Genomic DNA, 259,404 nt, shown 5'->3' with positions numbered 1-259,404 from the left:
ATTGTTCTATGAGGAGAGAAGTTATCTTAATGCTATGACAATTTCATCTCCTAGGTGCTCAAAAAACTAGAAAGTGAGGGGGTGAGTTAATTTAATGAGGGAAAAATACAAGGACTGAATGCCTATTGAGGAGGTATTTATTTATGAGATCTTTCCCACTTCCCTGAAAAATTTTAATCTCTTCAATCAGAACTTCATTTTGGTGGCAATGAAAATGTACATGAGTGTGGGGTGGGAGAGAGGGATGCCATTTCTGCAGATACCCTGACAGACAATCTGCTCTGCTCATGATGAGAAGATTTTAGTCCAAGTTGGGTGTTTTTAAACGCAGCAATAATACACCAGCATCTCTCCCTACCTCTTGAAACAAGTTTCCTCTATTTTCAAGTTCATTTAGTGGCAATTCATGTTTTACTTAGCTCTATGGAACTAGCCAAACCCAAGGTCCAAAATATATAATACTCTGTTCCTTCATCAAGATTGTAACTAGTGGTTAAATATTCTCCAACGCTCCCTACCCCCTGCCCATAGCTTGAGGCAGAGAAGCAAGATAAAAAGAGGTCTGCGAAGTTCAGTCTGTCTCTCCCATTTGAAAGAGGGCTTTGAGTTTTCTCTAGTCCCATGAAAATTTGACCTGTCTCTGACCTTACTACTCTGGGTGCCATAACCAGGTCAACAGAGAGAGAACTCTCTCTCACCATAACCTTAGATGTTCTGCCCAATGCCCACCTATTCAGGGCTCAAAGGATCTGACGTTTTCCCACAAACCTGGGAGTATAGAGTTCTTGACCATGTGGAAGGAAAAAGTTGACTTCTTGCCTAGCTTCTCCTTTACCTGGATTATACCACATGGGAAAACAACTAGCAGGTTTCTTCCAGAACAAAGAGTATCCTAGGATGCATGGTCTAAAAGGAGTTGCTGACAATGGTGGAGAAATCCAGAAAGCATTTGGGAAAATCCCTGACAAGGCACGCCTTCCTTTCAGCTTCTACACCAGGTGCCATATACAGAACCAAGCATCATCTTTCAAGGCCCAGTACAAACTTGTACCACGGGACCCAGGCCAAGTATGATTCCTTTGGGCTTGCCCAGTTTAAACCTGTAAGGTGTGTCCCCTCCACGCTACCCCCAACCAATATACCCACACACACGCACATAAACATTCACATGCCATCTCAGCCCATCCCACAAGTAATCTCATCAATCAAAGGGGAAGCTTTTTATTTTAATTCTAAAACTGCATTATATACACACACTTTTGTAACATTTAGATTGTGGGCCCAACACTCATCATGTGCAGTTGATGTGTTTGACTTATTTCCTGTTATAATAAAGTGCCAGGGTAACATTTTTTAGAGAGTATGTTAGCTTCCACATTTCTCCAGAAGTCAAAACTCTAGAAAAAATAAACCTTGAGCCCGAAAGCCTGAACCACTGAAAAGAAAGGTGGGGGAAGAGGGGAGAAATTAATTTGCTTTTAAAAAAAACACTAGTTTTCTTGTACTAAAACAAATACTTGCCTAACTATTTTAATCATCACAGTCAAATCTCTGAAGTAATTATATAGAGTATCTGACAGCATTTTTCTCGTCTGCTCTACATTGTCTGAATTTCTAAAAATCAAAAGACTGAGGGGAGAGCTTTTACTTCTTTTGGAACCTGCTAATGTCTTCCTATTTGGAACTGTGGCCTGGGCCTTATTCGGGGTGCTCTATGCTCACACCCACTTCAGGAGCAAGGGGCGATCCTTAGCTGCTGTGAGTGTACTGCTGGGCCTTACAACTAAGGCTTCTCCAGGAGTTGCCCTCAGCTCAGAGACTCCCTCTCTGGAGGCAGCTTGCTCCCAAGGCCTGATCACATTGAGGGCTGAAAGGGACCAGCTCCAGGATTCCACCTACTATTATCTGAAGTTCCTGCAACAATTGCTTTACAGTGCAACAGCGTCTGCTTCTTCCCTCGCCTCTCATGGTTCATGATATGATATCCCAAGTATTATATTCCTGAGATCATATTCAGGTGCACTGACGAGCAAATCTGCACCTCAGAACTTTTCCCTGGGAAACCAAAACTAAGACAGCTCACAGATTCTGTCCTGGGAATCAGTCCTTCACATGAAATTTGGTGGCTGTATACAGATACAACCCTGTAACTGGGCAGCAATAAAGACTAGTGGTGAGTGGTGCACTGATTGTTCTCAGCATGAAATTATAAAATATTTCACAGTGGCCAAGAGGCCACCTTTGTGATTTTCAGGACCCCCTACAAAATAAAATGGGGTTGCCCTTGTTTTAAAATAATAATAATAAAGTACTGCCAAAGGTTCTAAAATATAAAGCTTTTTCCTGTGTTCTAAAGTTGACTGTGGCCAGGGTTTATTTGGCAAAATGTCAGGACTTGTTCTGCAAAAAAGGTAATCAAGATAGGGTTTTTCCAAAAGGGCTGTTTCATTACTCCCTCATATTGCATTTGCTCCCCCTCTCTGCTGCTTGCTTTTGCGGAAGTCCCTCCTACCTATTTTGCAGATCCAGCGGAGCTTGACCAGAGAAAACTGGTTGCAACAGAAATTAACAGACTTTTTTTGTAAAGTGGATTTCAGAGTGCAAGCATGGCCACTAGAGACACTGACCTAGAGTGACCCCATATATCTTCTAAGCCCCCTGTGGATATATGCTAACACCACCACCCCCAACACACACACACACACACACACACACGCAAAATAATAGAACAACCTATAAAGACAAATGAACAATTTCCCTCTGGCACGCCATGAACTTCCTACTTCCCTTCTCTCCTTGGCCAACCTTGACTTCTCCCCACCTTTCACCTACCCTACCACCTATTCCCCCCAACAGTGGGGAAATCGTTTGAAGCTGTTCTCCTATCACCTTGCTATGAGCCTTGCAAGGAAGCTCTTTCCCTAGTTACAGAAGCTGCTGTGGATAGTACTGTGTTGCTCTGTGCACAGGGCAGCAGGCCCACATTTGGCTGCTCAGCCTCTGACTTCTCATGGGGTTTTCACTTGCTATCTACCGTTGTCAATTTAAAATTTTTATTACCCTTGGTCTTCTCACACATCTTTACATTGTACCTTCTCAGTCTTCAATACAAATAAAAGATTAACTCACGTGTAGAAACACAGTTCATACTTCCTAGTTTTCACATGCATCATTAGCAAAACAGAAGAACTGCACAAAAATAACATAACTGCTTTGATTCACTTCTTGATACACGCACATTTTATCAACAATAACTTTGGCTTATTAATCAGTAAGGAAGGACTGCAAAGAAAGAAACTATGCCCTATTTTCTCTTTCCTTCTGTCTTCCTTTACATGGTTGTAAATGTAAAATGCATATTTTTTTATTTAAATATTTTATTTTATGTAATTCTTACATCTTTTTTCATCTTTGCACAATGTATGCATTTTCATTTTGGTTATATTCCCCATACAATTGCACCCCCCCCCTTATTTTGACTCTAGTTCTTCCTTCCCCCGCCCTCCCTCCCCCCTCCCAGTGTGTCTCTGGTTTATAGTTGCTTGTTGATTTTGATTTTTACTTTGTACTGATTAGTCTTTTTCCTGGTCTCTTATTTAGGTTTTCTAAATTCCTGCTATGAGTGAGACCATCCGGTATTTTTCTTTTTCTTTCTGATTTATTTCGCTGAGCATGATCCCTTCTAGCTCCATCCATGTTGCTGCAAACTGCATGAGTTTATCTTTTTTGATTGCTGAGTAATATTCCATTGTGCATATGTACCACATCTACTTGATCCAGTCATCTAAAATGCTTATCTTTTACTTCCTTTGCTTCCCCCCAAAATTCCCACAAACACTGGGAGAACTCTGTTCACAGAGCATGTCAAATGCTGTGTACTAACAGAATAACAATGAAGGTCACATATTGCACCTCTCTCTGCTGCTTATGCACATACTCCACTATCCCTCTGAATTTCAGTTATAAAACACACCCAAAAATCATTTTATTTTATAATTTCAAAATGGTGACTGCATAACATGAAATCAAGTGTAGGACCTTCTAAGTATAGGACCCCTGTGCAACTTGATAGGTTACAAACCCATTATCCAGTCCTGAGTGACCTGGATCAGGGACTTGAGAGAAGGAAATGCACTGGCACATACACTATCTCAGGCATTTGAGAGGCTGGCGAAAAAGAATAAACTTGAAGGACTACAAAATTGGATGATTGCTGCTGGGGCCATTGAGGCATTGGAGAAAGACAAAGAAGGTTGAGAGTGACTAATACAAGATGAAATGCAACAGGAGTATGTTGTTTTCATATGTAATATAACATGAAATCCTCCAGCCAAAGGACAGAAAAATTTTAGGATCAAACCCAAAACTCAATGTGGCAAAAAAAATTAAAATTCTCAGCCTCAGCAGTTCTGCTCTACTAATAACGGTACTGATTGTGAAAGAGTGGAACCCTGGATGAGAATATCTGAGTTGATTCAGTCAAAAATCTTGAGTTCCCAGAATCCCTAAACCAGGGATCAGGCAACTTTTTTCTATTAATGACCAGATAGTAAACATTTTGGGTTTGTAAGTCACAGGGATGCTGCCAAACATATTTACGTCTTGTTGTAGCAGAAAGCAGTCACAGGTGCAGATCAGAGATGAATGACAGGGTGGCTGTGTCACAATAAACCTTTATTTAGCTTTATTTTGTTTATTTACGAAAAGTAGACCAGATTTGACCTGCAGGCCATAGTTCTTTAAGACCAATCAAATCAAAATCCTAAGACAGAACATTAAAAATCATGCACAAGCAGGGCCAGGAAAATATAAGTCATCCACAACTGTTGCACCCAAGCCTTAGCTCACATGTTTGGTTGCAATGGGGGTGGGGATCTCCTTTGAGGAGGAAACAAATGACCTTTATTCATTGGTAAGTCAACTTGCTGTGCAGTACTAACCAAGATTGAGTTATTGCTGCAGTATACCCTTACCCAAGGTGAGGTGTAATCCTTCCAAAGGATGGGATTTCAGGTAGCACTGGTCACCCATTTTCCATAGGAAAAAAAAATTGTCCATGGTAAGAGAATAAGCAGAAACTTGGGGTGAAGGGTAAAGTTTGGGGGAGAGGATTTATGAATGGTCAAGTGTTAAGGAAAGAGAATGGAAGACTAGGTTTGAGGAAGTCTGGGGAACAGGAATGTGATAAGAAACCAGAATCTCAGTCTGTTTCCTAGGATTCATGACCTACTGAACCTTACATTGCCCTTGTTTTTATTCAAGTAAGCTTTTCAGTTCTTCCTAGTGTGCCAATCAATGTAGTAAATGACAAGCTTACAAAGGTGCATTAGAGTAAGTCTCTATCCTTGAGAAATTCAGTGTCTAAGTGAGGAAAATCGGCATGTAAACAACTAATTTGAAAACAATAGGGTTAATGAAACTCTATTTAAAATAAAGGACAAAGTGCCACACGAATCCAGAGAAAATAGTAACAGTGAAGAGAAACCTTATGGAAGATGGGACATTTGAGGTGATATAGCACAGGTGATACATAATATTTGAAAGGAACATCTTGTCCTTTTCACAGGTATTAGTCCTATCCCTAATTTTGGCTCCCCCATCCATTAACTATTCTCTACTTTTTCCTTACTAACAAAAATCAGAAGTTAGGGTGGTTAATTACCATTTTAAAATACCTCCCTCAACTCCCTTACAGCTGGATACGGTCACGTGACCAGTTCTGTTCAATGGGATATAAAAGAAGCTTTACTAGATAAGACTCTATAAAATGTTATTATCATCATCATTATTATCATCACTATTATTAAAGGTCCAGAATAAGCTCACATACGCTTTTTGTTTTTTGCTTTTTGTCCTTGACATGAAATTTAAACATGATGCCTAGAGGTGGAACCTAAGTCATGAGAATGAAAGCCATAAATACGAAGGGTAGCAGAACATGAAAAAAAGAATCCTGGTTTCTTAACGACATCCTTGAACAATGACATTGAGATGATCACCTCCATACTCCTCGCTAAGTCAGAAAATTTCAACCAGTTTGGTTAGCCAATGTAGTTCACGTATCAATTCCACGTGGCCAAACAGAATCTTAACCAATAAACTACACAAAGGGAGTTGCAAAGGGAGTACCAAGAGATCTATCATACTGGCACCCTTCAATCTGTTTATTTTCCAGGAGCGATACCATGAATTTAATTGGCTTTTCTTGAAGTGACATCAGTTGTGTATATTTTTATGCCACTTCTCTCCATGCATGAGAAACCCTAGGATTTCAAGTTGAGAAAACATTTCACAACAGAAGTCTAAATACTCTGAAATTACAAGCAACAAGAGGAGAAACATGATCTCTCTGTTTCAGGTTCACAGACACTTTACAGGTAATTCATAACTTTTCATAAAATCCTCAAATTAGATTGACAATTTAACTCAATTGTGTTCCTTGTGATATAAAGATTGTCACATGGGGTCAGACCCCTTACTCTCAGTCATCCTCTCCCTTCTCCACAAGTCCATGAACCTTAAAAGGAACATCATTTCCACCTCAGAGCGTAGGTGATTATGTTGGAACAGAACTTACGATCAGAAATCAGGTCTTTAATAACACCCACATGAGGAAATATTCTGTTGTAGTGTATTCCTTCATCATTTTTCTTACCGTGGCTGACAGCAACAATCACCACAATAGCAAGGCAAGAAGCCAATGCTGTTGAAAGTTGCCCTTTGGAGAGAGATGGGAAACAGAGAGAGCTCGGAAAAGAGATCCAATTTGATAAGTGAAAGCCCACCACAGTTTTTTATCTCATTGTGAGAGCTTCTCCAAGTTTCTAGTCTCTCTTCTGTAAGATGGGGATCATATTGTGCCTAGTAGGCCATACTTTGATGTTTTGAAGATAAAGAAGGTAATTGGTGCTAAGGTACATTAAATCTCAAGAGGAGCAGGTGTGTGCACATTCACACACATGTACACACATGCACACACACACACTCGCAGTAATAGCATTACTCACCTTTACACAGCAGACATCGGTGGGCAGCAGCGTACATTTGACCTTATTTCTTTATAAAATATTAAGGGAAGTTGCATAAAATGACTGGGGGAACGGACTGAGATTTCCTAATGTGCTTTGGATCAGCTGTGAAATGTTTCAAGGATTAAAAAAAAAATGTTTCAAGAGAGGCTGTGGTTCTGGAAACAGCATACGCTGGAGGGGAGGCGGAGGAGCACAGAATTCAAACCTTCTACTGCCTTAGCATCTTGAAAACATCTTGACTTTATAGCAGATACACCTGAGTCTTCGGGGGCAACAAATGGGAAATCACAGCTCTACCAACAAGCACCAACTTGATATTTTAGAGGCTTATTTTTTTTTTTCTTCCTACAACTCAGACAGGTTTTTTTAAGTCTTAGCAGAATGGCTAGACTAGGTAATCCACATAAGCAGCTGCTGCAATGTGATCTTTTTCTAACATTTTAATGTAGAGCTGTGAACTTTTCTGGCTTTGGGCTATGTTGGGAACATTTGGAGTAAACTTTCTTGATTTCAAAATTTTTACTCTTAAGACTCTGATCTGCCTTAGATAGAGGTCTGCAGTCACCAATGATATCAAATATGCTGGAAATGCAAAAGGACTGCTGTATGACTGATCTTTAAAACTGATCCTATGTACTCAAAATAAAACCCTTGAATTGATTTCCTAGTTTTTAATTTCCTTAAGTGTAAAAGCATTCTATTTTCTAGATCTCGGGATATTTATTCACGTCCAGCTCACAAGGTTGGGTGGTCAACAGTGCACTCTAGTAGGAAAGTTCTACTTGGGTTCCAGTCACAGCCACTTACAGGTGTTTGAGGCTGGGCAAAGGCGCCCAGCTCTGCATTTTCACAGCACCCTGGGTAAAATGGGGTTATTATTGTATCTATCTGACAGAGTTGGTACCAGGATTAAAAGATCAGGATTTTGTACTTTAATAAGGAATGAGACCTCCCAATAATAGTGACCAATGTTCCCTAATCATAGATCGGGCAAGGTTGACTATCTCCCTATATTTGACTGATAGCTATAGACACGAACCTTTCCACAAGAGCTCTGGGCATGAGTGCAACTTATAAACACACCTATTGTACATTTATTCTTGCTTTTCCCTTTGGCTGGGGCTGGTTTGGCATGGGTGAGGGTGCCTCAGGATGAAGGCTGGGGCAGAATCCCTTCCAGAAATGGTAAGAGATACTAGTTAATGAGAGATCAAGTTCTGGGGAACTTGCATATAAAAGTATTCTAAGCATGGTTTGTAATCAATAACTACATGTGAGTGCATGGCTTACGACAATCTGGGTTGAGAGTGGTTACGAAGTCATTCTATTGGGTCATTTTGGTTAGCAGAAAGCAAGGTTTGAGTTTTATAGAGAATGTTCTGATATACCATCCAGATCTCTCCCTGAAGACCAACTCACTCATTCTAGCAGTAGAGAATGTTGGCTGCCTACGTTGAGAGCTGTGTGCTCCTCAGAGAATTTTACTCTAAGGACAATGTCCTGTCCAAGATTATACACCCTCCTCCGGAAACCTGCATTCAGTACTCATCAAATCAAGCCCCTCTTTCCTCAAATCCCAAGTCCAGAACTTTGCTTGAACTGAGTACTTTGTGCCCACTGCCCTGCTGTTTCCCTCCCCCTTCATACTATGCCTACTTCCTTTACTCCTGTAAAGGTAGTTTTCTGGAGCGCTCTAGGGTCAGGAATGGACACAGTGCAGGTTTTCTATGATCCAGCAGACCGGGCAAAGGAGGAGCCAGAGTCCTCAGTGGTTTTTTTGCAGGTCTTTTATTGGGTTTCACCAGATATATGGCAGGCAGGGGTTCTGGGGGGCCGGGAGACTGGCAGTCCTCCCAGCCCCCAGCAAATCCTCACCCTATCTGGGCTCTCCGGCCTTCTCTCGGGCTTCTGCTTCTCTTGCTTCTCTCTGCTTCTGCTGGCGTCCCCGTGATGCCGCCCTTAAAAGCCCAGTCGAATCCCATCTACCTATGCCCACACCCTACTCCAGGTGCCCGCCATCAGGCATACATTCAGGACTACAAGGATCCATCATCTATCCTGATGGCGGGAGGGCAGAAAAGCCTGATACCTTTTTCCTTACCCTACACGCGCATTCCCAATTAATTTGCTGCATGCCTCTCTCTAGCTCAGAATTTATTCCCAGAGAAGTCAATCTTACACAGCTTCAACTAATCCTCACCACTCAATCCCCTACACATGGCCCCTGGGTCATTTCTTTACAGGCTGAAGCAGTTTTCTTCTTTATAAAGACCAAACTCTGTAACTCTATTCTACCTGGTGATGAAGACAATTATGAACGTGATTTCAGGAACATACTCTCTTCCCAGGAAAGATTTCTTCCAGCAACATGTGTGGCTTCTTCCTCAACCCAACAATAGAGGAAAAGGATTTTCCAAAACGTGGTTTAGTTCCAAGAGAAAGCTTCAGTATCTGTTTGAAGTACTCTGGTACACTGGAAAACTCAACATGTGCTTTGCCAACTATTTATATGAGGTGGACACACCCATAAATCCCGGGTCCAATGGCATAAAAAAAAAACAAGCCATGGGCACCCTAACATTGTTTGCAGCAATCTTCCTGTACCCTCATCCACAAGATCCCAAAGAATCCCCTCTAACCCCAGTCCTACTTACTCTCTTATCATCAACTGGAGCTGAACTGTGGCTCCAGGGTTTTATCTTGGGATAAAAACTGTCCTAGATGTGCTTGGTTTGGCTTTCTTGCTCCAAAAACTACATATTGCCTATCAGAAGAATTCTATCCTCCACTAGCCTTTAGGGAATCAATCCCATCTCAACCACTTTGCTGACATCTTAAAAAGGCTAGTTTGAACACAGTCTTGACACAGGATTCATAAACATTATCTTACTTAATTTGTATGTAATCCTTGTCACAACCTTGCTAAGTCAGCACAACTGCATTTGACAGCTGTGGAAACTTGGCTCAGAGGAGGAAGGTGACTTGCCCCAAATCACATGGTGATTAAGTGGCAGAAAGGGCCTTTCTGAAGAGCCAATGCCTGTTGCTCTTTGCACTTTGCCACCTTGATTTCCCCTCATCAGACTGCCTCCTGATACTCATGATATCATGGCCTCAAACAATAGCATCCAAACTAAGATAAGGAAGGAAGGTGCTTCCTCTTTTTGACCTCTCCTGGAAATACCACCATACTCCACCTTTCATGAGAATCACCAGAATTAGATCACCAGGCACTCTAAATAAATAACGGGCAAAGATGAATGGGCTTAAGTTTCACATGAGGCCTGTCTGATTAGCTCTGTTACAGAGATGATCATGTAAATCTCAGAAAGAAGTAGGTGGCAAATCAAGGAGTGACTCTTAAGATTACAAAGCAGCATCAATTATTGTTAGCTTAAAAGAGAGGCTTGTTTTGGAAGTTTTTCAAGCAATATAAGAAAAATGTTAACATTAAGTTTGGGTGAAAATACCAAAATACATAAAAAAAAAATGCATTTCAAAGGAGGTATTGTAACAGGGTGGTCCCCAGGAAAAGGGGAGGTTCCCTGCCCCACGTTGGGCGCCAAATCTGTTATAGGACAGGGAGAGGGGCCCTGTTACAGTATAAGCCCACTTAAAAAACTTACAAAGAAGTCATCCATAAACACCTTACCTGACTCTTGTACACCTTCCCACACTTATGGTATAAAAGCACAGTGTATCATAAATTAGGTATGTTTATAAAGAAAATTTCTTTGGGAATAAACTATTCTGTGTGTCCTCTGTCTCTTGTTTTGCCTGCCCTCAAATCAAGGATGAGGGAAATTTTTCAATGGACCCACTCAGATAACTTGACCTATGTTTTCTACAATTAAAGGGACACAGAGAACTGGAATTTGGCATAAATCTGAAGAACTCTTAAAAAGTCAGTGTGGTACATTGCAAAATATGACATCAAATTCTTCTAACCATGATCCTTAAACTCTCTGCATTGTGATTTTGTAATTTCCTCCATCAAAACAAGGTGTCTACTTACCCCCTGAATCAGGGCTAACCAATGTGTTTGCTTTGATGAATAAATTGTGACAACAGTGACATTATATGACTTAAAAGTCCAACTGTTATGAGATCTTGCAACTTTTGTTATCTGTTGGGACATAGCACTAAGACTGCCAAGGAGGAACTCATTCTCACCTGCTGAAAAACACAAGGGCAACTGGGGAAGAAAGAGTCTCCCAGACAACAGCCAGCACCAATGTTTAGCTGTATGAATGAGGCCATCGTGGTCTTTCAACCCTGGCCCACCCTCTGGCTAAATGTAGCTCAGTGAGCAAACCAGGCGAAACTGGCAGAGAAACCACCCAGTCAACTCAAAGAGACATTTAAATACTAAATTGTTGTTATTTAAGCTTTTCTATGAGTTGTTATTCAGCAATAGATAACAATGCGCTGACTAGCCCAAGGCAATGGAGTGGCTGCCGCTGTACTATAATGTGCCTGCATCCCCCCAAATTTTTTTTATTAATTAGTTTCTTTTTTTTTTTTACATCATTGTTCATTTTTAAACAGTATTTGCTTTCCCCCACCCCACAGGTGTACCCAAAATTTGTTAAAGAAAAAGAGGCATAAGGAAGGGGGCATTAGAGTTGATTTAAGGCAATTTAATTGCTGCTGAAGAGAATCACTTAGGGGTAAGCAAAACTGTGGAGTGATCCAACAACAAAAGATGGAAAAATAAAGAAAAGGAAGTACAGAGGGAGGGAAGAATAGAGGGAGGAGGGAAACATGGGCCTAGAAGGGATATCAATTTGAGAACCCATCACAAGGGTAGCAATCAATATGTCCGATGGCTGTTCTTTGGTTTTTTTGACATGCAATACTTTCTGGAATACAGTTTCTCACCTCCATGTGTACATAAGCCTCATCTCACATCGCCCACCACCCCAGTGGCAGAAGCAGTCAGTAATTCAGAACCCCAGACTAGCCTAAGATTGTACCAAGTAAGTAAGAACTTTCCAATCCCTCCCAGTCCTTCAGGATCTCCTTAGTTCATCCTGGTAGGATAAGAAATAGTTATCAAGCTAAGAGATGAAGAGAAATGCCAGATGGGGAGAAAGAGGAGAAAGGCCACTTTGCCCAAAGCAATGTCTAGTTGAGGAAATGGGAAGATTTAGTTTTAAATCAAATTCAGAGTTTTGATTTCTGCATGAAACTAGACACTGCAAATTACTCCAGGGAGAATGCATTTTTTCACTTTCATGGACCAAAATGTCATGGAACTGCACAAGTTTTCATCTAGGACAGAGAAAGAATTTTTCCTAATTAAAAACTTATAAAGGACACTGGGAAACAAAAAATTGCAGTTGGGTTCGCCTCCCCCCTACCCAGAGTCCACTTTCAGAGACTTTATCTTAGGTGTTAAGAGAGCCACCTGTGGGTAGGTGAATGGTTAAAGGTTCATAAGAGAAGTGCTAGTTTTGGGGGAGCTTTCTCCTTCCCCCAAATCACTCCCTTAAGTCCATCATCAGAGAGCCAATCATTTTTCAGCTCATCTTACTATCTTCAGCAGTCCTGTTTTTTAAATATACAATCATAATTGTCAACAAATCAAGTCCTTGACTCATTAGTATAAATTTACTATAAAATACATTGGGGCTTGAGGAGGGGGTTGTGTTTATTTGGCTGTTTTTTTTTTATAGAGGGGATGTTGGTTTACAGCATTGTATATGTTTTAAGAGTATAGGTTCATACCGCTTCAAATGAATATTGCCACACCACACTGGCCACCAAAACACCAATAACCCTCCCCAGAGTCCTTTGGATGCCCTCCAGCCCAAGCTGCCTCACACCCTCTGGTAACCTCAGTTCTGAGGTCAGATTCCAAGGATTTATTTGGGTTTGACTTTATCTGTTCCTTTGCTTAGTTTCCTCATATTTGACATGTGAGTGAAATTATCTGGCATTTCTCTTCTTATTTCATTTAGCATTAAGCCCCTCCGGTTCCATCCTTTCTTTACAGCTGAGCAGTATTCTGTTGTGTAAAAATACACATCTTCTCTATCCAAAGTTCATCATTGGGCACTCTCGTTATTGCCATATCTTGGCTATTGCAAAAGTGCAGCAATGAACATAGAAACGCAAAAAAATATATTTTGGGGGACTGAAATGACTGCCAGATAATTTCACTCATATGTCAAATATAAGCAGCAAGGAAGGAACATGGGAGGTTAGTCAATATGAGTGAGGACAAAATCTACTGCACGATTTTGTTAGGGGTATACTGTATATTTTGGGCCGGTGGTTCTCAACTTTTCATAAGAATTACCTTGAGAGGGCCTCCCTGATGGCGCAAGGGGTTAAGCACCGCACTATGAAGCAATCCGCAGCCTCTGCAGCACGAGTTTGATCCCCGGCTGGCCAGGGAGCAACCCACATGGTGCAGCAGACCTCCCCTGCCTCGCCTGTTGCTCCCCTCAGCAGTGTATTTCAGTCAATCTGCTTGTTCTGTTCCCCACTCTGTCTCTGGTGAATCCTCTCACCCCCCCCCCCACACACACACCCTCCAGCCTGTACCCCAGTTCTTGTATGTATAAATAAATAAATCTTTTTTAAAAAAAGAAAGAAATTTGTTATCTAATAAACTTCTTTAGTGCTAATTTGTTGCACACACCATCTATTTAGAGGAAAATTGAAGAATATCGGGGAAACGAACTCATTAGAAACAAAAATCTATTACAAAAAGAACAAATGATTAGAATTTTTTAAATGTACAAAATTAAAAGTGAAAAGCTGTTTGATGACTGCACTTGAGTTAAAAATAAAAGATTTGTTATTATCCCCAGATTACAAGGTGAAAATGCCATTTTGTTGGCATATCTCATGAACCTCATTTTCATACTATTTTATCCCTTCCTGTATCCAACCAGCACTGAATGAGTACTTGCTGTGGAGAACACAATATGTTTTCCTAGAAACAGGAAGGGTTTCTAGAAGTTGTCCAGGCTTCTACTTCTATGAACATTAGCTTCAGGCAAAGCATTCCAGGAAGACAGACAGACAGCCTGTTCTTAAAAAGCTTTCAGGTTCTTAAAAGCTTTCTATAAATTCCCATGGAATAAGCACTCACTGCAGAGACCTAGATGTTATTGTGTAGGATCTAATACACAGTCTCATGGACAATATAATTAACACCGGGAAGAAGTAAACAAGCATCCCGGAGGGCGGCATGCTGTTCCTATCACTCACCGGAATCCCACCAACCTGGCATGATGAGCCAACTCTGGTCAACTCCTAAGAAGCACCTCTAATATCCATATGCAGAGAGAGCCACAATTTAGTGGGAGTTACAAGACATTTCTAAAACTTGAACACATTTTACCATACATCTTGTGGAATGTTTTCAGAAAACTGAAAACCGAGGCTTTTATAACAGATTGATTCACATCTGAGGAAGTGGAAAAGAATGGAAGTCATTTTGTCAACTAGTATAAGAAGAAAAAAACAGCAGATAAATCTCTCTAGGCAGAGAAATTGTTGGTCCTATGAATTTAAATTCATAGACTAAAAATCTGTCAGCCTTTTCCAGATTCCTTCACAGCATCATGCCACCTCCAACATTTAAGCGCTAATTGATTCATTTTATGTTTTATTGGATTTAAAGTCATTTTAGTCACTATTTTTAACTGTTTTCTCATTTACGGTCCTCCTCCCGCCATTTGCTTCAAACCCCACATTAAATTATACATTCCCTCACATGTCTCATTATCTTACATTTTTTCTGTCATTCTGCAGCTGCTCTCCTACGTTCCTGCCTCAGCTTTGTTTAGTGCCAGAGAGCTGTTTTTTCTAACACTTCAAAAACACATGGCATTTTTTATGGGCACAAGCATCTTCACTTCTGTCAAATAAAAAATTGATTCATAAGGAAAACATTTTAAGTATGTAGGTGTTTTGAAAGAAAATGAGTAGCTCATTAAAAAAAAAAAATCAGTACGTCTCAGGAGGGAGTAAGACCGTTGACTGAAAATGGAACATAAATATCTTTGCTTTCGAGAATCTTTGAATATGCATAGATTCCCCCAGATACCTTTCTGTTAGCTTGTTTTTACCCCTCCTGGGATTATTTTTTTAGAGTAGTCTCATTTATAAGACTCTGAATTTTTGCCCTAAGGCTGTCTCTGCCTAATAGGAAGATGTTACCCCGACCTACGAGGGGATCAGAGTTCTACACGGTAGCAGATATTGTTGGTGCTCTCCCCAAATTTCTAAGACCTTCATAACAATCAGATTTGAGCTAGGACTTGGTTTGGTTTGACAAGGGCACTGGCCTTACCTGTGAGTCCTGCTTCCTAAGCCTTATTTGCCATCTTCACCCCGTGGAAGTGTAATGTTGACAGTAACAGAGCCATGTCACAAACTGTCCTTCTCACAATGGGTGACAGAATGGAGCAGAATTGTGCTCCACCCACATCTCTCAGCTCTCTCTCTGCTACCTTTGTGCACCATTGACCCTCAAGGGTGCTTTCATTTCCAACATCCAACACCTGCTCTTTTCTTTTGTATTTTTTTAATTGAGGTAACATTGGTTTGCAATCCTGTATGACTAGAGGAATAGGATCACACCTCTTCAGATGTGTGTTACCACACCACATCTACCACCAAGGCACCTAAAGTCCTCCACCAATCTATGGGAGCCCCTCTCTTATTGCTCCCCACATCCACCCTCCACCTCAGGTGGGTTCTATTCTGCAGGCAGAGGTCTAGGGTTTGTTTTGTTTTAGTTTTGTCTGCTCCTTTGTTTTGTTTCTTTATATTCCACACATGGGTGAAATCATCTGATATTTGTCTTTTCCCTTCTTTCCTTTCTTTACTTCATTTAGCGTAATCCCCTCTGGTTACAATCACATTATTGCAAATAGCAAGATTTTATCATTTTGTATAGTTGAGTAGTATTTCATTGTGTTTACATGCCACTTCTTAATCCACTTCTCTGTTGTTGCACACTTAGGTTGTCTGTAACTTGGCTATTGTAAATAGCAGCAGCCGCCACTCTTTTTCAGACAGCTGTCCACAGGCCACTGGAATCCCTCTTGTGTGCATGCCTGGGAGAAACCAAAAGTTCAGTGAATCAGGGAGAAATGAAGCAAGAGAGACATGGTAACCCTAAACAAGTGACAGAGATGGGAAACCCAGCTCCCTTGCCTCCTGTCACAACTTTGAAACACAACTAACATTACCCAAATTGCATGATGGATAAAACTAATAAACATTCTATGGGACTTTGCCTGAGATGGATCTTTACTTAACTCCAACTCTTCCTGTCCTGCTTCCTATTCATCTACTGGTTTTTCCTTGAGGCACTTCCTTAAAGAAATCACTTGTATGGGAATCTTTGTCTCAGGACTGCTACTAGGGAACGTAACCTAAGAAAGTAAGGGAAGTCCTTAAAGTAGCAAAAAAGAGCTTAAAAAGTACCATAAATAGCAAAGAATCATAAAACTATAACATATCCAAACTAAGAAGTATCAGAGGAGGTAGTTAATACACCCAAATTCTCACAGCTAGGATTATAGCAGGGTGAGTCCAAGAATCCAGGTCTTCTGACTCAAAAACAATCAATCTTTCCACCATTAGTGCTTTTTCTCTGAGTTTCCCATCATGACTCTTGGACTATATAAACGGTAGCTAGAAAGCAGATTTCAAGACTTAATTTCAATTTTGGAATTTTTATTTCCAATATATCTCAGAGAAGATAAAACACAAATGTAAGCTTCACTCCAAACTAAATACAGTGTGTTTTTTTTTTTATCCTCTCTCCTTCTCCAGCTCCATTCTTTCCTTTTCTCCCTCCACTCCCATATCTGCATATACCACACCAAATAATACTACTTAAGGAAGAATTTTTGAGTTTATTGAGAACACATACCCCACACAGAGAGTGAGAAGCTTGTTTGTTTGCTGTATCAGCACAAATGTCAATCAAAAAGAACAGACTCTTTTCCAGTGTCAAGCTGTCCTCTTTTCCAAGAAACCCCAAAGGAAACGGGCCAAAATTCCCCTGGGGGAACTCAGCGCCGAAAGGGGAAATTAGTACATACCTATGAATGAGCCTGACTAGAATTATTTATAAATAATAAAAGAACATGCAACACTTTCTCCCTGGTCACATCTTCCCAGAGCATATGCCAAAAAGGCATCTGCTTGCTTTTAATGTGATGTGAAGGGCACTGAAAAGTCAGCCTGAACCGAATTAGTACCCCTCCCCTCAAAATCAGCCAACTGTCTGACCTTCTTAATATGGTAGTCATCCTTTGGGGCAAAGCACAATCTTCAGGGAAACTCTGTTAAATACATAAATAAATTTCCTTGGAATGACAATAAATTAACCCATTATCAGCTCTTAGTTCATTAGCAAGGATTTATTTCTCAGTGCAGGGCTCTGAAGAATGCAAGACAAACAAGTTTTGAAGGATATGACCCTAGGAAATTTCATTCAGATACATCTTGGGACCCCTGGGGTCTCAGCCAGAGTGAGCATTTTAGTGAGGGCTGTGAAACCAGGAGGATGCTTTGAGGACACTGGGCGCCCAGGAAAAGGGTGTGGACAATGCTGCAAGGACTCAAATCTGCACATGCATGTTGTATGACCTTGGGCAGAGGAATGTCCTCCTAAGTCTCCTCATCTGTAGAATGAGAGAAATCATGGCACCTACACCACAGGGTAGTAACAGGGATTCAGTGCAGTTATGTCTGGCAGAGTAAGCTCTCCAGTTGTGAGCTATCTTTATAGTTGCTAATATTACTACTCTAATTCCTTGGGAATAAAATGATGACAGGGAAGTTTATGAAGATAATGTTAGAACAAATTTCAATGATCCTGGTTTTGTTTAATTGCTAATTACCACAAAATAGGGCGGAAACTCAAAGACAAAACAATTGAATAGAAAACTCAGTATGCTAGCAAGCCAAAATACTCAATTACTTTACCTTATAAGGTCCTGTCATCTTATATCTTCTCTACTGTGTTTCTTCTTCTCTCTTTGCCTGTCCTTTTTTTTCTATCTCCCTATTTTTCACTTTGCTTGATTGTAAAATGTCTTTATATTTTGCTCTGAAATGTATGTGATAAATATGTACTATAGAGATTTTAAACTATCCATTAAATTTTGTTTTTTCTACCTACTTCTTAAAACTATATTCACTTATGAAGTCAACAAATAATGTGTTAGTCCTCCTCTGTGCCAGGCACAGTGTTGGGGTCCAAGAGACAGTGCAAATAAGGCAGATGAATATTCACCCATGTAAAGTATGCATCTGAAACACAGTTCCTGACAAGTACACGTCTCAAGTTCTCTCTTTTCTTCCCAAAGGAAATCTGGTGGATTTTTCAAGGGCTAAAACCCACTCTTGGACTCAAGTTTCTTAAGTTGACCTGGAGCATGCGGAGTGAATGGTATGCTTGCTCCTGGATGGAATTCCTAAACTAGAACAGGCTCCTGAGAAGCTCATTAAAGATTTGAGAATTCCAAATTTCATTCTTCTTCAATTATGCCTCTGGGATTAGGAGGTATTAACAGAGTAGTTTTTGGAAGTCAAACAAGGGGTTTCTGAATACAGAAAGAAGTCAGGCCAAAGAGGAAGACATGAGAGTACTAAATTCTGAAATCTGTAAAAAAAAAAAAAGTCTGTTGAATTTTAATTGTCTTCACTAGAGTGCTTGCAATTGTTGATCTTGTGTGTAATCTAATAGTTCTAATGAAAAATGTGTTCAGCCTTGGGTCCAAGGATATCATCATTATAAGTACATAAGTGCCTGGGACAATATAATTCTCTCTATGGTGCTGGTTGTGGCCTTTGATCCATGATGTATTACGTACTTATTTATTGATTTATAAAAATGATCTGTCAAGCTTTCCTAAGAAGTCCAAGGGCACATGAACAAAATGTAGGAAATAGACAACCACAAAAAAATAAACCATGAAGTATAAACCAGATCCCCTAATGTCCAAGGCACTCTGCCTAGGTGAGTAGGATAAATCAAAAACTCACTTTCTAGACACACCCTAAATGTCAACAAACAAGAACTCTGTAAAACCTAAAGAAGGAAGTTCTATAATAAGGTTTTATATGAGACATAATATACATTGGCAAAACCCTGATCTAAACATTATGAATTTATTTACACTTGGCTCTTCTTCAGAGATGGGAGAGAGAATCTCACCAGAAAGTATGAGGAGTATGATATCCTAAACACCAGCAGGGCCAAAGGTCTCGTACTTGACTTTCAGCATTTAGTATTATTTTAAGCCAATTAAAATAATTTGGTTTCACTGTGGAAAGATTCCATTAAATAATAGCTTTGTTCACTTTGAGTGTGGGTTTAGTGGATCTTTGTTGAATAGAGAGAAATAGTGAAACATCAAGGGTAGAGATTTAATTCAGGGCAAATACAGAGAGATTTGTTTGAAATCACCTCCACCCAATGAACACATAACAGAAATCTGGTGAATTGTGTCTGTATCATCAGCCATTTCAACTGACATTGGTCAAAACATGAATACTTATTGTTACCAATTTTTCCATATGACCTAAAATTTTAGAACATGAATCTTCTGTTTTTAACACTGTCTAAATTTCAAACAGCATTCAACCACTCAGTTTCAATAAAGTTACATATATATATATATATATATATATATATACGTATATATTGTTCTTCACCCTTTTTTTCATTCCAGATAAAACACAAGGTAGTTCCTGATTTCCTTGAATATGACTCCATTTCATTCTGCTAATGACATCCCCTTTTCTAAAACCCCACAATCTGTTAACTTTGGTCTGCCATAGACAGCCCATTCATATTGGTTGACTACCCCCGCCCCACAAATCAACCTGAGTGCAAAATGATCCTATTCAATTATTGGCAAAGAATAATTTACAGATAATTCCTAAAGTCTCTACTTAATTTTGCCTGTTTATTTCAATGTTTTTGACCCAAAACATAATGTAATCTACATGCAATGATTGATACCCCAATTTTCCTATGATTTTATGGATTTTAAAGATACAGAGATATGTTAAGGATACAGCCTGGTGGATTAGGGTAATAATCTGTGACCCTCATATTGGGTTGAATTGAACTTTGAATGTGGTATCATCGCCATGTGACTAGGGAAGGCTACCCAGAAAATGAGAACACATGAGAATGATTTAGAGTCTTGATGGTGCCACTTCTTCTGCTGTTCTGATAGTCTTACACCTCTGGCATAAAGTCCCAGCATATTTTTTTATTACTTTTCTCCAGCAGCATGCCTAAGGACACTTTTCCATGCCCCATTTATAAAGCACAGTGCCACTATTGTCTATAATACCGTAAGAAGTGGCTCTTATACTCCCGTGTTATTCAGCTAAAATGTTCTTACCAGTTCCCCATTAGAGGTGTTGATGGAGTTTTTGCCCACTGCTCTCTTTCTGCCATGGTAAAGGGAAGAGCCAATACACAAAGTTATGCAGTTTTATACTTAAAATTCATGAGTTGACTCCAGCATGATAGACATATATTACCCCCAAAGAAGGAAAGCAGTCCAAGTCCTTTCTGGGTAGACTGGCAGATTCACACACACATGCTTCATCTTCTGCTCTAACCTCCCCTATTCCTATTCTATTGCCTGTTGCTGTGCTTATTCTATAAAGTGCTAACTTAGCAGAAGAGTAGAAGACTATCCAAATGTATGGTAGAGCTGCATAATATTTTATCGTGTCAGAGAAAAAAATCCTTCCTACTTCTCCATATTCCTCAGTTGTCTCCTCACAATACACGTTTTTCCATCGACTAAGATATATGTACACATCACTCTGAGACATATTTCATAACCTTTATATCACTACCCTGGAGGGAGATCAAGTTCACAAAGATATATAACCATCAGTTATACATGCTTTCTTTCTTCTTCTCAATACCCGTGTATCAATCAGGGATTCTCAGAAGTAAAAGTGAAAATGATACAATCAAAGAGCAAATTGAAAGAAGTTTAATGATGCAACTATTTATAAAAGGATGGGCCAGATCAAGGCTAGCAATGAAGAATGGTGAAACATGCAAGGACTAACTACAGTGGGAAGTTTTAATCTTCATTACAATCAGTGAGATAAAGAAGATCATGTTAACTAGTGAGAGCAAGGGCCATAAGAGCAGGGATACCCAATTAAAATACTGTGACTGTATATAAAGGAAATATAGTTATTGTCTGAATGATGCAAGTAGCAAGGGGAATAAAACTCCACACTTCTTATCTCCTGTCTGCCGATCTTCAGGGTTGCTAAAACCAAATGGAAACCAGAGGGAAGTGAGTTCAGATGGTATAGTCCATAAAGAGATCAGGTTCTTGAAGAACATGACTGATTAGTAAAGGTAAAGAAGGGATTAGTAGTGGGAAACAAAAGGTGATCAGCTCTAAAGTCAGAAAGTCCTTACTGGAAGATCAAGATTCTCTGGATGAGAAAAATAAACCTTATCAAGTTTTAGGGTCTCAGGAGTTGGGGATAGGGAGAGAGGAAATCCCACCCCTGTTACTAAAGTTGAAAATAGCCAGAGGAATATATTTCTACCATAAAGGCCACCAAAGCAAGGAAAAGCAAGATTGTCAGATATATCCAAGGATAGCAAATAGCTCAAAACTGGAGATTAGTCAAATGTCGAAAGCCAGACTGAAATAGGGCAAAGTCAACAGCAAGGAGACTTTGACAATTTGTCCATAAAAAACTGACAAATCTATGTCTTGTCAGGTATCAAAAGATACCAGAAGAAATAAAGCAAAAATCCATATGAAACTAAGAGTAGAGAAGAACACCAGTACAGAGGAAGGAAGACCTAGATGAAAAACCAAAAGATCAAGAAATCAAAAATTATATAATGTGCTTCATTCAGGAATCAGTCAAAAGATACAAAGGTAAAGGAGTCAAGGTCATGGAATGGGTGGCAATGTATTATTGATGTGGATATGAGCTGACTTTATTCTTTAAAAAGTATTGTACCAGAATATAAAAATCCAGTGCACAAAAAACATCATTCGAGCAGGAATATTCTTCTCACTTACCTAGACACCCATTCATTCATTCTGATATTCACCAGATTTTTAAAAAGCATTCTTTAATATCATTCACTTTCCCTTACTTTTTGTACTTACAAAAATATAATTGGTGAGTGAGCATCACCAAAAAAGAACAAACATTGTACATAGAAGACAAATCACTAGAACAAACTTGGTGGTGGCCAATACTTAGGAATCAAGATGAACCATATTCCCTATAAAATTTACTGTTAATTTCATGGAAAACTGAAGTCTTCTGTCATAAAGTACTGGGTGTTTTAAGTAGATGCAAAGAAGGAGACTGGTAAGTATAAATAAAGATCCAAAGCTAGGGATAGAGGTCAGAGTGGACCATGAAAAACAGTCATTCTTACATGCCAAACAAAAATGAGATCAAGATTTTTGGTTCAGTAGGTGAGTCATTGCTAGAATCTGGCAAAAGGCAGTGGAACAGGAAGTAAATAAGGACTGGCGATAGAGTGACTCACCACTGGTCCAAGATGGAAGTGCAATGGACAATGAATTAACCATAAATCAGGTGAATCCGCTGAGCCTACCCTTTCTTGAGTCACCTTGTTCCCATATTAAGCCTACTATTCTCATGGCCAGTCACCTGAGTTTGCCCCTCGTTTGCTCGTTTCTAGCTAAAAGTCTATTAATTCCTAAAGTATAAGGTATTAAAAACAGACACAGGATAGTGGCTACAGGAATGTAAAAAAGAAAAGAAGTGATATGGAAGGTAAGGCAAAGAATCAAAAGATAAAGTACTTTGCCAGAACATAGCCAGACACACGAATTCCAGCATTAAATCAATCAATTGATCATTATATCTGTCCAACATTATAGCCCAAAACAAATTAGGACAAAACAAAATTAAGTGCCATCCCTTAACTAAATGTATTAACCTCTGTTTCCCTTTGCAGTTTCTTCTTTTCTTTTATTTTATGAGATTTTATATGCCAAGGTGGTATGAAAGTATTGGCTGCTAGCAAATGTTTACCTTTGTTAACTCTTCCCTCATTTAAGAATAAAAATGAAATAAAATTGCAAGAAAAGAAAATGGCATTTGTGGAAAATAGCACTAAGTAATACCCAGAGGACTAATGGGTTTTGGTATAAATTTACAATCATTCTTGTGTGTTACATATAATAAGCCAAAGATAATGAGTTGACTGATACTATAAAAAGATTAGTCATTAAAAGCAACTAGATTCATAATATGTAAAAGTCATGCTTTGATGTTCCCTTGAATTGGCTATTTAAATTCAAAGGGAAAGACTGAAATTTTTACAGAAGCTACATATCAATACAACAGAAAACAAAACACTATACATATCAAAATATGATTGCATATCAAAATATGATCGTGAGCTTTCAGGAGAAAAAGTAGTTAACTGCTTCTTCATATTTCTTTACCCAACATGTGACTCAAAATGCAAATAAGTGCTCTGAGAATAAACTAATGTGAAAGTATAGAAGAAAAATCCCAAATATTTTCCAGTCCTTCCTTGGGGAATGCTTAGGAGCCATTGTGGTAAAGAGAGACTGGCCTCAACCCAGCACACCACTGAGACGAGCAGTGTAAAATCAGAACCAAAATGGGGCACTGGGTGACCCCTCGAGGTCAGCAGCTTTTGTTGATCCAGGTATCTATGTAGCAGAGATGATATAAACTGACAATGAAACTCTTTGTCTTGGAAATTAAACCGGAAATCTCAAGACTGTGTTTTCAGTGTTTCTTGGCTTTCATTCTGTTAGAAATCCTGCCACATTTCAGTATTTTCATTCTTGTCCTGGATGAAATCAGAAAGCAGAGAGGCACTTGAGAATTCTGTTTTTAAATAAAAGTAAACATTTCCAAGTGAGTTTAGGTCTCTGTTTAGTATTTTTGCGACACAGTTACTGAACTGAAATGTTCCACAGATGTCATATTTCTTTGTGGCACAAGTTTGTTGAACTAAGATCAGGTTAATATTAGTAAGAATGTTAATATGAGTCTTTAAAGTGTTTAATAAGCATTTCATATCATACTTTCAATGCTTCATCCAAGAATTGTGCAAACAGTGGTCTTTGGGTTTTGTTTTTTATTTTCCATGATGACTGCTGAGAACTCCTATGAATAGCTTATGAATTGAGGCACCTAGGGCAAAAGTTATTCTGATTGATTCCTCATCATTTGGTTGAAAGTTATATAGATGGCAGCCCCAGATTTTTCTGAACCAACCTTATCATTCAGCAAATAAATTAGTCAATAGGAAACTAGGCATCTTCTAAAAATATATTGATACTTTAAGTCAAAAAGACTTACTAATTCTAAGAGAATAACTTTGGAGTAAAAGAGCATAGTTCTTATTTTCTACTGTTACTTTATAAGGGTATATTTTTGCAGTTGGATTTGACTTCCAATAGTAATATCACCACTGAAGAGTAGGGTTCAGTCAGTTACCTGGAGCCACAGTGCAGAGGAATTGTTACTTGTTTGTTTCAAGTAACAACCAAAGGAGGGGGCCCAATCTGTAAAAGGGCAAATGGGAGACAGTTAAGTTAGGCCCATTTTAAAATTTTCTCTCTTCTTGCTTTCTTCTCTCCTGCTCTTCTTTAAGGGTTAATGTTTATAGAGTACTTACCAGAGTAAAATTTACTACTTAGAACCCTGAAAATTATTGTATCTTTCTTTTATGTTGTGACAAACAAGAATTAATACCTCTGTTATTATAATGTACTCTTCAGTGGGTCGAGTAATAATGTGACTGTAATGTGTCATTATTATAATACTTTTCCTTACCTTTGGCTCTTTCATTGAAGATGGCAAAAACTTTGATTCCTAAACCAATCATCTGAATTCAGGAAAAGGCACCAACGTGCTACTTGTCCATGACTTTTGCTGCCACTAGCGAATTGACAGGTTCCCAGAGTAACTGCATAGGTTGCCACTGTACAAAACCTGTTTAAGTTCTTCAAAATCAGCTGAAAGTTACCATCAAGTAAAAGTAATCTGGATTTTGTTTGTTTCCTACCACAATTCTACCTGTTGACATCCCAGCAACATAGGAATGGAATCTTTTATTAACATGGTGCTGAAAGGGTGAATTAGGCAGAACAGAAAGAAGAAATCTTACCTGAAAGATGATAGTTATTGACTGAGCCACCCATTTTGGGGCTCCTCATTCATAGCTATAGAGCTCTAACATATGTATCACATTTTCATATCTATTCTAGGCAAAACATTACTTGTTCCCTACAACACATTGTGAATTATCTCCAAGGCCATATAAATAGCTAGAAAATATGCTCTCATTAAGCACGTCTAAGAAATTGGGGAAAGTAATAGTACAAGTGAGATCTGAAAAATGGTATGCTTGGTGGTTAAACAGAAATATAACAGAGAAAATTACCTTAAAAAAGAATCTGCTTTTACTGAAGCCAGTGAAATCAGAGAGGCAGACAAAGAAAATGTGGTTAAAGCTCTGACTTTGAAAATATTGTTATAAAAAGATGTACAGCACTCTCTCCAAAATGCCTCCTAATACCATATTAGTCGGTCAAAAGATTGGGCAGGCTCCTGGCAAAACTCAACAAGGAAAAACTAATTGAAAGTAATCCAATGACAGGCTATGTATAATAGTTTCAGCGCATAAAAAGAACAAACACAAGCTATGACTAAACATTGTAGACTTAGCCAGAGTTGTTTAGTTTCGTTGTAGTAGAGGATTTCCGCATGTTAATTCAACCCAATGTATCTGCTGAAACTGATTAGAGGGAATGGCAGTGGTAGTTGTAGTGGCAGAATTCAGAATTCCACAGCCTTGACTGTACAACGTCAATTCGTTTCTGCAAAACCAAACTGCTTTTATCTGCCTAATTTCTTTCCTATTACTTTTGACTCTTGATGACAAATATGCAAGGAATGATGCCAAAATCCAGTTGGCACTTCATTATCTGAACTTGTTCCATGATGCCTAAGTTTTAAAGTATTTGATTTTGTTATAGTAAAAAATAAAAAAAAAATGTGACTAAAACTCATGAGAATGTTAGGATAACATGAAGATTGGTAAACTCAGAGCTAAAAATATTACCAACACAGTCTTATTTTCTGCCTATAATTATTAACTCAGTGAAAGTTAGAAAAGTTATTCAATCTTCCATAAGACTTTTTTCCCCAGAGATTAAACAAAATCAATGCTACTTGCAAATATGCTAATGGAGCAGATAAAAAGTATGAGAACTAAAGATATTTCCACATCTCAATGCTATTATATAGTTACATATAACTAACAAGAGGGACAAGAAACATGAGAAATCAATATATTAATCTAAATGCAGTGTAAACATTAAGCTTTGAAATGAATTTTTAATTTCTCATTTAATCAACGATCGATCTATCTATCTATCTATCTATCTATCTATCTATCTATCTATCTATGTCTTTATCTAAGACCAAAATACACAGACAACCACATCCTCCAATCAACAACTCTGTGCCTGGTCTTGTTCCTCTCTCTAATTAACCCTGTAGTTACTGGGTCCAAGACTGAGTTGACAGCAGAGGGAAGATTATGCATTATGTATGTGGCATTTTAAAACTCTGATTTTATTTTTTTAGCTTTCTATTACAGAAAATTTTAAATGCTAAGTAGACAACATTAATAACAAACTCACATATACCAAGACTGCAACTATAACAATTATCATCAGAAGTCTTAATTTTAATTTACTCATATTCCTATCTCTTCCCTTATTTGAAAGAAAATCTCAGACACTATGTTATTTCATTCACAAATATTTTAGCATGTATCTCCATATAATTAGTCTTTAAAAACAGACCCAAAAATCACTACGTCAACTAAAATAATTGATAACTATAACATCAATTAGTTTGAGTAATTTTGCAATATTGCTAGGAAATTTTCAGTGTTCCTCTTTTCCTTAACTTGAGCACTCATAAGAAAATCAGCATGGACAGAATATGACTGGGATTACAGAAAAAGATCAATGTGAATAAGTTGTATCTTTCCATGTTAAATGATGTAATTCATGGCTGAAGATGTGTACAAATGTATGTATTATTGATTTCATTGGAGGAAAAAATAATACATGTGTCATTCTAAAATAGGGTAAGAAATTCCAACAGGTTTTGAGGAAAAGAGAGTCTTAACACTAAAAAACAATGGACACTTGAGAAGGCTGCTCTTCACTGATGCTGTCCACGGAAAGTGGAGAGCCGAGGGTAATGTCAATGGCACACTCTCCTTCTAGATCTCAGACATCACTGCTACCTTTCTTCTTTAGATCCCATCCAATAGCAGCCCAACAGTATCTCTCTGACATAATTCTACACTTTCCTGAGTGAATTTCAACCAAAGTGATAGGATTTAAAATTAATTCCAAGCATAGTAGTTTGGAAGCATTGAGTAGATAACCTTGTCCCATGGGAACAGCCTAGTGCTGCCAGGGGCTTCCCTGTCTACTTTTGTGGTCATCCAGAAGTTCATTGATTAAGTGAGAAATTCAAAGTTCATTATGGCCCAAGTAAATACAAATTGTGAGAGTTGTTAATATAACCACCAAAGCAGGAAATTTCCTCTTCATTATTCAAGCCTCTGACTCCTTCTTAAAAGGATTTGGGAAAACTTAAATGACACAGTTCTGAGAAACCATTAACACAGAACAAAAGAACATAATTGAAAATGAGATAGATGTACTAGAACACAAAATATGAAAAGCTTCTGCAATTAACATATTAGGTAGGTCTATGTTCTCCTAAAACCAGGAAGCTGGTTTCCTGAAATATACTTTTAAAATTTTTTGAATCTTCCAAATATTTTTTCTTAGCTTTGAAAGGTTAGAAAAATTTGGCAAAATAATGAATTTATGCTTGTCTATCCTAAATCTGAATTCTAAGATAATCTGCCAAAACCTATTTCTTTTCTTCAAGAATACCGGGTATTACTAATGTCTTTATACAGCTGACTTTGTTATTATAATAGGATCCTTCCTTCCTCAAGCTTCCACTCAAAGTTTTCCTAACTGTTCTTGGGTCATATTGCCATTTACTATTACAGCTAGAAAATTATGGAGATTTGGATATTCCTACTCTTATGAATTCAGGACCACGTAGGTTTCCTGGGAAATACTTTGGAACACTCTTTTAGATCATTTAAACCAAAGAAAATCAACAAACAATAACAACTAGTCAAATAATGCAAATAACTGATCATTTCATCCCTTCTCTTGGCTACAGAGGCCCAACTGATTTTTATTTTCAGATAAGACTAACAAACCCTTCCACAGCTGTTTAATTTATCCAAAAATATTTTTAATGTAAATATGTGACAACTGATTGAAATATAGTCAGTAGAGAAAAGCATTCTCATCAGTTCATGAATTATGTACTGATTATTATCCCTGGTACTGTTCTAAAAATCTCAGTACATTGATCACACGTAGTCAAACGTCTTGGGGGTGCGTGACACAAAAGCTTAATTAAGCTCACTGAAATTTAAATAAGTAAGAGAGTGGGAGGCGTGAGAGAGAAGAAACAGGACATCTTGTTTGGTACCTGGCCCTCTCCCAGAAATGAAGTTCAGCTGGGTTAGATGGGACTGGCTCTCCTGACTGTCCAGGACTTAATTGGCACTTATCTCCCTACCTTTCTTTTGTGGACCTAGTGTTTCTGGTTTCTACTTTTTCCTGGCATTTTCTCTGGTCTCTTCTCTGCAGAATGTCTTCCTCTGTAATAGTTGATTCTTTTTTCCTTCATGATTTGGGCTGTAATGTCACAGATTCTGGGTCTGATTTCCCATGACTTTTGGGTCCAGCTCCCTACCATGGGCTGAATTGCGCAGGGTTCTGACCCTTCCTGGGTGTAATCACTTCTACATGTATTCACTTAGGAAGTAAACATTCTGGGTTACCTAACATAAGCTAATAATGCAGAAAGGGCTAGAGATTTAGAAATTATTGAGGTAGTTCCCACTGGAGGAGAAAATTAAACAAGGAATAAGATTTAAATCATATGTGTGTACAGCAAGTTTAGTAGTTTAGTGAGTATAGGAGCACTGAGCAAGGTCCTTTGATAACCTAAAGAGATTATAGAATATTTCTGTTCCTCTTCTATACCTTACAGTAACCTGTGTAGGTCTGTAAATAGCTCCTTTATTAGTTTTCTTATCTGTCTCCTTTAGACTAAAATATCCTCAATGCAGGGACTCTTTTGCTCATGCTTATATCCCCAATGGCAATAATATTTGATGAATAAAAAAAATAATAAATGAAGTGGTGCTTGGACTGAAATATCAAATACACACAAGAAATGGCTATCAAAAAAAGAAGGGAGTGATCTCTTACAATTGCAGATAGCCAGGTTACGGAGACATGATAGACCACAGTATGTTCAAGCCATTGCAGTCAACATACACAAGTCAATATATGTGATATATCACATTAATAGAATGAAAGAAAAATCACATAATCATTTCAGAAAAGGCATTAGACAAAATGTAACATATGTTCATGATAAAAACTCTAAACAATAAAGTACAGAAGGAACTATCTCAACATAAAAGTCATATATAAGAAGCCCATAGCTAAGTACACAATCAGTGGCGAATAGTCGAAAATTTTTTTCTAAGATACTGTACAAAGGTGCCTACTATCACCATTCTTATTCTTATTCAGCATTTTACCAGAAGTCCTAGGTAGAGCAATCAAGCATGCAAAGGAAATAAAAGGCATCAAAATTGGAAATGAAGAATTAAAACTGGCTCTATTTGCAAAGGATATGACTTTACAAAGGAAATACTAAAGTCTCCATCAAAACACTGTAGATCTAACAGAAAATTTCAGTAAAGTGGTAGGATACAAAACAAGCATATAAAAATAAGTAGCATTTCTATTAATAATTAATTATCTTAAAAAAGACAAAAAAATGCTTTCTTACATCAAAAACAATAAAATATTTAGGAAAAAATATAATCAAGGAGGGCCTCCCCTGGTGGTGCAGGTGGTTGAGCGCAGTGCTGTAAAACTGTCCACAGCCTCTGCAACATAGGTTCGATCCTGACCAGCCGGTGAGAATCCCACATGGCGTGGCAGACCTCTCCTGTCTTGCCCGCTGCTCTCCTCAGCAGTGTATTTCAACCAGTCTGCCTGTTCTGTTCCCTGCTCTGTCTCTGGTGAATTCTCTCACCCTCCCCCACATCTGGCCTGTACCCTGGTTCTTGTATGCATAAATAAATAAATCTTTAAAAAAAATATATATATATATATAATCATGGCGATGAAATTTCTCTACACTAAAAACTAAAACACAGATTTAAAAAAAATCAAAGCATACAAATAAGGTATCCTGTGTTCATGGATTGGAAGAATTAATACAGTTAAAATATCCATACTAACCAAAGCTATCTATAATCTACAGATTTAATGCAATCCCCATCAGTATGTTCAAGCCATGCTAATAAAGACGAAAAATTACTCTTCCAGCACCAGAATTTTGTAAAATGCAGGTAAAAAGGAACAAGAACAGTCACTTGTGGTGCAGACCACAGCCTCACCCTTGGTTCAATCAAATGCAGCTCCAATGTTAACACTCCCTCCCCCTCATTAGAGTGGCACCCTCCCTTTGCTCTTAAGCTTCTTATTTCTAAATAATCAGAAGCTACTTCAAAACCACACAGTTTTCTTTTTTTTTTTTTTTTTTTTTTTAAAGATTTATTTTTATTTATTTATACAAGCACTGGGTACAGTCAGAAGCGCGGGAGGGTGAGAGAATTCACCAGAGCCAGAGCGGGGAGCAGAGCAGGCAGAAGGACCGAAGTACACTGCTGAGGGGAGCAGCGGGCGGCAGGAGAGGTCTGCGCGCCATGTGGGACCCTCCTCCGGTGGCCTGGGAGCAGCCGGGGATCGAACCGGCGCTGCAGAGGCTGCGGGCAGCTTCGCAACCCAGCGCTCAACCGCTGCGCCACCGGGGAGGCCCCAAAACCACACAGTTTTCTTCCTGCATACTTTCTTATCTCTCCTCACAACAATATGTAGATTAATCACCAGAAATCCCATTCCAGTACAGGCTTTCTCTCCTAGCCGGCTCTCTGGACATCTTGGTAAGCAAGTCATGTAGGCCCTCTTGGAAAGGTCTGTTTCTGTGCCCACTTTCCCAAGGGCATGAAAGCAAACACACATGAACAAGGAAAGCAAGACTAGTTATTTTCACTCTGGGCGCAAAACTGTAAGAGCATTCGCCCCTTAATAAAATCATTTCCACTCCAGTGATGAAATGAGGTTGGACTGTATCTTATGTTGTCCTTCCCTTAGGATCCCTGGGCCCTGGGGCAAGACAGCCTTTTAGGGTCTGGGGCCAGTGAATTTTCTTCCTCCCTATGCACAGCAAGGTTGGCTCCAGCCATGGTTCCCTGGAGCCAACAGTTTTCTTCCCTGACTTGAATTCAGGACAAACAGGGCTTTTCCCTCTTTTATATCTGACTCTAGGATGCTAAAATGGATCAATCAGGTGTGAGCTATACTGGCCAAACAGGTGCAATTTTTGTATGTATATGAAATTTTTGTATGTATATGAAATGATGCATGTTAACTAAATTTAGGTTAACACATAATAAATGTACCAATCAGGTTCAAGATAACTTCATTAGTTAATTATTTGGACTGAAAAGTGGAAAATGAACTCATTGTTGCTAAATGGTCCAATCAGGTACTCCAATCATGTATGTACAGTGGGGACCTGACAGAGAATATAAGGCAGAGAGAGTAAGAGCCAGCTTGAGGCAGTCTGCAGCCAGCCTCTGAGAAGTGTCCCCACTCTGATCACTGCTTTTAGCACCCTGTTTTAGTACTGTTTTACAATTATCCTCGTTATGACCTTTTTTCATTTAAAAAATATGTTATCACAAGGAATCTTTGGACTTGACACTGACACAAATCCTACATAAAAGTATGCCTGCCATCACCAACTAAATGAAATATACTATCCTTTATTGAGTAAGCCTCAACTGTATTGAGGAAAGAGTCCCCAGCCAGGCATCACAGGCAGAACTTGTGGGAATATTGCATGTTCCTTAGTACATCCCTCAGCCTCAACTTTCTCATTTGTAAAAGGGGAAGAAAAAAGCATATATTTATTCTACAAGATAACTTTTACCAGCCCTTTTGACTCTGATTCTATGATAAATGCCCAAATAAATTCTGAGATCAAAAATGACACACGCCTTGAAGTTGCATGAGAACAAAAAGTAGAGTTCTTGCCTTAAATTTTATCTGCAGAAAAGTTCATCCAAGTAGTCTCCCAAAAGGTTCACCTTCAGTTCTGAAAACTACCACCATATCAGAAGACAAACCACAATAATAACAACAAAAAAAAAGTTTTCCTAAAAAAAAAAAAATAGTATGCCTGTTTCCTTTTTAATCAAAGTAACTGGGCAAAATTATTATGTTGTTTCCTTTCTCCTTACCTCTTTTTCACATTTCTTTTGTTTTATTTTCTATTTTTGAATAGATAATACATACAAACTTAAAAAGTCCAAAAGATTGTTCTATGAACTGTAAGTTTCCTTTCTTCTTTCTCCCTCCCTTTTCCCTAAGCCACCCAATTTATCTTCCCTGAGGTAACCACTGTTCCCAGGCAAAATTACTTTTGCTATTAGATATCATCAGAAATATCTTTTTTATTCATGCAAAAGCAAAACCTAGTTGCAGTAATAGTGCCTACGTTTGAGCAGGTGATTATAGTAAACATGTAAGCCATGTGGGCCTATTTGTTTGCTCTAGTTCCTGCTTAATGATTTCCTTTGGCTTGAGTGTTTTGAGGTAAATCTAAGGTCAGAGACTAGCTGAGTCAATGTACAACAGTGACACAGCTACACATTTAAGCCATCTGGTACTTTCAAAATCATTCATTCCTCTAGCCACAGTTCTTTAGAATAAAAGGCACCTTCTTGAAATATACAACCTTTAATAAGGACCACTGACTCAAGAAGTTTTGCCTCCCCAAAAGAACTTGGTAAGTGTAAGTCTATGAAAATTTCTTGGAATCTTCCTTGAGATAATTGGACTTAAGAGAAGTTCAGAAGGTTTTTACTGGACTGCAAGGACTCTATGGACCACATTCTAATGTTGAAACAGCACAGAAAGGGACTGTCTGTTCTTGGTGAAGACCAATTAAGAGCCAAAGGCCATCAAGAATCAGGGGAGGTGCAGGAATTGCAGCATAAAGGGAAATAAAACTGGCTAATATAATTTACAGAGTCTACTGCCTCCCTCAGCACCTACTCACTGATACTGTGAATGACATCCCTTCAGGGAAAGAATTTTCTACCTAAAATGAAACACAAAAACTGAACTTTAAAGATGAAGCCAAAGATGATAAAACATAATACAATGAAACAAGTCTTCAAAAGCTTGCATCGTTAATATTTTGGCATTGCTTTCCTGATGGGCTGAAACACATTATGAATAAAGCAAGTCTAGATGATGCAAGAGAGCGCAACTGATCAAATACAAATTTCAAGTCATGTTTGTTTCAATTACATCCAAAGTGCCAGTTTTAGAGGTTACGTTTCACTCTTTATTAGGGCAATCTAAAGACATTAGACTTTCTATTGCATCGGCTTACAACAAACCTCTTTTAACGGATATTAGTATTGGATATTAAAGAGGAGATAATAAGGAAACATGAGATTCAATGATGAGATCCAAGGAATGTTTGCATAATTTAAGTTTTATTGACTCCAAGTGTTGAACTGAATAACATCTGATATGCTCCAAACACTCAGTAACAACCTTACCAGTGCATTACCAATTATCAACATCAAGTAGACTGTTCTCTAAGGAGCTAACATAATCTTCCCATTCTCTTTCCTTAATTGTGTTTTCCCCAGAGTTGTTCTCATGCACAAGAAACCAAGTGGAAAGAATCTTCCTAGCCCACCATCCCAGGAGAATTTTGACTTGGAACACAACAGACCCGCAGTGAAACCCTAAGATGACCCTGACACCTTAGAAATTTAGAAGATTAAGATGTACTAGCCTGAGTTGCTGAAGATCCTAAAGAATTTTAGTTAAATCAAGGGCTTTTGATGGAGTACACAATTTCATTGGATCTCTTGAAATGAAATTATTATTTCTAGAAATTTATTTAGAACTTTGCAAAATATGATGTTTGTAAAACGATTTTTACAGGTCAATCTAGTTGACTTCTAGTTTCATCAATGTATGCTCTTTAGTCTGGAAACTTTAAATACTATCATATAAAACTATCACAGATCCATGGTTCTGAATCATTTCTACTATGGCCCAGAGTAAGAAGTATACTTTACATAATTACCCATGTAAAGATCATATAATCATTTATATAATCACAAATATACATGTATATCTGAAATAAAATTTTACATAATAGAACTTTTCCTCAGTGTGAAATACATTTTGATATTTTCTATTATATTTATAGTTGAGTTTCATTATTCATGGTAGTAATGTTCTATAAAGTAACCAGGAACACTAAATTAGTGATTACTGAACAATTGCTCCTAGAAGGAATGCAAGGTTATGTTCCTTTGACCCTCTGGTCATAATGCTTTCATCAAATGGTGAATATATAACTTTATTTTATGTATGTTTCTCTTTAAACATTGTAAGCTTGTTTTACATATTTTGTGTTATCTAATTCTACATATATTATTGATTCATTAATATCAAACTCAGAGCAGACAGAACTATGGTTCATGCTAGAACAGAATTTATCTAACACATATTTTTGTCTGTAAGGCACATCATAGCCTTCCTTCACTCAGGAACAGTAAACAGCACTTCAGCACTGCACTTGGGGGTCTGTCACATAATAATCATCAACAAAAATGCAAAAAATGTGGATCTCAGGTGGCAAAAAGGATACTTTCACTGTTAACTAAAAAAAAAAGGTTGAGTGTAAAGATGAACATTACCTTATTTGATCTGATCTGGGGACTTGTACATTGGCCAATTCAAATTTTTTATGCCTTTGTAGGCCTACGAATGAGTGTAATAGAAACATTGGAACTGGTTTGGGGATTATAAACAAATTTTAGGGAACAGGCAAATTTACAAACATGGAATTCACAAATAATGAGAACCAACTGTAAATACATATGTGTGTATGTGTGTCTACATTCACATGTTTACACACACACAAATTCTCCTAATATGACTTTATTAAAAATTAATGTTTTTATTGACAGCTTGAAAACTCGAACAATAGGGTAAGAAATCTGAATGTCAAGATTGTGGCTTGACCATGATTGCACCTCCATATTTGAATGACTGAATTATCAATAGTGAGGATCTCATTTAACAAGATTATTTACTTCAGAATAGAGATCGTGAAATCAGCAATACATTCTGAACATTATGCACAGGTCTGTGATCCCAACAATGAGGAAATATTTTGGTATGCTAATTCAAAATAAGAATTTTCCTCCAAGAACAATTCTGAATGGATGACAGTCATAGCTCTATCTACAACAACACAATGTGGAGGGTAGGGGGGTGAGAGGAGGAGTAGAACTTTGTCTACAAATGCAAAACCTCAGTCAGCATCCAGAGGAAGGAGAGGGAGAGAGAGAAGTAACAGCAAAGAGGGAAGGAAGCAAAAGGGATTCTGGTGGTGGACTATGGGTAATTTGGTGGTGGATGCCCTACAGTAACAATACCTGATGGTAGTATCCAAATATTATTTCAATTAAAAATAAATAAACTTTAAAAATTAAAAATAACTGTTCAAAGACCCTGAAAGAAAAAAAAATCCTTCAGGCCATCATATGAATTCATTTGTCTTTACTTCAACAGTGTTTATTTTAATAAAGAAAATTAGAAACAAACTTAATGACCAAATCAACAAGAGAATAAATGATACTATTTTCATACAATTGAATTATTTATAGCAACAAAATGGAAAAACTAAAACAATAAGGAAAAATATCAAAAATATATAGCTAAATAGAAAAAAAGTGTTGTATTACAATGGCATGTGACCATGTACATAAAATTTAAAATATGTATAATAATACTGCATATTAAGGATGCATGCAAAGTTAACAAAACATAAAACCAAGTATTAAAATTTGAGATCATAGTTACCTTTGTCAAAGGAAGAGAGGAATAATATATAAAAAGTCTTGTTTCTTAAGTTATGTTGGAATAGCTAGAAGTCTACTTCATTACCTTCTGTGCTTATTTTACACTACCACCTGAACACAAAAATGATAACAATTCATCAGCAATATTAGCATAATTTGATATAAGCATTAACTGATGAGAGGGAATTTATTATGGTAGATATTTTAAGTCAATCGAAAAACACACGTTGCCGCTAGTCACAAAGGATGTGTGGTATAGACCTGGCCTGTATTTTTTGAACGGTGGAGGTTTCCTACCTAAGTATTGAGTTTCCCCCCAATAGATTAAAAATAATTATTAGAAACAAATTATTCAGGAATAAAAATTATAATAACTGAACTGGTCCAATACCACCTCCCCAATGTCCATTTGGGTCTAAGATGTCAACAATGCACTCTATCACTGGGCACCCAAATCATAGTTTCTAAAACCATTCTCTATCAAAAGAACCAGGGTTCTTTGGAAAAAAGGACAATTTGAGACTGAACCAGGAAATGTACAAGATAAGCCGGGAGAGCCATATTGAAAGAAAAAAGCAAAGAAGTACTCAAAGAACCAAAAACCACAGTGATGAGCATATGTCAAAGAGACATGAGCACCCAGTGGTCAAAGACAGAAAATTTGAGTGTGAAAATAAAGTAGAATTGAAATCCAAAATAAACATTCAGTATTCCTCAATGATATTAAATAACTAACTGGGAAAGTATCCCATATAGTATTCCAGATAATGTACGTGGACACTTCACCCTCAATGAGGTGATTAACTCCATACCCCTTAAGAGTATGATGTACATAGTGACGCACTAAAGAGTGCAGTACAGTGGAAAAACTTGACAAACACTACCTCAGTCAGGTGATAAGTGTCACCTGATAAGTGATTTTAAAAGAATGCACCCTTGCTTTTATGTTTTGAAAATGGTAATTTATCTCTCTGGATTTCCTCTCAAAGACACAGAACCATAACCTACTGAAGAGGAAAACTTCATACAAACTCAAATTGAGGGACACTATAAAATATCTGACCAATATTTCTTAAAATGCCAAGGTCACCAAAAACAAAGAAAGTCTTAAATATCATCAGAGTCTGCAGGAGCCTAAGGATCTGGTAGAAATAAATGTGATACGGTATCCTTATGGGATCCTAGAAAAGAAAAGGGAAATTCAAGGAAAGTATGGACTTCAGTTCAAAATTATCTCTAAGTATTTGTTCATTAGTTGCCATAATATTATATTGGCATAATATTAGCAATAGGGAAAGTTGGTGCCAGATGTAAGGGAATTCTCTAATATATTTGTAACTCTTTTATACATCTAAAACTATTCTAAAAATAGAAGTTTGTTTTTTTTAAATGCCCTCTTCAACTGTGAGTCAGACTTCAAGCAAAGGGTTAGAGGGGGGAAGTAGGAATAGTCAAGAAAAAGAATACAATATTTATTTCTGAAATTTCACTGTTTATTAAACCCAAAAAACAAACACAAAAAAATAAGTGGGACTGCTTGATCTCTTAGTGAGATTGATTATTTTAAAATTTGAACTCACAAATAAACCTAATTGAAAAGAATCTGAGGCAAAAATATCATGGGTATGACCAGAAGCAAATATCTTCTCAATTTTCACCTTCAATATACTGTGCAACCCAGTTTGTGCTGAGAAATAACTATAGGTCAGTTGAAGTCAAATGCAAGAATCAAAACATGGTCTTATGACCATGGTTCAGGTATCACTGGTTTCAAAAGGAATAAATCAACAGTAGAAAACCTCGTCAAGATTACAAGCTTCAGCAAAGATCTTACTAGACCTAGATCCATTGTGATTTGAAATCAGAAAGTAAGATAATTCTAATATTAAGACATCAGTCCTGCTAAACTTACAGTTACAGGATAATTAAACAAAGGACTTAATATGTCCATATTGGCCATGAAGTTCATGCTGCAGTGACAACCTCATACTAAATATCACGTATAACCTAAAAAATGTTAGTATAAATTTCCTTGGAAGTAAACTACTCACTCCTTAAAGAAACCAAAGGACTTGTTGACACCATTGGTGGGAATGTGAACTGGCCCAACCCCTATGGAAAACTGTACGGAGGTTCCTCAAAGTATTAAAAACAAATATACCATAATCCATCAATTCCTCCTAGGTAGCTACCAGGAGGACATATATATAGGATCTGAAAGTATATATGCAGTCCTATGTTCACTGCATCATTATTTACAATAGTCAATGGTTATGACTAGTAACATAAGTGCCTAAGAATGAGTGATAAAAAATAAGTGTGTATGTGGGGGTTGGGGAGGATAGGTATACACACACACACACACACACAATGGAATACTACCCAGCTATACAAACAAAACTTTTAACATTTTTAACAACATGGATGGAACTGGAAGCAAGTTACACTTTTACACTAAGTGGTAAAAGTCAGAAAGAAAAAGAAAAATAATGAATGGTTTCACTCATCCACAGAATGCAGAGAGACAAAACAAAGGCCCAGAAAAAAATCAAACCAAAATCTAACCCTAGAAATGTGACTATAATGTAGAGGCTACCCAAAGTTGAGGGAGAGGGTGGAGAGCAAAGTGTGGAAGGGGCCCAGTGGAATATGGTGGAGGACTATGGATGCCTTTGTGGTGTGTTGGTGTGGCAACATATATCTGAAAAGATGCAGTCCTATGCCTCTACATTATATAGTGTTGTAAACCAATGTTACCGCAATAAAAAATAATAATAATAAAAATAAGGCAAAGGAAATTAGGTCAATCTGAATTGTTCTCTTCAAATTCACATACAATTTATTTCTAAGAATATACTGATCCGCCACAAAACTGGGCCTATGAGCAGCAATTGTTAGCGATATCTTAAGGATCAATGGCATCTTTAGGCATTAGTTCGCCAGTGTCCTGAAGATACCTGTATGAAAAATATTTTAAGAGGTCATGTCAGCTGCCAAGGATGTGAGAGACTAGACGCTTTACCAGACAACTTTTTTTTCCCCCCTGAAATCTGGCGCTTCCCCAAAGGAGGTGGAATAGGGACAATGAAGGATAGGGGTTAAGGAGCATATTAGCAAAAGAGGAAAAAATTCAGAAGGGAAATTATAACTGACTTCTAAGAAGATATATTTATTTTGGTTTCTTTTTGCAAAATTGCTAGTTGGTTATTTTAGGGAATCATGTTTAAGTCTTCAGATCTCTCAGAAACAATTCCTTGGGTGAAAAAAGGGCGGAAGAGAATAAATCTTTGTCCATTTATTTCAGTCATTTGTCTATGGGTTTTGTTTCACTTATAAAGTGGTTTTTATTTAATAATAAAGCCATGCCAAAAAAAAAAAAGGTGGGGGGAGAAAAACTCAGGGGATTGATTTCATTTTATTCTTTGGTCTGAGTAAAGTTCTAGTTCATCTTAAAGTCAACAATTTTCTTTCCTCATTTTTTTTAATAAATTAAGAAGTTTCAAGTTCTGGCTCAAAATTGCAATATGTTATTATATGTGTTGTACTAGAAGGGAGATTACAGTTTGGCTTCTGCTAAATCTGGCAAAGAGAATTTGTCCCATCAGGATTTGGGCAAAGATGAGAAAAGAAAAGGAAAAAACTCAAGGGAAAATTTCCAAGGAAGACAGCATTCACTACAAACCTGTTTTGTGACAAGTGACCTCTAGGGAAAACTATTGCAAAGGGCATGGCAGACAATACCTAGGGTAATTTCTAAGTCATTCACAGAGGTAAAGTGAGGACAAAAGTGTATTTATAAAAAAAATGTCAGTGTTGGCTTGTCTCTCCCATTTTGAGCGGTTAGTGTAAGCGCAGGCATATAGGTGGGGCAGGATGTCAAAAAGAGAACAAAGTGGTGACTTGAGTATCACACCTTTGCCCATGACATCTCACACTGAGTGTTTATGTCCTTAAAATATGGGAGAATTAAGCTAAATGTTGGAGGAGGGGGCACAATTTCACTGCCATCTTACATTTTCTGAAGCTTTTCAGTACAGCATTCCAAACATTCAATAAAATTCTTTTCAACACGAGGATAATGTTCAGATTATGAACTGATTAAGAACAACAAAATATTATGATGAACTTTAATATATACATAAAAGGCAACACCCTCTCGTCAACTTGAATTCCATTAAATTGCAATTTGTAATATCTGACTTGGGCTTGCAATGCTCAATTTGTAAAGAAAGCCACTTATGTTAGTTAAATCTCTCTGATGTAAACAAGATTTCAGGAGGGAATGCCTGGCCTAATTAAAAGAACAAACTGTTTTCAAGCACTATGTAACAGCATCCATTTGTATATAAACAATTAATGTGTTGTTTCAAATGCCATCTTATCTATGCACCAAAGTACGGCAGACCTTCTTTTACCCTGACAAAGCTTTGTTTGCAAATAATTCAGATTATTTCATGTTTATGAAAACCATGATGCCTTTCTTTAAATCTAACTTCTGAACTTTTTAACAATTCAAAAAATTTAATTTTGCTCCCAAGTATTTTAACTTTTATACATTATAGCTTTCATGCAAATGATAGTACATGTTGTAATTATAGGAAGTCAGATCTAAGTCTTTAGTGGTTTTCAAGCCAAGAAGATTTTTTGGACAGTAAACAATATTTGTGGGGAGCTGAAAGGAACTAAGTAATAGGGGTTGAGATTCAAATCCCAAAGAGGTAGTTGAGTCGTACATGACTTTTTCCTGAACAGAGTTCGGAATTGTCTTCCAAAGGTTAACGGTTTCCGTGACTTCACTAACTTTTATTTTCAAATGGTTTCCAAGTTCTGTATTTTTTTAAATCCCTCCTCTGGAACTTCTTTGTCATCTGCAGTCTTACCTTTCGGTAAGTATCTTTCTCGCCAGCATGTCAAACTTAATCAAATAGTTGCATAAGATCCAACCCCACTCACTTTCTAAATAAATTCACTTAAATCAAGATACTCTGAGCATTTGCTACAGAACAAGATGTTCCTGAAGCCAACTGTTTATGTTGCTGAGAAACTAGTTCTCAAGTGTGACAGTCTCACAATTTCTATTAGCAGAATTAAAGCACTCACAATTTAATCTATTGTTAGGACTATTCTGGTCTCTCCCAGATCTCCTTACTAATCAGCACATGTATAATAGGTACATTATAGATGCTGTAAATGGCAAAATTATTTTTAAAAAGAAAAATCAAAATATTCATTACAAAACTACAGAAAATTGAAATTTTGAAATGTTAAAGTGAAGTATCAGAAAAAAAATATGCCTGTAAAACTATTATCTAGAATATACTTGTGCCACATTGACGTCTAAAGGAAATGCCATCTCCAGTTAGTCTTCTCTGTAGCTCCATATAGCTTCAGATGGAAGTTCTCACTTTGTGGTCTAATGTCTATGAATCCTTCATCTTTCTTCTTGTACTAATCACTTTCTACCTTAAACTGTAGTTATTTACAGTATATGCTAAAATACATTTTTATAAAATGTTTTTATAAAATACATTATAAAAATACATTTTATAAATGTATGCTAAAATACATTTTACTATGCTAAAATACATTTTTATAAATGCATTTTATAATTATGCAACATCTTAATTTCTTTAATAAATTAAATTTATCTTAGAGTAATGAGCACTTAGTATGACACTTAAGCACAATATATTTTGGCAAATGATGAACCCTGAAAAGATCACTATCTCAATATCCTCAGATGTTTTCCAAACCAATGGCTTTACAATATAGCATACATAAAAAGGCATTGCAACACTTATACAGTCCTCTATGTATAAGGCAAAATAGTTTATCTTCTTAATTTTGCTTAATTTTCACAAATACACACACATACATTTTGAAGTGTTTATTTGTATATTATTGGTTGGGGACTTATATTCAAAAAAATTAATTATTTCTTCCAATTGTATGTTTCAAGGGATAGAAAATAAATTTAGTGGTCTTTCCAATATAGAAATCTATATACCTTACTCAAATACACTCTTTCATTCCAAGTCAATCAGCCCATACATCATCTCAGTGGGCAAAAGCAAGGAATCACATTGTAAGAATTTTCTTAGGCCACCTTCCTCTGTTCTTGGCCTTAGTTTTTTCTCTGATGTTTAAATGGTTCTCATAAAATTTCACTAAAAATTTTACTTAAATTGCAATTCTTTCCTCCTCAGTTCTCAAAATTTAGACTTATTTTACAAGATAAAGTTACAAAGATCTAACCATTGATACTTTTACTCAAAGAAACTCAAGACCTTTGACCTATTCTTATAGCTACAAAGCAACTTCTTGATGTTTGAACAACCTGGGTTTGAACTGCCTGAACATGTCTGCTTATACACAGGACTTTTACAATACATACAGTTGGCCCTTCATATCCTTGGAGTCCATATTCACTAATTCAACCAATAGTGAGTGATGGTTTGTTGAATCTAGAGGAGCAGAACCAATGGATACACAGATGACTGACTATGTAAGAGTTGATAACCTGTAGATTTTGGGACCCATAGGGTCCTAAGCCAGTACCCCACCAAGGGACTACTATAGTTAAGTGTTTGGAGAGTTAAACTTCTGGGTATTACCAAAAAATAGAAAAACAATAATTTAAATAGGTATATGCACCCTCATGGTTATTGTAATTATTTATATAGTTATTATTTTCAATAACCAAATGCTATACCTGTACCTTCTTTCCTGCTCTCTCTAGTTAATTCAAAGACCTAAAAGCACTATTCATTTTATATGCAGAAAAGTTCAGATATAGTCTTGTCTCATTCCCAGTTAATATTCTGAAAAGTTGTTATTTTCCCCCACAAATAATGTAGCCATCAAGCATTGGGTTAATAAAACATATGTGCCCAGCTCTTAAAAAATGATTTTTATTGCTATTTTTTAAAATTTCTACCACTTTCACTTTACAAGGGAATGAAAATTATATATATGGCCTTTCAAATTCTTATTTGTAAGTTCTTATTTGTAATGCATTTGAAATTCATAAAGCTCTGAACACTGAAAATTTTCCTGCAAGTTTGGTACAGATTCATTTGGTTAAAAAACTTAACTGTAACTAATGTGAAGCTTTTCATAGTCTTTCATTATCAATTTAGTGTAAGCATTTATACATGTTGCTGCAAAAATATCAATGTAGTTGATTATGGGGTACTGCTCCAGATTCCAGCATTGGTATTTAATAATATATGGTATTATATATTGTATTACCTATATAAAATTTTTAACATTCCGATTTCTAAAAGAGCATAATTCCTAAAAGTTTTGGATGAGAGGTTGCAGACCTATATTATGAAAAAAAAAATGCTTCAGAACATAGTCATATCTTATATTTTACGTTCCAATGTTACATCCCATAAAAGAAGTTATTTATAGATATATTTATTATTGAATTAGCAAGTTACAATGAATTAATTTCAATATAATGAAAACTGAATGAACATTAATTAGTATTTAAATGAAACAAAAAGCAGCAAATAAAACAACAACATATGCTGATTGCCTGAACCTTAGGAATTCTAACTTTTTGCACACCTGCATGCACAGTGCAAACCCTTCAACATTTCCAAAGATTGAAGGATAGCCAGGCTTAATAGAAAAAAAATTCCTGAGAAATTCATATGTATGAGCTAATGTTAACTATGAATATAAAATTTTAGTAGCCTTTAACTATTCCTTTCACTGGCTCCAACATAATGAATGTCCTTTACTCATAAAATATGTAAAGGTAAAAGTAAAAAAAAAAAACCTAATTTTCTCTCTCTTGCTACAGAATCTTTTATTTGTGTAGTTAACTCTTGACTCATTAGGATTATCTGGAAAATCAGGAGCCATAATAAAAAAAATCATTGATTTAGAATCATGGTTATCATATGAAGGGGATTGTGGTATTTGGAGGTGGAGTTAAGGATAATAAGAATAAATTTTTCCAAAATAACATAATCATTGTAGATATCAGAGCAGATGTGAAAAATTCATGGAATTAAATTAACTAGTGTTAGGAACATACTCTTTCTAAATGTGCTCTGGTACAATTCACAAGACCCTCAAAAACCACTTTATTTTTCCACTCTTTTGTCACAATTGCAGACATACATTTTGAATTGGTACAAGAAGCATTGAAGCAGCAAGAAGAGGTCAAAACTCTAGTTTCTTTGGGTAAATGGCAACAATAATGCAACAGATAGGAGGAAGTAACTAAGAATGTTTTTTTTGTTTTGTTTTGTTTTTTTTTTTAAGATTCTAGTCCCATCCTGAGCTAATCTCTTTTTTTTTTTTTTAAATAGAGGCATGTTTTATTTATTTATTTGTTTGTTTGTTTTGTTTATACATGCACTGGGTACAGTCAGAAGCGCGGGAGGGTGAGAGAATTCACCAGAGCCAGAGCGGGGAGCAGAGCAGGCAGAAGGACCGAAGTACACTGCTGAGGGAGCAGCGGGCGGCAGGAGAGGTCTGCGCGCCATGTGGACCCTCCTCCGGTGGCTGGGGAGCAGCCAGGGATCGAACCGGCGCCGCAGAGGCCGCGGGCAGCCTCGCAACCCAGCGCTCCACCGCTGCACCACCGGGGAGGCCCCTAAGAATGTTTTTTAACTATAAAATATTAGGATGATGCACAAAGTGGTATAGTGTCATTTGAAAGTGGACTTGAATTAGCTGGAAGTGTATATTGTAAACTCTAAGGCAACCACTAAAATGGGGAGGGGAAGGAGAAAGAAGTATAATTGATATGCTGCAAGAGAAAGTAGAATTCAATAAATGCACAATTAAAACCACAAATGGCAATAAAAAGTAGAAGATAAAAATAGAAGCAAAAAAACTAAAGCAAGAAGTAAACAGTAACAAACATGATAAATACTAACTTAACTACATTGGTAATCACTTTAATAGCAATGATCTAAACACACTAGAAGAGAGATTGCCAGACTGGATCAAAAAACAAGACCCAACTATATGCTGCTACACAAAATACTACAAACATGGGGACTCAAATAAGTGAAAAGTAAGGGGATGGAGAAAGATACACCATACTAATCACAGCAAGTTGGAGTTGTTATAGTACATCAAACAAAGCTGATTTCAGAATCAGGAAGTTATCAGAGATAAAGATGAGCATTACAAAATAAAAAGAGATCAATTCTCCAAGAAAACATAACTATTCTCAACATACACAATTGTAAAAATGTACAACAGACTGTCAAAACATATACAGCAAAACTTGGTAGAGACACAAAGATAAATCAACAAATCCATGATTATTATTGGAGACTTTACTACTCCCCTGTCAGTAATTGATAGATTAGGCAGGCAGGAAATGAGTAAAGACATGTTTAATTCAACAGCACCATCAGTCAGCTGGATCTAATTGACATTTATAGACTATTCCATCCAAGAAGAGCAAAATACATTTTTTCAAGCTCACATGCGATGTTCACCAAGATAGGCCACATTCTGAGTCATTAAATACATTTAATGTTGAAAAGAACAGAAATCCTACAAAATATATTCCCAGACTACAGAAGAATTACAATAGGTATCAAACATGAAAAGAAAGCTGGAAAATACCCAAATATTTGGAAAAGGAACAGCATACTTCTAAATAATACATGGCTTGAAGAAGGAACCTCAAGAGAAATTAAAAATACTGAACTAAATGGAAACCAAAATACAACTTTTTGAAATTTTGTGAGATAAAATAGCAGTGCTTAGAATGCAATCTAAAATTAAATAATATGAAAATAAAAAAAAGATTTGAAATCAATAACTTACTCATTCCCTTAAGAAAGTAAGAAAAGAGAATGATTTAAGTCTAAAATAAGCAAAATACCAGAAGGAATAAAAACTAGGGCATATGTCAATGAAATTGGAAATAATAGAGAAAATCAGTGAAACAAAAAACTGGTTCCTAATATTTTGACCAATAAAATTGACAAACCTATCAAGTCGAGCTTACAAAGAAAAACAGAGAGAAGATATAAATGATTAGTATTGGGTCATCATCTCTAATCCCATGAGTGGTAAAAGAGTAATAAAGGAATACAACTTCTAACCTACAAATTTGATAACTTGATAAAATTCGCCAGGTCCATGAAAGACACAAACTGCAAAAACTCACACAAAGAGAAATAGAAAAACTGAATATCCCTCCTATGTCTACTAAATTAAAATAATGATTAAAAAAAAGAAAATACCCCAGGCCAAGATGGTTTTACTGATGAATTCTACCAAACATTTAAGAAAGAAATGATACTGTTTCTTCACAATTACATTCAAAAAGTAGAAGCAGAAAGAGCACTTCACAATTTGGTCTATTGTACTAGTATTGCCCTAATACCAATGCTAGATAAAGATATTACAAGAAAGATATTACACAAATATCTCAAATAAATATAGATATAAAAACCATCAACAAAATATTAGCAAAACAAATCTAACAATGCATAAAAAGAATTATATTTTAAAAAGAATTATGTGACATATAGAGTGGGATTTATTTCATGTATGCAAGGTTGATTCATCACTAAAAAAAAAAAAACCAATGTACCCCCCACACCAACAGGATAAAGTTGAAATATCAAATGAACATATCAATTGTCGCAGAAAAACATTTGAAAAAATCCCTAATAAAATTCTTCAGAAAACTAGATATAAAGGAGGAACTTCCTCAACTTGATAAAGAACATTTTTAAAAAAACCCAAAACAAATATTATAAATATTTGTGAGAAAATGAATGCTTTCCTCTTAATATCAAGAACAAATAAGGATGTTCTCATTCACCATTGCTATTCAACATCATATTGAAAGTATTAACCTTAGCAAATGAAAAGGGAGTAGAAATGTTGCATGTCATATCTTGGTTCATAAAACTCTCTTATGAATTTTCCTTTTTCCCTAGATGGAAGATGGAGGACCTGGTGCATCTGGGCCTGACATTGGCAAGGCCTCCATCCACCTGGATTCCTGAATGACAATGTGAAAGAAGGACACTGCCTACCTATCACCCTACCCAGTACTGGTATATGGACAAGAAATAAATTTCTATTATATTTGAGCCATTACACAGAGAAATTGGCCTCCCCTGATTGATAATTAGTATTTCCAGAATCTTCAGTAAACAAGTCTCACTGGGTGAGCTTTTCTGAGTCCTAGGCTTTGATAAGTTATAAACTTTCTGTGATTTCCCTGTGCAGATGTATCCTTGTACATCCCATATGAAGTAATGTGATTACATGTCCTTCCTCATGTGGTTGTCTCTCTAAAACAGGGAACACAGTGGTTCAGTCTCAAATAAACTGTGCCATTAAAACATTTTTAAAGGCGTGGAGGGTGCCAAGTCATTTATGTAACCCAAATAAAGAGATGTTGAGTCTTTCTCTTTGACTCTACATCAATTTCTTCACTAAGTGAAATGGTTTTACAAAGAGACCATAGGAGTGTGGTGAAGAGTGCACAATAGTTGAAAATGAGGATGGGATTTAGCAATATTTTATTCCAAAATATAGCCATTTCCTGAAATTCTCCATCTCAGAATTTTATGGTTTGAAACCAGAAATGAGGTTTGTTTTGCAAGAATATTCCATTTTTTAAACAAAAAGAAAGGAATCCTGTGCAGTGCTCCACCACTACCTGCTTCTCAGGAAAACAATGCCAAAGAATTCCAGTGGTCTGGTGAAATGTGGCTTGGCAGGTGCTTTCTACTTAAAGGTACATGAGGTTTCGTCAGATTGGCTCAAACTGCTCTAATCATAACCTAGGGGAACCAGTTCATGTTTACCTTAACTCCATCCCAGGAATATCTGGAAGTCTCTTTAAAAATCAGTGGTAGAAATCTGATACATTACTTCTGACACTGGCATTAATACCAAGTGAGTTTTTCATGATTAACTTTACCACAACAAATGTTAAAATAATTAGAATTTATTTATCCTGTTATTTTGGACCATCACTGACATAGACCAAGGTGCCCCAAGTGCAAAGTTTTAATGAACACAGTGTTTGCTCTGAGGCCACTAAGATGATAGCATGAAGAATGTGACTGAGCTCCAAGTGACTTCTTCTGGCATTCTAACAGTTCCACTGTTTACAGTTCAGGGCTTTCTGATCACATGGGGAAGTACATTCCATAGCTCTCTCTGACAGAATAATTCCAGTGTGTCATTTCATAAGAATATTGAACTAGACCCTAACTTGGCTAATATTTGAGGACTCCAAATTCTCAAGGGATTGATTTTATGGGAATCTGGCCCCAACTGCTCTGAAATGTTCATGCTTAACCTTTACAACTCAACCCAAGAACTATCAAGCCCAGATTTTGTGTTTGGTCCAGTAGGTTACCCTGCACTAACAAATGTGACCCTGGTGAAGAAAAATGGATTTGACTGAGACTGAGGACTCTCACTTCAGGTTAATATCATCACTGAGGGACTGTGGTACTTGTGCCTCAAGATAACCATGCCTCTGTGACTCTGGGGACTGCCAGTATCCACAGAAAGCCCTCCACATACCACTTCCATTCATCCATTCACACACACACACAGTCCCCTGAAGTGCCTGAAGTACTGACCCAAGAATAGTCATTCATAAACTTTAACTATCTTAAAAACACAGAGTGCCTCTTCCTCCCCCAGAGTACTTCTCGGAGCTATGAGCAAAGGAAAGTTTCACTAGTCCCTTATGAATCTAGTCTCTTATGAAACATTTTAAATTAAGCATTGAATTTTTTCTTATCATAAAAAGTAATATATTTTATTGTGAAAACTAGAAAATATGAGTAAGGAAAAAGATTCACTTTCAATTCCACCATATATAAAAAAAACCACTATTAATATTTAATGCATGTCCTGAGCTTTGTATTATTTAGTGTGGTCACCACTAGCCACACAGGATATAGAGCAGGTGAAATCTATCTAGTCCAAGATGAAATGTACTCTAATGGTAAAATACTCAATTTCAAAAATAGCACAAAATATGTAAGACATCTCAATAATTTTGTTAATTTTCTTAAAATAATATTTTGGCTACATTGCTTAAATGAAAAGCATATTACTAAAATTAGTTTATTTCTTTTTTATTATTTTTAACATGACTACTAGCACATTTAAAATGTTATATGTGGCTTGCATTTGTAACTCTTATTACATTTCTATGTTACAGTGCAGTTGTAGAACTTTTCTTATGCATTATATATGTGTTTATCTCTTCATGAGTTTTTTAACACACTTTTTTGTTGACAGAGTTTTTAAGTTTAATTATATATATGAAGATATTTCCATGTCAGTATATACTGGCAAGCTATTTTTAATAATGTATATTGCAAGTTTAATATTATATTAATAACTTTATTTAACCAACATCTAGTATTGAACTTTTAGGTTGTTTCTTTGGATATACTTCCAATAAACACACAAGGGATTTCTAAAATCACAATCAGAGTTTTTCTTACTTCTCTGTTCCCACACTTCACCCTTTTCAAGAGGTGAGGAATGAGAATAAACCAGTGGACATTGTTAAGCTGAGCATTTAAGACTCAGTAATTTTGCTTACATCTTATGCTACATTAGTCAGGCTTCTCCACAGAAACAGAACCAATAGTTCTGATAGAATTGAACTAGATAGGTAGATAGATGATAGATAGATCAATGATAGATATATTTATAGGAAGGAAGGAAGGAAGTTACCTTGCATGGTAACAAAAACCCAGAAGTCCACGATCTGCTGTCTGTTAGCTGATAAACCAGGAAAGCCAGTGATATAATTTGTCAGTATCTAAAGTACTGAGAACCAGAAGAACCAATGTTCAAGAAAAGTAGAAGAGGGCATGTTCCAGTTTAAGGAGAGAGCTCATTTGCCCTTTCTCCATCTTTTTGTTCTATTCTGGCCATCCAATGGTTGAATAACAATCCCCCAGCTTTGGTGAGAGTGATCTTCTTTTCTCAGACTACCAATTAAAATGTTAATCTCTTCCAGAAACACTCTCACAGACTCACCAGGAATGTTTTACCAGCTATACGGATATGTCTCAACCCAGTTAAGGTGACATAGAATTGACCATTACACATGCACACAGGCAGAGGATTCTGAGGCATATCTGAAAACATCTGCAAGAAATATTTAGTTTGCTGTGTGACTGCTTTGCATTGAGTGGGTCAATATTTATTTAATTCTATAAACACTAATCCTTCTATACATTAACATATATACATGTGAACCCAAATTCTTACTGATTAGACTAATGCGATGTTTAATCAGACACAGGTTCTCTATTTTTTTCTAATAGATTTCATAAAAATGAGTTATTGTGGATTGATTTTAAATTACTAAGCTACAGGATGTCTCATGGCCTGGTGATCGAGAAGAAAATGGATTTCTCCATAAATACCTACTGGTAACTTTGTTCATAGCAAATGTGTTGGTACAAATATTTAGGCAACCCAAGGTTGACCTTGCCAAAAGTTCAGGAGAGTGGTTTAAATTTGGCTTTATAAAAGAAAGTTTTTTCTATTGTATTTAGGAATTTATTCTTCTGTTACTCTCTCCACTTCCTTCTAGTTCTAACGTCAAAACAGAGTCCCTAGGATATGTCAAAGGAAAGTCAATACTGAATGGAATAGGGGAAGATGAGAAAGTGTCCCTAATCAGAAAGAAAAGGTATGAATAAGGGTACATTTTCTGTGATTTTGGACTGGAGAGTGTTATGATAGCATTTGACACCTATGAAGAAAGGCTCCAGGTTTCTATGAAAAAACTGGATTTCCTCCAGCCTTAAGGGCCAGTACCAGGCAACAAACCATTACTTCCTACTCTGAGGAAAGGCTAGGGATACACTTCTGCAACGCTCACCCCGGTCTTCTTCCCTGGACCTTGAGATAAGCAGCAAACCATAAGCCCAGCAAAGTCACCGTGGTCTGCAACTAGGTATACCGAATCATCGGCCCAAGAAACACAGCCTTCAACCTTACAGTACCGCAGTATTAGCAGAAAATAAAATTTCCTTCTTTATTTTCCAAAAGGCTTTCAATGTATCTAACAATATCTGTCCTCCACCCAAAATAGACAGATGAGAAGACAATAAATATCATTTACCACAATTTGTTATCATGAACTAAGGATTGGAGTTTCAGTAACCCTAATTCAATTGGATTCAAATTTACAAATGCATCATATAAATGCACCTACTGTCCAACTCTCCTCAGGAGACTTCATTTTATTCAGTAAAACACATAATATTTTGAGGTTTACCCAAAACATTGAACACTGTTTGGCTGTGCTCTGTAAACATTTTGCAAAAAAAAAGTAAACCACATACATTTATTCAGGCCATTTTAAATGTGGACTGAAATAAAATGCTACAGCCTTTGTTGGCATGAATACATTTTAGTGTGGTAAATAGAAGTATCTATAAACACCCCTTTCTTAAATATTTCTGACCTTAAATCAATTACCCTTGGTTCCTATTTTTTCACTTAATTCTGGATTCTGCAAAATGTAGGTCAAGTTGTTGGAAAGTGCTAAATAAAAAAAAAAACTGTTTATATCAAAAAGTAAATGGTAAAGGCCTTTTTCACACCAACACAGTTTTAAAAAAATTATTCCTGCCAATGTGTTATTCAGGTTATTCCCAATACATTTGAGAAATGCTTAACATAGTCCTCTCTGGATGCAAGGTTTGAATCACAAGCGGGTAACTTTCCCTTGAGGGCAAATTCATTAGAGCTAAAATTCACAAACCCATTTACTACTTGGGACCAATAACGAGTACAATTGAAATCTCATTCAGGTTGTTAGCTTGTGGCCAGGTGTACCATGGGCTGAACACTTGAGTCATTCTAAAGTTCATATTTTGAAGCCTTAATCTCCACAGTGACGATATTTTTGTGGTGTGTCCTTTGGAAGTTACTTAAGTTTAAATGAGTGCATGAGGGTGGAAGCTTTGATAGCTTTAGTGTTCTTATGAAAAGAGGAAGAGACCACATAATGATCTCTCTCTCCCCCCCTCCATCGTGGGAGGATACAGCAAGAAGGTGACTGCAAACCAGAAAGAGTACCCTCATCAGGAACTAAATCTGCTGGGCAACCCTGGTCTTGCATTTCAGCTTCCGGAATTGTGAAAAATAAATATTTGTTGTTTAATTTTCCCAGACTGTGGTATTTTATTATAGCATTCCAAGCAGACTAAGATAGAATGAAACTCCAAGCCTAAAAACAAGTCAGACACAAAGAAGCTACTGCCAACTTTAGCTAGAATTGCCTCTAGTTTACAATCTATGCACATAACTTCCCAAGTGGACTTTTGAACAATAGCACATGTGAAATCCTCCTGCTGAAATATTAGACAAGAACATGGCAGCAAAATCTCACGACCTTGAAATTCACGGAAGAAATGTCCATCAACTTTTGAGCATTGAAGGGGACAGCCCCAGTCTTTCTTTGGCTTGACTTTTTGTTCATTTTCCTGCTTTATGTATATACCTCACTGAGGTTAAAGGGAAATACACGTCAACCTCAATGTCAGAAAACTTGATTTGGTCATAAACACTTTAAAACTCTTCATGAGATGAGAAGATGTTACAAAATATACTAACATTATTTGCCTGAAATAAAAAGTTAGCTCTTCTTATAGATGCTCTGAAATTTGTGGAAAACCATAAACTCCCATGGGGTAAATGTTGCTTACCTGTATTCTTTTGGTGTTCCATGAAGGGAAGGGGAAAAATGTATCCCTGGAAATAAAGCACGTGTTGTCATAAAACAAAACAATGTATAAACCACAAAGGGGAAGAATGAAAATTTACCCAAGAAAAAGATGTCAAGTTTAGGATTCTAGGAGGGCACACATAAGAAATTCATCCATGCCTGAAGTGTATACTTGAGACTTTACTGACAAAAGTGACCCTCCCTGCTTTCAAACATTTGCTTTTAAAATACACTAAAACCACAAATACATTCCTGTTGAGTGGGACTTTCCTTGCTAAATGACTATAGTTGACCATGAGGACTCAAATCTAGTCCACAGACTGGACCAGCGTAAGTTTAAAATGAAGATGTTGTCTGTGCTTAGAAAGAGGTAGCACAGTGGTGAGACTACAAAGAAGGAAAGAAATTCTCGGTTTCAATATTTCTTCCTAGGACTTGTCTAGGTTATGAGCAAAGTAAATTAGAGGCTCCTAATTCAGAGAACAGGAAATGAAGAAAGTCTGTGCTTCTATTAAAAATAGAATCACGTCCTTCCTGTGCATACTTTATAAATAAATATTTTATTTGTTTATGGTGATTTAAGTGCCCTTCACTATGTTCCTTTGGAACAGCCCTTACCCTGGGCTGAGCCACCCTCTCACTGGTCAACCTCAGCCCTCTGGCTAGCTGTGTTCTCTCAGGATCAGCCTGGGTGGCCAGGGAAAGCATCACTGGCTCTAATCTAGAGCAGGATCGACTGGGAGCTAAGAAGATAACAAACTGTGGGCCAAAATGGGATTCCCCAAAATTTCTATCAGAAGTGCTGTGAGCTAATTCCAAATGTAAGGAGGTCACTGGACATAGGAGAGGATCCTAGCATCCTTGAGTTTGTTCCCACCCCCCCCCAACAGATGGTTGAATAAGCTGGGGGAGAACCAGCTGCTGTCCACTGCTCCACTAACTGTCCGCAGCCCGAGGGGGGATGGACCGAAAAGCCTGGTTCCACCCCGAGGAAAGGGCTCTTCAGACCCGCTGGTCTAACTGAAAAAAGGACTCCACAGAAACTGGTAAGGACAGGCAAGCAGCCATGTTGATTGATTAAAGATCAAGGAGAGTTCCCATCAGAACTCTCTGGGGATGAGAGACTTCCCGAAGTGCCAGGGCTAAAGGTCTAGATAAGTTTTAGATTTGGGGGTTGAGAACTTCATTGACTGAGAAAACAAGGAGAGTGGGCTGGGCTAACGTCCATTTATTTTTGCTGATTGTGGGCACCAATCAGCGCATCTTAATGCTACTGACCATCACATCAGCTCAATGCTCATGGCCATCTCCAAGGTGAACACCTCCTGGAGGCTGTGTGCACACAGCTCCAGTTTGAACCATTGTTGTCTCATGGTCGGCAGCTCCTTTCTTTCATAGCATCCAACTTAATGAGTTGTAAAGAGATAACTCAGGAATGCCTGCGTTGGGAAAAAATGAGTAATAAAAACAATGGACCAAGGAAACTTATGTCAGCAAGTGTCTGGGACTAGAATCATCAGGTTTGTTCAACCTCTTGTTTACCAGCCCAAGGGAAGAGTAAAATGTTGTCTTTGAGTCCTATCCTGTTATTGTCATTTGGCTCAAGCATCAGGGAACTACCCATCAGGAGCTGAGATCTGGCAATCCCCTTTTTCTCCAGGAAAAGATGAAAGAAGCGAAGCCCAATCCTGAGGGAATATTCATTCCACGCATAGGAAAGACAAGAAAACTATTCTGGGTTCTCTGTCCATTGGGACTGTGAGAGCCACAGAACAGGATCTCTTTTGGTTCCATCATTCCTTAGATATCGGATGCCTTCCATGGCCAGGTGCCAAGGAGAAAAAGAGAAAACACAAATGATGGTGTAGTCACCCTAGCCTCAAGAAGCTCACCACCTTACATGTCTTATCTGATTTTCTCATGTTTTCATTTAGCAATTTTATAGATTTAGCTCTTATATCTAGCTTTGTGGTCCACTTTGAGTTAATTTCTGCATATGTGATATAATTGTGGAAGCTCATTTCTTTGTACGCAGCTATCCAACTGTGCCACCACTCTTTATTGAAAAGACCATTCTTTTCCCCAATGGATCATTTAATACATTTTCTGAAAATCAAATGACCACACGTGCATGGCTCTATTTGTGAACTCTCTGTTCAGTTTATTTGTTTATCTTTACAACAACACCACGCTAGAGTTACTAGAACATTAACGTTAGTCTTGAAAAGGTGCGGTATAAGTCTTCCAATTTTGTGCTTCTTTTTCCAAATAATTCTGGTTTCTCTAGATCCTCTCCCATCTCCACATGACATTTAGAAATAGATTGTCCAAAAAAAGACTACTGATATTTTGACTGGGTTTGAGATGAATTTATAAATCAATTTGGGGACAAATTAGTATGTTAGTATTGACCACTGAATTTATGAAAACACAGTTGTTTTTTTTTTTTGGTCCCTGTATCTACATTATCCATCTTTCTAAGCATTTTTCTTGGAGGTGCTTCATTAGTACAATAGGGGTGTATGTCTGTCTCATAAGCATTTCTCTAGGATTTTTTTAAAACATTGTCACTGGAAGACTGTTATCTACCATGCAGTATTGAGGACATAAATAATATGCAGTAAATGTCAAAAGGAACCACTACTACTTAGAAAATGCTGTGAAAGTATATATTAGGTATTTTAACAAATAACAGAAAACTTAGATCATTACATATAAATTTTGTTAATTTTTTTGCTATGACTTTTTTCATTGATATGCTATTTAGTCTATTTATTTGTTCTCCTTGGATTTTGTGCAAATAATATGTCTAGTTTCACTTTTACTTAAAGGATATTCACTTTCATTTTCAGTCTTTTAGACCCTAAAAGGGTAAATCCTCCACTCTGATGTAAACTATTTACAAAATTGTATTCCTGAATAGCGGAAGAAAAAAAAAAAACGGTGAAAGGTGAAACGTCAAGACTTTGCATCTAGGTCATTCCTAATAGAAATTGCAAAAAAGAATTTCATTTCTTGACCTACAAGGGTGTAGTATATGGCTAGGGGTAATCTTCAACAATCCAAACAGAATAAACAATCATAAAGGATGCCCTCCAAAAAAATACCCCATAATGTAATTTTGTTGCAAATCAGCTGAACCTAAACCCCCTTCAAATAAAAGGACGGATTTCTCCATGGAATTTCAAGTTTCTCACAGGAAGAGAGCTGAACTGCAGTGAAATTACACTGTGTGTAAAAGTTGCCATCACCTGCCCACACTTACATTTTCGGAATTCTGAGTAGTCTCAGGCAGTTCCTCCTGCTTCCCAGAGACAATCATCAGAGTCTTCTCCTCTCCAGACCTAGAACTGTCCGGTGCTTCTAACTGTTCTCTCCAACAAACCCTAGGCTTTTGACTACCCACACACCAAGTAGGATTTTAGAAATCATCTAACCCACTCACCTCATTCCACAACTGGGAAGACAGATCCCCTGGAATATATGATTGCTTATCCACAGTCGTCCCATATAGCACTAATGCAGAAATTGCACTCGAGATCAAGCTTTTTGCCATTCACTGTCTTCAAAGCTGTCAAGACAATATCAGAAATTAGTTTAAACTATTATGCTAAGGTACTAATTATCCCAGGATAGCTTCGTTTGTCCTTTTTGCTTTTCATTATAGAAATATTACATAAAAATTCATATTTTGAACACTTCAGACAATGCTGATAATGTACAAGTCTCTCTTGGTCCTACAAAATTCCTCTTAGCCCTGACATACTTTTGTTCTCAGACAGATGTAGATCTTTTTCCCTTTACATTTTACATATAAATATTTTTACATAGGTTTATTTTTAAGTCTTTTTTAACAAATAATATTATAGTTACCTATTGTTGGGAATTTGGTTGATTTGTGTGTTTGTCGAATTACCATATTGTCAATCTACCACATAGTATTTGGCAGTGCACCGGACAGGCCACTAGCCACTCAACATTCCTCTTTTTCTGTTCTCCTAACCATCACGAAGGTGAAACCCACAAGCACATTTCTCACAACCCCTCTCAGCTATGGTTCTGGGAAAATTTTTTAAGTGAAAGATACTCACACAAGACTGAGAAGGCAATAGAGAAGCAAATATTCTCTAGAAGTTGCTACAGACAAACATGCTGACATAGAAAGAGATGGGCATTCACAGCAGTGTCTGGGAAAGCTCCTAAAAATTACCTGCTGTCCAATTTGTAAAAAAAAAAAAAAAAAAAAAAAACCTCATGAAAAATAAGGTTATTAATGAAGGAATATTTGAAGCATAGAACTTCCAATGTAAATCTGATTCTGGTATTTTCTTAGTGATATTACTGAAGACATTCCTTCCTGTATGAAGACTCGTTTTGTTTATAAATTTGTTTTCTTTCATCATTGTTCATTTTTGTACAATATTTGATTTCTCCCCTAAGATGTAGTCCCCATAAATCTCCCACCACCACATCACCCATGAACTGTCATCATAGTCCCTTGTGCTCTTCCCTCCCATTTTGACCCCTCTCCCTCCTCCTCCCCTGCCATATGCCTCAGATCCATGGTCAGTTTGTAAGTTTCATCTTTTTCCTGAACCTTTGTTCAGGTTTCCCGATATTCCTCCTATAAGTGAAATGATCCAATATTCCTCTTTTCCTTCTGACTTATTTTGCTTAGCATCATCCCTTCTAGCTCTGTTCATGTTGCTACAAATGTCATGAATTTATCTTTTTGACTGCTGAGTAGTATTCCAGTGTGTGTGTGTGTGTGTGTGCGTGTGCATGTGTGCGTGTGTGTATATGAAGATTCAGTGAGAAATTCCTTACAGAATAAATTTTCAAAGGAAACATTTGCACATATTTGAAACAGGTGTGTTAATCATTTAATTATTCTGATTTCTAGGAATCTCAGAGCCAATTTACCTCAATTTTCAGAAACTGTCTAGGATTCAACTACTCATATATGTTGTACCTTTCCTAGGTCTTTATCTTCTATGTTAATTTTTGCTTTATAATAGCCCATATTTTAAGATTTATTTATATTTTCTCATTTTATCATGTAACTGTATTTTTCCTACCTCTCCCAATTAAGAAATATATGATAAAATTACAGAATTTTAAAAATACATGTTACCCCAAGCATCCTCAGACCATAACATAAGGAAACAAATGGAATAACTTGAACATAAACTGAAATTTTACTGATTTATACTCCTATTTATTCATGGAAACCTTTGAATTCCTATAAAACACACCACCTGTGCCCCCAAGCAAATGTTTCTCTGTATGTTTCACCTGCAGTTACTCACATATGTTCTATCAGGCACCACCACAGTAGCTGAAAGCCATAGAGGTATTTCTTCCTTAAATGTGAAAGGTCTAGATGAGTACTCAAGTCAACAGGGTAACTCACCTCTTCATGGTCATTCAGGAAGCCAAGCTGATGGCCACTCTACCATTTTCAACATGTCACTTTCAAGGTTCCCTTGAGTGTTGACACCCCAGTCAGGTGAAGGTGGTGAAAGAAAGAAAGGCAAGGGGAGGGAGATAGGAAGGCAAGGAGAGAAGGAGAGCACATATGTGGGAGATTTTATGAGCCAAGCCTGAAAATGTATAACATCATTTATGTTAACCTTCCACTGGAGAGAACTTAGTCACATGGTCACTCACGGCTGCAAGGATGGTTAGAAAATGAAGTGTGGCTGTATATATACCAGGAAGAAAAGAAAGGCTATGGGTAGAGTATTTGTAGTCTTTTCCACCTGTATATTTTCGTTTTGCTATATTTTTTCATGAAAATTATAATCATAATTTATTGTTATATACACTTAAAATTATATAGAGCATTTTCCTGTTGTAAAATTGTCTTTAAAAAACAGTTCTGGGGCCTTCCTGGTGGCACACGGGGTTAAGCACAGCACTATGAAGCAATCCACAGCCTCTGCACCATGAGTTCGATCCCCCAGCCAGCCAGGGAGCAACCTACATGGCGCAGCAGACCTCTCCTGTTGCGCCTGCTGCTCCCCTCAGCATTGTGTTTCTGTCAGTCTTCCTGTTCTGCTCCCCACTGTCTCTGGTGGATCCTCTCACCCCTGACACCTCTGGCCTGTACCCCAACTCTTGTATGCATAAATAAATAAATCTTTTTTTAATTAATTAAATAATTAAATAATAGTTCTAAAAGACAATAAATTATTTCATCTCTTATGTACCATAACATATTTGCCTGGTTCTCCTACTATCATATATTTAATTTCTTTCCAATTTCTGGTTTAATACATAAATACATCAATATTGTATAAATCTTTAGCAGCTTCTCCAAATTTTTTTCTTAGGATAGATTTCTTCAGGTGGAATTATAAGGTCAAAACCATGTATTTAAAGAGGGCTTGTTTTATTCCCATTCTACTTAGTGAAGGGTGGGGTATGGGGTTGAGTTAGCCCTCTTTAGTCACATCCCGGTATAGATGCAGGAGATTTCCCTCCCCTACCATGACCCCAATAGGTATCGAGGGACCCTCCTTCTATCTCAGGACATCTAAAAGTGTCCTATGCCAGTGAAAAGATGGTTTTTGCATAAAGTCAGATGAGAATTGAACATGATCCCTCCTGAAGGATCACTGGGATATATGCTGGCAGCTAGTTCTGGAAGGTTCTCACCAATACCATTACACAGGGAATCTGTATATGTCTTCAGCACAGGTTTCTTATAGTAGTCACTGAAATGGAAATGGTATGATCCACTGTCACTGATTTAACTCCCAAGTTATTCCACAATACTAGCAATGAAGGTATTGGAAGTACTGCAGAACAAAGCCATTCCTAGTCACAAGTGCCCCCTTGCAGATGCCATATACATTTGTAAGCATTTAGTGCTGTGTAGATATTCTCACAAGCAGCTTCAAATATCAGGAACTGCATTGATCAAAAAAAGTAAACTAAACTTTAAAAAAAGAAAAAAGCACACTACAGAATGGGAATTGGCAAACTGTGGACCATAGGTCAAATCTGATCATCACTCTGCTTCTACAAATAAAGTTTTATTGAAACAGTCACAGCCTCTATAGCAGTTTTCTACTACAACTACAAACTTGAGCAGTTGTAACAGAGACCTTGTGGCTCAAGAGCTTAAAATATATACTGTCTGGCCCTTTACAGAAAAAGGTGATCCTTGCTTTGAAGTCTAGGTTACAACTATTGAGCTAGGTAGTACGTTCACACATTCCCCAACTTGTCTGTTGAACTTGTTCAGCTCCTTGGAACTTTTTACTCTACTTATAAATGTCCTGTATTGTAGTAATGCATTGTTAAAGCATCTGGCTTTCTTAACTTCAGACCATTTTGTCCACCTGCCATAATTAATTTTGGAATTTCACTTCTTTCCTCCTATTCAATTTTGGTTCACAATGTACATGCAGACACTATGTTTCAGTCACCCAAATTAATAATGAACATATTAAAAGGCATTTTTCTCTCTGGAAATGAAGGATTAAGTATTTCAAATGCTTGGTGAGCAGCACTATTGATATTTCTCCTTCTCTTATTCTAGTAAATATTATGCTGTGTCTGTGTGGTCACAGTCATTTCCATAACAAAAGACTCTACAAACCCAGGATTACCTCATCCTAATAGAAACAAAGGGGAAAAGGAATTAGGCTGAAGGGGAAGCCAAAGTAAAACCATTTTCAGTGGTTATCAAAGGGACTTAGAAATAACAAAGTGTATTTCTTTCAAATAAAAGTGTCCTCTCAAAAGGCTTTCTGTGGCATAGAAAACTATCTTTAGAGTCCTAAAAATTACCATTAAATATAATAAGACAGAAAGAATCATTAAAATTAAAAATCAATTAAAGAAATTTGAAATTTTAATATACTTAATTATTACAAAAATTAAATAGCACAGGACAAACTGCATAGCTATTTAAAGAATACATATAAAACTGCAAGAAATGTTTTCCTCCCAGCTGAACAGCTAGTTATTTAATCAGTTTTCCAACTGACGTAACAAGGATGTACTTGCGTGTATTATTTACAAGACTAAATACATGATTAATAAAAAGACTCCGTTTAAAACACCCTCCTTTAATGTTTTTGTTATACAAGTGGACCCAGATTTGTGACTAAAACTCGTCAGAAAAACATGTGAAAAAGTGGGATGAATCACTACTGATTTCCTGTCTTGCCCCTTTCCAAAAAACTCATCCTTTTTCTCAACCTAAAACACATGAAAAGTTGACAGTGATGAAACTATGTGGAAAGGAAGTAATCTGTTCATTTAAAAAAAATTAATTTCTAATACAAACCTTTCTTACCTCAAACCTCACATGTCACGTAAGTCTTTCCTGGAGATATAAAAGTGATTCAGAGTTTAATACAGAGAGTTTTAAAAGGAGACTCTTTTGTTTAAATAAATGTGAAACCTTTTGCCAAACCCAGGAAACTACTGCTTTCATTGGCATGCTGACTTTTGAAAGGAGAGATAAGCTCTGGTAGTTTTAACCAGCATCTTGTATGTGGGAAAAAATAGAAAGCCCAAAGGATCTCCAGAGACTTCTTTTACCTGTATTATTACAGTCCTACTGTTTGATGAAATCCAAGGCTTGGCTAAGTAAAAAGTGATTTTCAAAACTTCACTTAGTGTTGAAAGATAGATTCATTTCCAAGTTTTCTAATTCAAGACACTTTTCCAAACTAACACTCATCCTCTTGTCTTTTTTTTTTTTCCTTTCTTCCACCATGTACTCTGGGAATTGGATATTAAATTCATTTTCTCTCTCTCCCCAGCACTATTACCAGTCCTATCTCTATCTAGCCTCTATAAGTGTAAGAGTGACTGCCTTCTCTGATCTTCCCTTTCAAAATCTCCTTCCTTACCTTTGCTCTTTTCTCCCAGGAATCTAATATCACATGTTGGGCCCTATGTTAACAAATTACCCCAAAATGTAGTGACTTAAAGCAATAAATATTTATTGTCTTACACAGTTTCTATAGGTCAAGAATTTGGTTGTGGTTTAGCTAGATGGTTCTGCTTTTGGGTTTTTCATGAGGTGGGAGTTGAGAACCAACTGGGGTGACAATCTTCTGAAGGTCTCACTAGGGCTAGAGAATTCACTTCCAACATGGCTCACTCACATGCCCAGCTAATTAATGCTGACTGTTGGCAAAAGATCTCTGTCCCTTACCATAAAAAACCTTGATAGAGCTATTTGCATGTCCTTACAAGATGGCAACTGGCTTTCCCCAGAATGATTGATTTAAGAGTAAATAAGAAGGAGCCTCCCTGGTGGTGCAAGGGGTAAGCACTGCACTATGAAGCAACCCACAGCCTCTGCTGCGTGAGTTCAATCCCTGGGCAGCCAGAGAGCAACCCACATGGCAAAGCAGACCTCTCCTGTCTCACCCGCTGCTCCCTTCAGCAGTGTATTTCATCAGTCTGCCTGTTCTGTTCCCCACTCTGTCTCTGGTGAATCCTCTCACCCCCCACACCTCCGGCCTGTGCCCCAGCTCTTGATTGCATAAGTTAATAAATATTAAAAAAAAAAAAAAAAGAGTAAATAATACAGAAGTTCCATTGTCTTTTGAGAACTAACTTTAGGAGTGACACTTAGGGTCATTCCCACAATGTCCTAGTGGTAATACAGTAATTGTTATCCAAAATGGTAGGGAAAACATCAGAGTGTGATTAACAAGAACCAAGAATCACTGGGAGCCATCTTAGAAGTTGCCACTGACCCTAACTGCCAAGGCCTGCCCCCCACCTTGTCTGCCTGCTTTTCTCTTGACCATCCTTTCCTAATGGCCTCCTCAACCAAAGCAAATACTTAGTGCATTTGTTATTTAAGTTCCCTTATTTTTTACTAAGTACAGCTTTGCTGATGGAATAAATTAATTTGGCTAATGTGTTTAGAGAATGCTGCAGGGGAAAAGGTGTTACTTCTAGTTTACATTCTCCTTCAACAGAGAATAAAAAATCCAAGGCCTTGACTAAGCACTAACTTTAGTGAAGGAAATATCAGATTAAACTACAGATACATGAGGGAAATATTACGTTCTGGAAAATCTCACCATGTAGAAAAAGGCTGTTTCCACAATCCTAAGCCTGAGTTTATAAGGACAGTTTAGACAATAGGATAATTATAGTCACAAATTCAGTTCTCTCACCACTGACTGGAATTACAGAGCCCATGCTCCAATCCCTGAGTGAAAGATGGAAAGTCCAGACAGACTGGATTATGGATAAATGATAGTTATACAAAAGCTTTCTAAAAGCTCAAGAGCTACATTTTAATAAATGAAATGAACTTTTAATCAACCCAACACTATGACTATTAGAAGACAACAATTAGGTGCAGAGCTCTCTCAAGTTAAAAACGTCAGGTAAAGATGACTTCATTGATACTAAATTTTTAATCCAAACAATAACTATCAGAGTCTAACAAGTCCATTTATTGAGCATCTACACTGGGCCACATTACCCATATCCCCTTAAACGACACTCAATACAGATATTGAGAAATGTGTTCCAAAAGGAAAAATAGACAAACAGCTAGAGATGGAAAACAAGGTTTGTCTGAAAACGAAACACAAATTTTTCTCCAGTGTTCTGATGACTTGTTGTTGCTATAAAAAAAAAAAAAAAACACACACACACAAAAAACATAACAGGCTCACTAGTTATTACCACTGGAAATTAATGGGAACCCTTGACTCCTCTGCCATTGGCCTAGTTTCACTTACACAGATCTGTCAGATTAGATAAGGAAAACTATGGACTTGCCTACTGGACAGAGCTGCCAGGCCCAGGGGCTCTCTTAACACAGTTCTATTGTGGAACACTGAAAATACGTGATTGGATTAAAGCTCACTTCAGCACTGAAGCCTATAAGTAGTGATGATTGGAGGTGGCTACAGAAGAGATGAATGTGCTATTTGCATTTCTTGAAAAACATTAAGTTGAAATAATTTTTCCCCTATTGGTATATAGTTATATGCTAAGAGTCTATTTTTCTGCATATCTCTGGAGTTTTTTGTTCCACAGCAACTTTCATCTCTGGTGAGAGTTCTAATCTATAATAAGGGATTTTGATGAGATATAGATGAAAAGGAAATGATCCTCATGCTCACACATGGCCACCAAGCACATAATCTCCAATAAAAAAATCATCTGCTAACTACAGGTGTAGAATTTCAAGAATATTGGAAACAAAATGTGCTAAATCCTATCATCTGCTTTCTCAGTGCTGAACATGAAAATCTTTAAGGAAAAAGAAAAAAAATGAAATGAAATTCTCCTTAAAAGGATTATTAATAAACTTGTAAGCTATTTAATCCTCCAAGGCAGTTAGTATGAGATAGCAGCTTTTTCTTTCTTAAAACTGCATAGCAAACTTTTGAAAGCACTCGCATTCTTTTTTTTGCATGTCACTGGGAACTTGTCTTAAAATTCAAATTATCTAGAACTTTTGTAACTTCTACATTTCAATTTTGTCCTGGCAGTGAGGAGGACCAAGTAGGACAGCTTTGTGTTGTCCTCATAACCGCGGGTCTCAAATTTGAGGACACATCTAAATCACAGTGAAGGAGGGCCTCCCTGGTGGCGCAGGCAGTTGAGCGCCGTACTGTGAAGCTGTCCACAGCCTCTGAGAGTGGGTTCGATCCCGGCCAGCCAGTGAAAATCCCACATGGCGGGGCAGATCTCTCCTGTCTTGACTGCTTCTCCCCTCAGCAGTGTATTTCATCACTCTGCCTGTTCTACTCCCCGCTCTGTCTCTGGTGAATCCTCTCACCCTCCTGCGCATCTGACCTGTACCCCGGTTCTTGTATAAATAAATAAATCTTTAAAAATCAATCAATCAATCAATCACAGTGAAGGCTTGTGAAAATACCTAGTATTGGACCCTATCCCTGGAATTTCTGATTCAGCAGCTCAGGGGTGGAGCCTAATAAATGACAATTTTAATGAATTCTCAGATGACACTAATGGTGTGTTCCAGGGACTAAACTTGAAGAACCACCGTGACAGCATTAAGTTCTCATGCAGGGCGCACACAAGACATAGATATATTGAAGTGAAAGATTCTGTGCAGCAGAATAAGGTCAGACATCAATGTAGAGAAACATAGGCAGAAGTCATCAGACAGGAGTTGAGACTTGGACTGATTCTTGTGGAATGAGTACAAGAAAGAAATAGGGTATCTCAGACATCAAATGAGTGGAACTGTTATAGGGCAGCCCTGATACAAAACGGGGTGCCTGACTGTGGGTCCTCACCCGCGCACTTAAAAGGACTTATCAATGCTCTACTGCAGGCTCACGCGAAAGGTTAATAAAAGGCTTATTTACAAGGGAAGGGGAAATGAGGAAATGTACAACTCAGGGAGAAAAGTGGGAGACAAAGTTTTAAATGTGTCCTACCCGATCTGCTGATCTGGAATCCCAAATGGCACTCTGAGAGCTGGCTGCGAGCCAGGAGCCATGAAGCCAGGAGGCGAGTGAGAGAACGAGCCCCGCCAAGGCCCACGTGACTGGTTTTTATACCAACCCTGGCTGCTTAACTCCACCCTCAGGTCCCAGCCACCTTCCCTTTGGTGGTGACGGGATTTGTCTTTCCCAATGTCCTGATGGCGTTAGTCTGGAGTGGGGGTGGGGTCCACAAAGCCTGTATGGGATTAACTCAGAACATCCTTTCCCCCTAACAGAACTGGAGGGGCTAATATACTAAGTCAGAAGGAAACAGACAAATATTAGATGGTGTCACTTATTTGTGGAATATAGAGAAATGAAATAAATGATCAGACAAAACCAAACCAATAACAAACTCAAGAGAGCCTCCCCTGCAGCCCAGCAGTTGAGAGCTGGGCTGCAAAGCTGCCCGCAGCCTCTGCAGAGCCGGTTCGATCCCCAGTCACCAGCGAGTATCCCACATGGCACGCAGACCTCTTCTGCCGCCCGCTGCTCCCCTCAGCAGTGTACTTCAGTCCTTCTGCCTGTTTTGTTCCCCACTCTGGCTCTGGTGAATCCTCTCACCTTCCTGCGCTTCTGACTGTATCCTCCCACGCTTCTGCTTGTATAAATAAAAAAATAAATCTTTTTAAAAAAAAATAACAAACCCAAGAAATCTAAGTGTGGAATTGAGGCTACAAGATAGGTAGAGGAAGGGGGAAACAAAGTGGAGAGGGGGTAAAATGGATTAAGTTGGAGGACTGTGGATGTTTAGTGGTGGGTGTGATGTGATGACATGAATGTGAGGAGGTGTGATCCTAGGCCTCTGAATCATGTACAGTGTTGTAAACCTGTGTTAGCTCATCAATAAATAAACAGAAATATCAAAAGTTTATTAACTAATTTTTCAAAAAGAAAAAATAAGCTGGGGCCAGTGAGTGCAGAGACCCATTGAATGTAGATTAAAGGAATTAGTTCTTTACTGGAAGAGTGATGGTTTCAGTGAAGACTTTTTAGGAATTTTGATGAGGAATGAAATTAACAACACATACATTTGATTGGCTCAGGGAGAGACTAAGAAAGGGAGGGACCAGCTACAATTGAAGGTAAATGCTGTGATCTAGGCCTGAGGGTATAGAGCCTGAAGGTGGGGAGGAAGAACAGATTGAAAGGTGGAGAATTCAGAGACTTACCCGAGAGAAGATCAATGCAAAGAGAGAGAGAAGGGAGTCAAAGTTTACTGAGGTTATGAACCTTATGACAGGGAGAAAACTATAATAAAATATTTTATTCTGTTGGACAATGCCCAAGTATTTCTGCTGAAAATATAATATCAGAAGGTACTGACTTTTAGGGAGGAATGAGAGAGTCTATTTTGGCAAGTTTCAGACCTTCCCTAATCTTACAGGGTCAAGATTTCAAGTCTGAATCTCATTTATGTCCAAACCCATTTAAACTCTTTAAAAAGCAGTTTCCTGTTTTAAAGAGAAATATACATTTTTTTAATTATTCAAAGGACTTAAATACTTCTTAGACATCAAACAACTCTTCAATAATATTTTGATGATTTAAGTAAAATTAATCAAAAACATATGGATTGAATTTCCTTTCAAATACATATCATGTTTAGAAAGTAAAGGTAAAAGTGCTCCATAAAATGAGCTTGTTCTTTTATCAAACCCAACATGGCTGGAAAAACTCTGCTAACATTCAAATTCCAGAGCTGTCCTACCCTGATTTCTCTGTGACTGAATATAAGACTGTTTCAGCCATTTTCCTTTTTAGGCAATAAATCATGACACTGGTTTTCATAAGACATTATATTTATGGACTGTTTTGACAAGTACATCTGCAAAAGAAAATGCAGTTGAATCAGTTGAACGGCTCCAATGAGAGCTTCTATACACATCCAAGAATACCCACTGCTGTCACAGCCGTGATAGGCTTTTCATACTTTCCGAGAAAGACTGTTCTCCTGAGTAAACCCTGTTCCCTGAGGAGTCATGGGGAAGCTGACTCCTTTGCTAGCTGTGACCCACTCAGCACCCGCATCAAAAACCTACACACACACACACACACACTCACACACACACACAAAAACTTTATGGCTTTTGCATCCTACTTCCTTGTAGTTTCTGATTTCCCTTTTGCACAATATCCAGTACCCTCATCTTGGACCGTGGCATCCGCATGCCCCATTATCTATCTTACCTTATTCCTCATCTTCAACTCCCTGATTCTTGCATTGCATTCCTTTCAAGCCCTATTCCTCCTCTGCAAAATTAAAGGAAAATGGTTATTCATTAGACAATTCATAATTTCTTCACACCTGAAGGGTGGAAGAAGCTCTTAATTCCCTCAGTTCAGCCCCCCTTTTTTTAATCAACTGATTGAAGAGAGTTCCCAATGAGACACAGTTAGTTAATAGCTGAGGCAGGATTAGAGGTCTCCTAATTTCCTATCCTTTTTTTTTTTTTTTTGTAACTGTTGCTCAGAGGAAGCTGTGGTCAGGGAATAGATTATTAGTCAAAAGAGCATTTCCAGGGTATTCAAACACTTTTTATTACTCACCATTGTGCACTAAGGCCTGTGTCTAAGGTCAGCCTGTTCCATGCAACCACATTTAGTTTAGGGCACTGATAAGCAACTGGGAGCAATTTTGCTTTCTCCCCCCAGGGAACATTTGTCAATGTCTAAGGACATTTTTGGTTTTCACAACTAGGGAATGGTCCTAGAATCTCACAGGTAAAGACCAGGATGCTACTAAACATCCTACAATGCACAAAACAGTTCCCTACAAGATAAGAATTGTCTGGTCCAAATAACAATAGAGCAGAATTTGAAGCCAGTGGTTTCAGCTGGGGAGGGAGGGATCGGGGGACGAAGACTATACTTAAAATCTATAGAAGAATTTAAATGCTAGACCTGTTATAGGGCAGGGAGGGGGCACCCCAGACCCTGCAAACCTGCCTGCTCTAAATAGGTTCTGCCATCTGCCGCATCAACACAAAACAAATGAGACTTTAATGGGAAGGAACTTTAATACAATTAGGAAACAATACAGGAAAGGCAAAGAATATAGTTTCTAAATCAAGCACCCAAAGTTACCCGTCCCCTCATGGGTAAAAGTCCACCCAAGCAGGATTGGCCCAGAGCAAGGCCCCAAAGCCTGCCACAAGTCTAAAGCATCTTCCAGTGGGGATCCACAGAAAAGGGTCAGAAACAACCAGACATATCTGGAAGAAAAGAGCAAAATCAAAATCAAGATAAAAACCGTCATTGTCAACTCCCCACAGGTCTCTCACCCACATCTGTGTCACCCAGTCCACGACCAAAAGGCAAGTGTAGTTTCTTCACGTGTCTCTCGGCTCCATATGCCTCCTCCAGGTCTCCTTCTGGCTCTCCATCTTGTTTTCTTCCTTCTTCAGTCTCCTCTGCAGCTTCTCTCTCTCTGCTCAGCTCCACCCTCCCTTGGGTGGGGCAGGAAACCTGGAACCTCCCCCTTTCCTGGGGACCACCCTGCTACAGACCCCTTTGCTGCTGCTTGGAGCATTAATTCTGTACCCACTGTGTAGCAGCCATCACCCTAGGTAGGTACTGCTGCTAACTTACATTGGAAACAGAATGTTGTAGTCCTGCAAGGTTCTAGATACAGTGAAAGACAGTCTTCGGTCAGGTATATTCTTGAGCATGCTACATTACAGACAAATAAAATGTCGAACCATGGAAGACATGATATGCCTCACCCATTCCTGGGATCGACAGCCGCTTGGACCTGGTGGAGAACTTTCAAAAGATGAATGCAGTGTCAGTGCCCTGAAGCCATCCAAGAACAACTAGACAGGCATCTGTAAAGAATGCTTTGCAATGTGAAAAATGGCCACGTGGTTTCCTTTGTTGTTGTTGTTGTTGTTGTTCTGCCAAGTGAAAAGCAAACTACGCTTTAAATATTTCAAGAGAGAAAAAAGTCTTCCTTTGATACCATGTCTTATTCACTTTCAACAAAATGTCATCCTGTCAGGCTGGTTGCTATCCGGGACATATCAAAAGCCTCTTTTATCAGTGTTATTTCTACTTTGAACACATTCCTTTAATTTAAGTCAGTATGACTGGTTTGTATTAAAACATTGGAAAGGTTCTTGGGTTTCAGACTGATAATAAACCCATAAAAAAGCAAATGGCTTTTCCATTTCCGGAAATCTAATTAAATGTTGTGAAAACAAATGTGCTATGGTGTGGTATATAATGGAATAATATTGAAGAATAAATATTGAGTGTCTGTTCTTCGGTAAGCTCTTTGAACTCTGAAGAATGTGAGAAAAATATCTTCCCAAGCTAGGGGATCTGGAAACAGAAAGATAAGGAATGACAAATGTTCCCTCAAAGCTACTCCTGCTCCTCCATGCTATAGAAGTCTAAATCAAATTGAGGGAAGACCTCCTCTAGAGTCTCGGCTAGCAGCTCTCCTGCCAGGTGACAAATTTTGTATCTGACACATTTTATCTCTTCTATAGTCTCTACCAGAACCCTCAGGTAAGAACAAACATGCGCCTGGGGCTTTTATCTCCCTCTCAGCAACTCCTCCACTACAATCTGACTTGGTAATGGTAGATCCCTCCACAAGATGGCGGTCAGAGTTTATCTCTGTTCTCAGCGTCTATCTTGACAAAATATTTGTGAGTTTCCGTGGTGCTGCTGTGGGATCTCTTTAGGGTCCAATTGGTGTGGTAGTGACCCATAATCTACATTGGTGCCTTCCCTACCAACCCACAGGCAGTCTAAACAAAAACAAGACTATGTAAACATAGTCTTAAGGCAAGTTTTTTTTCCAACTAGATTGCTGCATATAAACCCATTCTATAACTGAAATCCAATGCCTGTGGTTGGGATTTACCGTTTTACTGAAAATAATATCACTGTGACTTATGTCTCACAATTTACAAACTATTGTATGTACTATCATATTTCGTGGTTTCATATTTCTGACACCCTCCTCCCTCCCCACCCCCACCTCGGGGGATCTTACTTAGCACAGTTATAAAGGCTGGAGGAAGGCCTATGAACTTCTTTGCACTGACTTGACCAATAATCCTGCCTACCCCATATCTCCTTTCTAGTCTGTTTAACTAGGATTGGCTTTAAAAAAACATAAGACTATTTACTCTTTTGCCAGCCTAAATCCACCCAGAGCTCACTCTCAGTAAAGCTAAACAACCTCTCCTACTTTCCACTTGAAGGAAGGAATCAGTTCTCAGTGACTTTTTTTTTTATAAATAAAGAAGTTCTATAGTTTTCCACAAGGATACATAAGCATCAAGTCACTCCCTGGACTTAAGTGGGCACTTATTCTCCCACTAACTCACTCAGGTCTCTATAGTTCTTAGTGAATTGCATCTCTAATATATTAAATAACTTTTCATAGAGTTCTCATGCATGTGGGCCTCCCCTGGAATGTGCTCCTCTCCTAAGTAGCATCCCAGTCATCATATCCTGTCTGGTCCTTTATGAATGCCATGTGGCTTGGCTGTGTCTGTCGGACTCTCTCTCTCTCTCTCTCTCTCTCTCTGTGTGTGTGTGTGTGTGTGTGTGTGTGTGTGTGTGCGCGCGCCTGTCCACTTATGTGTGTGCAGTGGAAGATCATGTAAGCTGCAAAAGGACTCTGATCTGATCTAGCTGAGTGAGAGCATCATTGCAATTAAGAATACAATTTTAAAAAACACTACTGAAACACTAAATTATTTCAAGTATCTATTCTTAGTTCTCTGGTCTTCAAACTAGTTGCACAGAAATAGTGAATTAAATATGTAAAGAGTCACATGTAAGTGTTGTAGAGCAGCCCCGATACAAAACGGGGTGCCTGACTGTGGGTCCTCACCCACGCGCTTAAAAGGACTTATCAATGCTCTACTGCAGGCACACGCGAAAGGTTAATAAAAGGTTTATTTACAAGGGAAGGGGAAATGAGGAAATGTACAGCTCAGGGAGAAAAGTGGGAGACAAAGTTTTTAATGAGTCCTACCCGATTCACCAATCAGGAATCCCAAAATGGCACTCTGAGAGCTGGCCGCCAGCCAGGAGCGGTGAAGCCAGGAGGCGAGCGATAGTGAGCCCCCCAAGGCCCACGTGTTTGATTTTTATACCCAACCTGGCTGCTTAACCCCACCCTCAGGTCCCAGCCACCTTCCCTTTGGTAGTGATGGGATTTGTCTTTCCCAATGTCTTGATGGCTTTAGTCTGGACTGGGAGTGGAGTCCACAAAGCCTGTATGGGATTAACTCAGGACATCATTTCTCCCTAACGTAAGGACAGAACATTAAGCTAAAAAATAATAAACAACTTTCAATTATTTTGGATCTGCTAGTAAAGAGTTGAAATGTAATGACATTTGCAATTTTTCTCCCTTGGAGATGATTGATAAAAAACTGCCCCACCACCCAATATCTTTAAGGAAGCAGTTTAACATAACAATGGTAACATCTTATTGCTGTTGTTTTCTTTCAAGTCTGCATTCTCTCCAACCACCCCACCCTTTAGAGGAGGGAACTTTGTATACTGTATTTTATTCCCAAGAATCCCAGTAGTTAACTGTATGCCTCCACAGTGTTGTTGACCAGATTAAAAAAAAAAATGACTATGAAGCGCTCTTCTAAATTAAAAAATATTGTTTTATAACAAATGTTTATAAAAATAGGCAAAAGATATGACCATATATCTCCACTAAACATATGAAAAGACCCTCACCCACATTATGTATTAGGGAAAAGCAAGCCAAAACAATAGTGAAATATTTTTCATCTGTCAGATGACATTACTTAATTTAAATAATTATTTAAATATTAGGGCTTGACAAGTGGAAACAAGCACACTCAAACAGTATAAATTGATTACACTTGACATCTATCAAAAGGTAAAATGTGCAGACTCTGATCTAGCAATTCCACTTTGAGGCATCTACACAGAAGAAAAACTCAATATGTGCATGAGAGCATGAGGTTCAATCAAGTATGGTTTGTAATTGGGGGAGCAACAGAATGTCCATTTATAGAGGAATGGTAAATAAAGGCTAGTACTGTGCAATCTATATTATAAAGGACTATGACAATATAAAAAAATGAAGTAAACTTTACTCTTGTCAAAAGACTACTAAGTCTCATTAAGGAAAAAATATAGACACAGAACAATAAGACACATGATAACATTTGAAGTTTTTTTTCATAGTTATTTTATTTGTTTGGACATCGCATTTTCCTTTTTCCCCTGTGCATGTATATGTGTGAAATAAGCTTCATTGCACAGCACCTACAATTGGACACTGAGAAAGTATCCAATTGGACACTAACAATTCCAACGATTTTGAGCTAAACATGTTCTTCTCCTTCTCCTTAACAGTCCTAATAGGATATTTCCAAGTGTAGTGGCTCTCAACCTCATGCCTTCTCAATGGATTTTCCCTCTCTTCATTATTCTCTGTGTGTGTTGAGGGCCGGGGGGTGGGGAGTGGGGCAATGGAGGTGGTGCATGAATATATATAACCGTGAAATGCATAGAGGTGATCCTAGAAACAATTGAATGAGTTTTCTCTGGGAATGAAGAAGAAATAAAGGCAGAAAGAGTTTTTCATCTTTTATTCCTTGTTTTTTCAAACATCTTTATGGTCAAATCTCAAACAAAAAATATACACATGTATTATTTAAGTAATAAAAGAGAATAAGAAAAGAGGGAGTAAGAGTTAGATTATGATACACTTTCCTTTATGTATCTTTCTGAATTATTCAAATGATTTTCTTTATAATACTGAAAAACTCACTCTCCCTAAATACATCCTTCATATCAATTCTGGCACTAGAGATGTGTCATGCAATCAATGAATATCTTACTAGGATCATGTTGCAAACAAAAGTCTATGCCTAAATTCCTTTCTTTTTTAGTTCCTTATTGAAATGTAAATGTTCCCTATGACTGAGGTATAAAACCTATTTTCAGCTAACACCTTGGTAGATTCTGGTAACTAATTTTAAAAAACAGGGAATTTGTTTTTGTGAAAATATCCATTCACTCAGCCATTATTGAGAATTCCTAGACACGGCTATAAACTGGGGATAAGATTGTTATTAAAGGATAACTGATCTTTAATGTAATGACCAAAAAAGTCCACAAAAGCTAACTGACCCCCAAAAAAAAGGAAGAAAAAAGAAGGGGAAGGAAGGAAGGAAGGAAGGAAAATATAGATGATTACAAACTATGATAAATGCCATGGAAAAAAGATACCAAGAACTAGGAGTATCAATGAGATGTTCTATTATCTGAGGAGAAGACTTCCCTAAGAAAATGGCTAAGTGGAGATACAAAATTTGAAATATATCATTGGGAAATTGGTGTTGGGGGACTGGTGTTTAACAAACCGGTGCTGACAGTCACACATACAGGAACCAAGCAAAATGAGGACCACTTGTATATGTGACCCTCTACTATCTCCTTGGGAAACTGGGTCTTGCTACCTTCATCCTCAGTATACTGACCTTTCGTATGTCTTAAAAACAGTATATTTTATTGGATCCCAATATACCTGAGTGGGGATAGAAATTGAGGTTTATTAAAAGGTCTAGGGCTGTTAGCCCAAGAAGCAGAAGATAATAGAGAAATCTGGAGAAAAGAGCCTTAGAGCTAGCAGACCAGTTATGTGGCCAGTAGCCAAGTTAAAGTTGTTGGTAGCTAGTTGTGGAGAAAGAAAGGTAACCGACCATGAGAGATAATTGGCAATTAAAATGGAGAGAACTTGGTGAGGAATCATGTAAGAAAGTAGAGTGTCAAGGATAAAGCCTTAGTTCCTAGTCTTGGGTAGAGAATGTTGACTTTCCTTGAGCCAAGGAACACAGGAAGAGATGTTCTTCAAGAGGTGGAGGGTGGAGGACAGGTGGTAGAGCCCTTAAGGTCAATTTCCAATGTAATAAAATTGAATGGTCTTTAAATAACCAAGTAGAAACACTGCAAAGGAGCACAGAAGAGTCAGCGAGGCTGAAAATGTAAGCATGGGACTCACTGACAAATGTGGGTGACGTCAAGTGGGACAGACAGGTGCTGAATAGAAACAGAGAAGAGTGGTGGTCAATAGCAAAAATGACCCAGTTATGACATGACTAGATCCATTAACCAAGAAGTCCACCAAGATAAGGCCCAACTGCCCTCTAGTGGAATCCAGGCCATTTTGTTCAAAAGGCTGTTAGCACAAACACTGAGGACTTTCTATGGAGAAAAAAAGGACCTCGAGGCAAATCACCTACCTTCCTCCACAAGGCTTTGAATAAAATCAAGATTCTCTCTTAATGAAATTTTTAAAAATAATAGAGCTAGTTGATTGTGTTCTTGAAATACCAGTCTAAATCCTTGTTCTGTAATCAAATATGGAAGAGTGCCTAAAAACCATGAGATTTTGTTTTCTAAACTCATTTTGTGGCAAAAATCTGACCTGAATTTCTGTAAGGCTATTTATAGTCTTCATTTATTCCTCTTAGCATAAATGTGGATTTCATTGCAAAAACCTGATTAACTAAGATCTGGACTTGAATGAGGGTGTTACATAACATAGTAAATGCACCTTCTTGCCTTTCTAGTAATCTAAGTATAAAATCTCAAATCTAAATATTTTCTAAATATCTAAATATTTCAAGAGTTAAGTGTTCCTAAAAAATCAGGCAGATTACCAATGGCAGAAGATGTCCTAACATTTCAAGTTTTAATCATAGGGATGTTCAAGAAGGAAAACTACCATTGCATAATCTACACAGAAATAAATGCAACCTCTAGTTATCTCAGAAATGGAGAAGTGGTTCTTAACAAAAGGCATGTGTAAGTACCTAAGCTTGACTTTCCTAGCAAAATGGTTAGCCATCAAATGAGGTGACACAGTTCTGATGTGTGTATATGTGTGTGTACACCATGCTGTGAGTCAGAGACAGGCATAGACTGTAGAACTTTCACTCTCCTTAAACTGTAAATCAGGCCAAAGTTCTCCCTGTTTTGAGATTATCAGAAAATGCAGGGCAGTTGACTTAGGAAGAGCATATATTTTATATTTACTTCTCTTCTTCATGTAAGTATTAAAAACTGCATTGCAAAAAACCTTGGTAAAGGTTCTATACAGTGATGTTTCCTTTAAAAGTACATAATAAATAGTAATTAACATTTTCCACTAGAAGCATGCCAAGGGGAAAAAAAAAGCATGTGTTGAAAGTCCCCTCACGACAGATACAGAAAAATCTATGATAATCTCATTCCTTGTGTTCTTCTGATAGCTGCATGGCTTGGGACCAGAAGCAAGTCAGGACAGAAATATTGTGAATTTATTTTTTTTAAAGATTTATTTTACTTATTTTAGGCATACAAAAGCTGGGGTGTAGGCCAGAGGTGCGGGAGGATGAGAAGATTCACCAAAGACAGAGCGGGGAATAGACCAGGCAGATTGACTGAAATGCACTGCTGAGGGGAGCAGTGGGTGAGTCAGGAGAGGTCTGCTGTGCCATATGGGTCACCTCCCTGGCCAGGAATTGAACTCATGCTGCAGTAGCTGTGGATAGCTTCATAGGGTTGAGACTTTACCCCTTGCACCACCAAGGAAGCCCTTGTCAATTTATTTTATTTTATGTATACTAAATTTATTTTATCTTATGTATACTAAAAACAGATTAGTTAAAAATATAACATCATCTCCCCAAAAGCAGTACCTTAAATTCATTTAGAAGTGGAGACTATTCCATGAAGTTGATTTATCACCTAAACATATATTTACTATGTGGCTACTAGGCACCACACATTGTCCTAGATATGGTCAACAAAGCAAAGCCCTCCTAATTCAGAAGTGGGGTGAAGAAGCTAGAGAGCATTATCCCCATTTTTCAGATGACAGAAGTAAGACTGAGTGAATCTACGTGTGTGCAATCAGAGCACTAGGAATTGCCTGTAGCCCTCTGCCATAAGTCTCTATCTAATAATCCAAACCCCCTCCACCTGCTCCACTGCCCTGCAGTCCCAGAGGCCAAGGCAGATGTCAGAGAAAAGGAGCAGTAGCAGGGATGAGCACAGGAGGAAGTCACAGAGTCAGCCATGGCACACGACCAACTCCCCAAGGGAAGAGAAACAACGCAAAGACCCCAAAGAAGCCAAAGAGGAAAGACTGGGGGGAAGATTCTTATCCCAAAGTCAAACCCACAAAACTTAAATCTAGATTTTTTTTTTCTTTTTCTAGAATGGATAGTCAGAACTTGTGCACAGTTAGTTTATTAATTATAATTTTCCTCTAGGACTGCCTTAAGACAAATAATCAAGAAGGGCCTTCTACTAAAAAATAGGAATTAGCTCTAAGAACAACAAAAAGAGTACCTTTATTACTGCCAAGGACCTCAAAGAACTTTGTGAGGGGACCAGATTTCCAATGAGTGGTAGCTAGATAGGAGGTATTCCCACCATCTCTTGGAATTTCCTGAAGAATGATAAAAGCAATAGAGGGGTCACCAAAGGCCACAGACACATTGTGTAAAGTCTGTGTTCCTGCATATTTCATAGACAGGTATGGTAAGAGCTAGAGATGTTACAGTTCTGTAAGCTTTTGGCTCCCAAAGGAATGAGACTGGCCAAAAATGCAGGTAAACAAAATACCAGCTGAAAACTCCTCTACAAGAATGCTTTGGAATATCACACCTGGATTTTGGCTCTAAGCCATCACAAACAGAGTATGTGGGCTTACTGGCACTGGAACAAGAATATCCGTGGGAGAAATCAGGGGAGTAGATGGCTCAGGGGCCTGATAATGGGATATGTTTTGCCTCTTATCTTCTGGCTCAGATTCAGCCCAGGTGGAAAGTGACTAAAAATGGCTGCCTTATTGTGGCCTCTGGGCTTGGTAGTTTCCACTGGGATCCTGGTAAACAAGGATCCTCCTCCCTCAGACAAAAGGTCTGAAAAGAGAAACTTGGAGCAAATGTCTAGCAGATCTGCCAAGAATTCAATGGGCCATAAAAAAGAAAGATAATAATAATAAAACCAGGAGGAAAAAAGAAAGAAATGGAGGGTAACAAGCTTCCACGCCTTAACAGGTGGTTAGAAACTGGCACATTCTAGATCCCATCTGGGGTCTAGAAGAAGGGCTTATGTAGAGAAGCAGCCAATTAAGGTATAAGAAGGTCAGTTACTAGATTACAACATAGAAGGCAAAGCCTCAGGCTCAAGTAACTCTCTGGCAAAAGGATATGAGACAGAGTTGGATTTAACTGAACACTTAACTGTTATATAAATGTGTAAACCCACTTCATTATCTTACCCTTAACCTTGTCCTTCAGTTCCAACTTCCTGAACTACAACCCTGCTCTAGATCAAGAGCCCTCAACCTCAGTCAACATTATCACCATTTGAGTTGGATAATTCTTTTTGTCTGTTCTGTGCATTATTGAGCAGTATATTTGGCCTGTAGCAACCTCTACCTACCCCACATAATGACAACTCAAATGTCTCCAGACATTGCCAGATTTCCCTGGGAGGAAAAATTGTCCTCAGTGAAGAAACACCGCTCTCAATTAGGGACCAAGTGGAGTAGTAAGAGAGTGAGCTCTGGAGCCATCAGCCCTAGTTGTGGGTACAGAACATACCACCTCCTGTGTGACCTTGGGCAAATTATTGACCACTCTGAGCTCAGCATCTTTGGATATATCACCATTGCTTTCTTGGGTACTAGGAGATTAAACAAGATACAACCCTGCACATGGTGAGTGTTCTATTTTCAGTTTTCTTCCCTCCTGTTCTCTAAGGCCCTCTCAGTGTACAGATCTCTTCCATATCGCCCTAACCTCTCTCCCTCTCCTATTCTCCAACAAATTCCCTAATTCCTTTTTCTGGTCTGCCCCTGTGCCTAAACACTAAACTGAAATCAGAAGACTTGGGAATGATGCCTTAGCTTTGCACTTACTGGCTAGATGATCTTGGACAATTATTTAACCTCTTGGATTCTCTGATATTAAATCAGATCATCATCTTGGTATCTACAAAACTGCATGAGGTTATTACTCCTCTGCTCAGAAACCTGACCTGGCCCACTATTGCTTTGTGAGTCATGGAAAACAAGGATTGCAGGCTCCCTTTACTCAACCAAGTTTATGTCTTATTAAACTGATTCTCAAACATGTCTATGCATTAAGATGTCTTGTGAAGATTTTCAAAACAAAACAGAGACTCAGGACACCACCCCCAGAGAGTCCTGTTTAACAGATCCAGCGTGGGACTTTAGCAGCTATCATTTTTTTAACTTCTCAAGTGATGCTGCTACATGGCCAGGATTGAGACCTACAGTCCTCGACTCAGTTCTCAAGCTAGATAAGAGCACCTGCTTACCACCCTAATTCATGACTAACTCCCTCCACCTCCAAGCTTTAAACAAATTATTGCCCCAACCTAGTTTCCCCAACTTTCCCCAGGCAGTCCTTGCCTTTTCCTTCCTTCAAAATCATTTCCCTTTGGGGAGTCTGCCCATTTCGCTCTGGTATTGGGACTTGCTCTCCTATGAAAATTTTTCACACGTGCATGATAAGTGTCATTTAAAAAATGAAATTTATTTTCAAACTAAAACAACTACTAGGAAGTATGGCTCTAAAATATTGTACTTCAGAAGAGAAATTCAGGAAGGATTTCTACAAAGGCTGTCATTAATCAGAACATTCACCTGAATCCCTCTTGTTTGATGGCTGTCAAGGACAGTGTAGGAGCCATTCCAGAAAGCCCATGTCATGAGAGCTGTGAACACTCTCAGGTCATTTTCATCAGCACACTTTGTTCACCATACTTGACCCTAAATACCATTTAGAATTTTCCAAATATTAAACCCACCATTGAAGGATGATGTCTTATCCTGGGTAATTTTTAAATATTGTACTATAAGATCTGAAGACAACTCTATAAATGTTTTGAGCAACAACAGTGTTGATGGAATAAAAGCACAGTCTTCTAAGTTGGTTACTTGCACAGAAACACTCATTTGAATAGTGATGTTTGGTTTTGGAAAAGTTGTTCCTATTAATAAAAACTTCTGAAAACTTTGCTTGCTAGATTGAAACTGTTTGATTACAGTGGCAGTTCTCAAGGGAGGTACTTATGTCAATAGTGTCACAGTGAAAACATTGGATAAGAAGTTTTCGTGGCTCTATGGCACATAGATTTTTTTTTTTTAGAGTTATTTATTTATTTATACAAGAACCAGGTTACAGGCCAGATGCGTGGGAGGGTGAGAGGATTCACCAGAGACAGAGCGGGGAACAGAATAGGCAGAGGAACCAAAATACACTGCTGAGGGGAGCAGCGGGCGAGACAGGAGAGGTCTGCCATGCCATTTGGGACCCTCACCAGCCAACCGGGATCGAACCGGCACTGCAGAGGCTGTGAACAACTTCACAGTGCTGCGCTCAACCAACTGCGCCACCAGGGGAGGCACTATGGCCCATCTTTCGTACACTTTAATGTCTGTTCTCTATAAGAAGTCCTCCCTGGGCCTCCCTGGTGGCGCAAAGGTTAAGACACAACCTTAGGGCCTCCCCTGAGGCGCAGCGGTTGAGCGCTGGCTTGCGAAGCTGCCTGCAGCCTCTGCAGCGCCGCCGGTTCAATCCCCGGCTGCTCCCTGGCCTCTGGAGGAGGGTCCCACATGGCGCGCAGACCTCTCCTGCCGCCCGCTGCTCCCCTCAGCAGTGTACTTCGGTCCTTCTGCCTGCTCTGCTACCCACTCTGGCTCTGGTGAATTCTCTCACCCTCCCATGCTTCTGACTGTACCCAGTGCTTGTATAAATAAAAATAAATAAATCTTTAAAAAAAAAAAAAAGACACAACCTATGATGCTGTGCACAGCCTCTGCAGCACAAGTTTGATCCTGGGCTGGCCAGGGAGCAACCCACATGGAGCAGCAGACCTCTCCTGACTCGCCTGCTGCTCCCCTCGGCAGTGTGTTTCAGTCAGTCTGCCTGTTCTGTTCCCCACTCTGTCTCTGATGGACCCTCTCAACCGCACACCTCTAGCCTGTACCCCAGCTCTTGTATGCATAAATAAATAAATCTTTAGGGAAAAGAAAAAAAGAAGTTCTTCCTCATCACACCACTCAGTGCAGGCAACAGGGTAAATGCATATAACTAGTTACCAATTTTTTTTTCTGGTAATTGGAAATTAATCAGGAGTCATTGTCCCAAGAAGAAGGGATGACAGAAAACAATGTCATGTTATGAATGTGGACCCTGGAGTCAGCCTGCCTTGGTGCAAATCTCAGCTCTGTCATTTACCAGCTTTGTGACTTGGGGCAATTTACTTAACCCCTCTGTGCCAAAGTTCTTCACCTGCAAAATAGGAGTAATATTACTCTTATCTCATATTATTTTTGTGACGGTAAAATAAATTGAAAAGTGTTTAGTATCTGGCATATAAGAGGTGCTCAGTAGATGTTATTATATCATGACATGGTGTTTAATAGTAGTACTATTGTCATTTTAAGTAAACATCATTGCAAAGGTTAAAGTGCTACACATTTGCAAAGCTTAAGGCCTACACATTTGCAAAGCTTAAGGCCGATGAACCTCATGATGGAAATTGATGGGGCATTACAGTAGCAATCCACCCCCTTACCTGGATGTTGGAATCACCTACGGAGATTTTAAAAATAAATACACAGGCCAGACTACAGACCACTTAAATCAAAATTTCTGGGTATGGGATCCTGATATCAGTGCATTTTTAAGCTCTCCACAGAATCCCAGTAGGTAACCACATTTGAGACACTCTGCATTAAAGTTATTTTAAAACTATATTTCTCAGTGGGACATAGGAGGGCAAATTAAGATACAAGGACCTGTGAAAGAAAGAAGAGGTGTGGAATAACCTTAGAATTAATAAATACATTCAAATTGATTGACACAGAGATAAGTAAGTGTCACCTCTTTGGAGAACTGACAGTCCCTTTAACAATCAAATAGATAAGGTACTATTGACACAGACAAGAAAAAGCACTGAAATATACATATGACACAGAGTGACTGTAAAGCAAGTTATATGGAATTGAGAAAAGAAAAGCCCTGTAGAAAGTTGGGAAGATAAGAATACCCAAAACAGAGTTTAAGACTAAAGATATGTCACCTAGGATAAGGTGACAAGATTTTCTAATTAAAAAGCAATCACACCAATAATTCAATAAGGCATTCTGAGTAACCAAGGAGAAATTATTTCTTGATGATATTTTTCGAAAATTTCATTTACAGAGAAAGCACCTGTTTCTTCATCCCAGGAAGGGAAGCAAACCAGACACACCATCATAAAAACAACTCTCCTGGGCCCCACACTCACTGTCGCGCTGTGAGGGCGAAGGGAAAAGATTCACGTACATCGCTTAGCTCTGACCCTGGCTCATAGTGATTCGTGAGAATTAGATAGTAAGTATTAGATAGTATAATCATATTTCTTTGTATCTAATTCAGAGACATTTTTTTGTGTCACTGAGAAAAAAATGCCCATTAAACTATCACATGATTTCGTCTTTTAAAAAAATAATAATACAAAAAAAGACTTAACACTCAGGATGAACCACTTTTTTGCTTTTTAAAGATTTATTTTATTTATTTATGCATGCAAGAACTGGGGTATATGCCAGGGGTGCGGAGGGGGTAAGAGGATTCACCAGAGACAGAGTGGAGAACAGAACAGGCAGACTGAAATATACTGCTGAGGGGAGCAGCGGGCAAGTCAGGAGAGGTCTGCCTCACCATGTGGATAGCTCCCTGGCCGCAGATCCAACTCGTGCTGCAGTGGCTGCTGATAGCTTCATAGTGCTGAGACTTAACCCCTTGCACCATCAGAGAGGCCCACGAACCACCTTTTAAGAGCAATAATACCCAATACTCTATTAAGAGAAACTGTGTTCTACTGCCCTGGTGGTGTTCTCTAAAACACCACATTTTTTTCCCTTTAATTTTCCCTTCCACTTTAACTTAAAATTAAAGCAAATACAATCTTTATTTAGTAACCGCTAAAAAAAGAGGGTTTTTGTGCTGGAAAGCATGTTCTGTTTGTATATTTGTCTCTCCAAAGCCCTACTAAAAAGATCAAAACCTAACTAAGGTTGTGAAGCTATCTGCTATCTCTAGAACCAGGCATGAACCTTGATATTTTGGTTTGTTGCTCTGTGTGCATGCTACTATGGATCTGTGCAACAATGCAAGACCATTGGGGGGTGGGGGGTTTGAATGATAACAGCTGTGTCCTCAACGCGGGAACCAAAGCACACTGTGAAATTCTCCATAGCTCTGGATCATGGAGTAACACCTGTGCAAAACAGGTTTTTTCTGATCCCCTAGAAAGCCCTTTATTTTATGCAGGCCCAAATTGTGTTTGTTGTTCTTAAGCCAGTTCTCTGCCTTGGAATTTAGACAGTCGTTCAACTGCTCAATTTCATCCCTCTAAAGCAATCCAGAGAGTTCATGGAAGATATATCAATGAGTCAGTTCATTCCTGCCTCACCCAACCCTTCTCTATGTGGCTCTCTCGGCAAGATAACTTTTACAGGGATGAAAAAGAGTACCTTTTGTCTATGATATATAAAAACTTTTCATGAAGGGAAACCTTCCATAGCATTGATGTGGTGGGGTAAGTGTGGAGAAGGCTGTGACCCCTCCATTTGCAGGACTGACTCCACAAGAGAAAGGAACAATAGCAGGCCCCCAGGGAAATGATTACCAATCGAGGGGATCACTTATGCTAAAAAATTTCAGCGGTTGCTGTTTAAATCAGAAGAATGTCGTTCTTGGACAGTACTAAAAACGTGATTAAGACAACTCTTCAGAGGTCCACAATAAGGACAGGAAATGTCAGAATCAAATTTTCAGGCTCAATTATTCATCTCATAAATAAATTTTGAAGATGGGTTTGTCTTATGAAAGTCGAGAAGTACAATGTTTAGCAATTATGCAAACCCTGAAGACTTGGCTCCCTGAAACCATTTCTGTTGGTCTTGGAATGCTCTCTGGATCCAAGTAGCTGACAAAGTTTTTTATTATTATTATTAATAACACAAGGCTTTAAGAAAGGTATGAGTTCTTGAGTGAGTAAAGAGACTCTGGCTTAATTCCATTTTTCCAGTCTTGTGATGGACGAATGGTGGTGGTTGATTTTTTACTTGTACTTTGCTCTTAATTCTTTTCTAGTAATAGTGATTCATTATTGAATTCAGGGTGAATTCAAAGTTGAGATGTTTGATCCTTTCAGAAGCCTTATAGAAATATTTGCACAAAAGAAAATCAGTTAAAATCGCAGTAGGTAATCATTATAGTAATTGTTCTCTGGCATGTGTGGCCACTGGGAGTACACCTACGAACAGTTCATTGCTGCTTCACATCCATCACTGAGTGTCAGACTAAGCACGCATCCCCGGGAGATTTTTTTTTCATTTTTTTTCATTTTATATATTTTTTACACCATTTTTCATTTTTGCACAATGTATGCATTTTCATCTTGGTTATAGTCCCCATACCATTTCCACTCCCCTTGTTTTGATCCTACTTCCTCCTCTCCCCTGCTCTGTAGTATGTCTCTGGTTTATAGTTGCTTGTTGATTTTGATTTTACTTTATTATAATTAGTCTTTTTTGGGAATATTACTCAGCAGTCAAAAAAGATAAACTCATGCAATTTGCAGCAACCTGGATGGAGCTGGAAGGGATCATGCTCCGCGAAATAAGCCAGAAAGGAAAAGAAAAATACTAGATGGTCTCACTCATAACAGGAATTTAGAAAACCTAAATAAGGGACCCGGGAGACTTTTAATGAGGTTCCTAGGACTCTCGTGATTCTTATTGTTCAATATAGGTGAGTGGACTAAAATACGTGAAAGTCTATATAAAAAAAAATCTCCTACAAGTCCTGCTAGATCCTGCCCTCTAGGGGGCTTACATTTTTAATCACTCTTACTCATAGAAATGCTCACTATGCACTCAGCATTATGCTAGTCTCTGCGGGGATTTCAGAAGTACAAAATGTGCCTCATCCTCAGAGGATGCAGTGGCCTTAAAAAGACAAGATATGCTAGAAAGGAGATCAGCAAGAAGTGGGTGGACCAAAGAAAAGCTCAGGAGAAGGTTTGCCTTTACGTTAGCTTGGTCTTGAAGGAGGGGTAATATTTGGAGGGAAAAAAATGCATGGAGGCAGAAGGCTTAGATAAAGATGTGAAGGCAGAAATTAGTATGGCAATTCCATGGGATTCATAAAATAACCCCTGCCTTTTTCTTTTGGCCTTATTAGATCCATCTGATAGGGACATGATTAGTATTATTGAAAGGAATTTTACTTTATCTACATTGACTTCTTGTGGAAACAGAAAAATAAAGGAGCCTTTGAATGAGGAGACAGTGATAGCTCAGTGGATTGGAAAAGTCTGGAGAGTGAAAAGGAAACTGAAGGATCGTAATTACACTGTAGTGCGTAAAATGCTGTCATGGAAACTGAAAGTCCTGGGGCCATGAAGACATGACATGACTCCTCTTTAATTCAGCTAGGTGACCACACACACACACACACACATACGCACGCACGCACGCACATCCATCACAGATCTGGTTAAACTTTGTTGGCAATTAGACATCCTGTGAGCGTGCAGAAATCTCCAGGTGAAGTCCAAGTTTCTCATCTTTCTTTCTGACTTTATAATAACCCACTCATCCACTCTAATAATTCCACACAGAGTCTCTTCATTGGCTTCCACCATAAATCCACTCATGCTCAAGGATTTCTTGAATTTATTACCTTGATTACAAATTTAGACAGTCTTGAAGAAAGATTGCATTATAGGGCACATGATCTTCCATCATTCAGGTGGATCCAGCAGTACCAGTCTCTCCTTCACCCCCTCCAGGAAGTCAGCAAGTTCTTTGCTTCTTTAACTCAAAAGAGTTCTCTCCATAGTCTTGAAATCTTATTTTACACCCAAGCATTGTTCTAAACAGAATTTTTTTTTTCTAAACAGAATGCCCACCTATGTGAATTCCAATGAATGCAATTTTCTCCATTTGTTACAATTTCTCTAAATGAAGGCGAGATGGGGGGACATAAGCAGTATTTCATGCCTTTACCAAGTTCTCCCTTGCCTTCAAGACCAGGTTAGGAAATGGCAAAGCATGCTGATTACTTGGCATAAAGTTCTCCACACTGTGAACCTTCCTCATTGCACAGCCCTAATTTCCCCCATCCTCCTAAGACTTTAGAGAAGTTTCTAAAGATACTATTGGAATCCTCTTCTGGCTTGATTCATTTATTTGAGGAATCTCTCCCAGTCAATCCAGCTGGACAAGGCCCTCTCTGGCAGCAGAGGTCTCCTAGAGGAGAGTCTAGGAAGGGGAAGGGTCTGTAAATATAACACCATTGTTAACGCAATCAACAGCACTAGGGCTTAAGGTGGCCCCAGGCGGGAGGTGAAATTCACAGTCTAAACCTTGGTCCACATTTTCTTCACCCTCAGTGTCACCTTGAAAGGGATGTTTTAAGTGGTGCTCTGCCCTCTGCAGCTGCTCCCTCTCAGACCTCATTCACATACAAGAAAAGTAAGTTGTTTACATATGAGCTTCTTTGCTCACAGTGCTGGCTTGTTTCCCACTTCCTAACCTTCATTTCTGGAAAAGCCATGGTTTTTCCTACTGGTAGGACACAGAATGTCTCTTCTCTCTGTTAACAAAACCACACTTCACACCAGCGAGTCCTATGTATGTTCTTTCGTCTGTTTTAGTGACGGAAGCTACCACCCATCTTGCTTGTGGTTCAGCCTATACCTGGCTCTTTCTGAGAGTCAATATTAAAAAGCACATTCCCTCCAAAAACTGCACTGCCCTTCTCAGAGTGATTGCCACAATTTTTATCTAAATTTAAAAGAAATTTCCAAAATCATCATAATTTTTGGCTGATCCAACAAGTCCCTAATCTTCCTCACAAAGCACCCCATACTTTGAAAGTCATTATAAGGCTGTTACTCATGACTCATCTCTGCCCTTTAATTCAGTGATTCTGGACAAAGCCCCAAGAGGTGCACAGATGTCAAATAGGGGATTTGGAGGTCTATTTAAACTTGGAGTAACCCAAATTCTATAGAACTGTGAAATGCAGAATCCTCCTCACAATTCCTGTGGATGCTCACAACTGGCTTCCTTGGGCTTCTGCCTCCACACTCCCACACAGTCCAGGCAGGAAGCCCAGTCTGTTCACTAGTTTCTACAAAAATCTACTGACACTCAAACATTTTTGCATTTTGAGCTTTTAGGAGTATTTGGGGGCAGTTTCATGGGGAAGGATCTAGCCCATTGCTTGCTCTCACTCCCTTTCTCTGCCTCCCTCTCTCTCTCCAGTATGAGAACGGAAAAGGAATATGAAGGCAGAGAAAATGGATCCCTTGAAGAAGAAACAAGGGCATATGATAAATTAGTGGCAAACAGCTGAATGGCAGCACATGCAAGAGTGATACTAGTTGTCCAAACATTTTTAGCTGTAACCAGCAAAATATAAAATTCATGGTTAAATTTAGCTATATTCAATTGAACTATATGATGAACTATGTGAACTATATGATGCTGTTGATGTTTGACCTTTTTTCACCTATGGAAATAACAATGCCATGTGATTCAACAAACCTAAATAACAAGGCAATTCCATAGATGATTACTCAATTTGAGGAGGATGATAGGAAATAATTGTTTGATACATGATTCATTTATTTATTTTTTGCCAAGTGGTTTTAAGCTAATAGAAACACAAGCAGAGATTAAGGTTACCACTAAAACATGACAAGATCAATAGTCTGTTTCTTTACATCTTTAGTATTTGTATTCATAATACAAATATTTACTTTATACTAAATGTGTCTGGATATTTTAACTATCAGATTGAATGGCAGTCCCATTAATAATCAATTAAGTAGCTATTAGGAGATTCAGGTAACTTTTTCATTTTAACTTGTATATATGTGCCCCATATATGTCCAAGGTATATGGAGAGTGGAGTGGAAAATGTCAACATTGTCATTCAGTCAAGGCCAGGGAATACAATGACAACTGAGTCTCATATCAAATCTTTTTCCTTGTCCTAAAATGAAAACAAGGGGTGGGGGTGAGAACTGCTAGAACTAGGTATTGGAAAACTAGTAGATGGAATCTGTGATCAAGTGGAAACAATGCTTATCAGAGGAAAATATTGCCCATGGAAGCTCAGACATTGTTATTCTTTAATACAACTCACTAATGGAATGGGATTCTGTGCCAGTGAGTATAAAGGATCATCATACTATCACTCTATATATGGCTAGCCTGAGAGCGCCTGTTTTGAAGCTTGACTTGCTCTAAGAGATGACAAATTGAAATTTAACCAATAACTTTTTTTCATTATTTCTTTTTAAAAGAAAAAGCAGGAACTTCACAGTTGAAATTAGAAAATAGCTTGTGGATATGGATTTTACTATAAACTGTGTGTGTCTGAGTTAAAGATGTTAATTCACCCACCTAGATCAAAACCCTTACAAAACTCTTCCAGCTGCAGCATTTATGGCTCCAGGTTTTGTTTCACAAATTGAGGAATATGTTCCAGCATTATGCTCTTATTTCTTTCTTGCCTGCTGTAAGACCATAGCCTGCTCTTCTAATACTATCAAAATATTCACTGGTATTGTTTTTTTTGCACAACCATGGAAACACCTACTTCAAAATTAATTTACAAATCATTTTACATCCATGACTGCAAGTCACATTCTAGTTAATTTTAAAAAAATATTTTGGTAAAGCGTGTAAGGAAATTTGTAATATCTGCTTCTTCTCTTTTCTGCTCCTCATGACATAATGTTGGCTTTTATGCATTTCATTTTATGTCCAGCGTTTTAAGATGTTAATAATATGTAAAGATATGTGGTATGTTGGAATACATGCAAAGTTTTTTCCAGAGTCTTTCAAAGCATATTCCAACACAGATATTGTACACCACACATACTTTTCTTGAATCTTGGTCCTAATTTCTCTTCTTATTTGACCAATCTCAACCATGCAGTAAAGTGTCTTTGGAATTACTTTAACAAAGAAAGAAATCTGAGTGTGCCCACAATTTCACTAACTTCAAATATGAATGACTCACTTCTGTAAAAATATTTATTTCCCCTTAGATTTTTATGGTAAGGTAAAGGGAAGAAGTATTTAATACATTCCAGATGATCTTATGGAAGAAGGATTATGAAAGTCAATTTAACTACTGTTTCCTTCACTTTGCTTTTTTCTCTTTATCAGGTATGGGGGCACAGAATTCTGTAAACAAAACAGTATTTAAGCTATTTTAAATATTATACTGAGTTTAGTATTGGGGTGATACATTAATTTTTAATATATCTAAATATTTTATGAAAGAAAGCATTCTGTTTTCACAACAATAGGAAACTGAATCAACTTAAGTAACAGAAATAGCCTGTCTGACAAAAAAAAAAAAAAAAACACCACAAGCGATTAAAATTAATGACAACCTATTGTCTTCAGACATGTAGCATTAGTAGTTCATGAATGGAATTACTGTGTTCAATCACTAGGAAAAGAAAAAATGTTTAAAGAATATTTACTCCCTTTCAGCCTACTCCACAAGGAGAAAAAAGTAGAGGGAATGAAAGCTTGTGGCTTGTGCTTCAAATAGCATAACCTGAACTTGCAAGTCAGGAATAATACCATTCAGCCATTCTAGGCTCTCAAACTGGTAATGAGTCCTAATTCCTCCTTCCTTTCCATGGCTGAAGATGGTCTATGCAACCGGAGGATAGAAACAAATACTTTCAGGTGCTAAGAATACATGATAAATTAAGGAAATTTTGTTGCCATCACTGCCATCATTTTTGATTGTTTTCATTCCCCTCTGAGTTAATAAGTAGTACAGCAGTAATAAATTAATTTTTTAATTAATGTTTTAGGGACTTTGGAACAATATTAAATAGTATCCTTTTTTTCTTTTTAAATTTCTATGCATTCATACACATAGTGCATAAAAACATTAAAAGAGGCATTAATATTTGATTTTTTATAACATGAGATGTAGGTCACAATAATTTAAAGTCTCCAAGTGATGTTGTTATGCCAGTGTTGTTTATCAGACCAGCCTACAAGTTCACACAGGAGTGTCAGCGGAAGATACCTTTACAATTCACAGACTAAGGCTTACAATTCAATCGCTCGGAGTCCCAGTGCTTTTTTTGCTTCATCTGTCTGTCTTACTAGTAATCTTTTAAATTAAAAAGCAAAAGATTCTAATGTGGAGGAAACAAATAACAGCTATATTAGCAGCCCTGACTTCATAGGAAAGGATTAGTAACATTACCTTGTGAAATGATGAGAAGTCATTGCCTAATTGGTAAGCCATTCACTTCAGACCCACAGTTATTAGTCACCTATTTATTTACTTTTTGTTTTGTGTTTTATATTTGCTTACTGGTTTTCCCCTGTCTAAAGAGCCTTCATGTCCTGCCACATTTGTGGTGTTCATGTCAGATTATAAAACCCCAAGATCAGGAGCAATGGCGTAAAGAGAGACATAAATAACAGCTTTAGAGGAGGGGTGGACGGGTTCACTGTGAAATAAACACTTCTACAAAGACTTTAGACGCATAAGGTACTCATTATTTGAGGTATTATCATTTTAATGGTTTGTTTTGTGTTAGGAAAAAAATAAATTTTATTTGGGTTACCCATTCCTGCACAGGAAAGTCATTGCGGTTCAATCAGCCACATTCCAGATATTTGCAGAAACTGTGTTAAGACATTAACGGGGTAGGGGCCTCCCTGGTAGCGCAGGGTTTAAAGACGGCGATATCAAACTACCAGCAGCCACTGCAGCACGAGTTCGAGTTCGATACCCTGCCAGGGAGCTGAATCACATGGAGCAGCAGACTTCTCCTGTGTCACCGGCTGTTCCTCTCAGCAGTGTGTTTCAATGGATCTGCCTGTTCTGCTCCCCAATCTCTCTGGTAAATCCTCTCACCTTCCCCCTACCTCTGGCTTAAACCGCAGTTCTTTTTTTTTTTAAGATTTATTTATTTATTTATACAAGCACTAGGTACATTCAGAAGCGTGGGAGGTTGAGAGAATTCACCAGAGCGGGGAACAGAACAAGCAGATTGACGAAATACACTGCTGAGGGGAGCAGCGGGCTCCGCAGGAGAGGTCTGTCGCACCATGTGGGGCCCTCGCTGGCAGTTGTAGATACATTCGGCGCTGCAGAGGCTGCAGGCAGCTTGGCAGCCAAGCGCTCAACCACTGAGCCACCAGGGGAGGCCCCACCCCAGTTCTTGTATACATAAATAAATAAATCTTTCTTTAAAAAGACATTAAAGGGGTGCTTTGGTGGCAGGAGCTCTGATAACAGTAGCAGAAGGGGAGATCCTATGCTTCCAAAACACCACCAACAAAAACAATCAACATTACTTCAATATAAATTTAACAAATAAGGGCCTCTTCGGTGGCGCAGCGGTTGAGCGCTGGCTTGCGAAGCTGCCCACAGCCTCTGCAGCGCTGGTTCGATCCCCGGCTGCTCTCCGGCCACCAGAGGAGGGTCCCACGTGGCGCGCAGACCTCTCCTGCCGCCCGCTGCTCCCCTCAGCAGTGTACTTCGGTCCTTCTGCCTGCTCTGCTCCCTGCTCTGGCTCTGGTGAATTCTCTCACCCTCCCCTGCTTCTGACTGTACCCAGTGCTTGCATAAATAAATAAAAATAAATCTTAAAAAATAAAAATTAAAAAAAACTTTAAAAAAATTTAACAAATAAAAAAAGGCATTACCAGAGGGTAATTAGCACTTTGAGTCTAGGAAGACACTATGGATGTACTAATAATTCAGTCCCTTGGAGTCCAAATGTGTTCTTTGCTTCATTGTATGTTTCAAGCTGCACAGAAAAATTCTCAAGAAGTAAGTTCCCTTCCTTTGCTGCCTCTCTTTTTATCCTGGTGATACCTTGAATTCCACTCCTCTCGCCCTAGGTCTGCTTCTTCTTCCCAAGGATTTATCCAAAAAACAGGCAGGATCTGGGGCTAGACCTCAGGCTTTCATCAATTCCTGCTTTTGAAAGGTTTTATCCCAAGTTAAAAGCCTCACTTACCACAGCTATGCTGGTGGCTCCCAAATCTGCATTCCCAATTCTAATATCCCATAAGAATACTTGGCCTACATTTCTCAGAAAATAATGCCACTCGTGTGTCTAATTCCCATCTTTGGACACTACTACCTGACAACTACTAAATTTTCCAACATCCCACTTCTTTTTTATTTATTTATCATTGCAAACCCTCTACCTACCCACAATTATCCCCCTCTCTGTCTTTTCTTCAAAATTACTCGCCAGCAAATGCGCTGTATATTTTATCTTTTACATTTTTATTATCTGTGTCTCCCTCACTTGAATGTAAGTTTCAAGTTTCATGAGGTCAGGAAGTTTGTAATGTTTTTTGTTAGCTGGATCCCAGTATAGAAAACATAGTAGGTACTCAACAAATATGTCTTGAATAAGTGAGAAGATGATGAGTAGATGAATGAATGCAGCCATAATTCTCAAAAGTCTCCAGACCAAAAAAATTGGAAATATATTTGAATCCCATCTCACAGCTCTCCTGAACATCCAGTCAGTTACAAGTCTTATGATCCAGCCTTTCAACAATACCTCCCCATCAGTTCAAACACTAAATTCTTCATACATGGATTTAAAACCAAATTCTCTAAGCTCCCTCTATTTCAATCACTGCCTCAAGTGACATGAAACTCTCTAAAACTCTAGTTTTTAGCACTTTACAAAATATAGCTGTTGTCTTTTGTAAATTACAATGAACCACTTGGTCTAGCCTCTAAAACCTTCCATAATATGATCCCATTTTAACAGATAATTCTAATTTTTATTTACTTCCTTTCACTCTTCTTCTCCTCTTCTCCTTAGGATGAATTCCTGACTAGCTCCCCTTAGACACAGTATTCATTCCTACTTCATACCTTTACTTAGGTGTATCTCCACTGACTAAAAATATCCTTCCAGGGCCTCCCTGGTGGCACAACCAGTTAAGACGCAACCTATGAAGCTGTCCGCAGCTTCTGCAGCATGAGTTTGATTCTTAGCCAGCCAGGGAGCTACCCACATGGAATAGCAGACCTTTCCTGCCTGACTTGCCCGCTGCTCCCCTCAGCAGTGTACTTCAGTCAATCTGCCTGTTCTGTTCCCCACTCTGTCTCTTGTGAATCCTCTCACCCCCCACATCTGTGGCCTGTACCCCAGCTCTTGTATACATAAATAAATAAATCTTTAAAAAAAAAATTCTTTCCATCTCACCAGCTACTCAATTCCTATATATTCTTTTGATATCTGATTCCTAGTTATGTTCTACTAAGTTCCTTAAAACTTTCACCAGCAGCCACATCCCATATTGACTCCTTCTTTGTCTGGTTTCTTTGTCAGCTTTATCTGGTTTCTGGAAACACATCTCGCCTGTACCTCACAATCCATCACTCTGTTTGCCAATGATTTCATGGCTTCTTCTTGGCTCGCCAATAAGATGGTAAAACAAACTGAGAAATTCTCGAGGCCAGTCTTAGATCAGTGCTGTATCCAAAAGAAACATAATTCCAAAACCCAAAGATACTTAAAAATATCTTAAATTTTTACTGAAATTTTTCAGAGACAGCAAATATCATAAAGATCCCTTTTTTCCCACCATAGTTTCTGAAGTCTTCATAACAGCTGTACAAGAATATTCTTCTCTCTTTCTCATTTATATTCTCTACCCTTAAAACTCTAGCCCATACTACTTTTTGATTTTTCTCTGTAACATCTTACTTCTTAATCTATTACTCTTCCTGACTAGCTCTCCACCCTGTCTCTTGAATATCAATTTAGACATTTAGGGTTTCTTCCAAGAGAAAACCCAACCACCCTACAAAGCCCCAAACTTTAGAACAGTTGACACCAATAGGACTCTTCCTCATTCAGAGGTAGAGAAAGAAGAAAGGATTAATAGATTTAACCATGTTCATTTTTTTTTTATTTTTGTCATACATGCCCCCTAGTTAAATCTTGGAAGTTTTCTGAAAACAAGGACATACTACCTGTTCCCCCAGAAGCTTTTCCATCAGATCCCAAGTCTTCCCCATTTTTCTCCTTCTCCTATGGGACTAGAAGATTTATCTTTACAGTAAACATAATTATCAGATGCATGAATCACACCATGAACTCTCTAGCATGACATTCCAGCTACACTCCACCCACCAACAGCCTAGCAGTGATTTCCATACCTCTGACTTCCAAACCATATGGAAGAGCACATCACATCAAATGGATGCCCTGCCCATGTCAGCCCTTCCCTCCAGATGCTTTGTCCTCTGCTGGAGAAAGATAATCTGATCACCAGGTTGTTTTTCTCAAAGCTTGATGACATGGCTGCCTCTGTAGGTAAAATGGGTCATGAAGAGACAAAGACACAGCCTCAGTGCATGGAGTATTGCACAGCCCAACCCCTGGAATCATCTGCAAGAGGAAACATCCATAACAGCACATCAGGGAAGGAAAGAAATGGTAAACAAAATGTGGCAAATGGAAAAGCTGTGTTTTTTAATGAGTTTATAGGGGACACCCTCAGACATTTCCATAGTAACTGAGGGAGTTTGGAAGACCTAATGTCTGTCAATAGAAACAACGTTAAGTACAGAGCTAGGAACACAATGACTGTGTTCATGTAATTCTTATTATTCTCCTTAGCTCTGCAACTAGGAAAACAAGGAGTGCATAAAATTGAACAAGCACATTTATCTCAAAGGGCTGTTGTAAACCTTTATATACATAATATATTACATATTATATATTATATAAATATATAAGTATAAATATATAGATACAAAACTTATAAGACCTGGCAAGTAATCAATCATCAATAATGTTCTGCCCATTTTCCTTCCTAACCCCTCTAAGAACGGGCTCCATATTTTTCAATAATTTATTGATTCAAAAAATATCCATCAAAAAATTTAAGAGGCATAAGAAATAGAGTGGTAAACAGGACAGAAATAGTTGTACCTTATGGGAGAGCTGGGCACAGAACAGTTGCTTAATAAATATTTGTGCATTGACAAGACCAATCCCTAGCAGATCCATTTGAGACAACCATCCACTGGAATCCTCATACCCCAGAGAGCTCTAACCAGAATCTCCTGTCATAGGAAGTAATTAATGTTGATTTATACTTAAGGATTACCAAGAGATGGAAATAAAGATAGGTGTACTGGGGGAAAAGGGATGACTGAGAGATCAAACTTGAAAATGAATTACTAAAAGGTATATTCCCATTAATGGGAGTAAAATCTGGTGAATTCCAGGTGGAATAATATCAAATTTTACCTTACCAGACTATGCCAAAGTCTATCATAAATCAAAGTTAAAAAAAGGTCAAATGAAACTCTGAGATTTGTCAGGGTTGTATGTATACATTCAAGTTATACAATTTAATTATCATAGTTGATAATAAGCTTCATAAGGGCTCAGTTTATAACTCTATTCCATTTAAACAAAGGATATTAAATAAAATAGAGCCCTACACTTTAAGATATACTAAACTTTAAAATTTATCAAGAAATGACAATATTAAAGTATGACTTCTTAAGATCTTAGAATCTGTTTGGCACAGAAAGACCCATAATATATACCATTACATATCTACTTATATTTGTTAGCTTCCATGTCCCAAGAGAATATTTTCTTGGTCAACAAACATTATTACATGCCTTCTCACCATTTAATGGGTGTTCTTCTATTCTCTGAAGAGATGTCAATGACTAAAACAAAATGACACATGATGTGGGGTTTACAGATCACTGTAGAAAAAAATGAAAAAATATACATAGTTCAACCAGTACACTGATCAACAATGAGCAATGTAAGAACAGTAAATGCTTGCTAAGAGAAATGTCCCAAGAAAATTATTCTAATGTCAAGTCCTAAAAAAATAAATAGGAATTTTTCATCTGGATGTAGGTAGAAGTGAGAAATAGAAGGGGAACTCCAGTTGTGGCAAAGAAATGTGAGGGTATAGCAGGTTCTGGGAACAACACATAACCCCTGCGTATGGTTGTTCAACAGAAGAATCTACTATTCAATAGTATTTTCAATGAATACACAGAAAGTACTACTGTACTAATATATTCACAATATTTCCAATATATTCCCTGGCACAAACTAGGTATCCAATAAATACTCATTAAATGGTAAAGGTTTCAAATAGTAGGTAGGTCCCAAGTCATGAAGGGTTTTATATGTTGTGCTAAGACTTCATCCCTCCAGGAAAAATTAAGGCAAGAAAATGAAATGACTAGATTTGGGTTCTAGAAAATTTCTCCCCTAGGAGCTCTACTGAAAATGAAACAAAGGAAATAAAGAACATAGCTGGAAGACCAGGTTGGAACTAGCTGCTATATATGAGACCTGGCCCAAGACATAGTCAGGACTGGAGAGGAAGGAACAATTGGGAGACTCATTTAGGAAACAGAACAATATTGTCACATGATGGGACTTGAGAGACAAACACTCAGCTTCCAAGAGCTCCTAAGTGTTTAACCTTCACCATATAGGAGAATGCTATTGCTGTTCAATATTATATTAAGAAATACAAACAAGTATCTTCTATGAAACTTTATTTAAAATGCATTCACATGTATATATGGATTTGATAAGGTGATACATGTTGGAAAAAGTGGGATTGCTTCATGATTTATTTATTCATTCAAAGAATATTTAATGAGCTCTTCCTCCGTGTCAGGCATATACTATGTCATCATTGAGAAAACAATTGTAGGGGGTAAAACAAATACACTTCCTCTCATGGACCTTACAGCTTTGTTGGGGAAATAGGTTATCAACTCTGTTACAGAAGATAGGGGACAAATTATGTGAATCTTTAAAGGCCATGTTAAGAAGTTATCTTTAATCTTAAGACTAAGGAGGGGCATGAAAGGATTTTAAGTGAAGGAAAGTGACCAAATCAGAGTTGTTATTGAAAAAGATCATTCTTGACTACCGTGCAGTGGATTCAGGTGAACTGGAGGGTCCACTCAGAGGTGCCTACTGGGCCCAGGCTGAGGAAATATGACCTTAGATTCCTAAGAACATAGCTGTCCAGTATGAATATTTTGTTGTCACACTAGCTATTAAATATTTTGAGTATGCACCTAATGCTAGGGTGGTGGTGATGGAGATGAAGAGAAGTGGATGGATTCAAGAAGGTTTTTATGAGTAGAACCGATGCCTTTTCAGCATATACCAGGCTTTACCACTAGTCACCAGCTTCCTCTATTTGTTGAGCTTCAGCAGGTAGGAGGCAGTTATGACAGAGTGTGGAGCAAGAAGAGTCCACCCATTTGGCCACAGTGAAAGGCCCTTTCTAATTCTATTCCCCCCACTATCACTTGGGTAGCTCTGTCTACAGGGAGTCTTCTGGTTTATAACTGAGAAAATTTAGGCACTAGAAAGTAAGTAACATTCCCAGACTAATTTTAGTCAATCATGAAAAAAAATTGTTGATTGTCTCCCCACATAAAAATGCCAAAGACTTATTTAAAATGATGCCCTTAGTACATGTTGCTTTTTGGCCAACATAACTGGACAAAAGCTATCATGTTGTGCCGATCCTTTGATTATCCTTCACTCTGACTTGTGTTCCTTGTGCTTTTCACAGTAGCTAAAGCAAGCAGAGTGAACGAAACACCAATTTGCTAGTTATTGCAACCCAGCTCAGATAAAAGGCTCAGTTGATAGGGGGATAATTAAACCTTTGTTCTAAATGAGCTTATAGGAGTATCTCTAGATTTTAGATTTTAGTTCTGCATGCCATCTTTGTGCCCAGGTGCCACATATAATCCCTTGTTGGCTAGAAGCAGGATTTGGCAAGCAGGAAAATTGTGAACTCTAAGAGAAAAATCAATAACTAGTCAACATGTTTTTATTGAGCAACTGCTTTTTGGAAATCATTGTGCTACATTCTATAGGAACCTAAATTGTTGTACTCTTCAAGAAGCATACAATCTCACTAAAATTTTTTAAAGAGGACACAGTTACCATGTGGCATGTAACTGGGTATCACATGATGAACAAACAATAACATGTACGTAACATGTGTATCACATGATGCCCAAACAATAAATTCTGAGATGCCAGAGGAGAGGTGGTGTTTGGAGAGTAGCCAAAAACACAGAGATGGAGCTGCCAGTGACAGGCAAGATAATGTAAAGGGGAAGTTCAAGGGCGCACAAGCCAGGATGGATAAGCAATTTGGAAGATCAGTAAATAGAAGAGGGGTGCTTTTTAATTTTCAGACAATTTTAGGGATCAGATGGGGATTGGAATTTGTTTATTTGGTTGGTTGGTTGATTGGCTTTCAGATGTATTTTTATCTGCTCACCTATTTGAAGGAGTAACAAGTAGAAAGGAAAGGCTATATTGTCTACTCTGGCAGATAACTTAAAGTTTAATGATTTTTTTTCATCTCTAATTTTGCTTTTGTTGTTTATGTTTTGGGTGTCATGTCCAAAATGCCATTGATAAAACCAATATTAAAGAATTTATCCCTATGATTTCTTCTAGGGGTCTAAGAATTTGAAAATGTTAGGTCTTATGTTCAAGTATATAATTCATTTTAAGTTCATTTTTATGAATAAGGTAAACTAAGAATCCAGTTTCAGTGTTCTGTGTGTCATTATCCAATATACCAAATATCATTTATTGAAGAGACTATCTTTATCCCGCTCAGTATTCTTGGTTACTTTGTCAAATATTAGTTCAATCCGTATGTATGGGTTTATTTCAACAAATGGAATTACATCAAACTAAAAAGCTTCTGTAAAGCAAACAGCAAAATGAAAAAATAGCCTACAGAAGGGGAGAAAATGTTTGCAAGCCATCTACCTGAGAAAGGTTAATATCCAAAATATATTGGAAAAGCACAAAATCAATAGCAAAAAATGAACAACCCGATTTAAAAAAAAAATGGACAGAGGATTGGAAAAAAAATTTTTTAAAGATACACAAGTAGTAAACATATACATGGAAAGATGCTCAACATCACTAATCATGAGGAAATACAAATCAAAACCACAATGAGATAATCACATCACACCTGTTAGAATGGCCATCATCAAAAAGATAAGAGATAACAAGTGTTGATAAGCATGTGGAATAAAAGGAACACTTGGTAACTGTTGGTGGGAATATAAATTGGAATAGTCACAATGGAAAATAGTATGGCAATTCCTCATAAAGTTACATTTAAAACTGCCATATGATCCAGCAGCCCACGTCTGAGTGTATATCCACAGGAAACAAAATCAAGATCTTGGAGACATATTTGCACTTCCATGTTCATTGTAGCCAAGATATAAAAACAATCTGAAGTTCTATCTACAGATAAATGGATGGATGGATGTATATATGTAGGTGAAGATAATTCAGTCATGAGAAAAAAGGAAATGCTACCATTTATGACAAGTTTAGACCTTGAGTACATTATATTAGGTGAAATAAGTCAGACAGAAAAAGACAAATACTGTATGATCTCACTTATATATGGAACCTTAAAGAGTCAAGCTCATAGCAACAGAGTTGAATAGTGGTTGCCAGGGGCTGGGGAGTAGAAGAAATGGGGAGATGTTGGTCCAAAGGTACAAACTTTCACTTCTAAGATGAGTAAGTTCTGGGCTCTACTGTGTAGCATGGTGCCTCTACTATGGCCCCCATTTCATAAAATATGTGTATATACATGTGTACTGAATTATCTTGTCATACATCTTAGGTTTATCTATTATACATAAAATTGTACACCAATAAAACTGAGAAAAAGAAAAAAAACTTATTCTGTCAAAGAGTTCTAATCAAGGTGAGCTCCTTCCCAACATCCTTAAAAGCTATTAGAGGCTCTCAACAGTATGTTTCAATATAGAGAATACAGTCAGAGTACAACATAGCAGACTTTCATGGAAGAAGTTCTCCATGGTACCATTTTGAGAGTCTCTGGGTTAGAACATACTTGAAATACTGACTTGCAGGGTGAAACAATTCAGAGTCCTAGGTATAAGGTGTTTATAGTCATGCTGTAGTATGTAAGTTCAAAACATAAAAGGGAGAAAACTATACCAAAATTTCATTCCTGGGGGGCTCAGAGATTAACAAACTAGGGCCATCATTGTCTGTAGGTTCCTCAAACTCGAGAATTCTTATGCAAAACAGCAGAAGTTTGCAGCAATGGGAATAACTTATCAGGAGGCTGGAGATTTGTGTTGACACCAGATCCAGAACACATCAAATATCCATAATCTGTAATATGTGAAAGTTCCAGGGCCATTGGTAGGGCTTCCCCAGCACATGGTATGGTTGGGATTCCAAGGTTTTAATTCAACATGAAAAACCATGTACCTTCCAGCAAGCAAATTCCTTTGGAGGGCCTTCCCAGTGGCGCAGCAGGTTAAGTACAGTGCTGTGAAGTTGTCCCCAGCCTCTGCAACACGGGTTTGATCCCCAGGTCGCCAGGGAGATGCCCACATGGAGGGGCAGACCTCTCCTGTCTTGCCCGCTACTCCCCTCAGCAGTATATTTCAGTCAGTCTGCCTGTTCTGTTCCCCACTCTGTCTCTGGTGAATCCTCTCACCCCCCACACCTCTGGACTGTACCCCAGTTCTTTTATAAAAATAAATACATCTTTAAAAATAATTCCTTTGGAGATGGCTTATTCTTAAAGGGGAATCACTAGAACACCAGTGCAAACACCACCAGGGTCATGGTCCTGAGACTCAGAGAACAGCATGCATATAGATCACTGCACTTCTTTCTTCTCATGAGTCACCTTATTCTTGGTCACATTCTTTTTTTTTTCCCCTGAGATTTATTTATTCATGCGTAGAAGAACCGGGGTTTTGGCCAGATGCGAGGGAGGGTAAGAGGATTCACCAGAGACAGACCTGGGAACAGAACAGGCAGACTAACTGAAATACACTGCTGAGGCAGGGGTGAGCCAGGAGAGGTCTGCTGCACCATGTGGAATTCTCGCTGGCCAGGATCCAACTGAGCAGCAGAGCTTGCGCACAGCTTCACAGAGCTGCGCTCAACAGCCTGTGCCACCAGGGGAGGCCCATTGGTCACATTCTTAAGGCTGGTATATCCTAATCTCCCACTTCTCTTGGGACCCAAAACCTAAGAAAAGTTCTACAAGTATAAAGGAAGAATACACACTCTGGGCTACAGTAGTATAGATAATTTGCATACAAAAATAATATGAATAATAATAGCTACCATGTATTAAACCTTCATTGTTATGGGTGTTGTGCTTGACATATTTTAGTATAGTCTAATTGAATGTTTACAGTTCTCTGAAGAGAGTTGTTTTCAGTGCTACCAAGAAGTATCAGAGGGACGATTCCAATCCCAGCCTGAGTGTAAAACCTCCTCTTTCTAGTGAACTCTAATGTTTCAGTTCAGGGGAGCCATTGAAGCACTTAGTATGACTTGATACAGGAAATAATGGGAAGAAAAGAAAGGCCAAGGTCCGGGACCCAGGGAAAAGCAGAAGACTAGATGAAACAAAATCACAGAAGTGAAGCTACAAGGTCAACTGGCGATTTTGGAGCACTCACAATCAAGAGAATGGGACGTGTAGGTGACCAAGTGAATGGACTGGTAGGTTTTCGGAAGATAAGGGAAAGTGGAAACATAGTCAAGGAGATACAGCACAAAGAGAAGTTGGTGAGTGTCCCAGGGCTGGCTTCCAACATGACAGGCATACTTGGCTTGACAAACCGGAAAGTGCCTGAAAGAAGAAAGCCTGGATGGAGATGAAAGGAAAGAAACAGACACACCCACCTGCTGGAAAACAGAAATGGACCTACAGCAACAGCAGCTGATACCCCGCATTTTCAAGCGGGCTGAGCTCTAACACAAAGGAGTGACAGATTGTCAGCAACTGTTTTCAAAAGAAAGGCTGTGATCACAAGGCCCAGGACATATCTGGATCTACACCACATGTCAACTGGGGCCAGCACAAATGAAAAGCGTCTACCCCTAGGGGCTCAGTTAAGGGAGTTTATCTCGGAGAATTCTTTGTTTTTCATGCATTCTTATGGGTTAGCGCTGCATTTCCAAAAGAAGGTTTTTGAGTTTCCCATTCTTCTGGTGGGTGAGTTTAGCCTTAGAGCTACTGACTAGAGCAACACTAACTCTTTGAGGAACTGGCCCTGGGCAGAATCACAGAGACAGAAGCTCAGCTTCAGTCTTTCACTCCACCACCTGTCTCTCTCCTTCACCTTGACATCGTCTTTCCTCCCCTTTAGGTCCCTATCCTGTGTTCTCAACAGTTTTGTTCTCAGATTCTTTCAATTTTTCATTTCAGTGATTCTAGAACTTCATTGAGTCTAAGAATCACTCTGTGTCAACCATCTCTCCTCCCAGAGATTCTGTCCAAAATGGTCTGGGTCTTGAGTGGAGGGCTCTCAAGTCAGTGTTTTAGCACCTCCTTAGGTGATTCTAATACAGGGGGCTCCCAAGTACATTAGGGCATTTGTTGGTGATGAAGCATGTGTTGATACTGGTTTAGGTTTTAACAAAGAACTCTTGACCGAAAGTATGTAGAATTGAAGGTATGGTGGAATGTTAGCTAGAAAATGGATATTGGAAAAGCAGAAGATCCTCTCTGGTGCTCTCTTGTTTGATACCATGTATCCTATAAACAAGACTCAAATCAAACCCAGCACACACTTATAGCTACTCAGCTCACACTTTGGGTCAACCATTAAAACTCCCTTCTCATGATGCCAGTACATATTTCTTTCCTGAGTATCAGGATAAATTTATAGAATCATCTGAATACTTCCAAACAATTCACATGAGAATGTAATTATACAGAAAAAAGAATTTATTGGGTTTAAATTTAAAGGTATTGCCATTCTTTTCAAAGTCGCAGTCAAAACCAAGCATCAAAGCTTCACCACATAGTAAATTATCATGTCTCTATTCTTCATAGGTTTGATTATTCTACCTACATTTTTTTCTATTTATTTTAATAATGTGATTTTGGGTGATAACATCTTTCATACGTATTCATAACTACCTGGAAAACACAGGCCTTACTAACATGAGTTAATAATCAAAAAGAAAGAATAATAAAATAATAATACATATTCTGTGGATCACATTCTCCTCTGGAGCAGAATAAACTTTTTAAAAAATATTACTAATTTATAAAACCAGTCATGAATTATTAAACTGCTACCTCATTTAAATATAGTTAATTAATGCAAAGTAAAGTTGCCTGTTGTCATTTTTTTTAAAGATTTATTTTATTTATTTATGCATATAAGAACTGGAGTGTAAGCCAGAAGTACACAGGGTGAGAGGATTCACCAGAGACAGAGTGGAGAGCAAAACAGGTTGATCTACTGAAATACACTGCTGAGGGGAGCAGCAGGAGAGACAGGAGAGGTCTCAGCGCCATGTGGATTAGCTCCCTGGCAAGGGATCGAATTCATGCCACAGTAGCTAGCAATAGCTTGATAGTGCTGAGACTTTAACCCCTGAGCCACCAGGAAGGGTCCTGACTGCTGTCATTTTTAAATAATTTTTCAGCAGTATTCATTTCAAATAAATAAACTTGATGTCCTAATACCTGCCCCTTACTTTTTAGAAAAGTTGTAAACATTAGTAGAACATATTCCTAGAACACACGGAGAATGATTTTTTTACAAATTCAGAGAGATGGGATTGTTTGGTCAAGTTAATAGGAAGGACAAAAGGTAAAGACTCTCTGAAAATTCTCTGTTCCTCCTTTTCATAGATTCCAAGGAGTTTGAACATGTAAAGTCTTTAAAGATGCTAAGATTCTCTAATAGTGATCTTATTTGGGAAGGGAAATTCTATGTTGTCTTCTCCTGCCAACATAGTACCAAGAAATCTTTAACATCTCTTTGAATTGAATTAGGGTTCATTCACTCATTCAACAAATATTTATTCATTACTTTCTATGTGCCAGAATGGTGCAAAAGAATCAACAACGCATTAATCAAACAAAATTGACTTCAACCTCATCCTCATTTTCAATTGGTTGGGAAAGAGATTGGTAATGTGATCAAACAAACTGTGAGACTAAATGTTCACAGCATTTTTAAAATGCTTTGTCCTCTTGAGGGTAAAATGAAATTCTACAATATGACTTTGTTTAGGCATTGAATGCTTATAAGGCCATACCAAAAACTTCAAGTCATTTGCTGTAGAGAAAAACCACCTATGTATCCTTGGAGGTGTTATAAAAATGAGTTGAGACTGTTGTTCTAGCATTTGACAAGAACAATAAAGTATTATACAGTTATTCTTCCCAGTTCTCAAAAGTTTCCAACTTTCTTGGGGACTCGAAAGCACTTACCACCTGCTGCCATGTATCATGGCTCAGTATGCTGTTGTGATTCCATTTGCCTTTTATTGAGTGCCCAGTATAGGAGAACAGTATGGTGCAGTGGTGAGAGTAGGGTTTCTGAACCAAATTTCCAGAGTGGACCCCCATCTCTTCCTGAACTTAGCTTGTTTTCTTATTTATAAAAGAAAATTATAGTAGCCCTACCACATAGTATTGTGATGATTGAGAACACTACTATGAACTATCACTGCCAAGAAAAGTCTAAGAAAACATGGTGATTAAAGGTAATGTGTTACCCTGGTATGTGTTATCATAGAACTGGGAACAAAGGTAAGAACTAAGTAAATTCAAATAAAGTATGGATTTTTGTTAATAACAATGTATCTATATTTATTCAATAATTGTGACAAATATGCCATACCTAACATGTAAGATGTTCTAATGGGAAATTGATTGCAGGGAATATAGGACATTCTATACTATCTTCTCAACTTTTCTGTAAATCTAAATCTACTCTAAAATAAAGTTTACTTTAAATTAAAAATTAAAATTAGAAAAAATTTTAAAATGTTGCTGTAAAGCATAGAATAGTATATGGACTTATATATGCTATGCCATCTAAAATTACCTACAGATTCAGTGAGATCCTTATCAAAATTCCAATGGTTTTTTACAGAAATAAAAAATTTGTAATTCATATGAAAAATCACAGTCAAATCAATCTTGAGAAAGAACAACAAGCCTGAGGTATCGGACTTCCTGATTACAAAATACATTAGACAGTACAATAATGGTACTGACATAAAGACAGATACATAGATCAATGGAACCAAATAGAGAGCTCAGAAATAATCCCACACAGATATGGTCACTTGACATTCAACAAGTGTTTCAAGAATAAACAATGAGAAAAGAACATTCTCTACAACAAATGGTGCTGGGACAATTGAATATCCACATGCAAAAGAATGAAAGTTAACCTGACCTTTATCTTACACCGTACACAAAAAAATCAACTCAAAATAAATTTAAAAGTTAAACAGAGTACCCAAACACTATAAAAGACTGCAAAACTCCTAGAAGGAGAAAAAAAAGTATAGGGGAAAAGATTCATGACAATGGTCTTGGTAATGATTTGACACCAAAAGATCAGGGAACAACAACAAACATACAAAAAAGTGCGACAACATCAAACTGAAAAGCTTCTACACAGCAAAAGCAACAACCAACAGTGAAAAGGCAAGCTGGGGATGGGAGAAAATATTTGCAAATCATCTATCTGGTAAGGGGCTAAATATCCAAAATATACAAGGAATGTCTATGACTCAAGTGAAAAGAATAAAAGATCCATTTTTAATATTTTTTTTAAGATTTATTTATTTTTATACAAGAATTGGGGTACAGGCCACAGAGGATTCACCAGAGACAGAGTGGGGAACAGAACAGACAGACTGACTGAAAAACACTGCTGAGGGGAGTAGCAGGTGAGACAGGAGAGGTCTGTCCCGCCATGTGGGTTTCTCCATGGCCGGCCAGAGTTCGAACTCATGCTGCAGAGGCTGCGGATTGCTTTATAGGTTGCGTCTTAACCCCTGCGCCACCAGGGGGGCCCCAAATTTTAATAATTTGAGGAAACTCCACACAGCTTTCTATAATGGTTAGACCAGTTTGCATTCTCATCAGCCGTGTAAGAGGATTCCTTTTCTCCACAACCTCACCAGCACTGATCGTTGCCAGTGTGAGGTGGTATGTCATTGTGGTTTTGATTTGCATTTCCCTGATTATAAGTGATGTTAAGCATTTTTTCATATACCTACTGGCCATTTGCATTTCCTCTTTGGAAAAGTGTCTTTTTAGTTCTTCTGCCCATTTTGACTGGGTTGTTTGCTTTGTTTTTGTTGAGTTGCGTAAGCTCATTGTAGATCTTTGATATCAGTCTCTTTTCAGTTGTATGAAGTGTATGAAGTGCAAATATTTTCTCCCAATTTGTGGGTTGTCTCTCCATTTTGGTTACTGTCTCTTTTGTTGTACAGAGCTTTTTAGTTTGATGTATTCCCAGCTGCTTATCTTTTCCTTCATTTTCTTTACTTCTGGGGATGAGTCCTCTAATATGTTTCTCAGATGTATGTCAGGGAGTGTTGTACCTATGTTTTCTTCTATGTATTTTATGTTTTCAAGTGGATTCCATGCCTAAGGATCTACCCAAAGGACACAAAAACACTAATTTGAAAGAAAATCTGAAGTCCTATGTTTATTGCAGCACTATTTACAATAGCTAAGATATGGAAACAACTTCAATGCCCAAAAACAGATGAATGGATCAAGAAGATGTGGTATACATATACACAATGGAATACTATTCAGCAATCAAAAAAGATTGCTGAATCAGGGCCAGGGACTAGGGGAAATAGCATTCTTAGCAACGTGGATGGGGCTAGAAGGGCTTATGCTCAGTGAAATAAGTCAGAAGGAAAGAGAAAAATATCAGATGGTTTCACTATAAGAGAAACACAGGGAAACCAAATAAAGGGTCAAAAAAAGTACGAAATTTCCAGGCAAGTTATAGACCTGAGGCATACAGCAAGGGAGGGGAGAAAAAAGGAGTCAAAACAAGGAAGGGAAGAGCACAAGGGACTTGGTGACAGTTCACAGGTGATGTGGTGGTGGCAGATTTATGGGGATTAGACCGGATGGAGAAATCAAATATTGTACAAAAAGGAACAACAATGTAAGAAAACTTTTTGAAAAGTTCAGTTTTTTAAAAAAAAAGAATAAAAGAATAGCTTGATTTAAAAATGGGTTAAGGGCTTGTTTTCATAGATATTTCCCTAAAGAAGACATACAAATAGCCAATAGATATATGAAAAAATGTTCGGTGTCACTAATCACCAGCAAAACACAAATCAAAATCATAAGGAGATATCACATCACACCTGTTAGGATAGCTATTATAAAGGAAAAAAAGAAATATTAATGAGGATGTGGAGAAATTGCAGCCTTTGCACACTGTTGGTGAAAATGCAAAATGGTCCAGTCACTGTAGGGAACAGTATAAATGTTCCTCAAAAATTAAATGCAGAGTCCAATGATCCTATTTCTGGGTATTTACCCAAAAGAATTGAAATCAGGATCTCAAAGAGATAGTAGATCTCCGATATTCACTGAGATATTAGCACTTGTATGCTCTTCCACTAATTGCAGCACTATTCACAATAGCCAAATTGTGGAAACAACCCAAATGTCCATCAGACAGAAGGATGGATAAAAAAAACTGTGGTATGTACATGCAATGGAATGTTACTATTCAGCTTTTTACAAAGAAGGAAACTGCAATATACAGCAACATGGGTGAAACATTAAGGACAATATGCTAAGTCCAATAAGCCAGTTCCAGAAAAATAAATACTACTTGACTTGATTTATATGCAGTATCTGAAATAAAGAAATGCAGGGGCATCCCTGGTGGTGCAAGGGGTTAAGACGCAGCACTATGAAGGTATTTGCAGCCACTGTAGCACAAATTCGATCCCTGGCCAGGGAGGTGACCCACATGTTGCGGCAGACTCTCCTGTCTCTCCCGCTGTTCCCCTAAGCAGTGTCTTTCAGTCGATCAGCCTGCTCTATTCCCCACTCTGTCTCTGGTGAATCCTCTCACTGACCCCATGCCTCTGGCCTGTACCCCAGTTCTTGTATGCATAAATAAATAAAATAAAATAAAATAAACAAATACATAGAATCAAAGAACAGAATGGTGGTTGCCAGGGGCTTGGAGGAGGGGGAAATTGGGAGTTACTTATGAGTGGGCACAAAGATTCAGTCAAGTTAGTTGAATAAGCACAAGATATCTGCTGTACAAATTCATGTCTAGAGTCAACAACAACTTATTGTATGCTTAAATTTTAGTTAAGAGGGCAGATCTCATGTTAAAGTTTCTTTCTTTGAATGATTTTGTTTAACTTCATTAAAAATATATGTATATACGGTCCAAAGCAGGAATTCAATTAAAAGTAAATAGGAATAGTTAGTAATAGTAAAGGGAAATCAACAAAAACTTTCAAGTAAAAATGTTTATATCTTATTCCCCAGATTTTTTGTTTTGTTTTCCTATTGTATTTAGGGTTTTCTTTTTTTGTATATAACTTATTAAAACTTTATAGCTACAAACTATCATTCAATGTTTCAATTGTATTGTTCCAACATTATAATAGAAAAGGTTTAGATTGTAATGACTGTGCAGATTGTAATGTCTTCTGATCATAATCATATATGATGTGATGAGTTAAATAGGCAAGTTGAAATGTCAACAACACCTGTTTGAGAAAGGATGAACTTATTTCATTGGCTTTCCGTCTGTAGGGTGTTTTTGTTTATTTGTTTTTAATCCATGATTCTGTTTATATTACATGACCAGAGTAGGCAAATCCATCGTGGTTGCCTGGGGCCAGGGAGAGGGGGAAATAGGAAGTAACTGGTAAATATATGGGGTAATGGAAATTTCTGGAATTAGATAATGCTGATGATTGCACAGCATTGTGAATATATTAAAACTCGTTGAATTTGTACTTTAGAAAGGTAAATTTTATGTTGCACAAATTTTATCTCAATTTAAAAACTGCAAAAGAAAAAATACATCAAGTACTTAGGACAGGGTCTGGCCTTGAGTAAGCCCTCAATAAATGTTAAGTGTGATTAATACTAATATTTTCTGTTACTATTTTCTTCACTAAAATAAAGTATGTGTCTCTCAAGGGACTATGGTGACACTTTATGGGTGATGTGGTGATAAGAGATTTATGGGGATGACACACAAGGGGAGAAATCAACTATTGTACAAAAATAACAGTGTAAGAAAATTTAAAAAAAGATATGAACCCACAAAATAAAAAAAAAAAATTCTCACCAACTTCTACATCCACTTCAGCCATTGGGAGCATGAAGCATATGTGGGCCATGGTTAATTACCATAGCTGTCATTTATATTGTATTTAAAGGTAGAGCTCAAAGTGGTTTCTGTCAACAGTACAATAAATTGACTAAAATTCTGTCTTGTCAAAAAGAAAAATAATAAAGTATGTGACTCCATTTTTGACATTTGACTACCAACAGCTTTTAAGCCAGGTCCTCCCTCTTCCCCTCCCACCCACATCTCGGCAAGCTGATAAGAAAGCCTGGGTGTTACCTCCTTTGGTGCCAGCAGGAGACTCAAACCACATGAGGTCCTGGCCCATGTGTGGGAATCCTCACATCAACCCCACTCCTTAACCACAATAAAAACTGGCCAGCTCCCTCTCTTGTTCTCTCAGGACGTTTCAGACCAGCTCTCCCCAGAGACTTCAATTATACAATCAAAAAGCCTTCCATATTCTCTTGGTGTGAGTGTGTATGTCATCATCAGTCTCCACATCCATACCAAATTTTGTGTTGAAGGAGTGGGGAGGGATGGGAGTCCATCCTGTCTCTACAATCATCCTGGTTCTTATCATTCCATCACTCTGAGCTTGCACCCCCTTGTGACAACAGTAGATGGAGCTGAAGAAGTGTGCCCTCTTTACATAAAGAACATGTTCTCCAGTTGGCCACAGACCCTACCACTCCCAATTACCTTACTCCTGCAATCATTTACTCTATCTGCCCATCCCTTCAGGGTTGCTTAGCAGTCAGGCATGAGTCTAAGAGAGAAAGTAGCCTAGAGACAAGTCGACAGTTGGGGTATGGTTTCTATTTACATTCTCAGAAAGAGGACTCCCTCCCCTTGCCCTGACTCTGAGAGTGTACCTTCATAGAGAATGCCGTGGTTATCCCTGGTCTGGAGTGACCAGCAGCTTCCAGCATTGCCCACTCTTTGTCCATCCCCTGTGGGCAAAACCTTGAGCAAGATGATCATGGGCTCTATTTCAGCCCCTGAGGGCTTCACCTGTTTGTCTGCAGAATGCTTTGGGAGGCTGGGGGCCAGGTCCAGGACCCTTTGGGTCTTTCACAATGATGGGACAATGATATAAACCAACTTTACCTCAGCAAACATAATTGGGTGTATATCCAATTATGTATACCAGATAATCATTCACTTGGCTTGGTTGCTTTGAGTCCATTGCTGTTCAGGTCTTCACTCTCTGCCTTAATTGGACAATTCTTAAGGGATGAGATCACATCTATCTCTTTTGTTCCATTGTGGGTCAAAAGCACAGCCAAAGTAGCTATATATAATAAAATGAGTAGTCACATAAATATGAGCATGGGCAACCTTCAATCTTTCTTCAAATAATTTAATGCTTAGTGTTTATTCTATTCAATAGCTGAACTCCAAGACTAAGGGTTCTCTCATTTAACCAAGAAACTTCCAAATTTATCTTTTCTCCTTAGGCACCTAAGCATCCATAAAATGCTGCTTCGTTTTACAGAGGACTAGGGATCTCACCAAAGACAGCAAAAGTTGCCTAACAAACATAATTTTTTTCTTTATAAAAATAATATACTGATTATTAAAAATCAAAAAAACACCTAAAAGAAGAAAGGCAAATACCTCCTTAATTCTCCAAAGTCAAAATGTATCACCTAATGAATGAGATGTCTCTTTTTCCATACACACTAAATGCTCCATAGGTATAAATTATATACTTTTTTCTAAATTTCTACCCATAAATCAATCATATTATATCAACTACTCTACTTAGTAAATAATATAAATCTTCTGCCTAGACTTCACCTCTTTATTTTAATTTTTATCAAACTGTATAAACTTATTTGGGAAAAATAACAGTTTTGATAAGAAGTTAAATGTGGAATATAGTAAAGAAAACAAGAGTCTAAAAGTCACATCTGTTTTATAGACACACTTTTTTTCCTCAATAAAGCAAAGGGGACAAGTTCTGTGGTTTCAGAGACAATTCTCAAATGCACAGAACTTGGTTTTTGAACTTAAACTTAATCCTGACCCACTTTACTTCCACATTTTTGATACTATTGGCTCAATGTACTTTCTTAGCCTAACTCAGACTCTTACACCAGATTCTTCACAAGTAGGTATCTTGACAAGAAAATTTTCCGTAACTCCTAAAATAATGATGAAACCAGCCTGTGAGATTTGGTGGCAGACATTACTAAAGCTATGAAATCTGCTCTCCACTACCAGTTGAATTTGGGTACATCTATTTGTGCATTGTGCTAGACAAAACCATGCTTCTAAAAGCCAGAATCAGTCTATGCCCAGCATTCTCTTAAAAATAAAGCCAACACAGAAGGCAGTAGCATGCAACACTGGTGCAATCATGCAGAACTTCTGTGTATTCAGTGACTGTACTTCTAAACCCAAAGCACAAGAATATACATGTGATTCCATGGAATTATGTCCTAGATGTTGCAAAATCATACCAAAGCTAAAAGTAATCCAAAGTCTGAGGTGGTGTTCCCATCCTCACAAAGGAAGCTTCTAGAAATTCACTGTGGAGAACTAAATGCAAATTCTATCTTCTAGGTAGCTTGCTGTTCAGAGATGTATGGACAGCCTAAAAGAAACTAAGAAAAAAAAAAGACACTAGTTCAAAAAAGCTACCTTCTGGATTATACAAAGCAAAATAAGCCAGAAGGAGAAAGACAAATACTGGATGGTGTCACTGACATGTGGAATATAGAGAAACCCCCCCCCAAAAAAATCAGATAAACTCAAACTTAAGACTAACTTTAAGTTTGTCTTAAAGTTAAAGACAAACTTAAAAACTTGAAAGCTGACTACAGAACTGAGGCATGAGGGGGTGCGGTGAAGACAAAGTGGGGAGGAAGTCCAGGGACCATGGTGGATGACTACGGGTGCCTTGGTGGTGGGTTAGCTTGGGTAACTACACATGAAGGGTGGCGGGGATCCAATAGCTCCAAAATACTAACAACTATGTAAACCACTGGTAACACAATAAAAAATTTTAAAACAAAAATAACAAAGATCTCTTTTGATGGACATTATCCCAAAAAGATCTGGTACCAAGCTGTCAACTAAAGGGAACCTTTTTGCCCTAAGATCCTCTCCAAAGGAAGAGCAACAGTAACTGGGACCCCGCCTGCTTCCCCCAGCAGTCTCCACAGCATGATTCATGCGTCACCATTAACATCAGTGGAAACACAAATGTGGCAAAAACAAAGGGCCAAAGTGTAGTCACTCCCAAAACTCACAGGCAAACCACAGAACTGAGGCAGCAGGGGGAGGAAGGAAGAGAGGTCAGAACAGGGGAGCGGTGAGCACAAGGGACTGTGGAGATGGATCACGGGTGCTGTGGTGGTGAGAGAACTCAGGGGACCACACCTGAGGGGAGAAATCAAATATTGTATAAAAATGAACAACAATGTAAGAAAAAATTTAAAATACATAAATAAATAACAAAGTACAGTCCTTCCAAGAGTCCTAGGCTCTTCTCGTTGAATCTCCACCCCTAAACACGGGCGCCACGCCACAGGAACTGCACCACCACAAGCCAAAGGACTTCATGAGAAGCAGGATCAACAAAAGAAGTGGGAAGGAAGTGTAGACGCCCCATAACCCAGCGCAGCCTTCCCTGGGACTCCTGGGAAACCACAGCTGTGGGCAGACTGATGATACCTACTGGAGAGCTGGAGGAGCTGTCTGTGAACTGAGATTTCCTGCAGCCCCAGAAGTGAAGAGGGACTTGCCACCAGCCTTCCCAGACATCCTGTCTCCACGTGTTCTCCATCCACCGAGACTGGACTGTGCATCATTCATGAGGCAGCGTAGAGCCCCACACACAAGAAGACTAAGGGCGTCGGTGGCAGCATGTCCTGCTACCAAAGACAAAAGTAAGTCTTTTGACATGAACCACAGACGCAGGCCACTGACAGGTCTCGCTCCTGAGTTTTGAATTCTCATTGTAGACCAAAGATGATTGATAGCGAGGGTGCTGTGGCTAATGGACTTGTGACTGGATTTCCGTCCCTTTTCCAGTACACGTTTCTGATTCCCTTGATTATCTTGGGACTTCACAAACCTTATTCTTCCTGAAATCCCCTCTCCTTTCGAAGGCACCTCAGCTAACCAGTGGTTTCACTGAGCGGTCTGTGGGCTCCCTTTCATTTTTGTACATGTAGCGTGTAAGCTTTCATTGTTCAGCTACCTGAGCATTTCTCTTTTCCCCATCACTCTGCCCCCGCCGCCTCCCCCAGACGGTGCTCGTCTATCATGATGAAAACAACACTATGACACTCGGAACAAACTTCTCCTGTAGACGCACACAGGGACCTTCTGTGCACAGTCTGCGCTCGTCCCTCATGCAATAGAGATTCAACGGGCAGATAGGAGATCCAGACTGCAGATCAGGGCGGAGACTGACTTCTGCCCTTCGTTTGGGCCAAAGAATACTTATCTCCTTATTTCCAGCTTCTTCTCAAGTTGCAGATAGACCTGGGGAGATGTAAATATGTAAGTAAAACCCAAGACCATAGTCACAGGTTATCCCTTTAAAAATGCCAGCACTTTTCAGTTGCCTTATCACAGGCTGATTCAACTCCTTATTCATAAAAGGCAAATAACAAGAAAAGGCAGCTCAGTGTGCCCGGAGGACCGCAGGACTTACCACTATATACTGATCTTTTTGTTCTGACACATTGGTGTGTGGGATTGGGCTGTTTGCAAAGTTTCTATGTCTCCCTTTCTAGCAGCCCCAGGCTATCCTCCATCCAGAGCTCTGCTGAAGAAATCCTTTCTGGGGCAGACATAACATAGGAAACTCCACCGGTTCTTGGTGGTGTTTAATATGTATTGAAAACCCACAACTGGACGAGGCACCCGATTGATGTATAGCTTGCATCTTATTAGAAATTTCTTAGGGAAAAAACAATTCTTTGGCTGAAAGCTAAAAGCTGTTTCGCTATTGTAAGGGCAAAAATAATACACATTCCTCAAATATCTCTACTTGCTTCCCATAATACAATGCAATTTTCTACATCTTTTAAAAAATAGTCATTAACATAATGTATTCCATGAACACATCTCTATGGTACTGCTTTAAACAATCAGCTAAGTCCACTAGTAGCTACAGCTGAAAGAGTCACCATGTAAAAACATTTTTAAAGATTTTTTTTTTTTTTTTTTCAGAAAATGTGTAATATAATCAGAAATAAGACTCATTTTCAACAAACACAATGTTGGTCCTTGTCTGAGTTGTCTGCCTTTCTCTTCCTCAGAAACCAAGGTTGGGGCCTCTGAGGAGCTCCACTATAAAGGCCAAGTCTATTCCTTTTCCTGAGAGAGTCTTAACAGGGAAAGAGGCACAGAGTAGCCATAGCCCTACCATTCTTGACATAGAACTTGACAAAAGTTCTGGGCTTCCCCTCACCCAGGAGACTTATTTCCGATCCCCTCAAATCTTCTTCATTAACCACCGGATCTGGAACCCTGCTGGAAACTCAATCTGAAGAGAACCCTGAACCCTGACTGCTTCCTACCAGCCCTCTTAGAGAGCTAGACTCCACATGTTGTCCAGGATTCCGAAAATTAAGAAGAATTTCCAGAATCTTTATTGATGAGATTCTGCCTACCCAATCTTCCTGGTATTGAAGATCCTCTGAACCATTGTTTTTGTACATAGAAAAAAAATCTGGATGGATATACACCAAAGCATTAATAATCATTGTCTCTGGGTGGTAAGGAAACACATGATTTCAATTTTCTCCTTTACTATATTTTCCAAATGTTCTTCAGTGACATATATTACTTTTGTTCTCAGGGGGAGGAGGGGGAAGTTTTTGTGTTTTCCTTAAAGTTACCAGAGCATACCATTACCTTTCCTTTGCGTTTCTGCTTCAGTAAATTCTTTTTCTCTTTTTCAAATCTAGCCTGTTGAAAAAAGAGCTTTCTCTCTACAAAGGAGGCCAAAATCTAAAGAATGGAGTCGAAGAGAAAACATTTTTAAAGGTTTTAATATCTTTCATAACATAAAAAAACAAGGCTTTGAAACTAAATCCTTTATAACATAGAAAAATGGAAGGTAGAAAAGAAGAAAATGGAAAGTAAGTGATTTATTAAAGATAAAAGGAATCAGATTTCCATGGCACCATAAAAATTAGAAAATAAAAATTTAAGTTCAAATTATAAAATAGACCTACTACTACCATTGTTGACAAAGAACTTAACAAAAGGTCAATTTCTCCTGACCGGGGATCCATGCACCCCAACCCCCATATTATCTTCATAGATCACCAGCTCTGACACCCTGCTAGAAACTCATTCTACAGGCTGGGAATGAACCCTGAACCCTCAGAGTTTCCTACCAGCCTTTCTTCCCAGAGCTAGACTCTGCATTGTCATTCCACACCTTACAGACCTAAAGAGAATAGAAATGGGGCCTCCCTAGTGGTGCAGGGGTTAAAGACAGCACTATCAAGCTATCACCAGCCACCTCAGCATGAGTTCGATTCTCAGTAGGCCAAGAAGCAACCCACATGGCACAGCAGACCTCTCCTGTCTTGCCCGCTGCTCCCCTCAGCAGTGTATTTCAGTAGATCTGCCTGTTCTGCTCCTCACTGTCTCTGGGAATCCTCTCACCTGCCACCCCCCCAACCCCCACACCTCTGGCCTACACCCCAATTCTTGTATGCATAAATAAATAAATCTTTTTAAAAAGAGAGAATAGAAATGAAGTGGAGTTGCAGGGGGTTAAAAAATTATAAAACTAAAATAATGTAGCATTCAAACTGAATTGGAAAATGTAAATCAAAGCCACAAAGAGGAGAAGGCAGGACAAAGGTTTTTTTTTTTTTTTTTTTTTTTTTTTTTGTGGGACCCTCACTGGCAGCCGGGGAACGAACCTGCGCTGCAGAGGCTGCGGGCAGCCACGTAGCCCAGCGCTCAACCGCTGCACCATCACGGGAGGCAGGACATAGATTTTTATGCCAAATGACCTTCAACTTTGGCAGTTTCTCCCCCCCTTTCCCCATATGCTATAGTTGCTAGATTTGGATTTTTCTGAACTAATGGAAAGCTGCCTTCTTGTAATCTGTGTTTTTCACTCTTCCTAGGAAATGTGTTTCTTTCCAAAGTGGATTATTTATGGAGAGCTGCAGGTTCTGAAAGCCACTTTTCTCAATTGCATTCACCAGCACTAAGATTCACCATCATACATTTAAATGTCTTTAATCTAAAATTTACAGGTTGCTGTCATATGTATCCTCATTGCCAAATCTCTTATATACTTTAACATTAAGTAAAATGTGTTACTTTTAAAAATCAAAAGAAGGGCCTCTCCTGGTGGTGCAGCAGTTGAGCGCTGGGCTACAAATCTGCCCACAGCCTCTGCAGTGCCAGTTCTATCCCCGGCCACTGGGTGAGGGTCCCACATGGCGCTCAGACCTCTCCTGCCGCCCACTGCTCCCCTCAGCAGTGTATTTCTTCGGTCTGCCTGTTCTGTTCCCCGCTCTGGCTCTGGTGAATTCTCTCACCCTCCCGTGCTTCTGACTGTACCCAGTATAAATAAATACTTGTATAAATAAATAAGTAAATCTTTATTTTTTTATAGATTTAATACAGCTTCTCTTTCATTAGCTCGTTAGTTACACATTCTTTTCTTTCTTTCTCTCTCTTTCTTTCTTTCTATTTTTATATTCCCCATACAATTGCCACCCCCTTATTTTGACCCCAATCCTTCCTTTACCCACCCCCCATAATGTGTCTCTGGTTCATAGTTGTTTTTTGATTTTGATTTTTTCTTTCTTATATTTTTTTTCCTGGTCCCTTATTTAGGTTTTCTAGATTCCTGCTATGAGTGAGACAATACGGTATTTTTCTTTTTCTTTCTGGCTTGTTTCCCTGAGCATGATCCCTTCCAGCGTCATCCATGTTGCTGCAAATTGCATGTGTTTATCTTTTTTGAATGCTGAGTAATATTCCATGGTGTATATGTACCACATCTTCTTGATCCAGTCATCTATTTTTTGGGCATTTGGGTTGTTTCCAAAGCTTAGCTATTGTAAATAGTGCTGCTATAAACATAGGGGTGCAGGTGCTCTTTGGAATTGATGTTTCTGTGTCCTTTGGGTAAATACCTAGGAGTGGAATTGCTGGATCATATGGAAGCTCTATGTTTAGTAGGTCCAGAAATCTCCACACAGCTCTCCATAGTGGTTGGACCAGTTTGCACTCCCACCAACAGTGCAGGAGAGTTCCTTTTTCTCCACACCCTTGCCAACATTTGTTGTTGCTAGTTTTTTTAATATGTGCCATTCTCACTGGTGTGAGATGGTATCTCATTGTAGTTTTGATTTGCATTTCCCTGATGACAAGTGATGTTGAACATTTTTTCATATGCCTGTTGGCCATTTGTATTTCCTCTTTGGAGAAGTTTCTTTTTAGCTCTTCTGCCCATTTTTTGACTGGATTATTTTCTTTGTTTTTGTTGAGTCTCATCAGCTCTTTGTAGATTTTTGTGATCAGTCCTTTATCATTAGTGTTGGGTGCAAGAACACTGCCTGTTCTGTTCCCCGCTCTGGCTCTGTTGAATTCTCTCACCCTCCCGCGCTTCTGACTGTACCCAGTGCTTGTATAAATAAATAAGTAAATCTTTAAAAAAAAAAAAAAAGAAGAAGAAGAAGAAAAGAAAAAAGTACACAATGAGTTACCACTTCATACCTATTAAAATGGCTATAATCCAGAAACCAGTTAATAAAAAGTGTTGGTGAGAATTGGAATACCTACACATTGCTGGGGAAGTAAAATGGGAACAATTTCCAAAATACTGATTGAAAAAGTGTGGTAGCATCTCAAAAAGTTACACATGGAGTTATCATATGATCCAGTAATTCCACTTCTAAGTACATATATACACAAGATAAATGAAAATATGTCACACAAAAATTTGTATGTGTATGTCCACAGTAGTAGTATTCATAATAGCTAAAATGTGGTATCAACCCAAATATTTATCAACTGATGAATAGATAAGCAAAATGTAGTACATCCATGCAATAACTTATTATTCAGTCATAAAAAAGGAACACAATATCAACACATGTTACAGTATGAGTGAACCTTGGAAACATTACGTTAAGTGAAAAAAATCCAGATACAAAAAGCTCCATATTGTATGATATCATTTGTATGAAGTATCCAGAATAGGCAAATCCCCAAGGAGTGTTGTGAAGGGACAGGAGAAAGGAGAAATGTGACCACCACTGGGTATAGAGTTATTTTTAGACTGATAAAAATGTTCTGGAATTAGCTGATACTTGTTCTGGAATTAGATGATATTTGTACAACTTGTGACTATACTACAAACCACTAAACTATACACATTAAAAGAGTGAATTTTATGATAAGTAAATTGTACTTCAACGAAGTTATGTCTTAAAAATTGGATTAGAAATAAATATAAAGGGCCTCCCCTGTGGCGCAGTGGTTGAGCGCTGGGTTGCGAAGCTGCCCGCGGCCTCTGAGGCACCGGTTCGATCCCCAGCTGCTCCCCGGCCACCGGAGGAGGGTCCCACATGGCGCGCAGACCTCTCCTGCCGCCCGCTGCTCCCCTCAGCAGTGTACTTCGGTCCTTCTGCCTGCTCTGCTCCCCGCTCTGGCTCTGGTGAATTCTCTCACCCTCCGCGCTTCTGACTGTACCCAGTGCTTGTATAAACAAAACAAACAAACAAACAAACAAATAAATAAAAACATGTCTCTATTAAAAAAAAAAAAAGAAAGAAATATAAAATTGTTATTTCTAATTTATGATATTTTCTAGCTCTGCCCATTAGAATCTCCTAGAGCTATCCCATTGCCACTCTGGCAGTAGTGAATACCCTTAGCACCAAGATTTTTTTTTAATTGTGTTCTTTTTATTTGCGGTAACATCAGCTTGTAACACTTTATAGGATTTAGGGTAATAAATTCACACCTCTTCAGATGAATGTTAACCACACCACACCCACCACCAAAGTACCCATAATCCTCCATTGTAAATTCATTGGGGTCCCCCCTTTTTTGTTTCCCACACTCCACTCTTCCCCTCAATTATACAGTCAGATTTTCTCAGGTTTGTTTTGGTTCATTTTGTATGTTCCTTTGTTTTATGTATTTATATTCCACATATGAATGAAATCATCCAATATTTTTCTTTCCTCTGACTTATTTTGCCTAGTGTAATCCCCTCCAGTTCCATCCATGTTGTTGCAAATGGCAAGACTTATCTTTTCCATTGCTGAGTAGTATTTCATTGTGTATATATACCACATCTTATTCATCCTACTTTCTGTCCTTGGCCACTTAGGTTGTTTGCTTAGCTTGGTTATTGCAAATTGTGTTTCAGTGAACACAGGAGTGCCGCTGTGCCTTCCGATAGCATTTTTGCGTTTTTCCAGCAGACACCTACCAGTAGAATTGTCGGATAACATGGCAAGTCTATTTTTAATATTTTGAGAACCTCCATATTGTTTTCCATTGTGGATGGACCAGTCAACAGTGTATCAGGATTTCTTTATTTCCACATCCTGGCCAACACTCATTTTTTTCTGGGCTTTTTTTGTGTCAGTCATTCTCAGAGGTGTAACCACATTCTCATTGTGGTTTTTGATTTGCATTTTCCTGATAATAACTGATGAGCATTTTTATGTGTCTTTTGATTATCTGTATGGTTTCTTTAGATAATTGTATATTTAGCTCTTCTGACCTTTTTGGGGGGGGCTTTTGTTTTCTTACTGTTGTTTCCTTACTGTTTCTTACTGTTGAGTTGAATAGAGTTCTTTTAGATATTGGATATTAGTCTCTTGTCAGATGTATGATGTGCAAATAAAGTTGTTTCTTGTTTTTTTTGACATGGGTCATTCTTACAGGTATGGGGTACTTATATCATTATAGTCTTTTTTTTTTTAAAGATTTATTTATTTATTTATACAAGCACTGGGTACAGTCAGAAGCAGGGGAGGGTGAGAGAATTCACCAGAGCCAGAGCGGGGAGCAGAGCAGGCAGAAGGACTGAAGTGCGCTGCTGAGGGGAGCAGCGGGCGGCAGGAGAGGTCTGTGCGCCATGTGGGACCCTCCTCTGGTGGCCAGGGAGCAGCCGGGGATCAAACGGGTGCTGCAGAGGCTGCGGGCAGCTTCGCAACCCAGCGCTCAACCGCTGCGCCACCAGGGAGGCCCATCATTGTAGTTTTGAATTGCATTTCCCTAATGATAAGTGATGGTGAGCATTTTTTCATGGCCCGTTCACCATCTGTATATCTTTCTTGGAGAAGTGTCTATTTAGTTATTCTGCCCATTTTTTGATTGGGTTCTTTATTTTCTTTTTGATGAATTGTATGAGTTCTTTGTCAATCTAGGAGATTAGCCCCTTGCCAGATGCATGGTGTGCAAATATTTTCTCCCATTTAGTAAGGTGTATTTTCACTTTAATGAATGTTTCTTTCACTGTGTGGAAGCTTTTTAGTTTGCCACAGTCTCACTAATTTATTTTTTTCTTTTTCCCCCTTAGTGTTGCAGTCAAATACCCAAAGACATCATTGAAGCCAAGGTCACAGAATATTTTGCTTGTACTTTCTTCCATGTATTTTTTTGGTTTCAGGTCATACATGTAAGTCTTTAATCCATTCTGAATTAATTTTGTATATGATGTGAGACAATGAACTACTTTCATTTTCATATGACTATCCAATTTACCCAACACTAGTTGTTAAAGACACTTTGCTTTCTCCATTGTATACTCTTGGCTCATTTGTCAAAAATCACCCATTTAAACAAGTGTGAGCACTCAGATTTTGACCTCTCCTACCAATCCCTAATTTAAAAAATAGATACATGGGGTTTCTTGAAGAATGGCTATGCCTGGAGAGCAACAATATAAGACCAGTTTAGGACAATTTGTGCCATCAAGCAAACAAACATTCCAAGATTAATAGGATTGTATGCACGGAAACAAGCTACTTTAAAGAGACTTCCACTAGTCAAAATTATAATGATTTAAGCAATAAAAGAACAATGATTTCACTTGATGGAAAATCACTACAACTATGAGAATCCCTGAATCCGTACAGTATTCTTTGAGGACCAGTCTGTGAGAAAGAAAAAAAACAGAAACTATTTGTCAGTATCACTTGAAATAATTATTCAACCAACACTTTATTTTGAAAACACGTAAAGAAGAAAAAATAAGAATTTATTTTGCCTTTTCATTATAAAGCAGTTTCAAAATCATCAATAGCCCCACTTATAAATATGCATATTTTATTGTATCTTTTACATTTTATATAAAAAAATAAAAGTTAAAATATATCTAAAGTTAAAGCTTTGGATGAAAAACAAATCCAAGGTCTGTGAGACAGGAGCACATTTGGAGACCTAGGAGGTTACAGAGGAATGAAGGCAAATGGTATATGATAGGCAAAGTGGCTGTGGGAAAATATCTAGGAGCATGGATGGTTGCAATTGCGTAGTATTCCATAAAAATGATTCTGTCAAAATCACTTGAAACCAAGGGGAATTTATTCCTCTATTAATGTATGTAATTACCTCCTGTATTACCCTTGATCACTTTTATCTTTTAGTTTAAGGATGATACACATGGGTGGATGACACACCTCCATAGGGTACCCCAAACAGATATTGCTAAGTGATTATAACCCTAGCATCCTTTGCAGCTTTCATTAAATCAAATTTACCTATTTGTCATTCCTGTCCCATAATCCTAAGAGGAATATCTAGAAAGTCTATGTTGTATAGAAAATACTAGATAGTTTAATGGCCTCATTGGTTCCTTAAATCTGTTAGCAGCATTTTGCTTCTTCTCCATTTTAGTGTGGGCTCCCAATAAAGTAAAGCCTGGAAAAAAAAGCCTAAATCCAAGTTTTTTATTGGTGAGTCTGATTCACTGGTCTATAGTGAGGGAGAGGTGTGAGAAAAATACAATTATGCCTTATTAAGTAGCCACCTTTAATTGTGACTTCCTACCTGGAAGTTTTCTAGGACCATAAATCAGGTGGAGGAAAGGAGAATATTTTAGCTCTGAGTTCTCATTATCAGATCAATTATTTTGTAGAATGACCTACCTTCTGGATTTGTCTGATTGTTACCCTGTGATGTACTTCTTCTAGCTGTTGAATTGTCTGTAAATGGTTCAGTTAGAGGTAACATCTTGATAACATTCAATATACACTTTTTTGGTTAGAATTCATCATGATTGATGTTATTTCTTTGCATCCCATCATGTAAGGAAGAACCTATAGCTGGCTAATCCACCATAATGATGCAAAGATTGGCCTACTGGATTTGGGTGAAGATGGCCAGCTCCTTCAATTATTGTGGCTTCCTCCTTAAACTAGTCAGTCATCTGATTTCTTTAGCACCATCTAATGCCAATTGTCATTAATCATTCACCCAATGATTTCAGTATCAATTGGTATTCAGTTAATTCTGAACATATAATATGTACTGTTTAACATAAGAACAAATGTTAGCAGCAGCTGTAGATGGATTTCTTATCTTTTACTCTCTCCATCTCCCGCCAAAGACCTCCATCCTAGAAAGCAATGCTTTCTGGAGACCAAGTTTGGTTTACATGTGACAAAGATTCCCACAAAGTTGCATAACTTAAGAGAGAGCTTAGGTTCCTTTCATCCTATGCTCATGTAAGTTTTATACCTTGTGTTGCTGCTGATTTTTTTAGAGTTATTGCTTGGAAAATACAAAGGAGAGTGTGTATTTTCTTGGATATTGGTATATGAAACAAGCATCCATTCTTTTTCATTTATTTGGTTAGTTCATTCCATACCTATGTAGATCTGGCTATTTCCAGGGTCAGAAAGAAAGACCAACCATATGACCTATAATAAATGTATTCATAGAGATGTCCTGACCATTTAGGCATTCAAAATTACTTGAACTGGGGCCTCCCTGGTGGCACAAGTGGTAAAGACACAACCTATGAAGCTATCTGCAGCCTCTGCAGCACAAGTTCCATTCCCGGCCAGGAAGCTACCCACATGACTCGGCAGACCTCTCCTGACTCACCTGCTGCTCCCTTCAGCAGTGCATTTCAGTCAGTCTGCCTGTTCTGTTCCCCACTCCGTCTCTGGTGCATCCTCTCACCCCCCACACCACTGGCCTGTACCCCAGTTCTTGTATGTATAAATAAATAAATCTTACAAAAAATTACTTGAACCGCACATGTTTCTTAAACACAAGTCCCAAACAGAAAACTGTCCCTCCTCCTTTATTACCTGTGTCAGAAATTGATACCATCACTCACTCACTTACTCATACCCAATAGTTCTCTTTGCCTCTTTCCCTTCCTCACCCCATACATCTGATCAATCCACTTCACCTATCGATTTTACCTCTTAATCATGTGTTGATTCAATCCTTCTCTTCAACTCATATGCTGTACCATAGTAGAGTTCTGCTATTGGAATGGCAGTAGCCATTTATCCAGTGCCAGAACTTTCCAAATCTTTCTGTTGCTACAGTTTAGGCAGAGAGAGTGCTTCTAAGTAAAACATAACTTATGCCTCCCCTATTTATAATATTCACATGAATTTCCCCTGGAAGGCAAATAGACCCAATGTTTTGTGAGAGCTTATGTAATTTGCACCATCAACTTCTGCCCCCTCAATGTCCACTCTTCTCAGAGCTCTGTACTTTGGTCATTACTAAACTTCTTTTGGTTCTTCAAGTTAATCATCCTCTTTTGCTTTGTGGTCTTTAGAGATATTCTTCCACTATCTCCCTCAGGTACCATCTTCTGCCAGTTAACCTGTCTTCAAATGTGAAAGTCTCAGCTATATGTCATTTCAGTAGTAAGCCTTTCCCTGACCATCTTCATCACACTTTACAGTACATACTTATTTGATAACTGCCTTCTCTGTTACCCCCAAAACTACAAGAAAACAGCAACTAGATTTGTCTTGTTTATTTCTCTATCCCCATCACAGATTCTAGAGAACTTAATAGAGTTTAATATATATTTGTTGAAATTACATTGAAAACTAAGACACAGAAAAACTACACATTATTTGAATAACCATAGAAGAATATTATATATATTGTTTATATTACAGTAGTAACTCTAAAACTGTTTCTTATGCTCATTATTTCTTGAAAAACCTAAAATGTGACCCCTACTTAAAGGCTGGGCTATAAAGTTCTCCTGGATCAGCTTTGTCCTGTCTTTTATGGAGGGATCTAGTAAATGATTATAATAATACCTATCTGGAAAGGTAGTTAATATAGTATATTTCATGAGCTTGACATAAAATAGGTACTCTCTCAAGACAGTTGCAGTAATGATGATACTGCTTATTTTGTAAGATGCCGTAGTATATTAAATCATTCCAGAGAGGACACTCTGATTGAGGTCTGAAGGGCCCTTGAAAAGGAAATAGATTGATTGTATATATGGGCCAAATAATTAGTGACTGGGGCCTTCAAAATCAAGAGTCTTAATCTGGATCCATGGAACACTAAAAGATACACACATTGATTTCAGAATATCTCTTAACTCTTAAAATGAATGCAGGCCTCCCTGGTGGCACAGGGGTTAAAGTCTCAGTGCTATCAAGCTATCACCAGCCACTGTGGCATGAGTTCGATCCCTGGCCAGGGAGCTAACGCACATGGCTCAGCCGACCTCTCCTGTCTCACCTGCTGGTCCCCTCAACAGTATATTCATTAGATCTGCCTGTTCTGCTCCCCACTCCCTCTCAGGTGAATCCTCTCACCCTCCTCACTTTTAGCCTACACCCCAGTTCTTATATGCACAAATAAAAATAAATCTTTAAAAATAATAAAAATAAAATGAATGCAAAATTTTATGTGGATATCTATGTGTTTGTGCCTGTGCACTATTCTGGGGAGATGGTTCATATCTTTCAATAGTTTCTCAGAGGACTGTGAGTAAGAAAAAATTAGAAATCACTCCCTAAAGATTTCTTCAGGAAACCTGGTGCTCTGGCAAAAGTGAAAATGTTGACAGTGTGATGGTTGTGTCATCTGGCTTGCCAAAGCAATGTTTTCTGCTAAAGCAAAGATTAGAAGTCTTGGGGCCAAAATGATCTCAACTTAATGGTTCTTCTACACTGTGTTTCCATCTGCCCAGCATGTGAACCATTAACACATGGTTCCTGATGATGAATCTTATAGTTATTTTTTAGGAAATTGCACTGAGAAGAATCATTTATCTAATGTATTGGAAAATAAAAAATTGTAACTCCTATAAATACTGACAATTTTGTCTTGCTAAAGAGTTACCATTTATGGAAGATTAAGCACACATTGACCAAGACTGTCCCCAATTCATTCATCTGCGGGTATTCATAGTCTATACATATTCCTATTCAAGTCAAAAAAAAATAGCAAAGCTCGTCATGTGTTGAAATAATTTATTTCAACACTTAATGCATCATCTGTCCCGTATTTCCACATGTTGTGTCATCACCATTTGACCTCAACCCATTGTTAAATATTTAATAGCACTGTTGGATAAACAACACAAAGTATAGTTTACTTTTGAATGTAGCATTTACATGAAAAAAAAAAATAAGCCAATACACTGTGCAAAAGGTACAAGTTTACGATATGGTATTTTCCTTGCCAGGGAACAAAAGTGAGATCAATGAGGAAAGGAAACTACAAGAGGAATGAATGAATCAGGGAGAATAATGACAAATGAAAAAATGCCACAACTCTCCAATAAAGAATAAAGGCAGGAAGTGACTGCCACCCAAATGTTGGCACAATGGGAAATGCATATTTCCACCTCTGAATATGTAAACACAATGATGGATTGTTTTGAGTAGGAATCTATTCACATGAAAATGATGGACCATTTAACAAAACATGAACCAATAGAGGATCATTTTTAACACTCATCGAGTATAAATCTCATGGTAAGAGGACTGGCTATGGTCTAAGAGAAACACTAAAGGAATGCACACAAGAGATTTTGATGATTTAGTCCATCTGATGAGTTACGCTACTCTTGGAAAGTGTGCTCCACACATTCTTTTTGACTGACCAAAGGCAATCAGCCTTAACGACATATGAAGACAAGTATAGTCCTGCACCATTTATAACTCATTGAGTGACCTGCGATAGAGCTGAAAACTATGTATAATCTGACTTTAATTTTCCAGTGACAGTCAAAATACAAAATGGATCCATAAATCACAGTTGAAAGAACCTAAAGAAAACGTACATAAATGGAAAAAAATACCATGCTCATGGTTTCAAAGACTCAATATGGTTTCAAAGACTCAATTTTCCCCAAATTTATCTATCCAAATCATAATTCCATCAAGCTATTTGTGTCAAATTCAGCCAGTGGATTTTAAAAGCTATAAGGAAAAGCAACTGGAATATCCATAGTAATCTTGGGGGAAAAAACACTGTTTGCAGAATTGCAATACTTGATTTCATTACTAACTATAAAATCACAGTAAACAAGCTAATATGGTATTGGTATAGGATCACCAAACAGATCAATGAAATAGAATCGAGAACCCCAGAAATAGAGATCTCTTGTGAAGTCACTTGATTTTTCACAAAGGTTCAAAAGCAAAGTGGATTTGGAATGAATTTCCCTTTGAGGAAACATGACTGACTAAAAACTTATAGGAGGATGCAATAGGATTTCTGTCTGCCTGTGAACTTTGAATCTATCATAAGCCTAATATTCCACTCTTTGGACATATTAGACATCAGAAATGAGACAGAACTCACATCAAATTTTAAAAATATTTGAATTGTTGAATAGGCAAACACTTTAGAAAAGAACTATTAGATGTGCACAGGACAGCTCTCCATAGAAAGCTAATACAAGGAAGCAGAAACCAAAAGGTACCAACAGCATACCAACTCACCTTTAGCCAAAGAGCAATCCAGAAATGTAGCTCTTTCTTTGATTGACACATTGTTTCAGTCATAAAGTAGAGGAAGACAACAAATTGTTCTCCTCACATTTACCATGCATAGAAAGTATAAATGGGAGCCTTCCTGGTGGCACAGGGGTTAAAGTCTCAGCGCTATCAAGTTATAGCCAGCCACTGCAGCATGAGTTTGATCCCCCGTAGGCCAGGGAGCTAATCCACGTGGCGCAGAAGAACTCTCCTGTCTCGCCCACTGCTTCCCTCAGTAGATCTACCTGTTCTGCTTCCCACTCTCTCTGGTGAATCCTCTCACCCTCCCACACCTCTGACTTACACCTCAATCTTGTATGCATAAATAAATAAATCTTTTTTTAAAAAAAAAGTGTAAATGAAATCATGTTAAAAGTGCTAAAGGTTACATACTAAAGTTTTTAGTCACATACAAATATAATCAGTTGTATTACCAGTGACCTAAAATATAGTAAACTATTTAGAAGGTTCTATTAATCCGCTATAGTATCTCTATCCTGAATATAATTTGGATTTTTTACTACTGTTTACTTTGGTGATTTAATTATATTAAACTTGAATACACTGATATGGTTAATTTAAATGACTACGTGGCACACATCTTAAATGACTTCTGGAGGCCCTCCATGGTGGTCTAAGGGTTAAGTCTCAGCACTATCACCACTACAGCCTGAGTTCAAACCCTGGCCAGGGAGCTAACCCACATGTGGCACAGCAGACCTCTCCTGTCTCTCCCACTGCTCCCCTCAGCAGTGCATTTCAGTCAATCTACCTGCTCTGCTTCCTGCTCTGTCTCTGGTGAATCCTTTTACCTCCTCTTCCTCTCCACCTCTGGCCTATACTCCAGTTCTTCTATGCATAACTAAATAAATAAATCTTAAAAAAAATATATTAAATTACTCTTTGGAAACCCAAAGTATTTTTTACACTCGTGCAGAAAACAAAAGGCAATAAAAATGTTACACAGCTACACAGATGTAGTATCAAAAAGAAAGCATTGTCCACGATTAACTCTGCTTAATCAAAGCAACAATAAAAAAGAGAAAGCTTAGCGATCAATTAATTGCTTCCTCAGTACTACATAAAGACATATATCCTAATATCTTTTTTAAAAACTTGATCACCTCATGGTTTGGACATCTTGGATAAACATTGCTTTTATGTACTCACATTTCTTAACTTCTTAGTTCTGCAACAATTCAGCCAATACAAAACTATTACCCCCCACCCCACCTCAAATCCTCATTCTAGCCTATGAAGTTGCACAATTCCAAAGACCATGACGCATTAAGTGACTGTTTTTGTACCTAGAAGAACAAAATTTTATTTTAAGATCATTTCAGCCTATTTGTCAAGTACTTAAATTCTGTTATTTAGTCAAGATTGATTATTTGTATTTGAAATTTTAATATTTGTTCTGCAAGACACCTAACTCCAAAAAATTGACTTAATTTTAAGATGAAAAAAGTAAAAGTTGCTCAGTTCATGACTTTCAAAGTTTCCATATATAACTTCATCCTACCCCCAAACCCATATTCTCTTTTTAAAGGCTGAAATTTAACCAGATCAATTCTGGTCTCAAAGAGCGATTTCAAATTATTTTACATAGTTATTTGGGAGCTAGATTAGTACAATTACTAAACTTTAATATTTTAAATTTATAAACTTCAGAAGGAAGATAGCTTTTGAAGCTGACCAAAAAAAAAAAAAAAAAGAGAGAGAGAACAGCAGTCTTTTTGTGTGCTGCCCAGAAAGTCAGTTACAAAGTAGTCCTATTGTGTTTCTCATAATTTACATTTACTTTTTTGGCAAAGCAGAAAGGAAAAAGTAAGAAGGCAAACTTGAAGGCATACAACAAAAATGAAAGAAGGCATTTTTATTTTAAAATGTCCCCTTGACATTTAAACATCTACAAACCCAATATTTAACATTTACAGGAGAGAAAGCAGTAAAAGAAATAGCAGCTGTTTTTCAATGATGTCACTGAACAGGTGTGATAGCCTTTCATACAGCAGACACTGGCCTGATCATTTGCTGATGCCCAAAGGAGGCCCCTATGGAACCAATATTGACCTGTGTCTGGTATCCTCTGATTGGCCAGAAAATAACCTAGGCAAACAGAGTCCTGATGACTGATCTGTGCCGATTTGGAGCAGACATTCTCCCAAACAGATCAATACTATCCAAGGTGCAGTTGAAAAACAGGATGAGCTTGTATCATTAAACAAACTCCAAGCTGCTTATTCACAAAGGCAAAAGCAACATAGGACTTGTGTGTTCCACAGTGTGTTTGCAGTGACCTCAACCCTGACCCACAGGGCTGCCCTCTCTGGGGCGAGAAGTGATCCAGTGCTGGGTCTGCTTCTGGGACTGGAGCACTCCTGTGAGTGGTGGCATTTTTTACAATGAGTCTTACTGTGTCTGCTTTGCCCTGGTCCAGATGATTACATGATGCCAAAGCAACGAGTAAATGCAGTCGATTTCATCAAATAACTGCTCTGAGTATTTGGGGTAATGTAGATAAAAAGTAAAATAGAAACAATTTTTTTTAAACTTTTTACCCATCATACTGAAATTTTGTGGACACACCTGCGTTCAATTAATGCAGTTGTTTCTATATATTAACTAAAAATAACTATCTGGATAAATCAAATTTTTTTTGCTCAAACATCCAAAGAAATGTGTTAAATATTGCCCCTATTCTAATTTTCATTTAGTAACAGAGCTTCCGCTTCCCACCCAAAAGAAACATTGTGTATACCTCTATGGTCTTTTTTTATAGCGACATATTATGTGTACACATGTAAATGAACTAGACTTAAATGTCATAAGAACACCAAAGTTACATCACCACTTTTGTTGCTATACGGTTATAAAATTTGAGGAACTTACTGTCTTTAAAACACTCTTCCTGAAAATAAACCGTGAATTAAACTGTGTCCCTCTATTCCTCTAGGCAAGATGACTTCAAACATGACTGGGCAGAAGAAAAACTTAAACCTTTTGTATGGTCCTAGGATGAAATTTTTAAGGGGAAAATAAACCAGCTTCAGAAGCTGCAACACATTCCAGACCGATACATGTTTTTAAGCGGGGGGGGGGGATATGAAATTATATAATTATGTTTGAGCCTTAACATTTTTAGTGACTACTGATAGCACTGTCATGAGACCCGATCCTATCCTACCTAATATCTTTCATGCATTTGCAAAACTTATTTTCCAAACCTCGCTAAAACAGAAGCTGTGTCTCTTGTTGCTACTAAAAAAAAAAAAACAAATTTGTCGCCCCCTCTCCCCCAAATCCGAGTAACAAAAATTGTTAGCTTTCCCCTTCCTTAAACTAAGTTTTCCGGGGGGGGGGGGGTGAGGTTGGGGAGGGGGGCGCACTCGACGGATAGCAAAAGTTTCCCTGCAGCGCATTACTAGCACTATTTCCATCTCCCCGAATAAAGAAGAAATAAATTCAGCTTTGGAACTCTGCCATGGAGTGGCGGCTCCTGCAGAGGGGACCGCTTACTATTAATTGTTAATGTCGTCTGCCATTAGAGGGCACTAAACAACTCCACATTATTGCTTCATTGGAGGGAAGAGAGAAAGCCAGACGGGAACAGAAAGCGGGGAGGGGCGGGGGAGACTCGGGGCAGAGTCAGAGCCGAGCGAGGGAAAGACCGAAGGGGTGGGTGGGTGCGCGGGAGGGAGAGAAAGATGGGCGAGCGAGAAAGAATGAATCTGGTAAGATTAAGGATGTGGAGCCCCCGGAGCCGTCTGAAGTGAGCAAAAAGCCAGCCGCCCCCCACCCCCGGGCCGCCCGCGCCCCTCCCTTGCGTGCTCACGACGGTAATTATAAAGCGAAAAGCAGCGGCGAGGTCACCCGTTTTTACCAGCCTGCTGCACCGAGTGCGCGCGGTGCAGGTGCGGCGGCCGCGGGGCTTTGTGATTCATGCCCACTTTCAAAGGGGGGCTTGGGCCCGTCTGAGAGGCACCCAAACAACTGTCTTCTAATATTAGCACGGCTGTATTTCGGGATCTATTATAGTCTGTCCAGACAGATCCCATTGTAATGGGATCTTTTATTAAAAGATTAGCACTATCTCCTGCAGTTGGTGGAAAAAAATCTGTTATCACTGAGTTATTTGCAGTTGTGGAGGGGGTGGGAGGGGGGGTGTGGAAGATGGGGTAGGAGGGCGAGAGGAGGGGTGGGGGGCTACAGACTGGCAGGGGGGAGGCTTGACCCGAGGTGGGGGCGAGGAGGGGCGGGTTTGCAATCCGTAGGAGAACAAATCTAGTGACCTGCGAATGTCCAAGAATTTTGTCTGCATACTTCGCTGTCTGTTGACCTTCGGGCTCCAGAAGCGAAAAGAATAGACATTTAAATGGCAGCTTTGGAATAAACAATATAGCATTTTCCGTGAAGTAATCGTTTTATATAAAAGGAAATATCGCCTCCTCAGTTTCATTCAGCGGTGCCAAAAATGTTATAAATGAGAGACCCGCCAACTTTCAGCGAAGAAAGCCAGGCACTGTGCTTAATAAACTGAGGCTACAGAAGTTCATTATCGATGTTGCAATCTTTTTTATTCCGCGAACCGACAGTGTGAGTGTGTGTGTGTGTGTGTGTGTGTGTGTGTGTGTGTGTGTGTGTGTGTGGAGAGAGAGAGAGAGAGAGAGACCAGGAGACCAGGCTGCGAGAGAGACAGACACACAGGACAGGACAGAAACTGGGGAGTCTCCGAGCCGGAGAGGGGGGGCAGACCGCCTACGTCGGCGCCCCCGCTCGGGGCTCCGACTACAGACGCGACGAAGTGAAAAGGGAGAAAAGAAAGGGACTGGGCGAGACGGTGATGGGGCGGGGGGTGTGGGGGGCGATCAGGCCTGAGGTGTTAAACATTTTTGTTCGCTTCTCACTCTTCCAGACGAAGGGCCGCGCCTCGGCCCCGCTTAGCCAGGGTGGAAGGAGCTGGTGCCGGGGCTCTCGCCACAACTCCGTGCAGGGGGTGACCGCCAAGGCATGCACAGACCCAGACACAAAACCTCGCCGGGTCCCGCGCCCAGGCTGTGGGGGACTAAAACTGCAGCGCGCCCCGGCTTAGCCGGCGCGTTGCGACCCGGCCCGGAGCGGGATAACTCGGCAGCCCCGGGCTGTCTGGGCGGTTGCAAAGTCTTTCTGGAGCTGAGGAACTGCAGCGCGGAGACAAACTCCCGGGGTCCCCCCCCACACCCCCGCTCCGCCCGCCGCCTCCTCCAGCGCCCCCCTCGCGCGCGCGCACGCGCGCACACACACACTCACACACACTCACACTCACACACACACCGGCGGCGTGCAGGACCAGAAGTGGGTGTTCTTCCCCACTCCCCACCCCCGAAGCGCAGCCCCCACCCCCCGCCCCGGTCGCCTGCCCCCTCCCTCCCGCTCCTACGCAAATAAGAACTCGGCGATTCCCCTCCTGCCCCTTTGATTTCGGGCACCTCCAGCAGATAATTGGGAAGGGTTTCCAGAAGGTGGGAAATGTCACCTGATTCACACTGAACTTTTAAAAGCTCCCCACCCCCAAGGAGCCGCGCACACCCGCGCTCGCCGCCGCCCTCCCACGGCCCCACACCCTGGGAGACCGCCCACCGCACACCGCGGAGACCCCCGTCTAGATTTAAAGCGCGGCTGCGCCCGGCTTCTGACGTCCATTGAATCGCGCGGGCGGCCGGCGGCGAGCGCGGGGCTGCGCCGGGATCGCTGCGCCTCCGCCGCTCGCCTCTGCGACGCGCGCCGCTCTCCGAGCCACCCGCGCCCCGCGCCCCGCGCCCGCGCCCGCGCCCCGCGCTCCTCGCCCCGCGCTCCTCGCCCGCGCCCCGCGCCCCGCGCCGGCCCCCAGGATGGCCCGGCCCCGGCACCCGCCCGGCGGGCTCTGCCTCCTGCTGCTCCTGCTCTGCCAGTTCCTGGAGGACCGCGGCGCCCAGGGTAAGCGAGCGCGGCGCGCGGGGAGCTCGGCGGAGGGCAGGGGCTGGGACTTTGCTGGGGGCTCCACTTGGGCTGTGCGGAGAGTGGGGCTCGCGGATGTTGGACCAACTGGGGACTCCGAGATGGAGACGAGCGGGAAGGCGGGAGGCACTGACACTTTGGGACTGGGAGCCGAGTTCCGAGCGCGGTTATCCTTAAAAAGGGAAGGGAGCGAGCTGGAGTTGCTCTCGGTAGTTAGGGTTAGATGCTCCAAGTTCTGGACAGGATGAGTTTGGAGGTTCTCTCTCCTGTTTGGCTCTGAAGAAGGGGACAAGCATCAGTAGCCTGGAGATTTCACTTGACCCATGTGCAGTATAACATCGCTGCCTCCCACATCTTTTGGGTAGTTTGAAAAATGACCGGAGGCTGGGGGAGGGGAGGTATAATGAAATTTCTTAGGTGCCTGGGGGACGTGGTTTCAGAAACTTTGCCCAAACTTGGAAATGTGGGTGCTGAAAATTTTAGAGGGAAGGAGCTTTCTGCCTAGTGGATACTTCTACCAGCCCCCTCCCCCCAACCCCTGGAAAAAAAAAAAAAAAAAGTACCCCGCAGTGTTTTGAATAGTGTACAATTTTTCCCCTTTGCTTTATTCTCCTGTTAACTTTCTGTTGAACTGTGAGGCGTCCACAAGCGATTTAAATTCTGAGATGCGTTAAGAGCGTATTTCTAAAGTTCTTTTCTTTAATGAAATGTATTCATTTCAATTAGTCTTTGGGTAGAATTTTTCATAAGAGCTGCTTGCAATTATTAAAGACACATTGATGATTCAAGAGAAATCTTCCTGACCAAGCCCCGAACATTAAAAAGAGGGAGAAATGGCTTGCAAAGATTTCGTGTAGGTATGAAATAGGTATATGCTACCATGAAATGGCAGGACGCTGCCTCCTCTGCTTTTTCCACCCCCCGCACTTCTCTTGAGACAGACGTGTAACTTTCCCTGCTTCTGCGTTAAACATTTCAAGTGCATTGTAAGCTGTCCTCCTGGCTACTACTGCCCCCGGCCGTCTACACCGCACTGCGCTCAGTTGCCCACCTTTTGGAGCGAGGCGCAGCCTGGGTGCCCGGAACGTGGGCGCCGGGAAAGCAATCCTTGGAGATTTCGAAAGATCCCGGTGGCCGCGGGCGTCCTCTGGGTCTGGCGGATTGCAAAACGGGCCCGTCGGGCTGGCTGCGCCTCGAGGCCGCGCGGGGCAGCTCCGGGCAGGGCCGGGTTGCTTTTTTTGCTTTCATTTTTCACAAGTGCCGTTTTTGCTTGATCTGTTCCTGCGTGTGTGTCTGTCTCGGGCGCGCGCTCTCTCTCTCTCTTTCTCTCTCAAGTTCTCCTACTTTCTTAACCCTTGTCACAAATAATACCCGCACCGCCTACGTGAAATGAACATGTAAAAACATCCGTCGCATCCTGTTTTTGTCAGGTTCTTTAATCTGCTCTTCCAGTCGCTGCAGGTTATGAAATGGGACGAATAAAAGTAAACAGTCTAGTAAAAGTCAATGCAAGCTGCACGTGTTGTGTCTGGGTCACTGGAAACTGACATCGATAGGGCTGGGGCGCTCTGGCTTCTAGCTCCAGCCTCCCTCCCTCTCGCCCACCTCTCACCTCCCCAGTCTGGGTCCCTCCCCCATCTTTCCTTCAACTTTCACTCCCTTCGAATTTGTTTAATTTTTGCTTCTCTCCCCCTCCCTCTGCTTCAATTTCACTCCTTACTCACCCAGCCGGGTCTCTTTCCTTCAGGCGTGGGAAGCCTCTTCCTCCTCCAGGGCGCACTCACCCACACACCTTCCCACCCCTGTCTCCTCGCAGCTGGGAATTGCTGGCTCCGCCAAGCAAAGAACGGCCGCTGCCAGGTCCTGTACAAGACAGAGCTTAGTAAGGAGGAGTGCTGCAGCACGGGCCGCCTGAGCACCTCCTGGACAGAGGAGGATGTCAATGACAACACCCTCTTCAAGTGGATGATTTTCAATGGGGGCGCCCCCAACTGCATCCCCTGTAAAGGTAGGACTCTCCCTCCCCAATTTTCAGGCCCTCAGTAGAGGGCGTCTTTCCCTCAACTTACCCACTGCCCAGCTGGAGTTTGGACTAGGAGAGCTTTGTTCACGGGTCCCCTCTTAGCTCCCCCAGCCCTGGTAAGCCATTATGAAGTCAAATCCTGTCTGTTACACACTGCAGTCGAAACAAAATCTGCACAAGTTCCTGGATTTCTTCGCCAGGTATTGGTTGTGAAGCCAGCCAAACCTCTCTCTGGGAGATTTTGGCTGAGAAACAACCCACTGTCCCTCCTCAACTTCTAGGAGAGGGCCTGGGCCCCTGGGCCTGTAACTCTCTGTCTACATGATTGCACAAGCTACCTGCAGCCCTCCTAGCTGATCTGCATACTGTCTGGCCCTGCTTTTAATCCATACCTCTATCCAATTTGTAGAAACATGCGAAAATGTGGACTGTGGACCCGGGAAAAAATGCCGAATGAACAAGAAGAACAAACCCCGCTGTGTCTGTGCTCCAGATTGTTCCAACATCACCTGGAAAGGTCCAGTCTGTGGACTAGATGGGAAAACTTACCGTAATGAATGTGCACTCCTCAAGGCCAGATGTAAAGAGCAGCCAGAACTGGAAGTCCAGTACCAGGGCAAGTGTAAAAGTAAGTCCTACCGTTCTTGAGCAAGACAATCCTGGCTTTACACATAAGCCAGACCCTCTTGAAGGCCACTGGGGGGTGGAGTGGGGGTTTAATATACTGTGAATGAGCCTAAAAGAAGACGTCCAAGTAAAGATACCTTTAAAACTAAAAACGCAATACAGAAGGGGCAACCCAAAGTAATAGATTGTTACTTGGACACCACAGGATTCTGAAAGTGCTTTTTAAAAGCTGACTGCTTCAGTTGCATGATTTCCTCGATAGTATCCAGTACTCTCTCAAGAACCAGAAGGTGCCTGTTAATATGTGTTTCCTTCTTTGTTTCAGAGACTTGCCGGGATGTTTTCTGCCCTGGCAGCTCCACCTGTGTGGTAGACCAGACTAATAATGCCTACTGTGTGACATGTAACCGGATTTGCCCAGAGCCCACCTCCTCTGAACAGTATCTCTGTGGAAATGATGGGGTGACCTACTCCAGCGCCTGTCACCTGAGAAAGGCTACGTGTCTGCTGGGCAGATCCATTGGATTAGCCTATGAGGGAAAGTGTATCAGTAGGTATTCTGGATTGAGAAAGGAAAAGGGAAAACAGCATGGGAAAGGCTAGTTCTCCGGTTAAAACTGTGGGGTTAACCAATAAATAAGCCCCAAACCTCCCAAACCCATAGTTTTCCCCCCAAAAGAGATATACTCCCTAGCTTGGGTAAACTGTCATGACCACAGCATTCCTTACAGAAACTGTTGTCTTCTAGAAGTGTTGACATATATATATTCAAATGCCAGCAAGAAACAGGAAACAATTTTCCATCTTAGAAAACTTAGAACTCATTCAATTTTACACATTTTTTTAAGTGCTAGACTTGCTGGAAGCAAGAAGTAATTACTTAACAGTTCCTAAAATCTGTTATCAGATTCTGATAACTGATGGAATTCTTTCTTTTATAAAAGGCCTCACTTGTAATCAAATACATATTTAACTCAAGGATAATGTGAACTCCTCTTCTAGAAGAAAATGCAATTTTCTTGCATTCATATCATATGGAGGAAACTGGCTGTGTCTGGGTATTTGAGTTTCAGTTTCATTCCAATCCTTTTCCCCATTAGTGAGTAACTTGCATGTTTGTATTTATTGATCGGAGACTAGAGAAAGGAAGAAAAGGGGGAATCAACTTACTCATCACAGGTGTATTATATCCTAGAAGCAAAGTCCTGTGAAGATATCCAGTGCACTGGCGGAAAAAAGTGTTTATGGGATTTCAAGGTTGGCAGGGGCCGGTGTTCCCTCTGCGACGAGCTGTGCCCTGAGAGTAAGTCTGAGGAGCCTGTCTGTGCCAGTGACAATGCCACTTACGCCAGCGAGTGTGCCATGAAGGAGGCTGCCTGCTCCTCAGGTGTGCTGTTAGAAGTAAAGCACTCCGGATCTTGCAACTGTAAGTGTGATCTTTAACCTTGCTGCAATGTAAGGCTTTCCCAGGCCAGCCCTAGGGAATGGAGACGGAAAAAGCACGCAAACCTCCCAAATAAGCCATTTTCCGTTTATGTTAGATACCTGCTAAATTCCACCAGCAATCAGTGATCCACGGAAAAAATCCCCCCGGAATGTTTTCTGGCTTTTTAGGACTTGTCCAGTCATCATCGATGGGGTTACCTCTGAAAATCTATTTCCAGTCATTTGCCCCTAATTCTTTTGCTTTAGTAATGTGCTTTGCTATTTGCTTTATTAACACTGAAATCTAAACTAACTGCATCAACAGTTGTTGTTTTTTTTTTTTTTTTCTTTTTCAAAGACAGCTCTATGTTATCACACACAGGCTGCTGCTTTTCGCAGTTGCCCCTACTAACTCTGAATTAAGGACCCAAAGCAGTTATACCTAGAACACAAGAGCGCTTTTTATCTGATTTCAGGAATCTGCCCGTAAAACCTGAGCCATTGATTCTTCAGAACTTTCTGCAGTTTTTGACTTCATAGATTATGTTTTTTAAAAAAAAATTTTTTAAACTTATTGTGTAACAGCAGATGCCAAAAAAAAAAAAAAAAAGCATCTTACTGCAAGTCACATAAAAATGCAACGCTGTATTATGGCTGTATCAGAGGGCTTTGAAAACGTACACTGAGCTGCTTCTGCGCTGTTGTTGTCCATATTTAAACAACAGCTCCCCTGTATTCCCCCATCTAGCCATTTCGGAAGACACCGAGGAAGAGGAGGAAGATGAAGACCAGGACTACAGCTTTCCTATATCTTCCATTCTAGAGTGGTAAACCCTCCACCAATGTCAGTGTTGACATAGCCTTTGGGCAAAAAAACAAAAACAAAAACAAACAAAAAAAAAAAAAAAAAGAAAGAAAGAAAGAAAAAGAAAAAATGTATTGTCCATACTGTAAATAAGTGTATGCTTATTTATTTGGGGGGAAAACTATACATGAAGGACCTTTGTCCTAAAGCTCTCTCCCAGGTCACCTTGTTACTCATTGGACATGGAGAGGCGGTCATTGTGAGGTCTACTGGATGAGGCCCATAGTTGAGACTTGTAGACATTTATTTATACTGTGTCATGTTTTATAATTTATACATAAAATGTCTGGTTGACTGTACACCTTGTTTTTGAAGAAATTTATTCGTGAAAGGAAGAGCAGTTGTTATTTATTGTGAGGTCTCTTGCTTGTAAAGTAAAAGCTTTTTTTCCTTGTAAACCATTTAAGTTCATTCCTTACTATTCACTCACTCATCTGTCTCCCTTCATTGCACTGTTGTTAGATCCTTTTCCACTTTAACAAACTTGCATGTCAGTTTCTGTCATGTTTATTTATTGGATTCTCCGCTGCCTGTTCTGTACATACATGATCCCTCGGGTTTTGTTTACAAGGAATCTTGACTGACCAAAAGGCATTATAACTGATTCAAATACAAGGTACAAAGGATACATCTTTGAGGAAACTCCTCCTTCGGTTCTCTCGTGATGAAGACATTTGTGAGAGAGGGGTTGTAGCAGTGTTAGAGTTCTAGAAATGTACTTTTAAGATGTTACAGATCCAAAGAAATTGAAAGAAGGGGTGTCAGGAGAATGAAGGAAGGGGATGATGCCACACATTCAACTTTTTGTTAGATGTTTCCTTTAAGCTAGTCTACTCCTGTACCTTTTCAATTCTTTTTCAACCAATGTGTCACGAAAAGTTATTATATCAAAGCTTTATCAGTTCAAGTTTCTTGCTTTTCATAATACTTTTTTCTGATGCAATTTTATATTTTCAAACATGGCAAGTTAAATATAAATTCATTTAAATATATAGTTTTGTACTTTTCTACCATGTAAATGTGCAATGTATATAAAAGTTATAATGTGTATTTGTAAATAAATGATGAGTGGAAAAATAAAAAAATTTTAAAAAGCCAATGGTCTCAACTGCTGATGATAGAAAAGAAGGTGTTTGGGTTTTCGGGTAAAAATGTGTATGATCCATTTGCTGAGAATGAGAGTTACCATTGAAATTAAATGACTAGACCAGTAGAAACTCCAAAACAGGGTAAATTATAAATCACCTCCATGGAGAAAGATAAAGGGAGGTCTCTGGCAACACATTTGGAGGAATGACACCCTACCTGCTTAGTGAGCCCCCTGGGAAATAGAAGGGGGCTGCTCTCTACAATGCAGCAAGCCTAAAGTGTCCTCCTTAAAAACAACTTGGCTGTCCTTGTTTACAAACTCATTTCCATATCCAAGGGCACTTTTTATCCTACTTTCCTCATCTAAATAAAGTAGATCTTAGATCTTTAAAAAAAACAAGACAAATCACAAGGAAAAGTGAAAATAGACTAATACTTGACAAACACACTCTAGAAATCAGAATGTCAACTACAAAATAGGCATTATAGTGTTAGAATTCTAGTGACTTAGTGAGGTGATGATAGGGTAGGGATGGATTTGTACAATGATGCTCATGGGTCATGGAGATTAAATAATGACACTCTGAAGAAGAAGTGTGTTAATATTTTGCTGTCTGCTAGACAGCCAAGTCACCTTGAGAGCCTCAGATTGGCATTCGGGACATCAGTTGACAATCTCTGTGGATACTTTGTAATTCATATTGATAGAATACCAGATAGTCACAATTTTCTAATCTATTGCATGCTGATTTATTGCCTAAATATATTTAAAAATAATCCAAAAAAATTAAGTTAGAAACCAGTGTCATCTCAATCAAAAACTATGTCAAAGAAATAGGAGATAGAGAAGAGAATGGGACTGTGTGGGGTAAAGAGCAAAGAACAGTCAATATTGCCAACTTGCTAAACAAATATGTTCTTTCTTTCAAGGACCATGACCCAAGCTCTTTTTAAAAGTTCACCCCTTCTGTGAAAACTTCTTTAATATAAGTAATTTTAAAATGAAGTTTGTTGGCTCTCAACCATAGTCACCATCTGAGAAATTAGGTGGAGGCAGAGGAGGGGTCCTCTTGGGTAGGCTGAGTTGGTATGATTACTAGTGTGTCAGGGTTTTTCCAGTTGTCATCCCTGGGTTTCCAGAGAAAGAACAGCAGAAGACAAATAGGCTGCCATCGGCCACAAAAAAACAAGAGTCGTAACTTCTCCAGTGCCCGGGAGCTACTGGCTTGCCACTAGGGATGAACTGTAGGGAAAGGAAAGAGAGCTGACAGATTTGGTTTCACAGCCCTTCCTGAAATTGATGTGTTACTTTGTCTGGGATGCTAACTGGGGATTGATGGGCAGAGTAAAAACATGAAATTTAAGGGACACTGATGTGTGTTAGCAAGGGAGAGTGATAAAATCAACAGTTTGTCTTTGAAATGACATCTAGATTATTTGCAAATTTTGTTTCATATTTGTCAGCATCATGCCTCTCAAACACCAAACAGAATCTCTTTTTTTCTTCTTGGAGTTTCCTACCTTTCCAATATTCTGCATTAGGCAAGTGAGTACCAAAAAATATAACTGTCTTTTAAAATTAAAATTAGCTACTATCACTAGGCTATTGTTAGAATTTCAACTATAACTCAAAAATGTCTAATTCACTTATAATGTAATTAATACAAGCAGTACTAGTTATTATAATATTTTTAATTAGTATGACTACTTCCTAGTCACCATTAGGAATTACAAAATACCTACTAATAATGAAAAAAATCAGCGGTCTACTTTTCATCATATGTCTACTTAAATTAAGATTTATGTATGTATATGGGGTATGGTTCCCAGGGTATGGCAAAAGTAACCTGGCATAATTGGCAGCATTCTCAAACTTGGCAGCTAAATGAACTACCTGACCTCAGACTGGAAACTGTATCCAAAGGGGAAATAAATAACATTATTAGGCCAATTAACAAAATTGGAATAAAGTATTAATGTCAAATTTACTGACATTGATTATCACTGTGGTTATGTAAGAGAATATACCATAAAAAAAGAGAATATTGCCATATTTAGGAGATACACAATGAAGCTTTTAGGGAAAGGAAAAAAAAATTAAGGTAAAGAGACCATAATATGTATAACTGACTCTTAAATGATTTAGAAAGAAAAAATACAGATTTATATAGGGTTTTTCCCTTAAATATTCAAAGAGAAAACACACAAATGATAAAAGAAGTATCAACAAGTGAATGTTGATACTTGCAATTGATCTATTAACCTGAAATTTGGCCAGGAAAAAAAAAGTTTAAAAATGTTAAGTCATTCCCAAGGGGAGGTACACGATAGAATCTCTCTCTCATTCTCTAGGAAAGCATTCTCATTCTCTAGGAAATATCAGAGTAGTTAAAAAATTCATCTCGTATCACCAAAAAAAAAAAAAAAACAACTAGAAAATTATTCCAAAGACTCAAATGGGCAATGAGAAAATTCCTGACACCCAAGCCATACTCAAAATAAGAAAGTCTTTCTGTAATGATCTTAAAATGTAGTGATTAGGGGCCTCCCTGGTGGTGCAAGGGGTTAAGGTGCAACCTATGAAGCTATCTGCAGCATGAGTTCAAGCCCCAGCCAGGGAGCTACCCATATGGCGCAGCAGACCTCCCCTGACTCAACCGCTGCTCCCCTCAGCAGTGTATTTCGGTGGATATGCCTGTTCAGTTCCCCACTCTGTCTCTGGTGAATCCTCTCACCCCCCACACCTCTGGCCTGTACCCCAGTTCTTGTATGCATAAATAAATAAATCTTTAAAAAAATGTAGTGATTAGTAGCTTCACTAAAACACTCCAAAAACCCAAAACCTCCCATCTCCTCTCTGCTTGCTATATATTAATTTGCTACTGGGGATAAGTTGTTAGCCTCTCAGTGCCTTAGTTTTCCCATATAAGTAATCAATGAAGTGTCTCCTAACATTACTGTGAGAATTAAGAGACTCAGTGTGTACAGTTCTTACTTAGTTCTGTGAATGGCACACAAAAACCAATCAGTAAACAATGTCCTCTAGGATTATAATCATTGTTACTAATTAAAGAAAAACAAAGATGAATTTGTGTCTCATCAAGCAAACTCTACTTTGAAAATGCAATGCATAAGAATTGTACTAATCAAGACTAGAAGCACAAGTGAAGAATTTTTAAATGGAATGTAGACATAATTTTAAAGTAGTTTAACCATGGTAGTATTTAACAAGACTCCACAAAGGTCTAGATGCTGTAGCAAAAGTGTACATCTCTTAGTTCAAATATGTGTAAACATATTGTATGCCGTGAAAATTTAGAAAAGTTCATCTACCACCACCCTTTTCAAAGCCAATACATGTGCCTTTTGCCCTTTTTTTCACACACTCAACCCAATCCCTTGGTAGTAAACTAAATTAATTCAATCTTCTTAAATTTGATATGAATTCCTACATGAGGACTATAGGTTTATAAGATAGTAAAAAATTATTTCCAAATTGTCAAAAAGTGTAATGGTAATTTCACAATTATCAGATATAAAAAGATAGATAAATTAATAAATTAATTTATTAAAGAAGATTTTTCAAAATCTAGGTCCTAAAATGGATACATTTCTGTTCCTTCCATTCTACTTTCCATTCAGATCAGCACAAAGTCACTCTTCAGCCAAAAGCTGTCATGTAAATAGACTCCAGGCATGCTTGTCCTGTGTATTCATCAGACCTGCCCAGACATGTCCGAATCCCTGTTTCTATTTAGCTGGAATCCCCCCAGGAGTACTGGATGGTCCCTAGGGTTTGCCATCCTTGGACTTCAGCTATCTTGGCTGATGCCAAAAAGATTTCTGCCGCTGAGTCCTTCAGACACTTAAAAACATATTCTCTGGATTACACCAAATGTAGTCCTGGCAGAGCTATAATTTGTCATTTTTCTATTTTAAGATATGGTCAGGGAACCAACTGGTACTGTTGAGAGCCAGATATCCTCCCATCAAAAGTCTCTGGTATTCATTCCCTAAGGACTCAGGTCTCTGTCTAAAGCAGCCGTCTAAGATTTTCTTGAGAATTTGGGATAAGCAAAAGTTAGAGGCAACATTATGATCCTAGGGAGGTAAAGTGAATGAATTCATTGTTCTAGTTCTATGAAGAGATCTTGATAAAGCTCTATCTTTTTCAGCCCCAAAAATGAATAAATCAATTTAATTGAGAGGATATTTTCATGGTCATTGCACATTCCATAAGAAGTGGTGGTGATAAAAGACCAGATGAAGGCTAGTCTTGATAGTTTCTTGAGATTGCTATGGGTTTATGACCTCATGACAACGGGTAACAAAGTAGTTGGACTATTTAAAAAGTCAGCAATACCTAGAACTTCTGAGATAGGGTCTTTGTAGGAACAGTGTTCTAGAGGTCATTAAAATGGCCTAGGGGCAATTTATTTATCAAAAATATGGAAACAGGACACAGTCAATAAAACTCTCAAATATAAATAGTGCTACTCAAGGTGTGTTAGGGGGAAAAGGATGTCCTAAAGCTAATTCCATACAGGCTTTGTGGACTCCACCCCCACCCCAGGCCAAAGCCAAAGACACTGGGAACTCCAAATCCCATCACCACCAAAGGGACCTGGGGGCTGGGGCCTGAGGGTGGGGTTAAGCAGTCAGGTTGATATAAGGCAGACACATGGGCTTTGGAGGGGTCCCCCATTTTGGCTCTCCACCAGCTAGCAGAGTCCGGCCAGCTCTGAGAGTGCCTTTGGGTTTCGAGGTCGGCGGATCGTGTAGGACGCATTAAAGACTTTATTTCCCTATTTTCTCCCTGAGTTGTACATTTTCCTTATTTCCTTTTCCCTTGTAAATAAACCTTTTATTAACCTTTTGTGTGTGCCTGTAGTAGAGTATTAATAAGTCCCTTTTAAGCGCAGGGGTGAGGACCCACAACCAGGCAACCCACTCAATATCGGGGCTGCCCTATTGTAACAGGGTGGTCCTCAGGAAAGGGGGAGGTTCCCTGCCCTACCCAAGGGAGGGTGGAGCTGAGCAGGGAGAGGAGAAGCTGCAGAAGAGACTGAGGAAGGAAGCAAGATGTAGCCAGGAGACCTGGAAGAGGCACATGGAGCCTAGACACATGTGAAGAAACTGCATTTGTCTTTTGGTCGTGAACTGGGTGACACAGTTATGAATGAGACCCGTGGAGAGGTGACAATGGCAGCTTTTATCTTGATGTTGATTTTGCTGTTTTCCGTCCGGGCTTGTCTGGTTGTTTCTGACCCTTTTCTGTGGGTCCCCACTGGAAGATGCTTTAGACTTGTGGCAGGCTTTGGGGCCTTGCTCTGGGCCGATCCCATATGGATGGACTTTTACCCACGAGGGGATGGGTAACTCTGGGTGCTTCATTTAGAAACTAGACTCTTTGCCTTTCCTGTATTGTTTCCTAGTTTTATTAAAGTTCCTTCCCATTAAAGTCTCATATGTTTTGTGTTGATGCGGCGGATGGCAAAACCCTGCATAGAACAGGCAGGTTTGCGGGGTTTGGGCTGCCCCTCTCCGCTGTCCTACAACACTATAACAGGTGCAATGCCTACTCTATTAGCAGCAGCTTTACCTGAGAACTTGTTAGAAATAACAATTCTCAAGCACTACCTCAGACCCTGAGCGTAAGGCCTAAAAATCTATATTTTTAAGAAGCTCTTCAACTGATTTTTCCCACATGCTAATCTTTGAGAAGTACTGCCCTTAGAATCATTGTAAAGTTTGAGTGAACCCCAGTTCCTGGTGTACCAGAGGCAGCTAGAATAATGGGTCTCTAGCACCACTCCAGAGAGGCCATGTTCAGCCATGATCCCCGAGTCTGACCCTCAGGATTCCCACACATAGTTGGCCTTATGCTGCAGGAGTACCCTTGGTGGTAGTAAAAGCACTTGGCCATAAACATTACAAGGCAGAATATTTTCCCTAATAGAATTTTCTCATCCTCCACTATCTTAAGTCCAATGAGACTTAAGTGGGGCTGGCTAGGAAGTGTAAACTTGCCTCATCCATTCCTTCCAGGCTTATGTACTGAGCGGTGAGTTTATCAGGAAGAAACTTGAATTTTGAATAAAGAACAGTGACATTTGAACCCTCTTGTAAGTTGGTATTTGACTTATTTCCCTCCCCTGGCACTTAGCTACAACTTTTTCCTGGAGTTCTACATCACCTTCAAGTTCAGCCATGAATTAAGAACCCAAAACTGCTACTCATCTGATCCACCTCTTAAAAACAGGGACATCTAAGCAAATAGATGCCCTAGAAATACAGGGTTGAAGCAATTCTAAGTGAAATCCTCCAAGGATGGTATTCCCCAACCCTCTGGTGCAACAATGACCCAAATTTCATAGCCTGAACCAAGTGTGGAAGGGACTTTCTCTCCATTATTTGCCATTCTACCCGACCTGGACTCATTCCTATCTCAATCATCTCTCTCTCTCTCTCTGCCCCCCTCTCTCTTTTTTAAATGATTGCATTGTATGGTGTGTGAATTTTATTGAAATAAAGGTAAGGTATTTCTTTAAATTACCCAGATAACTTCAGTGGAATAATTTCATCCTGTCACTGAATTTTAAAATTGGTTTAGTTTTATAAGAATCAGTCTATAGAAGATATAAATTATTTCTATTTCAACACATTCTAGTTACATACCCATATTTTCTATGTATTTCTATACCCCTAAATATCAATTGTGATGGTGCTATGTATAAGCCAAACACAGAAATTACAACTCTACAAAGGTCAGTCTTTTTAGGGCAATAGGAATGAAACTGAATCTTTTCATGGATAAAAAATATATCATACTTTATCTTAGTTGTATTTCTATAGTAACTGCATTATTAACACAGAGATGATGTGAAAACGAGTCATAATTCTGTGAGAAATAAAAGATAACTTACCAATGTACATTTCTTTTGCATCACTAAGAGATTCCCAAACCAGGAAAAGGATAAAAATGCCAGTCCTTTATCACTTTTGTACTAAAAGTATTTGGCATCAAATTAAAAGAACAAGAAGAACCAAATTCATGTAAGAACTTTATCCAAAGAGAGAATAATTTTGGTCCCACCTGGCTATTAACACAAACAGTCTTGAGGCAATTAATAAATGTTATCACATGTTTTTATTGGTGAGCTGCCAATTTCTAGTAGCACAGAAGTTAAGTTTTTTTTTCTTTTTTTGGTGTAAAGTGACGCTGGAAAAGAGAATTATTAGTATAAAACTGTTTTATCTGTACACAGTCATATTTAGTTTTACTTGTTATACTTCCTGAAAGTGTAACATTGAAATGAAATGAAATGTTTGGAAATGAAACATTTGCAACTTTTTGGCAAATATATTTATACACCCTCATTCTTTCTGATAAGAGCAAATTATTTTTTTTTTTAAATTTTTCACACCCCAAATAAATATGCTTTATTTTTCACTTAGGGACTAAGTAGAAAATTAGACCCCACCATCTGAATGCTAATTTTCTTTAACCAATTGAAATTATTTTCACAAATTACAGCTTTAAAATTGCAACTATCCCTTTCAGAGTGTGGAAGAAGGAGTTAAGTTTCTTTTCTCATTAAGATCATCTTTCACAAAATCCCACAATCTTATCTTAGCCTTTTCCTTTGAAGTCAAAGGCATACATTTTTTTTCAGATTTTAATTTGTTCATTTAATTCCTCTGGGTGAGGGGAGGGAAACTTGAGAATTTATGCAAGCACTTTGTTGGTTATATGGAATATTAATTATACATCTCATGATATGATGTGCAACATACCTGACAAAGATACAGATGCATATATAATGAATTGTACCCAGAGGGACAACACCCAAAGGGGGGAGGGGAGGTCCTACACTTCTAAAACACAAACAGTGATGTAAACCAATGTATACTCAATAAAAATATTATTTTTAGGGCCTCCCCAGTGGTGCAGTGGTTAAGCACTGGGTTGCGAAGCTGCCCGCACCTCTGCAGCACCAGTTCGATTCCTGGCTGCTCCCCGGCCACCAGAGGAGGGTCCCACATGGAGTGCAGACCTCCCCTGCCACCCGCTGCTACCCTCAGCAGTGTACTTCGGTCCTTCTGCCTGCTCTGCTCCCCGCTCTGGCTCTGGTGAATTCTCTCACCCTCCCGTGCTTCTGACTGTACCCAGTGCTTGTATAAATAATAAATAAATAAATAAATAAATAAATAAATAAATAAATAAATCTTAAAAAAAATGTAGTTCATGTCAACAGAAAAATTACTAAAATATATATATTATTTTTAAAAAAGAGAGAATCCTTTCTTAAAACTCCACCATAATTCACTTATGGTCCCCATGATCACTAAAGTTACTTGGGATTTAGTCAGAACAAGATAACTAGTAGTTTATCTCTTTAGAAATACAGCTACACATTTTGCTCTACCTTGGGATTTGCCCAAGGATCGGAATGCAAACAAGGCCAAGTGTGTTGACTATTCTGTTGGTGCCTCTACTCCACATCCGTTCTCCATCCTTCTCTCCATCATGCCATCTCTGGTGGATTAATCTTTTCCTTCCAGAATCCTGACTAACGCAGATATTATCTAAGATTTCTTATTTCTTTAATTCACATAGGAAAAAGAAGGGGAAAAATATTCAGGGAAAGAATCATTTCTCTACCACAGCCTGATATCACTGTTTCCCAGTTGTCTGCCTCATGTCATAGCATTAGAAAAACTTTTACCTGACTCTGCTGCTAAACTGTGGGTGCTTACCTAAATACATCAAAATGTGCATTTATTCTTTTATACTTAATTCAGTAAATACAGCCATTTCATGCTCTCAGGTTGGGAATTATGAACAAAGATAAGGAGCTTCCACTGAAAACCAAGTTTCTTGAGGCTACTTATTATATTTGCACACTATAGTTTTAGGGATAAAATCATCTATTCTACTACCCTCTGTCCAGACTTATCTCAAGGACCGTAGTACCAGTTTGTCTGAAAGTATGAATTTTTTCAGTTGTTTTGAAATAAGTTTACTATGAGCACTGTTTTATTTCCTTTGCATAATCAGGGAGAAAATTCTAGATTCAGAATGCACTACTTTTTTAAGCTAACAAAACATCCCATCTAGGGGCCTCCCTGGTGGTGCAAGGGGTTAAGACGCAGCACTATGAAGCTTTCACAGTCACTTCAGCATGAGTTCGATCCCTGTCCAGGGAGCTAACCCACATATGGCACAGTAGACCTCTCCTTTCTCACCCACTGCTCCCCTGAGCAGTGTATTTCAGTCAGTCTGCCTGTTCTGCTCCCCACTCTGCTTCTGGTGGATCCTCTCACCTCCCCCACCTCTGACATAAATCCCAGTTCTTCTACATACAAAAAATAAAAATAAATTGTATAGCTGTGGTACAATTTAGTGTATTTGTAGACATTTAGGTTGTTTCCAATATTTTAACATTATAAATAATGTCTTAAATATCTGAAATAATATTCTATATATATTCTAATTTGTACATATAATGTGTGTTATGGTATAGAATGGAATTGAAAGTATTGGTGTGAATATATATATATTTGTATATATGATTTGTATATATACATATGAATGTGTACACACAAAGAGATATAGTAATGAACATATATGTAAATCTCTCTTCAGGCACACATATACCTAGTGCATAATTCTTTCCAGCAAAAAGGCTAACCTTAGAGCTACAATGAGCACATATAGTATCAGATCTTAGTTGTTTTTTTTTTTTAAGATTTATTTATTCATGCATACAAGAACAGGGGTACAGGCCAAATATGCAGGAGGGTGAGAGGATTCACCAGAGACAGAGTGGGGAGCAGAACAGGCAGACTGACAGAAATACACTGCTGAGGGAAGCAGCGGATGAAACACGATAGGTCTGCCATGCCATGCAGGTATCTCCCTGGTGGCCGGGATCGAACCCTCACTGCAGAGGCTACGGATAGCTTCACAGCACTGCACTCAACCTCCTGTGCCACTGGGGAGGCCCATATGCACATTTTGGATGTACTGTTTGCTTGTGTTCACTTACATAGCAGGAAGAGAAAAAGTCACATGTCTGACAGCATTAAAGGTTAAAATGATTCAAATGTTAAATGTTAAATGATAACAAACAAACGATAAACTTAAGGTTGAGTAAGACCATCCTAAATCAGAACTGAGGCTCCAATCTTATTCAGAGATTACTATTATCTTAGAATGTGCTAGAGATGATTCCCCAGAATAAACAGCACTGACATATCATAGTGCTGAGATTTCTGAAGAATTTTGAACTACAACTCTGTGTGCGTGCGTGCGTGCATGCGTGCGTGCGTGTGTGTGTGAAACATACAGAATACTCCTTTGGTGGCATTTTATTTTCTTGATGAGTCAATTAGTAATACATCATATACCACACTGGGTTTGCCTCCAAGTGCGGGGACATAATCTACTTCTTTACTTGAGCATGGTAAAAGTGAAGGGAAAAAAAGTGGTAATGTGCCTTTACCCCATCTTTTGGTGAACAATTTCAGTCTATTGCCATTGGTAAAGATGTTCTCCAAAAGTGCCAAGCATGAATCATTTTGCATGTGGCAATGCTTACAAAGAATGAGCAACTTCCAGGAATTAGCTGAAGAAAAACTGGCAGATAGCAGTCATTTATAGATGGGGATTATCTTTGATCTCACTGCAGCTGAGAAGAAATTGCCAAAGGTTTTGAGCAGTGGTTAGAAGAACAGAAGACCAGGATCTTTTTTTGACTCAAGATATTCAAAGAGAATGGAATCAAAATCAACAATTCAATGCATAGAATGTAATTGAACATAATTATCTATTTACATTTAGCACTCCCCTTTCTATAAATGCATCCCTGTGCTAACAGAGTATGACTACATTAAAATAATTACATTTGACTACTTTATTGAATCATAATGGATCATTGATTCAATTCAAGTAACAAGTATTTTTTTTAAAAAGATTTATTTATTTATTTATTTATTTATGCAAGCACTAGGTACAGTCAGAAGCGCAGGAGGGTGAGAGAATTCACCAGAGACAGAGCGGGGAGCAGAACAGGCAGTCTGATGAAATACACTGCTGAGGGGAGCAGCGGGCAGCAGGAAAGGTCTGCCGTGCCATGTGGGACCCTCGCCAGCGGCCGGGGTAGAACCGGCACTGCAGAGGCCGCGGGCAGCTTCTCAGCCCAGCGTTCAACCACTGCGCCACCAGGGGAGGCCCAACAAGTATTTTTGAGAGTTAATCTCAAGCCCAGAACTTGGCTGAATGAATGGAAGAGAATGTAAGAGAAATAAAAGCTTCTTCCCTTGAGTAGAGTTCGAGTTCACTAGTAAGATAAGACAGGAAGAAAACAACTGGAAAATAATACAAAGAGTATATCATTAGAAGCTAAGCCATTTAAAATGAAATACACAATGTGTTTTTTTTTTTTTTTAAGAATTTTTTTTTTTTTAATAGAGGCATGTTTTTATTTGTTTGTTTGTTTGTTTTTGTTTATACACGCACTGGGTACAGTCAGAAGCGCGGGAGGGTGAGAGAATTCACCAGAGCCAGAGCGGGGAGCAGAGCAGGCAGAAGGACCGAAGTACACTGCTGAGGGCAGCAGCGGGCGGCAGGAGAGGTCTGCGCGCCATGTGGGACCCGCCTCTGGTGGCCAGGGAGCAGCCGGGGATCGAACCGGCGTCCCAGAGGTCACGGGCAGCTTCGCAACCCAGCGCTCAACCGCTGCGCCACCGGGGAGGCCCCATAAAAACACAATGTGTTTTATTTAAATTCACCAAGTGCAGGAACAGTTTATGGCCAGAATAGGAGTTACATCAGTTCATTAAGTATGGACAGAATCAGGCATCAGAAAAAAAGGATGAAGATGTTTTAGAGAGGGTAACATCAAAAATGAAGACAGAGAAGTGAGGTAGAGCCTAGTGAGCACAACACAAAAATGAAAACAGCTTGGAGAAAAGCCATTCTAAAAGCAACGCATTATCAACCACACATTGTCTGAAACTAAATTAGTTATAAAGCTGCTATCTTCCAAGAATCCTTGTTCCCATTTATAACAAGGGTCATGCCATCCTGACTTTAGGTGATAAGCTTCTGAAGGGTTCAAGAAATAACTGCCTTAACTTCTACAGAATTTTATCTAAATACAATGAGATGAACAATGACTTCATCAGTATGATTAACAATTGCTAGGTTACCTTATAGTAAAAACAGTTCTCCAAAATGTTGTAATATGAGTTGAAATGCACCCAGCATTACTTAAGATGTGTGAAAGATGATGCATTTCTTTATTTTAAATGTTCTCTTCTTGTCCTTGAGTCCCCACTGCCCTGATAATTAAAGAAAAACATAGTGTCTAGTTAAAATTAACTCTTCTCTCTAGTTAAAAGTCTCCCTATCCATCATTTTTACATTTCTTACTGCTGGAAGAGTCTTGGCTTCTCTTCTTCCTTGTCAAGATTTTTTTTTTAAAAAGATTTATTTATTTATGCATATAAGAACTGGGGTACAGGCCAGAGGTGTGGGGGTGGTGGTGAGAGGATTCACAAGAGACAGAGTGGGGAGCAGAATAGGTGCATCTACTGAAACACACTGGTGAGAGGAGCAGTGGGTGAGATAGGAGAGGTCTGCTATGCCATGTGAGTCACCTCCCTGGCAGGGGATCAAACTTATGCTGCAGTGTGCCTTTTTCAGTCTAGAATGTTATCTATCACATATTGGTTAGATATAACCAAAAGACACCATCAGCTTTAAAATATAGTTACAGAAAATTTATTTAGTATGTGCTTATTTAGTAATTATTAGCTTCATCTAGTCAATGAATTACCCAATAAAATCACTGAGAAACAAATATCTTGCAGATCCTGTCTCAGGAAGCCTTAGACGGCTTCCGCATTCATGACACACAAAACATCTTAAGGATTAAGACAACTGTAGTAAAGGACTCTACTCTTCCATTATGTACAAAGATCCTTAAAGCCTTTAACCTCAAGAGATTATGCAGAAAATGAGCATACAGTTTCCCCAGCAGAAATTCAGTTTGGGTAACTAACTCCAGGAGAAGATGAAGCAGAAAGAAAGGAGTAAGAATAACCAAGGAAGACATGCTGAAGTTGTGCAATTATACTGAGAATTAAGATGTAGTTAGGTATATTTCTCCTCAAAAGAGTGGTTACAGTTCTGAAAGGCATCTTTCTTTTCTTTTTTTTGTAACGATTTATTTATTTATGCATATAAGAATTGGGGTACAGGCCAGAGATGCAGGGGGTGAGAGGACTCACCAGAGACAGAGTAGGCAACAGAACAGGAAGACTGACTGAAACACACTGCTGAGGGGAGCAGCAGCCAAGACAGGAGAGATCTCCTGTGCCATGAGGGGTCCGGGATGGAACTTGTGCTGCAGAAGCTGCGGATAGCTTCAGATGCTGCATCTTAACCCCTTGCACCACCAGAAAGGCCCCTGAAAGTCATCTTTCAAAGGAAGTGATTATGCAGACTTGATTTGCAAATAATCTATTACTTTATGGAGTAGGAATATGGAATGTAAAGATTACTTTATTTTTATAAAAATCTTTGAAGGAAATTATCTCAAATGGTGACTGAGACAAAAAAAAGTGACAAAAATAAATACGTATTTCAAGCATAATACATATGTGGCTGTGTAGCCTGAGATAAGTAAAGGGACTATCTTCTGCATTCTTCAGTTGAAAAAATCATGAAATTGTATCAGGGTGGGCCCAGGAAAAGGGGAGGTTCCATGTTCCCTGTCCCACCCAAGGAAAGGTGGAGCTGAGCAGGGAGGAGGAGAAGCTGAAGAGGAGATTGGAAAAGGAAGATAGGAGGATGGGGGAGCAAGGAGATCTGGAGGAGGCACAAGGAACAGAGAGACATGGAAAGAAGTTGTTCTTGCTTCTCGGCCTTAGACTGGTTGAAACAGATGTGGGTGAGGGACAGGTAGGGAGGTTAACAGTGGCAGCTTTTATCTTGATTTTCATTTTGCTCCTTCTGTCCCAGGTGATCCGGGGTCCCTTCTGACCCTTTCCTCTGGTTCCCCACTAGGAGGTGCCTTAGACTTGTGGCAGGATTTTGGGTCTAGGTGGCCCTACTTTGGGCCAGCCCTGTTTGGCTGGGCATTTACCCATGAAGGGGTAGATAATTTTGGGTGCTTGATTTAGAAAATATTGATATATTCTTTCCCTCTTCTTTATGGCACATTAATTGTATTAAATTTCCTTTCCATTAAAGGTCTTATGCACTAGGGTATGTTTTGTCTGAATTGGGCAGATGGCAGAACCTATTTAGAACAGGCAGGTTGGGGGTTCTGGGGTGCTCTTCCCACTGCCCAGTAACAAGGTGACAGTGACATGGAGCAGCATATACACCCCTCCTACCCCCACCTTTGACATAAGCATTATTTTGAATTCACCCTATCAAACTCCAAAATCAGTCATTCCTTTGTGGGCACCAGTTCAGTCAGAGAGGCAAGACCCAAGAGCCAACCGCCAGGGGAACAAATCCAAGGAACATCTAAGAACCACAAGCAAGTGGTTAGGCAGGTTGCAGAGAGCAAGGAGAAAAAGAGAGTCAAAATGCACCACACAAGCTGAATAATCCACCATGAGGTCAAGATATTGGCCACATAGTCTCTAACCTTGGTTGTCCTGTTTGCCAAAGTGCTCAAGCCACAAAAAAAGAGCAAGACCCATTTACCCTCATTCTTTTAAAGAGCTATCATGGCTGTTCTACTCCTCTCTTAATTCCCAGCAGCCCCCTCTGTTCAGGAAATAAAGTTCAGGACATGCTGGGGCTTGAAGTCAAATATCAGATACCTGATGGTAGAGTCTACACATCTAGCCAGTGGCTAGCCATGCTGCCTGCTAACTCTGACCCCAGCCATGCCAGCCTGCTAACAAACAAATGAGCATCAAACAGATTACGAAGAGGGAGAAATGAAGATTTAATAACATATGTATGGTGAATTTACATGGCTGCAAAATCTAAAGTAAAATGGGTTGAAGAGAGATTATACTCTGTGCAAAAGGTTATTTTCTGTGCCTGGGGTGTTGAGAAAAGAGAAAGAGGTCTATGCATGACAAGAGGGGGTTAATTTCATTTTTGCTCTAATGCTAAAAAAGTGAGTTTCTCATGTAGAGGGAATACTTTCACTGAATGACTCCCAAGCTGCAGTTTTTTTATTTTTTAATTCTTCAAGGTCATTAATAAGAACAGTGATCACATCTTTGTTTAGAGATTGAGTAAAGAATTTTGGAAAAAGGGAGAGCCCCTTATTTTCCAAGGCCTCAACTAACCTTTGTTCTATACACAAATAACCATATTTAGAAGTAGGAAACATTTTCATGTCTTTTAAAAATTTTTAAAGATCCACAAAATTATGGTATTACTTTCTTTTTTTTAAAAAAAAAAAAGATTTATTCATTTATATATACAAGAACTGGGGTGTAGGCCGGAGGTGCAGGGGTTGAGAGTATTCACCAGAGACAGAGTGGGGAGCAGAACAGGCGGATCCACTGAAATCCACTGCAGAGGGGAGCAGTGGGTGAGACAGGAGAGGTCTGCTGTGCCATGTGGGTTAGTTCTCTGGCCCGGGATAGAACTCATGTTGCAGTAGCTGTGTAACAGGGTGGTCCCCAGGAAAGGGGGAGGTTCCAGGTTCCCTGCCCCACCCAAGGGAGGGTGGAGCTGAGCAGGGAGAGAAGAAGCTGCAGAGGAGACTGAGGAAAGAAGCAGGATGCAGCCAGAAGGAGACCTGGAAGAGGCGCATGGAGCCTAGAGACATGTGAAGAAACTGCGCTTATCTTTTGGTTGTGGACTGGGTGACACAGATGTGGGTGAGACCCGTGGGGAGGTGACAATGGCTGCTTTTATCTTGATGTTGATTTTGCTGTTTTCCGTCCGGGCTTGTCTGGTTGTTTCTGACCCTTTTCTGTGGGTCCCCACTGGAAGATGCTTTGGACTTGTGGCAGGCTTTGGGGCCTTGCTCTGGGCTGATCCCATTTGGATGGAGTTTTACCCACGAGGGGACGGGTAACTTTGGGTGCTTGATTTAGAAACTAGATTCTTTGCCTTTCCTATATTGTTTCCTAGTTGTATTGAAGTTCCTTCCCATTAAAGTCTCATATGTTTTGTGTTGATGTGGTGGATGGCAGAACCCATTTAGAATAGGCAGGTTTGCGGGGTTTGGGCTGCCCTCTCCCTGTCCTGTAACAGCTGGTGATAGCTTGATAGTGCTATGTCTTTAACCCCTGGGCCACCTGGGAAGCAAGCCCCTGTTACTACTTACTTACATGTGCCTCAGTCATGTAATATCCTTTGTCAGGAATCAAAAGAAATCATCCATTACCTCCTAGGTTCTTTTCTGACTGGACAAGTACTCAAAATGGGATCAGTGGGTCAGCAGAGGTAAAACAATCATCTTAATAACATATGTGTGGAGAATTTACATGGTCGTTAATACTAAAGAATAACTGAGAGTACTAGAAATATTTATGCTGTATTTTAGGACCAGGGACATCAAGGAAAGAGAACGGGAGATGTCCCAGGGCAAGCAAGAGGGAAGTGACTTCACCTTACTCTGAAAGTGAAGATGAGATTCTGGGATAAAGAGAACACGTTTACTGTTAAACCTAGAACTGAAGGATCTTCTTAAACTACATTCTTCTACATCATAAAACAGGGCAGAAGTTCAGGACACATTGGATCTCTCTTTCAATTAGGTAAGGAGAAAGGCTAGGGCAAGAACAGAAGCTCCAGGAGCCTTCAGAGCCCTCACTATTCTCTTGCAAAATAACCTGCATTCCTTAAAAAAAAAAAAGGGCAGTAGACCTCCCAAGGCTAATTGGGGCCTTGATTAACCTCTAGTTCCCCTAACAAGGTGATTAGAGCTCTCCTCTGCATCTATTGAGAAAAGTCTATCTGACTTTTTTGTGGGACTGACCCCATAACTGGAAATATTCAGTACTCAATCTGGATTTCAATGGAATATTTTTCTACTGTTCCAAGTCTCTTGTTTAAAAGGCCTGGCTTCAGAGACCTGGGTTGTTCAAAGAGAGAAAAATTTGGATGAGGAGAACTCACTGAAGATAATAGTGTGCATATGAACTACCATGTCTGGAGGTGAAAAGATTGCATATTTCTGCATATTAAATCAATACTTCTCACCCTTTCCTCCTTGGGCACCCTAAATTAGAGAGTAAACTTGTGAAGAATCTAAAGTCTTCTATAACCTTGAAATATTCTAGTCTTGCTTGATCTAAAAGATGATAAGAATTTTGCATTGTAGGGCCTCTTTGGTGGCCTAGGGGTTAAGTCTCAGCATTATCACCTCAATGGCCTAAATTCATTCTGTTCCCTGGCCACAGAGCTAACCCACATGGCTCAGCAGACCTCTCCTCTTGCCTACTGCACCCCTTAGCAGTGCATTTCAGTAAATCTGTCTGCTCTACTCCCCACTCTGTCTCTGGTGAATTCTCTCACCACCACCCCCACCTCTGGCCTACTAACCCCAGCTCTTCTATGCAAAAATAAATAAATAAAAAGAATATTGCATTTTGTTCCATAATATAATTGCAATTCTGGTGTAATGAGATTTAAAATTGGTAGCCCTAGAGTGAAAATGATGCACCAAGAGAAATTTTGGCTACGTTTTTCTTGCAGTTTGAGTGTCTGGTGGAGAAAGGGCAGGAAGGGCAGAAAGTCAGTCTTGGTAGACATGTTGTTTTGATGACATGTTGGAGTCAGTGAACAGGGTCCTTGGCTTACCTCTGAGAAAAGTTTCCCCAGAGCTCCCCTTCCAGTGGCACATGGCAAGTTTCCCCATGAGGCAGAGATGTTTAGTTATGTCCAAAAGAGCAGGTTTATTCTATTAAAAGAAAGGGAAGGGTAGGAGAAGGGAGGGGAGGGGAGGGGAGGGGAGGGGAGGGGAGGGGAGGGAGGGGAGGGGAGGATGCTTGCACAGACACAAGTGGGCAGAAAGAGCTGCCTCTAAAAGGGACAGGTTTGTTAACAGTGACCTGTATAGAGGCAGGCGGGTGGGAGACCTGTGTCTTGCCAGCGTTCTTTTGGAGAGGAGTTCATTCCTTTGGTGAAATGTTATCTATTGTTAATTACTTCTAGGGTGTGACGAGGTTGATCCTGAAAGGACCGGTGATTATCTACAATGACCCTCAATCTCCATATTCCCACCTCTGGTCTAAACCTCTAATACTCTCTATTGCAGTCTGAAACTTGCCTAGCAGTTGGGGCCTAGGAATTTTGCATTTCTGTAGCTGGTTTAGCAACCATGTTAATCATTTTTACCCCACCTCGAACTTCTGGTCTTGTAACACCTCCATTCTAAATGTTCTACTCTCAGCCTCCATCAATAACGCAATGGATAAAAACAGTCACTGACAGATCAGTTGCCCTTGTGAGATAAATAAAGCTCTGAGTGTGCCTAGACTGTCTCAGCAACTGATGAAAATCACAGAACATGGAAGGAAAACACTGATGAAGGTGTCATAGAATGCATTCAATCATACTGAACAGGAACAGAATTTGCCACTCCAAAATACATCTCTTTGGTATAAAAATATTTTCGGCTGGTCATTTTTAAAAAATAGCAGACATAGGAAAGGCTCTGAAAACAGTAAAAGTCATGCAATTATAAAAAATGTTTACAATGCTAAGGGAAATATCTATTTGTAAGAGGGAAGGATATGTATCTGTCTCCCCTGCAGAAAGAGGGAAATGACCAAATCCCTTTATATTTTCTCTGTGGAGAAGGCAGCAATTCAAATCTGCATAAGAAGGCTACTCTTGTTTATTGTGCTTTCCTAGGTCCTGCTAACCTCTTTACTTCTTTTCCCCTCCCCCCCCCCCCCCATCCTTTGTCTTTAACTGAAAATGTTATTTTAATGGTGTCTTTGCACCATTTTGGAGATTACCCACTTTTCTTGGTTCCTTTCATGCATTCAAGGGGATGTACATATTAAGGGGGAGCAGAATACATGCTCCCAGAATGTATTACTTAGACATGAGGATTATTTTGAGCTAAAGACAATCGAAATCCAGCAGATTCAGGAAGATCTCTTTACCTTCCTTCCACTGCCTAAATTTACATTATAAAGGAGGCCTGTACCTGGAAGCAAAGATCTCTAAAAATATCTTTCTAAGAAACTTACCTACCCAATACAGCAACTTGTGTTTTCTCCACAACTCCCTGCATTCTTTTCCTTTGTTCTTCCTAATTCCCCTGATTCTTTCCAAACTTTTGGAGGTTGTATAAGTTTATATTACCTGACAGTGATTTTGAACCAATGGTGCTTCCATACATAAAAATTAAATGTTTTTCTCCTGTTATTTTCCAATCAAAAGAAGTTGAACTGCAAAGGAAAATTTTTCCACCCCAACAACACTTAGCTGTTACTTAAAAATTACCAGTTCTTTACAACATTCAAGTCCTGAAAATTTAAACAGTATTTTAAAAGGTAAAATATGGACTGGTAAAGAAAATAGAACATAGCTGCTATGTTTTAAAACATAGTTACTAAAACAAAAGTTATATCCAAAAATCAGCTAAAGCTGAAATATATTTCAAAAGACTGTATTATAACCTTATTGATAATCCGTTAATACCATACCTTTACTACAAATGCTTTGTAAAAATTTAAACGTATACAGATGCTCATTAGAAAATGGAAAAAGTACCAGATATTATAAATGTTAAGTTTAATTAAAATTAAGGTGTTTAATATGTATCTACTTTCCAGGTAATGCTATCCTTTAAAACATGTAATAGTTCTCTCTTAACAAAGTCTCCTAATGTTTGAAATTAAGAAAAAATAGAGTTAATGAAGCATTTAGTTCCAAATCATGACTTTTATCACTCTTCTTGTTCTGATAGAAGAAATATAGAAAGGAATAGGAATAATACAGAAAGGAAAGGAATAATTGACCAATTGATGAATATTAAATTATAACCTTATGGACATTTGCTATAAAGATCAGGACAATAAAATTACAATTTAAATATTTTTTTTTTAATTTTTGGTAACTAAACAATCATAAAAAATTAGTTTTATGTTGTTGTAAACCAGTTACTCATCAAAAACTCTAAAATAATAAATCTTTTTGCAAGAGAATGTAGCTAGCGCTGACTGGAAAATGTGCTGAGTGACACTTTAAAGGCTTTTTTTCCTTTTGCAATTATTCATTCCTTGGGTTCCATGAAACTTGTGGGGTCAAAGAATAACCTATGATATTTAATTTTTTCCAGAAAACATAATGCTATAATATAAAATTATAGAAAAAAATAATCTACTTCTAGCAAAACGGGACATTTAAAAAGAACCATAAGTGGTTCTTACCATTAAAAAGCAACTCAATGTAGTAAATTACTGTATCTGAATATCCTGTTTTTTCACTACATTTAAATTGCTAGAGCCTGAAAAAGTAAGTGATTCAAAGAGATATTTATCACATTCTCTAAACTGATGGGAAGAATACACAGACACAATAGGGATTACAAGTCTCTTTGATGAAGTCTCCCTGATTTGAACCTGTTTTTTCCTCTTTCATGGAACAAGAGATAATCTCCCTGAAATAAATATTTTCCCCTTTGAAAAACGATTCAAACAAAAGATAATTGGGCAAAATTAGGCACCTAATACATAGTTGAGGTGGGAAATAACAAATAAACATAAACAGATAAAAACACTAAGATGGGATCTCTCCCCTCTGTTTTGAAGAAAAAAGGTAATGAGCAGAAAACCACTTGTAATTTATGAGCTGAAGTCTCCCTTTGACAGTCCATGGATCAATTAAATCCTCTTCAAATTAGTTTTGATGTGTTAATGTGTGAGTTCCCCACCTCCCTAAGTTTCCAAAGACCATTACTAGGTTTCTTCCTGGCTTTCCCCTGAATTGTTTCTAGAATTTTGTTGAATGTTAATACAAGATCATTTCAAGCTATGTAAGTACAGAGAAAAATAACTTTAAAGCAATCATTCACTGCTTTGCTTTATTTTCTCGTACTATCTACTGTTTTCTAGTGAAGAAAAGGTTAAAAAGATCTGAATTATAATTTGTTTTTCTCTTCCATGGCTATATTTGTAATCATCAGCAATGTTTAGATTATCAAAATACAGCAGGTGGTTATATCCCAATTTTGAGAACTTGTAAAAAAATACCTAGATTCTAAAAATTGTTAACCTTAACCTGTCACAAATACTTAACTCTAACACAGAGTGACTAACATGTGAAGAAAGAATATTTTAAATTTATGACTGGGTAATTCTTTTCACATATGATGGAATCCAAAACAATACCTCAGTTTTATCTGACAGGGAATTACTGTCACGTTTGCCTCCCCAATGCTTCCTGTTGGGGGTGAGTGGTCTATTCTTCAGCATGACAAAGTCTGATTTCTGAATGGCTGGTAGTGTCAAAGGGCCATTAGTATGCTAAGCCTTTTAGTGGCATGGGATAGCTCCATCCTGCTTTCCTCAATTGTTGCAATTGGGCCACGTGATTAACTGATGATTTCAAGGCAAGCTTTAGAAGCTTGATGTCTTCCAGAAATTAATATTCCTTCTGGTAATATAATCTATTGAGTCCTCTTGCTCAAGTTTTTAATGCCTGAGAGGAGATACAGTCTTAGTGAACCCCTGAGCCACAAGAAAAGAGAAGACTCAGCAAATAAAACTGCTACCTTTTCTCATGAGTAGGTTTTAAGTGTTTAAATAGATAAGTCCAGTCTGTTTTGGAGAAACTGTTGATAGCATTTATCAAGGCTCTTCATTTTTAAATACTCTACAAAGAATGGTAACAATTATATTTTGACAGCAATTTTTCAAAACTAACTACGAAAGTGTTTGGAATACTTTTTTTGAATGGTCAACTCTTTATAACCCAGCACTGAAGTTTCTTTTTTATTTTTAAAAAATATTCTTTTCATGCTTAGTAATTGCGAGCAGTCATAGTATAGCAGAATATGAACAAAATCAGCATTTGAAAATTAAAGGAAGTGGACCAGGTCATTTTTCATTCTACACTGACTAGTTAGTTGTTTTATTATGCCTTATTCTCATTCTGCATTTAGCCTGCAAACCAATAAAGAAACTTTGATATAGTACATTGAGCTACAGAGATGATTTGAAAGATGATACGCTTTGAATTAGTCAGTCATGGTTCCAAAGCAAGAGCTGGCCTGGGGAAAATAGGTGACAACACTGGTCAGTTTCTGGGTCTTGCAGGAATGCAGTCTATCCACTGTATGCAATTAGGTTAGAATGGGTGTAGCATGCATATTCAAATGCAGAGAGAACATACCTACCAAAGTCCAATACATGGTTTCTCAGTTTATTGACATTCACATTTGTCACAGATTTGCCTTTATTCATAATGGGTAAAAAACTGAAAAGTAAGAATATCTTGTTACTCTATGACCTAGTACAACAGGGAGTGCCTGACTTTTCAGTAAACTTGCCTGTCTCCTGTCCCCCACATACACACTCATAGCTAGACCACATATCACACATCCCTCCTTCTTGCAGTTAGGTGTAATTATGTGACTGAGTTTCAGTTAATAGGATACATTTAGCTAATAGGATGTGCTTCACTGCCAGACCTGGCCCATAAAAATCTCCCATGTATGATCTTTTATGCCTTTTCTCCACCTGCCATTCTGACTCAGAGCATGGTGATTTTGAAAACTGATCATGAAGAAGGTAGAGCCACCAGAGAATGAACCTCAATTCCAGAAATAGTGCTTAGGAGTGTATAATACTGTAATAAAATAGAAATAAAAAATATACAGTGGAATAAAATAATAGAATAATAAGCTATGAGAATTTATAATAAATCATTAGCCAGCTTCAACAAGTATCAACATTTTGCCATTTTTGGTTCTTATGCACATGCTTTTTAAAAAGGTTTATTTATTTGGCATACAAGAGCTGGGATACAAGGCAGAGGTGTGGGGGGGTGAGAGGATTCACCAGAGACAGAGTGGGGAGCAGAACAGGCAGATCTACTGAAATACACTGCTGAGGGGAGCAGCAGGTGAGTCCAGAGAGGTCTGCTGCGCCATGTGGGTTAGCTCCCTGGCCAGGGATCAACTCATGCTGCAGTGGCTGGTGATAGCTTGATAGTGCTGTCTTTAACCTCTGCGCCACCAAGGAGGCCCACATTTTTTTTTTTTTTTTTTTGAGATGGCCTTGGTTTACAACAATTTACAACAGTATCTTTGATTTCAAGAACACACATTTAAAAAAAAGTAATATATCTCTCACATGTTTAAGCATTTAGATTTGCAATTGGATGCACTGGATTTCATGTCTTGTCTTTGTCACTTTCTAGCAATATCCAGCTTGTTCAAGTTACTTTGTCCTCTGTTAAGTGCTGTAGGGAAGCAAAAATCTGCCATGTTCAATTAATGGGCGGCAGATTGGTGGGCAAATTGGGGTAATTATCTGTTCCTTTCTCATCTCTGGCACTATTCTACTCCCTGTGAAGCCTCTTCCTTCCTGGTATTAATTCTTGATCAGCATCCCTTGCTATGCATCTGCTATGGGACAAATCCTGGGGTGGGGGAACACAATGATCCAATTTGTGAGTCCTCACCCAGGCTTAGGGATATAAGAAAAGACCCAAAGCAGATTTATGCAGGAAGTGAGGAAAGAGAGAGGAGAAGAAAACATAATGGCGGCAAATGGCAGGATGCTGTTTGCTCTACCAACAGGTAGGGTCAGCTGAACAGAGATGAGTGTGCAAGCGCAAGGAAAGAAGAGAACATGGCTTGTCTGTGTCCTGTCTTTTAAAGGTTACCTTGATTGCTCTGCTCCACCCTGTTAAGGGAATCAGGGGGTGGAGCCTGGAAAGCTCCACCTTTTATTATCAAATTGCCTACAAGCACCACCCACAGGCTGAGAGGTTGCTTCTCATGGTCCCTCTTACAATTTTCCCCCAGTTTCAATTGTTGGTTTTCCCCATGGCAGATCCTGGATCACCCCAGCTCTGGAGCTCAGGTAACACCACTTATTTCCTGTGGTGTTTGGCCCTGGTGTGAGAGCAGCCCCTGCTGATTCTGATATCTGAGTTGCTTTATGATCTCCCTTGTTTGGCTCCTCAATAATTCCATCACCTGTGTAAACAATTCCTTGAATTAAATTTCCTCTGTTTGAAATATCTATAGCAATTTCTCTTTTGCTGGCAAAACATTAACTGATGTATATGTCAGGGAAAATCTCACTGAAAAGGTGACATTTGATCAAAGACTTAAGAGAAGAGGGAGTTAGCCTTGTTTATAACTGGAGGGAAGTATGTTCCAAGGAACAATCAAGGAAAAAGCCTTAAGGTGAGAACAGGCTTGGCATGTTGAAGAAAACAGCAGAGTGAAGGAGAGAATAGCTGATGAGGTACAAGAGATAATAGAAATAGAGCTTCTCTGATGTGACGATCCATTGGAGGGTTTTGAACAAGAAGTGACATGAATTACTTTGTATTTTTAAAGGACAATTGTGGCAGCTGTGTTGAGAATATACTGTAGGAACAAAGACAAAAGAAAGGAGATACGTTAAAGGGCTCTTGCAGCATTCTAGGCAAGAGATAATATCAGCTTGGACCTGTAAACTAGCAATAGAAATAGTAAGAAGTGGTCATTTTATAGTTATACTTTGAAGGTAGAGCAAAAGGAATTCATAGGGGTGAGGAAAAATAAGAGAGAGAAGTTAAAGAGGACTCTAATGAGTTTGTGAATATCTAACAAGGTATATACAAGGTGATCAAGAGTCTTTAAGCATGACAGTGAGAAGTTACTTAGATGGTCTCTGCTAGTATCTCATCACATATTGTTGTCCTTATGTTCTTCTGGTCATCTGTTATTGCTAATGGTTGCGGTCCATTAAAAACAGTCTTTGATGTCTACTTGTAGGTCTTTAACTGCCTGTTGTCAAATCTCCTATAATATGGGCTTTGTGGCCACTCTGTAGCATGGAGCCATTTTTCAGAAATATCCCAACATGACTCACAACTCTTAATTGAAAAGGAGAGAAGAGTCAATGATAACTACGAAGTTTTTAATTCAATCATCTAAAAGGATAAGTTTACAATTGGTTAGAATTGGGAAGACTATAGGTTGAACAGATTTGGGGGAGGTAATTAAGTTACTTTTGCACATGTTAAGTTTGTGATATCTCTTTCATATACAAGTGAGGAAATTAAGTGAACAGGAAGAAATACAAATCTCTAATTCATGAGTAAAGACTGAGCTGGAAATAAAGGTTTGGGAGCAACTGGCAAGTAGATAGCATTTAAAGGCCATGGTATTGAATGTGGTTGTCAAAGGGAGAAGCAAAGAAAACCAAGGATTGATTCCAGGGACTTGCGGACATTAATATTAGCAGCACTAGAATCTGAGAAGGTGAATATATACAAACTGGGAATGAAGAACAGGAATTGGTGGCAGCATCAATGGATTGGCAGTTCTGGTACATTCAGAGGATGGTTGGAGTATTCAGACTCCTTCCACCTACCTGTTCTTCATAGAGAGACTGTCTTCATGATCTGAGTCTTCACACTCACATCCAGGCAGCAAGATGTTGGAAAAAATCAAGGAGATGAAACTGCTATCTATGTCTAAAGGGGATCTCCCTGGGGCGTCCCTGGTGGCACAGGGGCTAAAGTCTTCGTGCTGTCAAGCTATTGCCAGCCACTCACATTGGTCGCTTGAGTTGTTCCCTAACCCACATGACATGGTGTAGCAGACCTCTCCTGTCTCACCCACTGCGGCTCCCCTCAGCAGTGTATTTCAGTAGATCCACATATTCTGCTCCCCACTCTGTGTCTGATGAATCTTCTCTCACACACACACGCACACACAATTCCGCACCTCTGGCTTACACCCCAGTTCTTATATACATAAATAAATAAAAATAAATCTTTGAAAATAAAGAAATAAAATAAAGGGGATTTGCTACGCATTGTCAGATGATAAATTCTCTTAACATTTCATTGGCAAGAATTATTTATATATCCATTTCTAGCAACAGAGAAACCGAAATATGAAGTATTTATTCCAGAGACCAATAAATAATAGATTCTATTACTAAGGACAATGGGAAGCAAATAAATTGGGTCATGCAATAACTGTATTTCTTTGCTTCTTAAATATGTGTTTTCTCACATTTAATCTCTCTAAAATCAGAATATATGATATTGTTGGTAATGTATCATGGTTTACTTGTTGTATTTTTTTCTTCCTTAATGATACAGAAAACAATGATACATTTTACAGTTGATAATGTCTTATATTGGGAGAAATATGGTAGTATTTTGCAAAAACAAAGAACACTGGATGGGAGGAACAGATTTGTTTCAGGTAAGAGAAAAGGAAGGAGCATTATTAATTTGGTTTTCTAAATGTTCACATGGAGAATGACCCACAAGCAGTAGAAAATTTGGTTGGAACTCCAGAGTGTGATGAGGCATGTGATCAAATTCATGTGAGAAAATTCTTTGAGATTTTAGGAATTTTGATTGTTTGTATCTTTTCGTTTTCCAAAAATAATTTCAAGTGGTAGTTCTTCACAATAGGTAGAAATTATTTCATTTGTTGCCAAAGCCTCAGCAGTCTTGCCAGATGTCATAATGTTAAAAAATGGTGGGGTATTAAATCAAGGTTTTCAATTAAATTAACAGTGAAAAATAAGATGTGATTTAAAATATTAGTTTGTAGCCAATAAGTGATGGAATTTTTTCACATTTATAGTGATTGCATGTGAGACCTCTGATATAAATGTCTGGTTTTAATTTATTCTCTTCTGGATGCTTTATTGAAGACCCATGTGCAGAGGAAAAAATTAAAACCAGGCAACTTCGGATACACTGTAAATTTCACATGCCATCAGAAAGACTAAACTAAATGTTTCTTTTGGCCACCATGCTTGAAATGCAAGCAAAAGTAAAATCAATTCATGTTTTAATATTCCTGTTTGAAATAATAAAATGGCATTTGGTTCTAGACATCTACTAAGCTTAGTAATAGAATCTATAGTTTGGGTGAAATTGTAAATAAAGTAAATACACGTAGCAAATTACTTCTGTTCCATTCCAGGCCAGTATTCTATAGTTGAAATGTGAGGAATAAGGGATTGAAATGGGTTATTAATTTTTTTTTTTAATGAAAGCCTAGTGAAAGGTAAATTTATGGGTTTAGGTCTCTTGCCAGCAACACTGGGACCCCCCCCGTCCCACCAAGGTCTTTCAGGAAATAGCTCTTGATCAAACATGAAATATTAGAAACCAATAAGATCTGTAGAGCTGAGAGAACAATCACATTGAAAATAATTTGTATAAACTTTTTCTTTTCCTTTTCTTGCTATAGGTATATTTAACACAAAACAATGTCCTCCATTTTTACTGAGCGGCTGACCATGTCCAAAATCAATACACTTCTAAAGTGGAATTCAATTGCTACCCCAACCCTGGCTTGGGTTTTCTTATTGGCACTGGGGGCACAACACTCAATCTGTCGGTGTCTCTGTGACTTCCCTTCCTGTGAATCTTGTAGGTCCACTCATTCTCCAGACCTCTCAGCTATGGCCTGCTAGTCTCATGATTGCTGAGGTTCAGGGTGGTGGGTATGATCTCAGAGGGCAGGTGGCATTAAATACAGAGATTCTGGATACCCTTGTTGATACCCACAGTAGAAAATTCACTGTGTCTCTAGGCAAACTGTTCCACTCAGCTTCACTTGAGAGAAGGTTTATCCCTAAGGTATGACGATTAGGCCTGCTTCTTGTCTTCCAGCTGGGGTGGGTGGGCAGGTGGGCATTCTTCTTGGCCACTATCATTCCCTCCTTTAAAAGGAGCTCATAGGGCCTCCCCAGTGGCGCAGCAGGTTGAGCGCAGCGCTGTGAAGCTGTCCACAGCCTCTGCAGCGCTAGTTCAATTCCAGGCCGGCCAGGGAGGTAACCACATGACAGGGCAGACCTCTCCTGTCTCAACCGCTGCTCCCTTCAGCAGTGCTTTCAGTCCATCTGCCTGTTCTGCTCCCTGCTCTGTCTCTGGTGAATCCTCTCACCATCCCGCGCCTCTGGCCTGTATCCTTTTTTAAAAAAAAAGGAGTTCATAAATGGCAACTCAGTGGGCCTCCTTGGTGGCCTAGGGGTTAAATCTCAGCAACAACACTGGGAAGGCCTGAGTTTTATCCCCGGCCAGGGAGCTAATCCACATATGGCACAGCAGACCTCTCCTGTCTCACCTGCTGCTCCCCTTAGCAGTGGATTTCAGTCAATCCACCTGTTCAATCTCTGTCTCTGGTGAATCCTGTCACCCCTGCCTCACCCCTGCATCTCTGGCCTACACCCCAGTTCTTCCACGCAAAATAAATAAATAAATAAATGAATGAATAAATGGCAACTCAGTCTTTCTTTCTATAAATATCATGGTGGTTTCTGTATGGGGTGAGGGCTGGAAAGTTATATAAGCTTTTCTAAGCAGAAATCTAAAAATTATGAAGTATTTACCTCTTATTTTGGACATTCTCATAGTTCCAATTAGTTTTATTCAATCATTAGTTTATTTATTCCATATCTTCTTTGGTGTCTATTGTGTATCAGGGACTAGAGTAGGTACTGGGAAAATGATTAGCAAAACCAGATTTTATCCCCATTCTTACAGTACTTACTCAGAGTACTTACGTACTCTCAGGGTATTTAATGGAGAAAGAAATTATTGCATTGCATTGAAATGCAGCATGGTAGGTGCTCTGAAGAAAGAAATGATACCAGATGTGCCTACAAAAACAGAAGTTAACATGGTCAGGGGAGTTAAAAAATTATCCATTGTGTAAGAGCATGAGTAAAAATGGTTTGAGTTGCAGTATATCTAACAAATGGAGGTAGAAATGATGAAGCTACTTATTGTCTCATATAACAAGAAGTATGGAGCTGTTTTGATCAGAGCTGTTTCAGAAACTCAAAAATACCTTTAGCACTCTAAGTTCTTTCCCTCTCTCTGCTCTTCTATCATTTTTTATTGGCTAGGTTCCCACACTTGTCCCCTCATGCTGAGTAGATACCACAGTCTAAGCATTATGTCCTCATACAATTGCATCCAAAGGCAAGAAAGAGGCATTTCTCCTTGTGTGGCAAGATTTTTTTCCAGAAATCTTTTGGTCTTAATGATGTCCATGTGTTACCTGCAACAAGTGATGACAAAGCAAGTATAGGGCATTTAAAAAATTCATTTTAATAACATTGATTTGTAGTATTATTTAGGTGTCAGTTGTGTAGCATTATAAATTAATGACTATCTATTACATTTTATTGATAATGTTGGGAAAACCTAATGAACACATGCAAAGATTGAAACTAGATCACGCTTATATCATACATAAAAATTAATTCAAAATGGATTAAAGACTTCAATGTAAGACCTGAAACCATCAAATATAGAGAAGAAAACAAAAATGATAAGTTCCTTGACTTATCATGGCAGTACAGAAGCAAAAATAAACAGATAGGGACTACATCAAAATTGAATGTTTCTGTACAGAGAAAGAAACTATCAAAGGTAAAAGGCAGTCTAGTAAAATGGGAGAAGATTTTTACAAATCACACATCTGACAAGAGGTTAATATCTAAATTATATGAGGACCTCAATGACAAAAAATAGACAGAGGATATGAATAGACATTTCTCCACAGAAGACTTTTTTAGTCTCCATAGGAGTAAGGCTCTCTTGGCAAGGAAAGGGAGACATGGAAAATGCCTATAGGTACCCCCAGTTTTGACCATAGGGAATAACTCTGGAAATGTGACCTGAAGGGAAAGATGGATGACTGGTGAAGAGGCAAAGAGGTGTTCTCTCAGAAGAAACAGCATTAATGGGGGGACAGGGGGTGGGTGGAGAAAAACAGCTCCTGGGCTGCAGAGGAAGGTAGGGGACAGAGCTTGGGGAGCCTGTCAGGTCAGGTTAAGAGATTTATCTTTATCTTGAAAGGAAAGGTAAGTCACTGAAAGAAGTTACACAGGTGATATGGTCATGTGTTTGTTTTCAAAGTAGAACATAAACTGGAGACCAGAAAGTGTATGGTGACTCAGTACAAGCCATAACAGATCTCCAGCTGCAAGTGAAAATAAAATTATGTACTCTCTTGATATTAAAAGTTAAGTAAGAATTTCTTCATTTTATCAATATTTATTGCAGAAGTGGAACAATTGTTCTTGGAAGTTTTACTCTGAAGATAAGGAAAGTTTATATTGTTAGAGGTAGATTGACCTTACTAGTGGGGGAAATGTTGCCTTATTTTATAATTCACATTTATCATAGGAAGTTTATGAAACATTATTGTAAAGATGTATAAAAATGGGATAAGTTTGAAATTTTAAATAGGTACAACCACACAGAAAAGGTGACGTGAGAAAAGACTAAGGTGAGTGAGTGAGTGAGAAGATGAGAGAGGAGAAGGAACATGAGATACACAGGGTGAGAGTACTTTATTTTATTTCAAGATTTATTTATTTATGCATACAAGAGCTGGGGTATAGGCCAGAGGTGTGGGGAGAGGAGTGAGAGGATTCACCAGAGACAGAGTGGGGAACAGAACAGGCAGACTGACTGAAATACACTGCTGAGGGGAGCAGCGGGCAAGTCAGGAGAAGTCTGCTGCGCCACGTGGGTAGCTCCCTGGCCAGGGATCAAACTTGCGCTGCAGCAACTGTGGACAGCTTCATAGTTGTGTCTTAACCCCTTGCGCCACCAGGGAGGCCCAGGGTAAGAGTATTTAAGACACAGAAATGGTGTTCTAGACACATGGAACAGCAACCATAAAGGCCTTGAAAGAAGAGTAGGTATGGTGTAGTCTTAAAATAGAAAGAAGACCAGTGGATTTTGAATACAACACAGAAATGGGAAGTAGTAGAAAATGAGATAAGACCGCCTTTAGGGTGCCCTATTGTATAGGGTTTTATATGCAATAAGATCTTGGGGCCTCCCTGGTGGCACAAGGGGTTAAGCACAGCTCTGTGAAGCTGTCCACAGCCTTTGCAACACAAGTTTGATCCAGGGCTGGCCATGGAGATACCCACATGGCACAGCAGACCTCTCCTGTCTCGCCTGCTGCTCCCCTCAGCAGTGTATTTCAGTACATCTGCCTGTTCTGTTCCCCACTCTGTCTCTGGTGAATCCTCTCACTCCCCACACTTCTGGCCTGTACCCCAGCTCTTGCATACATAAATAAATAAATCTTAAAAAAAATAATAAAACTCCCTTTGAAAGAATAATATAATATTTGGATGCAGACATTATTTTAAGCTTAGTGGTAGAATGTATAATTCATGTAAAATTACAAAAAAAAGGCGGGGTACACAGCAAGTTATTTCTGTTTCATACTCAGGCTTATATTCTGTGTGCAAGGGCAGGGAGTACCTCAGAAATAAGTATGTGAGGGAATCCAGCAGAAGATTAAGAGAATCAGAAAGACAAAGGATCAGAGTGCAGGCAAACCTGATTCATAGAAAGAAGGGGCTAGAATATATTGAAGTTAAATATGTTAAGTTGCCACTATGAACAATGGGACAGATTATAAATGATTGCTTACAAAAGAAAATATTTATTAAAATTTAGCCCAACTTTAAAGCTATTCTTAGGTTGAAATAGAGAACCCAGAAATACACATAAGTATGGCCAACTGATTTTATTTTTTATCTTCCACCCTGTGGGTTCTTCTCTGGCTGATTGAGTAATCAAATTAATATCAGACAGAATCGGAGAAAAAAAATCTAACTAAATACCTGTGGGGAACATACCTAGATGTGGACTCCAAAGCCAGTGGGACAAAATGGGGGTATATATCTTGAGTTAAAGAATGGGATAGAAGCCTGAGGATTTACAAAGAGCAAAGGGAAACTCACAGGATGAGGAGAACGTGATTCATGATTCATATAAGGCCAGATGCTCTGCAATTAGCTGTTTGCCTTGCTGTATAGACAGATAGAAAGGTTATTTCTAGCTATAACCCTAATTCTGCACAAGACACACAGTGGTAAAATTTTCTCATGAGCCTGCAAGGCCTCAGTTGACCTCAGCTTGAAATAATTGGGAAGGCCTGTTCTGAATATCTTGGGGAAGCCTGTCCTTCAGTAGTGATGAAGCAATTACATATCCACAAGCGAAAAAACTGAACCTCAAACCAAACCTCATACCTTATTAACTAAAAACATAACTCAAAATGGGTCACAAATGTAAAAGATAAAACTAAGAAGCCTTTAGAAGAAAATATAGGACAAAATCTTTAGGACCTAGAATTGGCGAGTAGCTCTTGGATGTGATACCAAAAGGACAATCCGTAATGAAAAATTGAAATCAATTAAAAATAAATAAAATTGACTGCCTCAAAATGAAAAACAATTTACTGATAAATAAGAACATGAAAAAGACAAGCTATAGAAGAAAATATTTGTGAACCATGTATCTGATAAAAGACTTAGCTGAAAACTATAAAGATTTCTCAGAGGGTAACAGTGAAAGCAATTAGAAAAGGAGGAAAAGACAATAGACATTTAACTGACTAGAATACACATATGGCAAACACACACACACACACACACACACACATCATTAGCTGTTAAGGGACTGCAAATTAAGATCAGTAGATATATACTATCTATGCATTATAAATTATATATGTACTTTTTTTTAGCTGAACTAAAATTAAAAATACTGACAATACCAAATGCTAGTGAGGATATGGAGAAAACAGATCTGTGATGGTTGCTGGTAGGAATATAAAATGGTACAGGTTAAGTAGTGGCCAGGAAGGTATAGAGCAGGTTTTCTATGACACAAACAGATGGGTAAAAGAGAGTCCTGGAGCCCTTGGTCGATTTTTCAGGCTTTTATTGAGTTTACCAGATACACAGCAGGCAGGGGTGCCAGGGGGCCAGGAGACTGGGAGGCCTCCCAGCCCCCGGCCAATCCTTACTCTTTCTGGGCTCTCTGGCGTTATTGTTCTTCTCTCGTTCTCTCTGCTCGTTTCTTCCACCACTGCTACTCTTGCTCTCTTCTGGTGGTTCCGTCCCCTGTGATGCCACCCTTATAAGCCCAGTTTCAGCCCACGTGTACCCACCTACATATGCCCACACCCCACTCCAGGTGTTCGCCATCAGGCATGCATTTAGGAACACTGGGATCCGTCATTAATCCTAATGGCAGGAGGGCAGAAAGGCCTAATAATCACTTACCCTACAAGGTACTATGGCAAATAATTCAGCAGTTTCTAAAACAATGAAAAATGTTTCAAAAAAATCTTTCAAAAATATTCAGCAGTTTCTAAAACATGACCCAGTATTGCATTTTTTTGACATTTATCCCCTAAATGCCTCCACAAAAACTATATGCAATTAATCACAGTAATTTTACTTGTAATAGCCCCAAATGGAAAATAATCCAAATGTTCTGTAATGAGTGAATGGTTAGACAAACTGTGCAATATTGTGCATATTTACTATAACTATAGCTTTATCTCCTTTTTTATTTTTCTGGAGAATCCTCACTCATACATCTTGGAATCCTACTCGCAATAAAAAGGAATGAATGATAAACACAACAGCTTAAATGGATCTCAAGGGCATTATGCTAAGTGAAGAAGTCAAAAAGTGATATACTGCAAAATTCACTTCTATGACATTCTTGAAATGTCAAAATTATAAAAATGGAAATGGAGTAGTGATTATTAGGGTTGGGAAGGTGGGTGTTACTATAGAAGTGTGGCATTGGGAGATCTTTGTGGTGATGGGATTATTCTGTATCTTGATTGTGGTGATGGGTTTGTTGACACAGGTGATCAAATGACATAGGGCTATTCAAACACTATTATTTTTTTAAAAGCTTTTTTTTTTTTTAAGATTTATCTTCTATTTATTTATACTAGCACTGGGTACAGTCAGAAGCGCAGGAGGGTGAGAGAACTCACCAGAGCCAGAGCAGGGAGCAGAACAGGCAGACTGACTAAGTATACTGCTGAGGGGAGCAGCGGGGGCATGGCAGGAGAGATCTGAGCACCATGTAGGCCCCTCCCCAGCCTCCTGGTATCTATTGAACAGGCGCTGCTGCAGAGGCTGTGGGCAGCTTGGCAGCCCAGCGCTCAACTGCTACGCCACCGGGGAGGCCCACACTTTATTTTTTTTTAAGATTTATTTATTTTTATGCAAGAACTGGGGTACAGGCCAAAGGCACGGGAGGGTGAGAGGATTCACCAGAGAGAGCAGGGAGCAAACAGGCATAGGACAGAAATGCACTACTGAGGGGAGCAGCGGTGCGACAGGAGAGGTCTGCGCGCCATGTGGGATTCTAGCCAGCCGGTGGGGCTTGAAGAGGCTTGGAGAGGCTGCGGACAGCTTCACAGGGCAGCGCTAAACCCGCTGTGCCACCCAGGAGGCCCTATACAAACACTTTAAAGCAATGTTAGTTTCCTGGTTTTGATGTTGTACTAGAGTGTTGTAGATGTAATCCATGGGGGAAACTATGTGATGTGTACATAAGACCTCTCTACTTTTGCAACTTCTTGTACTTCTTTTGCAACTTCTTGTGAAATCCATAATTATTTCAAGACAAAAAGTTAAAAATTCCATTTGATATATTTCGCCCTTATTTCATCTTTCTGTGCATTTCATCTCTTCCTGGATATGGTTATCTCTATGACCCTGAATCTCTTCTCCCCTTAAGTATTGAGTTTTCTTTTAATTGACCACAATACAAACCCAATATGTTCCTGCTAGTCTTATTCTTTTAAAAAATCTTAAAAACAAACAAAAAACACTAACAACTAGAAACAATCTAAATGCCCCAAATCTGATGAATGTATCAGAAGATGTGGTATACATGGTGGAATACTACTCAGCAATCAAAAAGATTAACCCATGCCATTTGCAGCAACATGTGCAGAGATGGAAGAAATTATACTTAGAAAAATAAGTCAGAAGGAAACTGATAAATATCCATGGTTTCATTTATATGCCTAATATAGAGAAACCAAACAAAGGGCCAGGAAAGGATAAAACTTGCAAGCTGACCATAGATCTGAGGCACACAGGAAGGGAGGGAAGAGCACAAGGGACAAAGGTGATAGATCAAGGTGCTGTGGTGATGGGAGAACTATGGGGTTTATACCTAAGGGGTGCCCCCCAAATTAACAACTTTGTAAAAAAAAAGTGCCTTTTCTAAGCATAAACTTTAAAAATAAACCCAACAACTAACCTCCTTTTTGTTTTATAAAATGCACAACAAATCATTGTCAGTGTAGTGCCAGCAGAAAGGAACAGAGCAGGATCTCTATGATCCTATGCAAACGGGTGAAGGAGGAGTCCTGGAGCCTTTGGTGGCTTTTTGGCCTTTTATTGTCATTTTACCAGGTACACAGTAGGCAGGGGTGCCAGGGAGCCAGGAGGCTGGCAAGCCTCCCAGCCCTCAGCAAGTCTTCACTCTTTCTGGGCTCTCGGGCATTCTCTCGTGGTCTAGTTCTTTCTCTTCTGCATCTCTTTCATTCTTCTCGTTCTCCTTCTGCTCCTTCGTTCCCTTGATGCGGCCCTTAAAAGCCCAGTCTCAGCCCAGGTGTATCCACCTACCTATGCCCACATCCTACTCCAGGTGCCCGCCATCAGGCATGCATGTAGGGCTGCAAGGATCCATCATCTATCCTAAAGGCGGGAGGGCAGAAAAGCCTGACCATCATATACCCTACAGTCAGTATCACACAAAACTTGCTTTGAACACTTCTGAAAGACTTTTTTTAAATATGAACAGAGCATTATTAACATGCTTAGCATCTATGGATTAACACCACATACTGAGGAGTTACTTGGAAAACAGTGATATCAAATAATACGTTTCATTAGTTTTTCATATAAATCCACACGTCAAAAAAAAAAAAAATCCTCTGCCAGGCCATGTGTCAAGATTTTTCGTTCGGAAAATATGATCATTACAACCAAAGAACATCAAACCAAATAGTCCTTTCCTGAGGGCTTGCAAACTGAATCTGGCAACACTTTGGAAAAGTACTACTTTAGGTTCTCAAGAACCCAAAGAGCCCTCTGGCTCCTTCAGAGGGCTCAGCTCTCAATATTCTTAGTCCTTTGAAAAAATTATGAGTTGCAGGTGTTTAAAATTTTAATTATTTCTTTTTTTCTTTTCATTACATAACCCGTCGAAACAACAAACAAGAATTAAACTTTATGGGGGGTCATATTTACACTTAAATGCACTTCCGCAATTTTCTTCCACCCGTTTTCCTTCTTAACTCTTTCAGCCAGACCTTTCACTTCTTTTCTAAAGTCTAGCACTGCACAAAACAAAACAGGACACCAGACAAATACAAAACAAACTAGCTATTACGTTGCGATTACACTAGTTTGAGAACGAAGGAAATTTGTCCCTTTCGGGGATCCGTCCTGGCGTCTGCCTGCAGCAAGATGGCGGCTACATCAATGTCAGTCGCGCTGAGGCAAGCGCTGTTGGGGAGAAGGGCAACAGCTATAGCTGCCATTTCTGTTTCCAGGGTTCCGACCAGGTAATAGGATTGTCCACATTCTTCAAGCCGCTCGGGTCTCTCCATTTTTGCGGAGGTCTCTGCTGACCGAGCCCAGCAGAAGGCCTCGGGGAAAGCGTCCTCTGCTGACCCTGTCCACGGGCGAGGGCGGGCGGATTGGGGACTAGCTGCGAGCAAGGGGCGCTGGCCAGGCGAGTGGGGGGCGTGAATTTGGGGAGCGGGGAGGAGTACCTCTGGTTTCTTGGAGAACTTTTCGACTGCGGCTGGGAGAGCGGGTCTGTGGGGGCGGGGTGGGGAGATGGCCTCTGGAGGTGCGAGCCGAGTCCGGTGCCCCAGAGAAGGGAAGCGTCTTGCTGATTTTTCTCCCCACTCCCTTCCTTTTTCACCTGTGTGCCCGGGGTTCCAGTTCCTGCCTAAGGGCTGAATTGCTCTCTTCCTTCCGTGACTTTAAATGGCATTGATTAGATTTCTGAACAGAAAGATTATTTTATTCATTTGCTAGGAAAACTTGGTTGGAATTCAGCGTTAGCCAAAATATCACTGTAGTGATATCGGAAGGTAATTTTAAAGTCTGGTGGTGTTGCCGGAGGTTTCCCAGTCACAATTTTATTAAAGCCTCGCAGTAATTCAGAGATTATTATTATTGTTTTGCCTTGAAGCATTTTTGTTTTTGTAATGGTGATTTATTTTCGATTGCATTATTTAATCCTTCATTTCCATTTTTTTTTTCGAATTTTCTTGACTTTATTACAGTACTAACACAGCAGTATACACGCTAGCATCTTTTTCTACGAAGAATTATTATGTGTTATCACTATTTCATTGCTTGTTGATATAAATGTAGACCAGGCTTGGGTACTTACTGCTACAGTGTAGACTACACTGCTTAGAACAAGAATGGAAAGATTCCGTGGACTGATATGAAGGGATTGGGAAGAAAAGGGGTGATTAAAAATTGAAAAGAGGGTCTAATTAAACGCTAATTAATTTAGTGTAGTAAATAAAAGGAAATGCAGAGAGTTAGACCTAGACTTAATTAGAAATAAATTTTGTAAGTCATTTATGTTCAGCTTTTATATAGTGGATGTTGGATGGGAAAGAAGAGGATGACCTGGCAGGGGTCAGTGGTTCAGGAAAGTATTTGGAGGCAACAGTGGAACGATACATACATGATACAGAGTGACTGAAAAATAAGTCACTTGTTTTTCTAAGATTGAGGAAAGGTATATGATCAATTTATAGCTATATGTTCTACATGTGGGGAACTTGAAGAATGAAAAATATTTCTGTAGGGTGAAATAGGCCACTGGTTGACATAGGGCTAGAATAGTGGTTTTTCTTGTTCTGATGGACACAATAGAGATTAATTTCACATTCCCATATAATAATGTATTCACAGCAGCCCTAGAATTGAAAACAAATTTGAAGGATCCACTGGTTCATTGCTAATCAGAACATGACTGTATGTATAGCTATGCTTAAGTCACAGTCATTTTTTAAATAGAGTAGCTGAAGATAACAGATTTTGGAAACATTGATAATTGGTACTATTTAACCAAATTTAAAGAGCTTTTGCTTGTAAATATGTGGGGAGAGATTTGAAAATGAAATAAAATTTTAAATCATATAAATGATTGTTACACTTAAAAGCCAAGGAAAACAAATTTTAAACACAAATTAGGTGATACATTTACTTGCTTTTTAAACCACGTTTTTACCCAAAGACCTTGATTATCTCACCTGTTGGAAATTTATGACCCTTCTCCTTTATATATTATATGCGCTTCATTCTTAACTCTCTTTTAAGATTTGAGTGTAATGAGGCCTTTAAAAGATTGAGTGGAAAGAGAAACAGTAAATAGGGAAATCCTCATCTAAAATGTAACTTATTGTAATGCTTAGAAAAACATTTGCAAATCATGAAACATTGAAAATCACTTAAGTAAAATGAGGGAGCTAGAATCAGTCCCTTGGTAAGGGGGTAAGTAGCAAACAAATAAAAACATTGAAGAAAAGAAACTCAATAAAAGCAAAGAAGTAGTTAACTGCTACCTTTTCTTATATGAATTCAGCTATGATAGTAAAAAACAAAAACAAAAACTCAACATATATACATGAGAAAGAAAAATTTAAGTAGTACAGGTGTTTCAGATGCTGCAGTTACTGAGCTTGTGCTCTAGTGTGAGTCTCAGTTTCCACCTGCTTCTCATTTCCCTGAAATGAATGAGGGGAAACTATCCCAGAGAAATGGTATACATTTATCCTTACTTTGCCTGACTTTTCTAAGGCATTGTCCAGGGTAAGCTTAACTACTTTCAATATTAACCTGACAATCAAATAAAATGGTGTTCTGTTTCCAAAAAGCAATACTTAGGACATTTGAAGCAGTGGTTTTTGTTATTTTCTGTAATACTTATTTCACCTAGTCTTGTTTCTTCATTTCTCTGGGGTCTTAAATCTTGTGTTGAGCTCAAATACTGTTCATTAGGGTGGTAGATCTACAGCTGCTGTTAACTAACGGCTGTGGAGGGCACAAAGGTATGGGACCTTTTTGTGAGGCCTGTTTTATGCCTTAATCTCTGTACTCTGTTGCTTTATTTTCTTTTTCAGCATCAGATAAGCCAGTATGAAATTATGAGTCTGCAGGAACCTCCACTGAGCAAGAGGGCCAAAGGGGGTGGGGTGTGTGTGTGTGTGTGTATGTATGTATGTATGTATGTATGTATGTATTTTCTGGGAAAGTTTCTCAGCCCAAATCTGAAAAACATTTAGAGCATTTAAATGTAGGTTAGCTTCTACTTCATATGAAGTGGATAAACAAATTCCTCTTTCAATAGCAGCTACTTTTGCTGGCTTTGGAAGATGTCAAAGCCAAATTTGTGAGCTTGAAATGTTTCTAAAGTATCTTCTAGTAGATTTCATTGGTTTGCATGTTTTCCTTATTAAAAAATACCCATAATTAGTCTGTTTTCACCAGTAGTAGAGATCTTTGTTGAATTCTTCTTAGAATTAGATATTTTTAATGCTAATAAATATTAGAGTAGTGCCTGGCACATAAATAAACCTTACCTAAGTAAATCTAATATTATCATTGGCTTGAATAACCCACATGTTTTTCTTCTCTTTTGTCTTGGTAATAGATAGTGTGGTAGATCATATTATTGTTTAAAATATTTTCTTCTATTTCTTGTGACAGGATTATATGTCACTGCTCCACTGACTAAGTGATTTGCTTCGGCCAATGAAATGTTACCAGGATAATATGCTATGTGAAGCAGAACATTTAAGAGCTGTCTAGTATTTTACCATGTTCCCTTTTCTTTTGCTTTGAGATGGATATATGTCTGAAGGATTCTTTTCTTTTAGCTGAGATCCTGGAATGAAGCGAAGCAAAGCAAAGCAGAAGCTGATTTTTATGCTTCTGTAAAATATAAACTAAGTAAGGGCACAAAGATACTTGGATTATTGGTTATGTCAGCATAACAACCAGTACTGACTGTTGACATACACACACTTCCCAATGAGCAGCTTTTAGCTCTTGGACTAACATATTAATAGTGAGGTTATAGGCTTTGGAGACCTGGAAAAATCATTTTTGTATACTTAAGCACCTAATGTAAATGTATCACAAATGAATAAGTATATATTTAGAGAGATGTGATTATGAGGAAAAGCAGGAAAACAAGTGGTATTTCGATTAATCAGTGACAGCCTATTAGGCACTAAACTACATAAATGTGAATATAAAATAACTACAACACATTCTTTTCTAATTATTTGCAGTGGTCTGAGTTTAGAATATTCTACAACTCTTAACTTTCACATTGAAGTTGTTTCATAGCTATTTTTGTACTTACACATTTCTTTGACAACTGTCCTGACTTCTGTTTATATTAAGAAAAAAAGAGATGGAAATTATTTGGGAAGGGTACCTTGGGAAATAAAAGCTTTTTTGTAATGATAGACGCTAAATACGAGTATTAGATTGCTCTCTGCAAGCTGCTTTACAGAAAGTTAACATGGACTTAATGGAGAAGGATGGAAAAACTTGGTTCCTGGGTAAATGCATATTGTGAGGAGATCGGTCGCGTTCAGGGTGGTATGGCCGTAGACTGGGTAAATGCATATTGGAAGAAGTCTCTAGGTGTAGGATGAATAGAGAATAAGGTGATTTCAAATGCAATAGCTACTAAAATAGATCCTTTAGTGAAAGTTAATCATTTTCTTGGTATTCTCGGTCATAAATTAATGTACTCATTAATTTTCATTAAGTGTATATTAATTACCATGCCAAAGACTTTGTCTACATTATCTCAGGTATTTCTCACAGTACTCCTATTAACTCTGGTGTTCTTATTATCTTCATTTTTTAGATGAGGAGATGGATTTTAAGTTACTAATACTAGGAAATAGCCTGATTTAACAGTCTACAGCATATGTAGATTTTTACAGTGAGAATTTTGTCTGATAATAGTTCAGACCTCACTGCCTTCTGTTATCTCTTTTATCAAGGACTGTCCTTTATTTGAGAGACTATCTAAAGCTCTTCACTTCACTCTAATGTTACTTTTGTATAGTTGGTCTCCAAATGAGGAATTAGATGTTTTGTTTTGTTTTTTTTAAAGATTTATTTATACAAGCACTGGGGTATAGGCCAGAGGCACGGGAGAGTGAAAGAATTCACCAGAGACAGAGCAGGGAACAAAACAGGCAAAAGGACCAAAATACACTGCTGAGGGGAGCAGTGGGCGAGACAGGAGAGGTCTTCTGGGCCATGTGGGACTCTCCCTGGCTGGCCTGGAATCGAACCTGTGCTTCAGAGGCTGCTGACAGCTTCACAGGGCTGCGCTTGGCTCGCTGTGCTCAACCCACTGCGCCACCAAGGAGGCCTAGGGGGTTTTTTAGTTGAAATTTTTACCCTCAAATTTTATTATTACTTTTGGTGAGAAACTTTAGGTAACTAGGTTATTATACTTTCTTACCCTCTTAAACAAAATATGTTTCATGTATATATTAAACAAGGTTTAATACATGAGCATGGTTTTCTTTTCTTGGGTCAGTGATCATTAAGAAAAAAGATATTGTATTCTGCTGCCCTTAAAATCTATCAGTGTCTGCACAACTTTGTGAAATCTTCTATCTGCTTTTTAATAGTATTCTTGTATCCTTCCTTGACTGGTCTCCTTCCCATTCACAGTTTCATTAACTATTTTCATTTACCATGAATTTGAAAACCAAAAATAGAATTTTGTGTAAAATAAATTAGGCTTACTAGAGCTCCGATGATGGTTGAAATTTTGTTGTGGTTAAAGCCTAAAGCTTTTAAGAAGTTGACAGCTAATTACATATAATACTTAAGCTCTTTTTGTAACTTTTGTTATTTGGTTTGTAGCAGAGACTCTGATTTTTACCTGAATTATGCAGTGACTACATTCTTTGTAACACTTTTCACTTAAATATTTAGCTATTTTAGCAAACTGTTCAGTTTTTGTCCTTTAAGTAATGGCATGAAAACAATTCAAAATTCCTGTTTAAATTTCTTTTTCTATTGTCTGTTGAATATTTTGATTGGTGAATATAACCTTAGTTTCTTTAAAACTAGTTAGTTGCTCAAATGTAACCTTTTCTTGACTTTATTCAGGAGGCTTAAGTTTTTCTTTATGAGATCATTTACTAGTTCAGTGGCTTTTAAACCCTTGCTATGCATTAAAATCACCTGTTTTGTGCATAAAAAAATTCAGGTGCCATGGCCCCAATATATATTGGTAAGTAAGTTTAGGTTGAGATTTAGCTCTTTGGTGATTTCTGATAGGAAGTTAGAGTTGAAAACTATCTTTAAAAAAAAAAGAAAAGCTTCCTTGCCATATCTTGAAGACTTCAAAGTGCATTTTTTCTTTAGTATGGAGTGGAAGCGATTTCCAGAAACAAACAAAAATGCTTCCCTTTTTGTATATTTTTCTAATCTAAATGGTTTTATGCTTTTCACCCATGCACTGTATCGATTTTTTTCTTGGAGAAGCTTTGTTTTGAGGCAAAGCAGGCTTTTTGATAATTTTGGAGAAAGCAGGCCATATTACTCACTCTCTAGAGACTCTTGTTCCTCCTTTTGGAAGAGCTCAGGTTTAATATACCACAGCTGTTGAACTCTGCCCTTCAAAGTTTTAAGAAGAAAGTGTTTTATCCTTTAAAATGGAAATGTCTTTTTTAGGGAGGTGGTCTTTGGCTGGATGTATTGGTAGTTCTCTAAGAAATTTTCATGCCTTTCTAGAGTTTTATTTTAGTGATTTCTTGGAGTTTTGGATGTTGAGATTACTGTTTCTGAAAATAAAGATCTGTTTTAAAAATGTTTTGCTGTATCTTAAAGCTAGTTGAGAGTTTATTTCTTTGTTTTCTAGGACTCAAAAATATGTTCTTCCTTTTATTCAGCCACTTAATACATAAGTAAATGGTCCTTGAATAGGGCTTACTAGACAAAAGATCCTGTTCTAGATGACTGTTCAACAAGCCATATGCTTCTCCTAAAAATGTCAGTCTGTCTTGATGAGCTTTAAAGTGAATGCAGATGTTTTGGCTCTTTTGAGGACTACCACTCTGTGTGGAAAGAGCACTTCTTTTTCAAGAGATTTCTTCAATATACTTATAGAGATTTGCATGAAATTTATATTTACAATTTTTGTCTGCTAGGTCTAATGAAATTAGATTTAATTAGACATTAGTAATTTCAATTTAATTTTAATAAATATCCTTAGCACAAATGAGATTTGAAGAATTAGAATAGGTCTCAATATGTCTAATTGTTAAGAATTTATATTTAGCCTTTAAAAAAATTTTGGATTTTAAAGTGCTTCATAATATTTACTTTTGTATCATGAAAGGTTTTAGCAGGAAGGGATACCATTTTAAATGTTCAACACCTTATACTTTAGTAGGTAGGTTAACTCTAGAAATTATAGCCAGTGGATTCATATGATATTTGAGTTGGAAGAAAATTCAGTGGTCACACTGATAAGACTCTAACGCAAGTATCTCTAGAACTTTTTGCTTCTTGATTATCTGCCAATTGAGGAAAATAGGGTGATTTTCTGGTAGCTGTAGAAAACACTACAGAATCATTGGTAAATTATTAATACTATGTAGAAAATATCTAACCCCCAAATATAAACAATTGACAATAATACCATCACTCATTCTCCCACCAAGTCTATGCCCTGGGCTTAGCATCTCCAGTTTGTTTATTCTTTATTAATGACTAGATTTCCTATTGCTTTACCATCTTTTCATACTCTTTAGGGTATTGCCACTATCTTTGAACTATATAATGCACTTTTAGCCAAATGAGATTATTAGAAGTCATAGTTTAGTATGTTGAAATTAAAGGGAAAAAGTTGACTGTAGGTTGCTTTAAAAAATTTTTTATTTTAAAAATTATTTAAAAAAATACATTCTTTCAGTGAGTAATTTTTAGACTTTCAACCGTGTATGGATTTGTAAACTGCCACAGTGATTAGGTTGCAAAATACCAAATCACTTTAGCACTCTCAAAGACCTCCTCAAATTCTTTCTGACCCCTTTAATCCCTGGCTGCAGTTTATCTTTTTTTGTTTGTTTGTTTTTGCATCTACACAGTTTTATAATACTGAGATTGTAGTATAAATTGCAAATACCCTTTTGAGATTGTTTTGTTTCATTCAATACGATGCCTTTGAGACTCATCCAATTTGTGTGTATCAGTAGTCCATTCCTTTTTATTGCCAAGTAGCATTCCATTGTGTGGTTGTACTACAGTTTATCCATTCCCCTCTTGAAGGACATTTGGGTTATTTCCAGTTTTTGACTATTATAAGTGGAACTGTTATAAACATTTGGTGTATATGTGGTTTTGTGTAAACATTTCTTTCTCTAGAATAAATACTCAGGAAGGAGATTTCTGGGTCATTGTAACAGGTGTTTAAGTTTATGGGAAAATGCCACACTGTTTTTCAGAGTAATTGTACCATTTTGCTTTTCTACTGGCAATGTCTGAAAATTGTTCTTTATACTCATTAATATTGGCATTGTCGATGTTACTATCAATTTTAATAGTACATAATGGTATTTCATGGTGATTTTTAATAACTTTATTGAGATGTAATTTATATACAGATATAAAATGAAGCATTGGCTTTTAGTATGTTTGTAACAGGGTGGTCCCCAGGAAAGGGGGAGGTTCCCTGCCCCACCCAAGGGAGGGTGGAGCTGAGCAGGAAGAGGAGAAGCAGAAGAAGAGACTGAGGAAGGAAGCAGGATGGAGCCAGGAGACCTGGAGGAGGCGCATGGAGCCTAGAGACATGTGAAGAAACTGTGCTTGTCTTTTGGTCGTGGACTGGGTGACACAGATGTGGGTGAGACCCGTGGGGAGGTGACAATGGCAGCTTTTATCTTGATTTTGATTTTGCTCTTTTCCTTCCGGGCTTGTCTGGTTGTTTGTGACCCTTTTCTGTGGGTCCCCACGGGAAGATGCTTTAGACTTGTGGCAGGCTTTGGGGCCTTGCTCTGGGCCGACCCCATATGGATGGAGTTTTACCCACGAGGGGACGGGTAACTTTGGGTGCTTCATTTAGAAACTAGACTCTTTGCCTCACCTGTATTGTTTCCTAGTTTTTATTAAAGATCCTTCCCATTAAAGTGTCATATGTTTTGTGTTGATGCGGCGGATGGCAGAACCCATTTAGAATAGGCAGGTTTGCGGGGTTTGGGCTGCCCCTCTCCCTGTCCTATAACATGTTCATAGTCAATGCAAGTCAATTTTAGAACATTTTCATCATCCCTCTAAGAGACCCCATGTACACTAACAATGAGCTGGAAGTGTTTTCTCATCTCTCTTTTTTTAATTTATTTTTTCATCTTCTTGTATTTTCATGTGCTTCAAAATATTTTATTTCCTTGAGACTTCCTGGATTATTTAAAATGTTTTATTTAATTTCCAAGTATTCATAGACTTTTGTCTCATTTCTGTTACTGATTTTCAATTTAATTCCATTAAGTTCTGAAAATCCAGTTCTCTGGTGTTTCCTTTTTTAATTTCCATCCCGATATTTTGTCACTCTTATTATTTTACTCTTGAATCCAGCTCTATGACATAACCATATACAGGGGGCAGAAAGGGCCACAGAGCAGGTTTTCTGTGATCCAGCAGACCCAGTGAAGGAGGAGTCCTGGAGCCCTCGGTGGTTTTTGCAGGCTTTTATTGGGATTTATCAGGTACATGGCAGGTAAAGGTGCTGGGGGGCCGGGAGGCTGGCACAGCCCCCAGTAAGTCCTCACTCTATCTGGGCTCTCTGGTGTTCTCTGGTGGCCTTGTTCTTGTGGTTCTTTTGCTTCTTTTGGCTTCTTCTGGCATCCCTGTAACGCCGCCCTTATAAATTCAGTCTCTCAGCCCAGGTTTACCCACTTCAGGTGCCCGCCATCAGGCATGCATTCAGGACCACAGGGTTCCCTCATCTATCCTAATGGTTGGAGGGCAGAAAAGCCTGATACCTTTTGCCTACCCTACACCATATCAGGGGCAGAGGGACAGGAGACAGGGAGAGAAACAAACAAAACTAGTAATAGGTGTTGGTCCTGCTTCTTAGAAGAACATTTCCTTGATTCAAAGTTTTGGCTCTTGCATGTCTCCATGTGTCCATGGGATTGCCTATATCTGGGGAATTGCGCATCAGTAATCAGGGAAAAGAGGCAAAAATGGGTGATTTCCACAGTTGGCCATTTCAGGTACTTTTCTATCTCCTCTGGGCAGAGTGTTTTCCTTGGGTAATTCCCACTTCTGAGGTTCCAGCTGCATTAAATTCATGCAGGAGATATTGGAGAGAAAAATTTTAGTAAACTCAATACTGGTTGAGTGATATTTCCTTAATTCTGGTGATCTTTCCAGATGTACTTGTAGTTCGTTTTTCAGAGTCTTTAACTAGCTGTTCTATTTTTGGCTTTTTTAACATCTGAATAGATTTAAAAGATCTAAAAGTTACTTTAAGAAGTTATTCATGTGACCAGATTCTAAACCATTGATTCTCAGCTAGTGAGAGGAAGGGAGGAATTAACATAATAGAATCTTAGAAATGGAGCAGAGAGTTCCAAAATACATGTGCCCTTAGTTGAAAATCATGGCATTCAATGAAAGAAAGATGTTTTTGTCCAGGTAAGCGGGCAGAAAAATACACTGAATCATTGGGTTAGAACATGAACCAGTAAGTCTTAACTTTTTTGAGATGGTGTGGGAGTCAGATCTGCTTGGAGGAACTGTTAGAAGTTTTGGTGACTTTTCTAGAAATGTATTTATGTTTGTCTGTCTGCCTGTCTAGCTATCTTCAGAGTTACATTTCTACAAGATTCATGGATTCCAGGCTTTGTAGTTCTTCCACAGACTGGTATTAGATCTTATACGATGTTTCGTTTATACTAGCTCTTTGGTACACCTTTCTCAGTTGTGGGTTTCTCAGCAGCAGAAACCTACATACTCAAATGACTGGCTTACACAGGTGATTATTTCTCAGGGTCTTATGGATGGGCCTTCTTTTATTTTGACATTTCCTAAAGTAATAGGGTCTGAGACCAAAGACATGAGTGTAGGTAGTTTATTTGAGAGTTGATCTGGGAATAGGAAGTGAGGAGTCTGGTAATGAGACAGGGAAAGAAGAAAAGATTGTGATACTGAGATTGCAACTGTGAGCAGCTGAGGCTCAGTTCCACTGGGGCCTCCTGAGATGTAAACAGAATGCCTTCTAGGATTATCTGTTTGAAAGATGGAAGGCTTGAACATTTATCCACTGGTTCTCATTCCTCTGTGATTCAAAGTGTTAACTCTTCTGTACTTTGATGTATTCTTGAGGCATAATGGATTGGTGCACTTGGGATGGGAAGCTGGTGGGTAACATGAGTCTGAGTTCCTATAGATATGGCTGAAATGACAGGTGGGCCTAGGAATGTGATGTGAACACCACTGCTGTCTGTTACAAGTTTCCTTACAATCTAAGAATATGTGTAACCTATTTTTTGGGTGAGGGGCACAGTACTATTATTAATTATTCCAATAGGTATTATTTATTGAGTACTTAACCACTGAGTACTTAAGCACTGAAATAATTGCTTAACCACTGTTAGCTCCTAACATGTGGCGCAGCAGACCTCTCCTGTCTTTGCCTACTGCTCCCCTCAGCAGTGTGTTGCAGTAGATCCACCTGTTCTGCTCCCCACTCTATCTTTGGTGAATCCTGTCACCCCCATACCTCTGGCCTACACCCCAGCTCTTGTGTGCATAAAATGGATAAATCTTTAAAAAAAAATTCATGATAGAATATTCCCATATTATGTAGGTATGGGACTGTTGTAGTCCCTGTATGGACCAGGGACTGTGTATAACCTTCTAACAAAAAAAAAAAAAAAAAAGATCAAACTGTATAATTTTATTTGAATTTGAAACTATAACATACCATTAACTTAAATCATCTCATTTTCTGGATAAGCGTGTATTTCTTAAGTGATACAGCCTAAATGATTCAAAGATGGTTAGAATAATTTTTTCTTGCAACTGCCTTATTAGGCTTTTGTTGCTGTCCCTTGTCATCCTCATTGATTAATGTGGTGGTAGTTTTGTCTTCCATCTTACTGTTTTTTTGCATGCCATTTTAGTGCAGGGTTAGGAGTGGGGATGGCACAACATGCACCTGAGGTTATGTCACAGATTTTAGCTTCCCCTTCCTTTAGTTGATACTCTGTTACTGCTAATTGTTATTCTGTTGCTAATGACTTGCACTGTTTAACTTCATTTTATTGATAGTTACTACTTCTAAGTGACCCATTATTGGGGCTACACTTTTTATCTTGTCCCAGATTTAATCTTTTGGTTTTGAGTTTAAACTGTTGATGTGGACAACTACCTAAATAATCTCTTACTAGTGTCCTTGACTCTATCTCTGGGGAAACTGCTTTTGAGAGATTTTCTGTTAACTCCTGCTATTACCTATATTTCTAGGCTATATCCTTAGCTTTCTCATACTAAAACTGCTTTATTGTATCCATCACCTCAGCCTAGTATAGTAGTTAGTACCAAATGCTTTGGAGTCAACTATACTTAAATTTGAGTCCCTGCCACTGATGTCTTCTGTTCTGTGTCTATTTTGTGCCTGTTTTTTGTCCCATGAAATGGACATAATTTTTGATTCATAAACTATGTAAAGAGTTTGGGACTGTGACTGGTATATGCTAAATGTTCAGTCAGCTGTAGTATCATCATCATCATCATTAATCTTTGTTTTGTGGCTGCTTTTCCCCCCTTTTTTGTTCTTTCTTCCTTCCCTACTGTATTATTTTTCTTCTTTCATAAGTTTTACCTAGATTCTAGTTCCTTCTTTTTTTGATTATCAGAGCATTTTGGATTTTGCTTATTTACAGTATTCTATTTATGAGTATATAAAAGAATTATCTGCACTTGGCTTTTTCCAGATTGTGACCTCTCATGCACTCCTCAACGCAATGCAATCTGTTTTTGGCATCCAACATTCCACTGAAATAGCTTTTGTTAAAGTCTACGGTGACCCTGTTGCTAAGCACAGAGATTCTTCGCAGTCCTTAACTACATGGCTTTTGTAATCCAAAGAGGTGATATTCTCTCTCTTTTTTTTAAGATTTTATTTTATTTATACAAGAACAGGGGTACAGGCCAGATGCACGGGAGGGTGAGAGGATTCACCAGAGAAAGAATGGGGAATAGAACAGGCAGACTGACGAATCACACTGCTGAGGGGAGCGGCGGGTGAGACAGGAGAGGTCTGCTTGCCATGTGGGGATCGAACGGGCACTGCAGAGGCTGCGGACAGCTTCACAAGGCTGCACTCAACCTGGTGCGCCACTGGGGAGGCCCCATGCAGTTTTTCCACTGAAGAAAATCAGTGTAAATCCATTGCAACTAGAAAAGGGGGAAAAGTATTTTGAAAGCATTTAAAAATTCAAATTCTCATTCTGTTTAGTGATCATTTAGTACTCACCCAAAGAAAGAGCAGTTTGTTCCAGTGCTGTATAACTTGCTTATGAAGCGATGGTATCTGGGTCTTCTTTGGGTAGTGGGGGCACTTCCTAAGGGATTTCCAAATTTGGTTTTTACAATTTGCAGTTTTTGCCTGACACACTGATTTTAAGTTTTACAAATCTCCATCTAAGATGTGCTCTTTTTCTTGAAATCCAGACCTTAGATCTAACCAGAATCTAATATCTCCACTGGATTTTCTATAGACATCCCAATCACAGCCTATCTGAAACAATTTGATGATGATCATTGCCTCCCCTGGTCCACTCATTTTTCCTGCTGAGTAGCTGTCACCAGCACCTCAGCCAGTTATCTAAGTGAGAAACCTAAGTATTATTCTTTTTTCTCTCTCTCTTGTAAGACCTCTTATCAATTAGCCATTGAATACCTTTTTCTAACTCATTCAATTTCCCTCCCTATTGGTACTGTGGCAGCTATCATCCTGCCTCCTCACTGACCTCCATGTCTTCAGTTTCAGTTTGATATCCATGTTGCATACTGGATAAAGTCCAAACTTCTCAGTGTGCCTCAGAGTCCATATTCCCTGTTCATATCTTCTGTTCATTCCTTGGCATTCATCCTCTCATAATATCCCTCCTGGCTCAGTCTCCAGCTGTACACAAACTGTATTTTATTGTGATTCTGAACTACTTGCAATTCCTGACTACAGCCTCCCTGCTTTCTCCCAACCCCCCCCCCAACTTTCTCCCTCTCCTATAATTAAACTTCTGCCTGCCTGGACTGTTCTGTTTTCTGTCCTCCCTGCCCTTTACCCTATCCCAGCACACCTTGCCTATTTAAGTCTTATTCACCCTTCAGGTGGCAGCTTAAACATCACATTCTCTGAGGGGTATTGTTAGAATTCACAAACTTAAGATAAAGACCAGTCCTGTGTGGCTTTAGAGTCCTCTGTTTTTACTACTTAGTATATTTTATTGTGGTTGCCTATTTACTTGTCTCTTTTGCCCACTGGATTGAAGTTCTTTGGGAAGCAGGAACTGTTTCTTTTTCTTTTTTTTTTTTTCATAGCATGCGATCATGTTTAGCATATAATAACTCCATAAAAATCTATGTTCTCATTCGATCATAGAATTGTAATGAGATAAAAAAAATTCATAGTAGTGTCTTCTTAAGCAGGATAACATTTTAGATTGCTGTTTTCCTTAAGATGAAATAGCTACTTAGATTTTAAATATTCTGTAATCTTCATGTACAGTGATGTTATAGATTACTAAAAAAAGGTGGCTTTTATGTGTCTTGTTTCCATATAATAATTAATAGCATTACAAACTTCAGCTTAAAGCAATATTTGTTAAAATGTGTAGTGGAATTCTGTCAGTAAGATACTTTGTGTGATTTGGGTTTTTATGAGAACTCTGAAGTTTCCCACCAAAATGAAAAGGAAAAGATGTTAAATTACAAATTTAAATAATTGCCAATAGTAAAAAATATTATTTTCTCTAATAAAAAGCTGTGCAGTTGGGCCTCCCCGGTGGTGCAGCGGTTGAGCGCTGGGTTGCGAAGCTGCCCGCAGCCTCTGCGGCGCCGGTTCGATCCCCGGCTGCTCCCCGGCCACCGGAGGAGGGTCCCACGTGGTGCGCAGACCTCTCCTGCCACCCGCTGCTCCCCTCAACAGTGTACTTCAGTCCTTCTGCCTGCTCTGCTCCCCACTCTGGCTCTGGTGAATTCTCTCACCCTCCCGCGCTTCTGACTGTACCCAGTGCATGTATAAACAAAACAAACAAACAAATATAATAAATAAATAAATAAACAAACAAATAAATAAATAAATAAAAACATGCCTCTATAAAAAAAAAACCTATTAAAAAAAAGCTGTGCAGTTATTATGCTGTAGATTTTTGGAATGGCATACCGTTTGATACACAAAATAAATACTTTTGAATCTGAGAATTACATATTCTGCTGTTATAGTCCACATTAAACAAATTACATAATTTGTTGCTTTATGTCATTTACAAATAAAAGCAAATAAAAATAGAGTCTAGGATTTAAGGTATTTGGGGCTACTATAAATATTGTTAAAATTTACCATTTCATTTAATTTATTAGAGGGAAGTTGGGAGGAGATAATAAACTTTGGTGGCAATATAAGCAATTTTGGGGAAAAAAGGTAGATCATCAGTTATGATAGGAATGATCTGCCTTCTGACCAGGCCAGGTGGCATTGTGCTCCAGGAAGAGGTGGTTCATGAACCTATGATGAGAATCTTGGTTCAGTGAAGCTTAATAATAGCAGTAGTCCGATGGTGAGACTCGTTAAGTCAGGCATCAGTCTCTTCCTCAAAGTAGGGGATCCTGGACCCAAATGAACACTAGACCTTTAGTGTTTAAAAAGTCTAGATTGCTGAGGGCCTCCCCGATGGCGCAGCGGTTGAGCGCTGGGTTGCGAAGCTGCCCGCGGCCTCTGCGGCGCCGGTTCGATCCCCGGTTGCTCCCCGGCCACCAGAGGAGGGTCCCACATGGCGCGCAGACCTCTCCTGCCGCCCGCTGCTCCCCTCAGCAGTGTACTTAGGTCCTTCTGCCTACTCTGCTCCCTGCTCTGGCTCTGGTGAATTCTCTCACCCTCCCGCGCTTCTGACTGTACCCAGTGCATGTATAAACAAAACAAACAAACAAACAAATAAATAAATAAAAACATGCCTCAATTAAAAAAAAAAAAGTCTAGATTGCTGAGCTTGCTGAATTTAATTGTTAAGCTTTGTTCAGTGGGTACCTGTGTAGTTTTCTAGCAGTCATTTATTTTAGATACCACTAATTTCTCAAGAAATAATGATTTCAGTTTGGACTTAGCCAGTTAAAAAAATCTTTTGACATAAATATTGATAATGGTATTTGAAATAGTTATTTCTGGACAGTGTAACCACCCTAATATGTAGATTAAAATTAACTTTTAAATATTAAATGGCACCATTGATACTGAATTTTTTTAATTTTAATCACTGGACTGGTTAATTATTAACATTTACTGAGCCTTGACCCTGAGCCCAACAATTAAGTATTATGTACATCATTTCATTCATGTTCACAGTAGCTATGTAAAAAGTAAAACTATGGTTACCATGTTTTTCAGTGTAATATTTTAATTTTTTTTACATCATTGTTCATTTTTAAACACTTGCTTCCTCCAAGTGTAATATATTTAATACATAATACAGTCAGAATGCTGTGTGAAGTAAATTATCTATAATAGTCTTCCTCTTATCTTTGTCTCCCATCTGCTTATTTACCACTGATAAACTTCCCACCCACAAAGAAGTCATTATTAGTTTCTTATGCTTGATGTTTGTCTGCATATTCAAGCAAATACATTCTTATTTTTTCCCACAAATTAAGCATACTAATTACAATATTTTTCATTTTGCTTTCAGCTTTACAGTTTTTATTTAAATCTTCACACATGCAAAAATGTTAGAGTACATCAAATCCATAAATCTACCACTTAGATTTTAACATTAATATTTTTGCTTTTTTTTCTCTTTGCATGTGTATGTATAAAGATAAGCAAAATGCATTTATATATATGCATGTGTATGACCAAAATGTGTATAAATAGTTGTTTTACTTACGCTATTGAAATAAAGTAATCAAATATCATGGTACTCTATTTGTAAATACTTTAACTTTTTAAGGTGAATTACTGCCCCCTCCATGAAGGATTTTAAGCAAATGAGTGATTGGCTATAATTACTTCTGATGTGGAAGGTAGAACTAGAAGTAGGGACATCAATTACATGATTATTGTATTACTCCAGGTAAGTGGTAATGATGATAGGAACAATGTGAACAGTGGAGTTGGTAGTAATTTGTGGTTAATTAGAAAAAGAAAAACTGTTTACATTTTTTAGAGAAAGTCTCAAAAAGATGTGTCTGCTGGTCTTTCGTCAGGTCCCTTTCTTGCCAGTGAATGAACTGATCGTGCTTGTTACTAAAAAAAAATTCTAATTTCTCTCTATACTAGATACTCCATATCAGTTACTTAACATGTTACTTAATTTTGCGTGACTCTGAGGTATTGTTATCCTTATTTTTGCAGATGAGGACATTAAAGTGCAGAGTTGTAATTTGTTCAAGAGATCATATTGCCCTTAAGTAGCAGATCTGAAATTTTAACATAGGACTAACTCTGAAGTCACTACATGACTATTTTCAAAATTGTTTCATGAATTTAAAAAATGGATGTGGGCCTCCCCAGTGGCGCAGCGGTTGAGCGCTGGGCTGTGAAGCTGCCCGCAGCCTCTGCAGCACTGGTTCGATCCCCGGCCACCAGCGAGGGTCCCACATGGTGCACAGACCTCTCCTGCCGCACACGCTGCTCCCCTCAGCAGTGTACTTCGTCAGTCTGCCTGTTCTGCTCCCCGCTCGCTCTGGCGAATTCTCTCACCTTCCTGCGCTTCTGACTGTACCCAGTGCTTATATAAATAAATCTTCAAAACAAAACAAAATAACGAATGTTAGTGATTTTCCCCATCTAAGTACATTTGTAATTATTCTTAATCATGTGATCATCAGCCATTAAGAAATTGTGTGCCCAAAAAAGCCAGATTTGCTTATGGATAGATATTTTGCTAGCCTGGTGAACTATCATGTCTTATAATTTCAGCATATTTTCTGTGGTCGGACTTACTCTTTATTTTAAATACATGTATTTTTTATTTTAAATATTTTTGTGGTACAATCATAATCCCAATAGTTTCTCGACTGAGAGAGAAAAATTTTAAACCAAAAGATTGCTAAACTGCAGAAAATACAACCTGTAATACTTCAAAATGAAGATGAAATACATAGTAGTGAGTTGTCCAAGATGAAACAATAGAAACAAAGCTGATATGAAAGTCTTTTTTATTTCCTTTATACCACATTCATATTTTATAACCTGTCTCTATAAACTTGTGTATATTACCTTCTTTACATTTGCCATCATGCCATCCAATTTGTTACTGCCTTTCATTACCTTGCCCACATTCTCCTTATTACTCCTTAATTCCATTCCAAAGTCGGTATGTGAGCATAATTACTTTTATTCCTCTTGGGGAAATTGTTCCTTATTCTGTTGGATGGGTCTCAAAGGATTAGTTTTAAGTTTTTGGCTTGAGTTAAAGTTTTGGCACAACTGCCCCTTGTTATTTCCTTCTGTAGGTTTCACCTGATTCAGAAGAATAGGAGAAAGGACAGCTATAAGTATCTATAATTTTTACTGACCTGACCAGTTGAACATACTGAGATAATACTAAGTGGTGTAGGTACAGATTAGAAACTGTTGTGATACACTTGAAATAAAAATCAAAGAATTGGGCCTCCCGGGTGGAGCAGCGGTTGAGCGCTCAGTTGCGAAACTGCCCGCAGCCTCTGCCTCGCCGGTTCCATCCCTGGCTGCTCCCGGCCACCGGAGGAGGGTCCCGCCTGGCGCGCAGACCTCTCCTGCCGCCCGCTGCTCCCCTCAGCAGTGTACTTCGGTCCTTCTGCCTGCTCTGCTCCCTGCTCTGGCTCTGGTGAATTCTCTCACCCTCCCACGCTTCTGACTGTACCCAGTGCTTGCATAAATAAATAAATAAATCTTTAATAAATAAATCTATAAAAAAAATCAAAGAATTTGTGAATATGTTACAAACTCAATTTCTTCACTGCTGTTCCGCAACCTAACCAAAGCATATATAAGATTGTTGCTTTTCCTTTTACTCCACATATTTTCCCAGAATATTAAAATGTGCCGTGACCCCTTCATCTTCATATTTTTTTAAATTAACTGTTGGTCCTTTATTCTGTCTAGTGGGTACAGTATGATGAAGACAATTAAAATTTTCTCTGTTGATTCAAAATCTTGAATGTCTTCAATATCATTGACTTGGAGGTGATTAATACTAAATATCAACATATGTTAAGTCTGTGGTAATTGTTTTGGTACAAAGGGTGTGTATATATTATTTAATATTTCCGTTAAAACTCTTAGTATCATTTCCTTATGGTTTAGTATGGAAATAAGCAGTTTCTGAATTTGGGTTAATTCAATTTGTAATAAATTGACAATAAACATGATTGGTTTTAATCAAAACACTGAAGTTTAATTGACTCCTTAATATATCCTATAGATTAAGAATTTTACTTGTCTAAAAATTCCAGCAGATCATTTCTGATACATTGCTGTTACTGCCTCAATTCTAATATTTATAAAACCTTAGTCAAAAAAAAAAAATAAAGCCTTAGTCAATTATTTGTACGATGTTTTTGTTATCTGTAGACTGAAGTCATCCCATACTTATTTACTTAAAATAACAGCAGTCATTCATGGGCCTCTCCGGTGGCACAGTGGTTGAGCGCTGTGCTGTGAAGCTGCCTGCAGCCTCTGTAGATCCGGTTCGATCCCCAGTCCTTGGTGATGGTCCCACATGGTGTGCAGACATCTCCTGCTGTGCCCGCTGCTCCCCTCAGCAGTGTCCTTCGTCGGTCTACCTTTTCTGCTCCCCGCTCTGGCTCTGGTGAATTCTCTCACCCTCCCACGCTTCTGACTGTACCCAGTGCTTGCATAAATAAATTAATTAATTAAAAAAAAAGCAGTCATAAATCTGCAAGTTTAGGAAGGATTTGGTGGCAGCTTTTTACTGCTCCCTCAGATGGCTGATCTTGACCTAGATGGCCCATGCTCAATAGTTCACTCACTCAAAGTGATAATGGCTATTAATTATTCTTTATATCAGTCTCTCTGTGGGCAGCTTGGACCTACTTACAGTATGGTGGGCCTGGCAACACTAAATAGTAACATTGAGGAGAACAGGAAGTCTTACTGATAGAATTGCAAAATGGTATAGCCAATATGAAAGATAGTTTGGTTGTTTCTTACAAACTAAATAGTCTTTTGTTAAAAGATTTATTTATTTATGCATACAAGAATTGGGGTACAGGGCCTCCCCTGGTGGTGCAGGCTGTTGAGTGCCACTCTGTGAAGCTGTCTGCAGCCTCTGCAGCACCAATTTGATCCCTGCCGGGTGGCGAGGGTCTCACATGGCGTGGCAGACATCTCCTGCCATGCTCGCTGCTCCCCTCAGCAGTATATTTCATCAGTCTGCCTGTTCTGTTCCCTGCTCTGTCTCTGGTGAATCCTCTCACCCTCCTGCGCCTCTGGCCTGTACCCTGATTCTTGTATAAATAAATCTTAAAAGAATTGGGGTACAGGCCAGAGGCACAGAGGATTCACCAGAGACAGAGCGGGGAACAGAACAGGCATATTGACTGAAGTAGACTGCTAAGGGGAGCAATGGACGAGTTAGGAAAGGTCTGCTGTGCCATGTGGGTAGCTCCCTGGCCTGGGATGGAACTTGTGATTCAGTGGCTGTGAACAGCTTCATAGGTTGTGTTTTAACCACTTGCACCACCAGGGAGGCCCCAAAGCTAAATAGTCTTAACATATAACCCAGCAATTGTGTTGCTAGGTATTTACACAAATGAGTTGCAAATTTATTCCCTATAAAAGCCTACTCATGAATATATAGCAGAAACAACCTAAATTCATCAATGGATGAATTTATAAACATATATGGTAAATATATATATGTGATGCTTTTGAAAGTTGTAATGGTAGATTTTAAAAGAATAGCAGATTATGAGTTGACTATTTTTATTACACCATTTCCATGGAGATTATTTTTTTAATACCTTTTTCAAAAAAAGAATTCAGGATTCCTTTTGAAACTTAAAAATTATACCTGCTTATTTTGGTAATAGTTTTGCTGGTAGTAAAACTAACTAGAACTATACTCAATTCCATTTATTAGAACTCCATTGATTTTCATCACTGGAATTAACTTTAGAGCATTAAATTTTAGATTTTATAAGTTTACAAAGAGTGATATTGAGATGCAGAGAGGTGATATGCTTATAGACAATTAGTAAGTAGTAAAACCAGAATTATGCAGGAAAATTATACAGAATAGAAGCTACAGTAAATAACTTCTAATAATGGTAACTGATATTAGAAGGCATAACCCTCAGTTTATCTAGAATTAAGGTTGATGCTTAAGAAATCTGAAAATCTGGAGGCAAATTAACAAAACATATGGGTAGACAGGAAGTAGTTAAGCTTAGGAAGCAAATAAAATTCTGCTTTTTAAGTCTGTAGATAGAACTATGTTGTTCTTTGGTATTTCAACTCTGTATATATGGTAAAATATATTTCTTTCATATCTGCTTTTTCCTGAGACATTTCTCCTATCATTTTTGTTGTATTCCCCATCCATTAAAAAAAGAAAATTAAATTCTAACTTTCTCAAAAATTACCTTTTATTTTCTGATGATTACAAATCAGTCATGTATGTATGTATGCATAACTTCCTAGTACTCTGATACATTACCCAAAAAGATATGGTTAATATTTTGGCAGTTTTTGATTATTAAGAATAATGCAGCTATGAATAGTGGTATACAATACCTATTTCAGGCCTTGCTTTCAATTCTTTTGGGATATACCTATAAGTGGAATTGCTGGATTGTACAATAATCCTGTTTAATTTTTCAAAGAATTGCCATGTTGTTAGCCACAGACACTTCAGGATCTTAAATTCCTACCAACAGCGCAGAGGATCCCAATTTTCCCATAACGTATCAACACTTGTTTTTTGTTTTTGATAACTATCCTTTTGTATGTGAAGGGATCTTATTGTTGTTCTGATTTGCATTTCCCTAGTGATAAGTAGTTTTTTAAATTGTGTTTTTTAAAATTGAGGTAACTGGTTTATAGCACTGTATATGATTCAGAGGTATAGATTTACCCCTCTTCAGATGTGTGTTACCATATAAATTCACCACCAACTCGCCCATTGAGCCCCTTCCATTAACCTCAATTCTACAGTCAGATTTGTAGAATTATGTTGTTTTATTGTTTATTCCTTTGTTTTGTTTCTCTATATTCATATTCCACATATGAATGAAATCATTGTATTTCTCTTTCTCCTGACCAATTTTACTTCATAATCCCTTCCAGTTCTATCCATGTTGTTACAAATGGCAAGTCTCATATTTTTATAAATAGTGAATATTCCATTACACCCCCCCACCCCCCACATCTTAATCCACTTGCCTGTTTTTGGGTGCTTAGATTATTTCCATACTTGGCTGTTGTAAACAGTGCTGCAATGAACATAGGATTGTGTATATCCCTTTGAATGTATGTATGTACCTTTTTTTTTCATGGATAGCTATAAATGGAATTGCTGGATTATATAGTATATGTATTTTTTTTTTTTTTAAATAGAGGCATGTTTTATTTATTTATTTGTTTGTTTTATTTATACATGCACTGGGTACAGTCAGAAGCGCAGGAGGGTGAGAGAATTCACCAGAGCCAGAGCAGGGAGTAGAGCAGGCAGAAGGACCGAAGTACACTGCTGAGGGGAGCAGCGGGCGGCAGGAGAGGTCTGCGCGCCATGTGGGACCCTCCTCCGGTGGCCGGGGAGCAGCCGGGGATCGAACCAGCGCCGCAGAGGCCGCAGGCAGCTTCGCAACCCAGGGCTCTACCGCTGCACCACCGGGGAGGCCCTATAGTATATGTATTTTTAATATATTTTTTAAGATTTTAAAAAATAGTTATTTCTGCACACAAGAACTATGTGAGGTGCAGGGGGTGAGAGGATTCACCAGAGACACAGTGGGAAACAGAACAGGCGGACTGACTGAAATCCACTGCTGAGGGGAGCAGTGGGCGAGTTAGGAGAGGTCTGTTGTGCCATGTGGGTAGCACCCTGTCTGGGGATTGAACTCATGCTGCAGTGGCTGTGGATAGCTGCATAGGTTGTGTCTTAACCCCTTGCACCACCAGGGAGGCCCTATTTTTAATATTTTAAGCACTCTCCAGGTTCTTTTCCACAGGGCTGAACCAGTTCAGATTCCACTAACACTGTATAAGGGTTCCTTTTTCTCCACATCCTCACCAACTGTTACCACTTTTGGTTTTTTTGAGATGGACCACTCTCACAGGTGTGAGATGGTATCTGGCTTGTTTTTGATTTGCATTTCCCTGATGATAAGTGGTGATGAACATTTTTTCATGTACTATTGACTATCTGTATGTCTTTAAAGTGTCTATAGTAATAGTTTCTTTTTCAGTCCAGAAACTTTTTATGTAGTAACATTTGTTTACTTTTGCTTTTTTTTTTTGGGTCATTGGAGTCAGGTCCCCAAGACACCTATGAAGTCAGTATTGTGGAATGTTTTATTTCTGTGTATTTTATGGTTACAGGTTTTATATCCAAGGTTTAATCTATTTTGAGTTAATTTTTGTAATGGTGTGACATAGTTTCATTCTTCTGCATACAGTTGTACAATTTTCATAGTACCATTCGTTGAAGAGACTTTCCTTTTTCCATTGGGTACTTTTAGCTTCTTTGTCATAGATTAACTGTCCAAATGAAGCGTGGGTTTATTTCTGGGTTGTCCATTTTTGTTTCACTGGTTTATGTGTGTTTTTATTTCAATACCATGTTATTTTGATTAGGATAGCTTTATAGTATAGTTTGAAGTTTTGGTGTATGATACTTCCATTCTTTTTTTGTCAGGACTGTTTTGACTGTTGAAGGTCTTTTGTGCTCCGTATAAATTTCAATAATGTTCTATTGGAAGAATGCCATGCACCCTTGATTGGGATTGCATTGAACTTGAATATTGTTTTATTAATATAACCATTTAGCAACGTTAATTCTTCTATCCTATGAGCAAAAAAATATATTTTCAGTTTTTTGTGTCTTTTTCTATTTCTGTGATCAATGTCTTACAGTTTTTATTGTACAGTTTCCTTTACCTCCGTTGTTAAGTTTACTCCTAGGCATTTGTTTTTAATGAGATTCTTTTCTTCCACCTGGATCCTTTGTCATACTATCTTCATGGTCACTGAGTCAGTCCTCTATTTGGTCTATTCAGCTTCCATAGTTCTTATTAGAATATTTTTTTTATCTCGAGAGTTTTACATCCTGAGCCTTTGTTATTTCCTTATTTAAACATTTGCTTTTTTCTATTCATTAGTTGTATTTTTCAACTCATTAATTTGTTCTTCTGAATTTTGTTGTATTTCCCTAAATTTACTTTTCTGACTTCCTTTTCTGTATTTTCTTCCTTATCTTTGATTTTCTTTTTATGGCAATTTTGAATGCTCTGATAGCAAGATAAACTCTTCTGTGTCTTTGTGTTTGGATTTTGGAGAGTTGTTCACTCCTGTGATGTCACATTCACTTGAAGTTTCAAAATGGTATGTGATGAGTTTTTTGTCTGCCCATTTTGCTACTTCAGATTTTTCTTTTTTTTTTTTAAGTAACTATAGCTGTAACTTAAAGTTGAACTACTAGTTTTACAGCAGATGGTGACGTGATTTTATGTTAGTTTAATATTGTGGCCTTTTCTTGTTTCCATAAGTATTGAAGCCTATTTTCAGATGCTGTCTCACAGGCTGGGGAGGGGCTTGGAGTGGTCTAGCCACTGGTCTGACGATGTGCTGGTTGGGGAAGGGCTAGCATTTGTAGCATCACTGATAACCTTCCTCTCTGAGTTTCCAGACCAGGGTTTTCCGGCCTGCAAACTACTTATGTACTTCATGAGGTCAATACCACTTACAAGGAGTGGGGAAAGGTAGTGCAGTCCAGTACACTGTCTTTGTTCTTTTCACTAGGGAGTGGCCTGGCCAGCTCTTCCACACCTATTTCCCTTCCACACGGTTCATCTCTCTTCTCCCTAAGATTCATGGCTTACCAGTAATGCTACCATCTGTCCACCTCATGCCTTTCCTGACTGCAACCTCCAGGTATTTTTCTCAACCCACCTTCTATTTAATGAAGCATGAATCTCCTCCTTGTCCCTTCTGGTACTATCTGTATTGGTCTCTGATGTCCATGAGGGTTACCAGTTTATCACCAAGTCATGAGACTCTGGATATGTATCATGTCCCTCTGTTTAACTGTTAGATGTTCCTCGTTGGAAACAAAGTAAGGAAACTTCTTCGCTTAGTCTTCATTTTAAACTTCTTAAACTTCATCTTAGTCTGAGAATTCTCACAACAGTAATGGTGAGCATCTCTTCATGGGTTTATTGCTCACTGTTATGTTTTGGACAAATATCTGTCAAGCCTTTCCCCCATTTTTAATTGGATTTTTATATTTTTTGTTTGACTCCTTTGAACCTTAAGAATGATACCTTTTGATTGATTGGTAGTAGCTTCTTTTTTTACTCATTTTGGATATTGATTCTTTACTGTTTTATGTTGTAAATATTATCTGTTTATTTGTAGTTTACAAATTCTTATACAGTAGCTTCTATTATTTTTTTGATTGTGCTTTCTAAGCTTTTTATTTTTCTTGTAAAGTTTTTATATTCTATTATTAAAAATATGTTCTTTCCTTCTATCACTTCCTAATGTGACAATTTCTATAGGCTGATCAGCAAATACAGTAAAAATTTACTGTATAATTTACACTGTATAAAATATTAGCTTTACATTTTGTTGTTGTAATTAGTTAAATCTATGCTCATAATTGAGTTTGGATCTTTGTTGCTTCCTTAACTATATTCTGGCAAAAAGTGTTCTCCAGTTTGAGATTTGAGTATTTTAATGATTATTTCACTGTGTTTAGAGAGTAATTATTTAGCACATGACCTAGTTTAACCTTCATACATATATATATATATACACGTATACAAGAACACAGAATGTGTGTGTGTTTATGTATGTTGCTTTTTACACTTATGTAAATTTTTCTGAAATATATTGTTTCAGGTAATGAATAGTCATTAAGATATTTATGAATTAAACGATTACTTTTTACTTAACCTCTTTTGTATCTGTTTTCCTTTTTTTGGTATCTGTTGCTTTTTACGTATAGTCTGGTAAATGAGATAGTTTTTCATCTAAATATTTGTTTATAATAGTTCCCTTTATAAAAAATGGTATATGGTTTATTCTTCTGATTAGTTGGAGACTAATTTAAAATTATTAAAGTACATATATTGTTGAAAATTAAAATTTTACTTTGAATTTTACTAATGTATGATAACATTTTGTCATACAATTTAAGAGAAAATTGCTTAAATCGTGCAGCCCAAAATTGCATAGCCCATGGATTATAGTTTTCATCTAATAATTTGCACTATTTTAATCCAATACTTTTTTTTGCTAGAGGAACTATGTAGCTTAATTCTCTTATAATTTAGTCACTTTTTCTAATAATTGTAACATTTGAAATTTCCCTGTTTTCCCTTATCATTGCCTCCTGTTTTTCTTGCAAAGTATGTTTTTGGTTAAAAGTATTTATAAAGTTTTTCTTGTTTAGTTATGGGTCTTAGTGTTTTCCGAAGTAAATATACTTTTAATGGTGCTTAATTATACTTCTTTAATATTAAAACAATCTGAACATATATTTTAGCTGCTTGTATACATAATTTAAAATAATTTCCATGTAGATGTGTTTTGTGTCCATGAAAAGTATATTTACAATGCTAAAGAATCATAATACATTTGGGGAATAATTACATGGATATTTTTTAAAATGTTCACAATAAGTAAAGACTTTTTGTATTACTAGTTTTCTGTAAACTATATTGTTAATAAGTAGTTTTTTTTATAAATCTGTATATTGGTAGCTATTAAAAGTTGAACCTTGTAGTTTTGCATTATTGGTGATTATGTTACATCAAAATTATTGTGATTATTTTACATTTAGTAAAAAAAGGACTGTAGATTATTTAGGGTCATATTATATTAACTTAGTTTACATAAGATGACTCAATATTTTATAAATTTAAAATGCTAAATTGCCATGGTGATAGCTGTGTTATTCATTGATATAAATTACAATGTGTAAGTGAAATAAAAAAAAATCTTTTAGGAATCTGCAAACTACTTGGAGTGAGGATGGGACAATGCTAGTAAAAAGAAGCTAGATTCTCTGCTTACTTTGTTTCTGACCTAATATTTCTATTTAACTATTCAAACTTTCTTCAATCTGTGAATGGGATATAGGACTAAACTAATAGAAATAGTTAACATGATCATATAAATCAATCATGCATTCAAATTAGAGTGAAAAAACTATTTGGTAACATGTAATTAAATTCTGCAACTTACACTTTAGGCCATTAACATGGCTAAGACTTTCTCTTTTGATACCATCATTTAGGAATAAGCATTCCGGAAAAGCTGATACAGCTTTGTATTTTTTTTTCCTGGTTGTGACTTGCTAGTTGCTCTGCTCTCATAGAGAGCAGTACAGTTCTTGTCACTGGCTGGCTTTCTGTGACAGAGAGCCTATAGTGTGACATAAAGTGCAGCCTGTTGTGAACTGTCAAGTGAGAGTCTGCCAAAAACTCAGCAGACAGAACTAATTGGGGAGTAAAAGGATTTTTGTGCCCTCTTTCTATGCTTTTTGTTTTATAAGACAGATATTGTTAAAGTAGCTTGTTTATGTAAGATTTGTCTGCCTCTTTTTTCTCATTGCATGGATCATTTTTTAACTTAAAGTCTTGCACTGCAGGTCTTTGAGCACTTCCACATGGAGGCTGGCACAGGACCAAGCTCGAGATTCGCAACTCATAACAGTTGATGAAAAATTGGTAAGAGTTTTCTGCTATACATTGCTATGATTCTGCCTCCAGTATTATTTCTGTGTTGTGGGTTCTTCTCAGAGTGATTTGAACTTGAATTTCTGGATTTTATATAAATTTTAAGAACTATTCATCACTAAAAGACAAAATTTGTGTTAGTAACCATTATACACAAATATTAAGTTATATACAATATTAAGAAAAAATTAAGATTAAAGTCTTCCATTTTAGTAATGTATATGAATAGCAATCAGAACATTTTTTTATGAGTGCATTTTTTTATTTTCTCAGTGATACTCTTATTTAAATTGTAAGACACTTTTTTTTTTAAAGTTGTTAGTACACTCTTAAGTACATTGGGTATTTCTGGAACCATGCATCATTGCTGTTATTGTGTGTATACGTGTGTACTTCCTATGTCTGCAGATGCATGACAGATTACAACTAGCAGCAAATAGTAATATTCTCCTGTTGATCAATAGCAGATAGAATTTTTGTAATCACAAATTTTTCAATAGTGGTTCACTTAGATGCAATTCAATATTTATGTTTATATTATATAACAAATTTTATAGTTTCTAAGAGTTCTCGTAAGAGCATGCTTCTCATTTTGTGTATAGTTTACCATTGTCAACTATATGGCTTTTTTCTTAATTGCTTCCATGCGTATAGACTTTTAATACTCGTTTTAACCTGTAAGCATAATTAATATAATTGATCACACTCAAGTTTCTGTTTGTACCATAAAAATATAAAAATAAATAATAGTCAAGTAAACAGACAGGAAATTTGGAAAACTTAAGACTGGTTGGTGTTTAAATTATCTCTTAGATCTGTTTACTGACATTGCCATTATCCTAGTGTAGGCTAAGATCATCTTTTCACCTTGATTGCTACAGTAGTTTAATTGCTGTATATACATACTCTAATCTTCCTTTAAGTTTCCATTGGACAACCAGAAATGTTCTTAAAATGCTTATTTTGTCACCCTCTTGTATAAAATCCTTTAGTTTGTCTTACTGGTATAGGAGTAAACTTTAAAATCCTAACATAACTTTTGAAGTCTTGCTTGATTTAACTCCTGCCTTCCTTTCTAGGTTTATCTTGTACCGCTATCCTTTTTACTGTATCTCCCCCCACACCAACTCTGGAACTTGCTGTTCTTTTTCCCACTTCAGGGCTTTCAGACAGTTCACTAAGCCCTTGGCTTAGGTGCTTTTTTACCAGTACCCTAGCTCTTCATCCCATTACGGTTTACTTATCTTACAATATTAATCAAACATCATTAACTTATTTAAGTATAAAAGAAATGAGATAGGTGAGTGAGAGGAGGGGGATTCACACATTCCATGTGCTCATTAATAAATCAGAGTACTATTTTTCAGTTTTCTCTGACTTTTTTTCAAACCCCCTTTTTTCAGTGTTTATGGGGTTTATTATTTATATAAAAGTCTCAGGTTGTATGGTTTATTAGCAATGTTTCTGAGTTCTTTCTACTTTGAAGAGTGGATGAGTCAGACAGTAATCTGTTGCTTTGAACAAGGTGATATGAAGCATGCCAGAGAGATATATAAACTGGTTTTAGTTTCATAAAATGAGTTGCATACTTAAGATGTATTTTGTTGCCCCATATAGGTTTTCCCCAGCTCTGTTATGTCTTTCTTGGAGTGTATTAGTCAGAATGTCAGACTGATAAGCTATCTGTAATCAATTAAAATCTTAGGTATAATCATTGTTATTGAAGTAATATTTAATAATTTATTTCATGGATAACTGAAACACGTAATTTTCAAATCTGAGTTTTAGCCATTCATTCATTTAGGTTTATATCGAAGTGAAAATATTAAATAATCAAATAGGTAACATAATGCTGGGAGGGTTTTCACAGCTTCTTATTTCTGCTTATTATGTGATACTATCACAATGACAAGACCAGGGGCTTGTTATTTACCACTAGAAATAATGAGCAAATTGGAGTTGCTTTTATTTGCATTTTGAAAAAACTGAAAAGGTTCTATAAATATTTATGAACAATGATAAAATATTTGAAAATGCGAAGTAAGTTCTTGTATTTTTAAAAGACTTAGAAACAGCATTTTAGTGTCACTATTAATGTAATATAAACCAATTTGTTAAATTAGTATATGCCCTTTTTAAAAACAAATTATTTTTAGACAAAATCTATTTATTTTGCTGTGTAGAAGAACTGGGGTGCAGGCCAAAGGTGAAGAGGGTAAGTGGATTCACCAGAGACACTGCGGAGTAGCACAGGCTGATTTACTGAAATACACTGTTAAGGGGAGGAGCAGGTAAGACAGGAGAGGTCTGCTGCATCATGTGTGAGTTAGCTCCCCAGCCAGGGATTGAACTTAGGCAGTGATGGCTCTGAGACATAACCCCTAGGCCATTAGTATGCCATTTTTCATTAACCCATGACTAGATTATTGTTATTTGTAATTGAAACTAGATAGAATCTTAATTGTAAGGTAAGAGCCATTATTCTGGTTGCTATTGACTATTCATATATAATGTGTTTTTAAAATTAATATAATTAATATAGATGAAAGGCCTGGACAGAAGCAAATGGACTAAAATTAATTAGGCATCAGTTATAGTGGTTATTTCTATTTCACAAAATGGATCCTAGGAATTTAAAACCAGAGGGTAACTTTACATGTTACCTAGTTGTGGGTTTATTTATGTTATTGATTCGTTATTTTTTAATTTGAAAGTTGTTTTAACTTTTATTCAAGAGGAATTTTATGTGGAAATTCAGTAAGTAATAAACTAGATGAAAACTGAATTGCTGGAGCATGAGGGTTAGGAGAGGAACATGAGGGATGTCTGGTAAGTCTTTCCTGCGGTGACTTTCTCAGGGTACTTCATTGAGAGATTTGCCTTTTTTTTTTAAGATTTATTTATTTATGCATACAAGACCTGCGGTGCAGACCAAAGGTGTGGGGAGTGAGAGGATTCACCAGAGACAGAGTGGGGAACAGAACAGGCAGATTGACTGAAATACACTGCTCAGGGGAGCAGTGGGTAAGTCAGAAGAGGTCTCCTGCACCATATGGGTCACCTCCGTAGCCGGGGTTTGAACTTGTGCTGCAGTGGCTGTGGATAGCTTCATAGTGCTGTGTCTTAACCCCTGGTGCCACCAGGGAGGCCCCTTGCTTCTTTTTTTTTTTTTTAAATTAGACTGAACAAATGGTTCTCAAAGATGAGAGCTGGGATATACACATCTCAAACTAGTTCCAAAAACTTCTAGTCAACTTTTCTTTTGAGGGTGCTATTCATATTACTAATCAGTCATAATTATTAGAAAGCTATTCCTTATGAAGGAAAAATACAGTCTTTTAAAAAAAAAAAGGAAGAATTATATATCCAGATTTTAAAAACTACCAAAAAAATCTTTATCCATATCTGTACCATATTAAAAAAACTATATTAACTCAGAGTCCTAAATACATAGTCCTAAATGGAAAACTGAAAATCATAAAACTTCTAGGAGAAAAATCTTTAACTTTGGGTTAGATTTTTTTAGATACAATATAAATCCATTTTAAAAAATCATAGAATTAAACTTTCTCACCATTAAAAATTTCTGCTTTTTGAAAGACATTGTTAAGAGAATGAAAAGACAAATCAAGATTGGGAGAAAATATACTTGCAAAGCACATACCTGATAAAGAATTGTATCCAGAACATAAAAACTACCTTTCAGATGGAAGATAAGCAGATGAAAAGATGTTTGGCATCATCAGTGGTAATGGAAATATATTTTAAAACTGTAATGAACTACCACTACACATTTATTTGAATGACTTAAAAATATTGACCAAAGTGCTAGATAGGATGCAGAGCTACTGGAACTTTCATATACTTCTGATGGGAATGCAAAATGGTATATGGCCATTTTGAAAACTGTCAGTTTCTTATAAAGTTAATCATACGCCTGCCATATAAGCAAGCAGTCCCAATTTTAAATATTTACCCAAATGAAATCTTATGTTTAGACAAAATCCTGTATGCAAATGTTTGTAATAGTTTTAGTCATAATTCCAATAACTGGAAACAATCTGACTGTCCTTTGCATCTATACAGTGAATTTCTACACATCAATGAGGAACAACTGTGGATTATCTTTGCTGCGTTATGCTAAATAAGAGAAATCAGACTCAGTGGCTACATACAATCCATATATTTGACATTCTAGAATAGACAAAACTCTAGGTGTAGAACGTTGATCAGATTTGGTTGCTAGGGTGGATCAGATTTGGTTGCTAAACTTTTTTGTATCTTGATTCTGGTGGTGTTTCTTTTGTCAAACTGTATTTGTTCAAAAACAAAATCCCATAAAATTACATACTTAAAAGAACGAGTTTTACTGTTTGTAAATTATATTTCAATTTTTGAAAAGGGGAAAGGCTTCTTAATTTTGGTGTTATTCTACTTCTTTAAAACTAATGTTCAATATATAGGGCATGCTGTTTTCTACATGACAGCCTCTGTATATTTGATAACAACTCATTGTTCCAAAATCACCGGTTCTCTTTGTCCTGAAACCAGAGCTATCTGGTCCATGAACCTGCCCTGACTTCAGTGCAGTCTAGCCTAGGCAGAGGGTAGGCTTTTCTCTTTTATATCTGGAACCAGGATCATAAATGGACCAATCAGGTTCAAGCTAAATGGATCAATCAGGTTTGAGCTGTCCAGTTGTCAGTTAGGGGCTTGAGCTGTTACGTGAATTGAAATTGGAAGTGAAGGCAGAGGAGGAGCCAGCTTAAGTCAGTTAGCAGTCAGCCTCTGAAGAAAGAAGAAGCAGTCATAGCTAGCCTTCAAGGGGAGAAGCAGTCAGCAGACATCCATATTCTTCCAGACCTTTGTAGAGACTCAGCCCCTTCACTTGCCTCTGGCCTTGCTTCTGATATTGCCTGCAAGGAGCACCATTAGCTTTGGCCCAATGTCCCAAAGACTGTTGGCTATTGGTTCATACCAATAGCTCACAAAGAACTAAAGCACTAGTGTCTCTGACACCACCCTCTGGTTACTGGTGCTGACTGACACTACTAATTGGTGACCAGCACTATGTCTGCCCGCCTTTGAGAGCTGTCCACAGCCACTGGTTCTTTAGCACCTCTTCCTGGTGCTTTTGAGTTCATTGTGGCCCAGTGCAGCATCCAGTACTGTCCAGCCAGCCTTTGGACTGTTGCTGTGGGTTGTGACTATGTCACCTCAGTGGCCCCACCTGTGAGACTTTCCAGCTACCACCTTGAATTGGACCCTGGTACACTTCTGGCCAGTGTGACACCAACTCCAGCCTCACTGATAGGACCATGCCATTTGGTACCTTAGTTTGGGATTACTGGACACTGCAGACACTATCTAGGATGAGATAGCTGGCCACTTGTGGCCTTAGAAACTCTCTTTGTTTCTTCAATCTCCTGTTTGTAAAATAAACCCTGTTGTTGGAACCTAGCCTGAGTAGTGTCTTGCAATTGAGTGCACAGTGAGAACCCACAGACAATGACCTGTCCCCCACGTTGGCATTGTCTTTGGCACAGTCTTTCAGTACTGTCTTTGGCACTGTTTTAGTCCTGTCAGGGAATGGGGGTAGACTGAATCCCTTTTAAAATGGCATTTAAAATGGCATTTCCAGGATTTCAGATGTATAGTGTTGGGTATAGTGGGTATTATTACCTCTTTTCATCTCCGCCTTTGTAGTAAGGTAACTTAAAATTTAGGTTCATATACTTCTTCCTTATGTGGATTTCACGGAGAGTTAAAGCTGCAGATAGTTTACATGTACTGCTACTGTGTTTTATGTCTTCCATCTTAAATTTATACTGTTTTGTATTGTTATTTTCAGACTAGATGAAAGTTCACATTATCAAGTGAACCTTAATTTTCCTTTTCCTTTTACTGTTACACCTAACAAGCAGTATTTAATATACAGAATATAACGAAAGAATTTTTATGGTGTTTCATGGATATTAGTACTATTATAAGTACAAAGAAAAAATGTTTTTCTGGGCATCAATTACATATTGTCAGCATGTGTCATATCTTTATTTTAGGGGAAAAGTGTTTCATTTTCTAGTATAAAGGATCTATTATTTTATAACTATATAGTATTGAGGTTGATAGAGAACAAATCTCAGAGAATAAAATTGTAATTCCTGCTTACTATTAGTAATGAATTTATATCAAAATCAACAGTAAACTTCACATCATTTCTAGGAATGTCTTGTTTGTTGTGTATAAACTGGTAACTCTGCTTTTCATTTAGTCTTGGAATTGATAAGATTTTTAGTATTAAAAGACTAGATGACAGCATCTTAATATAACCTTATTAATTTATATAGTTACACAATGTTAAAAAAAAAGTTTTTGTGGGTTGAACCTTGACTCCAAATTTTGATGTTTCTTTGGTCTTTTTTTTTTTGGCTGTAGAAATTGCTGTGCGATGGAGGTTGGGTGAAGAATGTCTTTGCCTTTGTGCTTTATTAAGAGAGTACTTGTTTTTCCTTTATGCCATCCCATCCCAATCTCCTTTCAGTACATTTGATAAATACTCAAGTACAATGAACCTGTGTTTTTATGTTCACTTGGACTATACAAAATAGAAAATAATTGCATTATATATTTTTAAAAATTTGAATAAGTGCTCCCCCGCAAAATAAAAAGTATGAATTAGACCTTCATAGGTATAATTTTCACTTGCTTTTTACTAATTTTTATGTTTTAAAATGTGAATACTTTGTTATTTATAGTAACTATGGCTAATTAAACTTTTTTCCCACCCCCCTATAATTAAACTTTTAATAGAAAAATATTCACATAAAATGTAAGAATTATTTCAGTTTAATAAAAAAATCATGTGAAATAAGCCTTAATTGCTTGGACAATAGTACATTATTTCTGTAATACTTTATTGGCTGCCATTATTTCTTCATTCTTCATTTAGTTATTCAGTTATGTAGAGACTTATTTTATCATTCAGTATTTACTGAGCACTTAATGTTTGCCAGGCACTATGCTTCAGTGTTTATATTGACAATTTCAATAGTTTGTTTTCATTTAGGTACTTATTTATTTTGTTTAAAAATTTTTAAGCACCACCTGTTTTAAGTCTTATAAAAGGATGATTAGTAGTGCATGTATCCTAAACATAAATGCATACAAAAAAGGGAACTTTATTTAGTAACTATAAATTTCAAATCTATGGAGTTTGTGGGGAAGGGTGGCATTTCTAAATTTTTTTTGAGAAATTACATTGTAGTACATTTTGGTAATGTAAAATCCTAATATTTTGAACATTTGTTTAGTCTCTATTAATATCTTTATTTTAAAATGTGAAACAGAGTCAGAGTTCTGAATGTTGCCAATTTGCCAATTTATTTTACTCCTAGATGATTTCTTCCAAATAGCAATTAACACAGCAGTTACAGCTTTGTTTTCTGCTGATACTTGCTTTCAATGATTAATTGCTATTTGATTAAGCAGATGGTATTAGTGGCACACTGAGCCAATTGGGTGATAATATTGCTGTTTTAGAATGTCTGCAAGCAGCAAGTTATTTGATAGAATTATTTGCTTGCTGTGATAGGTTTTAAATTTTCTTTGAATTTGCTCTTAAGAGTAAAAATGAATGGCTTTTGCAAGCCTTCAGAAATAGATCAATTATATTTGCTAACCAGTTATTTGTTTAATGTTATTTTTGCCTCCTAACAAGCTAAAGTTTATAGATGAAAATGTTTTAAGTCTGCAAACTTGAATTAAATATCAGACTTTAGGAGGTGACCTGCACAAAGAGATAAACCTAAGTTAAAGGCTTACATTTGCTTTGACTGCTTTTTTTTTTTTTTTTTTTTTTAAAGGGGTCAGTTTTCTTTTAGTGAGATTACTTTCTTTGGTGTATGGCAGCGCTATCTCTGCTAGATTATTGGAAGGAATAGTGTCTGCTATTGGGGTTATACAGCCTTCTAGCATCTCAAGTGTCTGTTTTGTCTGGACTTTCCTCACGCAGCATTCTTGTGCAAAAATTTCAAGGCTTTAGTCTGGAGCACTGGGTCAAAGGATATGTCTCTTTGAAGGGTAGACAGTGGTTTTTTTATGTTTTATTCACTAAGTAGTATTTCATTTTACATCAAAGACTCACAGCCTTTCAGAACCTTACATGGTGGCAGTTTAGCATGTGCTTTTTCTTTTTTTAATACTTTTACTAAATATGGAAAAACGTTTCTTTGTGTTTTTCAGTCTATGGATACTAATTTATGTTCTCATATTTGGATGAGACTATTAAAAAAGAAAATGTTAACTAAATATAAATGTTAGTTTGCAGTGTAGTTTTAAAAACAACTAGTTTTTTTTACAATGTACTTCTTTATATTGATTTAATACTGCTCAAAAAATATTGAAAAAAATGGTGAATAGTCTTTAAGATTGTAGCAAAACTATTGGTTTAAAATTCTACGGAAGAAATAATGACTGGTGATTTTGGAAGTATAATGGTCATTATTTAATTGGTCTTTCAAGTAGTTATTTTGTGTGTGGGAGAGAGATATTTGGTTGATTTGAAAAATATTAAAAACTCAAGGAATGAAAAATGTTAATAAGACTTAGTATAACTGAATGTTTAACTTTGGGGTAGGTTAATCAGTAATTACATACCAATAACATTAGCTACATAATAAGTGATTGCTTATATATTTAGAACATTACTAAATTGCATTTAGTTTAATATTTCTATTGATGACATATATACTGACATGAATTGATATGAAACATACTTTTAAGTGATAATAAAATATGAACTGACACTGAATTAGTTTGTTTTCATGCTTATGGATAAAGCATGCTCTAAAGTTACTGAAGATTAAATAGAATTAATTGATCATTTAAAAATAGGAATGTTTCTGCTCATAATGACATTAGTTTTAAAACAACTTCAACTAACTCTTATACTTGACAATGATTACAATAAGTCAGATGATTTATGTACAATTATTTTAAGTAAAATTATATTTAGTGAAGAGCTTTGTTTTTTTTTAAATATACTCCCAATTAAAATGTTATTTTCATATATTATCAAGCTACATAGAACTTATTAAATGCAGAGGAAATGAATGTTAGTCATAATAGTTTCTATGTATAGATAGGAGCCATTAAAACAAAGTGTAGAATGATCTTGCTATATTAGCATGCTAACGGAATAAAAGATCTTTCCTCTACAGTATTCAACCATCTCTATTATCTGTGATTTTCAGCAATTAAAGCAGATTTATTTTCTTCTTTGTTCCTACTTGGAATACTTGAACAATGCTGGAGAATTGAACTGACTAGAATGTTTTATCTTTCAAAAGCTTTAAAGTTCTTTGAACCAATTAGTAAAATACAGTAAAGGTTTAAACTGTTAATAGCCACAACATCTTTAATGCATAGATTTGTAGTATGCTAGCGCTGTATAACAGTTCTCCATTGTATGTCTCTTTTAAGGAAAGTAACTGTGTCAGTTCTTTTATTACTTTACTACCTGCTGCGTATGGAAATTGTGTATAGTACTTGACACTTGTTTTCAAGAATTTAAAATTCTAGTGTGCTATTATGTAGGAAGTTTGGCTTTCAGTAAAGTAGGAGTGATAATATTTGTTTGATTTTCTATTAAGTTTTTTTTAGTATATTTTAGAGATTATGCAATTTATATGTGAAAAACATGTTTTCTTTAATGAATGCAAAGTGAGCTGCATATTATTTCTTGGAAGTTGCTTGTCTAATTTTGTTCTTTTAACTGGATATATTTATAAACTAATCATCAAAATTATGTCAGTATGTACATGTATGATGCTGTGTTTTACACTGTATGAACTGACAGTGAAATAATTTGTAGTGGTTTCGTTGTTTGTTTCTTTGGTAGTAGAAAGAGAATATTGTTTTTAGAATTATGTTTTCTTAATTGGTCAACTTGCCAGATTAATTTAAAACTCAAGAATTTATCCAGGCACCCACCTAAACTTGTTAAAGCCTGTGTCCATGATCTTATAATAAGTTCTTAATAAAAGCAGGGGTGAGAGGGAGTGAAGAAAACAGGAGTGACATCTTTTGGTGACCATTATTTTTTCTCTTTTTGTCATGTGTCTCCAGGAATAAAATTAGAGCAAAGACGAATGTAGACCTCAGAATTTGAGATTAGCACAGTTCAATTCTTTTTCTTTTCTGTTCAGACTTCCTGTAATTACATGATTTGGTCTGTGCTTTGATTCTACTCTTCAAAACACCACTTCAGGCTTACAAGTAGCATTCATTGTTTACAAGATGAGTAAGTTTAAAAAATAGGGTAGTGATATGGGAACTTTACTGTATGCAATATACTATGCCTCTACAAAACTGTCTCTTTATAAAGACGTATTTTCCAGGAAATGTGTGAATAGGCTTTTTTGTTCAGTTATTGTATCATATTTAATACTTCTTTCAGCTTCAGTGTATTGCATGTAAGGTAATGAGGGTTTTCTTTTTTATTCTTAATGCATCTAATAAGTATAAAAATGATCTTAATTTTCTCTAAACACCATATAGGTCACAGTCACAAAATACTGGGCTGAGAATAAGAACTGAGGATCTGATTAGTGTACTTATTTGCATCTTTTACAGTGACTGTTGGGTATATGTTGTTATAATTAAAATCTATCAATTAAAAAGATTTTAAACCTGCTCAAGTAGTTTGAGATTTGACATCTGTCAGGATGCAGGGAAAATTCCCCCACCCCTCTGGGATTTTCTTGGGCTGGGCAAGCAAACAAACCAGTATCAGAGAGATTAGTAGGAGAAAAGGCCATACTTAATTACATACATATGGAGAATTTACAAGGCTGTAAATTCTAAAGTAAATGGGAAAAAACAAGGGTTTATATCCTGTGCTAAAGAGTAGGATAGAGCATCAAGGAGAGAGGCGGGATCTCAAGACAAGAAGAGATGACTTCATATGACAAAACCCTTTCTCTGTTTTAATCTACCTTAAGATAGGTTTTTCTGATAAAAAGGTTATTTCTAGAGATGACCCTAAATCTAGGTAATTTGCATTCTTTAAGTACTGGGAACAATTTCTCCTTAGTTTGACCAATCTCCTAATGTTGACCTTAGTTATGCATACCAAAGTGACATGTACTAGGAAACACCCATTCTTAACTTCTTGGAAAAAGCCTGTCTAGACATTTTTAAGGAGGCTGATATTATACATCCAAAAAATTAAAAAGGTTTCTGGTTTAGTAAGCATTATAATGTATTAAACATTCAAATGTGGGTGATGTAACCTATGTCTAGAGTGTTTTGGTGATTAAAACTATACTAGGGCTAGTAGTTTCCAACTATGACAATCTGTAGTTGTTTATAAAGGTTCTTTAAGGGATTTTTTTACTTGTACTTTATATTATAAAATGTTACTGTAATTTTTCATTTATGAATTCAGTTTTTTGAGTATCTGCTATGTACCATATTCTTGACCCTAGGGATATAGCAGTGAATAAGGAACAAAGTGATGGGCCTTGGAGTTTATATTTTCATGTGTAAGCATATGCCAACTTTACTTATAAATAGGATGCTTTCATAGATTAATGAATGTTATAGAAGGAAATCTAACAAAGTCATGGGATAGAGTACCTGGGGGATTGCTGTGAAGTAGGGTTTATTTGTAAAACAATCAAGGAAAGCCACTCAAGGATAATATGATATATGAACTAGGATCTGAGTAATAAGAAGGAGCCAGCTAAGTGAGAATACAGGTAAGAGTGAAGAAAGCTCGAAGAAAAAGCTAGTGTCGTAAAGTATAAAGTACCTGGTAGTCGTCAAACTTAACCGAAGGAAAGTTATGACATAAATGGGAAAGGGGGAGAGTGAGACGAGGTCATACAGGGAGGAACTTACCAGTTAGGGTTTTGGGTTTGTGTTAAGGAGTTTGAATTTTCATTATAAGAGGAATTATAAAGATTAGTTTATTACCATTTTTATTTACTCATATATGTATTTTTGACATTCATGAAGTGTCATGAAGTTTTTAGAGTTTTAAGTTTTATACATAAATTTTTCTACAACCAACTAACTTCTTAACAACTGCTTTTTTAAAGGGATCCCAGATTTTTTTTTGTCTTTGCATTTTAGATTTTACATATGGTATAACAATTCAGTGATTCTTCTATTAAAGACTATCCTGAATTTGACATCATTTTTTGATAAGTTATATTGGGACCTGGAATAATAAATTTACCAATTCCCCACTCCAAGACCCTCCTACCATCACCACCACCACAAAAAAAAATAACGGAAAAATAAAGGTAATGGAGTTTTGTCGTCATGGTTGACAGTGAAATTGAGTTGCTGTCCACTAGGTAGGTGCTGACAAGCCCCAAATACCTTTAAATTCGTGTCCCTTGCTTTGGCTAGTGGCATGGACAGGTGACGATGGTTGTCTTCATCTGGACTTTGACTCCACTTCTCTTTCTACTTTTCCCCATTTCTGCTTCATGGAATTTGTTTCTCTTCCCACTGTTAGCATGACTCTTCTCTGCATCTGGCGCTGTCTTCCTCTTTTGCCATCTCTATCGCTGGCAGTCATCTTTCTCTCCCTTTCTGGCTGCTTTATATTTCTCCTTTCCTTTCAAGTCCCCCTTCCATCAGTTTACTACTTCATTCTTTTCCTTTGCCCCTTCCTCCTCTCTGTGTCTCGTTTGGACTCTTGCCAATTACTTGACAAATATTCCTTTTTTTTCCACTCCCCTATCTTTTATACTCCCCTGCTCTTGCTCTTGTTCTCTCCTTTCTTACATATTTCTGTTACTTTTTCCCTTTTTCTTCTTTTTTTACTTTTTTCTTCCTCTTCCCCTCTTAAAATGACAGGAGAACAACATCAGATCTAGAGAAAGGGAGAGAAAGATTGCTATACACTCATTGTTTTTTTTCCTGTCATTGTCTTATTTTCCCCATTGGAAATACATAGTACTTTTGAAGATATTGACTAACTGGAAAAAGTAATGCCGTGATTTGTACATTATATTATTTGAAATTTTTACCCTAGTGAGAAATTTGAAATCCTGCAAAGACCATGCATTTAGCATTAAGTCTTTAATTCCCTTTTTTAGTTGTTTGACCTTGATCGAGTTGTTTAACCTCTATGAGTATCCTCATCTTAAAAACAGAAAATAGCACCTGTTTAAAGTTGTTTTTGAAAGGTAGTAGAAGAATACCTTCATTAAACAACAGAACACAGCATCTTGTTTATTTCATCATTCAAAAAAATTTCTTTTCCTCCCTTTTCCCCATTTGGAGTTATCAGTATGAAGAATGAAACAAATTATAAGTGTTGTCCTTAATTGAATCTGAATTAAGTTCTAAGTCTTACTATTAATTTCTGAATTAAGTTCTAAGTCTGTTCTAAGTCTTACTATTCAGATACTGAATTCTAGGTGCTCCAGGAGCAAAATATTGGCCTCAGTTGCATTGGTCTTATATCTGCCAGGTGTGTTCATTTGTGTATGTATGTTTACATATAGTTGGTATTTAATGATTTTTGTCAGCTAACTTGAGAAGTCATTTCTAAAAGCCTGTGGTATTGTATTTTACTAGATCATCTGTTACTACTATCTCATTAATAGTTTCTGGTAGCAGTTGTGAAGATGCATTGCAATATAATTATATTCCAGAGAAATTTCTCTTTTTTCTTTTAATTTTTTTAAAGATTTACTCATTTATGCATACAAGAGCTGGGGTACAGCCCAGAGATGTGTGGGGTGAGAGGATTCACCAGAGACAGAGTGGGGAACAGAACAGGCAGACTGACTGAAATACACTGCTGAGGGGAGCAGCGGGTGAGTCAGGAGAGGTCTGCTTCGCCATGTGGGTTACTCTTTGACCTGTCAGGGATCCAACTCATGCTGTAGAGGCTGCTGTGCTTAACCTCTCGAACCACTAGGGAGGCCCTGTAATCTGTTTTTAATGGTGGAAATTTTTTTTTTTTTATATTTATTTTCTTTATTTCCCCTCAGGTGTAGTCCTCATTCTCTCGCCACCATAGCACCCTTGTTATGGATGCTGTGATCCATCACCACAGTCCCTTGTGCTCTTCCTTCTCCTGTTTCGACTCCTCTCCTTCCCTCTCCCCTGCCGTATGCCTTAGATCAATGGTCAGCTTATAAACTCTGTTTTTCCCAGATCCTTTGTTAGGTTTCTTTGTATTCCACATATAGATGAAACCATCCAATACCGATCTTATTCCTTTTCACTTATTTTGTTTAGCTAATGCCTTCTGGCTCCATTCATGTTGCTGCAAATGGCATGAGTTTATCTTTTTTGATCACTGAGTAGTTCATCCATTCATATCTTTGGGACATGTCGGTTGTTATCTTGGCTGTTGTAAGTAGTGCAGGTTCCCTTTCAGATGAGTGTTTTTATGTCCTTTGGATAGATCCCAAGGAGTGAAATTGCTGGGTATATGGTGGATCCATTGTTAGTGTTTAGAGGAACCTCCACACATCTTTCTATAGTTTGCCATTCTCACCAGCAATATAAGTGGGTTCCTTTTATAATGGTGGAAATTTTTAGCTATTATTCCAAAGATGTTTCTGAACACCTTTTAGTATTATGCACTATATTTGGTCATTAAACAATGTAATTAAAATGTACTTTCTGATTATAATAGTAAACATGCACATTGTGAAAACATTAACTTGGAAATGTTGAAGTAAGTATAAAGAAAGAAACTAAAGTCACCTCTAATCTCTCATAGTGTTGGTGAATTTACTTCTCTTTTATATGAATGTTTAAGTAGACCACATCCGGTGTATTAATATGTAACACAAATTCTTCTACAGTTTTCTGTACTTTTTTCACTTTATTAGCATTATATTAAGAATATCTTGCTGTCTTTTCAAATTAGAGTAATTATAAATGGATATATAATAGACCATTGGAGAGCTTTATCATCATAACATCTGTTATACTGTTTACATTTCCTCCCAGTTATACCACATAGTAAGGAGAACATCTTTATACCAAAGTCTAATCTTTGCTAGCATTTTTACTGTATGATAGATTCTTTGAAGTGGGACTACTAAGTCAGAGGGTTTAGTATTAGCATTTTAAGTATTTTTGAAAACCTAAAGGTAATTGATAGAGAATACTTTCAGAGAGACATTTGCAGACATTACTAATTAACTGTATAATTTTAAAGATGTGACTCTTCATAGTCTATGCTTTTGTTTAATGTACATGGTTTGGTTATATAGATGCCTTTGAGACTGACACCATGGGGTGCAACAAATTTTACAAATAAATAAATACCCTTGTCTAAGAATTAGAAAACAATCAAAATGCATTATACTTAAACCATGTAGGTTTAAATTAGAATGTACTCAAGGGATAGTATATATCTCAAGGATCAACATTATAAACTTAGTTATTATTGTGCTATAAAATTGTTGATCTGCAGGCTGATGAGATTTCTCTCATAAATTTGTTGAATATCATTTATTTGGTGAACTGCATTATTACTGACATTGTCATTTGTGGCCAACAATGCACTTTTTTTTAAAGTTAACATTGATTTATAACACTGAATATGATTTATGTCACCAAACTATACCCATAACCAAAGCAACATTTGTCCTTTACCCCTTCCCCTGCTTTTTTCTTCACCCCCACCTATCTGGTAGCCTCAATTCTAAAGTCATATTTGTAGGTTTGTTTTGTCATTTCCTTTGTTCTGTTTCTCTGTAGTCTCCATATGAGTGAAATCATCTGGTATTTGTCTTTCTTCTTCTGAGTTATTTTACTTGTAACAGTCCCCTTTAGTTCTAGCCATGTTGTCACAAATAGCAAGATTTCATTTTTTTATAGCTGAGTACTATTCCATCATGTATATATAAAAAATATTTTTTAATCCATTGATTTGTCGTTGGTCACTTAGGTTGTTTCCAAAACTTGGCATTTGTAAATAGTGTTGTGATGAACATAGGAATGCATATATCCCTGCGAATTAGTGTTTTTTTTTTTTTTTTTTTTGCATTCTTTGTGGTAGATACCCAGCAGTGGAATTGTTGGGTCCCATGATAGAGCCATTTTTATTATATTGAGAAACTTCCATACTGTTTTTTTTTTTGTAGGGACTTGGATCAATCTACATTTCCAACAACAGTATATGAAGGTTTGTTCCTTTTCTCCATATTCTGGCCAACATCTGTTGTTTCTGATGTTTTGTTTTATATGGGCCATTTTCATGGGAGTGATGTTAATATCTCATTGTGACTTTGATTTGCATTTCTCTAATAAGTGATGTGGAACATTTTTTCATTTACCTGCAGTCTCTCTGCATGTCTTCTTTAGAGAAGTGTCTATTTAAGCTTTTCTACTCATTTTTTGATTTTTTTTTTAATTGAGTTGTAGGAGTTCTTTGTGCATCTTGGATATAAAACCCTTGTCAGATGTATGATGTGCAAATGTTTTTTCTCATTCAGTAGGGTGTCTTTTTGTTTTGTTCTTTTTTTCACTGTACAGAAACTTTTTAGTTTAATTTAGTTGCTTTTGTTTCCCTTTCTTTTGGAATTGAGTCCCCAAAGACATCACTGAAGCTAGTGACATAGAGTGTTTTGCCTATATTTTCTTCCATGTATTTTATGATTTCCAGTCTTACATCCAAGTCTTTAATCCATTTTAATTTTTGCATATGGTATGAGAGAGTACATCTATTAATAGCTTCATTTTTCTATATGTGACTGTCCAGTTTCCCCAGCATCATTTGTTGAAGACACTTTCCTTTCTCCATAGTATACTCTTGACTTCTTTGTCATAATTAACTGTCTATATAATTGTAAGTTTATTTCTGGGTTGTCAGTTCTATGTCATTGGTCTCTCTGTTTTTATTCCAGTACCATAAAACTTTGGTTACTATAACCTGTAAGTTTGAAGCTTGGGAAAATGATACCTCCATTCTTTTTCCATTTTATTTCCCCCAGGATTTTCTTTGGCTTTTTGAACAATATGCTCTTTTTATGATTTCAATTTTGAATTTCTTGAGACTTTTCTGTGTATATATGGTCCAGAATATGGTATCTCTTGATTAATGTTTCATGTACATTTGGAAATAAGTGCATTTTCTAGTTTTGAGGCTTGGTGTTCAATAAATTTTAATTAAATGTTAAATTTGTTAATAACATTGTTCAAATTTTCTTTATGATGTTATTTTTGTCTACTTATGTCATTACTGAGGAAGAAGTTAATATCTCACTGTAATTTGCTACTTCTGTTAATTGAACACTTACCTGTTTTCAATTTTTACTGTTAGGTGCATAAACCTTGAAGATTATTATGTGTTCTTGACTAATTGAAGACTTTTGTGTCTTGATGTTTTTTTGGGGGGGGGTCACTTCACCAAACTCATTTATTAGCTTTGACAGTTAGGGATGTATGTGTTGTTAGAAATCTTCAGAGATAAATTTACTTCTTCCTTTCCAATTTGGATACATTTTATTTCTTTTGCTTGCCTAATTACTCCTTTTTAAAACTTTGCTTCACAATGATCCTTGTTTTCTCTGCCCAGTGAAATTGCTGTGTTCTGCTTGGGCTCCACCATGGCTTGGACTATACCTCCAGGCATAAAGCTAAGATGATTGTAGGACTGTATTCTGAATTTTCCTCCCTTCAGGGATTCCATTATGGTGCTGCCTGTTAGCCATTTGTCCAGTATTTGAAAATAGTTGCTTAAAATTACTTCTTCAGTTTTATGTAGCAAGAGCCAGTCTGGAACCTGTTATTCCATCATGAATGGCAATGGAAGTTCATATATTGTGACAAAATTATTTTGCTATAATTGCTTTGTTAATAATGACTTTTACTATTTTAAACCAATCTTTAACAATTTGCTGAGTTATTAATGTTCCCACTTCTCTCTATAAAACATACTCACTAATAATTACACTATATACTATGACTTAGCATAAGTTTTTAGTATACTATCAGACTTCAGCTCTCAGTAATTGACTCATATGCTTGTCAAGACTTTGTTGTGCTTGTTTCCTCACCTTTCTATATTAGTTTTACTTTATGTGGATACTACAGTCTAAATGGCATATGGGACAAAATGTTCTGTGACAGTTCTGTTCAATACTTTGAAAAAATAGTAAAGGTGAATTCTAACAATTTCTGACAAATGGAAAAATTATAAATGATTATCATAAGTTCTATATAGATTTTGGACTCAGATTATTTTACAAGTGTCTTTAATAGTCTCTCTTCACATTTGAAAAACCAAAGTTATAAAATTTTGGTGTATTTTTTTGGTGGTTTATGGGAGAAACAATACTGAATTCTAGTCATTGATCTATGCTTAAAGAAAAAGTACTGGCTTTTATCAGAAGATTGCTGAAAGAATATATATATATATGAATTTTGAGTTATAATACAATGTTTAAGGTATATCTATATCTATATATAGATATAGATATAGATATAGATAGATAGATAAATAGATCGATCCACACACATGCATGTATGTTATTTACTTAGCCCAATTTAAATAATATATTTAGTTATCTGTCATTTCCTATGTCAGGAAAATGTTTTTTGCATAGCTTGGTTTTAGTTCTTACATTAAATTAACAAATTGTCTTATGCTTTTTACATGTGTCAAATTGTTGAACTTTTACACCATTGTGTTTTGAATATTGTTTTATTAAATCAGAAGCATTTAGCTTTGAACCAGCTTCCCTTTCCAGATTAAAAAAAAAAATTAATTTATTGTGTAAACCATCACCTGATTTTTGGTAGTTTACCTCACTTCTGTTCCTTTGCCATAATTCAACAGCTATTTCATATTTAGTTCTCTGATGCCATGTATTTTGATAACTTTATGTTCTGTGTGTATTATTTTCATTTATTGCCATGGTATGAGGACTGTGATTAAGAAATAACATATTGGACCTTTCTAAATTATAATATGCTCTATAAATTCTGAGTGATTTGTGACCAAACTTTAAATATTTATTGAAGTACTATTGGTTTACACTGCTGCAAGTGTTTTAAAAGTACAGGTTCTGCTCTTTTAGGCTTAAGTACTATAGTCCAATGACTCTACCCACTTCTTTCTTGCCCCTTCCCCTTCCACTCTGGCTGCCTCAGTTCTAGGGTAGCTTTGAGGGTTAGTTTTTAAGGGTGACTTTATCTGATCCTTCATTTGATTTTTCTGTACTCTACATATAAGTGATACCATCCTGTATTTGTCTTTCTCTTTCTGGCTTATTTCCCTTAACATAATCCCTTTGGGCTCTATCCATTTTGCTATAAATGGAATGAGTTCATCTTTTTGAACACTGAGTAGTACTCAATTGTGTATGTATACCACATCTTCTTGATCCGCTCATCTGTTTGGGGGGGCACTTAGATTCTTTCTATAGCTGTGGCCAAACTTTTTTTTTCCCTTTTTATTTCAACTTCTCAAAAAACTGTGTGTCCTAATATAGCCATGTGAGTTAGTGGTATAAAAATAAAAAATAATTCTGGAGCTTTGCATTAAAATGCAAAAGAACAAGTCTTTTAAAGAAAAACTTCAGTGATGCATGCTGGTTTTCATTAAAGCATTATTAATAATTTGTTAGGCATGATTTTAAAGAAAGATTTATTTATTTATGCATACAAGAGCCGGGGTACAGGCCAGAGGCGTGGGGGATGAGAGGATTCACCAGAGACAATGTGGGGAACAGAACAGGCGGATTGACTGAAATACACTGCTGAAGGAAGCAGCAGGCGAGTCAGGGGAGGTCTGCTGTGCCATGTGGGTAGCTCCCTGGCCAGGGATCGAACTTGTGCTGCAGTGGCTGCTGACAGCTTCGTAGGTTGAGTTTTAACTTCTTGTGCCACCAGGGAGGCCCAGGCATGTTTTTTTTTTTTTTTTTAAACTTCACTTTCTGCTGTTTCAAAGTGATTGGAAAACATACTGTTTCAACTATTTCCTTGTAGAATTGAGGGAGGTCTTACAATGGAGTTTCCTATTTAACATGATGAGAATAGGTTTATATTTATATTTTATAACCTTTTAAAAATTGTAACATTCTATCCCAAAGTAGCTGCTTCATGGACTTTATTTGGCTGTGTGTGTAAAATCACTGACTCTAAAATATAACAACTGTGCAGTAAAAATCTGAAACTATTTTTATATTTTCTATCTCTACACCATTACAAAGAGATTATAAATCTGTATAATATTCCAGAGTCACATTTTGAGCAATTAATTAGATTTGAAATGAGTGCTGCCTTTCATAAAATCATTTGGTTTATTTATTATTTAAGTTTCTGGTGTGTAACATTACACTGTCTGTACTACATTACGATTACCATCAAAAGTGTATCCACCATACAATTATGTTTCCATACACCTCTTTACTACTTTCATCTGCTTCAAGATTATAGACTTTTAAATTTAAGCATGAAGTCCTATCTTTATGTCCCCAAAAGCCGCTGGCATATATAACAGCATAGTAGCATCTTCCCACTTGAATTGAAACAAGGGTAAGTTATCCCTTATTCTTTCATTTTGAAGAATGAGTGTACGCTGTATTCAGTGTTTGACATATACAAGAGATGGAATCTTTACCCTTATTAAAAAAGAAAGCTAGGGTTTTTCACTCAAAACTTGAATCAGTTTATAAGACCCTTTTTGTGTTTTACTTAATTTATATTTAATTTATAATTATTTACTATTTTTCAAGAAAGATCAGTTTTTTACATCTTGACGCCAGCTTCTCATTACTTGTTCATTGTGTTCTTTTAAAATAGTTCAATAGTAATTTAATGAAAATAGAGATAATTTCTGTACTATTGATCATTATATCTGTTGTCTGATACATAGTAAGTACTGGGAAATATGAAAAAAATGAGAAATATTTTTATTGCCCAAGGTAAGCCCTTTACATACATTATGTAGTCCTCATTTTACTTCACTTTACTGATTTGGTAGATGATGAATTAGAAGTCTGTTGATTTGCCCAAAGTTGAGACTATAATACAGTTTTGACTCAACCACTGCTCTTCCTTACTGCAGCTTAGAAGGAACTAGGAGGAATGAAAATTGTTTTCATTTACATGATTTTTTCTATCTTAACATTTCATTTAAAACTTAATCTTGGGTTCCTTTGCTCAGCTTGCAAAATTTAGTGGACGTCACATTCCAACATTTATTAAATTACCTGGTTGGATTCCCACATCAGTGTGTTTTAACCAACAAACAAATATTGGTACTATAGGCACACCACTGATTTATTTTTATAGCTTTGATTATATCTCAATCACCGTAGCAACTAACTTTAGATGTATTTACAGTTCTCCCATGGTAAGTAAATACATATGGTTCTGTTATCTGCCAATTCTATTTTTCAAACTGTAAAATTTATCTTGTAAAATGTCCTTTATTATTTATGAGACCATTTAACAAGTTTCTTGTGTTAAGTATGTAGGGTACTTGAGAGTTATTACAGATCTCATTGTTTTTCTTTTAACATCTTTCATCGTCGAAGTAGAATACAATGTAACCATCAAATGTACATTGATTTTTGGTCTAAAATAAATTTAAACATAATTGGTAACTAGTAGACTACAGAAGAACAGGTTTCTACAAGCAGAATTTGTACTTAATTTGCAATATATGCTCTATTAAAAATTTTGAACATTCATTCAGAATAACATGCAATATAGTAAACTTACTACTTGGTAGAAATGTCATTTGGATGTACTGAGAGATTGATCAAAAATACATACAAAGGTAGTGAAAACCTTTTTCATTTATTTCTCTTTATGACAAGTGTAAACTATTAAGGTTAAGTGGGTGGGGCAACCGGAAGTAATTACTAGGGCCAGTGGCATTTTTGTGGTTTAATAAAGGCAGAATCTAATTATTCAGTTTTTATTTAAGTGAAATGGTGCCAAAAAGGAGGTTCCTGCAGAGCAGCTGCACTCCTTCAGTGTTACCCTAATTTACCAAAGACACAACTGTCACAAACAAAACTTTTAAACTTGATATATAGCCACAAAAGTAAGGAGGCTTTTGTTTGGAGTGCATGCAGAAGAACTCCTTTATACAAATCAACGGGCAGATGACGGACAATGATGAAAATTTGATTCTTTGAAGTCATAATAGTCATTGAAATGTGTGAAATTCTGGTATTGAAAAGAGAGCGGCCAGCAAGTCTCTAAATCCTGGGTGGTTGCAAGAAGCTTGCTGGGAGGTTTTTCTGCATTTTGACACCAACTTCCCATTGCTTGTTCCCTGCTTCCTTTGTTAAAAAAAAAAAAAAAGTTTAATTCACACAAGATAAATGGGACAGTTGATAACCGAATCATAATTTTTATATGGAAAATGGTGTTTGGAAGAATAAAGTTCATTTACATATATTGGCATATACACTAATTATAAAAATTCCTCTTCTATTTAACTAGACTTGTGAAATGGAAGGTTAGCTATTAGCCCTTGCAGAATTCAAAATTGTGGAAGAGATGGTGCTTTAAAGAGTGGAACTTTGGAAATTGATAAAAGTCTGCTACTGAAGATGTTTATTTGAATGCATCTTGCATCACGATTAGTTTCTCGTTCTTAAAATAGCATACTGTATATAAGATTGCATTTCTGAAACTTTATTAAGATACTGACATTCTTTAATAGTAGCAATATAGGTTTCATGCTTGATCCAATTGTATACAGTTTTTTTTTTTTTTTTTTTTTGTCAGTCTTTTATTTATTTATTTATTTGTTTGTTTTGTTTATACAAGCACTGGGTACAGTCAGAAGCGCGGGAGGGTGAGAGAATCCACCAGAGCCAGAGCGGGGAGCAGAGCAGGCAGAAGGACCTAAGTACACTGCTGAGGGGAGCAGCGGGCGGCAGGAGAGGTCTGCGCGCCATGTGGGACCTCCTCCGGTGGCCGGGAAGCAGCCGGGGATCGAACTGGCGCCGCAGAGGCCGCGGGCAGCTTCGCAACCCAGCGCTCAACCGCTGCGCCACCGGGGAGGCCCTGTATACAGTTTTAAAATTCAGCAAGTTTGTCTATATATCTAAAAGAATTTAGATGACAATTGTATTGGTGAGTCTTGAGGTTCTTCAGTTATCAACTTGAAGGCTTCTGATACCTCAAAGTGATTTAATTTTTTATAATCAGAAAATTTATGGACTATTGTTTATAAATTAGCTGTTTTACCAGTAAAAATGAGAAATCTATAAAAGGTAATATTGATATCATCAAAACAAGTGTACCTTTCATAAGTAAATTTTAATCTGAATTGGAATACAGAAGTAGAAATCTAAGAATATGATTAAATTGTTTGCAGATATTTTATTTGCTTAAAGAAGTTGAGTCACAGGTAGGTCAGTGAGAACTTATGGGCAAAGCAAAGCATTGAAGACACAAGTTAGAGTTCAACATTGTGCCTCATAGTTCTTTTCAAGTATTACATTGTTTTAATGGAATCTTGAAAAGGGAGAGCTTTAGCCCATTGAAATGTCGCCTAAAGGATAGGTTCTGTCACTAGCTGAAGCTGGAAGAAATGATAACAATAGAGTGTCGTGATGCATTTTAAAAGTGTGAGAAATCAGTCTGTCTAGACTAAGAGTGTGCCTACAGGGACTAGGAATTTTAGAGCTTCTGTGCCCTTTAGGTGTCAAGTATGTGAGAGATGCCAAGCCTTTTTATTTTCAGTCTTTGGCAGCAGCTCAACTCGGCTGCAGTACCTTACATGTCTTCTGCAGGCAAAAACAAGGATTCTGTGCCAGAAAAATTTGGGCTTCAAAATTAAGAAACTCATTTGTTTTAATACCAGCTTTAAATCAGGGGAATATATCAATAAATAATTGTCATAATTTGCAGACATGGAAGCACTGGTAGTTAAGGAGCTTAGCAACATTTTGTAGCTACTTTTAAAAAAGGTTTTCTATCCTTAAAAATCATTCTATCCCTTTCTACCTTGATAGCACAAGTCAAGAAACACTATTTCCACTTTTAAAGGTTTATGGGTTTTTTTAATTACTTTGGCATGTATACATCATATTATAGAATTTTATGAAGAAAACTTAAGTCTGTTTCCTCTGATCTCATCTTCCTGAGGTAACTAGTGTTAAGAGTTTAATGTTCTTCCTTTCCTGTACACCTTAAAGAGTAGTCAACTTACAGCTATAGTTTTTATAAAAGCTCACAACAAAGGGGTTTGCTGTAGGATTTGGAAAAGCTGCCTCATCCCATAATTTTGTAACATACTTTATTGTTTGGTTATACCTTGCTTAGCTATAGCTGAGGAAACTTTTTTTTTTTTTTTTGAGTAAACTGTTCAGTATTACATACTTTTAAAGATTTATTTATGTATGCATACAAGAGCTAGGGTAGAGGCCAGAGGCAAGGGGGTTGAGAGGATTCACCAGAGACAGAGCAGGGAACAGAACAGGCAGATGGACCGCAGTACACTGCTGAAGTGAGCAGCGGGCGAGTCAGGAGAGGTCTGCTGCGCCTTGTGGGTTGCTTCCTGGCCGACCGGGGGATCGAACTCGTGCCTCGGAGGCTGCGGAGAGCTTCATAGGTTGCTTCTTAACCCTTCGCGCCACCAGGGAGGCCCCCAAAATCTTCCCATTTTAAAGGGATCAGTAAGTAAAGATACTAGAGAATTTCTAAAGCTATGTGTGTACATACACATATCCCAACATTATGTGAGCCAAAAAGTACAGAAATGCAATATATGGAATTCAGAGCGGTGGGTGGGATTTTTTTCCTTTTTTTTTTTTTTTCCCTTTTTCAAGAGGGCTCGACTCTCACTGCCCGGCAGATTGAGAGACTGCACACTGGTGGAAACAGACCAGGGGTTAGCTCTGAAGTTCTGTCTAGAACTATCTAATGCCATCCCCTGCACAGAGGATAATATGGGAACGTCCTTGCTAGTTCCCACCATATGGAAGCTGCTATATTCCGTTTTATCAGCACCAATATATGGAATACATCTGGATTAAATGTTAGCACAAAAAACAAAAATGAAGCTAGCACATGAGATTTTGGCTAGAGAGGGCACTTAAATGAGAATAAAGTATCAAGAAGTAAAAATTAAAAGATTCTAGTGCATTGTAAGCTGTAAAACATTGGTTTAAACCCAAACACTTGGTCCCTCTGTTAGGGGGAAAAGGGTGTCCTAAAGCTAATTCCATACAGGCTTTGTGGACTCCACCCCCACCCCAAGCCAAAGACACTGGGAACTCCAAATCCCATCACCACCAAAGGGAAGGTGGCTGGGACCTGAGGGTGGGGTTAAGCAGCCAGGTTGGTATAAGCCAGACACGTGGGCTTGGGGCGGGGGTCCCCCATTTTGGCTCTCCGCCAGCTCGCAGCGTCCGGCCAGCTCGGAGAGTACTTTTTGGGTTTCCAGGTCGGTGGATCGGGTAGGACGCATTAAAGACTTTATTTTCTCCCTGAGTTGTACATTTTCCTTGTAAATAAACCTTGTTAACCTTTTGTGTGTGCCTGTAATGTGGAGTATTAATAAGTCCCCGCAATATCGGGGCTGCCCTATAACACGTCTCCACCTTAGATGTGAGTTTCTTACTTCCACCTTGATGGGGCTTATGTTTTCAGTTCTTTCAACTAACATGTTTCCAACACATTTCTTAGACCTGGTTTCATAGGGTGGGGAGGGGGGAGGGGAGACGGGGGCAGGGGGCGCGGGTGGTGGCTGAGACACACACAGGAAGGGTGAACATTACTGAACTACACCACTAAGGGGAGCAGTGGGCAAGAGGAGAGGCCACTGCACCTTACGTGGGTTGGCTCCCTGGGCTGGGTATCGAACTCAGGCCGTAGCAGCAGCAGCAGCACTGAGCCTTAACCCGCTAGGCCACTAGGGAAGGCCCTATCTCACTACCTGGCTTCAAGGCTACTAGTACTTCTCTGGAGGGAGCGTGTCTGCTTTGGCAATGGTGAGGTGACGTAAACCCCTCATAAACTCGGCATCTGCAGGTGTATATAGCCCATGTCCTGAGAGGGCAGTGAGGGGTAAACAATGCGGTCTGGTATCTGCTCATTGGGAGCCTGCACTCAAGTGGGCCTCAAGTTTACAGTCAGTGTGGCCCATAACTGCTGCCAGCAGGTGCTAATATGCAGGGTGCCGACTAAGCGAGCACAGCCAGGAATGCCCGTACAGTCTTCCTTCTGTGGCAGGGCCTGGAGACGAGCGTGGACACGATTTAAAGATACATTGTGATATTTCTTTTTTCCCCAAAACACTTTTTGGTTGGTTTGGTCTGGGCCACACCTAATTATTGGTAGAGGTATAAAGATATTTATTGTGTTAAGCAGAGGATTAATTGCCAGCTACAATAATTTTACAGAATTGTGTTTTTTTAATCTGTAGGTAGAGTCAGAAATGAGCTTAGTGTTTTCCTTACACGTTCTTTGGTCCATGGCATTATAAATAACCACATTAACCTTCATTGGGATATATTAAAAATAAAATTGAAATTCACAAAATAGGTTATATTTTCTAGTTTCACAACTTGGATATAATCATTTTCATGTTAACCCTTTGTTGAACCATGACTTTAATATGATCTTGCTTTGGTAGAATATTTGACTCTCTTAAATGGAGATTAACTCTGAATTACTATTTTGTGTCCTAACTGCCACTGTCATTTGATGGCTATATCTAATCTGAGGCATCAAAATTGTATGCATTCACCACTTGAGCATTTGTTGCTAGATAGATCATAGTAAACTTAAGTTGCCATTGTTCTAAATTTCTGCAAAAACTGCAACTTTCTTGGCTCACTTTTGCAGAATAGATTTGATATATTATTGTTTTGTTTAGTAGGTTTCACCCAACAAGAGAGAAATCAAAATAGTAATTGAACTTAATTGATTTTAATTGTTTACAAAAAGGTTAGTCCTTCTTCTGAAGAGATGGCTTGATTGTGAGCAGTGTGAAATAGAAACCACACTGGTATTAATTTTTTTCCTGTTTAACATTTGTTTTTATCTCCCTTTTTAAAAGCCTTTTATAGTCTTTGTCTACTGACTAGTAACACCTGCTCATGAAATAAGTCTACTGACTACAGACTCCTCTACCAGAAAACTCTGAAGAACTTGCCAATGCTTTGTTGGATAAATGGGACCTAAAAATTTTTTTATGAACCCTTTTCCTCCCTAAGATCCACCACAATAGATCTTTCATAGATATCAAAATGGCAACTTATAGGGTAACGAAATAAGCCAGAAAACTAAAAACCCACTTACAAAATCTAAATAGCACAACATGAATATATGAAGCAATGAAAGTATACCAGGTTGGATGTGGGCTGTTACAAACATGCTTGCTTGTTTTCCTCTAGGATATTACTACTTTAACTGGTGTTCCAGAAGAACATATCAAAACTAGAAAGGTCAGGATCTTTGTTCCTGCTCGCAATAACATGCAGTCTGGAGTAAACAACACAAAGAAATGGAAGATGGAGTTTGATACCAGGGAGCGATGGGAAAATCCTTTGATGGGTTGGGCATCAACGTGAGTAGTTTAATTTGAATATTATTCTCAGCTCTCTATGAAAATTTTCCTTTTAAATATACTGACTTTTCAAATTCTTTCATTTACAGTATGCTATATGACCATATATTTTTTTAATATATTAACTTTTTTTTAAAGATTTATTATGTATACAAGCACTGGGTACAGTCAGAAGTGCGGGAGCGTGAGAGAATTCACCAGAGCGGGGAACAGAACAGGCAAAACGATGAAATACACTGCTGAGGGGAGCAGCGGGCGAGACAGGAGAGGTCTGTCGCGCCAAGTGAGACTCTCACTGGTGGCCGGGGATCAAACTGGCGCTGCAGAGGCTGCAGGCAGCTTCGTAACCCAGTGTTCAACGCTGTGCCACTAGGGAGGCCCTATATGACCATACTTTTTAAAACCATTTGTTTAGATGTCATTATTTAATGTTACACAATTTATTGGATAAAAATGACTGAATTGTGAGTACTATTGGCATAATGTGTATATTGGTTTAACTTAGTAACAGTTTTTTTTACTTGGGAGAAGAATAGGGGAGTTTAGAAATTAACTATTTCGAGGGGAATTTGCAAGTTCCTGAGATCTTGACATGATTAATAATTTTATAGTGCATTAGATTAAAGTGGTCATAAATTCTTGTGGCACCAATGAGATTTAATAAACTACATCTCTCTGACCAAGACACACTGCTACTGGAGAAAACAGCCAAAAAAGCTAGAAAAGTGTTGTTCTCAGTGGGACTCCAGATTATATGTCCAAGCTCCAGTTGAAAGTGGTTATCACTTTTTATGTCTCATTTAAGTATGGTATTTAGCATCTTTTCTGGTTGATGTACCTTGGGGAATTTGTTAAAAACATCTGTATTTTGCAATTTAAATGGAATTATATTTTATTTGGCAAGTGATATATTGGTGTTTGGTATCTTTGTTTCATATGCTATATGGAGTGCTAGAGACTAAAGAAATTTATAAAGAATTCTGTCTTCCTTTCCTCTTCTTTCTTCTAGACTCAATGTTGTAATGCAACATTCAGCAATAAATCATTGTTTGAATATTTGTGCTTTATATACTATAAAATGTTTCTGGATGAAACACTTTATATTTGAGTGAGTTCTTTAAATTTAACTTTAAATGCTTGTCCAAAGATTCACACATCATTATTAGCATTAAATAGCAAAGTTAATTTTTGAAATGCTTAGTATTTAATAGCCGACTGCTTTAAAAGCAAAACTGTATCTTACTATGGTACATGGAAATACTACTTAAATACTACATACTAATTAAAAGTTCTTTTCAAAAAGTATTTTTGAAAAAGACTTACTCTGCTTTGTCAGAATCTTATTTGAATCTTGTTTTTTTTTAATCTTCCAATAAGTAGTAACCACAAATGTGAAAAAACAGGACTTTTAATATTTGATATTTTACTAGAACAGAAAAGGGACTCTATTTGCCATACTTACTGGTATTAGAATCAGGGTTACATTTTTTCCCCACATTTAGCATTGTAATAGCACAAAAAGAACATGTAATATTGCTTACTAGATATTTTTACAAAGGATGTTTCATGGTGTAGCACAATCTGTCACCAATGTTGGACATTATTGTTAATGATAAAATAATTTTCCATGTCTGTCCATTGTATTGGTTTAGTGGTATTCATTAGTGTCTAGTAAGTAACTTAAAAGATATCATTGCAACTCTGAGCAAATGCAGTGTATTATTTTGCCAGGCTTGAGAAAAAAAAAACTATGCTACAGATTAGAAGTTATAGCTCTGTGAATTTTTACCATGTAAACACACCCATGTGACTAATGCCCAGAGAGAGAGAAACATAGAAGTCCCCATTTCATGTCCCTTTCCAGCTTCAGTCCTCCAAAAGTAACTACTATACTGTGTTCTAATAGCATAGATTAGTTTTGCCTAATTTCATACTTAAAAAGAATCATCCCTTATTTGCTCTTATGACTTTTTTTGCTCAACTTTATGTTGGTGAGAGTCATTCATTGCATTAAGGCAATGGGCGTTTAGGTAACTATCATACTAAAATGAAAATTCTTATACATTGTCTTTTGGTGAATGTAGGATTTCTTTTTAATTTGCTAATATCAGTTAATCAAACAAACTTTTTATTAAAAGAATAAGATGATTGAGACTTCTTAATCTATTCTTATTTAGTTAATGACCTTGGCAATGTGTAGTGAGTTTTGTTCAAGTAGACAGATCACCTTGAACTTGTAGAGGATGTAATTTGTGCTTGGTTAGGTCTGTTTCAATTTTACCCCTAGGCTTTGTTCTAGAACACAGTGTTAAATAAAAGGCATGGCCTTCCTAAGATTTTGATGGAAAGCACAGGGTGCTTACCAAGTCCTTCTGACTGAAACTCCAAACTCAATCTCACCTATAGCAGACAATAGCGGAAATCTCTATTCAGTTCCTTCAGTCTAACTATTGTTTTAGAACCTTGCCCATTTATATGGAGTTCAAAACTTCTATGCTCTTTGTATTCATTTCTCTTTTTCCCCTAAATTTTCAGCCTCTCTGGCAATTCTAAACTCTATCTTTAGAAGCCTTGAGCGGGTAAGACTCTGCTTGAGTTCTTAATGCGCCTACCTATCTGGACTAGACAGTACCTTTTAGGGGGAAAAATGTATAAACTGGATATAACCCAGTGTGGTCCCCTTATTTCAAAGGTTGAGTCCTCTCCAGTTTCTTTTCTGGTTTTGGTCACACTTCAGTCCTTTCAAACAGTTGTTTTAAGATTATTACATAATTGTTAAGCATGTAAGTCTGGTTTTAATGGCAGGTAAATCTGCCATTACCCAAATTGGAATGTCAGTAAGGGGGAATTCAGCAAATAAAGTCTTACAATATAAGCACAAATAATCAGTAAATATTGAAAAGAGATTATATATACTTGGAGGAGGTAGAATATGAAAGACTTCATGGAAACGATAGGTAGTCATGGGAATCTCCACATAATGAAATAGTAATCTCTCGCTGGATATCCAAGTGGACCAAAATGAGCTTGTGAGAAAGTAGAGGAATGCCTAACAATCTGATTTGACCAGTTGGCTACTTCTAAGGGGAGCAATTATAAAGACTGGAAAGTGGCTTCTGATCAAATTGTAGAAGTCTTTACATGCCAGGGTAGGAGACTGAAATTAATCTGGCAGACAGTAGAAATTAAAGTTTTTAAATTGGGCTGTGAGCTTGGGAATTGAACTTTTAGGAAGATTAATCTGGCAACACGATGAAGGGTGAATTGGAGTCAAAAAAAGATAACAGTACTATTAGGAAAGTAGTTTGGAAAGAATTTAAAATGGTATAAATTGATAGGGCAAAACGCTAGAAAAGAAATTTGCAAAATACAGGTGATAAAGTGGAAAAGGAAGAGGGTAGAAGCTGAGTGACTCAAGAATGGTGGCTTATTGTAACAAGTTGTTACTCTTTAACCCATGTATTTATTTCTTCATAAATAAAGGAAGATGATAATAAAGGCTGTACAACCTTTGCAGAGAATAGATCCCTGGTCTCCTGGATCCTGAGTTTTTTTCCCCACATTTTTTTTTTTTTTTCTGCATTATTTCTTCTCATCTAAGCTGTGTATGTCAGCACTAGTCAAATTACTAGTCATATTACTGGGTATTTATTTTGACACTTTTGTTCTCAGTATAGTTTATTTAGCTATCAACTGCTTTGAGAAAGAAGAACCAATATAAAATTAGCATTTGTTTTTAGTACTAATATAGCTTGCCATGTTGAAGCTTTCTTGCTTAAAATGGAGTTTATGGTAAGACTCCGTATCATTATAGGTATCCCAGGATAATAACCACAGTGTATGGCCAAAACTTTAGCAGCAAAAGTTTGTGGGTTTTCACTTCAATTGAATGCTTACTTTCGATGCATTCTCTTATTGGAAAGATACAAGATTTACACAATCTAAATTGCTTCCCAAACCTTTTATACATTTTTACTTCTTTGTTTTGAAACTGAGATTCATGATAAACATTGTTTTTTTTGTCATACTACTAAGTGACATTTCCAAAATTGTACGGTATTTTGCAAAAGTTTATATAAATTTGTAAGTATTACCACCATCCTAGATTGAGGAACTCAATTAGACGTCATAGCTAGGAGCTTTTTTTTTTTTTTTTTAAGTGTTCATATACTTATTATCACTAATAATGAAAGCTTCATTAAGAAGAGTGCGTATTGTTGCCATCTATTTTGGTTTTTATAATGATAATACTGACAGTTGCATTTATAAATTTATCAGGTCATTTTGAGAATCCTCTTGGATTTTTTATTAATGAAGTACCATTGTTTTATATCATTATTAATATTTGGACAATATAGGATTTCTCCTCTTAGCTGTGGTCATCATAGACCCCCCGCCCCCACTTAGGGTTTTTCATTCAACTCTTTCAAGTACTAAAAATTGCTGAATGTCTTTGTATGTTTTTAAATTTCATAATATATTTTTAGTAACTGTTGACTTTCCCCTCATCCAAAGCTTAATGTCTCTTACAGGGCTGATCCATTGTCTAACATGGTTCTAACCTTCAGTACTAAAGACGATGCGGTTGCCTTTGCAGAAAAAAACGGTATGTTTGAACTGGTTTTGCTTTGACAAAATTAAGAAGATAAAATCATATCTTCATCAGAGTCATTCTGGGATACAGAATTTGAGTTGGAAGAAATCTTTCCATGTATTTAATCTAGTGGTTTTAGATTATTTTTTAGAGCATCAGAACCACCAGCCTCTTCCAAAAAGAATCTGAAGTAGAGGCAAGGAATAAAAATACTTGTCTAACTCCTGCCTTGTTTATGAATCCCTCTTAAAAGCACTAATTGATTTTTTTACACTCTTAATTGAACCTATTCCAATTTTGACACCTTTTTCTTTCAACAAGACTTTTATATCTATTATTACAACTAATTGGCATCTCCCTCTAAAATTTCCTTTAAACCTAAATGCCTATATTTGTCACTTTTCTAGTTATAGTAGGCCTAGTAGATTAGTCTACATTATTGAATCTTGTTATAAACAGAAACGCAGACTATCTTTTTCCCCTTATTTTCTACTGTTAATCATGAAACACAGTGTAGAGAAAGGCGATTTTGGAGTCAAAAGAGTAGATTCTAATCATTACACCACTTTGAAGCTATAGGTTTTGGATTAGTTTCATAATGGGCATATGTTTCCTCATTGCTGAAGTAGGGTACTTCTCTCACGGTAAGTGTACCTAATACATAATTTGGTTAATTGTTCTGACCCTTATACCTATGTTTGTTTGGTATTTCTGTTTAAGATTTATAAATATACTATTGTGCATATTCCTAATACATTCTTTTATTCTAGTCTGTCAAATTTTAATCTAGTTATTACTATAAATGTAAAGTATTATTAGTGTTATCTACAATTTGACATATAAAAGTGAAAGCAATGGTTATTATTACCTAACATTCTTGTTTTCCACCCCAAATTAGTATTACATAGGTTAAAGCCAAACTACCTTGGTTTGAATCTTTGTTGGGTTTCTTGCTATATTGTACTTTGATTTTATCTGTAAGGATAAGAAAAGTGCTTAAAATATAGTAAATATATATATAAATTTATCCTAATAGTAGTAGGCTTTTAAAAACCTGAATTATTTTTTAAATTGTAAGTTCATTTCCTTATTAACATCTTAACAAATTTCAGATTTCTTAATTACATAATTGTTTTCAAAGTGGCCATAGTCTTTAAAATATTTCTTTGATTTAAAATGAACATTGCTCTCTTTTTCATGAAACTTTGATAAGCTATATTAAAAACAGTTCTATTAATGTTTTACATCTTTGCAGCCTACCATATTTCATGTCTGACACCTTGAAAATTATTCATTTGAGGTCTGTAACATAAGTTTAATAACAGGAAATCTAATTAAACTGTTAAATCTCTGGGTTGGGTTTCTCTAAGTGGTCACAAGAACTGCGTGACCACAGTTGCCATGTGAATTGCAGGTGTGATCTAGCCTTTGCTGCTTTGGAAATCAGGTACCTTCATAATTTGATTTCTGCCTTCCCAGGAAAGAAAATTGAATATTATCACAGTCAATAGACAGTATAACTTGAAAAAGCTTAGCGGATAATATCTTCTAAAACTGTAGGTTAACAGTGGATCAGGAATTTTAAACAAGGCAGCAAAAGAATCATCACTACTTTGTCCCTAGCATATGACACATAAATGGACATTGAGTATAAGAGTTTAAAGCCACTCTCAGCTGAGAAAGTTATCAGTGATTATTCCTTTAAACAGTTAGTTCTTTCTCTCCACCTATTGTGGCAGCAAATCTAAATACATACCATTGAAATGGTACAAATTCATTTCTGATTTGTTCATCTTGGGTAGGTTGATAGGTGTGAGGGAGAGAGGATTCATTTGTGTGCTTCCCACCACAAACATTTTGTTATAATTTAATGCTATTGAAGGTTGGGTTTTACCAATGTCCTTGTAAGTTAAGACATTAAAAAAAATGGTTCAGAAGCATCAATGTATAAAGACTATTGGATTAAGAGGTTGGTAACTAGGGTTTTTATTCCCTAATTATCTGCCTACGGGAGAGCTTGAGCAAGTCATGTTTCATTCATTATACTGTACGTTGTTAAACATGTTTCTTCATCTCAAAATCTGTGTACTTAAGTATGTTAAGCCCATGGACCAGCTCATATTTATCTGTTTCTTTGTTTAAGCCCAGTACATTATTAATTTTATGTTCTATAAAAGAAAGTAGTTTTGTTGATGTAGGATGATTATATTTTAATAATAAAATCTGGTTATTCATTTATAAGCATTCAGTGTTTACCTTCCAATAGTATCTAGAAACAGGAGGTTACAGTAAAACCGCTATAAGAAAAAGATAGTCTACTCAGAGACTCTTCTGAAATTGAACAACTTACCTTTCTTCTCCCCAGTTTTCTTGTCTCCCTTAATTTTAAATAGTATAAAGGAGGGCTTTCAGATGACATGATAGGAAGAACCTGAGCTCATTTCCTCCCACAGACACATTAATTCTACAACTACATGGAAAGTTTCCCTCTGAAAATTGGATAAAAGGGATGTAGGGCAATACTGAGAGGAAAGAGGCAAAGACAAATTCTCACTAAGAAAGAAAAACTCTATGCCAAGCACAACTAAAAAGAGGTGTAGAACTTTTCATGAGGTATGCTCTCTGTGCAGCACCAAACCATTTGGATCCTGTACATTGGACACAGTCCCTAAAACATCTGGCATTCTAGGCCAGTGTGGACCATGTTCAGGAACACCAAACAAATATGGAGAATGGAGAACCCACCCATAAAGGGCCCATGTACAGACATATATGCCCTGGGACTCAGCTCAATAACATCTGGGTTAGGTCAACAGCCTCTCACTGTAGCTTAGCTAACCAAGTGTACACTCCTGTAATCTCACATGGCAGGTGGGCACAGTCCAGAGCATGATGCCCCTTGAGCACCTAGCTCTGGTGGCTAGTACTTAACACAGAGAATTTGGCAAAATAAGGAGAAAGAATTATATTGCAAATGAAATAACAAAATTACTGAAAAAAGACCTTAAAGAAATGAAGATAAGCAAATTTCCTGAAAAAGAGTTATAGCAATGCTTACCAAACACAGAAGAAAGGATGGACACTGTGAGAACTGAACTCAGAAATAGAAAATTTAAGAAAGGACCCGAAATTAGAGCTGGAGAATATAGTAATAGCTGAAAATTACACACAAAGTGATTCAGCAGCACACTAAATGAAGTAGAAGAGTGGATAAGTGAGCTAGAGGACAAAGAAGTAGATCTCACTCAGATAAGACAAAACAGCAGAATGAAAAGAATTTAAAAAGGCAAAGATCCTTAAGAACCCATGGAACAACAGAAGAAAAATACATGTGTTACAGGGATCAAAGAGGAGAGAGAAAGGACCAAACATTTATTTGAAAAATAATAACTGAAAACTTTGTTAATTGGGGGAAGGAACTAGACATTCACATCCAGAAAGATACAAGTAAGATGAATACAAAGACAGCCACAGTAAGATACATTGTAATTAAAACATTTTACAAGTAGAAAAAGAACAAGTTGCAATATACAAGGGAAACCTTGCAAGGCTGTCAGATTTTTTCAACAGAAAATTTGCAGCCCAGAGAAGAATGCCATGGCATATTCAAAATGTTGAAAGGAAAAAAAAAAAGTCCAAACAGGAATTCTCTAGATGCAAAGAAAGGTGTTGCAGAATTGGAGGAGAGATTAAGAGTTCTCAGATAAGCCAAAGAAGTTCATAACCAGTAAATTGACCTAGGAAATAATGTTTAAAGCACTTGTGGAGTGTTTTTAAAGGCACTTTCTTTTCAAAACCAAAAAGAAATAGTACTAATTAATTTTATACACACACACACATTCTCTCTCTCTCTATATATATATATTATAATAAGGAGTACTAAATCAAGTACAAATATTAAAAGACAGAGGTGATAGATTTACCTGAAACTATAATAATTACTCAGGGGATGCATAACATAACTGGGAGGAGTAAAACTGAAGTTTTAGAATTGGTTCAAATTTAGATAGCTGTCAACTCAAAATAGAACATTAGATGTTATCTGAATCTAACAATATGACAATAAATATGTTTCTCTGACTATCACTTTAAATGTAAATGAACTCAATTCTCCAGAAGACAGTTACTGAATGAGTTAAAAATAAAAACAGAACAGGTCTCATCTACACACTGCATCTGTAGGAACACACACTCTGAAAGTGAAGGGACGGAGAAGTTTATGCAGATGGAGGTGAAAAACAGCTAGTATAGCTATACTCATATAAAATAGGCTTTGAAACAGAAAACTAGCAAAAGACAAGGATTGATGTTATTTAGTGATAAAAGTATCAGTTCTATATCACATTAATATATGAGCACCCACCATAGGAGCACCATTAACAGACTGACAGAAATCAAAATCAGCACAATGGTAGTAGACATTAGTACCCCATTTATATCAATGGACAGATCATCCAGACCAAGATCAACAAGGAAACATTGGCCTTAAATGACATTTTAGATGAACTTAATAGTAGGTAGATTCGGAACATCCCACTGATAAGCAGCAGAATACACGTTCTTCTAAAGTGCATGTGACACATTCTCAGACAGATCATATGTTGGGCCACAAAATAAATCCCAATGAATTTAAAAAGACTGAAATCATACCAAGCATCTTATCTGATCATGAGCTATGAAACTAAATCCCTAGAAAAAAAAACCTGTAAAGATCATAGGTATGTAGAGGTCAAAGAACATGTTTACGAGAAGTTGTTGATTCAATGAAGAAACTTAAGGAAAAATTAAAAAGTACCTGAAGAAAAATGAAAATACAAGATACCATAATCCTATGGGTTTCAGCAAATGGTTCTAACAAGGAAGTTCATAGCCATACAGGCCTACCTCAAGAAACATCTCAAATATACAATTTAACTTTACACCTCAAAGAACTAGAAAAATAATTTAAACCCAAATTAGTAAATGGAAGGAAAAAATAAAAATCTGGGTGGAAATAAATGAAACCCAAACTAAACAAACAGAAAGGATCAATGAAACTAAGAGCTTGAAAGCCAAAGCAATCTTGAGAAAAGACCAAAGTTGTATACTGTTGGTGGGAATATAAATTGATGTAGCCACTGTGAAAGGGGTCGATAGATGATGTTTTGTATACATACAAATGCAGAAATGGATTGCTACTTAATCAATGATATTCTTCCATTTGCAACAACATAAGGCTGTTATACTAGGTGAAATAAGATGGAGAAAAATAATTACTATGACTTCACTCATGTAGAACATAAAAAAAAAATAACAAAGTTCAAACAAAAACTCAGATACAGTGAAGAGATTGGTAACAGCAGGTGGAGGCTATGGAGTTTGAAATCAGTAACAGAAGTCAGTTGCATCGTGCTGGAGTTAAAGTAAACTTTTGATGGTAATCATGTATCATATACAGAAGTCAGATTATAATGTTGTGTAAAACTTAAGTTATAAACATGTTAACCTCAATTTTAAGAAAGTCTTGACCATCATATCCTTAACATAAATAGATTGTACTATAGAGAATCAATATAAAGAGGAAGATTTTCAGATTCAGTTGCTTTCTAGTAATTATACTGTCATTTATTTTTGACTCAGGTAATGAATATCATTCTCATAAAAAGCTAACATTCATAGACTAAATCATAAGCTAATTTCTTTTTTTTTTACTTTTATTTATTTATTTGTTTGTTTGTTTGTTTTTGTTTATACATGTACTGGGTACAGTCAGAAGAGCGGGAGGGTGAGAAAATTCACCAGAGCCAGAATGGGGAGCAGAGCAGGCAGAAGGACCGAAGTACACTGCTGAGGGGAGCAGTGGGCGGCAGGAGAGGTCTGCACGCCATGTGGGACCCTCCTCCTGTGGCCGGGGAGCAGCCGGGGATCGAACTGGCGCTGCAGAGGCCGCGGGCAGCTTCGCAACCCAGTGCTCAACCGCTACGCCACCAGGGAGGCCCCTCATAAGCTAATTTCTATGCTAAGTGCTTTCTATTCATTTTCATTGAATCCTCATCACAACTCAGAAAGGGACAGTTAATATAATAACTGGTAGAATTATATAGTTGCAATACATGCTATATGTATTACATATAGAATTAATAGTTGCACTAAAAACCATATGGTTCCCAAAGTCTAAAAATATTTTCTTTTTTACCATTTACAGAAATTGTATACTATTACAGTCTAAACTATTACATATACTGCCTTAATACTAAGACCCTTTCTTCTCTGGATTTCTTTAGATTTTTGTAAATTCAAAATACCCTTTATTCAAATATCTTAAAAGGGCCTATGCTTAATTGAAATACTCCTCAACTGGTATTTCAAAGTTCTTCACAATATATACTAACATCACTGAAGCACTGACCTATCTTTATCTTACTATGCCCTAACTCTGCTTTACGCCCTTATCCCTCAGACTTGCTTATATACTTTCCTCCATCTTCAACCTACAATTTTGTTGTTCCCTTTCTCATCCCAAGTCCTACCTAGGAAAGTCCCACCAAGTCTTCAAAGTACACTTAAATATCTTATTCCTGATCCCTTTTTCTTATTCTTCTTTCTTGCTCCATACTCCACCCCCTACGGGATCTGTTCTTTTTTCCTTGCAGCTTCCACAGTAATTTGTTTCTGTTCTTGTAATAGGGCTTTGCAGTTTACTTTTTTGCATTGCATTCAGTCTGACATTTTTGAACATCCTATCATGTTAGCACTGGTGGCTAGCCTCTGAAGATCAGTTAAATAGTTCAGTTCTCATAGTCAAACTGGTATTTTTTTTTAAAGATTTATTTATGCATACAAGAACTGGGGTACAGGCCAGAGGTGCAGGGGAGGTGAGAGGATTCACCAGAGACAGAGTGGGGAGCAGAACAGGCAGATCTACCGAAATACACCACTGAGGGGGGCAGCGGGCAAGACAGGAGAGGTCTACTGCGCCGTGTGGGAATCTCCCTGGCCAGCAATCGGACCTGCACTGCAGAGGCTGTGGAAAGCTTCACATTGTGACGCTCAACCCTCTGTGCCACCAGGGAGGCCCCCAAATTGTGGTATTTTATCCTGCTTAGTGGATTATAAGCACCTGATAGGGAAGACACTGGATCCTGTTCGTCTTCATCTTTTAATGTGTTCAATATTAGTGAATTTAAACTGCACTTTCAAGGATGTTATATTCTCCAGATCATGTTTTAAACTTTTCCTTAAATCACTTCATATTAATTTGGCTATTTTCTCTGTCTTTTAGAAGAACTATGAAATTGCCTCTACTTAGATATCTGAAGGAACGATGGTAGAATGATTGGCAACATTTATAAAATAAAACTTAAGGTTTTTTTCTGTCAAATTAATTTGGACCTTATCCTGAACTTATGTTAAATTAGCACTCTGATCTTAAGTGAACTTAAGATGATCATTTTATAACCTTAGAGTTATTTCCAAACTGTTAATTTTTTTTTTTTTTAAAAGATACTAAGGGGCCCCCCCGGTGGCGCAGCGGTTGAGCGCTGGGTTGCGAAGCTGCCCGCAGCCTCTGCAGCGCCAGTTCGATCCCCGGCCACCAGGCGAGGGTCCCACATGGCAGGCAGACCTCTCCTGCCGCCCGCTGCTCCCCTCAGCAGTGTACTTCAGTCCTTCTGCCTGCTCTGCTCCCCGCTCTGCCTCTGGTGAATTCTCTCACCCTCCCGCACTTCTGACTGTACCCAGTGCTTGTATAAATAAATAAATAAAAATAAATAAATCTTAAAAAAAAAAAAAAAGATACTAAGACCTAGAGAAGTTAAACAAGATCAGAATCAGTTACATAGCTTCAGACAGGGCCCAAGATTTCTGGATTCCAAGCTGGTGGTTTTTTGTGTGTGTGTTACATGTGACTATGCAGTACTTGAACTGTGTCTAGTTCAAATTGAAATGTGCTGTAAGTATAAGATATATACCAGAATTCAAAAATGTAGTATCAATAAGCAAAATCTACTTTTATATTTATTACATATTGAAATAGTATTTTAGATATATAGTGGGATAGGAAAATGAGTAAAGTTAAATTTTACCTTGTTCTTTTTCTGTGACTACTAGAAAATTTAAAATATTTTTGTATGTCTATAGTGTACTTGAGAAATAGAAAAATCTTACAACTTTGAAATTTTACATTTTGTAAAATTTAATACAGCTCTACTCTTAAGTGGAGATTCAGATCACATATAATAATGACACAAGAGGGCCTCCCTGGTGGCGCAAGGGGTAAGACACAACCTATGAAGCTATTTGTAACCACTGCATCATGAATTCCATCCCCAACCAGGGAGCTACCCACGTGGCACAGCAGACCTCTCCTGCCTCATCCGCTGCTACCCTCAGCAGTGTATTTCAGTTAATCTGCCTGTTCTGTTCCCTACTCTGTCTCTGGTGACTCCTCTCACCCCTCACACCTCCTGCCTGTACCCCAGTTCTTCTATGCATAAAAGATAAATCGTTTAAAAAAATAATGAAACAAGATAGCTAAAAGAAACCTATATTATATCACAAATTTCCCTGTTAATCACCTATTTTCAATTTCTTAAATAAGGTGCCCTCATCTCTGAGAATGAAAGTGCTTTCTTCTTGGTATTGATAATTCCTACATCTACCCCCTTTTTCTGTTTTGTTTGTTTGTTTGTTTGTTTTTGCTTAGTTCCCTATTCTCAGCATCTCTCTCTTGTAGAAAACAGATTCTTTGAAACTGGGGAATGGGGGAGAAGAGACTGTGACTGCCCTTCCTTAACTTTTTTTGCACTCTACTCCCCAATTTCCACTCCCCAACTCCTCCCTCTCCAGATATACAAAGTAAAGAAAATATAAATGCCCACAAGTAAAGGAAATGTAAATATCCCTATATCTTTTGGTTTTAACATTAGGGCATCATCCTTAAGATCTCCCTTTGAGCTCAGCCTATATTGCAGAGGAACTCTTCAAAGATACTTTTTCTCTCTTTACAAAGAAAGGTTATCTGGGGTTTCTTCTGAAATGCAGATGAATTTTACTTAAGTTTTTTGTATACTAAAAAGAGCCACCTTTCCCCATGTGGCTTTTGTCTTTCCTTGTGTTTCATGATGTGGTCAGAGGGTTGGGAGGAAAAGGAAGCTGCATCATGGAGAGAGGAGGTGGAAGACAGCTGTGGAAAATTTGGATTGTAGAAGGCTAGATCTACTACCACTTACATGCTAATGAAAACCAGAAATGACTTTCCCCGTTTGATCTGATTTGAAACTTTGTGACTTTTTTTCTGGTATGTATAGTACCCCCTGTGTTTTTCTCATTGTTGCTAGCTGTAAAACTCTTTGAAATTCTCAAAATAGAGGTTTTCATTCAGGAATAGAAGGACAGAGGATAAGCTGTGAAACTGCATTCTGCTTATAGTGGGTCTATTCAAAAGGAAAATCCTCCTCTGAAGTAACAGGAGGTAAAAGCAAAGAAAGGAAGCAGAAAGGTCCAGCCCTGGAGCCAGAAAAACAAAAAGATAATTGCAAATGCAGCCCAGAACATATTGTTGAAGTCACTATCAGCAAGATCTAGACTTCCATCTCACTTAAACCTTCTAATGAGGGTCTCAACCTCCCATCCATATATCTGTTAAAAGGATTTATTTTACTCATTGGATAGAAAAGATAACCAATTCAAAGTCAAAGTAGCACAAGTTAATGTGGAAAAGAGGAATACTGGAATGTGGAATAAAGGGAAGTAAATGGATACAGAATTGTGTTTGGGTGAAGGAGTCAATTAAATTACTACCAATAGGACATACAATGGAATTTGCATATCTATCAGTTATATATTACTTAAAAGGAGTAAGAGTTAGAAAATAGTGGAAAGACAAGCAACTAAATTGAACTAAATTCTAATAACCTCTAAGAAGAACATGGTATCGATGCATATTTTTTTACTGAAACAAATTCCTTTCTACTTTCCCCCTTAAATTTTTTTTTTTTTTTTTTTTTTAGAGGCATGTTTTTATTTATTTATTTGTTTGTTCATTTGTGTTTTTTTGTTTATACATGCACTGGGTACAGTCAGAAGCGCGGGAGGGTGAGAGAATTCACCAGAGCCAGAGCGGGGAGCAGAACAGGCAGAAGGACCGAAGCACACTGCTGAGGGGAGCAGCGGGCGGCAGGAGAGGTCTGCGCACCATGTGGGACCCTCCTCCGGTGGCCGGGAGCAGCCGGGAATCGAACCAGCGCCATAGGGGCTGCGGGCAGCTCCGCAACCCAGCGCTCCACCGCTGCGCCACCGGGGAGGCCCTCCCCCTTAAATTTTTTTCTTATTTCAGAGTTTATCATGATCACAAGATAAGATTGGGCTAATTATTTAAGATGGCATAAAGGAATGTTATAAAAAGAGTTAATAGCATGTATACATGCCTCCTGTATGCTCGGGAGATACATATATTTTTAAGATTCATTTATTTATACAAGAACCGGGGTACAGGCCAGATGTACGGGAGGGTGAGAGAATTCACCAGAGACAGAGCGGGGAACAGAATAGGCAGACTGACAAAATACACTGCTGAGGGGAGCAGCAGGTGAGACAGGAGAGGTCTGCTGTACCATGTGGGATCCTCGCCGGCTGGCTGGGATTGAACCGGCCACATGATTGAACAAGATACCACATGTTAAAAATGAAGAGAGAGCTCAAAATGGAGTCACTTCTGCCAAACCCATGCCACCTGACCAAGACTTGATACAACTGAATCGTAATTTCAGCCTTTTGTAGGGATGTACTTTTAACCTGTCATAGTTTAACAGTAGCAGTTAATCTGCTTGATCAGATCTCCCTGCCTTCTACTAAGAGAGTGGCCTTGCCTGAAGCCTCATTTTCTTTTGCTAAATTACCTTCTTACCGTACCTGCTGTCTAACTATAAAAACCTTCCTATATGTACAACTCCCAGGAGCTCCATTCCACTAGCAATGGCTTACATCTGTTTCATGAATTGTTGGGGAAAAAACAATTATATTTTCAAATTTCCTAATCAGTTTTGTCTTCTAACGTGAGTAACTCTCAGAAATGGCCCAAGCCATTACCTTGAAGACCATCTCCAAACATCTTAAAAACAAGAAATGTTGGAAGTAGGTGAGCTGGTTATGAGGTTATCAGGCATAACACAGTAAAGAAGTGTGAGGATGGTTGTGCAGATTTAATTCCAAATCTCCATTGGTAGGAGTTCCCTGAACTTTAATCACCCTCATCTCATCCTCTTCTTCCTTGCATAGAAGATGCAGATGTGCTTTATAAATGTACATGTACCTCACAAAAGAAAAACTTCTACTTTGTTTTCAGAGATTTTTTTTCCCATGTCTGCTATTTCTTAAAAACCAACCAAAGATAATTCATATGCCATACAAAAGCTTTTTTATGTTTGCCTTGCTGAAAATTTTCATACGGAATGTCAGAATTTTCAAAGCATCTTGAGACTAGTAAACCATGCTAGTAACTTGCTACCAGATATTCCCTGTGGCACCTATTAATTTGGTCAAATTCCTCCTTTCTTGAGGTCCTCTAAATATCCTCACTACCTTAGAAAATGTTTAAGTCTCGTGCCAGGCTACTTTTCCTGGAATGACTTTGTTAGCATTGACTCCATAAAGTCAAATTTAGTTCCTTAAAAACTACCCTTCATTTTTTTGTCATAACTGATTGAGTCATTCCAAATAAGGCCTTGGTTGTATAACCAGTGTTTCCAATTATGTTCTAATAAAAAGGACATAATGTTTTTTAATATGTTCAAATAGCTATATTATCGTGAAAATAAATTCAACAAGAGTTCCCAAATTCTGTAGGGTTCATGTATGGAGAATAAGATCATTTACAAATACAAATTTTAATTTACACAGATCTACTAAATTGTAGTGAGTTATAAATACCTTAAGATATAAAGAGAAAGGACTTCCTTAAGTGTACAGAGACTAGAATATTAAAACAATATGAAACAAAACTATAATACCAAACTAACAAAAACTACAATAATCCATCCTCAGCTCATTCAGTCCTATAAACCTGTACCCAGAAGTATCAAACATAGTTCTCTGCAGGGTTCTGAGATACCCTATCTTTGTTGAACAAAGCATTCTGGGCTACGGCTGATTGCAGTTGCTTTCAGAGGAACATAAGAATAAAATATATGTAAAAGATAGAAGATTTAATATGGCTCTAGTTAACCTTACTGATAATGTCAAAAGTGAATGTATATTAAGAATCCATAATAATTATATAACTTAAAATCATTGCCAAAATGTTATAGAGAAGAATATCTGTAGTCATTTTATCCCATTTTCAAAGAAGATGGTGAGTGCTCATATAGTTTGTAAAAATGGATGAACATAATCTTTAGAGAAAAAAATCTTGAGATATGACATAATAATCCTTAGATATAATGAATATGCCAGATACATAGTAGGAAAATATTAGAGATGTTTAGGACCTATTAGATGTTTAGGACCTATAATATAGGTCCTAAACATCTATATGCTAATTAAATTTTCTACATAATAAGTGAAGTGGATTCCTAATTAACATATCCTGTACTATTGTCTAATATCAGACAAAGCAGCACCAGGGTTCTAATAGATAAAACAGTGACAGCAAAGGTTTTTGACAAATACCAGTTGTTAGGAGCCTCCTGTTCCTTTCCCCACCCTGTCTCTGGTGCATCCTCTTACCCCCCCCCCCCCCTCTGGCCTGTAGCCCAGTTCTTGTATGCATAAAGAAATATTTTTAAAAGATCAGTAGGTAGCAACTTTTTACCAATACAGCTTTAACCTCAGGATGGTTAAGCATCTTGTGTGACTTGACAACTCTTCTCTGCAGCTTATCAATAGTAACATCAAATAAGCCTTATTTTTTTCTAACACCTCTGTTTTTAGAAGGTTGAAAGAATACAACTTTGTGATTTTTCCAGGAGCCCTCCCCTCTGGGGACTCTTGAAGATAGTAAACACATTTCATTACCTTGCATACGATATACCCTTTGCCTCTGTTGCTTCTAATAGGATTTTACTCATGTCTAATAATTTTAAATTTCAATCATATTTACTTCCATTTCATAGAGAAAACAAAGATAATTGAAAACTGTTACCAGCATTTTAGTAGACTAGCAAAGCTCAAAAATACACATAATTTTCTACAACCACGTACATTTTCTATAATCCAATTTCTCCAAGTGATGAAGATGAACACGTTCATTAAGAAAACACAAAATACCACTCTCTAACATGTAAAAATAAGAAAAGTTTATAAATTTGCTTATTAATCAGTGGCTCAGTATTCTGTCTTAGAAATTAGGTATTTAGTGAATATCCAGTAATATCTAAGATTTTTAAATTACCTAAATATTCTGGAAATTAATTTTCCAGATAAATCACTATAAAATAGTTACTGTTGAAATAAAATTTTCAGAATAAGGAATTATTTTCGATAAACAAATGTATATTTTTCATGATTATAAACATTAAACAGAATAATTAGCTTCTTTGATCAGTAAACGTGTAAGTTTAGAAAGAACATGCAAGTAGAATAAAAATCTATGCTTGTGTTATGTTTAATACCAATAGAGAAATTATAGTTGGTTTTATTTTTTTATATAAAGATTTATTTATTTATGCATACAAGAGCTGAGATACAGGCCAGAGATAGGCAGGGATGAAAGGATTCATCAGAGACAGAGTGGGGAACAGAACAGGCAGACTAATGAAATACACTGCTGAGGGGAGCAGCGGGCGAGACGGGAGAGGTCTGCCTCGCCATGTGAGTTGCTCCCTGGTTGGCCAGGGATCGAACTTGTGCTGCAGAGGCTGAGGATTGCTTCATAGTGCGATGCTTAACCCCCTGTACCACCAGGGAGGCCCTGTAGTTGGCTTTATTAAACCAAAATTAAATTTGTTTGCCAAAGATTTACCTATGTTGTGTGAACTTGACCTCTTAAATGTTTCTTAGGTCATGTAAGAATACTTTTAAAATCTAGCACATTAAAAGCATTGGAAGTTCAGTTTCCTTGTTTCTAATGATTTTAGGAATATTCCACTAAAACAAGAGCTTGTTTTTCCATATAAGCCAATCAGAACAAAGCTCCTAAAATAGATTTTCTCATCTAATTTATTAATACCATCTGGAGGTAGAAAAATATTACCCACTCACACAGCAAGAGGTAAAGGCCTTTCTGAATTAACAGACATGTAGACAGACATAGTCACACACAGACTTTATAACTGCAAATTCTAAAATTTTAACTATGAATTAATAGCAAACATAGCATTATGAAATTCACCTGTCCATATCAAAGAACTATTCTCAGTGAGTACAAATTCATTTGTTCAGATCCAAATAGACCACAAAGGCTAATAAATCAGATTTTCTGTCTTTTCTCACCCAGTAGAAATAGGTCTCCAAAGCCATTAATCTATTTATAGGAATCTCATCTGAAGATCAAACCTTAAAATCAATTCCCAAAGTTATTAGAAAAACAGAGCCAGCTAGTCTCTTGTATATACCTCTTGGAATCAGAAAAGATGTTTTTGCACTTAAATAAAATGTACAACTCCTGGTGAAGTTTGCCTGACTTTGGTTGGAAAATCTATTAGGTGTCTCGGTGGGACCTGTTAAGAGACTGTGAGCTTCTAGTCACAAGACTTCATAAACTGATCAGTATATAACCTGTTTTACCTGAGTTTCTGTCTAAAAACACCGTATTGTTGATTCATGAACATTGAACTACTGTCCAACATCTCTATAACTTACACCTGAACAGAGCTTACTTAGCACACATATTGGCACATCCTTCTTGACCTTAGAAACACTAGAAAGCACTAAAGCACCTCACTCGGGAACCATTTTAAATAGTGAAATGAATGACAGGAAACAAAAATATTAAATATCATTTTTGTAAAATAGACCACAAAGGGACACTAGTGTACAAAATGAAAGCAGAAATAAGAAGGTAGAACATTTTATTTTGCTTGGCCACTTAGCTGGGAACGTGTGTGTTAGTAGACTTAATTTTTTACCACTCTGTACATGTCATTAATGATCATAGGAGTATTGTGAATATTGATTTTGGCATTACAAATTAATTTTAGTGAGTAGGCAGATTCTCAAATACAGTATCCACAAATAAATGAGGATTATTTGTACATAACACTTTACAAAAAGTTGCAAAACACTCAGACAGTGAACAGGGCTAAGATCTGGTGTGCTGTAGACTGCATAGTTTCCTATTGACACATGGGTTTTTTTTTGTTGTTGTTTTTGCTTAACTCTTCCCAAGTCCAGTCCTAAGTGTTCACTGTCTTGTAACTAGCAAACTGTTCAGTTGGACTGGTATAATGAGGAAAGAGGGGAGATGGAGGGGAAAGGGAAAGAAATATTACATGTAATAATGGATTAAATAGGATTCACTATGCACAGGCCACATCCTAGACCAGTTACATCAAATTTTCTGAGTGATTTTTGGACAGTTTTCTTCATATTCTAAATTTCTAATGAACCGACTTTCAAATGTGCTTTCAATACAGAAAAGTGAAATAAATGATAAATATCCTGAATAACGTTCTTATTTACTGCTTTGGAAATAATACTGTATTAGCACCTATTTATTTGAAAAGAAAATTTAAGGGGGGTCATTGACTATCATATCAAAGGCATTTGGTATTTTTCTTCTTTTGAGATATTGCAGTTATGGCATGTACAGGATGTTAACTAATCTCATTTTTTAGGTCCTCACATTTTTATCTTCTTATTTTGGTCATTGTATATAGTTTTCATTGAAAAAAATTGCTTTGTCAGTGTATCTAAAGCTCTGTCATTACTTCGTATTTTCTAAAAGATCATCTAATATACTTTAAAATTATTATGAACCTCTTCTGTGCTCCCTAACCCCCCTCAAAGTATTAGATACTTGGGAATTAGAAAGTAGAGGGATTTTTACACTGAAATCCCTGAAAAGCTATCTTTCTCTCTCCTTCCCTTTAAATTGTACTCGAAGTTAATGCATTACTTTCAATCAGGTATAATAGCTTGGTGAGGAATTTTGAAACCTTCCAAGTACCAGTATACCTTGTTTAGGCCTTCCAAAGCATTTGCTATTCTGATCCCATGCCGCTATTAGCAGTGGCTGCCAATTATATTGGTTTGTGCCAAATTATGTGGTGGTTCTTGGTTTGTACACAAATAGACAGTAGGAAAAATCATTAGTACTGTTCACTTCCGAGCTAATGTCATGATTTGAGATTAGGTTGTTAGAGGAGAAAGAACTTCTATAATAGGACTTGAACCAAAGGTTATTAGAGGTAAAATACTTCTGGAGCAATAAAAACACTGATGAATATTCCTCTGTTTTTGTATAGCTGAATTATAAATAAAATGGTTCTGTTAATAAAGATGAATTTTCCTTTTTTGCTTCATACATGGAATTTGTAAGTTAATTGTGGTCTGGGTTTGTTCAGTGGTTTTGTTTTTGTTTTTTCATGAAATTTAAGATTATTACACCAAACATTCATATCTTAGGATGAAGAATATCCCGACTGTGAGCCAGATTAGTCTGTAGGTTAACTAAATGGACATTTAGTTAATTTTTATATTTATAAAGAAATTGAACCCTGGATATTATAGATCACATTTTTAAGTTTACTAGAGCATTTGCCAGAGGTACTTCTTTGACACTAAGGCTTAAAGTTCAAAATATCTTTGTGAAAGCATTCCAATGCATGAAACACCAAAGGGAGTCAGCTTCTCATCATTTAGGTGCTGGTGGTTGGATTTGTGGTTAATCCATGCCATATGGCTGCTCTTCTCAGTGGGAAGTGACTGCAGCCTCAGGAGCTTTACTCCATCCCTGGGGCAGCTGCCTTAGACTCTGTTGCTTTGATCATCTTCTGTTACACAGCTGGGAAGAGTAAGGGCTGGTTTTCAGTGTCCTAGTAGAACAACATATGGGACCACTGTCGTAGACTACACCTTGATTTTATATATGCATTCTTTAGAGAATATAAGTGTTCACTTCCATGATTTCATTCAAGAACTTGTTTAAATTATTTTAAGGAGAAGTTGTTTGAGAGTTAAAAAGAAATTCTTACAAGAAATCTAAGCATTTTACAAGTAATACTCCATTCTTAAATTTCTACATTCTAATTCTCCTAAGTTATGTTCTTTTTAAGATCAAATTTCAAATGGGAAATAGAAAAGATGAGTTCAGTTCATGTGACTTACCCATTATTAAGTACAAGTGTTTAATATCCTTTCAAGTTGTTATTCTTACACTTATTTGCCTTTTTAGCTAAAGGTCACCACTTGCTCCAATAGCCTTTATATTGCTACATTACAAAAAATAATTTGGGACAGATTGTGGTATGAAATATAGTGGGACCAGTAAATTTTTTCATCCAGGCACTGAAAGGAAACCCTTTGGAGAGGGATGCTTGGAAATGGAATCAAGATTCTTAACACAATCCTAAAAAAGAGCAGATTTTCCTTATAACATTGGTCCTACATAGTTGAAAGGTTTTCTGAATGATAGAAAATCCAAAAGGAGATTTATGTAGGCTCCGACAAAAGTTTCAGTCCCTCATGTGAATTGTATTACACTTCCTTCTACCCTTCTTTATTTTCACTTGAGAAACACAGTGCTTGTGTAGTTTTGAGAACAAATTTTCCACAGAAAAATATCAGGGAAAGAAACTTTTTCCCCTCTGTAGCCTCACAATCATATGTGTCACTGGTAGCCTATACAGTGTGCATACCTTTGGTAGATGCAGGTTTCTTCCATGTGTGTTTTTGTTTTCAGAGTGCTTTTCCATCCACATTCCAATCCCTATAATGATACTTATATTTATTGTTGTTATCACCATCAATAGCAACTATAATCTGGCTCACAATTCCCAAGAGCCAGCTCACTTCTTAGTTACCAGGAGAAAACCCAAACCAGTTGTTCTTTTATGTGTACAAAACCCTAGTCTTCTCACGTTGCAGTGACCCCGACAGCATTTAGAAAGTCTATGAACAGAATAGATAATACAGCTGTGTCTGCATTTTGATGGAGCTTAAAAAAAAAAAAAATTCTCCCTGGTGGTTGAAAGACCAGTTAACTGAGTAAATGAAAGAGTGATTATCAGGCATATTATTTTTCTTTAATACCAGTTCCAAAATATTTCCAAGTGCTTTTTCATTTCTTCAGCTCTTAACCTTGTTATTTGGCTGGAGACTGTTAGAGGAAGGAAGGAGGAGACATAAGTTCTCTCACCCCTCATTTGGTAAGAAAAGATTGTGATGGTCTTAGATGACTTACCAACAAATATAACCAGACATAGAACCTACACTAGAAACTATTTCCTTTGGCCACAACTGAGGAGGAACACATGGGAGACATAGACTTATTTTGCAAAGATTCAGAAAAGTCTTTTAAATGTATTTGCAAAAATAAAAGTTTACGAAATCTCACAGAACGAAAGGAAATGGGCAAAATAGATAAAATTGCAATTACAAAGTATTTTAAAGAAATGCAGTTTTACTTATGCAGTGATTGTGTGCATAGCTTTAAAAGTCAACCTCGGTTAAAATTCTGGCTTTCCCATTGACTAGCCATGTGGCTCTAGATTGCTTGCATTTCCTCTCTATGTTTTGTTTTTCCTCACAACATAAAATTGGAACACATTATGTGTACCTCATAAGCCATGTAACCTATAAACTCTATTTTAAAACCAGATAAAGATTCATTTAAAGAACTTAGCACAGGGCCTAGCATATAGAGCATAGTCGGCCAGGCATGCTCCTGCCTCCAAACCCTGGTGTTGCTGTTCTCTTGGAAGCACTTTTCTCACACATCCACTTGGCTCACTCTCTGACCCTCCTTCAGGTCTTTACTCAAAATGTGACTTTCGGGAGAGATGGCTTCCCTGTCTACCCTGGTGAAAATGTTTGCTTACTACTCTTAGCATATAATATGTATTTTTAATATTAGGTGTTATATTAGCCCCTGATATACTATTCATTTAGTTCTTTTCCCCTACTAACTTGAAGTTTGAGAATTCTTTGATTTATTCACTGCTTTACCCTCTGGTGTCTAAACAATCCCTAATACAAAGTAGGCAATCAATAATGTTTATTAAATGAGTAGCAAATGTCCCATAAATACTATTATTATACATGCTTTACTAAATTGAGTATTTTTTATAATTATTAGCATTATTTACTGATTAATGTAGGAAATGCTTGAGAAATTTATAAAGTTATCATGTTCAATTAGCTTACCAAAATCCCTACCTGTAGGGCAAATTTAATCTATTAATTACTAGACCCAGAGCACCACAAATTCAAATTCAAAATTAATAGGGTTCCAATGTGATGGAAATTTTACTTACATGAATACTTCATTTTGTATAGATGATGTGTTGCTAGGTAGTTGTGAATCAAATTTGAAAGAGAAATTCAGCTAACATTTATGAAGTGTTTACTATAAATGGCAAGAGATGGTATATAGTTAAGAGAGAAGCTCTGGAATCAGGTTGTCTGTTTTCAAATCCCAATTCTTCCCCTTCCTAGCTAAGTGGCCTTGTGCTAGTTACCTAATAATTACTATGTACTTCAGTTTCATTAATATAAAGAGAGTACTAATTCAAATATAGGTTTTCTCACAGAATTCAAGAAATGATTAATTACTAGGTGCTTTCTAGGCACTTTGTATGAATTAGCTTGTCTAATCCTCATGACAGCTTATGAAGTAGGTACTGTTCTTATGCTGTTTAGTAAATTTTTTAAATGTAAATAACCACTTATTAATGTGCTTATAAGTTCAGGGCCTCTTAAAATAAGATACAGCTCTGTGATTTGTTTTAATGAGTAGGAGATTACTGAAAACATTTTCTCTACTCTGAAAGTGCAGTTATGTTAAACAAGTGAACCAAGATTCTAATGCTTCATTTGCATTTTAAACCATTTGCTTCATTTGCTTTCTCCCTTCCCCCATTTCTTTATAGCAAATGGACTTTCTTTGAAGATGGAGTTTTACCAGTGGAATTGTTTTCCCTTTTTGGATACTGAAATAGCAGGGGTATAGTTTGATTTCTTGAATAACAGACTTCGTTTTTTATGGCAAAATTCTAACTATGGTGCTATTGAAGCATAAACTTTATGGTATCAAATACTGTATTCCGCAAGAAGAACTAGAACTCATGACAGTGCACAAGAACAAGAACTTATATTATTCAGTTTAGACTTTTTTTTTTAATGACTCCATGATTCAGCCATGAATCAAAGGATCTAACATGAGTTAGCTGAAGAAAATCCTAAAAGAGGAGATCTAGTTCTCATCCCTGTAATTATCTTATGAAAAAAAGTAGAAGTTACAGAGGTTGCTTGGACTAGGGAGTATAAGGGTGACTTCATTATATTTTCAAGGAAGAGACTGTTGATTTGGTAGTTTTCTGTAACTTTGTAGGACATAAAGAACTGAACTTAAAGTGGAAGACAAACATAAATAAATCTAGTTTTCAAACTTATAAAACACTGGGAAGGGCTCTGGAAAGAAGATATAAACTCAGACTAGACTAGACCAGTGGTTCTCAAATGCTTATGCATCAAAATCTTTTGGGATCAGTAGTTAAAATGAAGATTCTGAGGCCCTCCCTAGAGAGTCTGATCCAATGGACTTAGAATTTACATTGTTATTGAGTACTTCCAGGAGTTTCTAAGTCTTGGATACAAATGTTGATTAATTTTTTAAGTTTAATCAGGACCCTGTTTTGAGAGGTGAACCAAGTGCTCTCTCCTGGTCTTCTCCAACTTTGATTTATATAGATACACATATTTTTCTGTATCACTTCTAGTTGAGTTCAAGACTGTTGTAAAGTCACAGCGTTTGGAAAATAGTAATTTCGGTTATATTGTTCAGTGTTCCTCATTGCAGTTTCTAAAAAAAAATCACACATTAAATCACATAGAGGAATGGAAAATTTTATATAGGCTTAAGTAATTGAGCATGGAGAAGTCAAATCATGGTTTACATTTTTGAGATAGGGTAAATCATCCTCAGGCAATGTTTTTAATCTCTTGTCAACAGTATTGTAAGGGAACAAATTACTAAGTAAGTATTTATATTTCAGATGTGCTGACATGTACTAGCGATGATAAGTGAACATTACATTTATGCAAGGTAGCCTCTGCTTGCTGTGTTATTCAAGTATCCTCTTTAATTTTGTTCCTGTGGGTTTGTTTCTGTTTTTGTTTTCTAGGATGGAGCTATGACGTTGAAGAGAGGAGGGTTCCAAAACCCAAGTCCAAGTCTTATGGTGCAAACTTTTCTTGGAACAAAAGAACAAGAGTATCCACAAAATAGGTTGGCACTGACTATATCTCTGCTCTTGACTGTGAATAAAGTCAGCTGTGCAGTATTTATAGTCCTTGTATAATGCATCTTTTAATCTCTTAATAAATTTGACCTTTAAACTGCAGATGCATTTTGTGGTGTCTGTTTTAAATGTTTTCTGATGCCTCAAACTGAAGATGTTAACATTTCCTGTATAGAGAAATTTGAGGTGATCATATCTCTGGGAAATTTAGACTGTCAATAAGAATGCTTGAAAACATTTTCAGTATTGAAGGTTTATGCTTGCTAAAGTGATTCTCAAGTTAACAGTGTTTATAAACTATTAGCTCTCATGATCAAAATACTGTCTTAGAAATTCTTTTGTTTTATCCTAAGTAGAAAAATGATTATTTTGCAGTTTGATAAACCTAAATCCAGATCTCCTTATTCAAGTTTTTTTTTTTTTTAAAGATTTATTTATTTATTTATACAAGCACTGGGTACAGTCAGAAGCACAGGAGGGTGAGAGAATTCACCAGAGCCAGAGCGGGGAGCAGAGCAGGCAGAAGGACCGAAGTACACTGCTGAGGGGAGCAGCAGGGGTCAGGAGAGGACTGCGCGCCATGTGGGACCCTCCTCCGGTGGCCGGGGAGCAGCTGGGGATCGAACTGGCACTGCAGAGGCTGCAGGCAGCTTCGCAACCCAGCGCTCAACCGCTGTGCCACCGGGGAGGCCCTATTCAAGTTTTTTTAATTATTAGAACTTTATGTTCTTTGAGTTTCTTTGAACCTTAACAAATTGTGTTCATTCATACTAAACTCTGCTCATCAATCATTACTTCATGATTATAGGGATTTCAATTGAAGATTTTATATTCTTATGAATCAAGAAATTCAGGGAAGATAAGTGTTCTTAGAGATTTAGGATTCACATTTTTTAGAAAATATAAGTACATCCATGCTTTTGCTATGTGTTAATCATTTGAGCAGTGCACCATGAGTTATCAAACACATTCTTCTTAGGCTCCTCAATAAACACTTTATATACTGATCTTCATAATAATTCTATCAGAGAGACTGTTATTTTTCCCATTTTTCAAAAACATAAATCAAGGCTTAGCAAAGCCTAAATAACATGATTAACGTTATACTGGTCAGAGCTCAGACTTGAATCCTCATTTGTCTGTCTTCAGAAACCCATGCTTTACTTTGATTGTAAGTTATACTTTGAAATAGGATTGGTTAATGGCAGATGATTTCTTTGGCTTAATATACTCTTTGATGTTTCAAAAGTTATATACTAAATACAAGTAATTTCATAAAAACATGAATAGCCCATTGACCTATCCCAACCAAGAAATCACAAAGTATAACTTTATGTACAGTCTTATTTTGTAGAACATATTGGCAATCTCTTTTCAAAACATCAACTGTATTTCAATTTAATTCTATAAATACCCTTCTAGGAAAATGGTCTATGAATATAAGCAGAATAAATGTACAAAGAGACTGAAAATTTGTTTTTAATAACTAATAAGTAAAAACATTCTAAATATTAAAATGGGAGTGAAATTAAACGGAATATTAGACAACTATCATAAAAAAACAAGAAACATCTTTACAAGCTGTTTGGAATGATATTCAAGATAAAATTATTAAGCTGGGAAAAAATATATAAGAATAATTGATAGATCACATATCTAGGGGGTTAGGTGGCAGGTGCTTACATCTAGGCACCTAGAATATTTGGGAGAAAATGCCTGAGAAAAAAGTGAATTTAATGGTTACTATTGGCTATGAGAAAGCAGCATCTTGGGTCTTTCTCTTGTGTTTTAAATTTTAACGTGGTATTTGTTTTTTGGTTTTTTTTTTTGATATTTTATATAATTCTTACATCCTTTTTCATCTTTGCACAATGTATGCATTTTCATTATGGTTATATTCCCCATACAATTGCCCCCCCCCTTTATTTTGACTCTAGTCCTTCCTCTCCCCGAAATATGTCTCTGGTTTATAGTTTCTTGTTGATTTTGATTTTTACTTTGTTTTGATTAGTCTTTTTCCTGGTCTCTTATTTAAGTTTTCTAAATTCCTGCTATGAGTGAGACCATCCAGTATTTTTCTTTTTCTTTCTGACTTATTTCGCTGAGCATGATCCCTTCCAGCTCCATTCATGTTGCTGCAAATTGCATGAGTTTATCTTTTTTGATTGCTGAGTAATATTCCATTGTGTATATATACCACATCTTCTTGATCCTAGTCATCTATTTTTGGGCATTTAGGTTGTTTCCATGTCTTAGCTATTGTAAATAGTGCTGATATAAACATAGGCGTGCAGGTGCCCTTTGGAATTACTGTTTCTGTGTCATTTGGGTAAATACCTAGGAGTGCAATTGCTTGATCATATGGAAGCTCTATATTTAGTAGGTCAAGAAGTCTCCTCACAGCTCTCCAGAGTGTTTGGACCATTAATGTGGTATTTGAATATATTACCATAAAGATGTATTGTTTTATAATTATGCATAATTATAAGTATATACATAATTATAATGTATTTTTGTGCACTGCAATTCACATTTTGCCATCTTAAACTTTCCTTGAAAATTAACATTTTAATAACTACTATTTGAGAATTTTCAGTGGAAAGAAAACTGCAAAATGATTTAAAGAATCAGATTCTAGATATTTCAAATAATAGGAGTTTAGATTTTAGTAAAAAAGAAAACCGATATCCCTTACAACAAGGGTAATATAAGCAAGTTTTCCTCAAAAAATGATTTAGCATTCTGCATCAAATTTGGTTTTTAATATAAAATATAGCCTTGTTTTTCTTTTTGTTAACTGTGGTATAACTCACTTCCTTGGCAACTTTGTACACTGGCTAAAAATTTGGTGGTGTTCTTTTGTAGTATGTGGTCCTTATTTACATAAGAAACCAATGCCCAACTGTTTCTGGGTTGATTCCATCTCTGTCACTACTCTGTAGGTGCTATAGATGGAA

At 37.7% G+C, this 259,404-nt stretch overlaps 2 protein-coding genes across 4 annotated transcripts; both read left to right on the top strand.

Moving 5' to 3' along the window:
- Positions 1 to 132,167: 132,167 nt before the first annotated feature.
- FST (follistatin) lies at positions 132,168 to 138,749 on the top strand. 3 transcript variants are annotated; one of them, XM_037529973.2, is made up of 6 exons: positions 132,168 to 132,667; positions 134,505 to 134,696; positions 135,121 to 135,339; positions 135,664 to 135,888; positions 136,534 to 136,764; positions 137,240 to 138,749. In XM_037529973.2, coding segments are annotated over exons 1-6 (954 nt in total). In that variant the 5' UTR covers positions 132,168 to 132,582; the 3' UTR covers positions 137,242 to 138,749. The 3 variants fall into 3 exon arrangements, with proteins under 3 accessions (XP_037385870.1, XP_037385868.1, XP_037385869.1); XM_037529971.2 differs by having other exon boundaries at positions 132,169 to 132,667; positions 137,512 to 138,747; XM_037529972.2 differs by having other exon boundaries at positions 132,583 to 132,667; positions 136,537 to 136,764; positions 137,512 to 138,747.
- A 36,411-nt stretch (positions 138,750 to 175,160) lies between these two features.
- NDUFS4 (NADH:ubiquinone oxidoreductase subunit S4) lies at positions 175,161 to 256,546 on the top strand. The gene is made up of 5 exons (XM_037530492.2): positions 175,161 to 175,304; positions 202,860 to 202,938; positions 230,307 to 230,479; positions 235,012 to 235,085; positions 256,331 to 256,546. The coding sequence occupies exons 1-5, from the start codon at positions 175,207 to 175,209 to the stop codon at positions 256,432 to 256,434; spliced, it is 528 nt and encodes a 175-aa protein (XP_037386389.1). The 5' UTR covers positions 175,161 to 175,206; the 3' UTR covers positions 256,435 to 256,546.
- Positions 256,547 to 259,404: the final 2,858 nt, after the last annotated feature.

Source organism: Talpa occidentalis, unplaced genomic scaffold, assembly GCF_014898055.3.
Source record: "Talpa occidentalis isolate TD23 unplaced genomic scaffold, MPIMG_talOcc4v2.1 talOcc4.6, whole genome shotgun sequence".
NCBI classification, from domain to species: domain Eukaryota; kingdom Metazoa; phylum Chordata; class Mammalia; order Eulipotyphla; family Talpidae; genus Talpa; species Talpa occidentalis.
The sequence above is the reverse complement of the archived record's forward strand: the minus strand, read 5'-3'. Positions and strand labels throughout refer to the sequence as shown.

What these genes read in the sequence shown, in the direction of transcription:
- FST (XM_037529971.2), top strand. Translation starts at nt 132,583, where the DNA reads ATGGCCCGGCCCCGGCACCCGCCCGGCGGGCTCTGCCTCCTGCTGCTC. An exon ending in GGAGGACCGCGGCGCCCAGG is followed by an intron (nt 132,668 to 134,504) that starts GTAAGCGAGCGC and finishes GTCTCCTCGCAG; the next exon opens with CTGGGAATTGCTGGCTCCGC. An exon ending in CAACTGCATCCCCTGTAAAG is followed by an intron (nt 134,697 to 135,120) that starts GTAGGACTCTCC and finishes TCCAATTTGTAG; the next exon opens with AAACATGCGAAAATGTGGAC.
- NDUFS4 (XM_037530492.2), top strand. Translation starts at nt 175,207, where the DNA reads ATGGCGGCTACATCAATGTCAGTCGCGCTGAGGCAAGCGCTGTTGGGG. An exon ending in TAACAGTTGATGAAAAATTG is followed by an intron (nt 202,939 to 230,306) that starts GTAAGAGTTTTC and finishes GTTTTCCTCTAG; the next exon opens with GATATTACTACTTTAACTGG. An exon ending in TGCCTTTGCAGAAAAAAACG is followed by an intron (nt 235,086 to 256,330) that starts GTATGTTTGAAC and finishes TTTGTTTTCTAG; the next exon opens with GATGGAGCTATGACGTTGAA.